This window comes from Eublepharis macularius, chromosome 14 (assembly GCF_028583425.1).
Source record: "Eublepharis macularius isolate TG4126 chromosome 14, MPM_Emac_v1.0, whole genome shotgun sequence".
In the NCBI taxonomy this organism is placed as follows: Eukaryota; Metazoa; Chordata; class Lepidosauria; order Squamata; family Eublepharidae; genus Eublepharis; species Eublepharis macularius.
Window position 1 is genome coordinate 46,349,191 of NC_072803.1, and position 288,358 is coordinate 46,637,548.

Sequence of the window (288,358 nt, forward strand, 5' to 3'; positions counted from 1 at the left end):
GGGCTTCCAGGCTGGCCATCCGCTGTCAGGTTACTGGGAAGTGGCTCCTAGGCGGAAATGGGGGCTCTGGGAGACTGGGCAGCGGTGGGCGCGAGTGGATGGCTGGGAAGCCAGGATTGCTGCCTCCACCACACCTGCGGCCACCCCGAACAGGGACTCTGTCCCCGGCCAGCATGGTTGCCAGCTCCAGGCTGGGAAGTTCCTGGAGATTTTGGAAGAGGAGCCTGGAGAGGAAGGGGTTTGAGGAAGGGGAAAACTTCAGCAGGGTATAATACCGGTGAGGCCACCAGCCAAAGCATCCATTTTCTCCCGGGAAATCAGTTCGATCTCTGTGTCCTGGAGATCAGTTGTAATTCCAGGAGATCTCCGGCCACCACCTGGGGGCTGGCAATCCCGGGTCACGCCGGATTCAAGCTCCCTTCCGCAGGAATTAAAGCTTGGTTAGCTGAACCGGTTGGCGAGGGGCCGGGGGGTCACGCTTGACTTCATGGAAAATTGCGATCCTGAGCTTTTTTAAAATGGGAAAATAATTCGTACCGAGGTCACGCTTTATGGTCAGCTTATAGCCAGTCGATGGGCGTCTGTCTTCAGAAGAAAGACTCGCAGTTTACAATGAGACTCCCTCCCAAGTGTGTACGGAATCGCGGCTTTAGGAAAGTCAATGAGACTGGCTCAAAAATAAGTACAGCACCATTCTAAGAACATTTCCCAAGCAAAACAAGGTGACCCACTGAAGGCAGTAAGAGTTTTGAGAGAACTTGTAAACGACGTCCTATTATTTCGGAATAAATCCGGTTGAGTTCAATGGGCGGTGCTGCGAAATAAGCACGCAGGCAATGGAGCTTCAAAAGCGTTACTCCGGATGAACTCAGGAGCAAGGCGATCCAGGTAGCTGTCTAGGAGATATTCCTTTGGGATTCCCACTCCACAGCGCAAACCAGGCAAGGGTTTTGCAGGGTGTCCGCAGAAAATATATTTACTATAAAGTAAACATCACCGCGGTCAATAAGAACAGCGCCCCCAAAACGCTGCCTTCTGGAGGAGCAGAAGAGATTTCAGTCCCGAACTATTAAAAAAACTGAAAAGGACCGCAACTGTCTCAACTGGATTGTGACTCTTATCTGGAATATATATATAAAGAAAAGGAGGCCTGATTCCCCTCTCCCTCCTTCCTAGTCTCCTCGAAAGCAAATGCCATTGAAAGCAATGAAAAGGGACTGGCAACTTCATTCAAAAACAGGGTTGGTCCCCCGGTAGAGAAAAGGCTGGAGGGCTACGGATGCTTATTTGGCGGCGTGCTACGCGCTGCACAGAAGAGATGCGCCGCCAAGGGGAACCAGGCTGTTGCGTTTTGCGCGCAGCTGGACTTTGGGGGATCGCTCTGCCAGGGAGTCAGGGAAGAATCGGGAACACCGAATATCAAATACGCAAAATATTAGAAAGGCGCGGAAAAGCACCTCGATCTTGGCTAGTTTCGAAAAGTTTCCCTCCAAGGCAAGGCGCGCTCGCCTTCATCTGAAATCCATTCAGCTAGCAGTAAGCCCCAAATGTTTTCGTCGGAACTTCTCCCCAAGTAGCGCTCTTAGGAAAGGAAAACCCGGGTGAGTGTGTGGTTAAGACAGCAGCTTGAGAATCACAGCGCAAGGCAGGAAAGAATGAGGAGGAAACGACCAAATACGCAACCACACGCGTACGCAGGTAGTTTTGTGACCCTGGCTGATACTTTCTTTTAAGCTTGATTCGTACTGTTGCTACGGTTCTTTAATTATATTTCGGAAGTGGCTGCCATTCGTTTCAGGGAAATTTCCTGTCATTTGGGACGAAAGCCGCAGCCCGAGTCAACCTATATTTACTCGGAAGTAAGGACCATTGACTGCAGTTTTAGGGCGCAAGTCTATTTATGCATCTAAAGGAGTAAGTCCTATTAAGTCCTATGGATTTCTCTAGGCTTAAACTGGAGTAACTCCTCATCGAATTGCTCTGCTAAGAGTGCAGGTCTGGGCATGTTTGCTCAGAAGTAAATCCCGCTTTAACTGGGGCTTACTTCCAGGTAAGTTTGCATAGGGCTGCAGCCTTAGCGGGATTGACTTCAAGTAAACATGGGTGACATCGGACTTGCTTACACAGGCGCGCCCACCCATCCCCATTTGAAACCAATGAAAACCATTATTTCAAAACTGGACCTATCACGTCGACCCACAGTCCAAACCGAAGTGTTTACGTCGCAGGCGGGCTCTTCCCTGAGCTCCACGGTTTGCGAAGCGAACATCCGGTGGTAACAAATTCACACAAGCAGGGGAAAGCGCCCAAGACCTCAGAGGACTACTCGCGATCCACAGCCCGAGAAGGCCGGAGCCCGTGGCCGTCCAGCAAGGCAATGCCCAACTGAGGCACCCACTTGAAGGCCACTTGTTTGGGTTTGGACGGAGTGCTTCCACAAATCTATCCTTAATATCACCATTGGGGAAAGCAAGGCCGGGGGAGACCTGACTGGATTCCCAGGGATCGCGTTTGGGGTGACCGGCTGCGGCCCTCGGCTTCTGCACGGGGAACTGCAGCTGGGCCTCAGGACAAGCCGCTTCCTTGGCGGGAGGCGCAGGCCCGCTGACTTCCGAGTAAGGGAAGTTTAGCGACATGGAGCTGCGACGGGCCTAAACGCCCAAGAACTGCCCTTCCCCGAGGAACACCCCACCTTAGCGCTCGGCGACTACACGCTCGCCTTCACGTCAAGGACACTTTCTTCCAAGTCAAAGCGATTAGAATCTCAGCCTAATCCTCTTCACTTTGAAGTCCCAGCTCCGGCAATCTGGAGGGCTTCCTTCGGAGTAACACCTGACACCTCCAACACCCCTCGGCTTTTCCTGGAACGCCAGTCTCAGGCGCTGCTGGCGTCTTCCTTTGAACTCAGGGAGGTTTACTCATAAGAAATGAAGTTGCAGGCTGGGGAGCGAAGTGCCCTGTCTTAATTAGGACACACACCCCTTACTGCTTTATCTGCCCGCAATCCCCAAAGGAAACGAATCTCAAAGTGCAGATTCGTTTCCGCGGTTGCGGATCGCACTCCGTGGGCTAATTGCGCATCCTTTGTACACCCGGCTGAAATCAAACCCGATAGCTTTGTCTCTGGATCGGCCTTTCTGCAAGTCGAGGGGCTGAGTTACATGTGTCTAGGATCGGAGCACACACACACACCTTCCCTTGAGTTTATCAAGGCTTTATCAACATCTCCCTCCGCCCTCGTCCACTCTTTTGGCATTTGTTCTACAGGCAAGAAAAGACCGTTTTTTAGATTACAGCGGTGATTAATAGGTACCTAGAAGAACAGAGATGGGGAGGGGGGTGTTTCCCCATAGACTCGAGGGAACTGGGGCATTGAGAAGAGAGAAAGCGTATTTCTCCGAGTAGCCGCTCCACCGGATTCCCCAGCCTGTTGTCTAGCGCACAACCACCTACTTATTGGGCAACTAACCCCTGCTAGTCCCCTAATTCTGGAGTTTTTCTTGGCGATTTCAAAGATCTAAATTGTGCCTAAATTTGAGATTATTTTCAACAATGCGGCGGCAACGGTCTACTCGGGGGAAATATCACTAGGCAGTAAGGATTTGAACAGGTCGCTTGCTGAAATCGCAAAAGCGTTTTTCAAAAGAAAATGCTGGTGTTTGTTTGAACTTAACGTTCCCCCCCACCCCCAATGCAAAAGAGCTGCTGATTTATAAAGGTGGTGGTAGTGGTGGAATTGTATATATACAAATACACTTTATTGAACGATACACGCAAAAGTTTCCCAAAGGAGCTGAACTTGTATGCTCAGTTATCTTCCGGGGTAGGAGTTATATACAAACGGCAGAACGATGGGGCGAAGGGAATAACCAAAAAGTGGGGGAGACTGTAACAGAAATAAAGCACAGCCCTTATTCCTGTTAATTTCGTTTTGTTCCACTGATTTAAATAGTATTTCGGTCAATTTGCAATATGAGTCACCAGGAAATATTCCACGGAGGTTAGAGAGTGGAGAAGAAATCCGTTTCCAGGTATTCTGATATATATTTTAAAATTTCGCTATAACTCGGCGTGTATTTTTAAAGCATCGTATTTGTTCCAACCCTCCCCTCCCTTTTGTAGGTAGAATATGTCAAAATTGCGAAATGATAACACACAGGCAAAAGAGAGAAATGGCAAAACGCTTTGAAGAAAAGGCACCAATTAATGTTGAGTTTATGAGAATTATTCTGAACGCATTCGTCCTTTTGCTAAGGCCCAGGATACGCCTTACCAGTAAATGCGTGTAGCCGAAGCCCGACCTGGCACTGAGCAATGCAAGAAAAAAGTGTAAATAACCTTCATCTTTCATCATAACAATCCATCCTTAATAAACGCCCCTTTCCCCTACCACAGACCACAACTGATGAAATCTGAAGTGCCCAGACAGGAGAGATTTTGTGCCGTATTTTAAAAAGGACATAAAACACAGTGAGAGGCTGGGGGGCAGGGCCTCTCACCTCGAATACAGCCCAAGAAAGAGAGCTTTTCGAGGCGCTGACCCCAGCAAGCCTTTCTGGCTCCTGGCTTTGGGCTTTCCTACAAACCCCAAAGTCGGACCCCTTTGCCCTGCTAAGACTTAGCAAACAGGCACCTGCCCACGATGTCTCCAAAGAAGGGGCCGTATTGGTCTTGCGCTCTTGCAAGCCGGCGCAAAGGCGCAACACTGGACACAAAGGGAGGGGAACTGGAGACGCCCAAGCGGACAGAAAGGGTCTTAACTCCCCCCTCCAGGGAAGACCAGCAGTGTAACCCCCCTCCCCAATTCCACACGCCGATTCTCCGCTCCAAATTACCCCATCCAAGGCCTGCCGGGCAGAACCCGGCTCTCTTCGCCTGAGTGGGCTGGGCCCGCCTAGAGCTGGCAACCGTGGCCGTGGGGTGAAGAGGGCGACCAACGGGTGTAGGGGCTTTGGGGGATTCTGTGGCAGCGTCTGACGTCCCCCAGTGCCTCCTTTTGAGGGACGCTGGGTCGACCCTTTACAAGCACAATTGGCTGGCTTATTGGGGACCCTCGCAGCTCCGGTGGAGGGGGGCGGGCAGAAGTGGTGCGCGGCTAAAAGGTTTTCAGGGAGCCATTCCTCCTCCTCCTCCTCCTCCCCACATTTCTCTGAGGAGATACGACTGTCTCCTGTGGCTTCCATCCGCGGTCGGGGGAACCCGAGATGCCAACCGAAGCGCTCACGGACTTGCACCTCTTGCCAGTCCTTGTCCGTCGCCCGCGGCCCCTTGCCAGTGCGAACCGAGCCGCCCTTCCCTGTATGCCCGAGACTCTGCCGGAGGCTCGTGCAATGCCCAAAGGTGTCCGAAGTCAGCGCTTCTTTGGCCTCACCGCGAGAGTCTCGTCTCGCCCGGCAGGAGCACAGCGGGCACTGCATGGCACGGCTTCGCAGCCCAGGTGCTCTGCTGGCACCGCTCCAGGGGCCCTGCACCGCCACTGAATCCTCTCCCCCCCCCCACACACGCAAATCCCAGCGTGTTTGGGGTTTTCCTGGCAGGTGGCAGAGCCGGGAAGGAACGAGGACCCGGGTGCTAGCCAGGGCAAGCCCACCCGCCCGAAAAGTAGGGAAAGAAGCAAAGCCACCTACCAGCAGGCGTGAAGAGGGCCGTCCCCGTCCCCAAACCCCCTGCTGGTTCAGGCACCTGGGGGGGGGCTCTGTCTGCTCACGCTGCGCCCCGCTACAGCCAAAGCTCCCCCCACTCCCTCCCGGCCACCGCTGTCTAGATCTTGCCTCCTGTGTTCATCAGCCTACCCGTCCTTCACTCTTCCGTTGCTTTCTGTAACCGGCCTTCAATTCTTTCTTTCTTTCTTTCTTTCTTTCTTTCTTTCTTTCTTTCTTTCTTTCTTTCTTTCTTTCTTTCTTTCTTTCTTTCTTTCTTTCTTTCTTTCTTTCTTTCTTTCTTTCTTTCTTTCTTTCTTTCTTTCTTTCTTTCTTTCTTTCTTTCCAATTTCTCAGCCTAACTGCTCCTCCTGCGAGCGCCCAGGTTCCCCTGCCACCGTCCCTTTGGGCCGTAGATCCTTCCACTTTCCCCGACTTGTCACCTGGCTCGACTCTGCTCGGGAGCTCTACCTGGCTGCCTGGCTTTTGTCAGGAGCCCGCGAAGGGGGCCTCGCCTCCCCTCCCCCTCCCGCCACTTATTTCTTTATATGTCGCCCCCCTCTCCCCCCCAGCCCTCCGGCTCTCTCTAGCCGGCCGCCTTTTGCGCGCAAGCCGGCGCACTATTTGACGTCGAGGAAACCGCCTCACCGCCGCGCAAGGATACCAGAAGCACCAATTGGGAGTTCAAATGTCAGCAAGTTTTTTTTTTCTTTTTGGGGAAAGGGCGGGGGAGGGGAGAGGCGGAGGTGAGGCGGCAGCCGGGGTGGGTGTGTTCCTCCGCCGCAGTTTTCCGCCGCTTCTAAACGGAGCGCCTCTTGGCTCGGGACTCTGGATGGCACTTTGGCGTGGGAGCGCTCCGGGGGAGAGCGGCAGCCCGCGCTTGCATGCCGTGCCTGGCCGGCCCCTGCTCTGGGGAGGGCCCCGCCGCCCCCTCCGGCCCGCCAGGGGCTCTGGAGGCTGCCTCTAGCCCGCAGGTGACCCTTCTTGCCGCCCTGCCGTCGGGGCGCGATGCTCTGACCGCCCATGGACGCCCAGCCCGGCTCTTCTCGCGGCTCCGCAACGCCTCTCTCCCCGGCCGGCGGCTCCCAGCTGCTCCGCGGCCCTGATCCCAGCCACAGCGGGCACTGAGCGCCTCCCCGCCGCCCGCGCCGCCCGCCGCCGCCCCATGGACGTTGCCACGGGCCCCGAGTCGCTGGAGAGGTGCTTTAGCCGGGGCCCCGCCGACTGCGCCAAGATGCTGGACGGGATTAAAATGGAAGATCACCCGCTGCGATCGGGTCCGGCCACCTTAGGAGTGTTACTGGGTGAGTTGATCTATCCCCCCACTTTTTTTGCACGATTTCCCTTTTATCTTAATAAAAGATGAAGCTGAACACTCCAAAGGCCCCGATCCCGAATGCCCCATCGCTCTACCTGAAAGCGTGAAGACTTTGCTCGGAAGGAAACGTGCTGAGGCAGCGCTCCTCCTCACCTGGCGATCAATGTGGCTCTCCGGGTAAATGGATCGAGGAACGAAAACTCTTTCACTCCAATCCCTAAACGCATTGATCCGAAGGAATGGCTGAGGGGGTGCGCGGGGTGGTCCCCTGTCTTGAGCTTGAAATAGACTCCCGCTGGCTAACTTTCGCGAACTTTTTGCCAACACCGATCTCTGTTCTTTCTCCCATCGCGTTTTAAAATGTCCCAGTGTCGCTCACCTTTTTTTGTTTTAAAAAAAGCCTAGAGTTTTATTGCAAACAAACTTTGAAGCGAAGCCACTGAGGCAAACTCCAAGGACCCCCCGAATATGGATTTTTAAGCGCCCTTCTTCAGCCTGTTGAATGACTTTGTATAGCTCAAAAAATGCGCGTGGAGGTGGGAATGCTGCCAAGGGAGCCTTGCTCGAAAGGAGGTGCGTTGCTCTCCAGAGCAATTGCAGGCAGGCGTCTCCCCAAATCTGGCTGATAGACTAAAGATGCAAACTCCCCCCCTCCCAATTCACAATTTTAGCAGGAAAATATTGAATAAAGTGAATTGCCTCTTGAACTTTTTGCGCTGCTATCCTGATATGTAGCTTGCAAATCCGCACGCTTCCAAAAGGAAAAAAAAAATCCGACCCAGTTAGAGACTTCCCGGGTCTGTTGGCCCATATTTATAATGATCTGTACAATACGAAGTAACTCCTCCAGCTGGAGACATGCTTCATTCATGGGGTGCAACTTCGGAGTCCTGAATGTGCCAAAAGACCCCTTGGTGCTGCCCCCCCCCCCCAGTAAACATAGAACAAATTGCAGTAGCGCGATCAAAGAGATCCAACCTTGGTATTGGACGATTGTCTTTCTGAACTTGGTGCCCATTGGGTGGGTCGACCTTTGATCAGCCTCCTCCTGCAAATCGAATGGTACAGCTTGGAGTTGATCAGCCAGGCAAGCCCCCGGTAGACTGATCAACGGAGATTTTAATAATAACGCATGCGAGGAAATCTAAACGCCTGAGCCCGGGCGCAGCTAGCAGGGGCTCTCCGGCCCAGCGTGCACGCTGCAATTTCTGCAGCTTTATAAACTAACCTTACACCAGTCCCGACAAAAGTAACGACAGTGGATTAAAATGCAAGAAAGAAAGAATAAAATTTAAAAAAGAGGGAAGTAAAAGAAAAATCTTTCTGCCCTCTGCCCATGATCCCAGACACTTCTTTGGTGTTGTGGCGCTCAGCGCTGTACAAAGTTGAGGAATGATTTCCCAGGCTCGGCTATGCCAGCCCGACTCTCTGTTTAGGGGCCCAAATGAGTATCGGTGAGTAAAAGGAGTACCTCTGGGAGAATAAAAGCTCATAGAGGCTTCAGGGGTGTGGGTCTCTGACAACTTTTGCGCAGGCACACAGACAGGGCCTCTTGTTTGCTTTAACGTGTGAATAACAGCCGGTTCTCTAGGAATGGTCTCAAGACGTTCGAGCCGTGTTTGAGTGTGTTTTCACGCCTTTTTTCTCCCCCCACCCCGCTCTCTCTCTCCGCTGCCTCTCTTGATTCTCATCAGGGTCAGAGTGTCAACACCAGGCCGTCTGCGAGGGCTGCCAGCGGCCCATTTCTGACCGCTTTCTGATGCGCGTCAACGAGTCGTCCTGGCACGAAGAGTGTCTGCAATGCACGGTGTGTCAACAGGCTCTCACGACCAGCTGCTATTTCCGGGATCGCAAGCTCTATTGCAAGCAAGACTACCAACAGTAAGACACAGCCCCCCCCTCCAGTCCCTTCTCCCCCGCCCTCCACGCTCCCATCTGACGCCTTTGTACTTCGGGACGCTCCGGCTGGCCACGGCGTGGGCGGGGGGTCACGGCTCAGGGCATCAAAGCAAAGCTTGGTTACTTTTGCCCTTTGGGGAAGAAGGTTCCCGGCCCAAGCGAATCTCTCTTCTTTAGGCGGTGCGTGAGATTCCATTCAAAGAGGCCTCCCCCCCTCCACTTCGAACAGAATGCCAAAAAACAAGATCAAAGAACTCTCCCCCACCTGATTGCCGGTCCCATTGTTGCGTCATCAGGAGTTCTATTGCGTGTTCGGTGGGTCTGTTTTAGGAAAGCTTGGAAGCCAGCTATTTTTACCTCTAAGGAGACTGTCTGAAGTTGCTTCGAAGATCGGAGAGGTCTTGAAATATCTGAAAGGGTGGTGGTGGTGGAGGAGGAGAGGGTTCGTGTTCCGAATCCGTCTCCCTTTCTGGTGTGTAGAAGCCCCTCGAAGTGAGATCGAAGTAAGCCCCACTGCACCTACGGGCTTTCTTTTCTAGAAAGAGCACTGCAGTTTATGGGTAAACGCGTTTCCCAAGCTGAACACGTTTAAGCAATGCAAACACTCGTTTTAATTTTTTCAGCTTAACAGTCATGGATCAGTTTGGATCCCCCCCTCCCCTCGTCTTTAAAAAAGGGCACTCAAAGGCCATGGGAGTGAGTGTGGACTGACAAGTCCAGAAAGCCACAGTGGTATGCTCTCTTACTCTGGAGTAAGCCCCAAGGGATTCAGTGGAGTTTTCTTTAGAGTAAACATGCTTATGATCCGGCAGCCTGTGTAGTTATTTTAGGGCAGGAAATTACCTGTAATCTTTTCGCTGGCTTTTTGTGTGAGTTTTTAAATATTTAATATACTTGCGGCCTCATTTAGGAGGGGGAAAATTATGAGTCTGCATGTTGGTGCTGCAAAACGGAATAATATTTGTTTTCCAATTAGCGACTTGATATAAAAATGTATTTAAACAGTATTCGCTTTTAAAAATGCCATGGGTCGGAAAGTTATACAAGCAATTAAAAGCTAGAAGAGATCGCTAAGTTCCTTCCTTAAATAATATTTCTGTCTTGTGTGTGTGTGTGTGGGGGGGGGGGTTTAGCTTTTTAAGCATGGGGTTTTAAAAAGATTAGCCCCCACCCCTTCAGTCTCTGGATTTGCTGAATTTCTTCGGTAGGGGAAGTGGAAATAAAGAATATGTTGGAAAATGCTGGGGGGAAAGACAGTCAAGCGCTTAAGATTTTTTTTAATCTGTAATTTTTTTAAAAAGGGCACGGTAAAAACTTCTGTTGGATCCTATGAATATATTATCTGCCTAGATAATATTCGCTATTCATTTCTAATTTTCTACTAAGAAATAGTGCAATGAAACGAACCTTTAGGCGGTCTGTTGGAGGAAACCCCCCCTCAGCAAATCAATGGCAGAGCAGACAGCGAGATTGTTGAGGCTGGACTTTTTAGGGCGCAAGCCCTTTGAAGCACAGAGTGACCTACTTCCGAGTAAGCATGCATGGCTATTAATTGTGTGGGGAAGAAATAAGGAAGCGGTCATAGTTGGAGGGTTACTGTCGGTAAGGAAGAAGGCCGTCGTGTTGATTGGCAGGGAGATTTCTCAAAGAAGAGACTTTCACCTTACAAGAAAGAAAGGAAAGTATGGAGGGATCGACCCCCTGCTTTGGAAGAGGGAGGTGATATTCCTCCCACTCCCAAGAAAAAGAGACAAAGGAGCGTCCAGCTACATATATCCGATTAATTTTGACTTCGCAGTCTACATATTTTATGAATGTTTACTTAATAGTGTATTATTTGTATTATTAATGTGGTAGATTTGGTATGCCCCTCCCCCCGCCTCTAACAAGCCCCGGGCTCCTTTCTATTCACTGGGGAGCAAATCCCACGAAATTCTCTGGATGTACCACGTAGTTCATGCGCGCGTACGGATCGGCTCCAAATGGGATCCAGCCTCGCTCATAGCCAGCGGGCGCTACAATGGTTTGGAGCGTTCTAGCGCGATGAGTGGGGTCTGAGGAGGTTTGCGCGGCGGAGAGAATTCGGATTGAAGCCAGTCGAATGCGGCGGGTTTCTATGGGGCAGATCCGGTTTTTTTTTTTTTAAAAAAAAAACAACTCGAAGCATCTTGGCCGAAGGGTTCGGAACCCTACGGCTTTCCGCTTCGGATTAAAAAAAAATTATCGCGGCGTTTAAAGGTCGGCGATGCAGATCCATTAGAACCGCTTCGCGGACTGCAGTCATCCGAAGCAGGGTGCCGGGCGAGGAAGGTGGCGGGCTCGGCAGGGAAGCCAGCCGGCTGCGCCGGGGCTTCTTCTGGGAAGGCAAGCCGCTGCAAGGCTCGGGGAAAGAGCAGCCTCGGCTCAGCTCCCTTCCAGCCGCGGCAGGCCCGGCTTGCCGCTTGCGGGGAGAGCTGCGAGGGCACAGGCGGCGCCCAGCGAGATGCCAGCCAGCCGCGCGTTTCTGCAGCCCGGGAGCGGCGGCGACCCTTCTGGTCTCCGCGCTTCCCCTGCAGGCAGCCCTTCCTTCTGCGCCTTCTCGATCTTTTTCTGTTTTCCTTCGGAAACGCTTCTTTCTTTTTCTTTTTAAACAAACCCGCATTCCCCGATCGCGCTCCTCTTCTCCTTTTCGCTCCTCTTCGACAGTCCCTTCTCTCCCGTTTTCTCTTCACTTCTTTCCCTCTTTTAACCCCCTCCCTTCCCCCCTCCTCCCCTTAAATTCCAGCCCCCCCCCCCCAAACAGGGGCCACTATAGCCCCTAAAACCCAGAGTTCGGGCGGAAAGCCACTGGCTTTTCTCCACGGCTCTTTCCCTCAAGGAATGTCAAAGCCCGTCTTGTCAAAGGGGCAGTTTCCAACCGAGGGCCAGAGTCCTGAGTTCCGCAAAGCCACCGGTCGGGGCCTGCAAAGAAGTCGGGCGGACCCCCATGAGCCCTTCTGTGGCTCTAGACGCCCCGAAGCCTCTCTGAATTCAGGGGAGCTTCGGTCCGAGGAAGCGCCTGGGTCCAGCGACACGTTGCTTGGGGCGTGCTTGACCTTTGAAGAGAGGGCGCCTGACCCGTTAGCGGTGTGAATAAATACTAATACATAATAATTGATGAAAGAATCGCCGATGGTTGGGAGCCAGCCTATGGCCTTGATCAAAAGCCCAGGGAGCCGCATTGGCTCCCGTCGCCTTTAAAGACTCTTTTTCTGAGCGCCTGATGCGCCCTTGGAGAGGTCGCCAAATGCGCCCTTGGAGAGGTCAGCGCGGAAGGGAAATAGATCCCGTCGGGGGGCGCAAAGAAACGCCTCTTTCGCTTCCAAGCCGATGGGAGGCCTGCTTTCGAGCAGCCAAACGGTCATCTCGGTCTCTTTCGCCGGCTGCCACCCAGGTGAGGCAGTGAGTTTCACCGAACCGAACCTTTTCCTGAGACCCTAAATCCTGGCGCACCTCTCCAAGGTACTCCAGAGAGACTAGCGCCCTGCTTTCTAGCTCCGTGCAGCTCAGGGGGAGCTTGGCGCGAAGGACGCGACTTCCTTCCTTCCCACGGCTTTGCCCCTTTGGCCACAGCGGAGGACGCGCCGGCCTGGCTAGGAAGGAAGGCTGAATCTCGGCCGGCTGGGGGCTGGCGCGGGCGAAGGGCGAGCGGCGGCGGAGACTAGAGCATGCCTGCGGGGTGGCAGGCCCTAGCCTGGCCTTGTAAAGAGCGCGGAAAAGGAACTCTCGTGCCATTTTTTGTCGGTTCGGTGGTGCTTCGACCTCCATCGGAGACTTCTTTCCTTTAGAGCTACCAAAGACTCCATTGTCCCAGGAGAAGCGCTGCAGACAATCTGAAGGGAGATGGAAAGATCACGCGTTCCATCCAGCCCCCCAAACAATGCCATCCCACTGTCGCAGCTGATAAAACTGAAGGATTTCATTATTCCTTAGCTTAAAAATAAAAAGAAAAAACCCACTCCAAAACCCCTTTAATGAAAAGTAAACCAGCACTGGATCCAAGTTTGGAGAAGCTTTGAGGCGGGTGGGGCTTGACTTTTAGGCAGAAACTTTTAGGGTCCATGTGCAAGACTGTAGTTCTCATGGGGGGCAAAATCTTCCCAAGGAAAAAACAGGGCAGCCGCCAAGAGCAGGGGAAGCCCTGCTGCTGGGAACAATTCCTCCCTCCTTTAGAATGAGGGCGAAACAAGCAGGGGAAGGTGCTGGGTTTAGAAATAGTTGCAGAAGGAGAAACAAAAGTGGCCAGAGGGAGAGAATGAAGCCTAACTAACCTCACGAGGTTGTTGTCAGGATAAAACTGGAGAAGGGGGGAGAGCTATATGCCGCTTGGGAGGCAAGTGGGATATATAGGAAGGGATGATCAAAGGAGTAGTTGAAAATATCAAACGTTTGTTAAATTAACACACAGTCACCCCTGCTTTCCTATACAAAGGGATTCCCTTTCTGTCTATCTGGGCTGAGGGTTACTTGGTGGCTCTTTGGAGAAAGCCAGGCCTTAGAGCAAGGAGTTGCCCGATTTCCTTTCAGAGATCAGACGAGAAGGGGGAGCAGAAGCAGTGAAGGCGGCTTATGAATATGATCAGGGTTGAACTACAAAACAGCACTTCATTTTAAAGTGCATCTCTTGTGATTTTTTTTTAAAAATACTGACTCGTAAGAACTATACCGACATTTCTGGTACATAAACCACACAGGAAAGCAAAGGGATTTGTGCTTTTGATGTGTACTCTTATTAAATATGGACCGATGTAAACAGAGAGGTGCAGTCCAGCTGAAATCAGCTCTGCACGGGGGTTCATTGTGAAGAAGGGGAGAAAGAGCTAGTAAGAGATTTAGGCTGAATTCACAGGAGCCGTTTAGAGTGTCGTTTAGCTCCTTTCCTGGGCCATTGGTGTGAAAAACTGAAAGGCATTTCTAAGCACTGTTGTTGTAAATTAACAGCCATCCAAGAAGTTTGATTTACAATGACATTGGAATCTGTCTTCTCTTTACATGTGATTTTGGTTTATGCTCCTGAAAATAAATTGAATGTGAACTCTGTACGTGTGTGTGTGTGTGGGGGGGATGAATGATTACTTCTGTGGGTCCAGGAGAAATGTATAGCACCCCCTTCTCAATTTCATCAATCACTAAAATAAAACAATTGATTTGATTTGTAAAACATCATAAACATGTATGTATTTAGGTACCTTTTATGTATTTAGTTCCTTCATTTATATCTCACTTTTCTCCCAGTTGGGACCCAAAACAGCTTACAATTTATTTATTTTATTTATGTTATTTTTATTCCGCCTTTTTTGCTGAGACTCAAGGTGGATTACATAGCGTGAGATTAGTACAATTAGTGGCAAGGACAAGGGAAGGCATTTCCATACAGTGTCAAGAACATTTCCATAAACATTGTCATAGGGTAAATGAATACAGTTTCCAGAATATTTCCATAAACAATCTCACAGGGTAAAAGAATGTAAGTTTACAAAGATATAGTATTAGCAAGGATCCAGTGTGGGGCTGAGGAATTGCTGAAACAGAACATAATCAACTGTAGGACTTATATTGAACAACATAAAGCACATATATAGGTGTACATATTTAAAGCAACAGATAATATGTAAGGCAACATAATGGTGAAATCTATGGTTTCTAACTCATTAGCGAAACATCTGGGATCCCTTTCCTACAATACTGCCCTCTTAGCTGAGAAAAAGGCCTTTTTGAATAATTCAGTTTTGCATTGTTTGCGGAAAGCCAGGAGGGTGGGGGCTCTCCTGACCTCCTCAGGCATGCCCCGTTCCACAGGGTAGGGGCCACCACAGAGAAAGCCCGCGTACTAGTAATGATGAGCTTACAGACTGAACCCAGACAGAAGGATATCCCTTCTCTTCCCCTCTCATGCCTTTGCCCTGGGCGTACATTTTCTTGCCCCTTCTAAATGGCATCTTTAGAAATAGTTTAGGTGAGTAGCCACGTTGGTCTGCAGTAGAACAGCAGGATTTGAATCCAGTGGCTCTGAGCCCAACAAGGTTTTCATAGTGTAAGCTTTTGAGAGTCAGAGCTCCCTTCTTCAGTCACAAGAAGTCTAAAGAAGGAAACTCTGACTCACAAAAGCTTAGACCAAAGGGCACTGGGGGCTGCTCTAAAGAGCTGGTAATTGACATATTGCTATAACAACAACAACAATAACAACAACATTCGATTTATATAACACCCTTCAGGACAACTTAATGCCCACTCAGAGCGGTTTACAAAGTATGTCATTATTATCCCCACAACAACAAACACCCTGTGAGGTGGGTGGGGCTGAGAGAGCTCCAGAGAGCTGTGACTAGCCCAAGGTCACCCCGCTGGATTCAAGTGGAGGAGCAGAGAATCAAACCCGTCTCTCCAGATTAGTGTCCTGAACTCTTAACCACTACACCAAACTGGCTTTTTAAATGTACCTAGAAAACAACAATAAAATAAACAAAACAAATAAAAGTGTATGTAATGGAAGTTTCTTATTTTGTGTGTGTGGGGGGGGGGGGGCTGTGCATCTGACCAAAAAGAAAGCTCTTTCAAATTTAGGGGGGAACAGAAAGCCTTGCAATACCTGAAAGACCAGATTTATTGTGGCCCAAATTTGCCTGGATTAGAGTCCCCCGACTCAGAGGCCTGGAAGCTTTTGCTTCGTAACCCGGTTGGTCTTTAAAGTACTTCATGATTCTTTTTTGTTTTTGTGATCACCAATGAAAATTAAGGGCTATCCTCTGCCAGTCCATAACCTTCATATCACTGTTGGGCTTTCAGTCCTTGTCACTCTTCCCAATCTTCTTCCCACACCAGTTGAAATGCAGACTGTGTATTCCCTGGGGCAGAGACCTGCCTTGCTGCTTTGTACATGGCCTGGTACGGTGATGGAACTGTGATCGTAACAACATGATAAAAGCAATTGTCGTTCTTGAAAATCCTACATCAGTTTCATGCGCAACGTGTTGGTGCACTAGCTGTTTTCTTTTCTTCTTCTTCTTTTTGCTTGGGGCCAATTCTCCCCCCCCCTTCTTCCCTCCCCCTCCACTTCATGCTTGTCACTAAAATTTAGAACCCTCTTTATGTCCAGAGAGGGGTAGAACATGGTCACTTCAATCGCAAGGACATAATATGACTCTGTGAGTAGTCTGGTGAGGAACAAAAGGCAACATCTCTTGTTTTCCATCAGCTTTTGTCTAACATTCAGGAGGGTTCCAAAAAGACCCTGAAGTGAAGCTTGTGGAGGGGGGAGACTTTGTGCATTTCATAGCGACAGCCCCCAAATCCCTCACCATGGAAACTGGCAAGTAAACGGGAACCAGACATGCAGTGTATAAATATTGCCAAAGGTTATAACTCCTGGCTGAATGGGTGGGGGATTAATGTCCCTTTATTTCAGAGTGACACCCCAAATGTGTTATTTCAAACAGGGGCTTTTGCCCTCAGCCTGTAAGTTAAGGGTGGTTTACAAAGTGTTAGACTTCAGTCTTAAAAAGAAATGGACTTGGAAAGTGAGCATTGTTGGTTTCGAACCAAGTTTTGAAGGATCTTAAGACCTCCACTGGAATGCTTCCATTTCTGATGGAAACAAACTTTGCATATCACAAAGGTTTTTCTGAACCACGTCTCGCTAACATTGATGCTTTAGCAGAATTAATGTTTGCAGCTTTGCCATTTATATTGCATTAAAATTATTTGAACATCCAAACATATTAAGGCTAATGAAAGATTTGATTTGTCTGAGGTGTGGTGTCCCCCCCTCCATGTAGGATCCATAAATGCTTTCTGTGGGAAAAATAACATGTCGAGAGGTGGGATGTAAGAGGTTAACACCCTTTAAAATCAGCGTAAAATATGAGATTTAGAAGCTGTCTGCTCAAAGAAAGTGGTGTGTGTGTGTGTGTGTGTGTGTGTGTGTGTGTGTGTGTGTGCGCGTGCGTGGAGGGAATGGGTTATCCAACCGAGAGAGGAACGCAGTAGCTCACATTTTTTTACTGGGAAAATATCATTTAAATGTGAAGGCTGCAAGCTATAATTGGTGGCTTGAACAGTTAAAGCTACAGCTGATTAATCAGAAGGGGGCAAATTTATTTGGGGAGTCTCAAGGTAAAGAAAGACATGGCTATTTTTGAATGCCTCTTTTGAGTTTAGTGTATTACTGTGCAAGGGAATGAGAAGAAATACTACTATTGGCTCTTTCTCTCCAAAATAAGGAATAGCTTTTGTTTACTAATTTTTTAATTCGCTCAGGCTTCCATTTAATATTTCAAAAAGATGCCATGGTCAATACTTTGGAAACATATGCACAGAAATGGGAAATTAATGTGTTGAATGGCAGACAGTGTACCAAATAAAGTTCTTTAACTAATCCAAAGTTCTCATAGATGCATGTATTCGGTATTACAAAGAATATCCAGAATTTGTGTCAGTTCACATTCTTAATTTGGCAATTTTGGATGAAATTTGCAAATGTTTAACTCATATCTACTGACGAGTCTTTACTGTGTTCTATATGAAATGGTCCACATTTGATGTTTAAAACCCCCCTAATATTTGCCAGTATATATTTGGAAAACATACATTCAAATAGGTAACACGCAGATTCCTTTTGGAGCATTTATGAAATTCATCTGCGATTATTAGTATTTTTTGTGCACACCAGCATCCCCTATCCTGTGGATATGCATACACATACACAAATCCTGCACAATCTAATAAGATCAGATGTAAATTTAAAAGTCTCTTCAGATACTATTGAAGCTTTTTTTTTAATTGGAGAAAGTACTGACAGTAGGGAGGGGGCTGGGGGCAGATCTAAGGCCGAGTAAGAATAAAAAGATATCAACATGTTGGTCTTTTGTTAGATCACAGCACCTAGTTTGACACAACAAGCCTGCCCGCTGTGTTTGCTCTTACGGCCTGACAGTAGAAAATACGAGGAGGGGGGGAGGATGCAGAGAGGGGAGTGGAGATATGGTAAATCAATTTGCTCTTTGCCACTTTAAATGTTTAACTATGTGCAATTAAAAATATGCACATCTGATATCTCACCCTTGACATTTCTTCTTGCTGTAAATGTACAGGTAATATTGTAAGTTCAAAACTGTATGCTTGGAAGTTAAGATATTCCTTGGAAAAAGACCATTCCATTCAATTAGCCACTATCTTTCCACTGCTGGAATGACACACAAGTTTAAGGCTTCATGTGAACTCCCCCCCCATAGAGATGGTTACACCCAGGGCTTTTTTTCTGGGAAAAGAGGTGGTGGAACTCAGTGGGTTGCCCTCAGAGAAAATGGTCACATGGCTGGTGGCCCCACCCCCTGATCTCCAGACAGAGAGGAGATTTGGAGGGGAGTTTAGATTGCCCTCCGCACTGCTCGGCGAGGCCATGTGACCATTTTCAAGAGGTTCCGGAACTCTGTTCCACCGCGTTCCAGCTGAAAAAAGCCCTGGTTACACCCCTACCAGTTCAACAGCCTTGAGTACCTTGCTTTTTTGGGTTTGTTTTGCAGCACAAAATAAATGTGTTTCCTTGGAAATAGGAATGGAAAAATAAGTCACCTGGAATACACCAGGGAATCTGAGTAATCTGTGACCCCACTCTAAGGTTTAAAAAGTAGTACTATTGTGGCTTATTTCAGCAAAGCATGATTTGTAGAACTGGGTTTATGATGAAGATTCAGATCAGCATGTTATCACATTAATATTACAATTGGAAGCTTTACCTGGTAGATGAGCAAAGTCTAGCTTGAATGGGTTAAATGTGGTAGACTTCAATTTTAACTGATAAAAACAAATGTCCAAAATAAATGACAGTTGCTTTTGCTTCAGGCTATCCTGCACCATGAAACACATGAAAGTTGATTCCGCTACAATATCTAGCATGTGCCGCCCCAACCGAAATACATTATGAGGACATAACTCCGCCTCTACTTTTTCAGGATAAGGTCTGGCATCTGATCTGATTTAATGTTGCTTCTTGTGGAGCTATGCATAGGTCAAGATCTGCACGAGTTCTGTTTGAAATCTGTAAATTTCACTTCTGTGTTAATATTTTTAAAGTCTGGGAGGGGCTACCTTTACTCTGAATCCCATTTTAGAAGCTCACACGAAAATCTTCGCTGTTCTTTCCTCTATAATCCCCCTGCCCCTGTGCCATTTTTTCGGAACAATAATTCCCCACAAGGATGCCTTTCTTCATATGCCTAAGAATTGCTGAGGTTGCAATTCAATGGCAGGGCCTAACTTAGTGCTCAGGAATATAGTCAATTTTTTCATCTGTGTGTGAAAGTGGGGGTGTGTGTGTACAAAATTCAACTTGCTTGAAAGGGTCCCTTTGCGAAGTCAGTTATTGGGAGCTGTTTGGAATGCTGGCGAATGGAATGCAGGTGACTAGATCAAAGGTGTAAGAAAAAGGCAATTTATCACCCGAATTTCACTCCCACATCTGTGAGCTTCTCAGATAGTATCAATTCCAGATCAAGGGCTTCTGCGCATGGCGCCCACAATCCCGCTCTGGGAGGCCGCAAGCGCAGCCAGGATGGTTGTTGGCTGTAGGATGCTTTGTGCTCATCAAATTCCACCTTCCCTTGCCGACGGCACTTGCACGCTCTGTAAACTGGATCGGAGCCCTTCTGGTTTTACCCTTTGGTTGCTGAACCGTAACACCACAGCTGGGCTGTACTCGGAGGAAACTATGTGTGCTCTCTGGAGAAAAAAGAAATCTTGAAGAGCTACATTTTTAAAGGGAGTGCTGAAGTCTACCTTTAGAGTTATACAGGATGGCCTTGGGAGAAACAAATGTTATGCTGGAGTAGAAATGTTGTGAAAAAATCCGTGTGCGTATAACCTTCCTGGCATGCAGTCCTATGAGCAGAGTTTGACACTTGTATCTCACATTTCTTTGAGGACTGAAACTGGAGAATGATAGTTCCTTCTGGATTATGACTGATAAAGGACCTTTCTAGCAATCCTTTGCATATTTGCTTGTATGGAAGTCCTACTTGTTTTAATGAGGTTTACTCCCTTGTAACTGCAGCTGAGTGCAGCTCGCATGGCTTGATCATCTGCTTTTTAACTGCTTATATTTCAGTACATGCACACACCACTCTAACCTCAGAATAAGAGCTTTTTTTGAGATATGAAAGCGACAGTAACTTACTTCACAGCATAATAAAACTGAAATCTACTAATTTAAAGTGGGGTGAGTCCTTGAAATTTTTGTTCGTGGCAATTACATACTAGACCCTAAATAGCTTCAAGAAATTAAATCAGTGTGCCCTTCTCTCAATTAAAATTTGCCCTTGCTGATTGAAATTGGTCTCTGCCAAATATTTTCCAACTTCAAGTGTATCTTTGACATAAAAGAATATTCTCTGATATCACAATTTAAGAGAAACTGTCCTTTGCAAAATATACATGAGGTATTGCAATAAAAATGCAGTTATAAAACTGGGGACACCAAAAAGTGTTCCCCATTTCAATTCTTAACATCTCTTTTTTTGTGTGTGGTTTCAGATCTCTGCTTTTCACTGTTGACTGTTAGATTTGTTTATACCATGCAGACCGGTTGTCTGTTTTTACTGTGAAATGTATATGTACATCAGTTGTACAAATAATATATATAACGCTGATTTATTGATGCACAAATAACACTGAAAAATGACCACACTATGTACAAACAATTTGGTGCAAGGAAACTGAAAATGGCATGGGCATTACGAAAAAAAAAGAAAAAAGAAAGCACAGTTCTGATTTGCATAAGTTGTGGGGGCTGTGGAGACCAAAACTGGCATGAGAATTTTTGTCTTGAACAGCAGGGATGAGAAATTCAAAATAATCTCTACATTCCTGATACGTCAGAGTATAGTAGTTGGATGAGGAGACCACTGGTATAAGAGACACCCATTGATTAGTAGAAAAGAGCAAGAGTCCTGTAGCACCTATAAGACTAACAAAATTTGTGGTAGGTATCTGTAGAAGTGAGCTGTGACTCATGAGAGCGCATACCCTTCCCCAAATGTTGTTAGTCTTATAGGTGCTACTGTACTCTTGCTCTTTTCTGCTGTTGCAAACAGACTAACACAACTACCCATCTTGATCTATACCCATTGATTAGACATATTTGAGTCCAACTGTATAAGCCGCAACTGCAAATGTTGTTTTACAAGTAGCATATTTATTTTATGCGGGTAGCAGGAAGCAAACCAAATGTTGCTAATCTAAAAATTCAGAACTGAGTTGTAAGCACTGGAAACAGGAATCAGGGTTCTGGGACTTTCTATAGTAGGATGTAAGTATCTGTGTGATGTAATTGCATATGTTGTAACTAAAATGCAGAAGCAGTTCGGCCAGTTTTTTGAGATGCAGGATGCTCATTTCAGTTTGCTTACTTTAGAGTATATCTATTGATTACTAAATATATTGAATGGAGCCTCTTTTGTTAGCACCCCACCCATCCTTAAAGATCACCATTCTGAGACTAGAGGGCATTACTAGGTGATACGGTTTATTCACGTCTGTCCTCATCTCCTTTAACAGCAGGATTATCAGAACATCAGCCTGAAGTCCAACCAGTCTTGAGTCTGATGAGTTAAAGATCAAAATCCAAGTTACTGAATAATGATTGATTGTGGCCTTTGAAGTATATGCAGCACCTATGAAACCAGTAGGTGTTCTACTGATAGAAACCTGAACTTGTGCTAACTTTCAAGAGAAATGAGGCTCAACCACAATGTGCCCCTGGAATTCCATGACAGCATCTTCAGCTGTGTCATTTGGCCCTAAAAGAAGCTGCAGGGTTTCTGCTATGGACCTGGCCATGGTGAGAATGGGCGGTGGGCTAACTTCTCCCCGTATGGTTTCTCTGATCAGAAATTACTCTCCTTTGCTGTAGAGGGGCAGAAGATGGGTCTGTTGTCCTTACTGAGGCCTAGAGCAGCTTGAAGGGGGCTTGCTGATCAGAGAAAGGCCACTGGGGGAGATAAATCCCCTTCTCTAGCATCAGGGTTCCATAACCCAGATTTGGAGTGGGGGCATAGCTATTCTTTACAGTCAGATCACACACCTGAAGTTCCACTTATAGGACTATAGCAACACACGTAGTTAGTCAAAGCAGCAATTTGATTTGTTGCAAGGCTGTATCTATGGGCTTGGAGAGGGCTGGCCTCCAAACTGCCATCTTGAATTTTCAGCTTCCATTAAAATAAAACAACAACTAAGCCTCTTGCTGTCCCCCTCCCTTAAATATAAGGGAAAGTGTGCACACAGCATCTCTCTACCTGCTACACTCCTTCAAGAAGTTTAGGGTAGCACCCCCTCATTTTATCCCAACGACATCCCTGCAAGGTAGCCTAGACTGAGACCGACTTTGGTATAGTGGTTAAGAGCGCAGGACTCTAATCTGGAGAACTGGGTTTGATTCCTCACTCCTCTGCTTGAAGCCTGCTGGGTGACCTTGGGTCAGTCACAGCTTCTAGCTCTCTCAGCCCCACCCACCTCACAGGGTGATAATTGTTGTTGTGGGGATAATAATGACATACGTTGTAAACCACTCTGAGTGGGTGTTAAAGTCATCCTGAAGGCGGTATATAAATCAAATGTAGTAGTAGTAGTAGTAGTAGTAGTAGTAGTAATAATAAGAAATCATAACTGGCCCCCATTCATTCAGTGACTTTTATTTCTGAGTGATGATTTGGACCCAGGTCTCTGTACTAGCTTTAGTGGGCCACATATTTTAGACTTTGACAGTGACTTACATTACCTCCCCATATTTTCTCGCAAACATCGAGATTTCTCTCAATGGTCCTGCAAACCAATTATGCCAGAATCTTGGGATTTTTACCTTAACTACGTTTCGAGTCTAATCACACCCACTAAGGCACATTCCACTGGAAGCTGTCTCCAAGCAGATCCATTTAGGCCTGTGGTGCTGGTGGGACTGAAATGGTTGGGGGCTCCAATGGCACCCAGTTGCCAAGAAGGCTTGTGGAAGGGGCTGCCTGAAGATGTAAAGCTGGGAGCAAAGTAGCGAGGGCTTCTGGAAATGCTTTGTTGCATGAGAGTATGGAGAATAAGCAAAATAAGTTGGGGGTCTTAGAGGAATCAAACGGTTAGGGAAATAAACAGTTGGGAAAGAGCTATCTTTCACCTAGTGGAATCTGCAACCTACTTGAAACCCATGAAACATTTCTGTTGGGTCCTGAGACTCCTACATTTGGCAAATTTTGGTTTCCTTTTATATCATACAGCATTTCCCCCTCAAAAATGTTTCTCAATGTCCATTCTGACGGAGGGTTCCACTGAACTTTATTTCCCCTAAATTTATTGAAGGGTTTAAATTTGATGACTCACCTGTAGTATCAAGGAACTGAACTGGATATCAACTTTGTGTGTGTGTGTGTGGGGGGGGGTGAGTATTGAGCAGAGTTACAGACGGGGGCAGCCCCTATGAAAGCCTGGGGTCTTGGGATACTGTCCAGGATGCCTGCCCCTAGATCCCTTCCTGGCTGAAATCTCTCCTCTGCCAGCAATATGCTGCAGAAACCAGTCCTGCACAGGCTTCTAAGGTAGATATGCCAGTAAAGTCCCTTTCGTAATCTTTTTGGAAACGAGAATGTTTAATGAAATGTTTGATCTGGTTCTGCTTATCAGGGGTAACTGTGACACTTGCTGTGGGAGGGGACGGAAGGGAAATTTTTTCAAATTACTTTGTATGCATGCCCATTAATAATTCTTTTGCAGAAGACACCCCCAAATCCTCCCCAGACGGACAAAACAGGGAGCAGAAAACAGGGGCTAGACTTGATATGTAGTCAGGATAAGCATTCCCTCCCCCCCCCCCGTGTCATTTAAATCTTTATCAACTCTTTTGACCCTCTACCTTTCACTGTTGGCTTGTAGATTCATTTACATTATTCAGGCACAGTGTAGGTTTTTTATGCACTCTATATTGCATTTATATGTTATTTATGCATGCACAGAAACACACACACACAATTTTTAATACTCCATTTATAGCCTGCAAATGTGGCTTACGTTGTTCTCCTTGCCTCCCTTTTATCTCACAACAACTCTGTGACATTGGTTGTGTTTAGAAGGTGTCACTGGCCTGAGATTATCCAGTAAGCTTTCATGGCAGACTGGGGATTTGAACCCAGGTCTCCCAGATCCCAGTCTGTTGTGGTAACTATTATATCATATTATATATATGATATAATATATAATATTATAATCATTATAATATTATATAATCATAATATTATATAATCATATAATATCATATATATATTATATATATATATCATATCATATCATATCATATCATATTATATTATATCATAATGGCACAAATAATGTTGAAAAATGTGTACAGTTTACAGAGGAAATTTGCAATATGGAAAAAAAATGGTGAGGAAAAAAGCATTGTAGTTTCAGTTCAAGCAAGGAAAAAGAAACAAAATCAAAGCATGAATGTCCAGGTTGAAACATCAGGAATGAGAAATTTGGCATCATTCTCACAAAAGGTTTTGAAATCATGTCTACTGCTCAAGTGCTTAAACTATATACTTTACGGGATTGCCGTTACTACCTTCCTTTCTGCTCTGTGGATACATTTTCCCGCTTTGGAGTGATCAAAACGTTCTGGGTTATATAAACATGAATAACATTCTCCCCCCGCCCCCCAGGTTTGGAACATTCAGCAGTTCTGTAACTTCAGCTTGGAGAATGTTGGAAAGACCAGGAGGACTGGCGTTCACCAAGGTGCTGTATTGTTCCATGGAACAATGCCGGGCCTTATTGCAGTGTCAGGAAACTGAGGTAGCTGTGGAGTTCATTTAGCAAAGAAACAAAGATGTCTTTTAAAAGGAGGCACACCGTTAATGGTCAGATGCCAGAAACAAGGCAGTGAAAATTTTATTTCTCGGAAGAAAATATATTTTTTTAAAAGTCTTAGTGAAAAAGACACTGTGGTGGTATTTACCATGGGAATATCCTTTTTAGCTAGAGTTAATGTGAATTAAAAAATTGTAGAATATGTGAAATATATTTCTTTTCCTTGGGATTTTGGTTAATAGAGACATTTTACTTGTCATTGAAGAACACAAATGAGAAACTGTGTCTAGATTACTTTACGCCTCCCCTCCAATGTTTTTAAACCTCCCCAAGAGGCAGTGTTTTCTCATATTTTTGAATTCACCTGTCCCCACTCCGACAGGATGAGCTCTGTAATGAAGAAAGGTGATGTGGTGGCCTTAAGCAATGAATTTCTTGGGATATGTGTGGAGGAGTTTCTGCCACCATCCATTCCACTCTGCCCTTTCACCTCTGCCTCCTCCTACTCTTCTTCTAGGCCTGCCAGCTCTGGGTAGGGAAATTCCTGGGCATTTGGGGGATGGAGTTGGGGGGGTGGATTTTGGCAGGGGAGAGATGGGTATAATGCTGCAGAATCCACCTTCCAAGGCAGCCATTTTCTCCAGGGCAACTGAACTCTGTTGGCTGGAGATCAGTTGTAATTATGGGAGATCTCTGGCCACCACCTGGAGGTTGGCAATCCTATCTTCATCTCATTTCCCCTCCCCTCTCAGGAGCCAGAGTCACTAATGGGCTTTCCTTTCTTGTCCCTTTGGCATCTTTAAACTGTGCATGGCCAGTGCACATGCCCAAGAGGGCTCTCAAGTGGGTTCCTGAAAGCATTCTGGGAGCCTTGGGTCTGTGCAGTCGGCTTCGTTGAAGATGCCTTGGAAATAAAGCAGGTAAGAGCTGTTCCGGATGGAGGAAGCAAAAAGAGATGGCAAGGAGTGGAGCTGGGGGGTGCTGGCTTATGGCAGTGACCCTTGCTAAGCCATTGCTGCCTCTAGTCATCCACAACTTGCTCTGAGATGCACAAGATCACAGAGTCACATGATCCTGCAGTGAATGCAATCAAACAGAATTTCCAGTTTAGGGGAAGTGGTGGGTTCTTTTTCAGGAGTGGTTTCTATGCCACTGTAGTTGGCTATAAATCTGTACCACTTCATGGAGGAAAGATCTATTCCCCGTAACTATTAGTTATGGTGCCTTAGAGTCTCTCTGCACAAGACATCTTACAAGAGTAGGATCAAGTGAAAGATCTTACACTTGTTCTCCCATTGGGGATTCACATGCACTGCTAGGGAGACAGAGTACACTTGCATATAAGACCACACAAAAAGTAAGTCACTTGAGCATCCTTGTGTAAGATGCCTTATGTAGAGAGACTCTAAATGGGGCCTCAATGTTCAGAGGCAGTAGTATGAGAAGATTGCTGCTTCTGTCACTCTGCTATTTGGCTTCCCAGAACCCCCAAGTTGTCCACTATCAAAAATTGGTTGCCAGAGTAGCTAGATTTTTGGTATGATCCAATGGGTGTCGTCTTATGTTCTCCGGAAGTTCTCTATAAGTATAGATTGTACTTGAGGGGCTGGGTATGGGCACAAGATGTATTTCTTCTTTGAATGTGCTATTCACCTAGCTTGCACATTATTAACACTAATGTCAGAATTCCCAGTTAAAAACTCAGATATGGATAGTAGAACTGGTATTTGACTCCAATAATAGCCGTTTCAGTGTTTGGAAATACTCATCTCAGTTGGTGAACCTCAGTCATCTAGTCAGGAGGTAACTTTCTCTGCCTGTTTTTGTTTGTGATGTTGTGATGGCCACTAATTTGTGCAGCTTTGAAAGGGGATTTTAAAAAAAGTTATTTATTTGTGCAAAGCAAAAAGAAAACAAAGAAAAAGAAAAAAATCAAAAAACAAAAAAACAAAAAAACCAATGTTAGCAAATCTCTACGCTTTTATAAAAGGTCTCCAGTAGAGGTGGGCACGAACCGAAATACAAACCAAAATTCATCACGAACTGGGCTGGTTCATGGTTTGCAAACCGGCAGTTCATCAGAGCACATTTCTGACAAACTGCCACAAACTTTAGTCTGGTTCGTTTGGTTTGTTTTTCGGCTTGTCACTGCAGACAACCTGGTGCCAATCAATCAGTTTTCTAGGCAATGTGGGAGAGGGGGAAATGGGCTTTCTGCAGCCCTAGAAGTTACCTTCTGATGCCCTGGAAGTGACGTTTTCATGAACCAGTTCACGAACCGGGGCAAGTTTGTGAAAGTTCGTGGTTCGTGTCTCGTGAAACGTGATGAACCACGAACTGCACGGTTTAGTATTTTCCTGGTTTGTGCCCATCACTAGTCTCCAGATATCATAAGTCCATACTCAATTGTTGTCTATATGCTATACATTCAAATGCTGATAAGTTTATAAGGTCCTCCTCAATCCAATGAGTTATAGGAAGTGGGCTTTTGTCTTTCCGGCGCTGTAGTATAAATCTTGTAGCAACTGTAAGGGCATGGAGGGTCCATTTCTGTTGACCATTGGTTAGGTTTCATGAGACAGGCAAATAGTTTAAACATACATAAACATCCTCAAAATAAATGAGTGTTCTAATACAAAATTAATAGGAGTAATGACTTCTTCTCCAAAGGATCAAATCACTGGACATGTCCAAAGCATGTGCTGAAGAGACCATCTTGTAAATTACAATGCCAACAATTGGACACTATACTTAATCCTTTACTAAAAAAGGCACTATGGTGTCCAATATACCTTAAACATTTTTTTGCTGAATAAATTGCAGCTTAAGATCCATAGAAGCAACAGGTATAAGGATTAAAGTCATGTCCCTTTGCTTTAGCAGAATTGTACAATCTAGCTCACTATTCCATTTGTCTCTGAGATGATATCATATTTATTAACCGACATCAAATATTTATAAACAAATACTGTAGGTTTCATTTTTTGTGTTGATTCAATAAGAGTTTCCAGGAGTGAGGAAGATACTGAAATGCTAAAAGTTGCAGGACCATATTTGAACACCAGCAAATGTTGCAATTGTGAATACTGCCATTCAGCAAAAGGTGGCAAATCATATCTAGACCTCAGCTGAGAAAATGACAAAAACTCATCATCATATCCTGTTGATTGATCTAAAGTAAAAATCTCCCGTCTGTCCAAGCCTTCCAGAAAAAGTATTTCCTCCCAATTTTTAAACCTGGATTGGCCCATAATGTTAGTTTAGCGTGTGAGAATGGGTCAAATTGATATTTTTGTGACATTATACACCATTCTTTAACTGCAGAAAATTCAGGAGGAACAGGATTTATTTTAGCATAAGTAGGTCCTAATGCATTCTGTTCCAAAACAGAAACCTCCAAGATGGATAATCCACTTGAGCAATCCCAGTAAAAGGGAATTAGGGCCAAGCTACACATGACGAATGACTCTTGAACGGCAAGTGGATTGAGTGGAGGGCAAGTGAACAGGGAGAAATACACTTGCTGTTCAAGTGTCATTTGCCATGTGTAGCTTGGCCCTTAGACAAATTAATGAAGAAGAGGTTCAACAAAGGTTATTAACTATGATGCTGGGATGGAACCTGCATTTTCAGAAGCAGTAAAATTCTGAAGACCACTTGCTGATGACAAAAATGGAGAGGTGGTTTTGGCCTCTATTCCTTACTTGTTGGCCTTCTGGGAACATCTGATCCACCACTGTGTACAAGCGGATGCTGGTCTAGATGGACCGCTGGCTTTATCCGGTAGAATTCTGCTTGTCTTTGTGTATCCTTAGTTCTGAAAGTTTGGAATGGGCTGCAGCTCTTTAAAACACAACCAATCACATTTGAGTAAGTCTTATATTTTGGTTGGCACTTCTCTCTCTCTCCGTCTATTGTTTTCTCTATCACTACCTATATATATTTAAATTGTAAACTCCTTGGGGCAGGAATCTGCCTTTTGCCATGTACATTGATGTATAATGAGTAACATCCCGATTAAAAATCTTTGCTAATTTTAATGGATTAAAAAATCCTTCTATTAAATGAACAGAATATTTCCCTTGCGGCATTTGAGATTGCACCCTTAGACACGGCATAATTGCAGTTCCTTTGGCAATGTAATTTTTTTCGGTGTGCTGCTATTATTATTGTTATGGATAGGCCCAATCCAGCCAATTCTGAGAATCTTCAAATCCTCTGGGCTGAATGCAAGATGTAAGCATGTATTTAAATCTTATAATCAATGGTGTTTATAAGAGCTTAGTTGTGCCTGAATCGATTTGGAAACCCTCTCTCTTCTGTATCTCCCTCATACATTCAAATGGATTAACCAGGCCAATTTTTGCCCTCCTCTGTTTTCTCCCCTCCCCTTTAATGGATGATCAACTGCCCTGTGCATTCTGCGACTCGTAAAGCATGCTCAGTCTTCATTGGGCCATTTAGCAGGAAGGAAGGTTTTTTTTTTTTTTGAAAAGTCAGTTTTTTTCTGCATATCTGATATCCAGAAATCCCTACTTTGTCTGTAGGTGGCCCTATTTCATTTTTTGATGGGCACCTGATCATGAGCTTCAGTATTAAAGGCAACATATCGGGAGCTGTCAAGGAATCAGAGTATGTGTGCATGTAATACAGGTGTGTGTAGGAGAATAAACGTTAATTTATCTAGTTTTCTGGGGGTAAAGTGCAGGTGACTGGGGAAGGCAGTGGCAAACCACCCTGTAAAAAGTCTGCCAAGAAAACGTCCTGATGCGACGTCCCCCCATGGGTCAGTAATGACTTGGTGCTTGCACAGGGGACTACTTTTACCTTTACCTACCCATATTCTACCCATTTTACCTTGGCTTTTGGGGCTCAGAGTGAACCCCTGAATCTGAGCCATATGCCCCCATGATGCCTGACCAAGTTTGGGGTGTGAATAAAAGTGGATACATATTCCCCAACTCTTAATTTAAACCCCTTTCCCCATTCATTTCCAGAATGCTATAAAGCAGTGAGGTCCCCTTTACAGCTGAGCTCACCTACCTTTACCCCAAACTTGGTATTGCTGAATCAGTTCCAGTGGTTATTTGGTCATTTATGAACTAGGTTGCAAATTCATCCAGCACCATCGTGAAGAATTCTCCTTTGCATCCATTCTCGTGATTGGAATGCTGGTGAGGACTCAACCAATTCCTTTGCAGAGAAGCCAACTCTGAATGAAACCAGGACATATTGGAATCCAGTGTGGTTTTCGCTGTTTAGTACTGGAGAAAGAAGAAATTGGGACTAATCAGTGTAGATGATCAATAGCTGCAAACAATCTGAATTTTCTGTCCAAAAATCTAACCAAACGAACCTCTTTCTTTTAAAAACAGAATCTGCTATAGCATCTGGAGCTCTGATCCTACAAGCCAATTTATTTATGGTGGCTCTAGAAGCATCTTTGGATTCAGTGGTCATGTTGGTCATGCGCAACGGTCTCCTGCATTGGACATGGTGCAGTGGTGTAATCATACCCGTTCAGCATGCAAGACCTCTGCACATATATATTACAAACTGCAATATGGTGCAGGGGGAACACTGCAGAACCAACAAGATCCTGACATGTCTGGGTTTCATTCCGAGTTGGTTCTGTTACAATATACTGCCTTGAGTTATTTTTGCTGACATCTTTTCCTTGCATTTATTACTTCCCCATTCTCTTTAGAAACCACTGCAGTCTTTAATTATAGCTAAATACACCACTGTTTGTCCAAGTCTCCCATGACAGAGAATTTTTGATGCCTTGTACATAATTCTCTGTCAGTTCACATTAAAAGGTTCAAACGGGCTTGGCAACCTCTCCTCAATTATGCTATTGCTTTTTTTTAATGCACTATTTGATTGTTTGAAATTCTTTTTTAAATAGTATTTTGGTTATTAGAAGCATGAGGATTGCCACCAAAGGAGATAATTTCTAACAATTCAATCCACTACTAACTCTTCAGTTAACAGTAGAAAAGAGCAAGAGTCCAGTATCGCCTATAAGATTAACAAAACTTGTGATATGAGCTTTTGAGAGCCACAGCTGTGGCTCATGAAAGCTCGTGCCATACCACAGATTTTGATAGTCTTATAGTTGATACTGGACTCTTGCTCTTTTCTTCTGCTACAGACAAACACAGCTACCCATCTTGATCTATCGTCAGTTAACATCATCCATTTCTGCATAAACTTCAATGGATCAGAAATACTATCTCCCTCTTCCTTTCCTTTTGTTGTTCATTTGAAGACTTGGCTTGCACAATACCCAAAGGGCAATGTTCCTGGTATTATCCTTCAAAAAGTATATAAATGTAAGTTGTGTGGGGTGTAAGCATAAGGGAACACACTAGCTCAGTGCTCTAACTGTACAGTTTCTTGTATGTTTCTGGGCAATTCAAGGCACTGGTTTTGGTCTTCAAAGTCCTAATTTTGAGGGGGACAGAATGCCGGAGGAAGCTCTATTCTCACATAAGCCTTCCTACTCCATGAGAATTGCCACAAATATCTTCTTCAGGACATTGTCTTAGCCAGATGCAAAACTTGGTGTCCTCTCAGTGGTCGCCACAGTGGTTTGCCACTTATTTCCACGACAGGTAGAGTTGCAAACTTCCAGGTGGGCTTGGAGATCTCCCAGACTTACAATTGATCTACAGACTACAGAGACCAGTTCCTCTGGAGAAAATGGCTGCTGCAAAGGGATTACAGCATTATACTCCATGATGTCATTTTCCAGGTGAGAAGGGGAAGCTGCAGGTCACACAGGGTGTGGTGGTGCACAATTCATCAAAATCACCCCCAAACTTGGCGTTTGAGGCTGATTTTTAATTAATCACACACATACCCGGTGCGACCTATAGCTTCTCTGTTGTGCCAGAAAATGACATCATTTTCTGTGGAGCACATGCAGAGTGAGGGTGAGTACACCACTGCACCCTGCCCCACCCCTGCCCCCAGTTTGGACCCTGGAGAACCTGGCCACTCAACCACTGAGGTCCCTCCACTACCCAAACCCCACCTTCCCCAAGCTTGACCCCCAAATCTCCAGGAGTTTCTTAACCCAGAGTTGGCAACCCAAGCAACAAAGGGGTCTACTTGTTCACCTGTGTATGTGGTGAGTGCCCTCAAGTCATAGGTGACTTATGGTGATCCCTGGTGGGGTTTTCTTGGTAAGAGAGTGCAATTGCCTGCCTCTGCAACCCTGGTCTTTATTAGAGGTCACCCATTCATTTACTAACCAAGGCTGACCCTGCCTAGCTTCTGAGATCTGATGAGATCAGGCTCACCTGGGCCATCCAGACCTAACATGCCCCATTTGAGAAGAGTGTTTTTTTCCTGCAAGACATTTGAGGATGAAGTTGGAATATTTCAAGTGCTGGAAACTTCTTTTTGGTTGCTTGATCTGTTTGTATTTTAGGATTATACATTTTTAAAATATTGATTTTATTTTATTTTTCTTCGTCCTTGTGAAGTGCTTTGAAAACATTTAAAGTTAAGTAGTCTATAAATGTTGGCACTAAAGATTTTGCAAGCTCTCTCCAAATCTACCAAATAATGACTTGCAGGGGGTGGGGGGGAAGAATGATAGATCGTGTTGGAATTTGCTTTGTTGCTAACACAGGCCAACTGGAGCCTCTCAGCCAAAATCCACTCTTTCCCATCTTGCTGGTTCTGCTTGTTCTGGAGTCCATTAGTACACCCTTTCTGTGACCTTTCAGATGTGGGATTTTTTGCTTTTTGTGTGGCGATGTCACTGTAACAACAGTAATGCTCCTTAGCAAGTTTTTGTACTTCAGGGGAATGAGCTAGAGAGGTTTTTTTTTTAAAGACTTGTATGTCCAAATATGTATTTTAAATAGTCAGGACTCAGGAGGTAAGGAAATATGACAATTAGAGTTGTCATTTGATGACCTGTGGCCCAGAGCTGGCCACAACAAGGTTTATTATGATCCCGGGAGCATGTCCAGTTGTTAATCAATTTGTGTTGTGTCTAGGGTTGCCAAGTCCAGGTTGGGAAATTCCTGAAGATTTTGGGGGTGGAGCCTGGAGAGAGTGGGGTTTAGGGAGGGGCCTCAGAATGGTTTAATACCATTAAGACCACCCTCCAAAGCAGCCATTTTCTCCAGGGGAACTGATCTCTGTCACCTGGAGATCAGTTATAACTCTAGCTGATCTCCAGCCACCACCTGGAAGCTGGCAACTCTAGTTGTGTCACTTGTGAAGGAAAAGAGTCCAGTAGTGCATTTAAGACTAATCAACTTTATTGTAGCATAAGCTTTCGAGAGCCACCGCTCTCTTCGTCAAATGCATCAGACACATCTGACGAAGAGAGCTGTGGCTCTCGAAAGCTTATGCTACAATAAAGTTGGTTAGTCTTAAATGCGCTACTGGACTCTTTACTATTTTGATGTTACAGACTAACATGGCGAATTCCTCTGTATCTGTGAAGGAAAAGAAAAGCATTTTAAGACACAAGAAAAGTATCCTGCACTTAAAGTGTTACTTTGGTTTGGAATTTGTCCATCACTTGTATGTTAATGTACCAGTCTGTACATATACTGACCAAATTTTCTCATGTGAAAATAGGAGCCTGTATGTGACTTCCCTGATCATACCAAGGACCAGTGTGCTCAAACACCTTGTTCCACATTACAGAGATTTGCAGAATTTGAGTCCAGTGGCACCCTTGAGACCAACAGGATTTTCAGGGTGTAAGCTTTCAAGAGTCAGAGCTCCCTTCTTCAGACACAGAGATTTAATATCTAGAGATCCCAAAGAGGCAGCTGAACCTGGAAGAACAGGGCCAGATTAAGTCTTACAGAGGCCCAGAGCTATGACAAGAGGCTTCATAGCATCACCCAAAAAGGGTAACTATTTTTTTCCTTTAGAGGCCCTTTATAATTTGAGTCCCTGGTTTACTTGACTTGCACATAAATCCAACTCTGCTGATGAATGACATACTTAGCAATACACACTAATGAAATTTTAACAACCTTCTTCAAAAGGCAAAAATAGGGACTGTGGATTTCCTGGGACAAGCCCGGAATGAGGACTGGGTATGATTATTGTGTTCTGGGAGCCAGGAAATGATGAGAAGCATCAAGCATCATTGAAAGAAGGGGGGATTGAGGAAAATGGGGGGTGGGTGGGGACTAGCCTGCTGAGCCTTAAGAGCTTTTGGCATCCTAGAGGGGGAAGTTGGGGCGGGAGAGGAATTTCCCACTTATGTATACCCCTCATAAGATTTATTTACACAATGCCATCAGTATGTATCATGTAACAGATACAAGCAAGAGGCTGATGGAATTCATAGGTGGTCTCCAAGAAAAGAACAGAACTGCACTATAAGTATATATATATAGGACAGCTAAATCTGAGAAATGCCTCTCAGGACCCTGAGAAACTCAGGAAGAGAAATATGATGTGTCTCAACATGTAGCTTAAAAAAAAATATGTATTTGACTGGGGGGCAGGGTTAGGGTAGAGGTTGGGAAATACTGCACGAGTTCCTTTCAAGTGCGAGTCAAAAGTGCGCGTCTCAGGGATTTGTTCTTGTGTGTGTGTGCTGAATTCTCCTTTTTATTTGTGAAACAGGACTGTTTTCCTTGTAAGTAATAGGCATCAGGAAGAATTTGTATTTAGTACCGAAAACCCATGCATGTCTTGAAGGAAGCATTTTGAACCAGAAGCTATGCAAAAACTAGCCTTCAGTGTGAGGGATCTTTCTAGCTACATTCATCTTGATTTTCCTATCTGCATGTCTCCTTGGAATCCAGACGTTGCAGCAGTCTTAAATTGTAGAAATAATATTTATTTAGTACCTGGGGGGAGCAATGTGGGGGCGAGGGTTGGAGGCTTAGCCTTCCTGCGTTTCTTGTGGGTAGGGTTGCCAACCTCCATGTGGGGTAGGGTTGCCAGCCTCCAGGTGGTGGCTGGAGATCTCCTAGAATTACAACAGATCTCCAGGCCACAGAGATCAGTTCCCCTGGAGAAAACAGCTGCTTTGGAGGGTGGACTTGATGGAATTATAACATGCTGAGGTCCTTTTCCTCCCCAAACCCTGCCTTCTCCAGGCTTCAACCCCCCCCCCCGCCCCCGCAAATCTCCAGGAATTTCCCAACTTGGAGCTAGCAACCCCAGGGCCTGTAAATTTCTTGGAATCGTAACAGATGTCCAGCTTACAGAGATCAGTTCCCCTGGAGAAAACGGATGCTTTGAGAGGTGAACTTTATTGCATTATATCCTGCTGAGCCCCCCCTTCAAACTCCACCCTACCAAGGCCCCACCTCAAAATCTCTAGGCAACCTTACCTGTAGGCCATCTTGGCACATCTCTCTGATCACTGTGGAAGGCAAATTCCTGGGCAAGATGGACTTTGGCATCATCCAGGAAGGCTCCATAAGAAGGTCTTATGGGTGGTTGATTCCCCTGAAGTTCTCTGCTTTGACCAGAGTTGGGGGGTGGTGTACAAAAGGAGCCCCTGCTTAATCTCTCTCTCCTCACTAATTCAAGACTTGCTGTGGGCACCAGTCTTGATTGCTAGTGCTAGAGACGATTTGCAGGTGGGTTCCTGGCACCTCTTTGGGACAGGAGGACACATCTGTTCTGCAACACCTAGCTTTCTTCTTCAGCAGCTTTGGAAATCACAACATCCTCATTTGCTTGTGCTTGATAACAGCAACTGATCTCTTGTGACTAGATATGGGATTGCATTTGCAAGCTTCTCCCCCTGCACATAGAAAATTAGAATCTCAGGGGAGGGCTAGGCTAGATCTTTTCTTCCTAACATGCTAACTTGTTATGTACAAGGAAGTTTAAAAATTTTTATAAAGGTGGATTCCAACATTCATTTCCCTATCTGCAATCTGAACTGGTAGAATACAGTCTGAACAACAAAAAATGATGCATACCATTCAGGTAGAAGACTAGTGGGAGAAATTGAGATTGGTGACAGAAGTGCAGAGTTGATGGCTGGAGGCATTTTTGAGTTAGATGTGAATAATAGTGTTGCACTATTGCTACTAGTCATGGTGACTAAAGGAAACGGACATATTCAAAGGCAGCAATCCTTTGCATACCAGTGCTAGGTGACAACATCAGGGGCAGGCCTTGACTTCTATGCCCTGTTTTTTGGCCCTCCATGACTAGTTGGCCACTGTGTGAAACAGGATGTTGGACTTGATGGACCACTGGTCTCATTCAGCAGGGCTCTTCTTATCATCTCATGTTCATAAGATTTCCACTTTTGCATATGGATTTTCACCTCCGAATCTAAGTGGTTCAGCCGTGATGATTTTGGTTTTGGCAGGCAGTAAATATGAGCTGTTCAAAGCAGTCAACTCAAATATAAAATCACACATTGAGAAAATATCATTTGATAATTTGTATTGATCTCAAATTTCCGAAGATTTTCTGCAAACATTTGAACATTCAGAGAAAAATTGGAGAATATGTGACATCTTAGTCACAATATTTGAGTTTGTTTTAGCTGTATTGGAAATGCGTCTTTTTATGAGAACCTTGTGGGCTGGATAATTATAAGACCTGTTCTGTCTTGTTGCTGCCTTAGTTTCTGTTTTGTATTGGGAGACTTTTTCTTTTAGGGAGAAAATGATGATTTTGCTTGCTCATCCCAAAAGAGAATTGCTTGCCCGAAGCCAACCAGGGTAAATTCACACAGGCATGTCTTTATTACTTTATGTTGCAGGTGTGACCTCCAGTTATGAAACAGGCATCACAGATCAATCTCTGTGAACAGAGTACTCATATTTTCTGTCAACTTCCTGCCATCGCAGATGTCAGGGGTTGCTTCCTTATGGAGGTTTTGCTCAGGTCTGGCATCCAAAATGGAGAGAGTTTTTTCAAGCATCCACACAGCGGCATTGCCTTATCACTTTCTAGGTTTTCCCCTGTTGAGTGCTGATCTTTCCCACATGGGGTTTGGTAGGAACTTTTTGGAAAGACTGCAGTCAAAACTCTTTGCATGCTGTGAGGATGCGAAGGTGTGCCCTTTTACAGGTCCTGCCCACATCAGTGCTGCTTTCCTTGTAGCAACCAGAAGATTTTGTTGCGCTTTTATCAAAAAATGGACAATTACTATGTTGTAGGGTTGCCAGCTCCAAATTGGGAAATTCCTGGAGATCTGGGGGGTGAAACCTGGAGAAACCTGGAGAAAGTGGGGTTTGGGGAGGGAAAGGACCTTGGCATGGCATAATTCCATAGAGTCCACCCCCAAAAGTAGCCGTTTTCACCAGGTGAACTGATCTCTGTGGCCTGGAGACCAGTTGTAATTCCGGGAGATCTCCAGCCACTACCTGGAGGCCTGATGAAGGTTTTATCCTGAAACGAGCCAAATCGAATGGGACCGGTAAGCTCGTTGCCACTCAGCGTTCCTGCCACTCAGCGTTACTGGATGCCGTCAATTAGCTTCCACGGACTTTGGGACATTATGTATTAACAGCAACGTGATTACCACTTACCTGTTGAATGTTTATAAGGATATGATGAAACTTTTCTTGCTCCTATGATTATTATCATTTACCTGTTGAATGTTTATAAGGATATGATGAAACTTTTCTTGCTCCTATGATTATTGTAAATATGGAATTTTTCTTGCTCCTATGATTACTGTAAACAATTGTCATTGCACCCATTGTTGTAATCCTTAGTGTATTATTGTGCATAGGGCAATATAATAATTTTTGGCGTGCTTCCTTTGTATTTCTTTGGTGCAACTACCTGGAGGCTGGCAAGCCTACTATGTTGTGTGAGCATTCTAACACTATAGCGATATAGCAACCACTAATTAATCATGACGAAATCCCTCCAGTGGCCCAGTGGGGGAATGGTGGCAAGAAAAGTTCTTCGAAAACTGCCCTGTGGACCCTTCCTTAACACTGTCACTCGCTCTGCATTTGTAGCAGCAATGAACTATGTGGAGAATTTTTGTCATGTGGACACAGCCAGTCTCTCCCCATTGAGTGAACATATTCCGTGCTGAATTATTTACCAAGCGCTCATACTCGGTGGTAGAATCTTGTGCACTGCATAGAATTTGGAACAGTGATCTGATCTGCCTTGTGCAGGTAGAAAACTGGCCACATGTGTCCCTGTCACTAAACTACGGGTGAGCCCACTCTCGCTCTTTTTGTGGATTTTTGTATTTGTTTATATTAGAAACTGCTTTTACTTCTCTGCCTTTTGTGGCTTGCTATGTAAATTTGTTTATATTGTGTGCCCTCATGGTATTTTTTTATGTGCAATTTACCTTGTCCATTTATACGTATAATATGCTTATCAAGCAAATTTACCGATATACACATTTTTCAATTCCACTTGTACATTTTATGGGAATAATTAGGTGGAAATGGAAAATGTTCCTTTTAAAAAAAATCCTTCATTTAATTTGCACAAGGCAGAAGTCAAATTGAATTGAGGATGTTGAGGCTGAAACAGCAGGGCCTAAATGTTTAAAATCATCCTGATGCAACCCCTTCTCCTGCACAACAATGAGAACACATTTCCAGCATAGTCATTATGAAGGCTTAATTGGCTTCTGTGTGAAAGAGGGTCTTTGCCCTTAAAGCTCTGATGTCATAGACTGCCCCCCCCGCCCCCCCCAAGCCATCTCCTGGAGCTCTCTCTTGCTGTCATTCCAAAGGCAAGTTTAAAACAAACGTTTTTAAAATCTCCTTTCGATTCTTGATCTGTTCTCTTTATTATCTGCAATCTATTATCCATTTTCTGTATTTGCATTGATTTGGTGGTTTTAATATTGTTTTTTATATTCCTGCACCTGTTTAAAGTGTCCCCCCCCCCAAAAAAAAGCAAATGAACTTAGGGCCAAGCTACAAGTGACGAATAACACTTGAATGGCAAGTGGATTGAGTGAAGGGCAAGTGAACAGGGAGAAATACACTTGCTGTTCAGGTGTCATTTGTCACTTGTAGCTTGGCCCATACAAAGCTGCCTTCTGCTGAGTCAAACTACTGTCCCATATTGTCCATAGTTGCTGGTAGCAGCTATCAGGGCAGAGAAATTTCTTTCCCAACACATGAGATGTATTTTATTTTATTTTATTTTTAATCCATCTTTCTCACTGAGGCTCAAGGTGGATAACATAGGGCCTAGCTACAAGTGACGAACGACAATTGAACGGCAAGTGATCAAGTGGAGCGCAAGTGATCAGGGAGGAATACACGTGAGTCTGTTCACTTGCCGTTCAAGTGTCATTCGTCACTTGTAGCTTGGCCCATAGTATAGCCAATGTGATCAACGGCTGGGATATTCAGTGCACAATACAACAGAGTAAGGATAACAGAAAATTGAAACCCTTTAACAGGAGATGTCAAGGCTCAAGGATGCGATCTTCACCGTGTGCTGTGTCACTGAGCTGCAGCATCCTCTTGATGTGGGTACCTCTGCATACCGCCAAGTAGAGATCTTTCAAAACTGGGTGACCTGATACCCTTTGAGCAGAGATGCCAGGGATAAAACCTGGGGCCTTCTGAGTTTTAACAGAAACTCTTACTTACAACTGGGCCATGATGCCTCCTCTCTCCTGTGCCTACATTGTTCAAGGAAAGGGGGGGGGGGCAGCCACACAGTATTTTTAGGGAAGCTTGTCTGTCATTACTCATGTTCTCATTGACAGGAACCTGACGTGTTTCCAAGGAATCCCTGGAAAACAGCCAAAACCAACCTCTTTGCAATGGAGACCATTCATAGAGGCATCACCAAGCGAGGAGGTGTAGGGTGATGTGTGTGCATGTGTGAATCAGCCGTAAGCAGTAATTTTTTGGAAGTGTGTTAACCCCAAGCTGTTCTCAGTACAGTCCACTTTGAGCTGCAGATTTTGATGTGGTTTAAGGTTGAAACTGTACACAGTTGGTGCAATTCCAAATCTTGCTGACATGTTATAACAATATGTGAGGATCTGGGTGATTCATCATCTCAGATATTTCTGTTTCATTATACAACATTATATTATTTAATGTTTCAGCTTTGCTTGTTGGGCTACAGCTTGAGAATTCTTCTATAGAAACTCAGGGAAGTATTCTTTTGGGCTGTTAGCCAGGACATGGATCTTTGTGTTTTAAAAGCAATGTGTTTTGGGGAACAAATGGGAGATGTGTGTGCGTAGTAACAATTTCTGTTGGGTCTTACTGCATTTTTCAGCCAAGGCCTTCATGGCAGCTTTATTGCAGTTCTGCAGTACTGAGAGTCAGCAAGTGATATGCTGCTCTGGGCAGTAGATAGTTGCTGGGTTTTTTTTTTCCATCTAAGGGACACAGGAGGAGCTTTGCCCAAAGGACAAGCTAGAATCAGAAGTAATTTTTTCTTAATTGATTGCACGAGTCTCAAATTTGGCCTTGAATCTTGCAGATATTTCATGTAAAGGAACAGGTTCTAGCCTTCTCCCCAAAGGGAAGAAGGGAACATTTTTTTAAAATGCAGGGAACATTTTTGTGTAGAGGAACATCATCTCCTCATGTGACACATGCAGAACAAAGCAGTCCAGTCCAGAGAGATTGATATGTGCCCCTGTGCAAGTTATTAGGGGAACAGGGATTCTATGATGCCCTCCATCACTGTTCCCTTCTTCTCTCCCTCCCCAGGTGTAACTCTACTCCTCTTCCGCTCCATTGTGGCTGTACTGCAAAGAGCAAATGGTGACTCTCACACTTCTTTAGCCCTCTTGGGCAAGTACATTTAAAAGGAGCAAGAAAGAGTCATTGCTACCTTGCAGGCTCTTTGGGGTCCATTGGCAGGGGTGCCTAAGAGGCAATAGAGTGAAATTTTCTTGCTCCTATCTCCAGGCATATCTCCCTTCGGAAGTGGAAGACTTACTTAGGACCTCCCATTGACAGTAGGCCCTCTGCCCAGTTGCAGGCCTCAAGTTGGGGAATATACTGGAAAAGACTATATACAATAAATATCGAATAAATATTTATAAATAGAGCTCTTATCTTGTAACAAACACCCCTGTATATAGATGTTTTTGTATATAGATATTTATTGATGAATGTAGATTCTTTGATAGTATTTATAAGACTGTATTCAATATTATAGTATAGCACTTGAACACTTTGCACTTCATTCACAATCTATAAATATTTATTCAATATTTATTGTATATAGTCATTTCCAGTATATCCCCCAACATGTGGGTTTCTACTCATTATTCAGTTTATGGTTTGGGAGAGGTTTCCTTGTTGTTTTTCAGTTGTAGGCCTCAGCAGGTGCTCAGCTATGCTCACTAGGGGTGGGCATGGACTGGGAAAAACCCACAGACCATTGGTCAATGGTCCGTCATGTTTCATGGACCACTGACCATGAACTTTTTATGGACCTGACCCAGTTCGTGAACTGATTTGTCGGTCTGTGGTCTGTCACTTCTGGGGGCCCTAGGACAGCCCACTTCACACTCAGAGATGCCAAGCTTGCAAGGAGTTTTCAGCAGGCTCTCCTCCAGCAACCCTCCAAGTTTGGTGAAGATTGGATTTCAGATGTCCGAGTTATAGACACCCAAAGTGGCTGCCCCTAGGAAAGTTCCATTAGATATAATAGGAGCCGCAAATGCCAACTGACTTGGCTCCATTGAGCATTGGCTCCACTGAGATACATTGCAGCACCAAAAAGTTGCAATGAAAACGTGGAATGAAGTTAGAGAATCTTCCTCTGAGAATGGAAAGTACTTTGCACTGTTGCTTTTCTCTGTTATTTCTGCACAAGCTTAGATGTACTGGTCTGTTCTGGGCCTAGGGTTGCTAGCCTCCAGGTGGTCACTGGAGATCTCCCTGAACTGATCTCCAGGCCACAGAGATGAGTTCATCTGGAGAAAATGGCTGCTTTGGAGGGAGATCTCTATGGCATTATACCCTGCTGAGATTCCTCCCCTCCCCAAACCCTGCCTTCTTCAGGCTCCACCCCCAAATTCTCCAGGAATTTCCCATCCTGGAGCTGGCAACCCTATCTGTGCGTGGAGTGAACCCCCCCCCCCCCAGAGTGGAATGATGGTCTTTGGGAACAGATCAAAGGGAGTTGGTAAAAATCAGATCCGGATGATTTTCAGTGGATCCTCATGAATTCATATGATTTTTATATTGAAACAAAACAAAAAGTCCATCATATTATAGATAATGTCCTAGCCTACAGACAGCACTGAAACAATCATGCACCCACTTATCCATGATGCCACCACGGAGCAAAAACATGCTTCAAAAGCACAGATCCTCATGGATCCTCTTGATTTTTACATGGGGCCACCCAGAATCTACCACACAATCCCATATCATATCTCTTGCCACAAATTGCATCCAAAAACCCATGTACTCACCACTTTGTTGCACCACCATGGCACAAAAACATGTTTCAAAACCACGGATCCTCATGGTCTAGCGGGGGGGGGGGGGGTTCAGATCATCCTGGAATGAACCCAGCTATGGATGATGAGTCCCTCTGCTGGGATGCAGCCAGAGGGTGGCAGGCACTGGTGGATTAGGGGATGGAAGGACCCATGGGGAAGGAGGTTAAAATTCCCCTTGTGTGTGTGTGTGGGGGGGAGGGGTGCTTTTGCACTTGGCAAGGACAGGGAGTCGTCTAGATCCCTGACCCATCCAGGCACCTTCCCAGCCGGGACAAGTGCTCTAAATAATAATGAGACTGTTAATAAGACTGTTAATGAGACTGTTAATAAGTATAATATATAAAAGTATTCTGTGAGTCCTCACAGGCTTAGCCCCTGAGCCTGGCTGTGGAACAGAAGCAGCCAGAATCTCAAGCAAAAGCTTCAAATACCTCCCTCTGTGACTGAAAAATCCACCCTGCAGTTTCTCTGGGTCTTACTGCCTGCTGGAAACAGAAACCACTTGCTTGACAGGTGGGGGAGAATTTACTCCTTCTGCTCTCATAGAGAAGAACTGGAGCTCTCTGTTTGACAGCCAGAGAAGGTCTGCGGACGTCCCCTCTATTGCCTAGGGAATTGATTGTTTGCCGGCGTGCCTGGTTTCACAGACCAACGGATAGACGGACCGGTCCAAAAGTAGTCGCATTCGTGAAAAACACTGTCCCACGACCCGCTGGTTCATGAACACTGAACTGGGCTACACTGTGTCAAATTTTGGTCCTTTTTTTGGTCCATTCCCACCTCTAATGCCAACCCCAGACATCAGACCTGGGGTCAATCACCTCAGAGATACTTGAGCTTCATAGAGAGGAAGGGCATGACAAGACCATAACCAGTGTGATATAGGGCCAAGCTACAAGTGACGAATGACACTTGAACGGCAAGTGTATTTCTCCCTGTTCACTTGCGCTCCACTCAATCCACTTGCCCTTCAAGTGTCATTTGTCACTTGTAGCTTGGCCCATAGTGCTTAGACTAGGATCTGGGAGACCTGGGTTTGAGTCCCCACTCTGCTGTGGAAGCTTGTTGGGTGACCTTGGGCCAGTCACACATTTTTTAGCCTAACCTTCCTCACAGAGTTGTTATGAAGATAAAATGGAAGAGTGGGCAACAGTGTCAGCTGTGTTGGGTCCCCACTGGGGGAAAAGGCAGGATATAAATGAAGTAAACCAATCAATAAATGAGTTGCAAAAGGATGCCATTGTTTTTGACCTTTGGGTGTCTGGTAAATCAATATTGCTGGGATTTTAACCTATCCCTCTGTTACAGTTGCATTATGCCCATTAGCAGCACTGCTACAGTCTAAAGTCAAGCATTCTGCTCCTCAGTTCCTGCTTGTCTATGGCAGCTGCAGAACTCAGAAAGAGCAGCTCCTTGGAAATTATTTGCATCATGGGGTGGGAATGCTCTTCCTGTGTGGCAGCTGCCTTTCAAGAACAAGTGCCAGTCTTATTTATTTAATTTGTATTTCAAAGAAAATGTACATGCCGCCTCTTCAGAGACCGCCCAAGGAGGCTCAGAAAGTAAAACACAGTAAAATCTTATAAACAGCATCAAATAATTAAAACTATTCATCAGCTAGCCAGAACATAAAAACAGCTTGAAAATAATTACTATTACAAAACCATTAAAATACCATTAACAACTCGGTCAGAGCATAAAAACAGTGTAAAATGTTAACTGTCTAAACTGAACCTTCTAAAACAATCCTCATGCTAGAGGCAGCTTAAAAAACAGCTTAAAAATAATTAATATTACGAAACCATTAAAATACCATTAACAACTTGGCCAGAGCATAAAAACAGCATAAAATGTTTACCTTTCTAAAATGAACCTTCTAAAACAATCCTCAGGCTAGAGGCGGACATTCCTTAGTTTAAAGCCTTAGTTAAAAGAAGTGTTTTGGCTTGGCATCTAAAAGAGAATAGGGAGGCACCAGCTGAACCTCAAGGGAGAGAGTATTGCATAGGTGAGGTGCCTCAACTGAAAAAGTAGGTAAGTATTCTCTGTTAAAATTGGAACTATGTAATCAATGGGTCCCATCCTTATGATGACAGATGTACCTTGGTCAGGACAATACAGAATGATTAGCAATCTAGGGCTACAGATATTAGTAAAAGCAGTATTTTGATTCTTTCTTTCCAAAGCTTTTGTGGAATACCCTGAGCATCGGGGTGCTTTTCATATTACATTTGAAAGACATTTGTGTCTACACAACATGTTGAGACCAGTTTGTCATGATTTTTCCCAAAGGACCACAGAATTAGGGAATATATGAATATGTACTTGTTTAAAAATTCTTTCAATTTTTGTGTATGGGTGGGAAAGACTATTTTCATTCTGCCAATTTTCTTTGGCAAATGTCCTGTCCTCATATGTGTGTGTTATGCCATTTTGATGCAATTGTCACAAAAATAAGCATCATTTTTAAATAGTGAGGTTTCTATCATATTTTGTTATGGTCAGGAAAGCCTGCAGTTTCATCCAGAGTGCAGAGAAACCTTCAAAGAAACTCAAACTTTTGACTTGGATCAGAATTTTTGCAAAATTTGACCTTGTCCCTACCTGGGTTTTACGGGGGCGCTAAACATTCTTTGTTAGAGATTCCCTGCCCCTCCACAGAGCCACAACTGCTGGGCATCGTGGCCACAAAAGCCATGGCTCTTAAAACAGACTTGAATCTGGTTTAAATTTGTAGTATGGACATGCCAACTGTCATGTTTGTGTCTAAAGATCTGTGCAAACCACATGTTGTAACTAATAAACTTTCTAGTTGGGAGAGAATTCTCCAGTGGCAAATCCACAGCGGGTATCTTTCACTCCCCCAACCACAAAATAGAATCTGGGTTGTTGTTTTTAATTGTCTCAATATTGGGCAACATTTCATTTTAGCCTTGTGAAGAGTTGTTTGAAAGCTGATTATAAAGAGAATTTCCATACTGCACAAGCATTTCCACACACATATTGAAAAATCTGAGCTGTCTCGAGTAACTAAAGTTTATTATATGTGTGGGTCTCAGTGTCTTACATACACACATGTGCATACATATAGCACACATACAAAGAGGGTATGCAGGGCTGAAACAAAATTTCTCTGGCATCATGGGCCTCTCAGTGTATCTCATGAGTTATAAAAAAATATTTTATTTCTGAAATAACCTAAATAGACCATATTACGGCAATGGTTTCAGACTTGGCTGCCCCCCCCAGACATCTAGGTCCCATTAAAGGGTACTCATTTCTCCCTCTAACCCATCTGAAAGAGCGGGAGGCTAGAGAAACGGTGGGGAATGAGAATGATACACAGTTTTAAAAACTCAGCTCAAATGTTGGCGCCTGTCAGCCCGAATGCGTAGTGGATGCATTCAGTGACTAAGAACTAAAGCTTTAAATTTGTTGGAGGCCGCAGTTCAGCCTCCAAGGTTTTTATTTCTCTCCCACCCATCCATTTAAAAGTCAATTCTAAGTTACCATTCAAGTGAAAAGACACATAAACAAGGGCAGGACATAACCCCCAAACTCTTCAACAGCCTGATTTTCATCACCCCCAACAGGTCTCTGGGGAACCTCAAGTCTTGAATCTGGAAGTGTCTTTCACTCTTCTCAGCTACAGTTCTTGCACAACCGGAACGGGGAATGGAAAGAGACCCACCAAAATTAGTTCCTTGCCGTTGCGATAATGGAGGAAGGGGACGAAAGATTGTAAGGTGGGGGGAAGGACGTGTTTCAGGAAACTTTATTCAGGAAGTTTAAGTGGGGTCTGTTTGCCATGGCATCAATCCATTGGTGGTGGTGATCCTTGTAGTGTATGACGGGTGTCATTGGATGCCAAGAATAACACCCTTTGGCTCCCCAAAGACCGATAGGGTTCCCCCTTCTTTGCTTTAAATGTTTGTTAAGAGTAGTGTTTGAAAAGCCTCTTCTTGACCTTAAACCTCCAAAAGAATCTATCTTCTTTGTCCATACTCTGCATGCAGGCAGAGGCCCAGAAACGAAAAGTCTGGCAAAGTTTGTGTAATTTTTTTCCAGTAAGGTGTAATTGATGGAGCAGTGAAGGGTAAGCTGTTTGCTTTAACTACTGCAGCTGGGTGGATTTAGCTCTTTATAAGGACCTTGTCTGTTTTCCTGCAGCAAAGTCCTTAGATTTCATACTGGGATTGACAGCACTTCCTAATGGGTCCGTGGGTTTGCTTAGGTTTCTGCAGTCAAAATAAATTTTTGCCTTAGGTTCTCTCTTTCCTGTCACTCAGATAAATGATGCGTTGTTTTTTTTTTTTTTTTTAAAAAAGGAACCCTTTTAAATATTTCACAATGATATAGACGGACTGCTATCACATTTAAAAATATAATGAAGCGACCTTCCTGATATTGCCAAATGCAAGAGAGAGAGAGAGAGAGAGAGAGAGAGAGAGAGAGAGAGAGAGAGAGAGAGAGAGAGAGAGAGAGAGAGAGAGAGAGAGAGAGAGAGAGAGAGAGAGAGAGAGAGAGAGAGAGAGAGAGAGAGCTTATGCCCATGTCCTTGCCAGCAGCCTTGCAAATAGGTAGAATTGGTTTAGGACATATAATCAATAGCCACTTTACCGATAAGGCTGTACACAGTTCTAGGCCCTTAGTGTTAATCTCCCCACTCATGATGATGCCCTTGAAATGACTTGGAAGAAAGACTAGATTTCAAAAGAGATCTTGCCTAGGGCTTAATCCACACACCTTCGGAGCGTCCCGGCGTTGCACTAAATGTTCGCTAAACACCCGGAAGTATAGCATCTTTCTAGCGCGATTTCTGAATCGCACTAGAAAGACACTATCGGGTGTTTAGTGAACATTTAGCGCAACGCAAGGATGCACCAAGGGCGTGTGGATTTGCCTTAGGTGAACATGCACAGCTCTTCTGCGCTCGGTCAGTCTTGTTGTGTTCTTTCAGAGGACGCAAGGACGGGCAAGGCGGACCTCTGACTGGCAGTAGCTCATCAGGGCCTCTATCAGACAGCAACCGCTGCCTGAGATTCTTTAACTCTGTGCTTGTGCAAAAGAGCATCACTGATTGAATGCCATCCCCCTCCCCGTGAGCCCCAGCAACTGCACACCGCTCAAGAGATTCTTCTCTGCCTTCTGTAGACCATATGCCACAATAGCCTGTCCAACTGGTATTTGGAGCGAAAGGGTGTCAGCGCTCATAACGTAATTTCTTTTAATTTACAAAAAGACCCATAATGTTTAATCTTACAATGGAACTGGTTGTATCAATATGGAATACTGTGGGATAGCTGCAACCAATGCTTATTCTGTATTCTGCTATAACATAGTGGTTAAGTGGTTGGACTGCAAATCAGCACTCTGCTGGTTTGAATCCTGCTACTGCCATGAGCTCAGCAGGTGGTCTTGGGTAAGCCACTCCTCTCAGCTGTATATAAATGCAGTTGTTGTTGTTGTTGTTAATGTCTGCCCTATGGACAGGCTGTTACTGTGGGGTGGGGGACAGAGGAAGGGACTCAACAGCAACCAAGAAGAAATCAGGCACAACATGGTCACATGATTTAAATGAGAAGACAATGTTTCTCCATTTGTTTATACTAGGAGTAAACATATTAGGTGAGTGCTAGGGATATAGGTATGTGCCTTTTTTGTTTCACCCTTTTGTTACTGGTATAATCCCTGAAAATTGCATACATCAATGAGAAAACTCTAGCATAAGGAAACAGAAATAGCACTCAAAATAAAGACTCCAGGTTTGGATTCATACAATCAAAAAGAGCACAGGAGACAACATTTTTCAGGTTGAAATGGGGGGAGCATCCCAAATCTCTGTCTCTCAGGGCCAAGCTACAAGTGACGAATGACACTTGAACAGCAAGTGTATTTCTCCCTGTTCACCTGCGCTCCACTCAATCCACTTGCCATTCAAGTGTCATTTGTCACTTGTAGCTTGGCCCTCAATCTCTATGGATACAATTTATCAGGGCTTTTTTTCTGGGAAAAGAGGTGGTGGAACTCAGTGATGGAACTCAGGACTGCACAATGACGTCACTTTGGGTCTGCTGGAACAAGGGGGGGAGTTTTTTAAAGTTTAAATTGCCCTCAGTGAAAATGGTCACATGGCTGGTGGCCCCGCCCCCTGATCTCCAGACAGAGGGGGGTTGAGATTGCCCTCTGTGCCACCGAGCGGCGCGGAGGGCAATCTAAACTCCCCTCTGTCTGGAGATCAGGGGGCGGGGCCACTGGCCATGTGACCATTTTCAAGAGGAACTCCGTTCCACCGCGTTCCATCTGAAAAAAGCCCTGCAATTTATATATACACTGTCCTACAATACATTATCAAACTACTTGCTATGTGTAAAATGGTGGTGTCTTGCATGGAATTTTAGTGTTAGTATGTGTGGTTTTACATGTGTGCATTTTTGAGTCAAGAAGAAAAACTCACCCTCTTTCTTAGATTGAATTCATGGAGAATTAGGAGTAAGAGAGAGTTGAAATCTGAAGCATGTCAACTTTAGCTCACAAGTGCACAAGTTTTAGTAAAATTTCCCTCCAGTGGCTCCAAAATGCAAAACAAATGCACTGAGTGTTCTTTTCTCCTGAGAGGCCCCACTGTGGGCAACGGTGCAAAGCCAAAGATGTCCCATGTCTGCTCAGTGACCAGGGGGTGGAGGTGACACTGTCATCACGGGCCTTCTAAGCAGGCCTCTTTTTCTGTGCCTGACATGAATAAGGGGATTAGGATTGGCAAATTTCCGTTGGCTCACTCTAGCAGACAAAAGAGCCCAAGGTTTTAGTGTCACACTGCCTGATAAAAGTACAGGAGCTTGTCAGTCAAAGGACTCCAAGGCACTTGTGTCCGTGACATAATCTTATTAGAAGATAAACCATCAAAATCCCTTTCATGAGGAAAAGTTACATTTAATTACTCCTACACTGCCACTCCCCTGGCCTGCTCAGTTTGTCACTGGCCAACCTTTTTCAGAGTGGTTAGTAGTACCAATGTTTAATGGTGGGCAAAAGTTGGACTGCCTAGGCGAACCAGTTTGTAGCATCACCATTCACTAAACTTCAACAACGGTCAATCTAAAGCAGAACACTGATCTATGGAAGGTCAAGATGGTGTCATAAGGCAGAAAGGTGGTGTGAGAAAATATTTAGAGCTCTTCTGGACTAGGTGAAAGAAAAGGTCCATATAGCCCGTTATCCAGTTTCCAGTGGTAGACAGCCAGAGACCTCTGGCAAGTCCACAAGGAGGCCAAGGAGACAAGCTCCTTTTCCTGTTGTTTGTCTCCATAAAATTGGTATTGGAGGTAGGCACCTTCGGTAAAGGAGGTTCTGTTTAGCTATTGCAGTTAATGGCTTTGGGTGGAGTTTGTCCAGTCCTTTGGTGTAGTGGTTAAGAGCAGTGGGACTCTAATCTGGAGAACTGGGTTTGATTCCCCACTCCTCCACTTGAAGCCAGTTGGGTGACCTTGAGTCAGTCACAGATTCCCAGAGCTCTCTCAGCCCCACCCACCTCACAGGGTAATTGCTGTAAGGATAATAATGACACACTTTGTAAACCACTCTGCGTGGGTGTTAAGTTGTCCTGAAGGGTGGTATATAAACCAAATGTTATTATTATTTTTAAAAATGCCATCTAAGCTATTGGTGACTGCTGTGTCTTGTAGTACTGCATAAAGAAGTTCTTTCTTTGGTCTGTTTTGGAATCTACTACCTCTCCGTTTCATCAGCTGATCCTGAGTGCTAGTGCTGTAGGCTTTCGGGGACCACAGATCTCTTTGTCAGATGCATCTGGCAAGGAGAGCTGTGGTTATTGAAGGCTCATACTACATTGGAATTGGATGGTCTAGCTGTTTGGCTGCTACAAACTAACAGGGCAAACTCCTTTGAAGCCAACTGATCCACACACCAAAAGGAGATGTTTACATATACTAGCAAAGGAATGTTTTGGTTTCCTCCCCTAATTGCCTCTTCTCTCTCCTCCCCTTCTTTCCCTCCTCTTCTGTATTTGACCAGTCTCTGTATCATGCATCTGACGAAGAGAACTTGATTCTCGAAAGCTTATGCTACAATAAAATTGGTTAGTCTTAAAGGTGCTACTGGACTCTTTTTGATTTTGCTTCCACATCATGGGTCTTATTCTATCATATTCTCCCTTTTGGTCAGTTCCTGCCTTCTTAAATGATAAAGCCCCAATACTTGGTCCTTCCCTCACTCGGAAGATGCTCTAACTTCCTCAATGGTCTTAGGTTACCCTTGCACATAGCAGCCAGTTTCTGTTGCTCTGAGTGGATGTTCTCCTACTGAACTTTGAAAAAGCAGATTGCAACCTCATGTTACTTTTCGTAGCATGGCTGTAGACAATTCATCCCAGTGGTTCATCTGAGAGTTTTGTAGTGTCAGCTTTCTCCCCTCCGGGGTGGGGATTCCTTTGTCCCCATCCCTGTGGTAACCCATTTCAACTGGGTATCCCCTGCAGTGTCTTATTTACTTGGTCAACTGTTTGGAAGTCTGTTAGACTAAAGAGCAGAGGCCCCGATCTCATTACTTTAACCAGCCCTGCAAATTCCTCCATCGCCTTTCATTGTGTTCTCTTCAGCTAGAAGGAATGCTTGTACAGCAGGTGGCCAGCTAACCTTTTCGTGTTTCTCTTCTTGGTAGTCTTCACCAGAGCTTCTGAGGGAGGGGGTGCATTAGGGGTATGAAATTCTGGTAGACAGATTGCCCCAGGGCAAGGTGCTATCAACAGCTTGTATTCTCTTAAAAGGGCAGAGAGAATAGTTGGGGGTCTATGGTGGCTCTCAAGAGCCCTGGTCATTACGAGTTAGCTATGGTGAAAGGGAGCAGGCAGAGTCAGTCGTAAGGAAGTACTGGCATTTAATGGTGCTTCTCGAGCATCAAATATTACAAGGGCCTTTTGAATAGTATATTCAGGGTCAAATGAGACTTGACATATCCACAACTGGATTCTGCAAAATGCAGATTGGCCTTAAGAAGCAGTTTAGGGGGCTGATTTGGCTCAAGGCCAGAGGCAAGGGTTTTCTCTTTCCTCCCGTATCATTTGCTTGATAAAAATGCCCCTTGGATTGCTATTAGCCCCAGGACAGGGAAGGGAAAGGAAGGATAAAGAAAAGGTCCTTGTATTGCACCCTGCCCCTTGGCGAATAGCTGAATGGGAATGGATTTTTATTGGATAAATGGAAAAGGGCTGGCTGTGGGGTGGGGAGTCATCTCCCTGGCTCAGTGTCCCGGGCCAAATTGTGTCTTTTCTCCACAACCAGATCTGTGTTTTAAACGCTAAACTGCACATCAGGGGAGGGGAATTCCATTAGAGATTGCTAACCTAATGGGTAGTTTGGTCTGTTTCCAAAGAGAGAGGTGGGGCAGAGCTTAATTTTTGAACAAATGGACGTGCAAGGGCCCAGCTTGGCATTCAAGCTATGTCATGGGCCCAGATAGAAAGCCCCATGGCTTTATTCTATGTATCATCAGAGACAGGCAGCAGCAGCGATGAAAAAAGCACTCTGTACATGACCAGAAGAACTTCTTGATTGTACTGAGCGCCAGTTTGCTTAAGGAAGGACTGCAGATGGAAAATGCCCAAAGTAAAGGGACGTGGTGAGGTAGGATTGAACATGCAAGAACAAAACTTCAGCAAGAGATGTCCCCCTCCCCCCCACCTGGTCAAATAACTGAATGCCAGTGGCCTTTCATGCTGAACATAACAGCCAAATCTCAGGTAAGGTTCTCAAATGCAGGAGATGGATGAGGTCACAAAACCCATCCTAGAGTAATTTTAGCCAATGGACAACAGGAGCAAATGCCCCAGGCCCCAGGCTGGGAGATACCTGAACCATTCTGCTCTCCAAAGGAGGGGGAAAAGAAAAGAGCAGGCCCCTACCGCCACTCATACCTTGCCATCTTCCCTAAATCCATCTTTTTGTAAAAATAATTAAAATATAATTTTAAAAAATTGCTCCAAGAGGAAGTACTTGGGGAAGCCTGTCTGTAGAAAATAGTGTAGAGTCCAGTAGCACCTTTAAGAGTAACCAACTTTATTGTAGCATAAGCTTTCGAGAACCACAGATGCATGGAGAGTATGAAGAAACTGGCCAGAGATATATAGGTGGTGAGGGGAGCGGGTAGAGGATGCAGGGACTGAGGGCCATGTAAATGCAAATCAGTTGCAAACGTCATTAAAGAGGTGGCAATCCATGCTGGGTGTGACCCCTTCCCTTTGGATCTATGTCTGTAGAAAGGCACACTTGGTTGCTTTCTCCTCTTCTGACAAACTCAGCTATAGGAGACACAGGAGGAGGATCCAGGTGTGGTGGCTGTTACTGATGATGAGTAGCTAGGAGGGATCTGGGCCAGAACTAGATCAAGGGATGCCAAGGCTGGGAGGGCTCTCAGTGAGTGCTGGATCCCTGTAAAGGGGGCAAAGGAAACTCTGCACATGCTGTGAGACATTTAACCCTGGGTGCCAGAATGTTTCCAAAGAAATCTATGCACCACGTTATCCTGCCCTTCCTCCAAGGGACTCAAGGCAGCATATGTGCATTCTCCCCTCCTTCAATTAATCTTCATAATAGTCCTGAGAGGTAAACTAAGTGACTGGCTCAAGGTCAACCAGTGAGCTATTTGGCCAAGTGGGGCTTTGGTCCCAGATTTCAGCAGCCCTAGGCTGAAGCTGCTGCCATTCTGCCTCTCTGGCTGTTGCACTGATGGTATGAATGCTCTTTGCCTTGGATAAATGGCTAAAAATTCAGACTTCTTTCTGGAAAGAAGATAACCGGTGTTGGGGACCAAGGGCATGCAGTTGAAGGCAACTTGTGTGTGTGTGTTTTCAGAAGGATGATTCTTGCTGTAGACTACAAGAAATGAACCAAAGGAATACTTTGGAGATTAAGTTTCAGCGTCTCCCAACTTCAACCCCAGGCTCCCACCGAAAGCTGAAATGATTTGTGTTCAGGGGTCTGTGACCCACAAAGGCATCAAACAGCCACCCTGGGAAGAGCTTGGAGTTCAGGGGGGTGGTGGATGTAGATGACCAAGCAAAAGACAATGCAGGTGGTTCCAATTAAGACAAAGCTCCCAAGGACGACAGGAGGAGGTTCTCTTATGGTCTGGCTGACTGGATTTCCAGCTAAGGGGTTGTCCCTCTTCCCCACAAGCGTGGTTTTTAAGAAAATTCTACTCTCTTATTTTGAAGGGTTTTTTCAAATTCAAAGAGAAACGTCAAAGATAGACCTATAATTAAGAGGGCTGTCAAAATCTGACTGTTTTTAAACCAAATGTACATTTCCTCTCCAGAATCAAACTTTGGCACAATAAAAACAGGTCAGCAAGTTGGCAACAGCGCATTGCCCTGTGATGTCACTAAGACACCTTTCACCCCCCCAATCCCTAGTGCAGTTTTGCACGGTTCTTTTTTAAAAAAAGGAAAGAGTTTCTCTTTTAATATATAAAAAGCATCAGAAACAGATACATGTATGGCCAGCACTCTTAAAAATACGGGAAACTGCTTACGAGAAGCCTGGAGGTGGGCCATGGCAGACGGCTGAGACAGAATTCGATTGGCTGGTTGGAATGTCTGTTGTATGGGTTGCAAAGAAGCTGAGGGGCAACTGCTCCTTTTACATGCTTTGGTTTGTCCCTGGACAAGGCCTGAACTGCAGAATGTGAAATGCAGGCGGGGAGGGGGGGATGAGGAAGGGGAATGTCTATTGATGATATCTGCAAGATTTAAAAATGGGTAAGAAACAAACATGCTGAGAAACAGAAGGGTCCCAGGTTCTCCATGAGGAGGGGTGCTTTACAGAGACATCAATAGCCTTTGTTTTTGAAAACCATGCCAGCCAATGCCATTTTGATTCATGCCCCCACCATCCCAAATATTATTTCTGGCCATCAGCTGGTTTTGCTCCATCTTCTCAAAGTGCAACTCATCTGCCTTCCATATGCCTTCTAATACGCAGCTTGCCTTAATGTGCTTGAGATTTTTATTTATTTTATTTATGTCATTTATAGTCCACTTTTCTCACTGAGACTCCAGGCAGATTACACAGTATGAGGTTAATACAATCGGTATCAAGTACATTTCAATACAATACCATAAGGTAAATAGATACAAGTTTAAAAGACATAGCATTAGCAAGGATCCAAGACAGAGTAGAAAAAATACTGGAGCAAAACACAATCAATTCTAGGACTAACATTAGACAACATGGATCACTGGTTGTACATAGGAGTACATATTTAAAGCAGCAGATAATATATAAGGCAAAAATAGTGATGATGAAGTCTACGATCCCCAACTCGTTAGTGAAGCATCTGAGACCCCATCCCTACAATACAGCCCTCCCATTTGAGTAAAAAGCCTTTTTGAATAGTTCGGTTTTGCATCGTTTACGGAAAGCCAGGAGAGTGGGGGCTCTTCTGACTTCCTCAGGCAAGTCATTCTGCAGGATGGGGGCCACCACAGAGAAAGCCCTTGTATGGGCTGCAGCTGACTTCACCTGTGTGCAGCCTTGCACCTGTAGGTGACCCTGTTCAGATGAGCAAAGCTGCTGTGGACGAACCTAGGGAGGGAGGCAGCCCCGTAGGTATGCTGAACCAAAGCCATATTTGTTGACTGGCCAGAGTGGTCGAGTGGTTAGAGTCTCAAGATTAGGATCTGGGAGACCCAGATTCGAATCCCCACTCTGTCCTGGAAACTTGCTGGGTGATCTGGGCCAGTCGCACACACCAGGCTCAATTGAAGGTGTTGGTTATCACTTACACAGCCCTTCATGGCCTTCTTCCCTCATATCTGCCTCTTTCTTCATGCTCCACCACAGCAACTTCAGTAATCTTTTTTTTAAAAAAATATTTTTGGTAATTTTTAATCTTTATACAGTCCTAAAACACAACATTTAAGTTTGATAGAACATTTCTGAAAAGAACATTAACAAATGAAATATGACAAACAGTCAACTATATACACACTCAGGTAGTAGCATCCATAGAGGGTATGGTTCAAGATGACTTCAGTCCTCCTGGGTCAAGAGACAGAAAGTCCATGAATTTTGTACCTGAGGAAATCATTTCCTCAGGTACAAAAGGGATCCACTGGATACGGCTTTATTATTTTATTTTATTTCTTTTGATTTTGATTCCGCTCTCCTTGCACAGGCAAGCTCAGGACGGATTACATAAAGTAAAAACATTCGTATAAAACTTTACATCTTAAAACTATTTTAAAAAACAACAACAGCGCAACAGTACAATGTAAGATTAAAAATATACAAGATAGCAGTGTTCTGCGAAATGGAGGCAATCAAACTACCACTTAAATTGTCATTTAAAAACTGGATGGTGGATATTTCTGGGTAGGAGGGGTCCAATCTTCCCTTCTTCTTCTCTTGTATGGTTCAACGTTCTGGTTAATCATATAGTACAGAACTGGTAACCAGTCTTCCCAAAAAGTAGGTTGAAGATTTACTGAATCTGATTGTTTAAGTTGGTAGGTTATTTTCTCCATTAAAAAATGTCCCAGATTATGGCCGTTTCCACATGGCTTACCTTGTTCCAGAAAACAGCAAAATCTTGCACGAAGTCGCGTGAGAAGACGCTGTTATCGTGCGAGATTTCGCGCGAGATTTCACTGTTTTCCGGAACAAGGTAAGCCGTGTGGAAACGGCCTATATTATGCCAGAGGGAAATTGAAGGAGGGTTGAGATCCTTCCACATGGTGGCTATGGTAGCCAACTTCACTAATCTGAACAAGGCCTTCTGTAGGGGCCACCCTCTAACCGGACAAAATCGACAACTGCCTGTACACACACATTCTCTCTTGTGGCCCCCATCTTATGGAATGGCCTGCCTAATGAGGTTAGGAACGCATCCACTCTCCTGGCTTTCTGCAAACTATGTAAAACTGAATTATTCAGGAAGGCTCTTTTACACGGCTAAAAGGGCTGTACTGTAAGGAAGTGACTTAGAAAGATGCTGGTAAAGGGACAGGGATTGTGGACTATACTACTGTGTCCCCACAGATCAATTTCTGTGTCATTTAATATATTGCATTAAATTGCTTATACTTTGTTTCAGCATCATTTTCAGCTCTGTATTAGCTTCTGCTTCTATTCAAATTTCTGCAGTGTTTCCCCCCAAAATGTTTCATTGTATTGACCTACATTGAATAATCTGCTTTGGGTCTCACTGAGAAAGGCAGACTAAAAATAATGTAAATTAAAAATAAATAAATAATTTACTTCCCAGGGTGGTTGTGAGGATAAAATGGAGGGCAGGAGACGTGTATTGCCCACAGAAAATTTTCTGGTATAATTTTCCCCCGCTTTGAGGGTGATAGGGTTTGTGTCGGTTCACAGAAATTGGAAACCCACCAGATTGGGTGGCCCATATCCCATATGATGTTATTTGCTTTGTCGGGGGAAAGAGGCATCTCTGTTCTTCCATTCTGCTAAAATTCCCATCAGCCTAATATAGGTCTGAACTGGGTTGTGTGGGTAAAGGAAATGGTAATAAAATTGTGCCTTTTAATAATATCAGTTCATGTGTATACTGCTTTTCTAGACAGATTAGTGCCCACTAAATAAAGTCAGAATTATTATCCCCACAAAACAGCTGGGGAGCTGGGGCTGTGAGGAGAAGTTTACCCAAGGCCACCTGCTGAGCTCATGCCAGTAGCAGGATTCAAACTAGCAAAGTGCTGCATCGCAGCCCAACTACTTAATCACGCTACACCAGCTGCCTTTTAAAGAAGGGCCCTGCCAAAAATCCTCATCCATTTTGACTTTTTTTTGCCAATTATAAACATTGCGCACTGCTTTTTCAGCTGATTTGGGGGAAGGGCTCCTCAAAATATTTGCATGAAATGTTGTTCACAACAGAGTATTGCAACAGAACTTTCCCACACACCCTGTGGTGCTGCAGAGTACAGTGCTGTCCAAGCTCCTATTCCTGGGGGTTGATGAACTTTCCACAACAACACAGGGGTGGAGGGATTCACAAGTGGAACAGGACAAAGAAGTAACTCCCTACCTTCTTAATTTAAAATATGGGTCCTTCCAGGGCTTTTTTTCAGCTGGAACGTGGTGGAACGGAGTTCCGGAACATCTTGAAAATGGTCACATGGCTGGTGGCCCCGCCCCCTGATCTCCAGACAGAGGGGAGTTTAGATTGCGGCATGGCGCAGAGGGCAATCTAAATTCCCCTCTGTCTGGAGATCAGGGGGCGGGGCCACCAGCCATGTGACCATTTTCAAGAGGTTCCGGAACTCCGTTCCACCACCTCTTTTCCCAGAAAAAAAGCCCTGGGTCCTTCATATGCTGAAACTATAGATCTGTCAGATGGCTGACATGAATTGCATAATAAAATATCCTTCCAATGCGGTTCAGCCATAAATATTGAGCCTTGATCTGAATAGCCCAGGAGAGCCTGATCTCATCAGATCTCAGAAGCTAAGCAGGGTCAGCCTTGGATAGTACTTGGATGGTAGAGCTCCAGTGAAGACCAGGGTTGCAGAGGCAGGCAATGGCAAACCATCTCTGTTAGTCTCTTGTCTTAAAACACCAGCAGGGGTTATCTGAAGTCAGCTATGACTTGAAGGCAAAATTTCATTTTCAATAAATATTGTATGACATGAGCCTCAATAAGTAAATAATAAATATTGTAAGGCATGAACAACAGAGTAAAATGAAAATCAAGTTCCCTTTAAAAAATTCATAGCACTCCCCTTTCCAAAAAGCCCAACTGCTAAACAAGAGTATCATCCTATAACTCTACCATATTTCCAGTGCAGAACCTCCTTGCCAAACATGGAGACTCTGGACTGGAGTGGTTGATAAATGCTTAGTGATGGTAGTGAAATTTACCAAATCTATTTAATGCACTTTAAATAGGAGCACCACAGTAACTGTAGTGTAAAATAGTGGTGTAGTGGTTAAGAGCGCAGGACTCTAATCTGGAGAACCAGGTTTGATTCCCCACTCTTCCACTTGAAGCCAGCTGGGTGACCTTGGGCTAGTCACGGCTCTCTAGAGCTCTCTCAGCCCCACCCACCTCACAGGGTGTTTTGTTGTGGGGATATTAATGTCATACTTTGTAAACTGCTCCGAGTGGGCATTAAGTTGTCCTGAAGGGCGGTATATAAATCAAATGTTATTATTATGTTATTATCATTATTAATGATCATTGAAAGCCACAACCATTTAAACCAAAAAGCAACATTTTCAATATGAAACTTTTTTAAAGGGAGGGGGGAATTGGATGCTTGTAGAAAATTTTGACCTCTTCATAAGAAGGATTCTCACACAGAAAATCAGATTCTGAAAATCTGGAGCAGTCTGGGTTTAAAACGTTCCACTTCTTGGAGTAGAAGACATTCTGTCTAGAGAGGTGGGACATAAAACTGGCTCATCGGGAACAGCTTGGTAATTCCAGTTGTAGCTGGCCAGGTCCTCCAGAGAAGCTCGCAAACAGGAAATGAAGATGATAGCTCTCCCGTTTGTCCTTGGCAACTGGTCCACAGAGATATATCTATATCTGGAGGCTTCATGTTGCTACCATGGATAATAGCCATTAATAGTCTTCATTGATCTAATCCTTGTTTTGAAACTCTGGTTGTGAATTCCATCTGAAGCTTTACCTTTGGACATGCTTTGCTTTTTGCCCTTGAGCCCACGTACCCATTAATTTCCTAGCATGATCTGAGTTTTAACTGTGTGTGCAAAAAAGAAAAAAAGAAAAAGAAAAAAAGAAACCTCTCTACATCATCCATAACTTTATGAACTTCTGTTGTGTCTCCTCCCCCCTTTACAGTTCCCTTTTTTTCCCTAAAACCAAAAAGATCTAACTGAGATCTAAAGCAAAAAAAATTAATTATGGTGCCTTGACTGATTGCAGCTCTGCCAAAGTATGTTTCTAATCCTTATTAACATTCTCCATAGTCATGCATGAAATATGACTTTTGTACCACACTTTGGGCCATGTGTTTTCTCTTTCCCAATGTATTTTTCAAGCTATCTTCAGCCCTTGCTGTGTTCGTTATTTGAGGATTGGTTGAAATGGACTCCAAACAGATCCAGTACAGAGGACTTTTGTGGGGGTGAAGGGAGGGGGAGGCACATCATTCCAGCTTATGAACACAAATTGCATCTGATTATTTAACTTTGAATGTTCCCCCATGCTGCTTTTATTTTTAAAAAAGAGACTCTATTTACTCTTGATAGTGTCTTCAATTAAATTGGAAGAGTCTTTCTCCTATAGCAGGATGCTTTAAAAAATAGTTGTCACAACCACAAAATTACCCTAAAAACCTGGTTTTAGTCAAGTGTTGCTTTACCACAGCATGAAGTTAGTTATTTTCTTGTCTCTGTTCCAAGTCTTAGATAAACAACCCCTGTGTGTCTTCAGAGAAGGAAGATGCACCTTCTACTATGTTTAGGGGACTGCTCCATTTTATTACACTTCCCTCAATTCCCTGCAAAATGAAAGGGGTTTTATTTTACAAAGACTTGTAAATGAAGCCCTGGAGAGTCACTACTGGCCACTAGTTAGTGTACAGGAAATTCTGAGTTCTGACGAAGGGAGCTTTGACTCTCAAAAGCACATACATTGAAATCTAGTTGGCCTTTTAAGGTGCTCCTGGACCTTATTCTTCGACTATAGACTAGTGTGGTTACACATCTGAAATGATCTCCAATCAGTGGCAAACCTTGCTGAGTAGTCTTAATTACTTAACGCTTTAGTTTTTTATTGGATAGTGTATTGTCCAAAGTACACATATTCCCACAATACGACAGCCTTGTGAAGTATGAAAATCCAAAGCAGAGAGTGACTAAATTAAAGCCCCCTACCAAACTTGTGGGTGTTGGGATTTGAACTGGTGGCCTTTCAGATCATTGCACATACCTTTAACCCCTTTGCTACATCTTGAGCAAATCTCTTTCTCCTCCTCCCCCCTAACTCACCTCACGGGGTTGTTGTGAGAATACAGTGGATGTAGGAAGAAACATATAATATTTCCTGAACTCCTTGGAGGTGGGATAACAATATAAAGAGATCATCATGGTGTGGGTTGCCCAAGTCATTTGTTATGTGCAGGAAGGTTTTTAGATAGTTTACCAGGGCTTTTTTTCAGCTGGAACGCAGTGGAACAGAGTTCCGGCACCTCTTGAAAATGGTCACGTGGATGCTGGCCCCGCCCCCTGATCTCCAGACAGAGGGGAGTTTAGATTGCCCTCCATGCTGCAGGTGTGGAGGGCAATCTAAACTCCCCTCTGTCTGGAGATCAGGGGGCGGGGCCAGCAGCCATGTGACCATTTTCGCCAAGGGCGATTTAAACTTTAAAAAACTCCCCCCTTGTTCCAGCTGACCCAAAGTGATGTTATTGTGTAGTCCTGAGTTTCACCACTGAGTTCCACCACCTCTTTTCCCAGAAAAAAAGCCCTGTAGGTTACTATTCAATATAGTAACCTCACCCTGCAGTAACACCTGTGTTGATTTGGCTGAGGAGCCATTCATTGTATTACACAGAATGAAGAGCTGGATTTCTGGACTGTAGCAGAACACGTGGGTGTTCACGGGTCTTGTCACTTACAAATGGCTTCCCTGTATCTATTCCATTGCATTTTTAGCATATGGCAGGATGGTGAGTGCTATTAAGAGAACTCCCCCCAAGATAGTTTGGTTGTATCTTGTCACACATTGAGTGCAGATGTGGGGTAGAAATGTGCAGTGAAACAGCCATCCATAAACTCATCAGCTTATCAGAGGACGATATGGGCAGAGGCTTAAAAACTACACTGGCCGTAGATGGAAGTATTTATGTGAATGGTCTGATTTCTCATAACAAATCTGTGTTGTTTATCTTCAAAATTTCAAAAGTAGCTTCAGATGCAAGAGAAGTTAGAGCGACATTCCCTCTACAAGCCATCCAGCTCTACAAGCCATTCCCTCTACAAGCCATCCAGCTTTTTGAAATCCTAGATTTAGGAGAAACCTAGGAAAAAGTCACAGATTTTATGGTCACTTCTGGCCTAAGACTCTAGGGCTTGGTTTATACATGCCGAAGAATGAGAGATTGCAGAAAGGACTGCTCCACTTCCTTCTGCAAAGCCTTCCCTGCAAATAGAAAAGCTGCACAGCAAACAAACGGGGTGCTGTTCTACTTTTTTGTTTGTGCGGACTATGTTATGCAAAACAACATTTATAGCTGGAATCCACCCACCACTGTCCATTTTGCCAACTTGGCATTCTACTATTTTCTTCTCCTGCATGTGTGACCCAGCCTTAATTTCCAGGGCAAAGAATGTAGATGTTTCACCAGGGAGGTGCCAAGTCCTACCGCAGCACCTCTGCGTCGAAAGCTGATCTTGGCCAATAGTGACGTTTGGTTGCTCCCAGAAGTCCAGACTGTGAATTGCTCTGGTCTCTTTCTGTCTCTACTTGAAATATGTATTCACTCCAAGAGTTCTTCATTTATTTTGTAGTTCAAAGACTTGCCCCCATTTTTTTTAAACTTTAGGTCTCCAAATGTTTTTCTCTCCCCCTCCTCCTCTTCCCCTCACTATTCTGGTTATATTTCTTCTAAGTTCACTTTCTCCCATCAATCTTTTGGGTAGGTTTTTGAGATTGTAGCTCCTGTAGCTCTCCTAGCAGAAAGAACCGGATAAGTTAAATATGTCTGTGGACAATTTCCTTTCTGCTTTGACTGCTTTCGGAACGGCTAGCACTCACACAAACATATAACTCTGCCTTCTCGTCCTGAGTCAGACCTTTGGTCTGTCATAGTCAGTATTGTCCACTCTCTTCACAGTCTCAGGTGGAGGCTTTCCCATCACCTTTGACTTGATCCTTTTAATGGGAGTTGCCGGGGATTGAACCTGAGAACTTCTGCACCCCTGGCAGATGATCTGCCACTAAGCTATGGGCTCTCCCGATGCTTAGCATTGTCAAAATAATTAAAAGTACCAGGTCTAAAACTGAGCCAAAGGACAAAAACAAAGTCCAAAGGAATGCAAACAGGAGCAGACTTTGTTCTCAACGGCTAGGGTCACCAGAGGCAGTAAGAAAGTCTCCCCTCCTGAACACAGTTTGGATCTTTCTATATCGAAAGTCCTCCTTCCTCCAACACAGCCAGCCCATCACAATGACGGGCATTTTTTGAGCGTTCCAATAAAGGGCAACTCGAGGTCTCTGAGCGAAAACATCCCAGTGAGAATGCAGCCCGGGGTGACATCTGGAACAGCTGTTTTTATGAAGCCTGTAAAACGAGCAAAGCCTTTCAGTTAACAAAAGGGAACCTCAACACAATTGGTTCTTCAGAGCAGGCTTATGATGATGGAAAGTTTTACTAGCTTTGGTGGTGGAAGCACCAAATAGTTGAATAGCATTGCTAGATTTTCTAAGAGTTTCTTGCAGTGCTTAATTTCTGCAATCAGAGGGGTTGGGGGTGAAGTGGGAGAATTGTACTCTGCACATGCTTAATCACCATATCTTATAGCCCACTGCTGAGCTCTACAAACCTGCTCAAGTTAACTCAGGCACAAAGGAAGCCTTTCTGCAAAATGATGGCCAGAACTACATAGGTGGGCTAAATTCTGTTGCCTACAGAATTATGTAAATATAAGTCAGAATAGGTTTTTTCCGTTCCTTTTGGCTTAAGTAGGGAAAGGACAAGAGCACTAACCAAAGAGCCACCTGCTGAGCTTATCGAACATTTCTGGGATGGCTGATGTAGTTTCAAGGCTTAGCTATGATGACCAGAAACCTGGTGGCAGGGTTGCCAACCTCCAGGTGCGGCCTTGAGATTTCTCAGAATTGTAACTGACCTCCAGACTACAGATATCTGTTCTCTGGGAGATAATACGGCTTTGGAGTGTAGACTCTATGGTATTACATCCTGCTGATGTCCCTTTCTTCCCCAAACTCTGTCCCCAGGCTCTTCCCCCAAATCTTCAGGAATTTCCAAACCCTGAGTTGGCAACCCTACCTGGTGACATTTTATAGAATGAAAAATGGCCTTCTCAGAACTAGGTTTGCTAGGTCCAAGTTGAGAAATTCCTGGAGATTTGCGGGTGGAGCCTGGAGAGGGCAGAGTTTGGGGAGAGAAGGGACCTCACCTCAATGGGGTATAACGTCATAAAGTCTACCCTCCAAAGGAGCCATTTTCTCCAGGGGAACTGATCCCAGTTGCCTGGAGATCTGTTGTAATTCTGGGAGATCTCCAGCCACCTCCTAGAGGTTAGCAACCCTACTCAGGATTTTGATTTCTTCTACAGATATGATATCTGATACTTGTGCAATTGCAGAATCCTAGCTCTTGGGAAGAAACTTTCCTTGAACTTCACTGTGAAAGGTTGAGTTGAAATATAAAGGCACCCAGTCAGACATCCAGTGGCTTACATAATTTTGACTCTGAGGACAGGCCCTGCTGAAGAAGTGTGAACTGAGATTGCTCCTTCGTAGGCCCTCATAAAAGCCGTGTTATTACAGATAAATACAGAGCAACTTTTAAGAGCTATAATTAAGGCCTGTGGTTGTTTTAAAGGCCCTGGATCTGGCATTTTATCCTGTTTGGAAGAATGAGAGATCTCTGACTCTGAATGTCAGCTTCAAAACTGTTCCTCTTTCTTTATGTCAGAATTGGAATTCAAAATTGTAAAGAGCATAGGAATATCATGGAGGAGCACTAAGGTTTCCGGTGGGTGGGTGGGACCAGCGCTTACCTTCCAGGTGTTCCTGGGATGCTTCTTGTGCATGCACGAAGTGTGTGCACACTCCCTGGACTTGCGTGATGACTCTTCTGGGGCGTGCACACACTTTGTAGCGGGTTGTTTGGGGCCCAAATCAGCCCATTGCAAAGCACATGCACGCTCTTTGGGTGGTGTGATGATTTTATTTATTTATTTATTTATTCAATTTATATACCGCCCATCCCCAGGGGCTCTGGGCGGTGATGCCAGTGACGTCATTGCACTGGCCCCAGGAGCGTGCCCGCGAGGCCCATTCCTTGCCTTCCCTCCCACCGGCCAGGTAAGCGGTGTGTGGGGGGGAGCGAAAGGTGGGTATGGGGAATCCCCCGCTCTGACCGGGGGAATGAGATCCCTAGACCCAACACGCACCTTTTTGTTGCTCCTCGCATGTGCACAAAGTGTTCATATGCTCCTGGGCTTGCATGATGATGTCACTTCCCGGATGCAGGCCCGCTGCAAAGCTTGCGCGTGCTCCCAGGTCTGCACGATGACATCACTCCCGAGCGTGATGTTGTTGCACTGCCCTGGAAATGTGCCCAGGAGGCCTGTTTCCCTGCCTCTCCCCACCATTGGTCAGGTGAATGGTGGCGGGTGGTGGAATATGGCGATGGGGAATCCCCCAGGTCCTGGGATTCCTCAGGCACAGACTTCCAAACTTTGAAAGGGGATTTTTGGCCTGCATTGTGTGAATAAAGCAGGTTGCAGAATATGGTGTGTGTGTGTGTGTGTGTGTGCATGAGTGTGCCCTTTGGCAGTTGTTAATACATGTTGCCCGTCTTTACTTTTTCATTTTGTCCATTTTGGGGTTGATGGTGTTCCATGTAGGTTTATTTTATGGCATGGTGATGCCATTTTTACACCATTTATGCATTGCTTTAGTATGGCATTCATAAAGAAATACACACCAATAGGACACTTTCTTTTGAAAAATTGAAGATAGTATGGGCGATTTGGAACTTGACTGTTCCTGTAAGAAATGAGCTGTAATTTTATGGTATATCCATATGTCATGTGTTTCATTATATGTAAAGCATTAATATATTATGTATTTTTGAAGGGTCACTTTAAATGTTACTTTTTCTACTGTATTTCATAAGTTGGGGGGAAAAGACGACTGCAAGTTCACCATGCAGTGGAAGATCCCAGGTCAGAAAGTGGAATTATTATATTGAAAATTCACTGTGGTTCCAAAATTAAGTAGTGTCTTTTTAAAACCACTTAACCAATGTAACTAAGCCATAGCCAGAAGCTAACCAGCATGGCTCTTCTGCAGTTTACTATTAGGTAGGTTGCTCTAGAGCCAGCCATGGGAATCTTAAAATGCAGCTACTAGGGTTGTCAGTCCCCCACTCCCACCCGCCACCCCTCACCCCTGCTTACCTTGCCAGTGGGGGGAGGGGAATGTGCCTCCCGGGGTGTGATCCCAGGTGGTGCGGCATGCTCCTGTGCACCATAGTGACTGAATTGGGACTGATTCAGCCCAAATTGGGCCACTGTGGAGTGTGGGAGCATTCCTATTCTCTGCAGCAACTGGATTCAGGTTGATTTGGTCCCCTGCAGAGTATTCGGCCTGATTCGGGCCAAATTGGCCCAGATTATGGCCGAATTGAGCCTGATTTGGGCCGCTGTGGAGTGTGGGAATGCTCCAGTGCTCTGCAGCATCCTGATTTGGGCCTGATTCGGCCCCCTGCAGAGCACAGGAGCACTCCCAGGGTGGCATGTGACCTGCATGATGATGTCACTTCCCAGAAGTGACATGAAAGCTGCATAACATCTTTTCTGTACCTGATTTCTCTAAGGGGCAAAATATACAATACAAATCCCATGTGTCAGGTCAAGACAATGGTTCCCTATATGACCCTCAATTTATATGTTTTAACAGGGACTCACTTTTCAAAAGTTCTCCATTTCTCTAATCAGTTGTAAAAAGGACATGGAAGAGGGTGGGGGGTTGGGCTTCCCTCCTATGGCATTTTTGCTTCAGGAAATGAGGCTCGGAAGTGTCTGTTTACCCCTTGCTCTAGTTTCACATGCCCTGGGATGGACACAGGGTGCAAGGGAAGGGGCAAACCAGGCCCTCCGGGCATGGCTTCTGGTGGTGAAAATGCCACAGGTGGGAAGCCCAAAGCCCCTCCCTCCCTTGTCCCCCATTTCCAGCCAAACAGAGAATCTGAAGTCTTTTTCAAGTTGACTTGAGAATGTATAACTGTGAGTTGGGTTGGAAACCTGTGTCCTGACATACCATTTGTGCACTGTGTATTTTGGCCCTAAGTCCCATGCATTCATATTAATGCACAAACAGACAACGGAAAAAAATTGTGTAACGAGGTCATATAATGCAGCTCCCTTATGAAAGTTTCATATGAAACTGCCTTACACTGAGCTAGATCACAGATCCATCTAGGTCATCTTTGCGCACTCAGGCAGCAGCTCTCCAGGGCCTCTGGCAGACAAGAGTCTTTATCAACTAGGGTTGCCAACTCTGGCTTGGAAAATTTCTGGAGATTTGGGAGTGGTGCCTGGGGAGGGTGGAGTTTGGGGAGAGGAGTGAGTTTAGCAGGGAGGTGATGCCATTGTCTACCATCCAAACCTGCCATTTCTTGCAGGGAAACTGATCTTTGGTGCTGAAAGAAACTGATCTCTGTAGTCTGAAGATCAGTTGTAATTCCGGGAGAAATCTTGGCCCCACCAGGACGTCGGTAACCCTGCTCTCAGCCCCTAAGAAGCTCTGACAATACACCTAAGATTGATTCAGGGACCTTTTGCTTACAAAGTATGTATTCTGTCACAGAGCCACAGAGCCTTTTCTTTTGCTTAAGAGATGAAGCTTTTTTGAAGCTCATCATGTCTACTGCACATTGCATATATTATCTGAAAACAAAATAGGCTTTTTCTACCAGAACTATTTTCTTACTAGAATGTGTTTAGCTATCTATAAAGTGGTGCCCAACTTATTCCCCAGTGCCAAGTCCTTTGAGCTGACATTTCCCTCACCCCAGTCTTCCTACCCACGGGCGAATATTCTACACCCTCCTTGCAAATTCTCTTTTCACTTCATCCTGGGAGAATATACCTCCTACAAATCCACAAACAGAAATATTGTGCTTAGGGGGACTAAAGGGGTAAAGAATCAATGTAGAATGGCCAAAATAGAAATACAGGCCACCTGATAACACTTCAAGTTTATTTTTATTCTATTAAATATTGATGCGATATATGTGGGTCGTATATAGGAGAAATCCAGGCCCTGCCTGGAGGCTAGCAAGCCTAGCCCAAGCCTGATACACACAGCAATGTTAATAAGAACCCCCATCCTGCACTGAGGTGCTTACCTAGCAATAGAGTTGCCAGTATGGTGGCCAGGTTGTGGGGGGGGGGGCGGTTGGGGAACCTGGCACTTATCCGGGGGAACCTCAGGAGTCCACCCCCAGGTGTAATGATGTCACTTCTGGAAGAGAAGTTGTTGCTGCAGGTGGGAGCATGCCTGCCCACTGCACGCTTGCCAGAGAGGTTTTTTGTCTCCCAGGCCCCTTCCCCAGGCCTCCCCCTCCCACACTGCCGGCCAGGTGAATACCGTGGGGAGCAGAGGCTGGGAGTGGGGGTTCCCCCACCCCCTCCCGGGGACCTGGCAGCCCTAGCCTGAGCCTGCTTGCGGGGAGGGCGGAATATAAATATGATAAAATAAATAAATAAATAAATAAATAAATAAATAGCCAGGTGGGGCCTGGAGATCTCCTGGAATTACAGCTGATCGCAAGACTACAGAGATCACTCACCCTGCGGGAAACAGCTGCTTTGGAGGTTGGACTCTATAGCATTATATCCCGCTGAGCTCTCCCTCCCCAATCCCTGCCCTCCCCAGGCTCTACCCCCAAATCTCCTGGAATTTTCCAACCCAGAGTTGGCAACCATGTCCAGCAATGTATTTTGCATGCCAGCCACTCTTTTTCCTGACATCCTATCATGAAAATGCCCATCTTTCAAATGGAAGATTCAGTGAAGGTTGAAATCTAAAATGAATTCAAAGTGACGGGGGAGCGAGCAGTGAGCAATCCCTAAAGACCCCATCGTGGTAGGAGAAAACACTTTAAAAGTTTCTTGAGTGCATTTAGGTTCAAAAGTCAGGGCTGGCTTCAATTAGCCTGGGAGAGACTCTGCGATAAACCATTCCTGTGGTCTCTCAGTAAAAGAGTGAGCTCCGTGCTGCTTTCCAAAGGAACTCTGCCTGCACAGTTTCCCGTGATTTCTGGAAGAAACTGTCTTCCTGATAGCATAGGGTTGCCAGCCTCCAGGTAGAGGCTGGAGATCTCCCAGAATCACAACTGGTCTCCAGGCCACAGAGATCAGTTCACCTGGAGAAAATGGCTACTTTGGGGGGTGGACTCTATGGAATTATGCCATGCCAAGGTCCTTTCCCTCCCCAAACCCCACTTTCTCCAGGTTTCTCCAGGTTTCACCCCCCAGATCTCCAGGAATTTCCCAAGTTGGAGCTGGCAACCCTATGATAGCAGCATCCATCAGTGGTTTATGGAGGAAAAATCTAAGATGGATTGTAGAGAGAAAAGGGGGAAAGCAAAAAAGGGGCTCTTGAAAGGTTGAAGAGGTTTTGCTTTAAGGTAGCCAGCTTCTATGTTCAGGTTTTTACATACCATATTTACTCAAAAGGGTGATTATCCCGAATGTAAGACAACCCTCTTAAAATGTGTGTGTAACTGTGTACACACACACACACACACACACACACACACACACACACACACACACACACACAATTTATAGTTGGTCATAGCAGTAACTTGTATTTGAATGTAAGACCACTCCCTCTTTTTTTAATGGCATACCTGTGAAAAAACATTGTCTTGCATTTGAGTCGATATGGTAGCAGGTTGGATCCAGATGAATGTTTCTGCAGGGGTTAGGAGGACTTTCACCCACAGAGCACGATTTTCCTGCTTCCGCCCTCCTGCGGCAGCCCCACGTGACCCTGAAACCCTGTTCCCTGGGGTCTCCTTTCCCCCAAGAACAGGATGGGAAGGGACAGTTTGGGCTGCTATGGGTGAGGTAGGAAAACGGTATTCCATAAGTGGACATCCTTGTGCCCAAGGAAATACTGGATCCAAGCCAGTTTCCGTTGAGTGGTTCACAGGCCGGAAATATGTTTTAGTTGCACAAAGTGACACCTTTGGACTTCCTGAGGTTCCTATCCTCAAAATTTGGAGTCTGGGAGCGACGGGCAGAGCTTGCTGGGCCAGGGGTGGGGCTCAGCGGCCTTTGGAAGGTAGGGCCTATCTGCAGGCAGAATGAGGGCCAAGCTACAAGTGACGAATGACACTTGAAGGGCAAGTGGATTGAGTGGAGAGCAAGTGGAGGGCAAGTGAACAAGGAGGAATACACTTGCCGTTCAAGAGTCATTCATCACTTGTAGTTTGGCCCTAAGGGTGGAGCCAGGTACTGCCTAAGGGCTGCAGCTTAATGGACATGTGAGGTAGACAAGGGACAGATCAAATGTTGATAGTTGTCAGATTTTATTTGAATGTCTGCATTTCATTTGTGTGTGTGAGAGCATCTGAACAGGGCTGATGTCTCTTTATGGCTGGTGAGGAACAGCCTGTTTCTCATTAGTAGGGATGATACTGAATTTTGTGACTACTGTTTTGATTTCAAAATTCCACTTTCTGACAACATAATCCAACATCTTGACAACCTCAAGCAGAGACTAATTCACCTAGAGAATGAGAGACACTCCCTCCAAATGATTTCTCACCATTCACTGATTTTATTTATTTAGATATTTATTCTCTACCTTTCTCTCCAACAGAGACAGAAAGTAGTTTACAATATTGCCTTCCCCTCCTCCATTCTATTCTCACAACAACAGCTCTTTGAGGTAGGTTAGGCTGAAAGAAAACGGCGGGCCCATAGTCATCCAGAGAGCTTCCATGGCAGAGGGGGAACTCACACATGAGTCTTCCAGGCCTTCATCTGACCCCGAGTGTTACGCCACACTAGTCAGCACTTGGCAAATGGCCACCAAACATGTTAACGGACTTTATTTATTTAATATCTTTTTATCCTGCCCTTTCTCCAAGAATTTCAGGGTGCCATACTTCGTTCTCCTCCATAGACTAAGCTGAGAGAGTGAGGGCCAAGCTACACATGACGAAAGACACTTGCCTGGCAAGTGGATTGAGTGGAGGGCAAGTGAACAGGGAGAAATACACTTGCCATTCAAGTGTCATTTGTCACTTGTAGCTTGGCCCTCAGATGCCCCAATCTGAGCCCAATCACTGAAGCACACTGGAAGTCTGCTGCATTTGAGGTGATGGAAGGAAATACAGAAGTTTTATTGGGAAACTGGACTATAAAGCCCCTTCGCACACTGGGTTGGGGAAAAGTTGACACAGCACATGGTCAAGAGGGTTTATGCAAGCTGGCATGACAGACTCTGCAGGACAGGAGACCGAGAGATAAGAAGGAACCTAGAGTAAGTGGTACATTTAGGGAAACAGGATAGAAAAGACAGGGAGCTGAGCAAAGGAGGTACCAAGGAAAATGTGGGACTGGAGAAGGCTGAGGACTAGGGGAAGTTTTTGAGCTGTTGCAAGAAAAGATTTTGGCAAGGGAGTTTTGGAGGCTGCTAAAATGGCAAGAGGATATTTGGAAAGAGTCTGAAACTCATTTGAATTCAGCTAAGTAGACAAGCATTTGACCAGCAGTCTCTAGTTCTTGTTTATTTTCCATCCAGGTCTTTGAAATTGCAAGTCGGTGGTCTGAACAACCCCACTGTCAATAGTGCCCCCCCTTCTTTTTTGCAGTCAAGGTGATTTGCTGGAAGAGTCGTAAATCATGAAGGGCTGTTGAAATGTCTTTATCCCTCCGTTATCTCTTTTGCATGCTTATCTGCAGGGAAAGATTTATGCTAACATGCTCCAGGAAAGGTTGGAGGGTATCTGTACAGTAATTGTTGAACGCCAGGTGCTTTCAGAGCGTACGCTCTCTTATTTATAGCAAAACTTTCAAAGTCCGATCGGTGGGTTTTTTTCTCCCCTTTTCGGCAAATGAAGGCTACGCAAATGTTTCTCCCTGACATCTTTGGCGTGATGGAGCCTGTACGTGAAAGAAATAAATCTTGGACAAATATGGTGTGCTCTCTTATACTCTCTGTTGCCGTAGAACAGTCAAGCACACCCTCTTAAATCATCCCTGCTCATTTCTTTAGAATGTGAAAAGCTGTTTTGTATCATAAGTCATCTCTATCCATGAAGCTGTGATTTAGAGTGATGTTGTCCCACAGTGTACATCTTTCTTGCCAATGTCTTCATTGGTGAGTTAAACATGGAGTGGTTCATGATAAGTCCCAGAAGCTAAAATGAATTTTCAGGAGGAAAAGCCAAAAGACTTTCAAAATTTCATGGAAATAATAATTTTCATTTAGGGACACAGGCAGATTCTGCAGTATGTTTGGCTCCTCTGCCATCACTGGACCTTCACTTACCTTTAAGAGGGTTGCCAACTGACCAGAAAAATTATCCTGCTTAGTCTTGACCATCTTGCTGCGCAGAAATTGTTAAGTGAAACTTTTCACAATATCCTGGCAAGCTGCTATTGAAGACATGCCTGCAGAGACTAGTTGGAAACTTGGCAGGCCTAATAAAAAGTGATGGAAGATTGCAGCAGCAGAGTGAACAGAGGTGGCTGTGGGTGTTACCCACAGCATGGAAAATCTCAGCAGATTGAGGAGGGGGTGAGACCCTCAACTTCCCTGACCTGCATCATGCATTAAATTCAAGGGTCTTGTCTGCATTTCAATTCTTACCAACATTTCCAGTGTCATGGCGTGTGCACTGGGTGGGACCAATGTTCCCAGACATTGGTGTGAGTGAGCAAAGGAAATAGTTAACCTCCTCAGAGTAAATGGGCAGGCAGGGTTGGAGAAGATGAAAAACTTTGCTGTGGTCATGACTCAATTCTAGCATTTATAACCTTTCTCAGAAACATGTCAGCAAAACATGCCTTATTTTCAGGAATTCTCTCCCAGGTTAGAAAGTTGCTGTATGCATCTTGATGGTGCCATGCTCACATTATTTATTCAATTCATTTACTTACTTAATTTATGCCCCAATTTTCTCTCCAATGGGGGCCCCAAAGCATTTTTGTTTACATTATTTTCCCCTCCGTCATTCTAGCCTCACAAAAAACCTGAGTGAATGTGACTGTTCCAAAGTTATCAAGTGAGCTTTCATGGCAGAACGAAGACTTGAACCTTGGTCCTCCCAATCCTAGTCGAACAGTCTAACCACTACACTACTCTGCTTATTGAACATACTGAACAAATTGAATATATAAAGCTCCCTTAAACTGACTCAAGCCATTGGTCCACTTAACTTGTTATTATCTGTTCTGACATGCAGTGGCTTTCCATGTTGGGGCTTGAACCTGGGATCTGTATGCAAAACCCCTTGGGAATTGTATTTCCCAAATAAGCTATGGCAGAGAGCAACACAGAAATTCAACTACTGCCATCCCTCCCCAAACAAACCACCCAAGAACCAGAAAGTGTTTGATATATTGAAAAGGAAAACCAACCACAGAAAACAGCTGCAAGGAAGGATCAAAAGAATGTATAGCAACAGAGAAACAAACTACACACCCAACAACAGGCTGGTTGCTCAAGTGGTTGGATCATGTAGTTTTATTACCTAGCTATCAATGAGGAGGCTACCATTAAAGAATTATTGCTTGTACGCTTCAGATATAGTCTGGTCTGCTTGCATGCACATGTGCAGAATCTCGTTTTACATTTTGAGTTGGAGAAGAACTTGGGGTGTGGGTGGGAGAGAACGATGCTTAATTTGTAATATATCCAAGCATCATAAGCTAGAAAAATTTGTGCTCCAAACTGGGTAATTACCAACTTTGGCAACAAAATTTGGTTGAGAATGAGGATGTTTTGAGACAAATAGAATGCTATCTTCTCCCCCACTCCCTTTCTGTATTAGCTGTGTAGATATGACAGTGGCAACTATGCTAGTTTAATTACATGTGTGCTGCATTCTGATTGGAACAGCCAAAGGGGCACACAGATGTGGGCGACTGAATCCTCTCCTGTCCTCCCTTCCTGCAGCTAGTCATCCAAGTCTCCCCTTACCCCCTAAGTCTGGCACCAATATTGGAAGGGAACCAGGCTAGAGAAAAGTGCCTGGGCCAAATAGACCATGGACTCGGTCCCCTTTTGCTATTAATATCAGTTTCCCCATCCTCTGCTTTATATGTGAACAGGGTAACTAGGATTAAATGCATGTGCCATCCAGCTGCCATTGTGTCGTGTGACTCTCAGAGACTTAGCAAGGATTTCCCTGCCCTCAGAGGTAGCATGCCCAATAACTTGTAGAGAACCTAGGGATGATTTTTGAGTCCAGTAGCACCTTAAAATGAAGAACTATACAGAAGAGATGGAAGGATGATAGATACCTTCAAAGAAGAATCTTTCTATGAAAACCAGAAATCTTAGAAGTGAAGTAAAAGCTGCATTCAAAGCAATTGGGAGAAAAAAAAGCACCTAGAGTAGATAAAATACCAATAGAGCTATTTCAAGCTACAGAAACTGAGTCTATCAAAATCTTAACAAGAATCTATCAACAAATATGAAAAACAAAACAATGGCTCACAGACTGGAAACGCTCAATCTACATTCCAATTCCAAATAAAGGAGATGCCAAAGAGTGCAGCGACTATCAGACTATCATGTTAATTTCCCATGCAAGCTAAATGATGCTCAAAATACTACAGCAAAGACTTTGACCATATATGGAATGAGAAACACCAGATCAAGCTGGATTCAGAAAAGGAAGAGGCACTAGAGATCACATTGCAAATTTACAATGACTAATGGAACATACCGAGGAATTTCAGAAGAAAATCAGCCTATGTTTTATAGATTACAGCGAAGCTTTTGACTGTGTGGATAATGAAAAGTTATAGAGAGTGTTAAAGAGGGTGCTGCAACATCTGACTGTTTTGATGCACAACCTGTATTCTGGACAAGAGGCTACAGTGAGAACAGAATATGGGGAAACAGAATGGTTTCCAGTTGGCAAGGGTGTCAGACAAGGATGTATATCATAAGGAAATCTGGATTAGATCTAGAAGAAGGTGCTGTGAAAATTGGTGGAAGGAACAAATTTACAATTTGAGATATGCAAATGACACCACGTTACTGGCAGAAAATAGTGAAGACTTGAAATGACTACTGATGAAGGTTAAAGGAAAAAACACCAAAGCAGGATTACAGCTGAACATCAAGAAGACAAAAGTATGACTACTGAGGAATTACACAATTTTAAAGTTGACAATGAGGAAACTGAAATTGTTCAATATTTTCTATTCCTTAGATCAATCATCAACCAAAACAGAGATTGCAACGAAGAAATCAGAAGATTGAGACTTGGAAGAGCAGCTGTGAGCGAGTAGAAAAGATCCTTAAAGATAAAGATGTCGAGTCTGGGGAACAAGATCAAGATAATCCAAACTATGGTATTCCCCATTGCCATGTATGGATGTGAAAGTTGGACAGTGAAGAAAGCTGAAAGGAAGAAAATTGATTCATTTGCCATGTGGTGCCGGAGGAGAGTTTTGTGGATACCATGGATGGCCAAAGAGACAAATAAGACAAATAAGTGGGTTCTAGATCAAATCAAGCCTGAATTCTCCCTAGAAGCTAAAATGACAAAACTGAGGCTATTGTTCTTTGGTCACATCATGAGAAGACAAGATTCTCTGGAAAAGTCAATAACACTAAGAAAAGTGGAAGGCAGTAGAAAAAGAGGAAGACCTAAAACAAGATGGCTTGACTCAATAAAAGAAGCCTCGTCCTTCAGTTTGCAGGATGTGAGCAAGCCTGTTAATGATAGGATGTTTTGGAGGTCTTTCATTCTTATGGTCGCCATAGGTCGGAGGCAACTTGACGGTACATAACACGTCCAGCACCTTAAAAACTCAAATATGGCTACTAGACTCAAATTTTATTCTACTACTGCTGACTAACATAACCATTCACTGGAAATTAGGGATGATTTTTAATGCTTCGTTCCTGAAAAATCCTGCTCTCAAAGTTTTGCTGTTCCCTTGTGCACCTCAAATCCCTGGTGTTTTTCTTTTCCTCCATGTTCCGTTTTCTTATACCAAACGTTTCCTGCAAAATTTACTCACATTCCCATGTTACTTATACATAAATCAGCACTATACATAGGAATGCTGTACACTACACACACACACATATTTAAAGAAATTAAATACGGAACATGCACTCATCCCTAGCAGATATGCAGAGGATGTGTTCCTCTGGGTGCTGGTAACATCTACAGTTCATAACTACTCAGAAAGTAGCCAACAGTACTGAGCCTGCTCGGAGTGGGGTTCTTGTCCATGTCATTGGGTAGGGCATTTGTTTCTTTCCCCCTTGGTGCCAATCCCCAATAAGCAGATAATGCTGATTTGTCATTGCCAGGGCATCTGCAACTCATTGCCCTTCTGCCAACTGCCACTTATGTCCTGGCAGGCTAAAGCACCTGTCCCCTCTGGGCTGCAGCTGTGCTTGGTCTCTTGTGGGTACCGTGATTGCTTCTGGAGCTGGCATTTTGGTGTTGCGACTCGTTCTCACTGGTATAGTTCAGGAAGGCCTGAAGGGCTGCTGCGTGGATGGAGGGAAGCTTCTGTGAGCAAAACTGTTGGCTAAAGATCAATGGGAGTTGGGAAATCCAAAACGGGAGAGAAGAGCCTGATTCTCTGCCCAGTGCAGCAAATGTATTTCAGAGCCTAGATTTTAAATAAGTTACTTCAGCCATAAAACACAAGTAGGGCTCCATTATTCCACTGAGCTGATTCCATTGCACAGCAAACAAGCTGCCCATAGGGCATTGGCGATAAAAATCCAGTGTCCTAATAATGTCAACTTTTGTCTTTTGGGTATGGGGGTGCAATTTTCTAGTCCTCATGGTTGCAGATATTTTTAACGGTGTGTTGTCTAGTGATGTCTCAGAAGCCAGATAGATGGCTGAGCAAGACATCTAGTGAACAGAGGATAACTAAGGCAAGTGAAAGCATGTGAAGGAAGAGCAATCCAGTAGATTTCCTTAATTTGTTTGGTGTAGTGGTTAAGAAGAGCTGTGGGACTCTAATTTGGAGAACCAGGTTTGATTCCCCACTCCTCCACTTGAAGCCAGCTGGGTGACTTTGGGTCAGTCAGAGCTTCTAGGAGCTCTCTCAGCTCCACCTGCCTCACAGGGTGTTCTGTTGTGGGGATAATCATGGCATACTTTGTAAACTACTCTGACTGAGTGGGTGGGTGGGTGTTAAGTCATTCTGAAGGGTGAGTGGGTGTTAAGTTCTGAAGGGTGATATATAAATTGAATGTTGTTGTTGTTGTTGTTAGATTTCCTTGATTTGCATGAAAGAAAACAGGTTATCAAGCTTTACTTGTCATTTTACAGAATTTAACTTGTCTAGGTACAGAAATTTGGGTTTTAATCAAACATGGAATATACACAAATATTCCATGAGGGCTGGATCATATGGTGATACAAACAGGCAGGGCTTTTTTTCAGCTGGAACGTGGTGGAATGGAGTTCCGGTACCTCTTGAAAATGGTCACATGGCCAGTGGCCCTGCCCCCTGATCTCCAGACAGGGGAGTTTAGATTGTCCTGGAAATCTAAGCTCCCCTCTATCTGGAGATCAGGGGGCAGGGCCACCGATCATGTGGCCATTTTCGCCAAGGGCAATTTAAACTTAAAAAAACTCCCCCCTTGTTCCAGCTGAACCAAAGTGATGTCGTTGAGCAGCCCTGAGTTCCGCCTCTGAGTTCCACCACCTCTTTTCCTAGAAAAAAAGCCCTGCAAACAGGTCCTATTGATTTCTCATATAGCAACTTTCCATATTAGCTTGATGATCAACAGCGGGCCAAAGAGTTTTGGATGTGGTCACCTTTTCCTTGCAATCTGAAAGCCTGCACGAATGTTTCTGGCCCTCATGAAAATAATGCTGAATTTGTTTTCCGATGGGTAAGAAACAGTGCAAACGACTAACACATATGCACAAGAGTTGCCACTACCAGAGATCAGTGCCCAAAACTGAGCTGGCAAACCTAACACACACATGTGCATGCATGTGCACATGTGCGCGTGCACACACACAATGAGCAGAACCACAAGTGACAAAAGGCACAGGTTGGACACTTGTCAGCTTCCCTCAAGTTTTGATGGGAAATGTAGGCATCCTGGTCTTGCAGCTTGGCTCTCTGACTGCTGTCCAATGGACTTTTCAACTGTCACTTGTCCAACATTCTGCCAAGCTGCCTACATTTCCCATCAAAACTTGAGGGAAGCAGACAAGTGTCCAATCTGTGCCTTTTGTCACTTGTGGTTCTGCTCAATGTCTCTCCTCAAACCTTTCAAATCCCACATTTTGAATAGGAGGCCCCAAATGATGCCCTCCCCCCTTCCCCACCTTGAACTCCTACAGAGGGATTTCAGCTTGGGTTGTTGCTTACAGGAGGAGCTTTAGGTGCTCTGCGACATGGAGCCAACTCTATGTTGGGAAATTCCTGGGCATTTGGAGGATGGAGCCTGGAGAGGACAAAGTTTGGGAAAGGGTATAAGGCCATAGTCTACCCTCCAAAGCAGCCATTTCTTCCAGGGGAACTGATCTCTGTAGTCTGGAGACGAGTTGCAATTCTGGGAGCTCTCCAGGCCCTACCTGGAAGCTGGCAACCCTACATGGAATCCTACTCTTCATAGAGTAGGGGAGGGGCTGTGGCTCAGTAAAAAAGCCTCTGTTCACATGCAGAAGTTCCCAGGTTCAAAGGAGATGTAGTGGGAGATGTGAAAAACCACCACCCGAGAACCTGGAGATCTGCTGCCAGTCTGAGTAGACAATACTGACCTTTATGGACCAGTGGTCTGATCCTCTGTATGTGTGTAAGAGCACAATTGTTTCTCTTTTAAGGCTGCTTAGAGCCTGGCATGTTACTGCCCCAGGGAACAAAAAGGAAAGGAACAAGCACGTTTTCTTGAGCAAATTACTACATCTCTCATAAATATACCTAATATTGAGGTTTAGGTAATTTGCACAGTGAATGCATTAATCAGTGAAAAGGCCATGACTAATCAGGGAAAGATGTTTTAAGCAGCGGAGAGCCCTCACATTTTACATTACAAGGAGCAATGTGAAGTTGAATCACAGGGAAACAGCAGCCACATCATAACCACAGCATAAGTAGCAGACCTTATCTGTCATTGCAACATGAGGTAGGGTTGTCAACTTCCAGGTGAGGCCTGGAGATCTCCTGGAATTACAACCAGTCTCCACACTACAGAGATCCGTTCCCCTGGCAAAAATGGCATTATTCCCTGGTAAGGTCCTGGCCCTCCCCAAACCCTGCTGTTCCCAAGTGTCACCTTCCAAATCTCTAGGAATTTCCAGTCTCAGAGTGGACAACTCTAGCATGCCGTGGCGATCCTTGCAAATGTCCTGTCAAAATTCCCCTTCCTCTTTATTTTTCCGTGTGTTGCATAGTTCCACATTCTTTCATCTGGTTTCCAAAGCTGAAGTGATACATTTGGAATTCCTCCATTGTTACATTCTTTTTAAAAATTATTATTTCCCAGTTTTGCTCTGAGCATCATGCACAAGCACACGGCTAGATTAAGACATGCTGAAGCACTAAGCCATGTCAAATTTAAGAGACGCTGTCACATTATCAAAAAAAAAGTAATCTAGTAATTTTAGGGGTGTTTTTTAAATTTAGAAGACCCTCGTAATCTGAGGTTCTAAATTGTAGTTTACTTGGTTTGCACATAAATCCAGACCTGTACAAGCAGTTTGCTACAGTTTTCAGCCAGTTTCTGTTCATCTTTTGACCCCTCTTTGTTGTGGATGACATGTGTGCTTCAGTAAAACACTGCATTAAAAAGCATCTTGATTCACTCATGCAACCACATCAAGGTTGCTTTTCTTTGCTTCTTTTTTTTTGTTGCAAGGATTTATCAATGTGTGCAGTAAGATGGGGAGGGGTTGGGAAAATGTAAATGGACAGAAAAAACTGATCCGATTTCAGATATCATTTTAGCAGTTCTCCTCATTATAAAGAGAGAAATTCTGAAACCGTAAAGAAACAGGCTGGTGAAATCCTCTCAGCCTTTATAGAAGCCTGCTTCTGCTCCAGTGCTGTATATCAGCATTGTGCTACTTTTGGCAGGGTGTACATTCACTGTTGCAATGAAGTCATGGGCAACTTTAAAGCTGAAAATAAATCATAGCCCCCTCCCTTTAAATGCTTATTGCTTTGGAAGCATCTTATGATGGATCTATTGATGTGATCAATTGATGTGAAGTTGACCCATTTGAGTCTTTGGACCCTTAAAATCATGAACTGTAATCCAGAAAATGGAAAGAGCAATTCAGAACAAAATATGAATGGAACGGAGAAATCTTCTCATCCTTAATCCTTGCATGTCCCACGAGAGGATTTCTTCCCTCCCCCTCCAGTTCCTGTTTTGTTCCAGAGTTTTATTCTGTCCTGCATTCCACTCCTCTTGAACTCTAGTTTAACCAACAGTAGATCTAAAATTAATTCCAGAATCAAATCCTGCCCGGTTTGCCCAAGTTTTTCTTCCATTCATTATCACCTCCCCCCACCTCTGCAAATGTTATTGATACACAGGTGTACACTGATAATACTGCAAAAAGCTGTCTGGTTGCATGGACAATTGCGCCATGGGGCAGTTTTGCTGGGGCACTGATGTGCTTCTGCTCATCAATTAAGTTCCACACAAAAAGAATCACATGCACTCTCATGAAGACGGCTCTTTTTGTGCATTTTTTATAAAGCGTGTGTGCATAGCTTGTATCTGTGTACAATTCTGGTACCCTTATGCGAGTGTTCACTTGATTAGTGCACGTGGCTTCTCTTGCCGAGTTTATTTCACATCTGCCTCAAGAACAACCTCAGGAAGGCTCGGCTTGGAATTATTCCCCCCTCCCCACCAGCCTCCCAACACCAGTTAAATAAAACTAGGCCAAACATAATTAAAGGCATTGAAGCTTTAACGTAGCAGAAAGACAGTTGTTATAATTTTCTACTTAGTGCTTAAAGGGCTTCTTTTATTAACTGTTATGAAGATAGCTTTTGCTTACTAAGCTCATTTTACATACGTGCACGTGCACACATCAATGGCTTTCATGAGGAGCTCCTTATTCAACAGTGATGGGAAGATCAGACCAATGGCTAGAAGCCCTTGGGTCAGGCTTGGTTCCCATGGGGTTCCACCTCCCCCTTCCACGTTAGCCCATTTACAGGGGAGAGATCCATGGGGCATGAAGTTATTATTAGCAACCATCATTCCAGAGATGAAAATAGTGAGATGTTTGTAACGCTGTTGAGGTTATGCTAAGTTACTGGGGTGGGGGGTAGCTTCAGCATCCCACAAAGATTTTGCCCTGGACTAGAAAATGCAGTATAAATTATGCACAAATCAGTCTGAAAGCAGAATAATTTGCATAATTATACAGGTGGCAGAATCAAGCTTTTCTGGGTGCAAAATTTAGATTTTGTGTGTGTATCTATCGGCTGTATTTAAAAATATAATGGAGAGATTCCTTAGCATCCCTTTAAATTATTCTGGCAGCTGGGCTGAGGATGGGGAGGGGGCAGACGGGGAATGATTCTTCCTCCCACCCTCTGTCGCCTTCCACAAAGAAATCCATCCATCCTCTCGATGCCTCCCCATCCCACAAGCATGAAACTCTCAAGCAGGCCCTGCAGTCATTTCTCAATGGAATGAGAGCATTCCCGCCGCAGCGCATTGTGGGTCATGGGCTGTCATCACTGCCCCATCACCAGCACATTTTTAACCTGCTCATGTGGTAGACATCTGTGGCTTCCTTTCAGCGTGCCGGTTTGAAGATACTTGGAGACACTGCTGTACCGAATGATCCTCCTACAGTGCCCCTGAGAGAGATGTGCACATTGCAAAGCCTTTTGTGTGCTTACGTCAGTAGCCAAAGAGCAGATTTGGTTTCCTCTGGGTAGATTCGCGCACACATCTGTGGTAAATGTGCATGACCATTTGTACACAAGGATAGTTATCCCTTTGGTACATAACCCCTTGGTAAGCTGATCATCTGCATCATCCCGCCAAATGTGAGGGAAAAAATATCATCTCTCTACATCCAGTAAGAAAAGCTCAGAAAAGGAGGGTTAAATTTCTCTTCAAGTCTTGGAAGGAGGTCTCGATGTGATTATATCACACCATCATAAATGCAAGTGGCATCAGGGCTTGGCATCAATGCGCAGCCGGTGTGCTGCAGCCGGTGTGCTGCAGTAGTCGTGCAAACAGCTAGTGCTGCAAACTCTTTGCCCTCATTCTTTTGCTCAGGAATATCAGCAATTGCAGCTTGCCCTGTCTTCATGGTGGTGGTTGTTGTTGGTATTGGGCCCCTCTGGAGGGACTGGGTCTGCCCCTTCCCATCAGAAGTACAGGGTCCGAGGTAATGACAGGCAATCAGGAAACCCAATGTGTGAGTTTTGGTCTGTGTTGGCTATTCCACACAAGGGAATCCTCCACAGTTGGTGTTTTAGCCTCCTTGTACACATGGATGGCTTGTATACATGGATAGGATCCTGGAGGGCTGGTTTCTCACATGCATAGATGTAACTTAACATTGGCTTTACTCAGCATTTACAACTGAATATATGGCTTGGTTCCCTTGAAAACCATTCAAGGAACCCTGTCTGTGTACCATCTCATCCTTGTCACTCAGGCATGCAAGTCATTGTTTGATTCTACTGGTTATTGGGGGATGAGTACGTATGTACATACGTATCCTTGCTTAACCCTAGGGTTGCCAACATCCAGGTGGGGCCTGGAGTTCTCCTGGAATTACAGCTTATTACAGACTACAGAGATTGGTTCCCCTGGAAGAAATGGCTGCTTTGGAGGGTGGGCGCTATGGCATTATATCCTGCTGATGTCCCTCCCCTCCACTAACCCTGCGTTTCCCAGGATCCGTCTCCAAATTTCCAAGAATTTCCCAATCTGGAGTTGGCTACTCTACTTAGTCCTCTAAGATCAAAAGCATGGGAAAAGAGGAAGAAAGCACACCCTATTCCTTCCTTTCCTCTTCAAATCTATTTATCCGTCTATCCACTGGTCGGGATGGAAGCTGTCATTGTTAAAATACTTGCGAACACATCTTTGAAAGATAAAGGACTTTTTAAAAAGTTTTTTAAAACAAAAATGTTGACTTCTATACAATGCTGGGATTTCCTGACTTGCTTAGGGAAGCCTCGTTATTGTTTTAGTTTGATATCATTTCACTTATAATCAGAGTTCAAAATGTTTTGAAAGGCTACAAAAACAAGGCATTTAATAATCACTCGAAATGAAAATCCTGGTTCATATTAAACATTATGAATGCCTTTTTTTAAAAAAAAATTAAATGAAAGGAATTGTGGGCTTTTAAAAATGTTGCTGTTGCTAAATCCCAGATTTCAACTTATTTCCCTGAATGTTCAGTCCACGATGAATGCCCCCGTTAACTTTTTAGCAAAGTTCAACACTCTTGAAGGTTATAGCCATTGTAAATTGTATGGAACAGCTTAATAGTTGTGGGGTACCTGGTATGTTCTAGTTAATCAGGCAACTCTGGACCACTGTAAAACAGAGAGGGCATCTGGAAACGGAGTGCCAGGAACAAAAGGCAGTTTCCCTGTTTTGAAAAATATCATGTTTTTCTCTCCCCCTCCCCCAGATGATGTCTGGGCAGACTTTTGCAGAGGGTGGAGGGTAGGAGAGGCAGATGTGAATGACAGGCAGAACTGTAGCCTGAACTTATCCATATTAACTTGCAGAGAAGTCTCACTGATTTTATAAGGACTTCTCACATGATTGGCTGCATTTTTTTGAGACTATAGTTCCAATGCATTCATTGAGCCTTATTTCTAAGTTAGCATGTGGAAGATTTCGGCCGTAGTCAATATTTAATGGAAGCAGCAGCAAGCATTTGATGCAATTGGATGTATGACAGTTCATATGCTTCTGAGGTCAGGATTGGACAGAAGCAGATGGAAGACTTGCAATAGCTCTGGATACGTATCTGTATGATATGTATCTGTATGATATGTTATGATATGTATGATATGATATGAGAGCCAGTTTGGTGTAGTGGTTAAGAGCGCAGGACTCTAATCTGGAGAGCCGGGTTTGATTCCCCACTCCTCCACTTGAAGCCAGCTGGGTGACCTTGGGCGAGTCACAGTTCTCTGGAGCTCTCTCAGCCCCACCCACCTCACAGGGTGTTTGTTGTAGGGTAATAATAACACTTTGTAAACTGCTCTGAGTGGGCATTGAGTTGTCCTGAAGGGCGGTATATAAATCGAATGTTATTATTATTATTATCTTCGAGAATTCACTTCCATAAGGTGTTAGTGCCACCCAGTATCACAGATGACTTTAAAAGGGGAATAGATGCATTCCTGGAAGCGATCCATCCATGTCTACTTCCGTGTTTAGAGGCAGAACATGTCTGAATACAAGTTCGTGTGGGGTAGCAACGGGGGGGGGGTAGCTTTTGTGCCCCTACTTGTGCTCCCACTCCTAGGGGCACCTGGTTGGCCACTGAGGGAAATGAGAAGGTAGATTTGACGGCCCTTTGGTCTGACAAAGTATATCCTTATATTGGCTATAAATAAAAGCTGTGGAATTTGATGGCAAATTACTGCTGCAACAGTTGGATGCTGGATCTTGAGCAAAACATTGTGACAGTATTGTGTAGTGGTTACACTGTCAGACTAGGATCTGGGAGACCCAGATTGAAACCTCCACTCTGCCATGAAAGCTTGCTGGATGACCTTGGGCCAGTTGTTGTGAGAATAAAAGGGAGGAAAAAGAGAAGGATATAAGCCATTTTAGGTCCCTGTTGGGGAGAAAGGCAAGGTATAAATGAAATAAATAAAATAAAATAAAATGTGTGTGTGTGTGAAATAAGAGATTGCTTTGGGATAAGACAATTTTAGGGCAAACTGTAGTATGCCCCAGATCATTTGTGATATTGGATGGGATTCTAGAACATACACTCATATTGTGCAGCCAATGGCTTTACGTATTCTGAACGTTCCTGGAAGCACAGAACAAGTATACCCCATAGCAGCAGGGGCAGAAATCAAATGTCCTGGAAAATGTAGCTTTCTTTTGAAATAAAAATCAAGTTTCTAGGCCTCGTGGTTCCAAAGTTGTACCTGGAAGTGTGCAGTCAACAACTGCTAGTCTCAGCAGCCAGAGAAGTGGCTGTATAAACTTTTGAGGGATTCCACGAGGAGCTTCTTGTTCCTCCAGAGATAAGCAAAATCAGAATAAATTATGCAAAAGAGTGAAGAGACTGCAGAATAAATTATGCAAATAAGAGAAATTTTGTGCAGCCGAAGCCGTCCCTGAGGGTTAGCAGCATCCCTTTCGGCCATCCCTGGAAAAACGCTCAGATGTCAGTCTCTCATCCTCTTCCACATATATGTGTGCTCCCAAGAACTATTCAAAAAGCATGCATTAAACTCAAACCTCATGCATCAAACTCAAAGGTTATCTTGGAATCCTGCCTTACTTAAGCATTCGTTAGCTTTCCCATTCCAAAGGGGAAGAGAGGAATCTGTCATCCACGGCTTAGTTTTGGCAAACTTCCTTTTAGTTGCTCCAAAGGGGAGTGGGTTAAAAATGCTTTTCATCACATTTTCAGTCTGTTTGGATGACTTCCAGTAGGAGAAAGGGATGGAGACCTTTGAATGGTCTTTGCTTTCCTGTAGAAGAATGGGAGAAGCCATAATCAGTCTCTGGCTTTTGAGGCTTGTTTTGGGTCGAGAAGACCTTCCCTCCTCTAAAAGTTCCCTCTCCTTGAACGCTGTACATCCCCAAAGGTAAGCACCCAAGGCATGAAAATCCCCATGCCTGTGTAGGCATTTCTCACCGATTAGCTATGAGCCTTCAAAATCGGATCAAAGATGTTTCTGGGAGACATCTTGTTCCTACAGACCCAGCCAGATGCTTCCCCAAAGCCTACAAATAGGGTAAGAAAGCAGTGGCTCTCTCTTTTGCCTTCATGCACATCTAGGAGTGTCAACTCTGGCTCAGGAAATTCCAGGAGATTGGGTGGAAGAACTCGGGGACGGAACTCAGCAGGGTATAATGCCATAAAGCCCCCCTCCAAAGTATCCATTTTCTCCTGGGGAACTGATCCCGGTCACCTGAAGATCAGTTGTAATTCTAGGAAATCTCCCCCCCCCCCGAGGTTGGAAACCCTATGCACATCAGAAAAGTTATGAGTGAGAGGCTGGCTGCCTGCTTTGCATGCGTAAGATCCAGCTTTGACTCCTAAGAACTCTCTGATGCATTTCTGGTAGCATGTGCTGAGAAGGACCCTTCTCTGCTTGAGAGCTTGGAATGAGGGGTAATGTGGGAGGGAGCTCTGTGGGTATAATCAGGGCTTTTTTTCTGGGAAAAGAGGTGGCGGAACTCAGTGGTGGAACTCAGGACCGCACAAGGATGTCACTTTGGGTCAGCTGGAACAAGGGGGTAGTTTTTTAAAGTTTAAATTGCCCTTGGCAAAAATGGTGACATGGCTGGTGGCCCCGTCCCCTGATCTCCAGACAGAGGGGAGTTTAGATTGCCCTCTGTGCCAGTGGCATGGTGGGCAATCTAAACTCCCCTCTGTCTGGAGGTCAGGGGGTGGGGCCACTGGTCATGTGACCATTTTCAAGAGGTGCTGGAACTCTGTTCTACCGCATTCCAGCTGAAAAAAAGCCCTGGGTATAATGTTACAGAATCCATCTCCCAGTGCTGCCATTTTCTCCAAAGGAAGTGATCTCTGTAGCCTGGAGATCAGTTGGAATTCTGGGAGATCTCCAGGCACCAGCTGGAGGTTGACAACTTTACACTGGCCCTTGCTCATGCCCAGGGCTGGCGCACCCATAGAGGCCAGGTAGGCGGTGACCTCAGGCGCGAGGGCACTGGAGAGGTGCCGGAGGGGGTGTCAGGGGCGGAGGCACGCGCCGTGGAGCTGGTGTGGCTGGCCCACAGCTGCTGCAGCCAGCCAGCCCTGTGCCTCTGCCGCCGCCGCCACACGCCCCCAGCCAGGCGCAGCAGCCACGAGCTGCTGCCAGGGCGGCGTGCAGAGCACGGAGCAGCCTCCGCCAGCCACCCCAGCCATCCACCGGCAAATGCCCCTGGCTTGCGTTGCGCGATGAAGTCATCGTGCAATGACGTCGTTGCGCAGTCCGTGGCATGCGCGTGCTGCGTGCGCACGCAGGAGGGTTGCCACAGGCGCCAGAAACCCTGGTGCCGGCAGTGCTCCTGCCACTGGCCAAATACCTGCAAGCACAGGAGAAACAACCTTAGTCCGGGGTTGTCAGCTGCAGCTAGCAAGGTTGTATCCCTTCCTCCCCTACTAGATTCCCCTGCAATGATATGACATTGTGGCAGCCAGCTTTGTCTTAATGGACCCAAACTCAATAGTAGAGCATGTTCTTTAAAGGCTGACAGTCTGTGGCATCTCTATTTTAAAGGATACCAAATAGCAGTGCTGGAAAAGGCCCTGTCTAAAGTCTTGTACAGCTGTTACCAGGCAGAATAAACCCGAGGAAAGTAGCTGAGCCAAGGGTCTGATTCAAATATAAGGTAGTTTCAGATGAGAATATATTTAGGGGAAAGGTGGAGCGCCCTTTGAATTCTTGTATGAAATTGTGTTTTGCATGTCCTGCAGCAGCAGGCCCAATTAAGTGCTGATAACATAATAGGGTATGTAGGAGTTCCCATTAGGGTGAAATGCTTTGGGAGAGTGGACTGCAAGAAGAAAAGCACAGCACACCTTGAGAATTTCCCCTGCCCCCAGCTTTGTGTACCACAAACCCATGCTTAAAGACTAGAAAGCATCACCCTGCAATCCCTGAAAAATTCTGTGTTTCCAAGTGCATGATGCATATCCCACATTACACATGATGCACAATCAACAGTTCTGCCATGGACCACGGTGTTGCCAAGAGGGTTCTCGGGTTGGGTGATCCGGCCCAGCATCCCTGCTCAGCCCTTTTCTCATATCCGGCTTTGTGCTCTACTCCACCAGCTTACGAAAGAGGCAGGGGCAGCAGTGGTTGGGGGGGGGGGAAGAGTCGCTGAGATTTATCTTGTCTTTGGCTGACAGTCAAGGCAAGTGATTGCCAAGGCAATCTGGCAGTTTTTAATCATTTTATCTCTCTCCCTTCTCTCTCCGGGGAGACAGGCAGCGTTTAGCAGCCTGCTCAGAAAGACCTTGGGGCAACTTTCGGCGGTGGTGGCTCAGAGGCTCCGATTATTAGCTCTGCTCTTAGGAGCACGCTCAGATCTTTCCCGAGGGAGCAGTGTGAAAAATTAACACCAGCTCAGCGGCAGAGCGGCAGCAGCAGCACAGGAGCGATGTAACTGTAATTACTCCATTGATATTCCTTGCACAATAACGCTGTCATTGGTCATTTGCATAAAGTTGGCTCTTCTTTTCCCTCCCTCCCCATGCATGCATGCACACACACAGACACACACACACACACACCCTGTGAAGGAAAGTAGGATGGACAGCCTGCTTTAAACCCTAGGGGGGCTTTCCAGGTTATCCCTGCTATGTTTTAAAAAATTGGTTTCAGACTCTGGGGTCTATAGCATTCAGGGGTGGGGACATGGATACCAGGTTGACAGGTGCTGATTTCATTGAGAGAAAGAAACTGGTGGCCTCGCTAGAGATTGTAGTAAGGACCCAAAGGTAGGGGTGGTTCCAGCACCGGATCTCCTTTTGGATCAGATCAGCATCTAGATGGGTCCATATTGGACCTTCTGGGTTCCTTGAGGTCCTAAGTGTGGCATTTCTCCTGCATTTTTTCTCCTGCCCTTCCTCCAAAGGAGCTCAGAGCAATGATGTGGTTGTCCTCTATTTTTTTCCTCTCACAACAATCCTGTGACAGTATAAAAGAGCAAGAATCCAGTAGCACATATAAGACTACAGAGAGCCAATCCCACGTCTATGTATGTGGATTCTTGCACTCGGGAGGGTCACTGGCCGTTCTTGCATCTTGACGTTTAAGATAGACCCCTCCCCCCTGCATGCTAGTTGTCTGTATTGAGGGAAGGAATTTTTAAACTTATAAAGGAGCATTACCTCTACATGCACCTGAAGTGATATAGACTAAAAAGAGCTTTACCACATGATTCTCCTGATTCTCTTGACTGTATAGGTTGGGTTTGAACTTGTGAGATGCATCCATTGATAAGCATTGTTTGAGATGCTATCAGAGTGATGTGAAATGAGTTCAGCTACACAGAAGCCTGTGAACAAGCCTCCATGTAAAGGAATGACTGTAGCAGCTATCTAATTTGACAGATGCTACAGTCACCTGTAACTTAAGAGCCCCCGTGGCGCAGAGTGGTAAGCTGCAGTACTGCAGCCCATGCTCTGCTCATGACCTGAGTTCGATCCTGGCAGAAGCTGGGTTCAGGTAGCCAGCTCAAGGTTGACTCAGCCTTCCATCTTTCTGAGGTCTGTAAAATGAGTACCCAGTTTTCTGGGAGGAAAATGTGGGGAAGGCAATGGCAAACACCCCATAAAAAGTCTGCCAAGAAAATGTGATGCAACATCCCCCATGGGTCAGTAATGACTCGGTGCTTGCACAGGGGACTACCTTTACCTCTTACCTTTACAGTCACCTGCAGAGAGCCTGCCTGCTCATATTGGGGCAGTGCCTGGAGGGCCGCTTGTTCTCTGTTTCTGTGAAATGATTGACACCAAGCTCTGACAGAGGATGAGAATGGATAAGTTTGAGATTATGGTGCTGAGAGAGATGTAGAAGCCTTGGAAGGGAGCTCGTTGTGGGTGCTGTAGAAGTGACCAGAAATGATAGCTGCTACAGTCAGCTGGAGAGTTCTTACTATACAGACTTGTTGATGGTCTTCTATAAACCAGCCCTGAGTCTGTACTGACCCGTGATGGCTGTTTCATGTGTTGCAGTCATTGTATGATGAACACGGGCAAAGTTTCTCTACATCTCTGTGACCATGGTAGATCCACTTAACAGACACCTGCACAGAAATGCATGCTTAATCAGGTTGTAATACTCACACCATCTTAGTACACAAGTCAATTTTGTCATGCACTTCTTCTCCCATATCCTAAACTAGCTATTTCCTGTTGCTATTTCCTAAACTAGCTGTTGTGTTTTATCAAATGAACTCTTCTGAGTAGGGTTAGCAGCTAACCCTCATCATAATATGGTTGCACATTCAGGCCTATTAAAAAAAGGAGAGTTCATTGGAAATTAAAATTTAATTACCTAATTAAAGACTTTAGAGTGTCCAGTGTTCCCGGGACCGTGGCAGCTCCTGCATGCCAAACACTAATCATTTTTGTTTGGTGCCCAAAGTGAATTGTTGGGAGAGGATGTTTGCTTGACATGCTGCCCGTCTCCCCCTTGATCCTCAACTCAGCCCTTTTATGCCAAAAACAAGCCTCCAGGCTGAACCATCATTATTGCTGTCACCGCCAAACCCCAAAGTGCCACAGCAGGAGTCTCCGAATGAGGAGCCATTGACGGAAGGCGGGCCCTCCTCAAATTCCACATGCTGAATATTTAATGAAGCCCTGCCCCGCGTTTATTTGGTTAACTTGTCGATTTTTATTGTTCCGTCAATAGCTTCTCATCTAAGCTGCGGCGATGATCTTTAGCGGCTTCTCCCTTGGGAGGCCCAGCCGTTAAATGCAATTATGGATTTTGGAGACCCCCGCAATGTGTTTGATATTTTCCCACTGATCTAATTTGCAGGCTGCTAGTTTATTGTTTGGCATTTTAATGGCGTCAGAACGCCATTGGAAAATTTGATTTCTCTTGATAATTTCTCCCCCTAATGACATTAACGCTGATCATGGAGCTGCATGGATTTTTAAAAGATGCAATATATAGGGGAAAAAACTCCTTTGAAAATAAAGACGGGGGATGGGGGTAATGAATGGATTTGAACTAAAGGCAATGGCTGCTCACCTTACTATTTCATGCATTTTTTTAAAAAAAATATTGAGACTTACTGGACCTAAAAACAAATACAGCCTCTATGCCCATTTTTGATAGTAGGTTCCATATAGTAGGTTACAAACTGGGAATGCTGTCATAATGTAAATGATAACTATATTTCCCTCTGGTTTCTATTCCAGATTATGTGTCTCATGTCATGACCTTTTGATGCAACTATCCCCATGCAGAGCATTTATGCTCACCCAAAGCTCACTGGTGCACATGGTTATCTCTATTTATTTCAAAAGAGGAAGCTGATCTTTGTGCAGAAAGGAGGAATCTGAACCTGGATTAGCTCCCTTAAATGAACCTAGTCAATCATGCAGTTTAGTTGCCCTAGCTGCACATGAATGTCTCACAGGCTGTCACAGTCATTATGTGCAGGTAGAACAGCCGGATTTGAGTCCCGTAGCACCTAGGAGACTAACATCAGTTTCAGGGTATAAACTTTCGGGAGTCAAATCTGAAGAATAGAGCTTTGACTTTTTAAAGCTTATACCCTGAAAATCATATTGGTCTCTAAGGTGCCACTGAACTCAAATCCTGCTGGTTCTACTGCAGACCAACACAGCTATCTGAAACTATGTGCAAGTACCACCCTGTTTTTTCACCATTGCCACAAATATAGGTCACATATTTTCTTACACAATCACACACACTCCCCCAAAACAGATGCATCAGATCTTGAATGTGACCTGCAGTATTAACTTCCGTGGGCACAGACCTAATTTTATTGCTCTGTCTTACATTGATATCAGAAATGGGGCAATGGATCAAGTCCATTTTCCAACTAGAAATGGATGAGTTTGCCCTGAGTGTGATTCTTTACACACGCTACAAGTAAATAAAGAGAAAATGCCACAATTTGGGGTTCAACAAAATGACTCAATTTCGTGGGCAAACAAATGTGGATCCTTTTATGAAACATCCTATGACCTGGAAAGATCAGAGGGACTGAGATACCTCGAAGTTATGGATGCAGCTGATGTGTCATCCGAAGCCTCCCCTGAAGCTGCTTTATTCTGCATCGTGCTGATGGTCTACTAAGGGCTCTATTGTCTACTCTACCTGGCAGAGGTTCTCCAAGGTGTCAGGGAGAGATCTTTCACATCACCTGCTGTCTGATCTTTTTTTTTTTTTGAATGCCAGGGATTGAACCAGCGACCTACTACATTCCAAACAGGTGCTCTGCCACTGAGCCATGGCCTCCTTCCCTTTTAGCTTTGGCAAGGGGTCAATCTGACAGAAGGATTAGTTTTTGTGTTACTATCAGACCAGTGCTCCATACCACTTATACAGTTACACATTGTACCTCTCAATTGCCATGTGGATCAGGGAGTACATGATTAATTCTACTGCCGGCTGATCTTGTTGTGCCTTGTCTCTATCTCTCCCAGGGCTTTTTTCCAGCAGGAATGCGGGGGAACAGAGTTCTGGCACCACTTGAAAATGGTCACATGGCTGGTGGCCCCGCCCCCTGATCTGCAGACAGAGGGGAGATTAGATCTAAACTCCCCTCTGTCTGCAGATCAGGGGGCAGGGCCACCAGCCATGTGACCATTTTCTCCAAGGGCAACTCACTGAGTTCCACCACCTCTTTTCCCAGAAAAAAAGCCCTGATCTCTCCTGATGTAATTTTTTAATTTGAATGCCAATAAAAGGTTACTGACTGACTGGCTTTGGCATGGTTTAGATTCAAACAGTGAAGGCTAATGAATGGACAGTGAAGACCAGTTAGGGATGTTGCATGCTGAAATATGCTGGAATTTGTCCACAGTGCCCCTGGCAACTGGTGGGAAGTGGAGGGGGCACAAGGAGGGTACAAACACCAGGCCCCTCTGAGTGCTCCCATGGTGCAGAGTGATGCTAGGGGGAGAACACCTCGGCCCACTGCGCTGTCACCCCATAAATTGCTTTAAAATGGAGGTGGTACCCACAAGTCAGACCCATGGATGCCATTCATTCCCACTGGAGGTCACAGGGACTGAAAGCCTCCTGCATTTTTTCTTGGAATACAGCTATTCCATACTTCAGGCAAACAACAAGGATGGTTTTACATGTGAGATAATCATTTAGTACAACCACACAAGTGTTTCTTGAAAGTATACCAGAAATGACAGCTGTACATTCTTAAAAACTAGTGTTTGCACAATTGTGATCTCCTTTTTTGCTGTGGGTCCCTGGCAGTGTGAGTATGTTGTTTGTTTAGGTTTTGTGTTTGTTTAGTATTCATGGTGGTCTAGGATCTGGCTGATCCATGTCGGAACCCCCTCTCTGCCACGGAAGCTGGCTGGGTGACCCTGGGCAAGTCACAGTCTCTCAGCCTAACCTACCTCAGAGGGTTGTTGTGAGGTAGGGTTGCTGGTTCCCCGGTGGGGGCAGGGGATCCCCTGCTTCCACCTGTGCCTCCGCTCACTTGGCCCGTGAGGGGAAAAGGTGGGGAAATAGTCTTCCCAACACGAGCTCCTGGCATGGCGCAAAGACATAACTTCCAGGCAGGGCTTTTTTTCAGCGGGACCGTGGTGGAATGGAGTTCTGGCACCTCTTGAAAATGGTCACATGGCCAGTGCCCCTCCTCCCCCGATCGCCAGGCAGAGGGGAGTTTAGATTGCCCTCTATGCTGCTGGAGATTGCCCTCCGTGCTACCCTCCGTGCCGCTGGAGCGGCGCAGAGGGCAATCTAAACTCCCCACTGTCTGGAAATCAGGAGGCAGGGCCACCAGCCATGTGATAATTTTTGCCAAGGGTGATTTAAACTTTTAAAAACTCTCCCCTTGTTCCAGCTGACCCAAAGTGATGTCATTGGTCCTGGAAATGTGTGTGCGCACTTTGCGCGAGCACATGTGGTGCCAGGGACACCACCTCCCACCCAGAGTTGCCCCCTGTGCTGCCAACCCACTGAGTGCCACCACCTCTTTTCCCAGAAAAAAAGCCCTGCTTCCAGGAGTGACATCATTGCTCAGGCAGCGGTCACATCTGATCAAGAGAACTGTGATTCTTGAAAGCTTATGCTACAGTAAAGTTGGTTAGTCTTAAAGGTGCTACTGGACTCTTTTCGATTTCCAGCTCTGACTCTTGAATTTGGTTTTGGTGGGATGTAAAAGATTCCAGGTTGGAGATGTCCTGACTCCTGATAGGGTTACTATCTTCCAAGTGGAGCCTAGAGATTTTACAGAATAACAGATTTCCAGGCTACAGAGATCCCATAGAGCAAATGGCTGCTTTGTAGGGTGGACTCTGTGGCATTATACCTACTGAACCCCCTTCCTTCCCCAAAACCCGCCCTTCCCAGCCTCTACCTCCAAATCTCCAGGAATTTCCCAACCCAGAGTTGGCGGCCCTATCAATGGGGGAGGGCACTCATATTACTTTTGCTTCTTGGAGGAAGAGCAGTATAAAAGTGCAACAGCCAGACCAAGAATTCATCCTCTATCTGTAGAGATTTGGATTAATCTCCACCCCCCCTCCCACACACACAATCCCAAATTAGCAAGGACACCCACTCTCCTCTGTCTTCATATAGTATAAAATGTTGATTTTACTAGTATGTTCCCACTTCCCTAGCAATCCATGTTGAAGTGATCAGCCTGTCATTATTTGGGTTTGCAAGTTGGGAGGTGAGACCTAGTTAAAATAGAATTAGGAGAGCTACCAAGTTCTGGTGGGGAAGTTGGCTAATGCCAAAGAAGGCCTGAACCTCCCGGTGATCTGTTAGCAGATGATGGATGAGTGTTTCTCCTTGCTCAGCAATGCCACAGGGTCTGTAACGTTTTTCGGAATATCTGTCAAGATGTTAAGTGGTCGGCTGCAGTGGGTGGTGAAATAAGACAGGCGTAATCTGATGTTCCACTTAGGAAAGAAAACACAAATGCTTAGCACCTCATATCGGCAACGCCCATTGGACATGACTAAACGCTTTCAAGAGCCATTTGACGCTGGATAAGAATCTTCACAGCTTGTTTAGGTTTGTCATTGGTGGGGAGGGGAGGAAGAATGTTGCAGCTCTCAGCTACAAAGCATAGGCAAATCAACCTGGTGGGGGTGTTTCTTTTTGGTGGTTCCCAGAAAACTGATGACGGTCTTGTTAACTCTGAATTAGGCATGGGTAGAATTCCTGCCTTCACCTCCAAGAAATATTACTGGTCTTGTGGAAACACATTATCTCAAAAATCCTCCCTCCCCTGAATAAACTTCCATCTTGAAATTTTGCTTTGGGTAAAACTTGGTGGTAAAGTCCTGGATTTTATCTGCATTGGGCCATTGCTTTACCAAGGTGGCTGGCAGCCACTACAGTCTCCCTCCATATAACCCTATTAAGTCAGAGTTGTTAAATACGGAAGGGGGGTTGGACAGCCCTCCTTCATGGCAAGCACTTCCCACTGCCGATCGACGTGTTCAGGATTTGGCTTTTTATGATATATCAATTCTGTTCACCTCATGTGGGGGGGGGGTGGACAGATTCTCATGTTTTAGTTTGATTGATGTAATTTAATTTTATAGCCAAGAATAAGGATCCCGGCGTCAAACTATAATATTCATGAATGCATAATTTCCATTCTTTACTGAATGCAAGTTGTCCTTGTTCCAAGCTTTCTCCCCTTCTCTTCTCTTGCTATCTTTTAAAAACAAAACATTTGGGCTCCCCCCCCCCCCGCTCCACTCTTCTCAGCATGAGCCAACAGACTGTATGATTTCTGGGTTCTAATTATAAATACGACCGAGATGTTTGCCAATAAAGAGAGAGAGAGAGAGAGAGAGAGAGAATTCTTTCAGATCTTGTTGTCCAGACCCATTGAACCACATCCCAAAGCCAAAGGATGTCATTTGAACTAAAGAAGCAAGAAATTAATAACATGGCTGTGTACTGAAGAGAAGATTGTGGGTCTCTTGTAGGTGGAAAATCCCTCCACATGAAGCCTAAACCATGAGGTTGTTTTTTTAAAAAAATATTGATTCAATCCAGTTGCACGCTGTTTTTCTCAGAGCCTGCCTCTCATTCTCTCTCTCTCTCTCTCTTTTTACTGAATATTTCTTCCTACTTGGCGAGTTTGTGATGGAGATGGGATTTGAAGTAGGGTCTTCTTGGGTGTTGCTGCTCACTAAACACTTGCCTGTAATATAGGGGCATTACAAGGACCCTAAATGGTTTGTGTTAAATAGTGGGTTCAGACACGAGGTGATTCAATAGCTCTTTATTTAGCAGGAACACAACACACACTGACAGACTGAACAGAAGTCCTCAATATATATACAGCAGCTCCACCCCCAGAATAACTGATAGCCAATGAGAATACATATTTTAGAATACCATCATCTGCATAAACTATATACACTGTTTGAAGTAGACAGGCCACTGATTGGTCTTTATTATAGAGGACCGATTGGCTGCTGTCATGAGAAAGTAACCAGTGATATTGCAGGGATTATGGACCAATGAGAATGCAGGCTTTGGGAGCCTTGACTGAACCTCAAGCTCAACACAGTATAGTGCATTACAATCAATACAGTAACTACTTTAGAGGCCTTGCTCGGCCCAGTACACAACAGTTTGGGATATGGGTACTTTAAGACCGGCTTCACTAGGCTTACCAGTTGCCTGTTGATGGCAGGCAATCTCCCTGGGTTTGCTGGGTTGCCTACTGAATGCTGGAAAACCTCCCAGTAATCACCCACCACCAGCAGGAAACCTGGGAAAGCATGCACTGGGCGTGGTCCTGGTCAAATTCTGCTCTGTGTGCCCCTCCCCCACGCAGACAAGGTTGCCTACTCCAGTTTAGAAAATTCCTGGAGATTTGGGGGTAGTGCCTGGGAAAGGTGGAGTTTGGGAAGGGGAGGAGCTCAGTGTGTACGGAATGCCATAGAGTCTGCCCTCCCAAGCTGCCATTTTCTCCAAGGAAGTGATCTCTGTAGTCTGGAGATCAGTTGTAATTCCAGGAGAACTCCAGGCCTCCCTGAAAGTTGGAAACTCTACCCTGCAGAGATAAGGCTGGCAGTGACCCAGAGATGGGGCTTTTTCAGTGTTGGTAACATGCCTTCAGAATAGGGTAGCCAGGTCCCCTTAGGGCCAAGCTACACATGATGAATGACACTTGAACGGCAAGTGGATTGATTGGAGGGCAAGTGAACAGGGAGAAATACACTTGCTGTTCAAGTGTCATTCGTCATGTGTAGCTTGGCCCTTAGTCTCCTGATGGCACTCACTTTGTAGGAGTCATTGTGGGCACGCTCCCGGCATGGCACGATGATGTCACTTCCAGGTGTGACATCATTGGGCCTGGCAGCAGGCATGCTCCCACCCTTCACAGGCCCCTGTGAAGGGTGGGGTCATGCCTGCCACCGAGCACAATGATGTCACTCCTGGAAGTGACGTCATTGCGCCTGTGGGGAGCACACCTATTGCTCACTGGACTGGGAGGTTTTTTGCCTCCCGGGCCTGTTCTTTGGGGCCTTCTCCCCTGCCAGCCAGGTGAGTGACAGCAAGGGGCAGAGACTGGGAGTGGGGGATCCCCCTTCCCTACCAGGGGACCTAGCAGCCCTACTTTGGAATGGCCTTCCGTCTTGAGGTTCACCAGGCACCGAGTTTCCTTTCCTTTAGGCATCAGGCCAAAATATTTCTCTTTAGCTAGGCTTTTAACTAAGAGAGTTTTTTGTGTGTGTGATTCATTTATGGTTTTCTCCTAGCTTGAGGCCTATTTTATTAATACTGTTTTTAAACTGCCTTGTTTGTTTTATGTGCTTTTATGCCTAGATGTTTTTTATTGGCTTGGCTTGTTATATTGTCTTGATTGGTTTTTGTTTTATACATTTAGTAGTGACTTGAGCCCCCTCACAAGGTGATGTACACATTTCCTAAATAAATATATATATTTTATTTATTTTATTTTACACAATTTACATCCCACCTTTCTTTCTTTCTTTACAAGGCCAACCAAAGTGGCTGACATATTAAAACATATATAACAATATCATCAGGGCTTTTTTTCTGGGAAAAGAGGTGGTGGAACTCAGTGGGTTGCCCTCAGAGAAAATGGTCACAAGGCCGGTGGCCCTGCCCCCTGATCTCCAGACAGAGGGGAGTTTAGATTGCCCCCCGCGCCGCTCAGCGGCGCAGAGGGCAATCTCAACTCCCCTCTGTCTGGAGATCAGGGGGCGGGGCCACCGGCCATGTGACCATTTTCAAGAGGTTCCGGAACTCCATTCCACCACATTCCTGCTGAAAAAAAGCCCTGAATATCACATTTTAAAACTATTAAAATCAACTACAAACAACACCACATCATTAAAAACCTACAGAGATGTAAAAACAATTTAAAACAATGAAAACATTGGGCAGGAAAAAGGGAACACTGAAGGGGATAGAGATCTAAAGTTTTGGTTCCATGACTGAGAAGGGCCTCTCCCAGGTTGTCACCCACCTAATTTCAGATGGTGGGAGCACACAAAGCAGGGCCTCTAAAGATGACTATAGCTGTCATCATAGGTACATAAACAAATATAAATAAAACTAGAAACAATGCTCATTGTGTGAAAAAATACAACAGGCTCTAGAAAACATTCAGTGGGCCCCCTCCCAGCAGTAAACAGGTGCTTCGTGGAGACCTGGGGCAAATCCACATGTTCCGGCACATTCCGGCGTTGTGGTAAACATTCGCTAAACTTCCAGAAGTATAGCGTCTTTCTAGCATGATTTCTGACTCATCATGCGATGAGTCAGAAATCGCGCTAGAAAGATGCCATACTTCCAGAAGTTTAGCGAACTTTTACCGTGTCTCCGGGACATGTGGATTCAGCCCAGATCGGGAGTGCGTTGAAGGGAGACTTGGGGAGGAGTGCTTAGGTTGTTGATTTGGCAGGTCCCCTCCCAGCAGCAAGCAGATGCTTCACAGTGGCCTGAAGGCCAGAGTTGTCAGCAATGCACCTGCACAAGGATCAAAAGTGAGTCTTCACCAATACCGCTTGCCTTTTATATAGTAGGGTTGGTATGGCACTTTTTTTGCCTCCTCAAGGATGTAGCAGCCTGTCTTACAGGGTTGTTGTAAAGGTTATAACGAAATAATGCCTATAAAGTATTTAAAACACAGTGAGTGCTACATAAATGCTAAGTATTCTTTGCTAATGTGTTATACTATACTGGCTGTCATGGTTGAAGGCCTGGAGTGAGGATTGAGTTCACACTGCTTTTACTCTCTGAATTGCAAGTTTTTACAGGTATGGTCCTGAACACTTTCAAACATTTTCAAAATATTCAAGAGGAGCTTTTTTTAAAAAAATAAAGGTTTTCAGCTCTCCATATTTTGCACCAGCTACTTCATTGTGAATAAATGTGCTAGATTTTAATACTGAAATAAGACAACAGTCAAAAGAATGGTACATGCACCTGAGAGAAGTTTCTTTCTTTATGACTGCAACCTTTGGCTAGAGCTACTCTCAGTGGTTGGTGCAGATATGCTCTGAGCCAGGCACATTTTTATTTTGGCTGCCATCTCTTTAAGAAACATGACACAGCCCAAAGTTTCCTGGTGCACCAGCCATATAAGCCATCCCCCTATGCTTGAGGTTGTATTAACTTTTTTGGGCACCTTGCAGAATGTTCTCCAAAGCCAGGCAATGTTTCCTTTGCATCCAAGCCATTACCTCCACGCAGTTACACTCATTGGCCCTGTTTCAGACATCAATATCCTCTCAGTGCAATGCAGTTCATCAGAGGGGCAATCTCCTATTTCTAAATGGGATGGGTACATGGATGAAGCAGTGCAGCATGGCTCTCTTGCACTCTGTTTCCTCTGCTGCAACCAGATTCTCCCCATTGAGAGATGGGCCAAGTGTTGGAGATGAGCCCTTAGCCAGGCAATGGTCCTCAGGGGTTGCCCAGCCAATCCAAACACCGAAGTCAGCTCTGATTCCTGAGAGAGGAGGAGGAAGAGATATGCTGCTGATATGGGCATCAGCCCCACTTCTCTTGGAACATCTAGTTCCAACCTCAAGTGAACAGGAATAAGGATGGACTGGATTATTTTCCTCCAAGGTTCTATCTCAGAATTCTCATGTGTTCCAATAGGGAAACGTTACCAAATCCCCCAGTTTCCCACAAATGATGCTTCCTATGATCTAACCAGGGTTCTGAAGCGTGCACAAGGGTCTCCGTTTCAGTAGAAGAAAGGTTCTCACTCTTTTAAAAGGGTATGTAGATATATGCTTCCTTCACTCAATGTCAGAGGAGGTCATTCCACGGGGGAGGCACCTCTGTGCATCTTGGAGCTCCCACACCTGAAAGATAGCTGTCTCAGGAGGACCACAATGTTGACGTCATCCGGGATGAATGAATTCCAAGTTCAAGACTTGGAGCAAGTGTTTTAAGTGCTGGTTTGGCCTGCAACTATGAAGGAGGCTGAAAACATTCTGTACTTAGCAAGAAGAGAGGCCAAATCAATGCTTCCCAAACTCCAAAGGCTTGCCATGTGGTGCCAGATCTATGGGATTTAGTAGTATTGTCTAGGAAGGGACCCCATTGATGGTGGTGTATGGGCCTGTACTTGGAGATTATAGACATTTCTTAATAGAAGGAACCGGCTATGCTCCCATTGCCCTTATTTACCAGAGGCAATCCTATTTTCTGGCCCCTTTGTGTCCAGTCCCCCATCCCTATTTTTGCCTTTACTGGAAGCCTCATTTAAACAGCATCGCGTGATTCCACATAGTTGTCATCAGTGCACAATTTGTCATGTTATGTGCTGCAATGGCTGGTGCATATTTTTAACCATTGATAACCTCTTGTAGGGCAATTACAGTTTTCTACACAATGTTTCCCCCAAACATCAATCACATGTTTGGCTTTTAAATAGGGATAAAACACTTACAAATGAGTGTAGCACTGGTGTCAATAAATGTGCATACAGAAGGTGGAATTGAACATTCAGGCGATTGATCCTCAGCAGGAGAACTGGGCATTCCTAATGCATTCTTATTTTTTGTGGGGTGGTAGTATGAATCTAGCAGTGTAGCAATGCACCAAGATGTATTACAGCATCTCCCATCAGATCTCTTTGGACCAGAAAAAGAAGTTGTCATTCTAAAGAGCCCTGGTGCTTTCTTGACCTTGGACCAGTGGGACAGGTCAACCAGCATTCACAAGGGGGAGGGCGACACAAGGAATCCAAGAACAGATATTCTGTGGCAGAGCAAAGCAATCCCCCCCCCCACTCCCGGTTGGGAGTGCATCACAGTTTCCAAACTCAAAACAGATGTGAGTCGCACCACAATAATGGTGACTGCTGCCAGCAACTCGCAGTTGCTTTTGTGTAACTTGGAACGAAGGAAAGATTGCTGAATGACGCCGAGGACATAGACGGGGGGACATGGGGTAAAGGCCACATTCAAAAGGCTCTTTGGAGCTCGTTAGATCCTGTCAAGGCAAGGCTGAGGCTGTAGGCCTGCAGTATCCAGATCCAGATGTGGAGTGTTTGCACTCCAAGCCAGGGAGTCCAAAGCCAGTTCCTTAAAGCTTCAGTTGGAAGCTGGAGACTTGAACGGATGCTGCAGTGCAATGTAGCAGGCTGAAGTTACTGCTCCGTCAATCAAGCAAGGGCAGCAGGCCAAGCTCCCTGTATTTGTAGCAAGCCTGCCCAATCTAGAGGTTTCACGCAGCCTCCCTGCCAATCATATGGGTTGATGTTCCCTCCAGTGCCTGAGCAGGGACCTAAAGCCTGAGCATGCACAATCCCAGAGAGTTGGCTCAGCCTGGGGGCCTAAACAGATGCAACAGGGGCCTCAGGAAAAGGGCTTACCTGTGCAAACCTGTCACATACACCATGTCGTGTTAAAGCACATTTTACTTAGCATATCTAAGTAGATGCAGTGTGGCACAATACCTTCACCTGTGCAGGCACAAACTCTTGTGGTACGTGCATTTCACTGAGAGTCTCTGACACACAGCCAGATGTGGAAGTACCTTTGCTTCCTACTGTTATGTGACCAGCATAAACAGAACCTGCTCTAAAAATGCATACATACGCAAGGTCCCTCCTAGCCAGCATCTTTCTGGGAAGCTCCCAAGCAGGCCACAAAAACAACGGTCTCTCCTTGGGTTTTTTTTTGTCCCCATCCATCGGGTTCTCAGAGATGGACTGCCTCTGCAATGAAAGTTCCATTCATGGATAACAGCCTCTGGTAGACCTATCCATAATTATATCCAATGCTTTTATAGCCATCTAAGATGGTGGTCACCATGTCTTGTGACAGGGAGTTCAACAAGTTAATATTTTGTTGTGTGAAGGAGTATTGATTTTAGGTATTAGGTACTTTGCTTATGCCCTATTCATCTTGTTCATATGATCCTCACTTGGCTATGATCTTCTATGTAACTAATAAAAGAAGAAAATAGAATAAAGAGAAGCTGCTGGGCTGGTTAAGCAGTTGGGCTGTAAATCAGCACTCCACTAGTTTGACTCTCACTCCTGCCTTGGAGAGCCACTCTTACCAGCCCCAATTCACCAGCTGCATTGTGGGGATAATAGCAACATTGACTTTGTTCACCGCTCCTGAGTGGAGCTCTAATCTGTCTAGAAAAGTGGTATATAAGCACAGTTATCATTATAGGAGCTGCCATAGCATAGTGGTTAAGTGGTTGAGCTGTGAATCAGCATTCTGCTGGTTCAAATCCCACTATTGGCATGAGCTGTACAGAGTGGGGAAAGCCACTCCTTTCAGCCTCCTCTACCCAGCTGTATTGTGGGGATAATAATAACACTTACTTTGGACACCTTTCTGAGTGGGGCACGAATCAGTCTCAAAGATTGGTATATAAGTGTTGTTGTTGTTGTTGTTGTTGTTGAGCATACTAGCCAAATCACCAATCAAATCCTTGTCAGCCTAACCTCCGTAATGCTGCAGCAGATGCTGTTTTTTTTTAGAACACCCACAGCATCCCCCAAAATTGGAATGGACAAATATTTCTTTTTGTTGCCATTGCCAATGATTTTCATCCATTTGTTCTTGTTGCTGGTATTAATGATATGCGTGTATTATTAATGTATTTTTACACATTGTATCTGGTATTTCTAGATACAGTGAACATAGTTTATATGTATAACATAGTATAATGAATACTGATGCACAGCTTTGAAAAAAAATGCATGCACTTTTGGAGAATATTTATTTAGAGGAAATAGAAAATGGTGTGAAAAGAAAGACTTGCAGGTGTTCAATTTCCCCAAGGGAGAAGCAAATTCAAAATGGGAGTATTGGAATTGGAGCGGCAAGCTTGTGAAAGTCAATAGCATCTGTATCAAAAAAAATCTTGGGGGGGGGGCTGTCTTTAATCTGTTGCCAGTCAATTTCACTGGTTCTTGTCTTCTGAAAAATGAAGAAGTGCTTCTTTGCATCCACCCTGCGCAGACACAGAGTAAACAGCATCTGTTAGATCTTTGCCACGATCCACGGCTCTGCAGGGAGTTCCTTGCATGCAGAGGTTGTCGTGTTCTCTTCCATGTGCCAGGAAGATCTTCATGTACACATGGAAACCACATGCATGCACAGAGCATTCCCTCTGCTCATAGACAAGAATGGACTGGCCTTGGCATGCCCTGAGAACTCTCCGATCTTGGTGCGAAGCTACTTTGGCTTTGTTCCACATGGATCTCCTTGTTCTCGACAAGGGCGGAGGCAGACAGAGCTTGGCTTGGGGAAGGATTGTGGTGGTGGTGGTTTTTTTTCTTTACCAAATTGAGGGTCAGAGTAGAAAAGATGCTGGAAGATTCGTGAACGAATCTCTACAGTGTTGTTAAAAAAGGTAAATTGCAGCTATGCATGAGCCAAGTTTGAATTTGGGCTGTGTGGCAAGGCACCCCAACAAGGTTTTCCTATTGAAGCTCCCCCGCCATGCAATTAGCATTGGAAGGAAAAATAGGCAAAAATGGCTACCCATTCCTCCATTACAGGGCTAATAATAGTGGGATGGGGGTGGGGGATTAATTTCAAGAAGCAAAACCATGTACTGGTGGAAGGATTAACCCTAAACCTGTTCTCTCACTGTTTTGGAATTGGGGCTATGTATGGTTGCAATTTACTAGTTAAAAATGCCAAGAAGATTTGATGATGGATTTTGCAGTGTCTCATCTGGTTGAGCTGTTACAGTGCAAGTCCTATGTGTGTGGACTTAGAAGCGAGTCCCACTTTAGCCCATTTCAGATGTATGATTTTGGCTCTCCAGTTGCACATCATGGGAGTATGTGCCATGTGCCATCCTCCCGATATTTGTCGCCACTGTTTTGTGGGGCAACAAACATTATTTTCCATGTGTATAGATCTTTGGTACATGCAAATGGAACCCGAGATTCTTGAGGAACTCATGTGCACGTATCAAAGCTATACACACATGAATAATAGGCATGTTGTTCCATTTATGAAAAATGATGACTGCATGTATTGGAACATATATAGTGCTCACTTCTTTTACCTATTATTGAAGTGTTAAAAATGAACATCTGAAAATTTTTTCTTAGTAAAGAAGACTTACTCCTAAGTAAGCATGCAACTGTACCCTCATTACCAGAGGATTCCCAGATGGAGTGTGCCCTTAGCTGAAAGTCCAATCTTCCTTAGCCTGGTAATCTGACCCTGGGATCAAGGCTGTTTATTTTATTAACACTCTCTTCTTGCAAACGTGAAAGCTTATCTCTTTTCCAAGCTCCCCATCATTCCAAAGTTTACTCTGCCCCTCTTAAGACCCAGCATAGCACAATGTAGCATGAAACTGCCTAATGCAGTAGAAAATTGCTACAGTAATAGACTGGAGCCCCTTACAAAATTACTTAAAGCTTTGTTATAGTTCTTTTCTAGGCCTCAGCTAACCCTGTTCGCAGAGAAGAAATTTCTTAACAAAAGAGTTGTGTGTGGGGAAAATGACAGGACAGCAGCTCTAGAAAAACTACAGTGAGGTAACTGTGTTTGTCTGTTGCAGCAAAAATAAAAATAGGAGTCCAGTTGCACCTTAAAGTTTACGGTTATTTGTTCCAGCATAAGCTTTTGTGAGTAGACCTGAAATGTAAATCTGTAGCCAATATATTATACATATCAGCTATAGATGTGAACTTCACGCATCAGATGAAGCGAGATCAGAGTCACGAAAGCTTATTCTGGAATAGATGTGGATAGTCTTTAAGGTGCTGCAGGACTCAAATTTATATATATATATAGCTGATACTGTACTACTTGGCTCAAACTCTATCATCTCAGGAAGCTACTTGGAGACTTCACATCAGCAAAAACCAATGCTTCTTGCTACAAAAAAGGCTTGTTTGTGCAGTTTTAAAGGCTTTGCTTTGGGGACTGTTGGTATGTTACAGCAGAGTCTCCAATTTGCACCAAAAAGGATGTGACTTAGGGTGTTTGCCACATGGGGATAGGCTTATTTAGGTTCTTTGTTGCTGCTGCAGCTGCTAATACAGCTAGGGTTTCCAGCATCCAGGTGGGGCCTGGAGATTTCCCAGAATCACAACTGATCTTCACACTACAGAGATCAGTTCCCCTGGAGAAAATGTCAGCTTTGGTGGATGGACTCTATGGACTTATCATAACCTGCTGACGTCTTTCCTTTCCCCAAATCCTACCTCCCTGGGCTCCACCCCCAAATCTCCAGGAATTTTCCCATCTGGAGTTGGCAACCCTAATAGGGTTTTCAAATTCCAGGTGGTGTAATTTTTTGTATTTAGAGGCCCCTTGTAAGCTGAGGCCCTAAATTGTGCCTTACTTAGCCTGTGCATAAATTCTGCTTTGCCTGAAGGCCACTATTCGTTGGATAAATGAGGTTAAATGGACTGATAGTCTGACTTGGTTAAAATGAAGCTTTGTATGTTCATATGTAGAACTAGCCATGAGAAAATATTAGAATTCTTCAGAGCTGGAAGAGTAAACACACTAAGAGTTTCTTAGCTTGCTGGCAGGATCAAAGCCCTCCAAGGAAAAACCCGGTGAATCTGATACATCTCCACAAGCCCCGATAGTCACGGATAATATACATTTGGTAACTGAGACCCTTTTTTCTGGGTTTTCTTTCCTCCTTGTTGTTGGCGTAACCCAATCCCCTTGTCTGTGTCCCCCTCCCTTCCCCACTGCTCACTCTCCGTCAGCCCTTCTGACCCCACTACAGCTAAAGAACTGGACAGTAGAAAAACATGTCAAGCATGAGAAGCAGTATGTTGGGGGCAAACCTGACCCCTCTGGCTCCCTGTCAGCGATCTTCTAAGAGCACATTCAGGGAGTAGAATCAACTCGAAAGGGAAGCCAGAAGGACACCTCACGTTGCGTGAGATGGGCGGTTGGGCCTCATGTTCTTTTAGAACTCAAGTGTTTTGTTTTAATCATGGGGAGAACCGCTGGCTTGGCACTGCATGAGCTGGACTCTGGAATCCTGAGGAAGGAGGGCTTTCTCAAAACAGCAAGGAAAACAAAAGTCAGCAAAGAGGAGAGGACCAGGCCAGCAATTTTTTAAAAATGCGTATATCTCTGAAAGGAAATGTGGAGGATCCTGAGAACAGAAAATTAATTAGGGATGGGAGTGGATGGACTTTTAGTTGATTAGTCTTTTCAATGGACTTTCCTCATTTTTTAGGCCTGCCATCTATGTCAACCCCCCACCCCCCACATAGGACTGTCCTTGGTTTTTTAAAATGAATTCTGTCCACTTAATTGCCCTTTTTTGAGGACTGTTCTGTTTTTGAGACCTGTCCTCTGAAATGTCAAGATTTCATTTCTGTCCAATAGAATAAGCTGAAGTAGGGTTTTGAAAGTATTATTATTGTTGTTGTTGTTGTTGTTCTTTTGCTGAAGAAGCTTTTTGTAAACACTTTTTGAAAAAAAAATTTTATTGGGTTAGAATCCATTATTTTTACATTTTTACATTTACATTCACTTGTCACTCAAGGATCTGAACTTCCCTACTTCTCCAAGATTAATGGATGTTGATTACTGCTGGAAACACAGTTTCCCACAACTGTGTTCTGGAGAATCTGGGCATCGGATCATGTGTTCCTCAATGAGAATTGTTGCTTTTTATGTGTAATCTAGGTGCATGCAGGGAATTGCAATGCAAATGGATTTCATGGCAGATCCACCCACACTCAGGGTGTTAAAAACATACAAAGATGCATATTTATAGTCATGGATATGGATATCCTATTTTAATTTTGTAGTTACAAGCCTTATTATTTTATAATATCACAGTCTGCTAATCAACAATGGACAGCCTTTAGGTTGACACTTGCCTTATTTGGTGTTACCTCTGTAACGTATCTCCTTCCCAAGATTTTCTATGTATTTATTAATTGAAATATTTATATCTCACCTTTCTCAAGAGATTTATAGTGGCTAACAAAGTGCAAATTTGGCAGAAAAATATAGCAACACCATAAAAATGTAAGCCTCTATCCTACTACTTTGCTCAGCCAGGTTTGAAGCTTTCCCCCACGGCCTAAGGAATGTCCCTACCACACAAGACCCTTATCCTCAGGCAGAAGATAAGATCTTTCCCTTGGAGTTTTCAAACTTATCTGAGCAGTATGCTAAGATCCAAGTCACAGATGAATCCACATAATGGATATTGTACTATCGTACTAATTCATCTTGTGAATTCATTATCCATGCAGGAAAATCAAAAAAATGAATGAGTATGATCGCATAATATCCAATCTTTTTTCCCCATAGACCATCACTATCATTATAAATACAGCCAGCCAGCAAAAATGGGGAGGGGGGTGAGATTAGAAAGCCGGCCTTTCATTTTCTATCTCTTCAGTTGTCATTAGGGTCACCAACCTCATGAAAGGTCCAGGAGTTCTCCAGAAATTTCAACTTATCCAGACTACATAGGTCAGTGCCACTGGAAGAAATGGCAGCTCCAGAGAGTGGACTCTATAGCATTCCATCCACACTGACCTCCTTCCTCTGACATCCTGTCATCTGGTTGTATCCTAGATGGGAGAGAGACATCCAGAAATATGTTGCTTTTGTCATTTATTTTAACTGTATTGTATTTAGTGATCCTTGCTGCCTACAAACTGCTTTGAAAAGATTTCCCCACCCCTAAAATAAAATAATTTCCTCAGTCTAATCCTCCATCCTCCTCAGCAGATACCTCAGCAAAATACCCTCTGAGAGAGGAAGGCCCCATGACTGGAAAAGATTAAGCGTGAGCAGAGCAGGAAAGCACAATTCTGTGACAATGTTAGTTTTCTGAGGTAATATGGGATGAGTCGATAAGAGGGCAGTTTCCCACTTCAGGAGAGGAGACCCATACCTATCAGAAGAAAGGTGAGACAGTTATGTGAGAAATAGATAGTACTGGCCTTCATAGGCGCTGGGCCAATAACATGAGAAGAGGCATGTTATGGACTTCTCCTAGCTTCTGGTGTACGAGGAGCTCCATTGTAATAGCTCCCATGCTGCACAGGTAAAGTCATAATGGGCTTTGAGTTATTTTCACCTGGTATTCATGTGTGTGCCTTTAAGTCGCAACTGACTTACGGTGCAAGGGGCTTTCAAGGCAAGTGAGAAGCAGAAGTGGTTTGCCAGTGCCTTCCTCGGCAGTCTTCCTTGGTGATTGTCCATCCAAGTACCGTCCCGGCTTAGCTTCCGAGATCTGATGAGATCAGGCTCTTCCATGTCTTCTCCCTATATACATCATGCTCAAAAAGAATTTAAACAATACTTTAAAATAGATATGGAGAAGAGAAGTATCTTTAAAAAGCAAGATGGTTCCCTTTCAGTCCCCTCCCTCATCAACCACCTTCCATAAGTTATATATGAACGCTGAGGCTGTGATGACGCCAAACATTTCTCCATGTTTCCCCTTTTCCAGGGTACTGTGTGGTAGAAACTGCTAGCTATACCTATTTTAAACACAAGTGTAATGGTTTATAGCCCATGGAGGGATAATTACAAAGTACAGAATCACAGATTTTTATAGCAGGCTCTTTCCCAAGGGTGCAGTTAGGGAAACAGTATGTGTCATACAGCCAATTTAGATAATGATTCTGATAAAGATAAACGGAATTGTTTATTATAAGTAATTGGGTCGACCATGCACCCCTATGACACAGATGCGCACCGAGGGTTAAGAATGTAGGAAGCAATTTTTAGACTCCACCCCATCACCTTAAAAAAATATTGCCCCGATGCGGTTTCTCATACAGTGCAAGGATAAATTCCCTAAGGAGACAGAGGCAATTTTCAGGAGAAAGACTAACTACTCTGCCTCCCCCAATGCCAGTTTTTGTGTGCTTTGGCTGAGTTTGAATACGGAGTACCAACATGCACTCTCCCAGAGGTCACACATACATGCTCATAACCAGCATCACAGACAGGGGGAACTTGGGGGACAAAACTCCAGGGTCCTGGTCTCCACAGGGGTCCATGGAGCTGGCAAGTAATGTGATTTGCTTTCAAATGACGTTTGGGTTGCCTCTAAGTGATCTAGGGGGAATCTGTCCAGGGGCTATGGGAGCTTCCAGCAGCACCTCAGTAGTTTGCCTTGTGATATGGCCATCACATTTAGAAGTCTACTGTTACTTGGGACGAATTAATTTTAATGGAGGCAGTTCACATGACTTAGCAAAATCACAAGACAGAATCTCTTCCTGTACCACAACCGGTAGTGAGGGAATTGTGTGTTTGAATGCTCCCCCATCCTGCATGTAGAAACTGGTGCATAAAGAAAGCTTCCAGCTTAATTCTTTCCTGGAGGTGTTAGTTTTCTACACACCCTTTGAGAGCATTTTATAAAGCGATGTTTACAGATATGTTTCTCCCCCCCACCCTGTCACCATTTATAAGTGGCACATTCTCAGAAGGACTCTACGGTGTGATTTTTTTCCCCTGAGTCAGGGGATCAGGGGTGGCCAAACTGCGGCTCGGGAGCCACATGTGGCTCTTCTAGACATATTGTGTGGCTCCTGGAGGTCTCTGAGTATTGCTGTGGCCATACATTTTATTTTATTTTAGTTTATTTCCTTTCCTTCTTTCTTTCCATGTCTTTCCCTCCTTCCTTCCTTCCTTCCTTCCTTCCTTCCTTCCATGTCTGTCATATGTTCAATAAAAATGTTGGGATTGCCAGGTTTGACTCAGAAAATACCTGGGGACTTTGGGGGTGAAGCCTAGCAAGGATGTGATATCACTTTTGTGATGTCACTTTCAAGTCAAAGGTCAGGTGATGGCTCTTCCCAAGCGCCACCCCTTCCAATGATGTCACTTCCAGCATACTGCACGAAAACCCTACCCTTTCCTGTGATGTCACTTTCAGGACACTCCCCAAAACTCGCCTCTTCATCTGAAGTCACTTCAATGCATCATGTGTTGTGGCTCTCAAAACATCTGACATTAATTCTATGTGGCTCTTACATTAAGCAAATTTGGCCACCCCTGGTATAGATCAATCCTTGGTGAAGAGTTTGGCGGTTATAGACTAAAAGTCACCATTTACTGCAAGGTAAGGAGATCTTACAAAAATGGAATTTAATGGGTCTGTGTTCTGCCGCCATTGAAATCAGATGTTGTGCCCTGGATATGAAAGTGGAAGAAGAGAACCTGGAACGGAGACCTTGGCTGCTTTTATAGATGAAAGAATTCTGGCTTCCGAAATGTAGCTTTCTCTTCACTAGAGGCATGAGGTTACTTGTTGAGTATCTTATCTCTCTTGAGATAAGACAAAATCCTTCAGTCTTGAGTGGAGCTTCTTGTCGAGGCTATTAGTATATGACAAGATGTGGTCTGGCCCTCTAAGCCTCTATCAATCACCCAGAGACAAAGCTCTAATTATTGGGTAATTGCTGCCCTTAGTCATTCATGGCCTTCTTGGCTGGTTTCCTCATGTATTGAGTCTAAAATGGGAGAATGAGAGCTGAAGGTGAAAAATCTGACTCCCTTGGTAACTAAATCAATGGTGGTGTTTCTTCACGGCTGGGGGATCATGTATTCTGTTCTCTAGGAAGACAGAGCTAGCAAGAAGATAAATAACAACATTGGTGACAATCAGGGATAATTGTGAATTCCTCATTCCTGCTGTTCTGATAACGCCCCCCCCCCAATTCTATATTGCTTCTTCCTTGCAGGGTTCCAACCAATGATTCCTCATTTTTGCACCATTTTCTGTTTTCTTATACTGAATTTTTCATATGTAAAAAAATCAGCATTATATTTGCATCAGCAAATCATCTTGAGGAATATATTGTATGTATAAAAGGCATACACTGAACTGTAGCACTGTATAGTGTGTATAAGGCTTGTGCAATATACATACACCCTACAAACAAATCTATAAAGCCAGCAACTAAATGCAGAGTGCTAAAATAATTCACAAACAGTAAGTCAGCATATTAAAAGAAACAAAATAGGAAACATTTGCTTGATACCTTTGGGCTGCCTGTTTGTTGGGAAACTAGGAATGACATGACAGTGAAAAGCTGGTGTCGCCGCCGTAGCAAATCTTGTGGAAGAACAAAGCCAAGGCTCTTCATGCATCTTGAATTTTATGCTAATCTTTGCTTTGTGGCTTTGCTGTAGAAATTACTTGGGCTAATAAGAAAATGCTGCCTCTTACCAGCCAAGGAAAATACAATAAAATAGAAGCAGGTTACCAAAAAGTTATTCTTGCATTCCCATCAGAGTTTTCCTCTTTTCCCCTGCTGTCCTAGGGCGTTTTCACACCAATTAAACGAGACTTGGGAGGAGAAGAGGGAGTTGTTATTCCTTTTTGCAAACGTATTTGTTTACATCCAATCGCAAGCATTCCAAATGCCAAATGTGTGTTTTAAGTTAATTGCAACAGCAGGCCTCTGTTTCTCATGACAAAGATGGTTTCCAACTGCCGATGCCTGACGTTCATCTCTCGGCAATGTTTTCCTGTGTCTGCACACTCTAAAATACCCCCAAAATCCAAGATAATTACGGGCCATTAGTGCCTGCTGGAGATTGTTTTATTAACAGAGCCTGGATATTGTGACGATCGCGGCTTTAAAAATGCATGGATAACTTCAGACAGACTGCTGTGGCATTTCCCTTCTCCCTCATCTCTTCCAAAGAAAAGGGTTTTAAAAAAAACAGATAAATATGAATCATTTGATTTGAAAATGTGGGCCCTTAGAAGTTGCCATGCCTTTGCAAAAAGGCAGAAGCCCAGTTGCAAACTGGGAAACAGAATTACACATGGTCTAAGTAATTTGCTTCTATCAAATTTGAAACAAATCCTAAATATGGCCTATTTATCTGTGCAAACTAACTGTTTTAGGTTGGAGTGGGGGAGGGCAGAAGCTGCTATAGGCACCAACTACACCAAAGAAGACAAAATTATGTGACCTACAGTCATTATGCAAATGAAATTATTAATTTGCATAACTTATTTGATTTCTGTTCTCATAGCAAGGGCCCAGAAACTCACCCATTGACCATTGGCTATTGTGATTTCAACAGGCAACAGCCATGTAGATAAGCTTATACTTGAAGTCATTATAGCAAGAAACTTTTTTTTTAAAAAAGTATGAAATATTTAGGGTTGCTAGTCTTCAGGTGGTGCCTAGAGATCTCCCAGATTTACAACTGATCTCCAGACCGCAGAGATTTGTTCCCCTGGAGAAAATGGCTGCTTTGGAGGGTGGACTCAATGGTATTATAAACCCACTGAGATTACTTCCCTCCCCAATGTGATTTTATGTATGCTTGCATCACAATATGCAGGTCTACTCTAGTGCACTGGTAAAAGACCACACAAAAGGAATCATGAAGGTAACCACATGTATGTACAGATTGCCTTAGTTATGAGTATGCAGGATTCTTTTATTAACATGCATTGATAGTACGGAGGACGGGAAATGGTATGAATGAACTGAAGGAACTGAAAACCATGGCAAACCTCAACTGATTGGCTTTCTGTACAGCCTTCAGAAATAAAATTAAATAATGAAGGAGACCTAATACATTGTTTGCACTTTGGAAAACTGGTCATTCAGAACTCTAAGATCTGGGGAGAAATCTGGTTTAGGAGGATTTCAGAAGCATCCGTAACAAGGAGAATTTAGGGGTTAGCTGGCCCAGTGAGTATCAAACCCCTGAGGCTTTTTTGTTTCATTTTTTGGTTGAAAGAGGCCAGATAAGCTCTAGTGGCTTGTAACAAACAGGAGTCCATGATGGATGGGGTGTGGTAATATCAGATTGGACGGATAACCCTTGAAGAAAGAGGTTTCTCCTGCAGGTTCCCCAAGCTCTACCTGACAAGAGAGCAAGAGAAAAGAGACTTTGGGTAATATAGAACCAGCCGTACTGAGAAACTTCAGTGACAGACTGGCCAAAACAATTTCCAGTCAAACAACAGGTTAGAGGCTAGGGGAAAAATTAAGGTGTACAGAAATGGAAAGTAGAAGATATCAGTTTGGAGGCAGGTTGTAGAAAAGAGCAGGAGTCCAGTAGCACCTATAAGACTAACAAAATTTGTGGTAGAGTATGAACTTGCATGAGTCACAGCTCACTTCAGAGATAGGTCGTAACTAGAGATGTACACTAACCAGAAAAAAAACGAACCATGCAGTTCATGGTTTGTCATGTTTCATGAACCACGAACTACGAACCACGAACGTTAATGAACCTGCCCTGGTTCACAAATTGGTTCATTTTGGATCGTGAAAATGTCACTTCCGGGCCAGCAAACCACCACTTCCAGGTCAGCAGAAGGTCACTTCCAGGTCAGCAGAAGGTCTGCAGGAAGTCCATCCTCTATTGCCTAGGAAACTGATTGATGAACTGAAAAATGAACCAAACAAACCAGCCTAAAGTTCGTGGTGGTTCGTCAGAAATGGGATCTGATGAACCGCTGGTTCACAAACCATCTCTAGCTGTAACGTATCTCAAGGCCAAACAAGATGCTATATCTACAAAGATGTTGTGGCAACCTTGACTGAGTCAAGATAACAGGAAATGCAGGAGGTGAGCATAGGAGAGGACCAGAGGGCATTAAAGAATGGTTCTTCACCCCTCTTGCACTCATCATTTTCTTTGCTCCCCCACTTGTTTTTCAGTCACTTTCTATGTGGCTCACTTCCAGTGCTGGAGTCCAGCTTGACGAGGAGCACTGGGAGGTAGGACCAGATCACAGGGAAAGGTTAAGCTCCATAGAGTCTCCAAATTCTCCCTTGCAAATGCCTCCCGCAGTTCTTCCATTACTGCTGCAACGGGCTTAGGATTGCCAGCTTCACCTTAAAACTGCTCTCCAGGCTACAGAGACCAGTTCCCTGAAGAAGAATTGTTTTGGAGGGTGGACTCTATGGCCTCACTTCCCAACTAAAGTCCCTCCTCTCCCGAAACTCCACCTTCCCCAGACTCCATCCCCAAATCCCCAGGAATTTCCCATTTTGGAGTTGGCGCCCCTAAAAATAGGTCTAGGGATCTCAGATTGTCATGTCAGATTGTCATGTCATGTGAGCTACAGAGAGCTACAGGGAAGCAGCCAATTAAAAAAATTAATCATAAACTCATGCTGTAGTCTAGCCCTTCATTCTCGGTCCCCCTCTTGCTTGCGTTTCTAGAATGTGGATATCATAATAGTAGCATATATTACAGGGCTGTTGTAAGGATTAAAGAAACAAGGCATGAGTTGTTAGATGAATATAATAACATCCAACACACCTCTGGTAGTTGATCTATCTCTCTGTCACCTACTCCTCATGACACTGCTTTGTTGGAGCAGGTAGGAAAGGAATTGTCTGCAGTCTGATAGGGAAGGGAGGTTAAATGGTTGGGCTGCAAATCAGCAGTCTGCTGGTTCAAATCCCACTACTGCCATGAGCTTACTAAGTACCTTTTGGTAAATCACTCCTCTCAGACCCAGCTGCCAACCTGTATTGTGGGGATAATAATAACACTGACTTTGTTCACCATTCTGAATGAGGCACTAGTTTGTCTAGACGAGTGAGTATATAAGTGCACTGTTGTTGTTGTTATTTTACCAGGAACCTAATAGGGGGATACCACTGCTTTCTCTTCTTTTAGGGAATCCTCAGTACCTGTATGACATTAGTAGCCATTACCACAATTCTCAACCTCACTTTCCACCTATTTGCATACACAGCAATCAAATAGCAAAGATCATATTGCTTTACAGGCTGGGAAGCAAAGGATCAAGAACAATTATGGAGACAATGGGCAAGAAGTATGGCTTATCTACAGATATTTCCACTACTTGGTGGATCTTTTCAGTGGTGTAAGATCCCTATGCATGTGGCCAAACATTACCTCTGAGTACAGAGAGGGAACATCAGTCTAGGGTTGCGTGTCAAGACTTTACTCTTAAGCTTTCATTTCATTGTTTATTTTTGTTGTTACTCATTTTAGATTTTTTATTTGTTTCCATTGTGAAACACATTTGTAGCTGCAACTTTATTTTTTCCATGCCATTGGGATGAATTCTCAGAGGCTGAACCCATCAGCTATGGAATTCTGCTTGCCAAATTTCAAGGAGATAGAAGAAAGCATCCACATTTTATAGGCAGTTGGAGGCATAAATACCTTTGTGGGTTCTGACTTTGAATTTCCCCATCCAGTTGGATGAAAACCATAGGGGATGTACCTCTACCTCAAGGGAGCCTCTCTGCCAAACTTCAGACAAAGGGTTCTTGTTTTAGAGGGGATTATATTTCTCACAGAGCAGGCATAGGGAGGCATTTGACAACCCAAAAGGTATACAGAGCTACTCACTCAGAAGATTGCTCTTGGCATCCCAAGAAGGCAGGTACTGACTCACAGTTTAACCATTGCAAAGCTACAGTAATGCAAAATGATGGACAGAGAGGTAGCACACTCTCTCAGTGTGAAGAGAATGTGAAGACACAGCTTTCCACAACTATGCTGGCTGACCCACACACCCCTTCACCAGCCGGTCCAACCAACCAGGCACACCGTAGCTTGGGGCTCACTTACCACCAATGTGGTGGGAGAAAGGATTGCATCAGAACCCAAAAGTGACACCACTTCCAGACATTGCTCTAGCAATCTCCAAAATCTCTTTGGTAACTCTTATGGTCATTTCTGGGTTCCAACACAATCCCCCCCTTCTTTCATAGCATTGGCAGGCAAGTGAGTTTGTAGCCAGCTAGGGTGTGCCCTGAGCTGCTGGCTGGGTAGCCAACGGGCTGAGGTGATGGTGCTGGGGATGGGGGAGCCTGGATGGAGGAGCCCTAGACAATAGCCTAGGAAGTTGGTAAGGTAGAGAAATAGCAGTACTGGTCTGTGCCTGTCTGGAGGAAACAATTGGCAGAAATGGGTTTGCCATCTTCTTTGAGATTTTCCTAGAAATTTGGGAGTGAAACCTAGGGTTGGCAGGGTTTGGAGAGGGGAGACATATCAGTGGGGTTTAATGCCATAGAGTCTACCTTCCAACATTGCCATTTTCTCCAGGGGAACTGATCTCTGTAGTCTGGAAATCAGTTGCAATTCTAGGAGTTCACCAGGCAGAAACCATGTGCACCAAAATCTATCAGTGCAATCCACTTTGGTAGCACAGGTTGGTCAATGGGCCTGTCACTTACATCCCCCCCCTTCACTAAATGTAAACAGTATCGTCAAGATGCCAGAATACAGCCAAAGCTTTCCTTATATCTGAATGCCATGAATTGTCCAGTACAGATTAGTGACAATCAGCCTTGAAATGCATCCAATCTGGATTTTGACAAGTGAGTATCTCAGTGAACATCCCTAACAAAATTCCACAGAAGTTCATATGCTTGGGAGAAGCCATGGTGAGTTTTGCATGCAGGAGATCCCAGGTTCCGTCCCTGGTATCGCCAGATTGAATGCAGGAAATGTTGGGAAAGGCCATTCTCTACTTGAGATCCTGGGGGGCCTTACACTCTGAAGAGACAATACCGAGCTGACTTAGCACAGCAGCTTCAAAACGATTCAAATGAATCCTTCCCAGGTCCTTTCTTGAAAGGAGGGCAGTGATGCCAATGTATAACAAAACCCACAACATTCCAATAAACATACCCAGGGAATTCTAAAATATATTTTTGAAAGAATCATTGTAAGTCTAACTGAGCATATGAATCCCTTATTATCCACGTGTTCTTCTTGTCACTAAAATCTCAACAATTTCTTTTGCAAAACCCATAACAATATATTCATGCAGGCTATGCATGCAGAAGTATGAACCCCAACAGATACTTAAAGGCACTCATCAAAGTACGAAAAGAAATGATGGAAAGCAGAAGTGTCTCCTGTTGTGAAGACCCAAGCCTCACCCCAATTAGTCATTTTCAAACGGCTTCCTTACCTTGCACCGAAAAGGAACGGCAACCAATCATCCCAACACATCTGAAAATAGGGATTTAGCTTTGATATATGGAGTGATCTAGCAACATGAACATGAAATAGCATCTCTATAGACTGAGACAGTCTACCCTGTGGGTCTTTACAGCCTTAGGGTGAAATGGTATATTTAGAAACAGGCCTGTGCTCTCCCACTTTCTGTCTGCCATCCCTTGCTTTTCCAAGGGAAAAGCATGTTGAGGGAGCCCTGGGTGGCTACAGCTGTATGCGCACACAGGCTCCATACAAATGTTCTCAAACATTGATAGTTTGGGGGTAGGGTTTGTCATCATCAGGGCCTTTTTTCTGGGAAAAGAGGTGGTGGAACTCAGTGGGCTGCCAGCACAGGGGGCAACTCTGGGTGAGAGGTGGTGTCCCTGGGACCACGCTCCCAGGACTGCACAATGATGTCACTTTGGATCAGCTGAAACAAGGGGGGAGTTTTTAAAAGTTTAAATTGCCCTTGGCAAAAAATGGTCACATGGTGGGTGGCCCCACCTCCTGATCTCCAGACAGAGGGGAGTTTAGATTGCCGTCTGGGCTGCTGGCAATCTAAACTCCCCTCTGTCTGGAGATCAGGGGGCGGGGCCACCCACCATGTGACCATTTTCAAGAGGTGCTGGAACTCTGTTCCACCGCATTCCAGCTGAAAAAAATCCCTGGTCATCATGATCTTGCTACCCCTTCCTCCACATTCACTCCTTCGCCCTGGATATATCATGCAACTAAGATTAATGTCTTCTGACTGAACTCTGTTGGAAACTAGACTAGATGTTCTTATCCATTTGCATCAAGATCTATTGATTACATATACCTTTGTTATTCCCCAGTCTTCTCCTCTCATCATAAGATGCATGAACTACCACTAATATTTTACCCAAGAACAACTTTTCCTGAGTGAGCAAAGGGAGTGATTTTATTTTTTGTTGCTTTGGGCTTGTGTGGGGAGGTTGGCGTCGTCGCCGTCTTTCACTTATGGCCTGATTTGATTCCAATGACAGTCTAATAACTGCCAGTATTTTTACGAGAAAAATAATAAATAGCGCATAATGGCAAGTTGAGAGTTTACATTCCCAATGGAAAGGATACATCTGTTAAGATGAGTTTCATTAAAACCTTAACTGAAACAGACGGGCAAATTCTCAAATTGATTCCATCTTTGCCCATGCTTATTCTGGATTCTTTTGGAGACGGACATTATGAAGCATTTTTTAAATTTAGGATAAACATTATTTTTTAAAAAAATCCCTAAAAGGAGCCATCCTCTGCAGGTCAGCATTTCAACCTCTCAATTAGATTTGGGATCTACTAATTAGATATAATTCATTAGCCGAAAAGATGAGATCGGAAATCAAGAGCTGCCCTTCAAAATTCAGAGGGGTGTTTCTCCCTCATCCATCATTGTTTTAAGTAACCAATTTAAAGGCAGACAAATGCATAACCGGCATTATTACCTTGTCATAACTAGTTAGGGGGAAAGACCTGGAAGGAGCTGGCATTATAAATGGTTTTTATCACATTACTTTGCAGTTATCTGTCAGCCCCTTTGCTTAAGATGAATGCAGAACAAATAATCATGTTACAAAGCTGAAATGCAGAAAAGGCAAGGGGTGTGTGTTAATTGAAGGGGGAGAAAAAGTGTATTTACAAGTTGCACTTGCAACACACTCTGAGGGTCTGGTCTGCTGAAGGCAGGCCTCCTTCAAGGACAAGGAAAGCAGATGTTGCAAAAGGTGTTTTGTTTACCTGCACACACGTCTCCAAGTGCCCCCATTTACCAGAGAAAGTTCCCTTGTTTCTGCCACTCTCCCTTGTAAATCAATGCCCATATTTTGTCCCCATTTTCCCTTTTAGCAGGATTTTCAGGATGCCTTTAAAAATGTTGTTAGTGTCACATAAGAAGAACCCTGCTGAATCATGGTAAAGGGGAAAGGGTCTTAATTCAGTGATAGTGTATCTGCTTTGCATGTAGAAGGTCCCAGATTCAATTCCTGGCATGTTTTGTTAAGGGATCAGGTAACAGTAGGAAATAGCTGACCAATGATCTTGAAGAATTTCTGCTGCCACCCAATCAGTCTTTATTGTGTTAGCAAAAAGCCATCACAACAATATAAGAGAAAATCAAATGTCCATCGAGGTGATTTTTTAAAAAAAAATCTGGATATTGTCATAGAAAAGATTAAAATATAAAATAACCATTTAAAATATCCCATAATAAAAACACCATACAGTCCAAAAGCTAATGACCCAGAGTAAAGCTATTAGTGTATGGGTCAACCATGCTTCAGTGTAGCAAATACTGGGATAGATGGACCAATGGTCTGACTTAACAGAAGGCAGCTTCATGGGTCCATTGGAGTCCAGCATCTTACTTTCCTTAGTAGCCAATCAGTTACCCTCACAAGTAAAGCAAGGTAGCCAAAGCCTACACAGAACATGAACTGGACCACTTTATACTGTAGAATGAACTGTACTGCTTTAGAAAACAGTGAGGAATGGCTTTTAAAAAAATTGTCTTACATTCCCTGTAAGTGGAAAACCAGCAGAGAATGCAAAAGGCCAAATTAAAGCTTTCTCCCTGATGAGTTAACTTTTTATTTACAGGGAGCAAGTCTAAGACTCAGGGGGAAAAGACAAGAACCTTTGTTGTATCTACCCCCACCTCCAACACACACCAGACTTAATAAGAGCACACAAGTGGAGGAAGGGAGGATTTAACAGGAAAAGTGTGGGGTACAAAAGAGTTAAACTCCTAATGCTGCAATGTAGGAGCGTTGGTCCAAATTGCACTCCTGTTGATTGCTTTTTAAGGTTTTTTAAAAAATACATTGGATGATTCAGTCATGGGCCTCCCACAAAACTCTGAGCCCCCAAATTAGAGAAAAATACTCTTAAAAGGACCTCTTGCAAAGGAAGAGCTATCATAATTTTGAGGGGACAGAATGAACTCTTTCTTTCTTTCTTTTTCTTCCTTTCTTCCTTTCTTCCTTTCTTTCGTTTTCTCACCTCCACAGTCCTCTGCCTACTGTCACAAGTCTTAAATGACAAATGTCATGCTTTCTGCCCATCAGCAGGTGGGTACCAGTTCACTAATGATCCATTTGGCCCTTTGACCCTCTCTCATAAACTGATGTTTTCAAATATGCTTCCCCATCCCCAAGGGGAAAGAGGGATGCATTAGTAGCAATTTCGTTGCTGCTCTTTTGGGCTCTGCTATGTTCCAAAAATACCTTGAAAATAAACCTCTCTTTTCTTACTTCATACTACTTTTCCTCCTCCTCCTTTTTTGATGCAAAAAATATGACCAAACAGAATTTGTCTTCTGAGCCTTAATGAACAAGGACCAAGCGGCACGTGCCTTCTTTATTGGGGGATCTGAACATGCTGTAATTGTAGTTTTACTTATGTGATGGAAATGTTGCTCTCGGAGGAATCGTTTGAATGAGAAATAATGTACCAGACTGCAGGGGCCCAGGGGTTGGGGTGGGGTGGTGGAGAGAGAAAAGGCTCGCTACACTAAATGATGGTTTAGTAATTATTTCCTGGGTTAAAAAGTAGAGGCACTTCTGGAAAATGGGATACAAAATCTGGCCTTGAGCAAGGCCACTGTGGCTGTATTCCTTTTGTGTATGTGCAGTGTTAGGGTGGTTTTTTTTTTTTTTGCAAATGATTCTGGTTGCAGAACACAGAGGGGAAGAGCACCTGGGAATTGGCTGGCTGGGAGGAGAAGACATCACCCCCTCCCCCCCGCAAGGCACATCAGGGAAATAAAAGGTGACAAGGAGCCCGAGGCTTGCTTTTGGATTGGGTCACGAGGGGCTTGCTGATTCTATTGAAGGTATTAGCCAGCAACCTGCCTCCTTAGCATACGTGGCACCTGGGAGACTTTCTATACAAGTGGGAGGTGGGAGACCTTCTGCCCCTTGTTTAGAGCCGGTGCCTTAGGCAGTGGGATGCTGGTGGGGCAAGGAACTCCTTCTTTTGCCTGCCGGTGGCAACCTAAACATTGAATATCATCTTCATTATTCATCCGGCCGCACTCGAAACAGCTGGTCTTCAAGGGAAATTACCTAATGAATCAACAATAAGGCTATTGTGTAGGCGTGACATTTGCGATAATAAATTAATGTCTCCAAGAGGCTGACCACACTTGTCTGGTTTCGGTATATTAGGCTGTTCAGCTGCTGCTTTATATATCTGAAACTGAGGAAGGGGGGCATAGAGCTCTCACACATGCACCCTGTACCACCCACCCCCTCGAGTATAAACTATATTCCATTTATTTTATTTTCTCCCTATCCTCACTCCATTTTGTTTTGAACATGCCGTGCGTGATATTTTTGAACACTGATAGCTGGGAAGTATGGGGAGGGGAGGGGGGCGGGATGGGTTAGGTGGTTGGTTTTTCATTTGCTTTGCATTTCTAAAGATTGTCTTTTCTGTGCTATATTTATCTTTGAATAAAATGTGGAATTTAAATATTTTTCAAAAGGCAAATATAAACAAGGTGGCTTCATGCAAGCATACTTTTTTGCATTTGTAGAAGGACGTGTGCATCTAAGCGCTTGCGCCTTGAGAACCAAGTTTCTCAGAAATGATTCCAATGGCTTGGAAGGAGAGCAGGAAAATAATCTATTCTGAATTTCTCCAAAATTATCTGGACATGCTTTGTATGTTTAAAAATGCTTTGGCTCGTGCAAAACATGCTTGGAAGATGAACATTTGCAAACATGCTTCTCATTTGATATTGTGCAGGTAGCGGTTGATGCTTGCCGTTTTGAAAGCAAATATATTTTATTATTGGCTAATGATTAAACACACACACAAAATACATTTGTGAGTCCTTGTTCTCTGTTGGATGTAAAGGGAAGATGAAATATAATCATCCTTCTACATTCCCCCCCCCCCCTCGGAGTATTGTGGAACCGGTTTCAGAGGCTTGAATATGAGTCTTTTTATAACTATCCAACAAGTAAAAGGACAACAATTTGCATCTTTTGCCAGATTTCTTGGGGGCAAAACTTATGCTTTGGGAATGTGAATAAAACAGCCTAAGAGATCTGAAGATGACAAGTAGGAAGTTTGTACTCTTATGCAAGGGGAAGCAAAAATGAGATCTAAGTCAGAGAATGCAAGTTGGAGCAAGTATTTCAAATTTCATTTTGGTGTAACCATGCATGCTTTCCTCTCTGAAAGTCCAGATTCAACAGGGCTGTCATTTCAGTGCTGCTGATATCGGGCATGTACTTGATAGTTTTCAGCATTTTTATATGGGACATTGCATTGGTGGAGTGCAATGGATGCTTTGTTTTCTCTGATAATCTGATAACCTGGTTGGAATTTTTCTGATGCTTTCTCTTAATCCAAAGGTATAAAATTATCAGAAGTTTTACTTCTACAATGATAACGGGTACGTGTGATGCTAACTTGGCTACTAGTATTGAGGACATGTCCCCTTTGGACCAAAATACATGGGACACAAGGCTGAGAGATAATGGTTTGCTGAAATCCATTTTGGTGTGCATCTGTAAATAAGCAGCTCTTTGAATGCCTGTCTCTGAGATCACAGTGACCAACATTCTTGTCACGAACTGGAGTGACTCAGGTTTTGTGGTGTGTAACTATCTTATCCTAATTGCTACTTATACCATAGGGAAGCCTGAGTGAAGAAACTTACCAGTATGCAATATTTTAGATGAATCAGATAAGAATTTAGAACAGAAAGCCTGGCCAGCAAGGTTTAGAAAGCACAAGGAACTCCTGTGGCTGGCGCCAGCACTTACCAAAGTAGGGCACCTGTAGGGGACTGTAGATGTCTGAAGGTTCCCCATTGCCTGATCTACCTTGCTCAGGTCCTAATCTGTCTTTGCTGTTGCCTCCTTGTCATGTAGAAGATCAGGTTAAGAGGATTAATTAGGGAGAGAGCAGTTACTAGAGGAGGGATAGCTTCTTTAGCTAGGGGAGATAACCACTCTACAGCTCTTGGGCAAAGTCCGCCAAGTGCTGGGAGATCCTTATCAAATTAGGATCACCAACTCCAGCTTGGGTAATTCTTGTAGATTTGAGGGCAGTGTCTAGGTAGAGCAGAGTTTGGGGAGGGAGCTTGGCAGGGATGTGGAGCCGTTGAGGCTGCCCTCTGAAGTAGGCATATCATCCAGGATAATTGAGCCTGGAATTCAGGCAGTTGTAATGCTGGGAGAAGTGCAAGCCCCACCTTGAAACTGGTTACCCTATTTATAGTTAGGGCACTGTATTTTTACAATTTTATTCAAGTACCAACTAAGTCCAGAACTTGGGACTAGAGATGGGCACGAACCGACATATGAACCAAAATTAAGTAAGAACCAGGCTGGTTCGTGGTTCGAGAACCGCAGTTCATCAGATCACATTTCTGATGAACCGCCACGAACTTTAGTTTGGTTCGTTTTTTGGTTTGTCGCTGCAGACAGCCTGGTGCCAATCAATCAGTTTCCTAGGTAACTGGGGATGGTCTTCCTGCAGACCTTCTGCTGGCCTGGAAGTGAACTTCTGCTGGCTCGGAAGTGATGATTTTCTGACCTGGATGTGACGTTTTTACAAACCAAATGAACTGGTTCGCGTACCAGGGGCAGGTTCATGAAAGTTCATGGTTCATGGTTTGTGAAATTTGATGAACCATGAACCACATGGTTCGGTTTTTTTAAAGTTCGTGCCCATCTCTACTTGGGACTGGGCTGGAATTCCTACCACATCTCCTAAATATGCTCCTACTGGATAATTCTGTGCCATTTTATCTTTTGTTTTGTTTTTTTCTTCAGCTCTGTTTTCAGATTTCTGCTATACTTACCCTAATTTATTGTTTATTGAACATCCCAGCCAATGTTTGTGTTGACTTATATTATGTAATCTGCCTTGAGTCTCAGGGTTGCCATGTCCCTCTGGCCACTGGTGGAAGGGCAGGGGCGCAGCGAAGCCCAGGGTCTTACCAGAGCTCTGGTGCAACTGAAAGAGATGTCATTTCATCAATGACGATTTGGCCCCAAACAGCATTTTTGCTATATTTGAGGGTGTTTGGCCCTGCCATGTTGCCATTGCTTCTGGTTAGATTGGAAGTGACATCATTGTGGGCACACACAGGAGAGTGCAGCGCACATGTGGCATTTGCCCAGGGTGCCTGCTCATGGCAGACGATCTCTGGGCATCTTGCTTCCTCCTGCCAATTGCCAGTGATCAGTGGGCAGAGAAGCAAATCACTGGGATTTTGCCCACCACCGGTGGGTACCTGGCAAGCCTAGTGAGAAAGGCAAACTAGAAAGACCGAAAGACTTTCTGCCTTTAGAAAGAGAGAACTCTCACATATTGCCATTTGATCAGATGCTGTTCTCCTTAGGGGCATATAACAGGGGAATATAATGCATATCTACACGGAAAGTATGTGTGATCAGTGCAGACTTCAAATGTGTCCTATTGAATAACTCATTGCAGAAATATGGCTTGCGTTCATGTGAATGTGACATAGGTATATGGCGCTGGATTTTTTGCACAAGTTCTCTGGTTGGCTGCGGCTTTTAATATAGTGACATTCTTTTGGCTTCATTTGCTCAGCATTTTTAAAACTTCCCTTAGATCCCCAGATTTGGTAGAACCGTTTTTGCAATGCCTCCTCTTTCAGACATTGCAGTTGAAGTGGACAAGTGCCTTGTCTAAAAGCCACTCTAGCTGGGCTCTGTGGCATGAGGACAGGATAGAAACAGCAAAGTAGGCCTTTTGGTTTCCACTATGGAAGGAAGGCACAAGGCCTAGCATGTTGCCATGGTAACGGTGACAAATTCCTCCCCAGGTCTTCAAAGGGAAAGACATATTTGTTTTGCTGGCACAACTTTGTACCACAAAAGCTTACTCTGTTGGTCCCTCTCTCTTTTTTTGGAGGTGGGAGGAGGAGACTTCCTAACACCTGCCAATCTGCACTTTGTCCCTTTTCAGGCTTCCTGCTGATCAGAAATTCAAATATTTTTTTTCCCTTTGCTAATCTCTGTTGTAATCTGGGGAACAGCGGGACTTTCATGCTCCTAGGTTAAACAGTTTTCCTCTAGCTATTCCACACATATACACTTTTGGCAACCCTCCCTCCTCTCCCCCCTCCCCCATTATAAGCTGATTTCTGTCCCTCAAAAAATAGATTGGAGGAGAAGAAATGGAAAAACAAAACAATTTCTTCATGGATGGTTGGAGTATTCAGTTTCTCCTAATGGTAGGATCCAAGTCCAAAGTAGGGAAGCCTTCTGTTACTTCTGAATAATGAAATGCTTGCAAATTGTTGCAATATGTCCTGCTAGTTCAATGTCCATAGTGTGGAGTGTGCAACAATTTTATATGAAATAAAAAGAATTTCTGTCCATCTATGTAGTAATTACATAGCACCTTCAATACTCAAAGTGTCCCACAGATCTTGTAATCCATACAACAGCCCTATAAGGTAGGTCATTATCATTATTTCCATATTGCAGATGTGTATGTTATGTGATGATTCCTAAGAGGCTTGCCTATAACAACCTAGGGGAATACATGTCTTGTTTCCAGAAATACCTCCTTGTAGAAGGCAAGGTTTGTTAAACAGTGTATAGAAAGCCGCCTTCTATTTGCTTGAGTGGTATATCCCATTCTCAGACTTACATTCCTGGCTGCCACTGCAAATCCTCCCTCTCTGGAGCACTGGGCTGCTGTTATCTATTAAGTCAAACCTCCATCTATAAAATGCTGTTATTCCCACACTGCTGTGTGTGATACCTAAATACCAGCTCCCCTCCCTAAAAGGGGAATACGGTGCAGCATGTGTGATAACAACAGCTTCCCGTTTGCTCTCTTTGCAAGTCTGCCAGGTTGAGGCTATGCAGCCAATATTTTGACAGTCCACATGGCAACAGGGTGTCTCCAAGAGCGTTTCTGCCACCCTACAGCAAGCCATGATTTCAGTACATAGTAACAACTGCAAGGTGTAGAGGGGGAAAAACTTCCTGGGAAAATTTCATCCCTTTTGCTGACAAATGAATATGTTCCCTCTTTATTACTTTCACACACATTCAGGAGATTATACTTTGAGTTCACTGATTGGAATTTACTAATTTTTACAAGTTATTTTCTTGTGCTTGGTTACTGAACCTGACCACGGCAGTATCTCATTACCCTGAACAAAAATGAATAGACTGTGGATGAGGTATACTTAATATGCCTTCTGCAGTATAGTGGTTAAAAGATAAGCTGTGAGCCAAGAAGCCCCTGGTTTGAATCTTGCCTCTTCCATAAACTCACTGGATGCCTTTAGGCAAACCACTGTCTAATATGAAGAAAGGGGGAAATATCCTTGCTTAATATTAGCAGCTGATTAGCAGCTGCACAACGAATAAGTAGCCTGTGTAATTTAGTGTCCCTACGACAGCCTCTTGCACCAGTGATCCCCAGTTATCATGAACACTTTGAGGTTCCTGTTACTGGTAAATCACTATTTTGTCTATCTAGGGAAAATTTGGGGGAAGGCTTTCAAAAATTTATCAGGGTGTGCCTATATCTACACCGATACCTTACACTGCCATCAACATTGCTGACCATCTAGGTAATATAATATTAAAGAATGTGTTTGAGTTGTAGCTGCCCTGTAGTAGCCCTATGTGGACAACCCGTCCAGGTATTGACTCACAGTGCATGGAGGAAGAATTTGAACAAGCAGATGCCCTCCTACTTCTATGCAATCACTGAGTTGTCTGTGTGGTGCAAACTAGTGGAGGAAGTGCCTGTGTATATTCTCTTTTCCCTGCGATCAGTGACAGTGCTGACCATGGGGAGGGTATGTATGTATGTGGGTGTTTCATCCACCATGCAGATGACTCAGTTTTTATGTGGAGGTGGGAAACAGGGTGTGGTAGTGAGGTGCCCCCTATCCCATCTGCACAGGACTCCTGAGTCAGACCCTTGGTCTGTCATTGCCAACACTGTATATATTGACTGGCAGAAACATTCATGGTCTCAGATGGAGGTCTTTCCCATTTCCTACTACCTGATCCTTATAACTGCAGGTGGCAAGGATTGAACCTGAGATCTTCTGTGTGCAAAGCAACTGCTGTACTGTTGATCTAGAGTCCCTTCCCAAACAGACTAACCATTCACGTCATAAGTAGACCCAATACCAAATTAAACATTCTATTTGCCATTCTTAGGGAACAGTTATAACTAGAGATGGGCACGAACCAGAAAAAAACCAAACCATGTGGTTCATGGTTCGTCAAATTTCACGAACCATGAACTTTCACGAACCTGCCCCTGGTTCGCAAACTGGTTCATTTGGTTCATGAAAACGTCACGTCCAGGTCAGAAAATCATCACTTCCGGGTCAGCAGAAGGACACTTCCAGGCCAGCAAAAGTTTACTTCTGGGCCAGCAGAAGGTCTGCAGGAAGTCTATCCCCTGTTGCCTAGGAAACTGATTGATTGGCACCAGGCTGTCTGCAGCGACAAACCAAAAAATGAACCAAACGAACCAGCCTAAAGTTCGTGGCGGTTCATCAGAAATGGGATCTGATGAACCGCTGGTTCGCGAACCATGAACCGGCCTGGTTCATGCTTAATTTTGGTTCGTATTTCAGTTTGTGCCCATCTCTAGTTATAACAAATAAACAATGAACATGCCTAGTTCCAGAAGCTGATGTTGAGTAAATGAATACAAATCATGGCAGCAGATAAAAGATATCTGCAATGTGTAACAGTATGTTGTGTCGATGTTTGTGCGGGTACTCGGACACTGATCCTTGGTATGAATGTCTACAATTACATAAGAACGCTCCTATCTGTAAAACATTAGGGAGGAGAATGTGACATGCTGAGAACTTTATTTAGCTATAGCTAGATGAAGAATGGCTTTGTTCTGAACTAAGTCGGCATCACCCAAACCTCTCGACATTGTCCTCACATTCAGGATCTCAATCTGAGGTCTTTCCCAGCCCTGCTCACTAGAGATGGTGAGAACTGAGTTTTGCTACATCAGTAGCATTCCCTAAAGAACCAGTCTGAAAGGCAGGTAGTGATGAATACCCTATCCCTCTCCTTTGAAATGGACTGCCCACAGGTTCCCTTTCTGCAGATGTCTCTTTTTATTCCCCTGCTATGTAAAGGTCCAAGTATTCTGCAAGGAACTGAATAATGAGTCTCTTTGCACAAGACATCTTATGCATAGACATTCAAGTGATTTATTTTCTGTGTGGTCTTATATTCAAGTGTGTCTCCCTAGCAGTGCATGTGTATCCAGAATGGGAGAACAAATGTAAGATCTTTCACTTGAGCGTCCCAAGTAAGATGCCTTGTGTAGAGAGGCTCATAATCTAAGGGGTTCTAGTTGCTGACCCAATTTCCTTTATAAACTGTGTACCTTCCCGGTGAATTATGGCATCTTAACCATGTATTATATTTTGCTGATCTTACTGAGTTGTGCTGCATGATACAACCAATAAAAATACAATCTATTTCAAAAAAGAATGTACCATACTCATTGGTAGATGATTTAAAAAAAAATATTTTCTTCCATTCTTATTGGGCTGTTCGGATTCAATAGCCCTTTTCTTTTTTCCACATTTGTTTCACGTCTGCTAATAAGTGGCTTCAGTCCTTTCACCCATCCAGACCTTCACAGTTCCCATCGGGCTTTGAGGGCATCTAGCCCTCTCATAAGATCAGACTCCTGAGTGTCCATTATCTCATAAAAAGCCGACCAAATCCCTCCTTGATTTTCTTCTTCGGTCTCATTTTGAATGCCCCGGTCTCAGACTCAGAGATTTGCTGTGTCAATAATCCCAACAATAATCCGGCCCGATTTCAGCTAATTAAATCCTGTCCAAACATCCCTCTCTGGGGCAATATTTCAAAAGACAAGAAAACAACGAAGAAAAGGGGGTGGTGAAGGGCGAGAAAGGGGGCCTCAGACATTGCTCTTTCCAGATTTTTTCCCTCTCAATCAGCCCTTTAATCCTGTATCTTTTGAAAGATAGTAACGTCCTTTAAAATGAGGGGGTCAGTCTTTCTTGCCCTCCTAGCTGAGGAGTGGAATTCTTTATTAATGAGCAGCTGCGTCATCGGGCCCAGAAAAGCTGTTCTAATATCCTGTAGGCTTTGGGGGGGGGGCACAATATAAACAACAGAGGTGGAGAATAAGAGAGAGAGAGAGAAATCCCCAAGCAAATCATGATGTATGCAGAGAAAGGACAGTCGTTTTCGATTAAGGGGGCCACTTCAGATCCTGCCTGGCCACCACCTTTTCTCCATCTTTTTGGTGTTGAGATTATCCTCCCCGTCTATTTAATTACACATCAGAAGGAGGGGAAAGGGGAGAAGGCCTTTGATTGCCTCTTTAGAGACAGAGTTAAGTCAAATAACATAGCTGGGAGGCTGAGCTTTCACTGAAGCAATATCTGAGTCAAGAGAGGCATTCACAAACAAGGGTTTTTTTCCCTTCCGCCGAAGAAGATGGTGCTCCCACTCTAGTTAATATCCAGCACCGTTTGATGCGAAGGAGGTTTAAGCTCCGGATCTGTATTCTTATCCAGGCCAATGAATCCTTCTCCTGTCCTTGTAAGGAATTTTATTATTTTGTGAGAAGGAGGACAAAAAAGAAGAAAAGATGAAAGTTTGATCCATCCATCCCCATAGATTCCTGATTTTTTAAAGGCAAAAATACATTGGAATTACGTTTTTTAAAAATCTACTTGCATATTGAAAAAAAGCCATCCTGTGATGTCACATTCAAACATTCTGGATTAAAAGCAGTAAATATTGTACCAAGTTGCCACTTGCGACATTGAGCCACATCTGACAGTGATTAAACGAAGCAAGCTATTAGTTTTTTTTCCTAAGGAAACAATAGTTAAATATCTCTCCACAAGTATGAAACACTTTATGGCTCTGTATCTGGTCTGCCTCATTTAAATTGACTTGGATGGAACAGACATGCTACATCTAACCAGTAGGTTATTACATATAAAAACCTGGAGCCCAAGAATTTACAATCAGTTACATATAGGAGGTATCTTGAATCTAAACCCCTTCCCACCCCAGCATAACCCAGCCCAGTACTTTCATTCATACGTACGATAAATATGTCACAGTTGTAGCAGAAGATTTTTTTTAAGTACCCTGTTTTAAGATGGCTTGCTGTTATGAACTTTGGCATCTCCCTTTTTACACATGACCCTATTCAGAAGTCTGGGCTTTAGAAAAAAATTGTGTTGTAACTTGATTGACATACAAGGGGACCAAAATTGATCAGGATATTTAACATCCAAATTAGGCACCTACTCCAAGAAATCTAAAAATGCGACATGTATACATCTGTCAGTCAAAACAAAGGATTTCCTTTTCAGACTTTCTAACTGGGTAGAATGAATGTCCAGGGTGGGGTGGGAAGTAGGATCATAGTGATGAACTCTGTTGTGACATAATGTTGCCAGCTCTGGGTTTGGAAATTCCTGGAGATTTGGGGGTGGAGCCTGAGGAAGTTGGGTTTGGGGAGGGGAGGGACCTTAATGAGATATGATTAGAGATGGGCACAAATTGAATTACGACCCAAAAAAACGCACGAATCACGCCGGTTTGTGGTTCGTGAACCAGTGGTTTGTGGAAGCTCGTTTCCATGAACTTCCACGAACTGGTCTACTGGTTTGTTTGGGTCATATTAAAGGTGCAGTTTAAACTTTTCCCGCCATTTGCAAGTGGCAGATCCCTTTAAACTATCAGCTGGCAGGCGGCAGGGGGTGATCCCCCCTCGCCGCCTGCCAGCTGATAGTTTAAAGGGACCTCTTGCAAGTGGAAGGGCCCTTTAAACTGCCCAAACCCCAGCCCCAGCCCCACACTTACCTTGCCCAGCGGCCCTGCAGGCCCGCGATGTCCTCCCCCTCCTCCTGCAAGGGGCAGGAAGGCCGTTTTTGGCCTCTTCCACCACTACATGTGCCCGCAGGGTGGCAGAGGAGGCTAAAAATGGCCTTCTCACCTGTCAAATGGCAGTCTTTTAAACTGCCCAAACTCCAGCCCCCAGCCCCAGCCCCACACTTACCTTGTTGCGATGGCCATTTGAGGGGCGAGAAGGTCATTTTCAGCCTCCTCTGCCACCCTACGGGCCCACACAGCAGCAAAAGAGGCCAAAAATGGCCTTCTCACCCCTCACAGGAGGAGGGGGATGCTGCGGGCCCACAGGGAAGCTGGGCAAGGTAAGTGTGGGGTTGGGGCTGGGGTTTGGACAGTTTAAAGGGCTCTGCCGCTTGCAAGTGGCAGGTCCCTTTAAACTATCAGCTGGCACGTGGTGGGGGGATCCCCCCTGTCGCCTGCCAGCTGATAGTTTAAAGGGCCCTGCCCCTTGCAAGGCAGGAAAGGGCCCTTTAAAATGTCAAATGTCCTTTTTCCTGCTGCTGCTAAGCGGCCGAAAAGGGGCATTTAAACCGCACGAACCATGAACTGATTCGTAAACTTGCCCCAGTTCGTGCCAGTTCGTGGTTCCTGGTTGGTGAAAACCCACGGACCACGAACCTCATGGTATGGGTTTTTTTGTGGTTCGTGCCCATCTCTAGATATGATACCATAGAGTCTACCCTCCAAAGCAGCCATTTTATTCCAGGGAAACTGTTCTCTGTTCTCTGGAGACCAGTTGTAATTCCAGGAGACCGCTAGGCCCCACCTGGAGGCTGGCAAATGTGTATCCCCCCTGCCCATACATGTACATATGTATGTAACTATGCATAGCTCTTTCCACGTGATCAGGAGCTCTGCTTTCTCAGGGACCTCTCAATTGCTCAGAGAGAGTCATAAGCATAATATGCATAGTTAGTGGTAGAGTTTGCCTCCGTGATCTCAACCTCCCCCACTTCCAGTCAGAATGTTTGAAAGGAGTTTGGATTTGCCTAGAAGAGGGTAGTAATCAGGAAATGTGTATTGAAGCTTGCAGAATTTCCAGAAAATCAATTCTAAGAGATGATAGGCAGGCAAAAAAGAAAACATACCCAAATCTGTTTCTTCATTGCAGTCAAACCACTTGAAGATCTTGGACTGTCTGCTTTAAATTAAAGCTATCATACTTTTAATACTGGTGGTTAGCCAAAGGGGACTCATTCATCTTGAAAGCACAAGGCAGTATCACACATGAACCAAGTACAGTTGCTAATACTCACTGTCCGATAATAAGTTGTCAAAATTATCATCTTTTTGTCTTTCACCGGTGCAAGGATGAATGTTTGGACGGTTGTGGCCGAGATTTATTTACATTTACACACCCTTATTCTCTTTTATAAACAATGGAGGGCGGTAGAATAAGAAAGATGTCAGCTCATCCTTTAAATACGATTTTAATTATCCTAGTTCCTGTTGTTTGGGGAGAGGAATGGGTGCTGGAGCCAGAAGACTGAGAAACGCTGTCAGGCTCTTCCCTCAGCTGACAGAACTTGAAGAGAATAGACCCAAACCTCTGTTTCTCCTTAAAACAGCAGAATTCAAACTGGGAAACTCTGGTGTTCCCCCAAAAGCTAGTTGGAGTGTAGGGTTGCCAACCTCCAGATGGGGCCTGGAGTTCTCCTGAAATTACAACTGATTTCCAGACTACAGAGATCAGTTCTCCTGGAAGAAATGGCAGGGCCTCACGTCCCTGCTGAGCTCTCCTTCCCCAGCGCCCCCCCCCCCAAATTTCAGGAATTTCACAAGCCAGGTTGGTAACTCTGTTGGGCTGTCTCACTGAGAAGAGTAGTAACACCAAACAAGCTTTCTAAAACAATGGCTTGCACATCCCCATTAATATGCTCCCAGAATTTCACATCTGCATGGAATATCCCAAAATGTACAGATATAATAAGCAGTGGAAACTGGCAAGGGATTGGCTGGGGGGAGTCACCTGACTACCAAGACCCAAAGGATTCTGGGTTGTGGTCCTGAACCACACTGCCTTCTGTTTTCTGGCCACCATTAGGGAAACAGGGCTTGAATCCTCTAGTGTATTTGTGTAGAAAGGTTTATTGTATTCAGCCATAGGCCATTACAAGTCACAAGCAACAAACAAAACAGAAACACAAGCTTGAATAAAATTGATGTGACGTGGTCAAAGCATTAAAATTTAAAGTGTATTTATGTACATAACTGACTTACACAGCGGCCGTTTTCACACTGCTTACCTTCCCTTGCAATGACCCGGAACATTGTGCAAAAAATGCAGAAGATCACGTTTTCTCGTGCGAGATTTGTGCGATGTTGCTCAAATCTCGTGTGAGAAAATGCGATCTTGCGCTTTTTTTGATTGGCTTATTCCGATTGGCTTATTCAGGCCTTAAGGAGATGTCTTTTCCACTCAAGCTGCTGAGAATCTTTACATTGGAGATGCTAAAGATTGGACCTGTGTCCTTCCTCATGGGCTCTATCACTGAGCTATGACACCTTTTCCCCTGGGCTTTGTGCAGTCATGTTTCATGAAAAGATAAAATGGCAGCCAATGACTGTGTGACCCAGCCATTCATTGCCAATGGAATAGTACACAGCTGTAACTTCAGGTAACAGAGAGGAAACCAAAAGCCGCACAGTCTTGCCTGTTGCTTGCATGAAACTCTCATTTGTGTTAAGAGCAGCTCTGTGGGCTGGGCCAGGGCATGGCTGGCCCTGTGTGGCTGCAGCCAACAGCCCAAGATTAATAGGACATTTCTTCCAGAAGGATGACTCTTAGACCTTTTTTGACAAAATGGGTTTTATTGTGTTGCTGAGAATGATAGCATGAAAGGTGTCGGCACATCCATCAGCAAGAAGGCTAAATTGGATGTTTAGTGCCCAGAGAGATGCTGAAGCAGGGCAAAAACTGTCATAAAGGTTTCTGCACCGCAAGACCCAAGAATTCTCTTCTGTATGCACAGTGCTGGTGATCTAGGAAAAAAAACCCAGTGCAGAGCAAAGGAAGCCTATTTGTTATAGTGTGGCATAGCTGTATCCTTTTTACATAGCTGCTCTGATTCTCGAACATTCTGGAATTGTAATGAAAGGAGGTGGGATCATACAGATCATCTCTCTTCATGCTCTAGAACTGCTGGCTGAGTACATCACTGAAGCTGGCTGTGCCATTGTTGTGAAACCAGAGGATGTGATATGGCTGTGTTCAGATGTCAGAATAACCTGAGGTTTACAAATTGTGGGTCTTTCAACCCCTGGTTAGTTGTGAGTAGGGTTGCCAGATCCTCTCACCCACCCCGCACCCTGAGGCAACCGCTTACCTGGCCTCAATGGGCGCGCCGGCCCTGGTTGTAAGGTCTAAATACAGATGGTTGGCATTGACACCAAAACAGGATTTCAAATTTTGGCTTGTTTTATGGTTTGTAGCCATAGTTTATGCTAGTAGAGGTAGGATGTCCTCTCCTTGTCTCCAGGTGGGGCAGCTGAGAGAGTTTCTTCTGCAAGGCCAAGTTAGTGTTTGCTCAGAAACAAGGATTTGCACCCGAAGGGGTAACCAGGGGTTGACTGGCCATTTTGCTAATGGCGAAAGTTCCTGTGGGTCACTGCCTTAGTGGGCTGCCAATGACCAGAAATAAGCCTCAGGGGCCACTTGGCTTAAGCCCTGCAGTTCGCTCAGATACTTCTGCAATGTAGGGTTGCCAGCCTCCAGGCAGTGGCTGGAGATCTCCCGGAACTACAACTGGTCTCCAGGCCACAGAGATCAGTTCACCTGGAGAAAATGGATACTTTGTGGGGTGGACTCTATGGAATTATGCCATGCCAAGGTCTTTTCCCTCCCCAAACCCCACTTTCTCCAGGTTTCACCCCCCAGATCTCCAGGAATTTCCCAACTTGGAGCTGGCAACCCTACTGCATTGGTAGCTGGGTGGGGTTGCCGAAGCTCCTCTCCTGGTGGGCAGAGGCAGACTGGAGTGCACACAGTACGCTGTATGAAGTCCTGATGATGTCACTTTGGGTTTAAACCAGAAGCTACAGGAATGACATCACTTCCAAGAGTGATGTCATTGCGCAGGGCATGGGAATGATCCCGGGCTTCGCACTGGGCTGCTTTGGGCCCCCAAAGGAGATGAATAAATACAAAATATATACACACCCATGAAAACTAAATAAATGAATCAAAGGATTCTGGTGTACAAAATTCATTCATATACATATATCTCCATAAATACAAATTTACATCACTGTAATCAATTCATACAAAAATATATTTAAAATAATTCTAAAGAAGAAGATCTGAAATGCAATCCCATTCAGAAATATTCAGTATGGTCAAAAGCCCCCAGCTCCAAGGAAAAATTCATTCATAGGCATATATATCCAATCCTATTCAGAATTTCCAAAATCCTCAGCTCAAGGAAAAAAATGTCTCTGTAGAAATGCTCAAGCAGAAGTCTGTGCAGCTTCATTGTAGCAGCTCAAGGAAAACCTTCAATTAGAAAAAATTGTCTCTGCAGGTTGTTGTGCAGAGATAGAATGGAAGTTGTGAAGAAGCTCAAGGTATTTATGTGCATGCATCGATGTGTTTACGCACTGGGGTCAAGATATATCCCCCCACTCAAAGATTTAACTTCTAGAACATTTAGGAGGGGTGGAAACTGGAAGAAATATACAAGTGTGCATAAGCTATCAAATTTTGGAAAAGGCACCCCCATCTAGAGTTGCCAGCCTAGTGCTGATACCTGGTGGGAGATTTAGGGGGCAGGGACATGCAAATAAGTGAACTCATTGCATCAATGCAACACTCTAGGACTTCCCCCCAACTGCGTGGTTTTACCATAGGGTTTGGGGAGAATCCTAGAATATTGCAAAAACATTTCTGTCACTTTTGGGTCTGTACTTCTATAGCATAGTGGTTAAGTGGTTGGGTTGCAGGTCACTCTGCTGGTTCAAATCCCACTACTGCCATGAGTTCAGCAGGTGGCCTCTCAGCCCTAGCTCCCCATCTGTATTGTGGGGATAATAATAACACTGACTATGTTCACTATTCTGAGTGAACACTAATATGTCTAGAAGAGCATTATATAAGCACACTGTTGTTGTTGTTGTAGTAGTAGTAGTACTGGAAGTGATATCACGGCATTGGCACAATGCCTGTCCCACCACCACCTCCATTTCCCCCCATCATTCTCCTGAGCAGCAGCAGGGGACTGAGGCTTCGAAGCAGGAGGTCTACCCCTGGAGCAGGAGACCTGGTAGCTCAACATCTCCCCCAAAGGCAAAATAAGGACAAAACATGGCCATTGCTTTGCCAGGGACAGATGCCAAAAAGCAGGGACTGTTCTTGGTATATAAGGACAGTTGGACCTTAAATTCTCATGCCCTTGTGTGCGGGATGTGGAAGAAGAGCCCAAGTGGAGACCACTTTTGCTGGTTGGTGACAGCTAATGTTTGTCAGGGAACAATGCCTTTCCTCTGCTGCCTTGGGGATTTTCAAGAAGGATGTGTAAAGCAAGAGATGGCGATGAAATTGGGAAGAATTACCATTGTGTATTCTGTTAGGGCTGAGTAAACAAGTAGGCCTCTCCCACCTCAGGTACACAGATGCTATTTGGACAGCTGCAGTGTCCATTTTGAAGGACAGCGACTTGGCAGTAGTCTCATTGGTTTGATGGGAGGTTTGCGATGAATCGCATGTCTCCATAGAGACGTTGAACGAGCCAGCCACTGAGTACAGACATAGGGGGCCGTTGACAGAACTGAGATAAGCAAGGGGTTGTTTGAGCCAGAACACAACAGGCCTCTGCCTCAGAACATGGCCTCATGAGAGGAATTTGCCCAGCTCTTCCTTGAAGCTGAATAATTGTGAAACAGCAATTGAATCTAGAAATAATACGTTGGGCCAAATTCAACATTCCCAATCGAAATGCTGGACACTAGTGGCATACAAAGTGCTTTACCAGACCAGGCCAAAATGCTTATTGCACGTGACCAAAGCCCATCACAATCAGGTGAATAAAACTCAAATAAAACACATAAACAAAACATAATCACTGAACAGTAAAACTATGATGTTAAAAACTCATAAAAATTGCTTTAAGACACATAAAACGCTAGGTGCTTTACAGGTGTGCCAATTCCTGTCCAGAATTCTTACAGAACAGAAAGAAATTCTCTCTCTCTCTCTCTCTCTCTCTCTCTCCCCTCCCCCCTCCCCCAGCCTCTCTCATTTTCTCTGTCTAAGCATTACAAGGTGAATCATATAATGAACTGAATGTCAAGATCCACTGGAATTTCAAACTGGAAGTCTCATCTGAATGCTAGTATGCTTAGTGATACTATGCACTCAGGACTGTATAGTAAAAGAAGAAGAGGTCGAACAGTGTTGTGAGAGTAGCATAAACACATTTATGTGCTTAACTAGGAACTATTTTTTAAAAAAAAAATATCTGGAAGTTCTAGTCTGTACCAAGCAATAACAAAAAATCCTCAATATCTACTTTGTGTCTGGGCATAGCTCATTCCTGAGTCCCTTAGACAAAGCAATGACTACTACTGCCTAAAAAACAGCGTGTTCCTTCCTGGATCACACAAGCGCTGCAAAACTACAGTAAAACGGCCATAAAGCAAACATCAAGAGAGAATGGTAATCCATTCGTTTCTTGTAACCCAACCTGATGCATCCAGGCTAGGTTTCCATCTTTGCTTGGACAACAGCCAGACTTTCATCTTTTCCCAGATATGTCTGCCAATTTGCAATCTATCTTCTTACCAGTCTACTCCTCTACCTGTCTGTCAACTTCCCACCACTCTCACTGGCTCTTGTGGGTAGGAGGTAAACATGGGTGGAGCAAAAGGAGACAGTACTACAAGGGCAGGAGAATGATGTAATTGGGTAGAGAGGTGCAGGGATTTAGAGATCATGTTAAATTAACCTTAGTACATACTTGTCACCTATTTAAATCACACATTTCAGTTAATTTTAAACAGCCCATCTTTTTTAAAAAAATCCTCATTTAATTTCTTTCCCTGGCCCTTTCCCTATAACGCGAGCCTTGTGATATTAAATCTTCCATGGAACTGATATTTACCCACAAGGAATGTATAGTATATATTGGTGGGAAGCATAGAATGAGTGTGTATCATTGTGATTTATTTCAGGGTGTTATATGCTAGGGTTGCCAGCTCAGGTGAGGCCTGAGAACTCTGAAAATTTCAATTGATCTCTAGACTACAGAGATTAGTTCTCCTGGAGGAAACGGCACCTTCTCCTCCCCAAATGTCATCCTCCCCAGGCACTGCCTCCAAATCTCCAGAACTGCCCAACCAAGAGTTGGCAACAAAGAGTACAACAAAGAGAGTTGCCAGGTTTCTGGCTGCATTGGGGAATCCTCGTTGCCCACCACCACCTGGAAGCCCTAAAACCAAAGCCCCACATTCTGCATAGCCCAGATAGGAAAATAGAGGTTTATCTGTCAATAATGGAATATATATCATATATTATTTCTCTGGTGTACCTATACCCCCACCTGCAAATGTTTTGTATGTTTTTAAATCAGTTTAGGACATGCTATTGTAGAGTTAAAAAGTAACAGCAAATTGATGAACAGCCTTCATCAATGTATAACATTGGAGGGAAAGTGGCTTGGTATGGGAATTTGGGGTATTCCGAGCATGTCTGTGTACGACAGGGTATATTTCTGAAGTGAAATGTAAAAGTGAACAACAGATGTGATCTCTTAACCACACGTATACATACCTTCATACTTGGGACCTGCCTCTCTCTCTCTCTCTCTCTCTCTCTCTCTCTCTCTCTCTCTCTCTCTCTCTCTCACTCACACACACACACACACACACACATCCCTCCAGTTACTTGTGCAGGCTCTTTTAAGGATGTACATCTATGGTTCATATTCTTGGACCAGTGTAATAATGTTTATAGCATGGAGACCATGGGCCATTTCATACATTGTACATCAAACTCAGGTTAGCCAACAGGTATATGTTCAACAGAGAACTGCAGTCAATCGTAGCCTTGCATTGCACCTTATAACATTGCACCTTATAACAGAAGATCCAGAGAAATTAGCTGTGTTAGTCTGGAGTAGCAAAATAGAAAAGAGACCAGTAGCACCTTTAAGACTAACCAACTTTACTGTAGCATAAGCTTTTGAGAATCACAGTTCTCTTCGTCAGATGCAATACAAAAGAGAACTCAATAAAATAGAAAAGAGTCCAGTACCACCTTTAAGACGAACCAACTTTACTGTAGCATAAACTTTCGAGAATTACAGTTCTCTTCATTAGATGCAAGTGCACAGTTCTCTTTATCACCTTATCACAGCCATACTTCCAGGTGAGTGTTTTCCGGTAGCTGTTTTACACATGCACACTGTCTTAAGAGTTAAACCTAACAAATGCTTTGTGTGAAGAGGACCCTCACAGAAAACTAGACCAAGCTGGGTTCAAAACTAGGTTGTTTCACTCATGACATGGAAGCCAGATTTACCGCCAAATCACCATTCAGCTATCTCCCCCACACACCCATCCATGTTTCACAGATCAAGACAGGAACTTGTTTGTAACACACAAATGTTCATCAGTACAATCACTGTCTCAAGGGGGCTTCCATTATTACAAATGCCTCGATGCTGTACTCTGCCTGCTGAATGCTGTCTCTGATCAGTTGATGTTTTGATAGCCTGTCCTCCTGAGCAGATTTCAAAACCAACACGGCATTGGTTCAAAAGCCACAGTTTTTGCTTGAAGATATACTAGAAATGCAAAAGTGTCCCCAAACACGCTACCAACATTTCAAATCAAATGTTCCTCAGCAGCTGCAGTGTGACATGACAGGCTGTGTACTACACTTTATTGTTCATACGTAAAATATGTTTATCTATATGCACTGTAGAGACAAGATGTAGTCACCAGTTAGAGAGACCAGGGGACTTTGCTTTTACAACTCAAAGTAACGCGTTTAGACAATCCATCTCCAAAGGCAAAAACGGGGGCGGGGGGGGGACTAGGAAGTACCTGATAAACAGAGACATTTGGCAGGTCTGCACAGAGCTCACTGTAGACTGCTTCCAGATGATACTTGTGTTTATAAACACAATGCTGGCACATTTATACTTAAAACAGTTAGCTTCCATTGAAAACGCGTAATGTGTGAAGCGGTCCTGCTTCAAGAATGGTACACATGTGAAGGGCGAGGGGTTTGAATAGGGTAAATGGAGTAATTTTCAGACTTCCTTCCCTCAGGGATCCTGTGCACTGCTGCATGTCTCAGCAGATTCAGGAGTGTGTTCTCAGACATGCAGTCAGTTCATATAGGCCAGACCTGTTGCAACTGAGAGCCAAGCTACACATGACGAATGACACTTGAACAGCAAGTGTATTTCTCCCTGTTCACTTGCCCTCCACTCAATCCACTTGCCGTTCAAGTGTCATTCGTCATGTGTAGCTTGGCCCTGAGAGCCAAGCTACAAGTGACTTTTTTCACGTGGACAACACTTGATTGTTTTCGCAAGGTTTCCTGGGAACTGAAGTCCCAGTGTCCTTCCCCTCTCTGTTAGAATCGCTGCCTGAAGAGCCAGAGAAAGCCGGCTGCAACAGCAGCTTTTGCAAATCGTTCCTCCAGCCACGAGCCTGCTCTCAATGATTGTTTGGGGGCGGGCAGCTTCTACTTTCTCCCTGGGCATCCTAATCCCAGGGAGCTGCTCTGGAGAAAGCCGCCGTGTCAGTGAAGCTCCAGCCGCAGTGACAGCGGAAGAATCTGCTGCTGCTCTAACATGCCCTCATTCCAGTTTTTCTCCAGGAGCTCAGGAGCAAGGGAAGGGCGGCTTTCTCCAGAGCAGCTCCCTGGGAGCAGGATGCCCAGGGAGAAAGTAGCAGCTGCCTGCTCCCAAACGATCCTTGAGAGTAGGCTTGCGGCTGGAGGAACTATTTGCAAAAGCTTTCTCTGGCTCTTCAGGCAGCGATTCTAACAGAGGAGGGAAGGACACTGGGACTTCAGTTCCCAGGAAAACTTGTGAAAACGATCAAGTGTTGTCCACGTGAAAAAAGTCACTTGTAGCTTGACTCTGAGATAGTGTCCGAAGACACACTCAGCACCAGTCATGGTGCCCAAGGGGTCTATCATGGAAACTTATCTGCCACTGTTGATTGACTCCCTGAGGAGATTCTGATAAGCTTCCAAGACACTATAGGCTTCACTGGGAGGAAGCTGGAAAAGGGCCAGTGTAATCTTGTGTTCATTTGGGTTCAGCTATTAAGTCTGCAGACTTGTAGAGAATTTCCTTTCAAACGGATGTTTTCCCTTCTAGATCTCTAGCTGCAGGCCTCTGGTTTTACTCCCAAGGAGGGGTGGGAGCGATTAGGGAAATGGTAGCCAGGACAACAAATGCTATTTTCACTCCTCCCATCTCTGTTTGGCAACTGTTCCTTGAAACCACTGTCCCCTTCTTTATTTTGTACAATCCTCTCCCACCCTAAAGCTAAATGCCAGTGTTAGCAACTCAAGAAGATGTCTTGGCCTCTGACACTTAATTTGAAGTAATTCTGCCTAGCAGCTTGAATGAGCCAGAAGAGTCCCAAACATGCTCGAAGGCCAGCAATAGCTTTTGCCTAGCAACATTGGGCTGACCCCCAAGGCAAAGGTAAATCTTGAGCAGAACAAGAGGTTTGAGGGGGAATGTAGCTCTTTACACCCAGGGTTTGCTAGCCAACAATTGTCTGCGGGGGGCAGTGGGGGGGGGAGGAATCTTATTAGAAAACATACAGCTAAAGTTATTGACTTGATTGAACAAGGAAGGAAAGCCATTAGGCCAAACATGCATTTTCATGTACAATTTGTACATGGAAAAAGGGTTCTGTGCATTGATTGTGGGAACAAGCATGCGGTCAGATACGGTGTACTGATTAAAAGGTTAGCAATAGTGATGCTCAAGCACTGTTATAACTTTAAAAAATGTCCTGTCCACAAGTGTTTTAGACTGTGTTCACAGAAAGCTTTCGGTTTTGGCAGTAGAGAGGCAATGTATAATTTTGACATTGTTCAGTTCTGCACGGGCATCTTGGGCTGTTGCTTCTTCTCTGAGGCTGGAACTAAGCATACTTCAGCACAGTGCCGTAATAACAAACATCACATACTTCAGCAGTCATGCCTCTTGGATAGTAATAGTGTAGGGATAATTGCAGGGGAGAACCCATGGGGAAAGCAGGGGCCTTAAGTCACCCATCCCTTCTCTTCCCCGGTAACCCATAAAACTCCAGTTTCTTTCCCTGAAGGCTTTCTTAGATCTTGGCTCAAGAGGTGAAAAATGTCTGGAGGATGGGTTTCTGCGAAAAGCGTATACACCAGGGCTTTTTTTCAGCAGGAACGCAGTGGAATGGAGTTCCGGAACCTCTTGAAAATGGTCACATGGCTGGTGGCCCCGCCCCGATCTCCAGACAAAGGGGAATTTAGATTGCCCTCTGCGCCAAGTGGCGCGGAGGACAATCTAAACTCCCCTCTGTCTGGAGATCGGGGGCGGGGCCACCAGCCATGTGACCATTTTCTCCGAGGGCAACCCACTGAGTTCCACCACCTCTTTTCCCAGAAAAAAAGCCCTGGTATACACTCTACCTGTTCTTATGACTGTGATCGTAAAAACACTCCTCTGGAAGTAGCCCCATTGAATGGCATTTACTTCTGAGTAGACATTGGCCCCTAGATTTACCAGGGGTCAGTCTCTAGTTTCTGGTCCTTGTTCCCAGTAAACCAGTATCACCACTTTTGTCTTTGAGGAGGAGAAAATCCATTTTCAACAGACCTACTTAGGGTTACCATCCTCCAGGCTGGGCCTGGAGCTTTTCCAGAATTGCAACTGATTCCTAAACTACAGAGATTAGTTTCCCTAGAGAAACACTTCCTGCTTTACTAAATAAGTGCACAAAAGATCAGGCTGGAAACATCCTCAATAAAAGATCTTCAGTTATATAAAAGGGTGATGGTCAATTAACAAATCTTCCTTCTGAAGAATATATGAGGTTGCCATATGAGGATACCTCCCACTGGCAGCCTGCTCTTCCTGCCACCGATTGGAGTGGGGGCTGAGAGAAAAATGTACAAAATATGTTTCCCTGACTGATATTATTACTCATTTAAATTATCTTTACTTACACGGTACTTTAAAGATATTGATAAATATTGCAAACTTACTAGTAACAACTGATCTGAGTAAAAAAAAAACGCTTGCACCAGTGCCAGCTTTTCTGGGTCAGGTGGTTTTTGTGTGCCAAATAGTGCTGTGAGGAGGAGAAAAGCCACACCCAGCACCCAAGGAAGCAATGCAGTTTTTATGAATCAAAGGTCTACCTAGGGCACCCACCCTCTAGGCAGGTCCAGGACTTCTCCTGGATCTACAATTGATCTTCAGATTACAGAAATCAGTTCTCCTGGAGGAAATGGTAGATTTGGAGGGCAGACTCTAATAATAATAATACTAACATTGGATTTATATACCGCCCTCCAGGACAACTTAATGCCACATTCAGAGCACTTTACAAAGTATATTATTATTATCCTCATGACAATCACCCTGTGAGGTGGGTGGGGCTGAGAGAGCTCTGAAAGAGCTGTGACTAGCCCAAGGTCACCCAGCTGGCTTCAAGTGGAGGAGAGGGGAATAAAACCCGGCTCTCCAGATTAGGGCATCACATCACTGCTTAGTTCCCACCCTTCCCTAAATTTGGGGGAGATGCCTGGAGAAGGCATTTTCCAAGCACCTCCCCCAAATTTCCGAAGCCAGAATTGGCAACCCTAGGCCCTCTAGTTCCCCCTGATCCATAAATGGTCCCAGTTCCCAAAGTGGGACTGTGGCTCAGTGACAGAGTGTATGCTGTCCTTGTTTCCCAGCCATAGTAGCTGCTAGTTTTGGATAAGAAAAATATTCCAGTCCTTTGTTATTATTTTTTTTAAATACAATTTGGACCACAGGAGCCAATGTCTTTGTGGATCATTTGACACAGCATCCTGCTTCTTGGCTCAGCCAATGAACAGGAAGGGATTTTACCTGCATTAAAATCCTTGCTTAACAAATCTACCAATTATAAGGATTAAAGCTTGTGGCTCAGAGATGAATATGATCGGTAACCAGACAGATGAAGGTCCAGCTGTAACTATTCCTTGAGCTTCTCTCCGCAGTAATACCTTCCCCACCGGCTCTCTTTTTCTCTCTGCCTTTCAAAGGTTCAGCCCCCACCTGCAAGCTAGCAATGAACGGAGAGAGAGCTGAAGATCTTACCACTCAATAATCAATGTCTTGCATGTTGCCGAGAGCTGGATCTCAAAGCCTTAACTGTAAATGTGGGTTAAATGGATGAACCATATCCGAGGAGGGTGAGAGGGCATAACTTGCAGGATTGCTCTTGTGTTGCCAAATGCACAAGGATTTTGACACTAGACATATTGATGGGCAGAGCCTCAAAAACAAAACAAAAATAAAGGACTAATGATCCGGGAACTTTCTTTCTCCAAAGGGTTAACGGAGGATCTTTTTAATTGTCAAAAGAGCTCCAGGCTATTAGGGTTGGCATATTCTTCAATAATCTGTTTTATTTTTACCTGCTGGGAGCTTAATTAAAAAACAAAGAGGCTCAATTTAAAGCCCATTACTATGCTAATTTTGTAAGAACTGGGCTACGATTAAGAAGCTTTAAAAAGGGGGGTTTAGTTTGCCCTGGGGGAATGGGTTGGAGGCCGTTTTGATTTCGTTTCATTAGCTAGCTACAATTATTTATAAACTAAATGGAAATCATGATATTAAAGAGTCATAAAAAACCTACTGCCTATGTATTATTGAGCAGCGGAAGTTTTTCTCCCCCCCCCTCCCCGTTTTTTAATTTAGCGTCAAAACGCGCAGGGTCTTTATTACTGTGACTTGCAGTTAACACAGCTAAATGCACTTGTTAAATATAAGACACTTTTTATATGTGCTCATAAATCCAAGGCTGTCTCCTCTGCTTTCCCTATAGATCACGTGAATAAGTTTATAAAGACATCAACGTGACAATAAAGATGAAGCGCAGGCTGTTTGGGCAAAGAGTTTTATGAGATTGTAGGCAAGCAAGTCTTTTCACTTAGAATAAATTATCGAGATGTGTTGTTAAGACTGCATGCATTTGGGGGATAGGCAGAAAAGAGCAACCTGGACGGCCTTGTTAGTCCAGAGGGCTTCCTAGGCACCCCCAATGCTAGGATAATGTGATGGCTAGATTTCTAGAAGTGTCGCTTGCTTAGAGTTAGTAGGGGACCTTGTTGTCAGAATTAGAACCCAGAGCCTCCTGACCAGCTGCTGCTCTGTTCAGGTTCCAGGTTAACTCCACTCGCCCGAGCCCTGACCCATAAATGTTCTCAGCTGCTAAGGTGGATGCTATGGCTCAATGTTTTGCATGTGGAAGGTCCAGTTCTTGGCATCACCAGTTAAAAGAGCTCAGGGAGGAGGTGTTGAGAATGACCTTTCTCTATTTGAGGTCCTGGAAAGCCACTGCCAGAACAAGGTGGACCAATGGTGTGGCCTGATCTGTTGAGGGGCTCACTGATGCTCCTTCCAAGTTCTGGTCACATTCCATGTGAACTCAGATCTCCTTTATCCTGTCATCTCCACACTCCTTCACTGACATTAATAAATGCAAATTAATAACTCATTTGGACAATAGTAAGTTGATGGCCCAAATTAATAATGCATATGGATAATTGTAAACCTATGCAGACATTCAGATTTAGAGTGACACCCACTGCAGGGTTGGGGTCAGATTTGGGGTTTAGGAGCATGAATACTGCTTGGATGCAGTAAAGGTGCCAACTGGACTGGAGGAAAAATGTCCTGTCCCTTTAAAAGAGATTTAATGAGCAGAAATGGGCAGTTGATGCTTTTTCATTAAATTAAATAAGATAATCTGATAATTGCTTGCAGATCAATCTGATGTTGAAGGGACAGCTAGAGAAACCAGTTTAAAAGTTGGTAACCCTAGAATAAAATGAGCTGATGGCTCTTGAAAGTCATGCAATCATGCAAACCATTTTTTGTTGGTGGGGGAATCATTCTTATTGAGAGAACTGCATGTACATAATTACTATCCTTGAAATACTAATTTTCTGCTTGCAGGGGAGTGATTTTGTTGTGGTTGCTGTTGCATGATCCATGCAATTACCTTATGGAGAGTCAGCCAAGTGCTGCTTGTACATTTCCAAATCAGGACATAAAGGGAATGAACATGCATATGCCACAGTAAAAGACCTTTGCTTGAGCCTCAGGAAATCACAGTTGGTTTAGTCCCAGCTAACTGCACACAACTTTAAACACACTCATTTGTCTCACGTCTTCAGATATTTAAATAGGGTGAAACTCCTATGCCGAATGGTGATGTTAACTTAAGACTGTGTGTCATTCATGGCACACAAACATGTTATGAGAACTTAAATCATACTTTGCTCAAAGCTCAGAAGTAGTTGCCTGCCACAAGATCTCCTGGTTTGACCTTCCCCCTTCTAATCAACTCTGGGAGCAGCTCATTCTGCTACAGCTACACATCCAATGTGATTGGTGCATGCATGCAATCACGAACAATGCAGCAATGCAACAGACTGAGTTGACTTGTCTCTGTTTCCTGTTGCATTGCTTTATGGCTCCCTGTGCTAGGCTTCCTTCTTCCCGATAAGGAGGCAAGCCCAGGGCAATGACAAACACAGAAGGGAGGGGAGACAGGCCTCTCTGAGAGGGATAATTCTAAGGGGTAATGATCAGCCCCACTTTTGAAAGCTGTCTGGTTCAATTAGGACATCTCCATCAGAGCCCTAGAAACACACAAAAATGTTCTTATAGTGGAAGTGTGCTCACAAAAACAGAGGACACACTCAACTCACCCTGGGTATCCTAGTCAGGATTGCCTGGTCTCAGGCTTTGGTGCTGTCTTCCAGTTTGGGGGCACGTGCATCTTCAGAGCTGTATGCTGAAATTACAGGGCTGTCAGCTAGCCCAGACGCATGATGGTTTCTTTTAAGAATCTGGTGCTTGCTTGCTTGTGGCTTCTACTGTACATGTTAATTGGAGATAGGAAACACTTACTTGGCATTAAGTAACTACAATTACATTTAGCATCTGGTTAATTTCTTTGTATTTGGGGGTGGCGATGAACGTGAATCCTCCACCACTTCAAAGCCACATATCGTGACAATACATTTTCATAGATACCATGTGACTCAGAGCCAAGCTACAAGTGACACCTTACACAGGTTGTTCACTTGTAGTTCCTAATGGTGTGTGGAAGTCCTAGTGTCCCACCCCAAGAGTCTCAACATTGGGGTGCTGGGATTGGAAAACCTAATCTCAGTTGTTTTAGCAACTACTAGCAACTGTCAGACTGATGGGACACACTCTCCAACCTGCTCTCCTGGCTTTCCGTAAATAATGCAAAACCGAATTATCCAAAAAGGCTTTTTTTACTCAGGTAGGAGGGCTGTACTGTAGGGAGGGGATTTCAAATGATCTGCTAATGAGTTAGGAACCATAGACTTCACCACTGTGTTGTACCGGATTCCTGCTAACGCTATGTCTTTGTGAACATGTATCTATTTACCCTGTGGCGTTGTTTATGGAAATGTTCCTGATATTGATTTTGCTAAACTCAAACCGTGTAATCTGTCTTGAGTCTTCATTAGAAAGGCTGACTATAAATGACATTAATAACAAATAACAACAACAGCAACAATAGTAATAATTTCCTAGATGAAAAGAGGGACAAGTTTGTCAATTTTTATACGATAGGAGGATGAAACCTTTCCATCAGCTCCACCACAGTATACATTGCTGAAGATGCTCCTTGATGGTTGTATACTGCACGTGTTTACATTGTTCTAGACATGCTCTTGTCAAAGTCAAACACAACTCCCTGTGTTGTTAAAAATGTACTTGTCCTGCTCCCCAGGTAAGGGACAAGCCCCAGCAAATGACAGGATCTCCAAAAGCTGTGGTTCTCATGTCACAGTCCAAAGTCCCAGTCCAGTGCCAGGAAACATAGTCCAAAAGGCAATCCAATGGTCAGGCACCGAGGTTGCAAGAATCCACCACCAATAAACAAGACAGACAACTGGTGGCCTAGTCAGCAAAACTACAGACAAGTTGATTGCACACTCACTCCTGCCTCACTCTAGCCTTTTATGGGGAGTTTCCCCACAGGCAAGGCTGGGTTCTTCATTAGGCTACAAGCTGAAGCATCTCCATGCTAAGTCTACTCCCTCCTGAGCAGTATTGGGGCCCAAATCTTGCAGTGACTTTTGCTGCACCCCTTTGCCTTATCTGCTCCTGGGGTCCTTTGGGAAACTGTGGCTGGTCTGGCAGCAGGTGAGTTCATGCTGGGATTTCCAAGCGTGAAGGGCCTGCTGGCTCAGGGGCTGGGGATGGTACTGGCTCAAGGTCCCTTTGAGGGGCTTCTAAGGGACCCACTTAGCAAGAGGGGTCTGTCAGGGCAGGGCTTGGGGACAGATTGTCCTCCACCTGCCATAAAGATCCATCTTCCCATGTTAAACCAGGATGGTCACTGTCTTGTAACAGTTCAAAGCGGAGGGAGGGCAAGAAGTGACTCAACCTAAAGTTGTCAAGCTCCAGGTGGGGTCTGGAGATCTCCTGATGTCCAGGCTACAGAGACTAGTTCTCCTGGAGAAATGGCTGCTTGGGAGGGTAGACTCTATGACATTATACCCTGCTGAAGTCCCTCACTTCCCCAAACCCTGCCCTTTCTGGGATCCCCTCTCCCCCTGAATTTTTTTCAGGAATTTCCAAACCTGGAGTTAGCAACTCTACTCATCACATCTAGATCCAGCTCCAGTTAAGAGGCCCCTCCTCAAGGAACATTTTAGATTGAGTTCTAAAAAAAGGTCATGTTTTGTATTAGATTTTGATTCTCATGAGCTTCTTTGAAAACCATTTTTTTTAACACAGAGCATAATTAAACATATATATTTAATAAATAATACATACACCCTTGGCAGCTGCAAAATGGCAGGCTGTGCTTTGAACATGGAGTCATATCATTTATGCATGTGCATTATACACATCGGCATTAGAGACTACATACATCTATTCCCCATTCTGAGATTTAACTTCCAGAGATTCTGAGAAGGGAAGTAAACTCTATAGATTGACAGCACCAGCCATTCACAGTAACTAAACAGCAACAAAACTTCCTCAAAAGGGAAGAACTGAGTTAATAGTAGTACCAGCAAACAAGACTGTCCTTGGTAAAGAGGGACAGTTGTACAGCAAATATAGCCATCACCTTGCTTGCAGAGTTAACCAATGTCAAAAATGGCCAGGCATGCAAATTTGGGCCTAGTCACAGAGGTGACTCTGGGTATAAAAGGTCACGTAAGGAAGAGGTTCAAAAAGGTGCTTGGGGATGAGCAGGGATTGTTTTTAAAAAGCTAACTAGGAGCCCTTTTCAGATATCGTCCCCCTCCCCAAGCTGCCTCCTGACCTGGCATACACCTTACATTCTTCCTTTCATTATTGACACAGTGGGTATGCGCCTCCAGGCGGGCGGGATGTTCGAAAGGGTTTCCTCATCAAAGCAACTGTTTACAGATGGTTTGCGTGACGTCCTCTGATGCCCCATAAACAGTATTCCTTTTGTCTCCAAAAGAGGGGGGGGCGGGTTAAAGCAGCTTAAAACCTTTAATGATCAGGATTTGGTTCTTTCTCCAGCGAAATTGAGCGAGCTGGTAGCCAGCTTAGCGAGCCGGAATTCTCTGCACCCTCTTGGGCTAAACTGCTTTTCTCTCCCTCGCCTCAGTGGATTCCGTCATTGTGGCCAGTGCGATGAGGGTAACATCTTTAGCGGGAGATGCTTGGCAACATGGGGTGAAAGCTTAAGATGTTGTCACACGCTTTAATAGGCCTCTGATCTGTTCAAAGACGAGCCATGGTTTCTAGGCTTAATTCCAGCAGTAGAAGGGTAGAAAAGGAGGGCTAGAAAATAAAATCTAGCAGTTCTTCACAGGCTGTGGATGCTGATTGACACAAGCAAATTGGGCATATCTGAATGGGGCCCACCAGGCTTTCTGATCCCCACAAACATGCATGTTGATGCATACTGCTTTTCTTTCTGTGTATTAATTTCCCCCCATCCAAGGAACTGAGATGCATGGTTCTGTCCTCCTCATTTTATCCTCACAAATGCCCTGTGAAGTAGTTTAGGCAGAGACAGACTGAATTCCTCAAGAACATTCAGTGAGTGTCGTGGCAGGATGAGGCTGGAATTAAGAACACTAGAGCAATTACAGAATTCCATATTTTTGAAAAAAACATGTTTGAAGGACTCCTGTAATTACATTTGGGATGCTTCGACTTGCTGTCATTATTGAGCATTTCTCAATGGACCAAGTTGATTTCAACAACTTACTTTGAACAGTTTGAGTGCACATCAGGGCATTAGTCATATATTGTGCTTAGTTCTTTGGTAGATTTATTAACTGCTTTTCAGCTTAAGCATTCTTGCTTTCCATCTGAGTTCCTTGCTGAAGCTGGAGGAAAAGGATTCTCAGCTGGAGCCAGTTCCAGACAAGGTAGAGGGGTGCCTGTCTGCTGCCTTTTCTCATCAAGTCGAGGGGTCTGCAACTTTTTTACAATTAAAGGGCCAGGCTGTGTCAAAATTCACAGCAAGAGACCAACAAAGAGCCCATATCAGAAAGCCCATTTACAGAATAGACATGGGCATGAAACAGAAAAAGCCCAAAACAAGAGTTTCGTCGTGATCCATGAATTGTGAATCATGAAACTTGTTTACCAAAACGATTCGTTAGTTTCATGATTCATCAGAACCTGGGGCATTTCAAAGGCCTCCTTCATACCTGGAGATGTCAAACTTGCAGGGAGACTTCAGCAGGCTCTCCTTCACCCACCCTCCCAGTTTACAATACGTTGATTGGGAAGGTCAATGGGAAGAGTGGGAAGGGAAGTGCTGTCAGAGTGCATGGCTGAAACAGGGACTGGGAATTGCTGGACCAGAGGAGGACGAAGGACTGGCTGTGGTGCAGCTGGGCCAGGAAGACGGAGTGAGGGGTGGAGGTAAAAAGGTACCTTAACCCAAAGACTTTCCCACAGCAACGCCGAGAGCTGGAAATAAGAGGCTTCTTTCAGTCTCTTTAAAGCAGCAGCAGCCGAAAGCACAATCCCAAATCCTTCCACACATTCTCCTACTCCAATCCCAGCAACTGGTCCTCCTCCCTCTCCCTCTGTCTACTGGGACTGAAACACGAGGCAGAGAGAGGTGCCTTTTATAAAAAAACACACTGACATAGAGCAGAACAAGAACAGGAGGTCTGTGGTTGGCTGACAGACCTGCCTAACAGGGTTTGCAGGGGTGAGATTGGTGTGCCCATGGCTACAGAAGGCCTACCTCCTTGATTGCTTAGGGGATTGACCCCCAGCTCCTGGCTGTATAGGGCAGAAGGGAAGCTCTCCAGATGGCTAGGAGAGCTGCCAATCAAGGGTAAGTGGGCTATGATTGAGGTTTCCAATGGCAACAAAAGGTCTGGGCCCATTGTTGCCTAGGGAATCAATGGATCAGCACCAGCCTGTCTGCAATTACAAATTGTTCACAAAGCTAATGAAACAGGCCCCAAAGTCGTGAATTTTGTGATAATTTCGTGATAACCATGGCCCCACAAAACACTGTTTCGTGACACACAAAACAGCTCGTTTCGTGATTTCGTATTTCGATTCGTGCCCATGTCTATTACCGAACTGAAAACTTACAGTTTAAAATTACTGGTAATTGACATGCTGATTAATAATCCATAAGGTTCCTGCTGCCCAAATATTGGTTGTTGAGAGTCCTTTATTAGGAAGTAGCACACACGAGGACTCAGAATACGACATAAAGATACACAGGAACACACTATTTAGTGGGTTGGCTTAAATGTGTGCATGGTTCGTACTTGGATTCCTGATAGCTTTTACCTCTCTCATTTCCCTTTTTGTAAAGTGTCTCTGAGAAGCCCTTTAGTCACATAAAAATCTTTGCCTGCCATTCTCTCTCTTTTTTTTTTGGTTTTTATTTAATTGCACATTAATAGTTACAATATTATATATATATGTATATTTAAATACATTGCCTTCAATATTTGAATGATTATTCCTCATACAGTTATCCATCTATGTTCCCATGCCCTTATCCCTCCCTTAACTTCTCATCCTTCCTAGCCAGGGGCAGAGGCTTAGAAGCTTCCACCAAATGTCCCGTTGTTGACCTTCCATAACCCATTTTAGATATAAATGCCACTTTTCCTTATTCTTTCCTGCCCTTAATTCCCATGGCTCATCCTGATTAATTATAGCTATAATGTCTGATCGAATATATTCAAATAAATAATTCTGCCAATTTAATTCCGTCCACTTGGTTTTGTCTTTCCAACCAAATGCTATTACTGCTTTACCAGCTAGCACCATTGCTTTAAATAACTCCTGTTCTTCTTTCCTAATACCTTGATGGCCTAGAGTACTACCTAACATCAGTTCAACATCTATCTTCGGTCTTATTAGAAAAAACTTATAAAGCTGCTCTGTTACCTTCTCCCAAAAGGCTTTAGCTTCTGTACACTCCCACCACATATGGGAGTACCATCCTTTCTCAGTTCTACAATGCCAGCATTTTGAACTCAGTCTTGGGAACATATTAGCCAATATAACCGGAGTTCTATTCCACTTCATATAAAATTTCAATTCCAACTCTCTAAATTTATGCACTTTTATCTTCTGTGTACCTTTAACAAGTCTATCGATCATTCTTTCCTCTAATTTCTACACTCCACTTCCCTTGAAGGAGGGTTCTTGTCTGATTGTCATCAGACGTCATCCTCCTATATATCTTACCTACTAATCCCCTTTTTGTGTTTATCATCACCTTCAATAACTCCTCCATTGGTCCCCCCAACACCAAGGTCTTATTTTCAATTGTCTTTTTAAGTCTATTATGTAAACCTATTAGCTTCAACCAATATTGCCTACCTATTTCATCATGTAATATTTGTAATGGCTTAAGCGACTGCCCATATAGTATATCTTGTAGTCTAGTGTACCCTTTCTGTTTAAGTAATCTCCACCATTTCTCATCTTCCTTCTCCTCATCCAGCGTCTCTATTGGTGCTTGTCTAGATACTCCCTTTAACCATTTCGGTTGCCATTTCCTCCAAATCATTAATGCTGTTTTCCTCGGTCCCGGGCCTAACATACTATATTTAAACTTTCCTCCTGTAAATACTCCAAATCTTCCAACCCCTTTATTTGCCTCATTCTCGATTCTAACCCATTTTTGTTCACTTCTCTCCCCTATTTCCATTAATGCTTTTATTTGAAATGCTTCATAATAATTCCCCAGTTCTGGGACACCCCAGCCCATATCTGAGCTGTGAGCATATATAAAATATCTAGAAACCCTACTTTTTTTACTGCCAAAACCCCATTCCTTTATTCTTGCATTCCAGCTGTTAATTTTTTGCCTATTAATTTCTAATGGTATCGTTTGGAACAAATATAGTAGCTTTGAAGTCCAAAACATTTTCACTATGTTAATCCTAGCTGTTATATTTAATGTTCTTTTACCCCACCTTCTCATTTCTTTCAATATTGTATTCCACGTCCAATTATAATTCCTCTCTACCATCTTATTAACATTTTTAACTATATCTGTCCCTAGATATCTGAATTTCTTAACCCCTAAACCTATTCCTGTCCATTTATGTATCTCTTCCCTTTCCTCCATTTTTACATTGATGTACATTATCTCTGATTTTGCCATATTAACTTTTAATCCTGAGTTTAACTCAAAGTCTTCTAATATAATTTTTGTCTCTTTAACTCCTTCTTTCGGATTAGATATAACTACTTTGCCTGCCATTCTCTTCAAATTCTGGTCATTTTAGCATTCCACTTCCTGCTCCAGTATACCTTAACTCAAAGACTTACTTTTCCTTTCTAAACATTTTTATTTGGTTTTCTGTTGAGCCACGTTTAGATCTGGAGCCATTAGTTGCAGAACCCTGTTTGAAATATCGTATCTAAGATGTTTTGATTTATGTAATACCTCCTCATTTTTAAAAATAAATCCTTTTCTCCAATCTTGCTTAACTGTTAATTTCTCTTCTTAGCTTGATTGCATATATGCACAATATCACAGAGAAAGGATTAGACTTAATTTGTGTGCATTATTCAGCTACTTTGGACTGAGAATAGAATTTTCAGGGGTTTTTCATCTCTTCTGCGGCATTGGTGCATTTAGAAGACACAGGAAGCTTGCGGGGATAGGGAAGCACATGGACCTGTGGTTTACCACCATGACATGAGAAATGCTTACACATCTTTGTTTTGTCATGTCCACAGTAAGAACTTGCCATTTGGAGGAATTACTGCATAATATCCAATTATTATTGTTGTTGTTATCCAATTATTCTATTTACCAGGATTGGCCCCTCTGTGTGATTTAGCCAATTCCTATAGGTCTTCAGAAATTAAAATGTTGAGCGGGGCCAGAATCATCTTGACCAGACCTCACATACCAGTAGGGCTACCAAGTCCCCTGCTGAGGGCAGGTAATTCCCCACTCCCAGACTCTCTCTCCTCGCCCCCCGTCATCACTCACCCAGCTGGCAAGGGGAAAAGGCCTGGCGAATGGGCCCAGGAGGCAAAAAACAGCCCCGACCAGTGTGCAGTGTGCAGTGTGTGTGCTCACACTGGACATGATGATGTCATTTCCATAAGTGACATTATCATGCCTGGTGGTGGGCATGCTCCCACGCTTCACAGGGGCATGGGAGCATGCCCACTGCTGGACATGATGATGTAATGCCAGAAAAGTGATATCATGTCCTGCAATGGTATGCACACGTGAACTGGGACGATAAGGGGACCTGGCAACTCTACATGCAAGTAAATACCTGCACATGTGCACTAGAGTGCCATGCAATGCACAGCCTGCCATTACGTGCACTGCAGCTAGCAAGGCTTATTTTGAAATGTTAATGTATTACAGGACAAGAAATTGCGGAGTAAATTAATTCAGGATACAGTAGGAAGACGTAAGTTGTTACTGAATCAAACCATCCCTCCACTTACCTCTGCATTGTCTACTGACAGCTTCAGGCAGAGAAAGGACTTTCCCAACTACAAAGTTCCTGTCATCGGAGATTCCAGGGACTGAACCTTGGGCCTTCAGTGGGCAATGCAGGTGCTCTGTTAGCGAGCCGTAACCCTTCCCTAAAAGCACAGTACACTGGGGGTTGAACCATAGAACCATAGAATCATATTGCTGAAAGGAGCCTTAAAGTCCATCTAGTCCAACTGCCTGCCCAATGCACGAACATCCTAAATCATCCCCAACAAGCTTTCGTTCAGCCACTCCTTAAAGACTGCCAATGAGGGGGGACCCATCACATCCCTAGGGATCCAGTTTCACTGCTGTATTACTTTTAACACTGAATACATGACTCTGTTATCTATGGAATCAGACTACTGGTCTATCAAGATCAGCATTGTCTTCTCTACTAGCAGCAGCTCTCCAAATTCTCATATCATATCACCTACCACCTGATCTTTTTAAACTGGAGTTGCTGGGGGCTGGGACCTTTTGCATACCAAGCAGATGCCCCTTTCTTCATTATTGTGCCCCAGTTAAAGGGAAGCTATCCCTGCTGTGAAAAGGGAATCAAAGGGCACAAGACAATTATCCCTATTTTTACCTGGGACGTTTGAGGGTATGCAATTGGTGGTTTTCTGAACCATGGTTGGGTGTTTATGGTGGTGGGAATGGTTAGGAAATCCGTCCTCTGCCACATGTTGATTAGCTAGCATTGTACGAGCTCCCATTTCTCACATTCAGTTCCGTTAAATAGGAAAGTTTACCTTTACCTTTGCATTGGGGTTTGTAATAAGGACAGGACAATCAAACTGAACTTTTTATTTAAATCTGAATAATTATAATAAGAAGGGTAGTGATTTTAGGTATATACATCCCCCCTTACCACTGAGTAAGCACAATCAGACCTTATTTACCTAATACCAGGGAGGGGGGGGGGGTCAGGTCTTTCAAGCTAGAAGATTTGCAGATAGGTTAATGTTTTTGTTTTTCATTAAAAAGGAATCCCTTGAATAAGGATAAATATCTGTACCCTAAACAGTGTAATGAAAACAAAATAATCTCATGAATATGATGAGTATTTTGTACCTGAAGCTGGGCTCTGTGTTTTTAGCGAACATTTCACCCGAAGCAGAAAGTTAACAAAATGACCAGATTTCCCATCACAGCTATTTGGATTTGCAGGAAACTGACAAAAGAATTCACAGTTAAAATCTACCTTGATGGGCATTTATATTGTAGTCACAAGCTTTTCTACAACCCACTTGCCATGCAAGCAACTGGTGTGTGTGTGGGGGAGAACCTTTCAGCCAATATTGATGTGTTCGGTGAAAGGTGCTCTGACTGCCTTATGGTTCTTAGCTTATCGGTAAATCTGTAGATACAGGTGCAAAGTGTCCAATTGGCTAAATCTGCAGAGCAAACACAGATGCTGGGATGGGTGTGGGGGGGCTCACTCTGAGACTCCAGCTCTCGATTTTCAGTAGCTGTATGATGATATCATTGAGGCAATTGATTCAAATGAGATTATAAATGTAAAATATGCAGCAAAGCAACAACGAAATTTCCAGATCGGTTCTATGCTAGCGCACTTTCTTCAGGGAGATATTTTTACTTAACGTGGAGGAGCAACCAAAGATCGCCTTCCCCATCCATATCCGGAAAAGGCACAGGCCACTATTGCAACACATTAGGACTTTACCACCTCATTCCAGTGCATGTCGGGCTGCCAACCTCCAGAGCCTAGAGTTCTCTTGGAATTACAACTGACCTCCACATGACAGAGATTAATTCCCCTAGAGAAAACGGCTGTTTTGGAGGGTGGACTCTATGACATTATACTGGTCTGAGTTCCTTTCCCTCCCCAAACTCGCCCTTCCTGCATTCTACCCCCAAATCTCCAGGAATTTCACAGCCCAGAGCTGGGAACCCTAAGTACATATAAAGGTCAGGCTTCACTACTTGACTGGGGAGTGCGATGAAAATGTAGTAAAATAGCAAATAAGCGTAACCTCTCCTTCACTAATACTCATTTTCTCCACTTCTGTTCCTCTGCTCACAAATTAAATGCAGGTATCCTGTGGAACTCACTGCTACAGGATGCAGTTTTAAAAGGAGATTCAACAAATTCATAGAGAATGTCCATCAACACCCACAACCCATGATGGCTAAATGACACCTTTGTATTCAGTGGCAGTATATCAATGCCAGTTGCAAGGGGGCAACAAACTTTGACCTATGTGCCCTATTTGTAATTCTCTGGGGCCACCTCTGTGGGAAAACAGGATGGTGGACTGGTTGGACTAATCCAGCCGGCCTTTTCTTACATTCAAGGTATGAATTAGAGGAGTCTTCCAATTTGCCTGTCACTTCTGCTATGCTTACAATGCATAACCTGTTGGAATGAGTGCCATAAACACATTAACTGCTAAGTAATTTAAGGGTGCATAAACATAACAGTGTGGTATAGTGGCTAGAGTATCAGACTGGAATGGAGATTCCCAGGTTTAAATTCCTGCTCAGCCATCAAGCTCCAATTTAGCTTATCTCAGGATTGTTCTGAGAATATAGTGGAGAAGAACCGTGTATTCTGACATCCTTGGAAGGGGTGTGGTTAAAATGTGATAGATGAAACCAGATTCTTCTTAAGTCAAAGCATTGGTCCCTCTAGCCCAGAACTTTGTTGTCTACTTCTGGCATTCCAGGGTGTCAGACACAAAAAAGAGTCTTCCTCAGGCTGGTTACCTGCAATCAGGGCTTTTTTTCAGGGGGGACGCGGGGGAACGGAGTTCCGGAACCTCTTGAAAATGGTCACATGGCTGGTGGCCCCGCCCCCTGATCTCCAGACAGAGGGGAGTTGAGATTGCCCTCCATGCCGCTGAGCGGTGCGGAGGGCAATCTCAACTCCCTTCTGTCTGGAGATTAGGGGGCGGGGCCACCAGCCATGTGACCATTTTCTCCGAGGGCAACCCACTGAGTTCCACCATCTCTTTTCCCAGAAAAAAGCCCTGCCTGCAATCCTTTGTAACTAGAAAAGTCAGGGATTGAGCCAGGGACCATTAGCATACAAAGTGCCCTGCCACGGATGAACGACAGCCCCTCCCTACTTCAAAGGGTAATTTCACTTTACCTGTGCAGGTACAATTGTTGTGATGGTTGAGTGGCAACATTTTTAAAAATCTCCTTGCCTTTCAGTCTCTACCTTATTGTTTAGAGGAACAAAGTAAACCCTTAAAGGGTGAAAAAAATGCAGGGCCCTAGAAGATGAAATACAAATTTTGTTATCACCTCTTAGCTCCTCTTTCTGCCTAATATGAAGCCACAATACTTGAAACTGGAACTAATGCAGATTCTTCCACTATTGTTCTGCCTCCGCCTCCCTCCCCTCCCTGTCTTGTTTTCCTTATGGCAAAGTTTAGATCTGTAAGCTCCTTGGGATGGGGACCTGTCTTCTGTCTGTAAAGCGTCTTACACATTGATGATGTAATAAATCTCGACACCATTTTTATTAGCATGTTTGGATCTTGACTTTCTTCCAAGGAGCCCACAGCAACATACAATGGGGGTGGGGGGGAGGCATGGATCATCCCACCCGAGGCTAGGATGAGAGAGACTGAGCATCTGGCCAGCCATTATTAGAGAGCAGAAGCTGGGCTGGATGGTTTGGTGATCTAACCTAACAAGGCAATTCTTATGTTCATACAGAAACACATTTTCTGTTTTACAGATTATATTTTCTGAATCATATTGCACAATTTTAGGGATCCGGAAAGTTCAATTGTCAACTTCATGTTATTAAAGGCAGATATCAGAAGGTGTTTCCAAAACATTGAACTTTTCAAATCTCTGTGGCTCATTGTTCACTTTCACCTCCATTAAGATAGTTTCAGGTGAGTAGCTGTATTGGTCTATACAGGGCTTTTTTTCTGGGAAAACAGGTGATGGAACTCAGTGGTGGAACTCAGGACTGCACAATGACGTCACTGGGTCAGCTGGAACAAGGGGGGAGTTTTTTAAAGTTTAAATCACCTTAAAATGGTCACATGGCTGGTGGCCCCGCCCCCTGATCTCCAGACAGAGACTTTGTCTGGAGATCGGGGGCGGGGCCACCGGCTATGTGACCACTTTCAAGAGGTGCCAGAACTCCATTCCACTGCGTTCCTGCTGAAAAAAAGCCCTGTGTACGAGGCTTATGTTTTTATCTGTTGGAGGGTACATCTGCTACTGCTTTGTATGTATGAAAGCCATATAACTTCTCTGAGCAGCCTTCTTGTCAAAGGGAACCTCCTTCTTCACCACAAAGCAAACAGCAGAGATAAGATGAGACAATGTGTTTGTGTCTCCATAAATACAGGAGAGAACTGTGGTCTCCCTGCATAAAGATCGACGAGGGCTCTAGCCTCTGCTTCTTAGTATCTTTGCATACCCTCTAAGTTCAAAGGGGCCTTGAATGAGAAATCCCAAATGGATAAATTAATAAGCAGCCTATCCATCCAATAACGTTTTAACAGATAAATTGTCTGACTTTGTAAAGATTCATTGATTAATTTTAAAACATATTTGCAGATTACCATAACCTCAAGGTACATCAAAAGGAATATAATTTACAAATTTAATAAGAAGTGTTTGCCACACATGAAGGAATAGTGACTGGAAATTTTCTCTGGTGTTCTCTTGCACTGTAACACACCATAATCACAATAGTCTACAAAAATGTAACCAGGGCACTTTTTGCCCCATAACTTAGCTGCACTAATTAAGAGGCTTAAAGTTTGCAGTTGTGTTAGTTAAGCAGTTATACCATCCATTGAATTATGGGAGGTGGACATTTCTCTCTCCATCTCCAGTGTTATAATATAAGTCTTTTAGCTACAGTAAGGGCACGGAGGGTCCATTTCAATTGATCATCAGTTAGATTCCAGGATACAGGCAGGGATAATTTTGAATTTCTCATCCCTGCTGTTTCAACCTGAAAATGTCCATTTCAGTTTTGCTTGTTGCAGGAATTTTCATGTTCCTTTCAGCTTCCACATGTTAATTCTGCCTCCTCCCAACCTATGCATTTACCAGTGTTATTTGCGAATCAGAACATTAGCATTATATGTATACATGGCATTGTATGTTGCAAATGCCACCTAAGTTGCATATAAAAATAGGCATACATAAAGGTAAAGGTAGTTTCCTGTGCAAGCAACGAGTCATTACTGACCCATGGGGGGACGGCACATCATGACTTTTTCTTGGCAGACTTTTTACGGGGTGGTTTGCCATTGTCTTCCCCAGTCACCTAAATTTCTCCCCAGGAAACTGGGTACTCATTTTACTGACCTTGGAAGGATGGAAGGCTGAGTCAACCTTGAGCCAGCTAGCTGAACCCGGCTTCTGCCAGGATCGAACTCAGGTCATCATGAGCAGAGCTTGGGCTGCAGTACTGCAGCTTACCACTCTGCACCACGGGGTTCTTACCACCCCGTAAAAAGTCTGCCAAGAAAATGTCATGATGTGATGTCCCCCTCATGGGTCAGTAATGACTCAGTGCTTGCACAGGGGACTACCTTTACTTTTAGGCATACATAGTATAAACAGATCTACAAAACAAAGGAGGGAAAAAAGCAGAGAGATGAAACAGTTAATAAATGAATGTAAAAAGAAATCAAACAGGAGGCATTTGCTCATCCCTAAGTGGACATCCCAATCTCACACCAAACCTGAGCATCCCCCTCTCCCCCATTACACTTTTCTCTGCTTGCTGTTTATTGACAGGGAAGATTCCGAGGAGCAGCAGGTACTCCCTCAAACATTTCCTACTTCCCCTTTCCCACTTCTGCATTTCAGTCACAGTATTCAATGGATTAAATTATATATGGATTACACTTTTGTTGACTTCTGCCCTCTAAAGTGTGTGTTTGATGAGTGCAGCACAAACCTGGCTCTTACCACACTTTGCCCCCTCCTCCCGTTTCCCCCAGAGTGTCTTCCTCTTCGTTATATTCATTTACTCTGCTCTAGCTCATCCTGCTCTGGCTTTGGATGCAGGGCAGTCGGAGGTTAACACACTGACCATAACACTTTCCCAGTTTTAGAAAGATAAGACTGTTTCACCCAGCAGAGGTTCTGGTTGCCTTGATTGCAAAAGAGCTGCAACTCAGCGGCATTCAGTAACATTTATGCTCTGAATAGGCAGTAATGGGGGGAATGGAAATTAAACAGCATGGTGGTAGTTTGTGTTTCGTCCATATGCATGAATGCCAGTTATTTGAAGTTGAGTCAGGCCCGTATTGCTCAGACTGGAAGCTACTCTCTGGGCTGTCAGGCAGTTAAAGGATCTTTTTCAGCCCTTTAACTTGAAATCCTTTAACTGGAGGTGCCAACACTTTGGTTATCAAAGTATACTTGTGAATTTCTAGATGCAAAGCATGTGATATACCATCAGATTATAGGTCCTCTGTGTCAGGGTCCCCAACCCTGTTGAGCTTGTGGATTTTTTTTTAATTTTGAGAAAGGCAGTAGGCACCCACACAAAATGGCTGCCATGGAGCAGGAGCCAATCACAGAACACTGGGAGGTTCCAAGCTAAGTGGCCTCCTATAATACAGGCAGTTGTTTCCAAATGGGCGGTCTTTACAGAAAGGAAGTTCCTCGTCTCTTCTGAAGTTCCCTCTGCTCCAGTGAAGAGAAGAACAGCAGGATTTGAGTCCAGTGGAACCTTACAGACCAACACGATTTTCAGGATAGGAGTTTTTGAGAGTCAGAGCTCAGTTCTTCAGATATAAGTAGGAATGGAGAACCCCGAGACTTTATATCCCAGTTGGAAGGTTGGTGTTATAGGCTCAGTGATCTCCACTCCTACTCGTATCTGAAGAAATGAGCTCTGACTCTCAAAAATTCATACTCTGAAAATGTTGCGTGTCTCTAAAGTGTCATCTAAGACAATAAGGAGAGGAAAGACAGAAGTGGTACTTTGCTCTGAAGAAAAGATGCTTTGAGGAGAAGGATATGGACATCCAAAAACACATCAAAGTGCACCATAGTGCTCACAGGCACCATGTTGAAGATCCTTGTTCTGTATTCCAAAGCCTGTGGCCTAGACTAAGGGTACAATGGGTTGGATCCAGCAGTAATTTTCATTAACAAAATGGATTTCTGTCAATGGAATAGGACTTTTTTTTGCCTTCAGTGTCCCACAATAGCCCAAAATGCTCCTTGAGGCACTGAACAGGGGACCCCAAGTAGCAGCATATTGGGCAAGTCAGAGGAAAAATGAGGAATCAGTGAAAACCACACACCTTCCATCAGTGGAAATCTATCTCTGGATTCAACCCTTTCTCCATTTTTTTAAATGGCTTTATTATATTCCTGCAAGGGCCTCAGGTCCGGCTATATGGATCTTCCTTCCCTCATCCTCACAAGAATCATGTGAGAATGGCTAGGCTAGGCTGAGGGAGAATCCCTTGTGCAAGGTCACCCGGTGAGCTTCAAGGCTTGCCTAGGGAACTCAGGGCCTGAAAAAGGTGAGTCCCGAAGGCTATAACCTTATTAAAGCTTAATGGTTAATGTGGCCCTGTGAAGCTATGAACCACTTCTTCAGAGAAGGGTGAGATTAAAAAAGTGATAGATAGTGTGCTTGGCAGCCTTTTGAGAAAGTCAAAAGTTCTATTTTTATGTCCCAGTGGAAACTGGTGGGTTAAATAGCTCCCTTTTGGAATCCTCAACTTGGAACGATATTAAAGTGGAATTAAACCTTTCCACAATCCCCCTCCCTGTGTCACGCTGGACTCTTTTAAAAAAAAAAATCCATGGTGTTTAATTGTACACAGCAGCAGGGTTCTGAGTGACTGGTACTCTAAAGAAACAAGGGGAGAGAGTTAAGTCCACAACCCCCTGCCCCCTGGCTAATCCTCCTTGTTCCTTCAAGCCGGATTTGTTTCTGCTGCCAGCTTGTGAAAAGGATTTTTTTTCTTCCCTGACTCCCCTGAAGAGATTGTTGTGACTTTTCCTGGAGAGGTGGGGTTGCTATAGCAGAGAGTGTCCCCACTCTTAAAAACCCGCCAGAGAATGGGAGGTGGGGGGAGAGCAGAGAGATGAACAGACGAGAGAGTGAGAGGCAAAGAAGAGGAGAACGGGGGATTAGAAAGGGGGAACAATGGCAGACAGGAAGACAGGCGTGGCAACAAATAGGAATTAAAGCCCCCCAAATAATGAGATGTGACAAAAAAGAGGAAATAGCAGAATAAAAAAAGAAGAAGGCGGTAAAATGGCGACAAAAGAACAATTTATTTGTTCCAGGTTTGTGGAGCTGGGGAGAGCAGATAACAGTACATTTTGGGAATAAAGCCGAAGCTTATGCTTTTATGTGATATCCCTGTTCATTGAAGAACGTCCTATGAAGAAATTCAGTTCCATTTCCCTCCTTTTGGAGGGGTGGCTCAATTCTGGCAGTCAAATTACTCCAGAAGGAAGAAGGCCTTGAGTTCCAGGGCCGAGTGCCAACATAGAGCCAAAACACACGTTGGGCAAGTCAGAGATTCCTGAAAATGTCATTCTAGGGCTGTTTTCAGGCCTGACCAGCATCCCCAAGATGTCCCTCTGACATGTTCAATGAAAGAATAAAAATTCACTGGGAATCCATTTGGTAACATCTGATGCAGTGGGATGTGGCCCATGAAAACTTTATGCCATATGGTCTGGAAGTTCTGGAAGATTTTTTGTTGGTTGATCATTGCCCCTTTCACAGACGCCTCTGTATTATCAACAACAACAACAACAACAACATTCATACTGCCCTTCAGGATAACTTAATGCCCATGCAGAGCAGTTTACAAAGTGTGTCATTATTATCCTCACAACAATATCACCCTGTGAGGTGAGTGGGGCTGAGAGAGCTCCAAGAAGCTGTGATTGACCCAAGGTCACCCAGCTGGCTTCAGGCGGAGGAGTAGGGAATCGAACCTGGCTCTCCAGATTAGAGTCCTGCTGCTCTTAACCACCACACCAAACTGTCTCTCAAGTGGAATGTGTTGAATGAGAAAGAAATCAATACCATGCCTGCTTTTCTCCACCATGTACTCAAGAGACCCCTTGTTCTTAGAAACAACACTGCAATATGCATCAGCCACATTTGGTTACATACACAGAAGTATATGCATGTTTGGCTCTGTGTGCATGATGTTCAGTAACAGAAAGAAGAGGGGCAGGGTAGTTGGCACCACTCCAGTTTCTGCCCCCCTTTCTGGTGCATGCATTCCTTCATAGATGAACCAGTGAACAGGGCTATCACGTCTCCAAAACTACAATTGTCCTTTTTGAAAAGACAATGCATGTACCTCTTTCTGTGTGGTCAAGAGTAAGAACAAGCTGGTGCAGCCAATTTTGTTTCTTTTTGGGGTTCACATGTTACTATTGTAGTCAGTTTCTCATTTTTGTTGCTCTCCTTGGTGGTAGTTGTGTTTCTGTCACATTGTTTTTGCATTATGCACCATTTTTAACTAACCAATGTAAAAATAGCATTGAAAAATGTATTTGTTATAGAAAAGAATGTTTAATGAGGAGAAATAGGTGCAAAAATAAGGTTTGCTTCTCACAAGGAAGAAATAAGGACATTCACATAAAACCGAATAGCTTTCAAAATTTGGTTTCATCCCTAGCCAACAGTCAAATTCGCATGGCGTCCGTCCGTCCGTCCGCCCGCCCGCCCGCCCGCCCGCCCGCCCGTCCGTCCGTCCGTCTGTCTGTCTGTCTGTCTGTCTGTCTGTCTGTCTGTCTGTCTATCTCATTTATTTATGTCATTTATAGTTCGCCTTTCTCACTGAGACTCAAGGTGGATTACATAGTGTGAGATTAGTACAATCAGTATCAAGGACATTTCCATGCAGGGTCAAGGATATTTCCATAAACAATGCCATAGGATTTTACAAAGACATAGCCTTAGCAAGCACCCAATACAGAGCTCAAGAATTGCTGAAACAGAACAATCAATTCTAGGACTGGCATTAGATAACATGAAGCACAGGTAGTATATAGGAGTACCTATTGAAAGCAACAGATGATATGCAAGGCAACATAGTGGTGAAGTCTATGGTCCCTAACTCATTAGCGAAGCATCTGAGACCCCCTCCCCATAATACTTCCCTCCTATCTGAGTAAAAAGGCTTTTTGAATAATATGGTTTTGCATCATTTGTGGAAAGCCAGGAGTGTGGGGCTCTCCTGACCTCCTCAGGCAGGCCGTTCCACAGGGTAGGGGCCACCACATGTGGAGCCCTAGTGGGACAAGTAGCTCCCCTGGGGCATTTCTGGTTAGGAAAATGATATGGGGGAAGGCTTAAGTGCCCTCTTCCTGTGTGTCACAGTCCTGATCTGTCACATGCCTGGGAACTAATACAATGAATAGACTTTTACAAAGTAAATATTTGCAATCCAGAGCACTAGTGTTTAGGATTGATTTTGAATTTTTAATTCTTGCTGTTTCAACCTGAAAACTCTAGTTTTTTTTTCAGTCTTGTGTCGATCCATCCCATGAATTTGCATTTGTACACTATTTTCTGTGTCCCCAAACTTACATTGCCTCTACAAAATACATATGTCGTTCAGCATTATTTTGCATCAGTAAATTAGCACTGTGCATGTATTCAATGTATATATGATATAGATTGCATATTCCACATAAACTGAATATAAAAATTGTATGACATACTTTCACAATACAAATGGACCTGAGAAAACATACAGTGGAAAATAAAGAATTTAAAATTTTGATGAAAATATAAATGAATATACAGAGAAACAAGATGCTCAGCTCAATAGTGGTCCTGTAGTCACAGTGGAACAAGTTTGGACTCAGATCCAAATAAGTCTTGGACTTGTAGTCACCAGGAGGAGGATGGGTGGGGAATAGAGTTGCCAGCTCTGGGTTGGGAAATTCCTGGAGATTTTGAGGGTGGAGCCTGGAGAGAGGAAGGGCCTCACTAGGGTATAATGCCATAGAGTCCACCTTCCAAAGCAGCCATTTTCTTCAGGGGAACTGATCTCTGTTGGCTGGAGATCGGTTGTAATTCTTGGAGATCTCCAGCTACCACCTGGACACTGTTAAGAATTGGCTTGAGTACCACCATTCTACTTTGGCCAAAAGGGACTGCAGGATTCCATCCATGGAATCCTCGGGACCTTCTACCAATTGGCTAGAGAGGATCAAATGACACTTCATGTCTGTGCTGTATTTAATTGGTGAAGGCTGTTTCATGCACCATCACCATTTCATACTGCAGTTATCAAGTGAGGAACATCAGAGAGGAACATATTTTCCTTGTCCCTTTATTGTTTCAGAATTTCTTTCAGTGCTGCATTTGCTTTCTCCTTGATTCCAGTTTAATATGGAGAACTTCAAAAATTTAATTCCAAAATAAGGGAATGCATATGTTACTTTCAGTTCCTTCAGCTCATTTGTATATATTTCTTCCTTACATTACCTTTTAAAATATAATTTTATTAAAGAGTTTTAAAAATACACATGCAAATTTAAAAAAAAGTGAAAAAAGTTTTTCTCTGCAGCAGATATTTGTATAAATACAGAATTCAAACTTGTACTCTTATTAGCATAAAGCTTCTCATTTTCTACAGACCTTTTCTTCCTGCCCCCACTTATAATTCAAAAGTCATCAATTCATTTTTTTTTTCAGTTTCATGCACAAAGTCAATAAAGGGCTCATTACTAATGCGCATGTGCACACTAATATACAGTAAGCAACCAGTGTTGATACAGCCACAGGTATTTCTGTAAGGTGGTTAATTGAGGTGCTCCTGTGAGTTGGTAAAACTCCATACAAAAAAAATCTTAATGCCACCACACATCCATTGCATTATGTTGCTTTTTTGCTATTTTTGTTACCAGTAAGCACGTGTTCAGTGGTAGCATAGAAAGGAAGAAAGATGGAAAGGAATAGAAGGAGATGGAAATTATGTCAAATGACAGATATATGGTGCTTTGTATACACTTCAGAATTCATTTTAAAAAAATTCTAGAACAATGTCGGATTCCCAGTGCATCAGTTCTGCTATAGAAAGAAGAAACTCCAAAATTCAGGACAAAAGTTGAATGAAGAGAATTTTGGAAGCATCCCTAACCCCCCCTCCCATTTTTAACATGAATGCTCAAGAGATATGTACATATGAGGCTAGATGAACACACGACATCTCTTATATGTGAAAAAATGTATACATAGATCTCTGGAAGCTCAGCAAGGTATAGAAAAAAGAATGAGATTTATCTACAGATGTTCTTGGCCTTCACACTGTGAAAGTCATCTAAATGACAGTTTATACCCACATTTTCCTGTCCTCCAGAAAAGCAGCAGTCCTATGTCTGCGCTCATCAGACATGTGCCATCCCATTCCATGAAATGGCCTCGTATGAACCCAGGCAGGAAGTTCAAAGCTAAAGCCAGTTGGGAGGAGGGGGGAAATGTTTCTCTTTACCTGGTAACAAATCAAGGGAGGAAAAGTTTCCAGCCCAGTGGCAGTTCCCTCCATTGCAGCAAATCTTTGCCAACATCTCCTTCCTGCACCCCACTGTTTTATATGGAGGGAAGGCGAGGAGATGTAACACATGAAACATTTTGTTTATAAAATGTCTACGGTCTTGTTTTATTTCCCCACATATATTTTTTCCCCCTTGCAATCTAGATAACGGATGACACCACAGAGCTTTCTATGCCTTCCGCAATAACGCCACCGCGAAAGCCTTTCGAGGGGTTATTAATAATAGATTGTGTTGATGAGTTTGGAATTTGGCAATAGACCCCCCACTGGAAAGACATTAACACCGCAGGACTAAGGAATCTCTCCCTAGCAAATCAGCAACTAAATGGCTTCCTTGATGGGCTTTGGGCATGAGAAACTCTTGAATGGTGTCTCCGGCAAGCCAGCATATGAAGTTATTTTGTTTTATGTAACCCCTGACTCTTTTTCTCCCCCTTTCTTTAATGCTCCCATTTGAGAGGAAAGGGTCATAATAAATTCTTTTTTCCTAAGTCATTCTTGCCAACTCACCTCCAACCCATCTTCCTTCAAGACAAAACAAAAATTAAAAGGACTTATCCATTTCATTTTCAAGGCTAGGTTGGTGTAAGCCAAAGCAGGGAATCATCTCTGTGTGGGATTTTTCAAAGAGTTGCTTCAAAGGACACTGTGGTGCTTCTATGAAATCCCAGCACAGAAGACAGTTTTGTGTTGGAAATAACATTGAAGTTACACATACATTATCAAGGCATTCATTGTGTCAGTTGGCTGTGGAAATAGTCTGAAAGCAATTCTACCGCTGAAGTTAAACAAGCTGGCCAGGATCCACCTGAGAAACATCTGTAAGCTGCTTGGAGTGTGTTAGAGGAAGAGTGGAAACCAAGAGAATATTTTTAATGCATCGTGATGATCTCACATAGGAATTTGGCTGTGGCATTCTAGTGAGTTGTGTACTTAGTGCAAAAAAGTATGTGTGTGCACAGTCCCTGTATGCATCAGTTTAAATGCGGGTTTCATCTTATTTCCTACACAAAACCTTATAAATTACATGTGCTGGGTGGCTCTGGTGCCCTCCTCACTCCCCTCCCCCAAACCAGGGTTAGCACCTTCTAGGGGGAAAAAAGAGAGGACCTGAATCTCAAGATTGTGCTGACATGCCTGACAAAGCAGTGAGAAAAAAACTTTAGGTCAGAAGGACAAACTGAGACTGGTTCCAAGAAGAAAGTCAGATAAGACAGGTTTGGGAAGTCTGTGGGGAATGAAGACCTGGACTCAGGACGATGAAAAGTGTAGCTAGAATAAGTAGGAGCAGAGAAAGGAAGCGAGTCTGTGAGCTGCGTGTGCCAACTGTTTTGTCATACAGGCAAATGCCTGGTCTACACACATGAAGTACATTTAGGGCAACCAGTCTCCAGGTGGTAGCTGGAGATCTCCCGGAATTACAACTGATATCCAGGTCACAGAGACAGTGCACCTGGAGAAAATGGCTGCTTTGGAGGGTGGACTTCGTGGAATTATACCTTTTCCTCCCCAAACCCTGTCTTCTCCAGGCTTCACACCCCAAATCTCCAGGAATTTCCCAACTTGGAGCTGGCAGCCCTAAGTACATTGTAGAGTTCTGAGGTGGTAGAATGGACTGCGTCATTTTAGACAGCAGATGGGGGAACCCCATTTTAATATTGCCTCTCTGCATGATGAAAACTATCACACCAGGCAGCAGGCTTGTCTAGACCCATTTTTAAAGGTTGTTTTCATTAGCATGGAGGAACTTTCCAAAAAGGCAAAGCAGGAATCAACAATGTGGTCCCCTAAAGAATCGTGCTGCATGTCTACAAAATCCTATCATGAAACACAGTTCAGTCTAGGAATTAACAGCTCGCCTGCATGTAAAGTTGCTGAGCAATCACAGTGGATAGGGATGGAACAAGATTCAGAGATTGGGCTTGCAAATGCAGAAGAATACGGTGGGAATGCAGTGACTGAATGGATTGCAACCACTTTAGATTGCTGGTGGAGGATCACATTTTGGAATGTTCTCCTATGTTAAAAACTCCCTGCAAGTACAAACCCAGCAGAGCAAGTGAAGAGAGTGGACCAGAAGGGAAAGAACATTCAGAGCTGGTATCTACCGCCTGCAGTCTAGCATGGAGCTCATAGATGCCCACGTGGCAGAGCAGCAGGGCCTATTGGTGATTCCATCACTTTGCCAGTTGAAAACATTGACTTTCTTGGTGGAAGCTCCAATTATATGAAAACTTCCTGCGGTGGTGAGGAGGTTCGCTTTTCATTTTCAAGAGGGGCTGAGGAGGGAGTATGGGTTAATGGCAGAGCAATGGCTTCACATGCAGAAAGTCCAAGATTCAAACCCTGGAGAATCCAGACCTTGAAAAGCCACTGCCTGTCGGAGAAGACAATACTGACCTTAATAGACCAATGGTTGGATTCACTATTAAGGTAGCTTTGCACGGCTAAAGGCTGTAAGACTTTTGAGTTTTCTGGGTCTTTTGGTGATTTGGCCACTGAAAAATTGAACAGTATGTTTAACTGTTGCTGTTTTTTTGGTATGTGATTCAGACTGATTTGAATGCCTGGATAGTGGTATACACATTTTCAAATAATTACTTCTTAAAAATAAAGTGATTTGCTCCCAAGGAGGCCCGTAGGTTTCCAAAAAGATGGAACAGCTCAAGGGTCAGGAGGGCTCTAGGCCAGCTTTTGGAAAGGCTGCTGTTTAAGGCTGTGGGTCTGAGGATGCTAACAGGAGCAAGAGTAGCAATTTGGGATGAGGATAAGGCGTCACGGCAAAACAACTGCTCTCACACACAAAAATTTTGTTGTGACTCTTTGTGTGGATTAGGCCCATTCCACTGAAGAAACTATACAAATGACAGCAACTTTTAATACTCAAATTCCATAGTGGCAGTGGAGAGTGCCCAAAAGTCATAGCTGACTTATGGCAACCCCTGCTGGGGTTTTCAAGGCAAGAGACTAAGGGCCAAGCTACAAGTGACGAATGACACTTGAACAGCAAGTGTATTTCTCCCTGTTCACTTGCCCTCCACTCAATCCACTTGCCATTCAAGTGTCATTCGTCACTTGTAGCTTGGCCCTAAGAGAGGTAGTTTGCCATTGTCTGCCTCTGCAACTGTTGACTTCACTGGAGGAATCCCATCCAATTACTAACCAAGGCCAACCCTGCTTAGCTTCTGAGATCTGACAAGATCAGGCTTACCTGGGCTATCCAGGTCAAGGCATTCAAATTCCATAGCCTTCTCAAAATAGTCAGTAAGAGGCTGTCATGTAAGATAAGGGGGCCATGCCCCTTCTGGATTCTCTGTAAAAAGAATGCTGAACAAAATACAATTACCTCGGTGAGGAAGCTGTTTTATATGCTCTAAAGTTGCAGAGCCACCTCTTGCCTAAGGGAAGAATTTCAAAAGGGAAATCAGCCCCACCTCCCTTATTTTAGATTGGATTTGATTGTTCTTCATATGTAACAAGCTTCCCAATTCTTTACACTGAGTGATGTGTCTGTTAGAAACAGTAATGGGCTGATTCTATACCAAAGATGTACCAAAGAGTTCCTTGACTTTCAGAGGTAAAAAGTGCCTACTTGGCATGCAGAAGGCCAGCGGTTCCTGTCACCAGCGATGAAAGGATGTTGGTAGCATTGCTGGGAAAGATGCTTTGCCTGAGACATTGAGAGAAGACAATTCAGAGCTCAATAAGGTTACAGTTATGACCCTGTTTTCATCTATAACAACAACAACAACAACAACAACAACATTTGATTTATATACCGCCCTTCAGGACAACTTAGATGCCCACTCAGAGCGGTTTACCAAGTATGTCATTATTATCCCCACAACAAACACCCTGTGAGGTGGGTGGGGCTGAGAGAGCTCCAGAGAACTGTGACTAGCCCAAGGTCACCCAGCTGGCTTCAAGTGGAGGAGTGGGGAATCAAACCTGGCTCTCCAGATTAGAGTCCTGTGCTCTTAACCACTACACCAATCTGGCTCTCTGTGAAAATATTGGAAACCAAGATTCTGTAGAGAGACCCTTGATTCTTAGATGAATACAAAAATGATAGCATTTCTGATGGTACTGATTAGGGTTGCAAACTGTGGCTTGAGGAATTCCTGGAAACTTGGGGTAGTGCCTGGGGAGGACAGAGTTTGTGGAGAGCAGGGAGTTCAGGGGTGTATGTGATGCCATAGGGCCAAACTACAAGTGACAAATGACACAGGTTGGACACTTGTCAGCTTCCCTCAAGTTTTGATGAGAAATGTAGGCAGCTTGGTGGAATGTTGGACAAGCGACAGTTGAAAAGTCCATTGGACAGCAGTACCTAATCATTTTGATTATGTATTATACTGACATTCGAGAGTGTTTTGATATTGTGAAGGCCAATGGCCATATACAATAAAATGAATCTGAATCTGAATCATCTGAATCTGAAGTTGCAAGACCAGGATGCCTACATTTCCCATCAAAACTTGAGGGAAGCTGACAAGTATCCAACCTGTGTCATTCGTCACTTGTAGCTTGGCCCTATGGCAAAACTGTAGAGTTTTTAACAATTCATAGAGAGGCATGATGTCACCTCTGGTCTTTTTCTGGAAGTAATGCCACAGTATCACCAATGGGGGATTTAATTTCTGTTCTCCCACTGGCTGCTGGAGTGCTAGTGGGCAATGTCCACTGGGGACAGGAAATGTGCCCCCAGTGGCATCCATACAGATAGGGTTGCCAGGCTGAACCTGGCAGCCAACGGGAGAGCTGGGAGCGGGAGCATGAGCGTGTGCAGTCTCAGCTATAACACTACATCACATCCGGGTAAAACCTGTAAGTGACATGGGGTAGCCCTAGGAATTGCTGTAAAACTTAATGGTAGAACCATACTGTTTCTGTAAGTTCATAAAGCTACCCTTTTTCACTTCTGTTTTGTTTTACCCAAAAGTGATATAGCAACATCAGTAATGTCCCTGGTTTAATTTTTTTTTCTCCCATTACTTCTAGGAGCAGCAGCAGGCAACACAGCTTGGCAGTAGGGGGTTGTTCACCATAGTAGAAGGCCTAGAACGCCTACCCACATACAACACCTGCTTGCAATGAGGCCTCCTGGTTTAGCCTCTTAAAGAGGCAGTATACAACACCTCCCCCAGAATGAAATCCCCCTTAAATCTAAAAGGGCATCCTGGCTCTTACCTAGGGTCATCAGGTCTCCCACTATGCCTCCTGCTGGCAATCTCCACTGCCATTCCATTAGCCATTAGCCATACATTTTAAAAATCTCTGTTAGTGTGATGGCAGAGCATTACTTCTGGGGAAAACCCTAAAGTGACAGCACAGAGCTCTAGAAATTGGGGTTGCCAACCTCCAGGTAGTGGCTGGAGATCCCCTGGAATTATAACTGGTCTCTAGGCCACAGAGATCAGTTCACCTGGAGAAAATGGCTACTTTGGGGAGTGGACTCTATGGAATTATGCCATGCCAAGGTCTTTTCCCTCCCCAAACCCCACTTTCTCCAGGTTTCACTCTCCAGATCTCCAGGAATTTCCCAACTTGGAGCTGGCAACCCAATCTAGAAATCATCAGAAACTCTACGGCAAAACAATAGTGTTTCTAGCAATTCCCAGGACAGTATGATGTCACTTTTTGAGAAGTGACATAATGCCTAGAAGTGACATAATGCCATCACACTGATACCCCTCCATATACCTGCCCTCCAGATTTCCCTACTGATACCACCACCAGTCTGAGCAGAAAGGTCTCTTTTTTCCTTTAAAAGAGACTAATCTAAGTAACATAATAAATTTTAATATATTTTTCTCTGTCAACCACTGGACCAGTAATTTGCATTTTCATCTTTTATAAAAATTCTTGGTGGCTGAACTTTACAGCTGATTTGGGGAGGAGTCATGGGTCACTGGTAGAGGATCTGCTTTGCATGCAGAAGGTTAATCCTTGGTAACCCCAGTTAAAATAACCAAGTGGACGACGGTGGAAAAAAAATCTCCATTTGAGATCCTGGAGAGTCTGAGTAGACTATAATGACCTTGATGGACCAACAGTTTGATTCATCATAAGGCAGGTTCATGTGTTTGTGTCGATCATGAAGGATGTGCAGCACAGGCCTTCCCCTAGACTGCGGTTGAAATCTGTGTGAACATGAACAAAAGGTGAGCTGAGCACATGAAGGCGTGCACACATTTCTCTGGACTGCAGCCATCACATTTAAGTCTGATTCAACAGTAGAGGCAGAATCAATCTTGCTGAGTCGACTATGTTTCTACAGAGTGGGGAGACGCAAAGCATCTAATTGCATTTGATATTCTCTTGGCCGTTGCAGTGCAGGTTTTTCAAATGCAGACAGAAAAGTCACTCGCACATCCTCGCCTCCTGAAGAGATTGTCCTCCTCCGCTGAAAAAGTTTAGCCTGAAACTACACTTCTCCCCAAAATAATTGCCACTCGTTAATCCATTAGGCTTTTTAATTGCAGCTGCAGTTTTTATAAATTCAGTTGGCGCCTTTAACTTTTTTTAAAAAAATCTAAAACATATATATAAAAAAAATATTTCCCTGGCTCCAGAGCAGATTAGAAGAAAATTGCTGCCATAATCTGTAATGTGCAATTGCTACTCTTGGAAGGAGCTGTGGGACTTGTAGGAGGGAGAGACTCATTTAGAATCCCAAAGGTGGAGCACGGCGAGGCAATATTGGGGACTTTGCAAATGAAGGATCGTTTTAATTCTCTTCTTGCGGCAATAATTTGATTCCTCATAAATTCTGCCATCAAAGTGCCTGGAGGGAAAGATGCCACGGAATCAGCATGAGCTATAGTGATAGAAGGGGGCAATGCTGATGAAAGGGTGAACATTAAACAGAGAACATAATCTGTTTCATCAGTGTTCGACTCACCAAAAAAACTCCAAATCCTTTGGCAATAATCTTGGGGGGGGGGTCTTATTTCTCTCAGAGCCAGGTTGCAGTCCAGCAACTGAGTCCTATGAGTTTAGCCAAGGCTTCCCACTGCGAGGCTATGCAGCGGTTTGCTCTGTACTGAGAAGCTGGTGGGGGTCTTTAAATCCCCCTCCCCAAAGTTTGTCTATCTGAGCCCATTACCCTTTTCACAAGAGAGACCAAATTTCTCAGAGACGCAAAGCATCTAATTGCATTTACAACTTGAAAATCCCCGTTTTGCTTCTCTTTTGTGTGAATTGTACTGGAGGGAGGGGAGGTCTTTATTTGGTACCTTGATCTGTTCCTCCATGCCAGATATTTTCCCCATGAAGTTTGCAAAAATTTTAACATTATTTTTTTGACAGTAACAGCATAAAAATGGTGTATGAGAAACAAACTAATTGGGAAGGCTAGCAACAAAAATGGCCAAACAATGTTTAGAAGTGAAAAGAAAGGGAGACATCGTATTTGTTTACCTCTGTTTTGCTCTTCCACTTGTACCAATTGAGAGTACTAGAAAATCTCTTGCTTGAAAGACGACTCGCCCTTCTTTTCTTCCATGGCTAGAACAACTTTACACAATACCTACCTGAACACACCTTAAACAGTGTCAGACCATTATATCATTTACCGTGCAATCCTAACAAGAGTTATTCCACTCTAAGCCCATTGTTTTCCATTTAGGACTGCACTGAATGTCTATTAATGTCAGCATTGCCTTCTTTAGGACTGCCAGCTCCAGGTTGGAAAATTCCTGGAGATTTGGGGGGGGGGGACACCTAGAAAGGTCAGGTTTGGCAGGGGGGAGGGACCTCAGCAGGGTACAATGGCATAGAGTCCACCCTCCAAAGAAGCCATTTTCTCTGGGGAAACTGATTTCTCCTGCCTGGAGATCAACTGTAATTCTGGGTGATCTCCAGGCCACACCTGAAGGTTGGCAACCCATGGTCTCAGAGGTTTTTCACATCACCTAGTGCTTGACCTTTTAAAAAAAAAACTGGAAATGCCAAGGATTGAACCTGGGACCTTTTACATGTGAAACTGTTGCTCTACCACTAAGTTACATCCCATCCTTTTGGTATAGCATCTCTGTGTTCCTTCAAATCCTGCCTCTGGCTTAAATTCTCCAAGCCAAACAACATGTGATTTAGATACCTATGCTATGAGTTCCAGACATGTGATCTAACCCTGAAAAAACATAAGTCAATGCATTTATGTGGGTCGTATAGATGGAGACAGAAGCTCTTCGAAAGAGGGTTTACTGCTTCCCCTGTGCCTTTCACTGATTGAAAACGCCTCCCTTCCCAAATGCTTTAAGCCATGGTAGGAGAAAAGACATGAACCTGTATTGTGTTTTTCCATATTTCTGGGGAGGCAGCTAAAAATCATCCCAATAAAAAGTAAATTGCATATGAGATTTATACTTACAAGTTAGTGGCCATTTTCACACTGCTTACCGGTCACAGAACATCACGCCAAGCTCCTGGAACAACAGCTTCTTCCTGGCATGATTTCATGCAAGAACTGCCGTTCTCACGCGAAATCGCACTGGGAAGATGCTGTCATTCCAGGAGCTTGGCGCGATGTTTCATGGCTGGTAAATAGTGTGAAAACAGCCAATGTCTGCCATCAGCTGTAATTTTTCTATGTGATATAATAAAAAAAAATGGACAGAGCCTTTTCTGAGGTAACAACTAATTTATGTAATTCCCTCCTTCAGATGCTTACACTGCTTTCCTTTAGATGACTGTTAAATACTTTATTTTTGACTCATACTTTTGATTTGGAAGATTTTTAAAGTGATTGATTACTTGTGGGTTTGTGCTGTTGTTTAATTATTTTCATTGTTTCAATGGGGAGGCATGGAATGGTTTAGGATAATTTTATATTATTATGTTGTCGTTTTGCTTTAAGTCACTTCTGTTGCACACTCTAAAAATGAACTTTTGAGGTGCAATAGTGACAGTTCAAAAAAAGATAAAGTGTGAACGAGATGTGTCTCAGCTATCAGAAATCTGGAAAACATTGGCCCGTATGATGAACAAGATTGATATCATCTGTCTTTGCATTAATATCTATGTGTTTAAGAAGGGGGAGGGTGGCAGCTGTCTGCATCTGTTTTTTTAAAAAATCAAACAAAAAGGTACTATGATATAAAATCCCACAAAATTTGACAATTTGTATTAGATTCAGTAAACTGGGCACAGATTAAACAAAGTTTAATAATATCCCATACAATATTGGTCATGCCATGAAATATGCCCAACTGGCTAGATTGGCCTCTTTTTATGACTCTGCCCTGTTTAGAGAACCTCTTGAACCGCACTTAATGTGAACGGCAAACCCAACACTGCACGGCAGTTATCTCTCCCCATGCAGTAAATGAGTTATAAGAAAACCATTACAGTCTATTTGCCCCACAAACAGGAGGAAATTAAAGACCCAGGCGAGGCGATTGAAAAGGTAAAGGTTAGGTTGTTAGGACATTATTATAAGAGTAAACAGTGCAGAACGGTGATTTGACGGAGGCGGAGCGGGGCCATATTTAAAAACAAGATAATAACCCAGGAGGCAATAAATCAGCCACCCCAAAAGAAATGCCAGATGGTTTGTGCCTTGATGTGGAAAAGTGCAATGGCCTCGTTTCAACTATGGAGGCAGATGTCTAGCTTCTTGGGAATATCCAAAGCACGTCATGGTTTTACAACCCCTTTTCCACTAGCAAAGATCTTCCTTTGCTGTTTAGGATGGAGATGAAAGTCTCCAAGGGCATTGTGCATGTTCAGGTCAACCAGGTTAAGAACCTGACAACATGCCTGTTGGATCAGTGTCAAACTTCAAGAAATATCCAGCATATCTCAGTATGCACAGTAAGCTCAGAGTGGCGTACATCAGTCATCTTCAACCTTTCCAGACCCAAGACCCACCTTTAACCCCTAGGTGGTAGCAGGTGACCCACTGAGCTACCAGCACATGATGTCACATGACAGGAAGGCAGACAGTATTCTGACCTCACTGGTCATGTGAGGACACTGGGATGGAGACCGGAAACACAAGTTGAGTACCAGGAAGTGTACCATAGAGAGGAACAAGCCAAGGCTAGAGCCACTGAGGAGTCTTCTCATTGCTAAGTGACCTTGCCTCTCTGTCCTGCTGCTTCTTTCATATTTAGAGTTGCCAGGTCCCTATACCCTCCTGGTGGGAGTGGGGGGGGGGGATCTGGCACTTACCTTGTGTCGGTGGTAAGGTCTTCTTCACTCCGGTGCCTGTGAGATGACATCACAACTGGAAGTGACATCATTGCACCACCCATGGGAGTGCTTCTGCGCTCTGTGCGGGGCTGATTCAGCCTGTATGGGGTGCAAATTGGCCCCAAATGAAATACAGGAACACTTCTGCCTCCAGCACAATGACGTCACTTCTGTAAGTGATGTTGCTGCACCTGTTGGGAGTGCGCGTATGGCGCGCATTCCTGAGGTGCCTGCCAGTGGCAGGCAACCTTCAGGAGCTCGTCACCTCCTGAAAACCACTGGCGAGTCAGCAAGCAAGGTGGCAAACCCCTGGAAGTTTATCTGCCACTGGCGGGCACCTCAGGAAACGATGCACTGTTTACTCTTATAATAATGTCCTAACAACCTAACCTTTACCTTTTCAATTGCGTTGCCTGGGTCTTTAATTTCCTCCTGTTTGCGGGGCAAATAGAAAAAGAAAACCAGGAGTTGGTGCAATCTTGCCTTCTCCATATGCACAATTAAGAGGAGGTCCTTACAAACAACAACAAAATTAAGAAAGTGACCTTATAAGACAGTGACCCTATAAAGGAGGGCGACCCTATTAAGTAGGGCCATCCCACCCCATCTCTTTCCTCTCCAGCTGGCAGAAGAAACAGCAGGGTCCAGAAATGACATCAGGCAATGTGCCAACATCATATCTGGGTCCTCCTGGGTCTGGAAAGATTGATGTGACAAAACTCCACATGTGATTGATGATGATGATGACGATGACGATGGCAACTACAACAACATTGCTCACCAGGACAACTTAACACCCACTCAGAGCGGTTTACAAATTGTGTAATTATCATCCCCATGACAATCACCCTGTGAGATGGGTGGGGCTGAGAAAGCTCTGGAGGAGCTGTGACTGACCCAAGGTCACCTAGCTGGCTTCAAGTGGAGAAGTGGGGAATCAAACCCGGGTCTCCAGATTAGAGTCCTGCTGCTCTTAACCACTACACCTAACATTCTAGAAATTCTATAGTAATACCATAAAATCTCTAGCGCATCACTTGATGCCCCTTTTCGCCCAGTTGCGATATCATCATGTAGCTGACATCATTTCTGCCCCTCACCCCACCCCCAAAGTTCCTGGGGATGTCAGAATGCTACAACCAGAGGCACCAGCCTCAGAACCCCAAAAGAAACACTACACGCTGTAGAATTATATACAGTTCTTATATAAATGCAATCAAAATTGTATATACAATGAAATGCAGTGAATAACAATAAATATACATCAAAATAGTCTCATCAATCGTCCATACGTTCTGACACTATATAAAGTCCAATCCAGATGGGCAAACCTTCAGTAAATACCAAGTTCAGTCATTTTATAATCCAAATTGTGGCCTGAATGTGCACCCAATCTCCCGGCCAGTTTTCTGGGTGCACATTTGATGTTTGGGATGAATGGGTGAATTGTCTCTATCGAAAAGAGTTGTGTGTTTAGATAGTATTGGGCAACATGATGTAAAAATGTCTGAACAACAGCCATCCATGAGGCTATCACAGAGAAGGCAGGAAGCAGCCAGGGCCCATCATGTCGGGATCCAGTTCCAGCCGAGAATCCCCTTCTTCTCAGAACATTTTTTACTGAATGACTTTGGTATTGGTGTTTTATTCCTGTGGTCTGTTTTAGAAACCAATTATGGATAAAAAGCAGGATTGTATATATTTATACAATCCTGCTTTTTATCCATAATTGTACAAGTGAGGAGGAGTCCGGCATGTTCTTGGGTGGGGGGGTGTCAAAAGAAGTTCCTCCTTCCTCAGTACTAGGATCCAATGCATAATCATCACTTGATGGTGCAGTCAACAAGTGATAAATGCACACAAGTGGGGGGGGGATCCTGAACCATGCCTTTTTTGTGAAAGAATAGACACCAACCAGTCAATTTCAAAAATAAGAGACCAGAAACATAAGCAACCAATTAATGTCTATCTGTGAAAGAAAATGGTAGATTCTGTAGTGCTTTGAAATAAAACAGAGTGGAAGGAGAGACTGTGAACGGTGTTTGTGCTTCTAAGTTGCAGGGGTTTGGTCTTGGACACATGCTTCCTTAGCTAGTCTTTTTGTTGCCATTTTCTGTGTCACACAAAGGGGGAAGGATCCCATCTATCAGTGGCATAATTCCTAAGTGGAACCTCCACATTTAGTGGCAGTGTACCTCTGAGTACCAGATTCTTGGGGTAAAAAGCTATGCTTGTCAACCAGTTAGTATTTTACTGCATGAAAATTAGAGGTACCCAAAATGTAAACATGCTTGCCATGCCATGATCGGGAAGAAACTCTCTGTACCATCATTATATGGTATTTCATACTCTCTCCACATCAAAAAGACATCATTTGTAGAAAACTAGTATGCCAATGAGATTTACCCTACTATATAAAAAGCAAGCCGTATTGGTGACAACTCACTTGTTATCCTTGTGCAGGCACACTGCTGACGACTCTGGCCTTTGCTTGCCTCTGGGAGGGGGCCCGCCGAATCAGTTTTCTAAAGCTTGTATTTTTTCACACAACGGGTGTTGTTTCTAGTTCTAGAATAACCGTCTTCTTGACTTACTAGTTATCTATGCGAAATGTTATTGCTTTATGTGGAGGTGTGTTTAAACTGGCTGTCTCCCCCTGCACACACCTGTATTCTGAAGTCCAAGAAGGCCTGTATCACATCCATCATTTCTTTCTTTTGCTGAGCAGTTGCTCCGATCCCCCATCTTATCCACCAAGACAATTTTTATGTTGTTTGGGGGGTGAGGGGGAAAGCATCAACGTCTGCTCAGGCCATCCATTTCCCCTTCTTGGATTTATTGCTTGGACTGAAACCTATTCCAGGGTGATCTGCTCAACTTCCCCACCAACCTCTGAGCAAGTTTATTGCCCTGCATTTAAAAACACTAGGCCATCTAATGAGCTGTGGTTTTGATCAAGAGATATCAAAGCAGGTCATTTGTCAAGCCCAGCTTCCTGTTGTGTGTTGTAGCTTCTTCTGTAAGAAAAAGACTAGCCGAGTCGAAGTGGATCCAGACATTGCTTTTCTGGGGCTGCCTACTCTTTTCTTAGCATGGGATGCCCCTGCTAAATGTGCTTTGTCTGTTTACAATGGAGGGAAGCAGGCCCTCATGAGTGCTCCAGATTTCATTCACTCATTGATTCATTCATTTAACCCCACTTTCCTCTCCATTGGGAACCCAAAGTGGCTTTCAACATCCTCCTCTCCATTTTATCCTCTCAACAACAACCTTGAGAGGTAGGTTAGATGGACAGTGACTGACCCAAGGTCACCTAGCCAGTTTCTATGGCAGAGTATGGATTCAAACCTGGCTTTCCCATATTCTAGCATGACACACTGACAACAGCACTGTGTTTTCCTGGAGTGGACTCCCCCTCTTAACTCTGCTCCCTTGTTCCAACAACAACGAAATGCAACTGGCTGCCACACTGCTTGAGACCACTGATGCCTAGCCTAGCGAATGAGCAAGGATAGCTGGAAACAGAGGGGGGTGGGGAGAGAGGGCACAGTAAGCGGCTGTCTCCAAGCCCAGAAGAAAAGTGACCTCCTTCATCTGCTGCTGGAATGAGGAAGGAGAGAAAGCATCACCTATAATGGTGATGCTGTTCTGTGCTGTGCACTACAGGATCCTCAATAAGGCAGGTCAAAGGGGCCCCAATCCTTCCATTGCTACACAGAGAAATGGTGCTTGCTGTCTTGCAGCAGCTCAGAAGCTGGCAGAGGGCCCTCCTACAAGGATCGGACCCCCAGCAGCTACCTAAAGATGACAGGGCCCAACGCCTGCTCTGTCCCTCACGCATACCAAAGGGTCAGGCAAGGCAATTTTGCTGTGGATATTTCTCTCTGCACCACTTTAAACTGAAATGAATTTGCTCCCTAAAACATCTTCCAATTTTCCTTGGACTTTGTGCTGAGTATTCATTGGATAGTTATTGGCTGTTTCAATAACTTTTCAAATAGCCAATGAATATCATATATTGATTTCAATGTTCGATATTTGACAAAAGATTTTTGATAGAATTTGATAGTAAGCAATGGCATGTAATGAATGGCATTTAGGATTTGCTTGCTAATGTGCAATGGGGTTTAATAATTGGCAATATTGGATGGCTCGCATGTAATATGTAATGTTTCACGACGTGTGATAGTTGAAAGGCAAGGGGATCTAATTCGCAAGGTGCTAAGAGATTGGTGGAGACGGTGGCAGTGGCAATGATGTCTCACGGGCAGTGATTGGCTTAGTTGCCTGCCTGTCACAGATGGGCTGGGCAATTACAAGGGCATTTGGCCAGGCTTGCAGGTGGGCCTTTGCTTACCGATGGCTGACCTGCTCTAATCTGCAGAATTCCTGCCTCCCATTGGCAGAGATCCTGCAGAAAGGGAATAGAAAAAGACCAAGCAGGGGCCTAGAAGAAGAGTATCTGGGGACCTGAAAAATTCGCCATAATAATTGGTACAGGAAGCAGCTTAAAACAATGAAAACAACCACCACCAATTGTCAGAGTGGATGACTCTGAACTAGTTGGACACAGCACAACTCACACGGTGCTAGAAAGTCTAATGCATTCACCAGCCTGATTGGTTCAATTGGTATATATCCCATAGATATACAAGGATGGAATCCTTGTGTATATATATATATATATTGTATATACATTGTATACATATATATACATTGTGTGTGTGTGTACACACACACAACATCATTGGTCATGAAAGAAATTTTCTATTTTATTTTTGAAATGCCATAAATGGGCCATTATCATGTTAACAGGGTTGCAGTCCGATCCAGGCCTGTCAGAACCTTTGGACCCCATGTATGAACCCGGTGAGGCTGTGCTTCGGTTCCCCCGCACTGTTCTGTCTAATTCTTCCCTTGTTCTCTTTCTTCCGACAGGTTGTTTGCTGCAAAGTGCAGCGGCTGCATGGAGAAGATCGCCCCAACGGAGTTTGTGATGAGAGCTCTGGAATGTGTTTATCACTTGAGTTGTTTCTGCTGCTGCGTCTGCGAACGGCAGTTGAGGAAAGGCGACGAGTTTGTTCTGAAGGAAGGGCAGCTGCTCTGCAAAAGTGATTATGAGAAGGAGAAAGATCTGTTGAGCTCCGTCAGTCCGGATGACTCCGATTCAGGTTGGTCCTGAATGGGATTGGATGCAGAAGGGGTGATTGCAATTTACCTGCTAGCAAAGATGCAGAAAACCCCTGGATTGTCCACAGACCCACCTGGGATGCAGCTGCCATTTCTATCATTACAACCAGGAGGGACAGGTCATTTAACACACAGGGAAAGCTTCTGGTAGGTCACTGCCCTGGAGGGCTGCTGTTGCCAGGAGCAAGAACAGCAAAACTCTAGTAATTCTGCAGAGACTGCTTGTTCCATAACTGGGGGCCACCACTGAGAAGGCTGTTGCTTCGGTGGCACTCCCCCATCTAACCTCTGAATCTCTTCTGTTTCCTTTTTATCCTTCACTTCCTCCCAGGTGCTCAGGGCAACATTTTATCCTCCCTGTTTTATCCTCACAAAAACCCTGTGAGGTAGGTTAGGTCGAAAGAGAATGATTGGCCCAAGTTTACTTAATAAGCTTTGTAGCCAAGTGGGGTTTTGAACCCAGGTCTCCCAGGCCCTGATCTGATACTCTAGCCACTACACCACACTAAAGAACAAGGCAAAGGGAGAAGAAATTTGAGAGACAATTTCAGTTGTTTGGTGAATTCCTATGGATGCAAGTGGTCCTTCAGATACCCAACCCCCAGGCAGCTTATGGCAGTAAGGGTCAAAGCCATCACCTTAAATTTAGTATACTTTCACATTGGCTAGATAACTGCCATTTGGTGAATGCCGGTAGCTGAAAATATCCTTATTTCTAGAAAAGTCTGATGGGGGAGGAGACGGGTAGATTTTTATGTCTGCCAGTCAAGTTAAAGTCAAACAGTGGTACTTGCTGCATTACAAAGAGTGGCACTTCATCCGAAATAGAAGCAAACCGCACATAGATTGGGATATGTGTGTTTGTTTTGTAGTGGCATCCAGGAACACCTTGCAGTAGCAGAAAGCAGTGTAGCTACACTGGCCTGCCTTATGGATTGAGAAAGGGGAAAGCATCTATGCGTGCACTTACGTTGTCTTTACTATTCAGGATTTTTATATCCCCCATTTAAAAACAAAACAAAACCTTTTTGGCATGTCCGTTAGATCTTCATGCCTCCCTCCCCTCCTTGGATTTTTTTTGATCCACATATTAGGCCCATGTCTGGATATAGGAGAGTAAAAAGAGTCTTGTGTAGAAAGGCAGTATTCTTCAGAGGACCGGATGGTGTGGGCAATACCTGGAAGGGGGGAGGCAGTTGGCCTCTCTGCCCCATTTGCCATCATCCAGGGGCAGGTAGTTGGCCATTGTGGGAAATAGGGTGCTGTCTGTGATTAATTTTTTGCCAAATCCCTCAAGACAGTTGTTGCATGTACTGCAGATTTCACACACAGAGAGATAATGACAGGCTTAAGAGACTGAATGCAGTTTCAGGCAGGGCTATATATTCCACAATTCCATACCACCATAGAAAAAAAACTCAGTGCAATCCTAAATGGATTTATACCCTTTTAACCATGTGTCTGTGGATGTAGAAACACAGAACTCTGATTGTACTGTTAATATCATAATTGCTCTTCCTATGAATTTCAGCTTTCTTTTAACACATTTTTCTAACCCTGGAGAGTATGAAGATAATTTCCAAAGCGTGTGGGCAACTCTTAATAAATTCTCAGAAGCTAGAGGGGCTCGAAGAGGCTTAATCAAGGTCGGGGGTCTCAGCCTTCAGCATAGCTCTTTGCCTCTCCCTATCACTGCAGAAGCTGAATGAATTATGCAAAATAGGAGGAAATATTTGCGTAATATAGACAGGCTGTGTAAGTCAGCTTTTTCTCGGAGTAAAATTTGAGATGCTTTTCCTCATTCACAGTGCCTACCTAGCACAGGGCCAATGGAGGAATTTTCATGTGTATTTTTGTAAAAATTGATCTACAGTGAAAAGTGACGATGAGGATGGAGATATCAAACCCACAAAAGGACAAGCAAACCCAGGGAAAGGTGGCGATGATGGGAAGGATCCGAGGAGACCGAAGCGGCCACGGACGATACTTACGACACAACAGAGAAGAGCTTTCAAAGCCTCCTTTGAAGTTTCTTCCAAGCCATGTAGGAAGGTATGCTGTTCGGTGGAAAATTCCCCTTGTTATTCAGACGCTTGTCATGAATCATCTGCATTGTTAAGACTTCCTTGAAATATAGTGATAAAAGCATATGTTTGCATACAGAGCATCTTTGGTTCGGTCTCTGACATCTCCATTTAAGGGACCTCACTTGTTATGTTTTCTACAGGTTATGTCTGCATTCCCTACTCTGTCTTTTGGGCAGATATGAGCTGTAAGTTCTCCTCAGTCCCCATGTATGCAGGGCCCAGTTCAGACTGGGACCACAGTGTGCAAGAAGATGCATCAGCCTTCTTATGGGGCCCTTCTTATGGAGCTGTTTTATTATTAAAACAAGCTAATGTTTGTGCTTTGAACACTGAAAGCACTATTTAATTTTTTATTCTTATCATTATTATGCTGTAACACTGAAAATCTAAGGAAAACACTCTCCTTACAAAGATTGCAAGGAGCTACATTGGTCCAAAGAAATTACTAGTCCAAAACCAAATGCCATGTAATATCTTTTATTAGTGACCAAGGCTTTTTTTCTGGGAAAAGAGGTGGTGGAATTCAGTGGTAGAACTCAGGACCGCACAATGACGTCACTTTGGGTCAGCTGAAACAAGGGGGGAGTTTTTTAAAGTTTAAATTGCCCTCAGTGAAAATGGTCACATGGCTGGTGGCCCCGCCCCCTGATCTCCCGACAGAGGGGAGTTTAGATTGCCCTCCATGCCATGGTGTGGAGGGCGATCTAAACGCCCCTCTGTCGGGAGATCAGGGGGCGGGGCCACCAGCCATGTGACCATTTTCAAGAGGTTCTGGAACTCCGTTCCACTGCATTCCAGCTGAAAAAAAGCCCTGTTAGTGACCATTCTGATGTATTAAAAGATATTCCTTGGCTTTTGTTCTTGGTCTTTCTTTCCAAGTATCCATTATATTTTATTCTGCCCATCATCCAATGAGATAGCATACATTCTCCTGTGCCCCATTTTATTCCTCGCAAGAACTCTGTAGGATAGAGTGAAAGGAACAGTATCTCACTCAAGGTTACCCAGTAAAATTTGTGGCTGAGAAGGAAACTGAATACCAGTCACTTCCAATCAAGCCTTCTTTTTCCTCCTGTTCCATTTCAGGTTTTCTTCCTTCAGTCTTTCTTTCCATCCTTCTGTTTCCCCTTCTGCTTGGACTCTTTTCACCGGTGCATCCTTTCCCCACAAACTTCTCCCTCCTTATCCTCCACATTACATGGTTGTTTGGGTTGGTCTGGTTTCTGAGCTTTTCCCCAGCAATCCCTTACAGGCTTTAGTTGGCCAGGATTCTTATATTTTTTTAAAAAACCAAGAAGTTTCTAGTCCTTATGGATCAAGTGATAGAAGGCAAAATGGGTTGGCAATCTTATGTCCAATTCTTTACTGAGAAACAAGCCTGCTTCAGCCTTCCATTGTTCTCACCAATGAGGAAAGTCACAGCTGTGATTGACATGCATGCTACATCTCTTCCCTAATAAATGTTTGCTGTTATCTGTGAAGAAAGCGGGATCAAACCTTGGCATGAGCAAACCATCAGATAAAAAGGTGGCTCCTCTGATCCTACCTCAGTTTTTTGTAAATGTTGCCAAGAGCAAACACAAAGCAGCCGGTACACAACACAACAATCAATCTGCTGGATTTACATAGCTAGCAAACTAAGTACATAAGGTGCAAACTAGGTCACCTAGATTTAGGGAACTGGAATATGGTAGCTCTATACAATCCCATCATGAAAGCCATTTGTTATTCCAACGGCTCTCACTATGGGTTGTTGGAAATTTTGCCCCCAAACTTTTCAATGGCAACTCTATTTCCATAGGATTTCACATCATCTTCCTAACATCTTTTTAAAATGTTTTTGCATTCCTCACCCTGCAGGTTAGGGAGACGCTAGCAGCTGAAACAGGCCTCAGTGTTCGTGTTGTCCAGGTGTGGTTTCAGAATCAAAGAGCAAAGGTAAGGACTTAAGTGGCAGAATGAAACCACAAGACCCAAAAATGTAGTCAGAATGGCTCCAGTGAGAGATGTGTGACACACACACACACATACACACCCTAGTAATTTTTATTTTTAAATGAAATATTTTTCTTGCTAGTCTTATCAAAATGCCTTTAACTGCTCTCCAGATTCCTCTGGCATTTTGTCAGAAATGAGCTTCAGTTTTCACCAGGAAAAATTTCGGATAACAAATCTAGCTGCTTTGATTGGAGTTGGCTTTTAATTAGAAGATGATCACATTGGGAATTGAGTTACAAAATGCGGGAAGGAGAGACAGGAAGTGAGAGTGACTTGTGCATAATTATTTGCTGTACTTCCTGTGCAACATCCAAAGTGGTCCTCGTGCATTTCTCTCCAAGGTGAGATGTATAAGGTCTATATACAGAGATGAGGAGGGTGGGGAGAGAAGCAGGAGACAGAATATGAGAGTTCAGTACAGGAATTGTGAGTCACTTCCACTGCATCTCACCCTGATTCTGCATGACATCTGGAACAGCCCAGAAAGAAACAGGATAAAGGAGTGTGCACAATAATTTTGGTTTGTGTGGGTGGGGATGAGAATTCCCTTTTATTAGAATTCTTATGTCTCACTCATTCATTCACAGGATTGTTGACATACTTGGTATTTCCATAAAAGACAGAAAGCAGAAATTTCCTGAAAACATACTTCTAACACATCCCCAAAAGTCTGAAAACCAGACATTTTCATGCCTTTCAGCCAGAAATCAAGACCTGAAGTCTATTTTGTAAAATCAGTTTACCAGGCCAGATTAAGAAGTGCTGAGGCCCTAAGATATATCAAGTTTAAGAGGCCCCAAGCATGCTTGTGTATGTGCCATCAAATCATAATTAGGGTTGCCATCCTCCAGGTAGTGGCTGGAGATCTCTCTGGTCTCCACTGGTCTCCACTGGTCTCCAGGCCCCAGAGATCAGTTCACCTTGAGAAAATGGCTACTTTTGGGGCTGGACTCTATGGAATTATGCCATGCCAATATCTTTTCCCTTCCCAAACCCCACTCTCTCCAGGTTTCTCCAGGTTTCACCCCCCAGATCTCCAGGAATTTCCCACCTTGGAGCTGGCAACCCTAATCATAATTGACTTATGGCAACCCCAGCAAGGGGCTTTTAAGGAAAGTGAGAAAGGGGGGTGATTTGCCTGTGCCTTCCTCTGCAGAGTCTTCTTTGGTGGTTGCCCATCCAAGTACTGACCCTGCTTAGCTTCCGAGATCTGATGAGATCAAGCCATACCATGTTGCCTTCCCTCCCCAAGAAGCCCCATACCAAGGGTCCCCAAACTTTGTGAGCCGCAGGCACATTTGGAGCTCTGACACAGTGTGGTGGGCACAGCAACAAAATGGCTGCCACAAACCAGCTGCCACAGGAGGCAGAGCCAGCTACAAATTGGCTGTTACAGTTTACCTTCAGTCACAGAGTGAAGATCCTTGTGATGGGGAAGCAGCTTCTGCCAAAGCAAGGGTTTTAAAAATCTGCACAGCCAATCAAATCCCCGAGAGGTAATCAGAAACCATGCTTGGCAAAAGCCCCACCCAGCCACACCCACTTTCTAAAAACACGTGGCAGGCACAACAGAGCCCACGGGCACCTCATTGGGGACTCCTGCCCCATAACATTACCAAAAAAGTATACTATTCTAACACTGAAATTTAGTAGGTTTAGGATTGCCAGCTCCTCCGGGACCCAAACCAGGGTACAAGGGGTGTGTGTGTGGGGGGGGGGGCGTGCTGAGAGAACTTATCTCATGTGCCGTCTGGAGGACTTCTGCATTGCGCTGAGGGCCGATTTTTATCAAATTGCCCCACACGCACCCTCCACTTCCTCGTTGCACCAGGAATGACATCTTTCCCGGTGAGATGCGGAAGTGCTCTGGAGTGTGTGAGAGCCCATTGTGGGGCTTCCAGACTTGTTCCCTGCACCTCCCCCCACCCCTCAAGCATGTGAGAGGTGGCAAGGGGCAGAGGCTGGATCCCCCACCCCCGGGGGGAGGAATAGGATCCTGAAGTAGGTTCTTTTTGTATTTAGGGGTTCTTCATCATCTGCGTCTGTAAGTTTGTAGCTTACTTAGCTTGTCCAAAAATCGGGCTCTGGCAGTCAGCCGAGAATGAGCCTCATGATATACATGACCAGGGCTTTTTTTCAGCAGGAACGCGGTGGAACGGAGTTCCGGAACCTCTTGAAAATGGTCACATGGCTGGTGGCCCCGCCCCCTGATCTCCAGACAGAGGGGAGTTGAGATTGCCCTCCGCTCCCCCCTGTCTGGAGATCAGGGGGCGGGGCCACCAGCCATGTGACCATTTTCTCTGAGGGCAACCCACTGAGTTCCACCACCTCTTTTCCCAGAAAAAAAGCCCTGTACATGACTGAAAGTACATGTATATGTACTTTAAACCAGCCTCAGATGGGGGGCAGGAGAGGTGTTCTAGTGGCCACCTAGACTGCATCTATGATTGCTGGTTGTGGACCAAAGAGCTGTCTGAGCAAAAAGCTTTGTGCTTGTAAAGGATTTTCGGTGTTGAACAGACAAAGGTAGCACTGTGTAGGTGTGCTGCAAGAGGGAGCTATGTGTGGTGTGTGTGTGTGAGTGTGTGTTGCATTTCAGTCCAGGTGCACCTGTTGACTCTGGCTTTCCCCTTTTCCTCAGATGAAGAAATTGGCCCGACGACATCAGCAGCAGCAAGAGCAGCAGAATTCTCAGCGATTAGGTCAAGGTGAAGCAACAATTGGGACATGGATGGGACAAAAGAGATTGGTAGTGGTGCTGTAGGGTTCTGTCCAGATTGCCCACTTTTAGAGCAGGTGGCCAGAACCATGGAGAATACTCAAGCGGCAGATCCACAAAATACGTAAATGCAAGAAAAGAAAAGGCTTTGCAGCACAAAATGAGTATCTAGGCAGCCAGAAAGTGGGAAGTGATCTACACAGTCAAAGAAATCTTATGGTATAGCTGTTCTGTAACTGTACCTAGGGTTGCCAACCTCCAGGTGGGGCCTGGAAATCTCCCAAAATTATAGGCTACAGAGATCCGTTCCCCTGAAGAAAATAGCTGTTTTGTAGGGTGGACTTTGGCAAACTCCACTGAGGTCCCTTCCCTTCCCAAACCCTGCCATCCTCAAGCTCCACCCCCCCCCCCATTTCCAGAAGTTTTCCAACCCAGAATTGGCAACTATAGCTATACCATTCCAGAATGCCATTGCAGGGGAAATGCCCTACCACATTTTTTGAGATATATTGAAGGGGGGAATGTGATTTCCAAAGAAGAGTCAATATGTGTGAGGAGAGATTTTAACCCTTCCCACACCAGCCAGCTTCCCCTTTCAACCCTCTCTCCATCACACGCCCTCAGGCAGGCCCTAGAGCCCAGCTGGAGGAAATAATGGAGGTGGGGGCTGGCAGATAGGGAAGCATCCTCTCCCACCCCATTATTAATAATAATTAGCATTTGTAAAGCATTTTCAGGTCTGAGTATTACTGTCTTCTTGCAAGTCTTACACAAACCTTGTAGGGTAGTTTACTATTATTAAAGGCTATGGACCAAATCTGTGACAGAGGAAAGATTCAAACCAGGGGCTGTCTGTTTCATGTATCCTAATTGTAAGGCTCCCCTCCCCCCCTTATAATGTGTTTTTATTATTGTGAAGCAGAAGATATAGGCTTGGGAGCCCCTTTTATGTTTTGCAATGCATAGGGCTACCTTGGGTCAGTGGGGGGAGCTGGACTTACTGACCCATTCAGCATGTGGCCCCTGTAACAAAGCAGTTGGTGACCAGTGCTTGAAAGAAAGAAAAGAAAGAAAGAAAGAAAGAAAGAAAGTAAGAAAGAAAGAAAGAAAGAAAGAAAGAAAGAAAGAAAGAAAGAAAGAAAGAAAGAAAGAAAGAAAGAAAGAAAGAAAGAAAGAAAGAAAGAAAGAAAGAACCCGGTCAGCTAGGCCTCTGAGTCACTCTTTTCTTGAATGGCAGTCATATGTCATACATTGCAACTCCTTTTCCATAGCATTAGCATCAGATTATTGTAATCTGTTTTTGCCACATTGGCACCCTTCGGCGCCAGTCAGGGCTGGCACACTGTTGCACCAAGCTCTGGACAAACACAAATCTCCACCCCAAACTGCTTGCAAAACCTTAATAGAAGGGAACATGCAACAAACCTCTGCATATGTATGACAGATGAAACAGTCACCAGACTGGCATTGCTTAATGTTGGAGTCTCGAGCCTGGATCGTGGGAGTTGATTTCAAGGAAACAATTAGCAAGTCCTAATTCCACCCCGGCAGAAATAAACTGGGCCTTTTGAACAATCTCAGAAGGATTGCAGAGGGTACAGGATTATTCAGCAGCATAAGGAAATCCAGTTTCTTTCTCAACTTTACATCATCTTAAGTGCTAGGAATGGCTTGTAAGAGGAAGATCCCAAGTAGTGACAGTACAGCTGGCTGTAGTTGTACGTGTCCAAGGATAAGGGGCTAGTGATACTGCACAATGGTTTTACACCAGTTTAACTGTTGTGGTTCCCCATCCCAAGAATTCTAGGCATTGTAGATGAAAAGGGAGCTGGAGTTGTCCGCTGGAGGAGGGAGAAGGACACACAATATTGTCTGAGGTTACTGAACTTTCTGCTCCTTGCTGCCTCCCCCCCAAACCCAAGAAACGTACACTGGTTCAAAATGGTTTAAACAAAACAAAATGGTTTAAACAAAATGGTTTAAAACTAGTTTGAGTGTTATGTGTTTGTTACGTGCCGTCAAGTTGTCTCCGACCTATGGCGACCATATAAAGGAAAGACCTCCAAACACCCTAGCTTCTCCCCAAAAATCTTGGCAACTGTCATTCTGGTGCACCTGCTGAAAATTCTCTACACCTCCCCTCTCCCGGACTACAATTCCAAGGGAAGAGAGGATTTTGCTTAGACCAGTTGAAGCCCATAGTGCAGCTGTCTAATGCTGCTGTTTCCCTTTACACAGATGCATGTAACCGCAACATTCATAAATCTGCACTTTGCACAATCACATCACAGATTTGGCTCTTTTCTCATGGATATTAACACAGTGTCTTCAGTAACTGCACAACAGCAAGGGGCATACCAACTGTTTTGAAAAAGCCTTTTTCATTATGACTTCCATTCATTTTTCCTTTAATTTTTGTTCCCCCCCACTCCATTTCTTCCTCCTGCTTTTCCTCTCCATTCCCCACTTACTGTACTGCATGCTAAAACCAGGGACCCTGAATTATCAGCCAGGCCAGGCAGGGGGAGGCTGATTGGCTTGGATAGGGAGAAAAATAACTGTGTCTGCTTCTCATATACTTTAGCCAGTGTTTTTGAGGACTACACTTCCCAAGGTGCCTTCTGGCATGGTGCCTTGGAAACATTAGAAAAAGAACCTGAGAAGATGGGAGAAAGATTCTCTTCTTGCTTGCCTATTGGCTCCCTGATTGGACCATATTGGCAGCAACAGCCTTGCCCCCTTGAATCTCTAGGAGAAAGGTGAGGTATACATATAATAATATAATAACAATAATAAAGAAACATACAAAAATAGACCCAGCTCATACACAGCACTACCAACAGGGGAAATGTTTTATGTTAGAGACATTGGCCGTTTTCACACTGCTTACCGGCCACGGAACATTGCGCCAAGCTCCTGGAATGACAGCATCTTCCTGGTGTGATTTCAGGACCTAGGCACGATGTTCCGTGGCTGGTAAGCCGTGTGAAAATGGCCATTGTCTCTTCTCCCTTTCCATTCTGTCCCTCTGCATTTGATCTCTTTGGAATATACAGAGGTGCCAAACAACGAAAAATGAGTATTAACAGATGCCGTTGGTTTCCTCATCCACTTTCATTGTTGTTACTAATTTATTACTAAGTGAATGCGCTCCCTAATGACAGATAGAAATCAGTTGTGAGAAAGCTTAGCTAAAGGTTCAGCCTGTTATGCAGTAACCTCAGAGACCCAGGTTCAAATCCACACTTAGTCATCAAACTGACTGGGTGATTTTGGGCCAGTTAGACTGTCTTAAACTACTTCACAGTGTTGTTTAAAGATAAAATGGAGAGTTAAAACAGTTTCTTGGCATAAGGGTGGGATAAAATTCTGAAATGGATAGATGGCTGAACAGAGGGACGGATAAATAGATGGATATTAAAAACAAAAGCTCTTTCCAAAATGACTCAGGCAATGCCAAATGTTCACTCATTTCTGTTTTAGGGTGGAAAATAGTTATTTTAGTTGGTGAAATTGCCTTTAAAAATATTAATTGAACAAAATTCACCTTTTCTCCTTCATGTTAACTGCCATTTGCTTTCCTGCTTCTGCTACTTTGATTCCTTTTTCCTTCTGTTTAGGGCTTCTTTTCTACCTTCTGTATTGATCCTAGCCAACCAGGGATCACATATTTAACATGATGACATCAAGTCTCTATTTAGCCAATCACATTTAGACACAGCATGCTGACATCATTGAAGGAAATGCATTCTGGGCATTTTGCGCCTGTGATACAAGCCAGTCAGGGATCACTTGGAGATAGCTTATTCTGCCCAGTGCTTTCAAACTATCCAAATATTGTTCTCTCCTTTCACTTCAGTCACCCCAAAAAGCGGCAGAAGGGAGAGCTGCCATCTGACATTGAAGAAAATGTTCTTTAAAACTCCTCCTCTCATTTTGGCTCAGCCATGATAATCTCGGCAAAGTCTCAAGGCTGAAGGCACTACGGCTTTAGTAACTCACTGAGGAAACATAGGATGAAGTCCATTGTCTTTCTTTGCAGAAGTAATGTCCAACCGAATGGAAGGGATGATGACATCCTACACGCCGCTAGCGCCACCGCAGCAGCAGATCGTAGCGATGGATCAAAGCAACTATGCCACTGACCCCTTCCAGCAAGGTCTCACCCCACCACAAATGCCAGGTGACCACATGAACCCCTATGGTAAGACTCACTGGGAACCAGCCGCTGTTGACACATCCAAGTTAGAGGACCAAGGCTTCTGTCCAGGGTTGCCCAATGCAGATCCTGAAAAGTCTTCTGTAACTTTAAGGGCTGGTTCATAAAGCAGGTGTGGTGGAACACGGGAGCAAAATGATCCACACACACGCCAATTATCACCACGTATGTCCATACTATCTTCTGCTGGTTTTAAAATCCCATGGAAGGAAGCAGAAGCGTCTAGGGTCCAGCACAAACAGTGGGGCAAGGAGAGGCTCACAGGGGAAAGTTAAATAAGGTTGCCTTGTGATCCAGTTGTTGATTCCAACCTGATTTCCCAGGTTTTGCTTTTAAAAGAAATATCTTGAGCTTTTTACAGATCCAAAGAGATGAGGCAAAATGTACAGATGGTCTTCTGCTCCATCATTTTGCATGAAGCATTCCTCCTCCTGCCCTCCATTCTCTTAACCACTAAGTGAACCACTAAACGATCATCTTGCACGTCTCCCTCACAAGCTTTGTTGTTGTTTGGCATAAGCAAAGAGTAAGGGCCCAGGATACTTCCTTTGTTCCTTTCCCATCTTTTTGAAGGAGGAGTTGCCAGAAGCAGAAACAAGAAGTAAATTCTAGGCAGAGCAACAATGAATGTGTTTGATAATATGCAAAACAGGCAGCTTAGGTTTAGAGGACTGGACTAAAGCAAACCTTAGAGTTCACTTAAGTTGATGATGAACTTACATAAGGCATAGTTTGTGACCCAACACTATCAGGCATATGACTGTATACAAGTATATCTCAACAAGTATATCTTGAGAAGTCTTCTGTAACTTTAAGGGGCTGGTTCTGGCTGTTACTGAAACTGGACAGACCATGTGACAGCAGCACCATAGCAGTAAGTCATGTAGAGAACCAGTTTGGTGTAGTGGTTAAGAGTGTGGGACTCTAATCTGGAGAACCGGGTTTGATTCCCCACTCCTCCGCTTGAAGCCAGCTGGGTGACCTTGGGTCACTCATGACTCTCTCAGAGCTCTCTCAACCCCACCCGCCTTTGTTTTGGGAATAATAATAACATACTTTGTAAACCACTCTGAGTGGGCGTTAAGTTGTCCTGAAGGGCGGTATATAAATCAAATGTTGTTGTTGTTGTTATTACTACTATTATTATAAGTGGGCATCATAATAACACAGATGGCTAGGCAGTATATCTCATGGTATGTTCTATATGCAGTGAGTGGATGCACACAAACACAATGCCTGAGAAGGCTTGGGCTTACATACACAGGGCCTGTGTCAATGAGCTCTAAAAGTTGCATAGGTTTGAGAATTTCACTGCGTGTGGTTTTTTTTTCTTTCACAGTGGTACCATGACAAGAGAAACTTTTCTATGCAACTCTTAAAGATTCAGGAGGCTTTTTATGTTCTGGGTTTAGCAAGAAGCCATCTGTTTCTGATGCATCCTGTTCTTTTGGCCCTATTTTTTCCTCTGGTTAGACCTTCTTTCCTGGAGTTATCCCAGTCAATCAGGGATCACATAGGTAACTGGATGACATCTTAGGATTTAATATTGCAAAACCTTACTTTAGGATTCCCACGAAAGAGCCACCTGGCGTATTATAGCAAATTCCTGAACACTGGCATAAACCAGACAGGGCCAACTAACTCTAAAATACTAACACAAACAAGATTGCACAAATGAATAGTTCACAGTCAGGCAGCTGTGTGGTATTGTGGCACAACAGCAATGTCAGATTTCTTCACAATAATCTTCCAGCTAACTACTCTTGGGGGCTCTTTTATACAATCAGCTGATAATTCCCCCCCCCCCCACCTTATCGATCAAAGCTGTAGTTACATTTCTGTGTGGGCAGATTTTTAATGCTTCTTGAAAAATGTGCTGTTTTTTTGGTGGAAGAAATTTTATTTTTTCATAGGTAGCATTCAAACATGCAACAGCATACCCATTTGTCTACCTGCAGCCTCAAGTGGCAGGAGCAGAGACGCCCATTTCTATGACCACATGTGCCCAGTTCTGCTTTTGTAATTTTTTTTCTTATGAGATTCCAAGATCTTGAAAGTTATTGACAGTTTTATCTCTGTCCCACTTAGGAGGGATATCCATGTCCTGTCAAACCCTGGCCTTAATAATAAACCTCATAGATATTTGAGGCATATCTACACTACAGAGTCCAATAGTCACTCCCTCTTCTCAGAGACCTCTGGGATCTGTTGTTTCATTGTAGGAGGGGCTAAGGAACTCTAACACAGAATTCTCAGCAATTTCACCAAAATCGAATTCCCAGGATATGTGGGGGGAGGGGGGGCACAAAGTGTTAAAGTGGTATAAAACCAAAATAATTTTGGAGTGCATATAGTGTCTGAGTTTGGGGAGGGCGGGGGAGAGTAACCTCAGACATTACCCACTATTGCATCAGACAGACAGCTAAATTCAGTGCAATTCGGATTATCTTATTGCATATAGCATTCCTTAGCACGTCGACTGACAGCTGTCATCTCCTTTGTCCTCACAATAATTTGTGTGTGAAATTCAGGTTCCCAATCAGCAGGTCTGTGACTGGAAGATCATGACAGTTCTGAAGCTGCCAAGCTGGATCCTTGGTCCAAAGCGTTCAGAAGTATTGCAGGTTGAACTGGGAAGCTAAAATGGCATGGGAGCAAGACAGGCTGAGGGGGCCCTGTGGCACTACAAGCCAGAACTTCTAGGGCCAACCAGGACAGACCCAGGCAGTGGTGCCAACAGCGGTGGGGCAGGTGGTGGCAACTGGTGAGCTGACACCGATCACTTTTGCCACTGAGAAATCCCAGCCCTACTGAGGGTTGGATCTGCTTATTCCTAGCTGTCAGTTGCCCTCCAGGGCAGCAGCCTCTACCTTAAATAGCTGGTACACCCTTCAAGCTGGTGGACCTGGTGGAGCTAGATCTGAATTCCTTGTACTCAGAATCTGGAAATCAAAGAGGTAAACTGCCTCTGAATGTGGAGTCCCTACCCTTAGGTTCTTTGACTGATGCTCATTATTAGACTTCTGCAGATATAGTATGCTCCTTTTGTATGCTAATGACCATACCAACATACATAAATTGCAGTTTAGCCTACTTACACACAGGTCAAACATTTCTCAAATGAGCATAGCAATGTGCTTAAAATGCCTCACTTCTCACTATACGAGCCCCACCTTTACACATGGCTGAACATTCTATGCTGTCTGCTGCACACTGTTTTAATTGGCTCTGTAGCAGGCTGTTCTCTACGGGTTTAAAAGAAAAGAAGATAGGCGGGGTTGTGTGTGTATGGGGGGAGGCATAGCAATTAAAACCACAGTAGCCAAGCTTGGCAGTTTATGTAGTGCATGGTGCCGTAATGCTCATGTACAGACATGTGCTACAAGGAAGTTGCATCCCACCCACTCACTCAGAGACAGACCTAGAGACCCCAGGGAGGGAACTAAGCCTTAAACCAGGCTACCACTATCAGCACAAGCTCACTAAATTTTATCAAAAGAGAAACACTAGGAGAACATAGGGACAATTATTTATTAGGGAAATGGACCAAAAAATAGATAGTGATAAAGCAAATGCCACCTTAATCATTCATATGACAGGCCTGTAAGGCAATCCAATATTATTATACTCCTATTACAAGGAGGAGGGAGATTGAGGGAGGAAAGGTGATCAGAGAAATGAAGATCTTGGCAATCTCTGACATACTTCAATCTCAGCACAGTTTTTTGAAAGTCTCTTAGTGAAAGCAGAATTTAGCAGGAGTTGAAGGCAACACAGAACAAAATTCTGGAATGGGAATGGAATGGAATAAAGGAAAGCCTTCTCGTCCCCATTTTTCCCAAGGTTTTTGTACCTCAAAATGGTACAGCCCAGCAACAGTCTTCTTCTTGTCTCAAGTCCAACAGTAGTAAAACCGTCTTGCTGTTCTACTGTAGATCAACAAGGCCACTCAACTGAAGCATTTTGCTTTGTATATTTCAGCCCTTTGAAAGGAGCTGGTATGGTGTAGCAATTCCAGTGGCAGACTAGGGCTGGGGAGACCCAGATTCCAATCTCGATGCAGCTGTGAAGCAAACTGGATGACCTTGGGCCATTCCCTCTATCTCAGCCTAACTTCCCTTGCAGAGCAGTTATGCTGATAAAATGGAGGAGGGGAGAATCATGTACATCACTCTGAGCTTCTTGGAAGAAGGGTAAAATAAATGGGGAAAGGGTGAAATAGAAAGACAAAGAGGAACCCAGATCGGCACCTTCGCGATCACCTGAACTTGCCTTGGAGCAGAAGTGCTTTGGAGAGAATCCCTATTAAAGCATCTGGCTTTCAAAAACTTGCTTCCCTTACTGATGCGATCACAGCTTGGAATTCCTAGGAGCTGCAGTTTCCTAAACTGGAATGCACAATCCCTTCTCCTTGGCCAAACCGCTTCCCACAGATTGTTTGCTTATGTCAGTTAGAAAAGGAACTCTCCCACTTTTTTTTTTGTTTTTACCCTTCTTAAATGTCGCAGACTGCAGTGCAAACAAGTCGTTGGCAAACATCCATGCTTCTTCTTCCCCTTCCCCTCCTCGCTCCTGCGTTATTATCACTGCATGCGCAACTGTTATGAGCTTTAAGAAACAAGCCTATGGAATTTATTTCCTGCCTCCCCCCTTTTTATTCCAAAAAAGTGATTAGAAATTGGAAATTAAGAACCAGCCGTTTCATGCTTGCTTCCAGAAGACCCATCCAAATACACAGACAGGGACATGGTAAAATCCTCCACAAAATTGCACCCATGCTAGATTAGATTAGAAACTTTCTTGCTAAGATGTTAGTTTTCCACAGAGAACCTATGACATGGTGGGTGGGGGAAGTATATTATTTAAACATGTAAGGCTCTACTGGTGATAAAATCTTTAAGGTCTCATTGCACATGAGAATCACTCAAGGGCCCACATGACAATGAGATGTCTGCTACTGCATCCTATGGTTTTTGTCTGCCCTCGGATGAAATCTATAGTCCAAGATCTTGTGGGAAGAGTCTGTTATACTGGGGTGGAAAACAGCTGCACCACTGTACCCACCCCCATATAATTCTTTTTTTTCTTGTTACTAGTAATTAATTTCTCATTTCTGTTCTTTCAACATGACAATTCCTGTTTCAATTTTGCTTCTTCCTTCTGTGGTGGATCAATTCTGTAATTTTTTTTTTGGACGTTCTTTTCTGTTACTTCAAACCGAATCGTTCGTGTAAATTGAACATGTTTTTCAACATTTCTTGTGCATCAATAAGTGTTACACATAATCACTGAAACTGATATGCATTGAAGATTCTCTAAATTCGTTAGGAAAATAACATTTGTATGCTCAATACAAAACCCAAAAGCAAAAAGCAGCAAACTAAATCTGTTGACAAAAAAACAGAAATATAAAAAGAAGCAAAGGAAGCAACATGCACTCTTTCCTAGCTGCCAGGTTGTGCAGGAAGTTCATACAGCGCAACAGTTTTTGTGCGCAACATAATAATGTGATGCAACTCTTCTTGGGCTGTTCCACTTCAGGCAGCAGGTAGGAAGATCTCATGCTGGAATGCTTTGCTTAGGGGGAAAGAAACCCTCGGAGTGGGGGTGGGATAGATCAAGAGGGAAAATGCTAGATGAGTCAAGATGTGCTAATTATCTAAACCCATGGAGGGGTTTTTTTAAAATGTAGGAGAGCATTAAAACATGAATCAGACCTCCTTCCCTTCAGTCTGTAGTGGTACAATCCAGGGAAAAAATTGCAACATACTGTTCTGTTGCTTGTGTAGACTAGATGTTATTGTGTCAGAGAACCCTGACTCTTTCTTTCTCTGGGTGGATTGACTTATTAAGATGCTTGTTTTTCCTTTTACAGGAAATGACTCCATTTTTCATGACATCGACAGCGATACCTCTTTAACTAGCTTGAGTGACTGTTTCCTGGCCTCCTCAGAAGTAAACTCCATGCAGGCGAGGGTAGGGAATCCTATTGACAGGCTGTACTCTATGCAGAGTTCCTATTTTGCTTCATGAAATTCAAAGGGAGAAAACAAAACGAAAAGGAAGCTGATCTTCAAGACTGATGTTTCCCCCCCCTTTTCCCAGCTCAGACACTTACAGCCATATTTTCCTCTGCTCTTCCTTCTGGCACTGTGACAATAGAGGCATTCAGTTAAGGAAGACTCAAAATAATCTTCTTCAACATCGCAAAACAGGTGCCTGTCACCCTCAGAACTTCACCAGCGGCATCAGACCGAAGAGAAAAACAGGAAAGGGGGAAACCACCCGTTTCACACAGCCCCATCCTTCAACAGCCACCATTTTGGTTTCTGTGTTGCCATCATCACAGAGTTTTCCAAGAGCTTCACTGCTGGAGCTTTGCCAAAGGCACAAGAAGTGATATATTGGATTTGCCAACATGACCGAATGGATTGGGAAACCTGGAGAGAGCCTCCCCCCCATTTCTACTGCATGTTTTCACCTTTAGTTGTGGACTGACAGCCCTCAACTGTGAGATATTTTAATGTAAATGTGATTCCTGAGTAATCATTCCCTCTCAGTACTTTTTCTTTCCATAAAACCCTAAACCATTAGTTAATACCCCTTTGTACTGTATGAAACATGGGAGAGGGAGGGCAGACTCTGGTCAACAATAAGACTTGTGGAGAGAGAAAAAACCCAGTGTAATAATAATTACTTTTTAAAAATTAAAGGCCCAGGAAGGTGCATGAGAAGGACAGATGCCTTTAGGTTAGTAGTAGCTTTTTAAAAAATTACAAAAAAAGTTGAGCAAAAGGTATTTCTGAGGCACAAACCTTCATATCACTTTTTTAACTAATGGAGAATGAGTATAAAACATTAACTTTTAAAGTATGTAACATAATTCAGTTCCAAATTTCAACACATATACACACGGCACTCCCCCCCCCCCAAGCTTGGCAATCATGTGATAATCATTCCTTTCTGCTTATATCTCTGAAATATACTCAACTCCATTGTCACACTGGAATTAATTAGAAATGACTTTTGTTCATTTTCTGTTTCCTTTGTGGAAAATTCCATCCTACCCCTAGAGAGCTGCCTCAAATATCAATCAGGTAGCTACCTCAAGGAATAGCTTATGGAAAGTACTGGGATTTTCCCTCAGATCTGAGTATCCACCCATTTATACTTTGAGGAAGTCTTGCACCAAAGTGTCTCAGGTATTCTAGATTCACAGAAACTAGTGACTACTTGAAAGCTGTTCATTATCAACATCACTGGGGAAACAAAACAAAGAGTGTTATTCAAAAGAAAAGCTAAAGGTGGTTTGGGAAGTCCAAATGTTAAATAAATCCTCCTTAACCATAGCACTTGCATAAGTATTGGAAAATAACAGTGAGTGTTGTTGACTAGTTAAATCTATCAATTAATTAGCTCCATCCTGGGTAAGAACATGACGTGTGCATCAAGTCCAGCACTGTGCCTCCAATAGTGGGCAGCCAAATGCCATGAGAAATTCACAGGTAGGGCTTGATGTCACAGCTAAAACATGTTGCTTGAATTTAGCATCCAGGAATCAGGGTTGCCCCAATTCCAGTTATGGGGCTAAAGAGTGCATTCAAGCATAACAACAAACCAAGTTTTGTTATCAGAAAAAAAGACAAACTATGGTTTGTTAGGAACCAAGAAGTCTTCAGTTCTTGAGCTCTACACAATGGGATGTGGGAGGGGAAGGGAAGATGGCTTAAGACCAAGGACCTCCAGGTCTTGTTCCTGTGATTAAAAGCCACAGCTTTTTTCCTACATCTGAGTGCTGCCACGTTCTTGAAAAGTAGCCTATTACAGTGAAAACTGTTGTCTTGTGAGTGACACCTTAAAGACATACTGAATTTCTTGTGGCATGTGCTTCCATAGAATGGCATAATCCATGGCCCCCTTAGTGTGTTGTTGCTAAGTATTCTTTGATAGCTCTATCTTCCATGAAATTTGTCTAATCCTTTAAAAAAAATAGTCTTCTAAATTATTGGCCATTCCTATGTGTTATGGTCATGGATTCCACAAGACAATGTTGTATTGTGTGAATAATTATACCCTGGCCAAACTTTCAGTGGAAATTTCCCATAGAGGAGTTTCCTCAGAAGCGGTATTTCCACTGTTTTCTAAAGCAAATTTCTCCTCAGGTAAAATATCTGTAGTTATTTGCAAGGAAATGAGGAAATTATCAGTGTCTAGAACTTTTATGGGAGCGGGCTTGTGTCTTGCTCCTCAAAAGCATGTTGCTGAACTTATCATGTAATAATCAGAAAGTTTCTCTTAATTTTGATGCTCGAGGCAGGACTGTTAGTCCAAATCTGGCCACCAAAGGATTTTTTTCAGTCTTCTCTAACCCCATCCCTACCTCTTGGCAGTTGTATACAATTTTAATTAAAGATGTAATAGGAAGGTTGCCCACAGTTATGCTTATAAAGAAAGAAAAGGGGAAGGGGGATGTTTTCATGTTATCAGAAATACAGATCATATTTTAGTATAACATCTTTTCTTTGAATTGTACATGTATTACCTCAGCTATGCCCAAGTGCATATACTTTTTACTCTGTTTGGTGGCATCATCTTTGTTACAGAGTTTTACAACTTGTGAGAGAGTCATTTTGTGAGGTTAAATATATATATATGTTCAGCTCATGGACTACTGGAGCACAGAGTGCCCTCCCACTCAATGAATACAGGTATTAGCCATCTCTGATACTAAATTGGCCTGCAAAATTTGATAGGCAAGGTTCTTTCTCAGCCCCGCTGGCTTACTTTGTTTTCCACATTCCCCACCCATCCATCCATCCCTGAAGCCATTGCCTCAGGCTGAACAAGGAGTAAGCTACATTTCTGAATTTGGCCTTGGTCTGTGTTCCTCCAAATTACAGATTTCAGTGGAAGTTCCTGAAAAACCACTACTGTACAGCCCTGGTCAGGGTTCTGTTGGGTGCTTTTTCTTGGTCATCGTAAGTGGGTGAGAGAGACTATTGAAAAAGTGAGATGGAATATAAGGTACAGATTGATATACTGAATACATTGGACTTTTCATTACTCTAAGAGCAGAACCACAAGTGACAAAAGGCACAGGTTGGACACTTGTCTGCTTCCCTCAAGTTTTGATGGGAAATGTAGGCATCCTGGTCTCGCAGCTTGGCTCTCTGACTGCTGTCCAACGGACTTTTCAACTGTCACTTGTCCAACATTCCGCCAAGCTGCCTACATTTCCCATCAAAACTTGAGGGAAGCTGGCAAGTGTCCAATCTGTGCCTTTTGTCACTTGTGGTTCTGCTCTTAGTTTCAAGGTGGCTCCAAACAAGAGAGCCAGGCCCCAGTTTGCCCTTCCAGAATGCCTGTGGTATCTGGGCAAAGATAACCGTCATTCTTATTGGTGGTGTGCATTATCCCATAGAAATGTGATTGTTGTGGTTTTAACCTAGGGAAACATGCACCCAACCACCCTGTCAAAGAGTCCCAAGTAGACCTTTGACCTTTTGTTGATTTTTAGGTTTATATTTGTATCTCTAAAGGATATGCCATTGGCCAAGGAAAAGCGAAAGAAAGAAAGAAAGAAAGAAAGAAAGAAAGAAAGAAAGAAAGAAAGAAAGAAAGAAAGAAAGAAAGAAAGAAAGAAAGAAAGAAAGAAAGAAAGAAAGAAAGAAAGAAAGAAAGAAAACATTCTTACAACAAACTCATAGTGATAAAATCTTTGGCATCTGGCATAGCTACAGAGAACCACAAATGATTGCCCAGGTGGGAATTTGAAAGCTAAGGGTCACGGCAAGCTGTCTCTGGCACAAAGAAACCATCTCTTTGCCATTCAGTCAGGTTTGTTCAGCTAAAGAAGGAACGCTCAGTAAGCTAAAAGGCAGCAGTTAGGCCTGCATGATTAAGAAAAAAAAGATTGATTAGTTTTAATGTTTTCTCCACAATGGTATTTTTTTAAAAAAGAGGTAGAGGTTATCCTTCTACACAGCATTAAAATGAATCAAAAAGTATTATCATATTGGACGCTTGCAGGATGAGATCCAAGTTGGGTCACGTACAGTTTGGGATAGCTAAAGCCAGTATAGCAGGGTGGTTAAATATGTCAGATTAGGCAGGAGTTCAAATTCCTATGGGATCATGATGAGTAACCTTGGGCCAGTCTCAGTCTTGCCTATCTCACATTGTTATTGTGAGGATAAAATGGAGGAGAACTATGTGTGCTGTCCGGAGCTCCATGGAGGGAAGTTAGAATAAGAATGAAACAGACTTTTTAAAATCCACCCCCACCCCTCTGTGTTACCACTACACACATGCACGCTGATGTAACAGTAGAAGAAAGCAACCTTGATGTGGCAGTATGGATGATTGCATCAAGCTCCTTCCTGTGTGGCATTTTAACCACAGCTTAGCTCCTGCACACTGCTACAACACCACACAAAAAGACCTTTGATGCGATCCTATCTACAGTAACATCGAGACTGCTTTTTACTACACTTTCAGTGCAATCCTAAGGAGAATTACTCCAGTCTAAGTGCAGTGAGGTCAATGGGCTTAGACTGGAGTAACTCTCCATAGGATTGCACTGTTTATCAATCAGGGGAGGGGGAGATTCAATTGAAATGAAGGAGCTGAAAGCTATGGAGCTCTTTACAAAATCTAAACAAAGCAATGAAGGATTCTGTATCAAAAACAAGAACAGGCAATGAAAGCCAATGTGGTGTAGTGGTTAAAGACAGACTATCAGGCTAGGATTTGGAAGTTCCATGTTCAAATCCCCACACTGCCATGGAAGCTTGCTTGGGTGTCCACAGGCCAGTCACACAATTTCAACCTGACTTTGCCTCACGTTGTTGTCATGAGGATGAAATGGAGAAGAAAAGAACGAAGTAAACCACTTTGGGATCCCATTAGGGAATAAGGTGGGATATAAATGAAGGAAATAAATACATAATTTTTGAACTCCAAAAGCTGGGAAGAAATTTGGATTAGGAGAAGCTTGGACACATCTAATATATGGTACCTCAGGAAAAAACTACCTGAACCCTGGGAACTCTGTGAGAAAGAAAAGAATTTTCTAACACCTTCACCAACGTGTGATTCACTGTTCTGGATGGGGAAACAATGCCAGTCAAAGTGGTTTAAAAGCACTATACATTTGCAGTCTGTGTATGCCCTAGTTTGTGTGTGCATATGTTTTTATTTAACTGTTTCAATACTGTTTCAAATGGTTGAAATTTTAATTATTTGAAAATGTTTTAATTTTTTTTGTAGCATATTAATGGTCATTGCCTTGGGGACCCTATTTGGGTAGAAAGATAGCATACAAATACTTTAAAATAAATTAAAATACATAGTAAAATAGCATTTATGGTTTCATAGCTGAGGAAAGAGACTTTTCCACTTCCATCAGTGGAAGATCAAAATGTATAAATCAAAGGAAAGATCCAGATTTATTGGAATGTACCGTTGACTGTCAGTAGTTTTGTCCTCCTTTCCCAAACACATTAAGAACATGACATATTCTTAAAAAAGTCATTGCCATTCCTTTTTGACATTGATTGGGTTCCATGTTTGGTCTTTAACGTTTTCCCAAATATTTTACTTTTGCCGGGCCACTTAATATGAGGTGCATTCACTGATTTCCTACATTTATATACTGTCTTTCTCGCCAATGCAAACCCAAAGAGGCTTACATCATTCTCTTTTCCTCTCCTTTATCCTCATAAAATTCTGTGAGGTAGGTTAGGCTGAAAGTATGTGACTGACCCAAGTTTCATGGCAGAGTAGGGATTTGGACTTGGGTCTCCTAGATCCTGGTTTGACATTGGCCATTTTCACACGTCTTACCGGCTATGGTATGTTGCGCAAAGCTCCTGCAAGGACAGCATCTTCGTGGCGCGATTTCCTGGTTTGTGTGTGAAATCACACTAGGAAGACGCTGTCCTTGTGGGAGCTTTGTGCAATGTACCGGAGCTGGTAAGACGTGTGAAAATGGCCATTGTAATCACAACACCACACCAGCTCCCTTGACAACTGGGCCATTTAATGCTCACCTGTTCTGTTCTTTTCCTTTTGTTTTCCCCAAGAAGACACATACTTCTCCCTCCTCTATTTTATGTTTACAACAACTTTGCAAAGTCTTTTAGACCGTAAGAGGGAGAGTAGCTGGCCCAGGGTTATCTACTCATTGAGCTTGGTGGTTCAGTGATGAGTCTCCCCAGTCTGTAGGTTTGCCATCCTCCAGCTGGGGTCTGGTCTGGAGTTCTCTGGGAATTACAGATATCTCCAGGCTACAGAGATTATTTCCCCTGTTGAAATTGACAGCATTGGAGGGTGTACTGCATGGCATCACATCCCTTCTGATTTCCCTCCTCTCCCTAAACTCTGCCGTCTCCAGGAATTTCCCAACCCTGAGTTGGCAATTCTACCAGTCTTACAGTGCAATCCTACAGAGAGTTACACCAGTCTAAGCCCATTGGAATAATATGTTTTAACAAACGTTAAGGAGAACAGTACACCCTCCATTGCGTGAAGGTTTTGATGAGGTGCACAAGTATGAGGAAATTATACCAACCACTTCTTGGGATGATTTAAGCCCTGTTCAGTTGTTATGATTTTGGTGATCTGATTGCACTAAGGGGCAATTTGCTCTGCACAATTCTCTTGATTCACATGGCCACCATTTTGTGTGAATAGGGTAACATGGATATTTTCCAGCTTCAACATGCATGATCAGAAACCCAGTTTTTAAAGGGTATGCATTTAAGGGTATGAAAGTACATGAGTTAACCTATTCACACAAAATGGCAACCATGCTTATTAGAAGGATTATAGGTAGCAAGCTGTCTCATTATGAGAAGTTGGAGCACCAAAATCATAATGGCTGAACAAGGCTGTAGACCAGTGGTGAAATATGTATACCCAGTAAATAGTCATTGGCGGAGTCAAGTGATTCTACTGGACAGTGAGAAATGTAGTAGTGAAATGAAATAGATGTAGTATATAGTATAGAGCATTTAGATTTCTGAGAACTTCAGCTTTTAAAAAACTTTATAGCCCTTATGACTGAAAATCATCAGGTGCTTAAAAATATGTGGCTGTAATCTCAGAAGCCAGAGGACTCAATAAGCTCTGCAATGGCTGGGAACAGGATTTCAGTGCCCTTTCTGCCTCCTTGACCTCCCATGTGCAGCAAAACCAAAAACTAATGATGTAAAATATTAAAATATTTTAAAATATAACATGCAATATAAAAGAAATTAAGCAAATGGATTCAGTCTGCACAGACCACACCATTAAGCTTGGTACATAATTGGTGTTTACTTTGGTGCAAAGTGTTAAACGCATAAAAGATACCCAGCCATGCCTGTCAATATGATTGTTCTATCTAAAAGAGGCAAGGATAGTGCTATGCTATCAAGAGGTTCTCCTCCCAGTCTGTTGTCGCCCACAGAAGTTGATATGGATACAACCTGTTGAGTAGGGTTCCGAGTATCTTTTTGTTGAGTATTATGGGATGTTGGTGCCACAGTTAACAATCTCATGCCAGCAACACAATGACATGAAATATACTGTCATCCTAAATCTCCCCAAATTTGTGAAAGACTCATAGAAGGAAACTTTCTAAAATGAGCTGCTTTCTCTCATGTGATTCATTCTCTTGCTTCTTGATGCACCAATGCTAGGAAGTACTTTGATTTATTATTATTACTGACAATATTTTCTTCTCACATCCCCTTTCCAAACTGATAAGAGTCAATCCAAGGGCCAAAGCGAAACTAATGTGGTGTAAGGATCTTATCTAGAGAAATTCCTTGAGTACTTTCTGGGCATTCTAGAATGTGCCAATCTCTCTGTGTTTGGTTCTAGTGGGCAAAATGTCTTATTGTGGTGATATTTAAGCAGTACCTCTAGATTGCACATAAGAAGCGATCTGAATTTGCAATGTGAAGAGGGACTGTGGTCTAAACTATGCCTTTGTGTCTCCAAGAATTTGTTCGAAGGAAGATCTAGGCACACAATTTCTCTGTTTAGATGTTGGTGGCCTTTGTTTTGGCTTCAATCAACAAGGCACATCAGGTCTTACTGAAATCTCAGCCATCTCCATGAATGGCTTTGCTGAAGCAGAGGGGGCTCGGTCTCAAAGCAAGGAGAGATGGGTGACATCTTAGGCAACTGTGAGTGTGCCGTGAAAGGCGTTAATTAAAAACGCATTTTGAGAACCTTCCAGACATTCTAGAATGTTCTGACCTTTAGAGTTCTGCATCTCCAGCTTGTATTTTTGGTTCCAAAGTGGGCAAATTATCTTTTTGTGGTGCTATAGAGAGTTATGGGGTAAGCTTTGACTCGTGGGGCAAATGCCATCGCAAAGCTCTTCGGCGTAAGCCCCATTGAAATGACAGAGTGATTCCGCACACGTTGGATAATGCACTTCCAATCCTCTTTATAGATTATTTGGAATGATTTTTTTTCATGTGCGGAACAAAAAATCCACCTCAAACGATTGATAAAGTGCATTATCCAACGTGTGCGGAATCAGCCATGGTGGGATAGCTATTAATTTTAATGACACATGTTCAGGAGAACTGGGGTCACAAATTTCTTAAGCTGGGTTTGAGCTAACTGAGGCGAAATTAACCATTTGCCTCTGTTGGCTCCACGGCTTTACTGAGTGCGCAGCTCCTTTGAATTCTGACTTTTTTCAATTGTTTGAGTAAGTAAACATTGAAAGATCTCAGCTACTTTTTGGTTGGACTTCCTGTTTCTTTTTTTAAAAAAGGAACACACCCTGCCTCTTCAGCTGCCTATGGCTGTATGAATTGTATATTTATATACTCTGTATTTATGTTACCAAAATGTAGTATTTTGTAGCTGTTCCAGTTTGTTTAACTTGTAAAAAATAATAATTCTTAAGATGGTCTCCTGTTCCTCAGCAAAGTTTGCCTTTGAAACATAGCTCCTAACCCCTCTCCCTTTCAAACTCTGTTGGTTCTCACACCTATGTCAAGTTTGTAGATTGGACATTTTCTTTTATTTAATGACTTGCCACTTGTTAAATTATTTATTAGTGTTCTTGTTGGGTTTTGTTTCGTTTTTTCGATTTTCACGTCATTAGGTTTTGATTTCCTCTGCCACCGTCAACTGGCAGTTAAGTGATGTGACTCTACTTCCTTGGGCTTTTTCTGCAAAAGCAAGAGAAAGAGAGATGACACTTCAGTATATTTGTAAATAAAAGCAACCTGTAAATGAAATGGAATATGTCTTTGGAATGAGTTTTTTAAAAAGCTTCTGGCCATGTTTGTGTATAGAGAATCATAGAATCATAGAGTTGGAAGGGGTCTTACAGACCATCTAGTCCAACCCCCTGCCCAATGCAGGAACAGCCTAAAGCATTTTCAACAAGTATTTATGCAGCGGCTCCTTGAAGACTGCTGATGAGAGGGAACCCACCACATTCTTAGGCAGCCGATTCCATTGCTGAACTACCCTTAATGTAAAAGTTTTTCCAAACATCCACCTTTTCTCCTGTAATTTAAACCCATTGTTTCGAGTCCTATCCTCTGTTGCCAACAGGAACAGTTCCCTCCCCTAACTGACAGCCTTTTAAAGACTTGAAGAGAGCAATCATGTCTCCCCTCAACGTCCTCTTTTCCAAACCGAATATTCCCAGGTCCCTCAGTCTTTCCTTGTAGGGCTTGGGCTGAATCCACACTCACTCACCATCCGCTTATCTTGCGCAGTCATGGCAATCGGGCTCATTCCACTACCATGCTGTGCATCTTCACATTGACCCTTCCATTGCGTCTTCATGGCGCAATCAGTTCTCCACACACCACTGAGTAAAGCGTCACAGTGGGCGGTTCCATCCTCCGCCGTCAGAATTGACGGTGCTCGTCACTTCCCGTTTTTTTTTTTTAAAGGGTCAATTATCCGGTATATCGATATCTTGACTCCGGTGACCGTTTCTTTTCCCTCGCAAACCGCTGCTCACTATGGTTGGTTTACCGGTATACTGACCTTTATGCACTGTGAAAAAAAGGGGGAGAAAACGGATTTCCGCCAATATCACATGGTTTTGAGGGAAGGCACAATAGTGACGCAGAGATGGTGGGGAACACACGGAATGGGAAAGTGTGTGAGTATCTACATGAATAGTACGCCGTTTGCGAAAAAGGCATGGAAACAAAAAGGAAGTGTGGATTCAGCCCAGGTCTCCAGGCCCCTGAGCATCTCGGTTGCTCTCCTCTGAACCCAATTTGTCCACAATCCACATCCTTTATGAAGTGAGGACTCCAGAACTGCACACAATACTCCAGGTGGGACTGGGTCATTCCCCACAATAAACATTTCACAAATGAAATAGGGTGACTTGGGAATGGATCCACTGGCTGTTGTGGGTTTTCCGGGCTGTGGCTGGCATCTTTTGGTGCTACACCTCTGAAGATGCCAGCCACAGCTGCAGGCGAAACGTCAGGAACTACAATGCCAAGACCACGGCAATACAGCCTGGAAAACCCACAACAGCCATCGTTCTCCGGCCGTGAAAGCCTTCGACAATACAATGGATCCACTGTTCAATGGTAGAACAATTGCTTTGCGTATAGAAGGTCCCAGGCCCAATTTCTGGCTTCTCCATTAAAGGGTAACTGGAGGGCTGGGATAGACCTGGGCTTACCGTGTGCCTGACTGTAGTGGGTGAGATCCCAGTCCTACTCTCAGTCACCTATGGTGATCATCCAGAAGTGATGTCACAGCATCCATACCACTTCTCCCTCCTCAGTCTCTGCCCCCCTGCCAAGCTCTTGGGTTTCATAGGTACAGGTAGGTAGAACATCATCTGCCTGAAGGCTTGGTGAGCTGCTGCCAATCAGAGTAGAAAATACTGAGCTAGATGGATTCAGTATAAGGCAATATGCACGCAGGCCGTCATTCCATGGTAGAGCACATCAGCTGCCTGCAGAATGTTCCAGGAAACGCTTGTGGCTATTTCCATGATAAAAGCTTTCAGTTGACTGGGCTGGGTGAAAGACCTTTGGGGAAGGACTTGGAGAGCTGCTGCAACTCACAGCCATGTGAAGAGGGCCTGGAGGTTTTTTTTAGGCTGAAAAGTAGACACAGTGCTTCCACATCATTATATAGATGTATCCATCTCACTGCTCACTGTGTTTTTTTGTCCAGCAAGTCCAATATCAGGTCCTGGGGAGTAGGGGTATTTGTATGAACAACAAAGCATTTGTGGAACAGCCTCTTTTTAAATCTAATTATTTGCAGTACAAGTCTCAAATGGACGACAATAGAAGCCTTTGGGGCACTTTAGGACTGCCAGGAGCTAGAGCAGTGAGAGAAAAAATTTCTGAGTGGCAGCACTCAGTCACTTATGGAGGGAAACCTAGAAATGGCATAGGTTAGTTCATTTCCAATGATTCCTAGAGCTACCCTGTATCATGTTTGGGTTTTCCCCAGAAGTGACAGAGTGGTAGGGTTGCCAGCCTCCAGGTGGTGGCTGGAAATTTCCCAGAATTACAACTGATCTCCAGGTGACAGAGATCAATTCACCTGGAGAAAAGGGCTGCTTTGGAGGGTGGACTCTATGGCATTATACCACTCTGAGGCCCCTCCCCTCCCTAAGACCAACCCTCTTCAGACTCCACCCTGAAGTCAAACCTCTATTATAGGCACAAGAGCAGGCTAGGCTGTTCTTTTCTGCTCAGTTGGAAACCCCACCAGTATTGTGCTCTTGCATGGATTACAGAGGCTCAGGCTGGGGGTGGGGTGGGGGCATTAGCCACTTATGTCTCTCTAGAACAAACTTTTGGAGGAGCCGAAGTTGGGCCAACAGTTGATAGATTTAGGACGGAGGTGGGAGTGGAACTGCAGCAATGTGCTGATTGACAAAAAAATCCAGAAGCTTCCCAATTTTGTTTTTACTGGCTCCAGCACCTTTAATAGCAACTCCTACAAACATTAACAGGTAATCACATTAATCTCCATGCCAGGAAAACTTTCACTTTCTGACTTCTGTAAATCAAAATGCTGTTAAAGACACAGGAGCAGGCTAGGGGTTTTTCCTGGTCAGTTGGCAACCCAAGAGGCCCAAGGAGGGGGGAGACAACCCCAAAGAAGACAAGAGATGGGGAGGCCAGATGATGATTAATTGGTGGCATTCGGCATTGTTTGTCTTGGGTTCTCTCTTTGGTGTCAGCAGGGTGGGAATGAAGACTGATTTACACCCTAGAGCTGTATGAAACAAAAGGAGAGTGAAAGGGAGGCAGAAAGGAGAAAATGTCTGGAGGTGGGTAAAATACCCCTGCAAAGGCTAAGACGATGCACCTGGGTACTCTTTGCCTCCACTCCCTCCCTCCCTGGGAGCACCTTGGAAAATCAGATTATCTCTGAAAGCTAGGAGTTCAAATAGCCCTTCAAAAGATTTGTCTTAATAATTGCTGTCTTATCTTAATTCCTTAGGTATCCCCCCCTTCCTTTTTATCAGCCAAGCTGCTCCTTCTCAGAGGGAGAGCCCGAGGCAAAGGTGCTGTCACCCCAAATAATTACAAAAAACTCATTTTGTTCACCCAGAAAGTTCTTTTTTTAAAAAAGTAGACCCACTGGGATGGTTGAGGGACACAAAGAGAGAGGCTGAGTAGTGAGTATGACTGACAGTTGGGGAAAAAACCTCTGTGGAGCAGGCGGATGAAAGAGAGCTGACTCTCCATCGCCAAAAAGCTTCAGGGGAAGGGGAAAAAAATCCTGCACCATCAGAGCCCAACACAAGTGCAAACTGACATGCACATATTCTGTGCAGTGGGAAGCCAGTGCTTGTGCAGTTGGGTATATGGGGTTTAGTAAGAAGCTTGGCTGTGTATTGTCTAAGGCTTTCATGGCCGGAGAACGATGGTTGTTGTGGGTTTTCTGGGCTGTATTGCCGTGGTCTTGGCATTGTAGTTCCTGACGTTTCGCCAGCAGCTGTGGCTGGCATCTTCAGAGGTGTAGCACCAAAAGACAGAGATCTCTCAGTGTCACAGACTGCTGGCGAAACGTCAGGAACCACAATGCCAAGACCACGGCAATACAACCCGGAAAACCCACAACAACCATCAAGCTTGGCTGTGTTTTGCATTTATTTAAAACACTTGTATACCGCTTTCTATACTTCAGACTCAAGGAGGCTAACACTGCAACACCAGGTTGCAGGAAAGAGTCTGATTAACAAAAACTGTTTAAATGCACAGATTAAGGACACGCTGGATTTTTAAAAGCACCAGTCACTGATTAGAAAGAACAGAGAGTTTAAGACATGCATAGAATGATAAAGAAAGCAGCCTAATCTGCCAAAATGGTTTACCCTTCTCCAAGGGCTCTCTAGAGTAAAACTGTCTGCTCTGCCTTCCTAAACATAGCAAGTGGAGATGCCGTGTACAGCCTCTTAAAATGATGAGAAAAAGAAACATAAAATGACGAGGATGAGAAGGATGTGAGGAAGAGGGAGAAGAAAGGATTCCGCTCTGAGCTCTTTCAAGGAAGGGCAGCAGGATACAAATGAAAGGTGGTTAGGTAGGCAAGTATCTATATCTGCCTGCCTGCCGGTCTATCTTTTGTTCTCTATCATCTTTCCACACTCATTTTCCCCTCGCTTCTTCCTTCTGTCTTTTAGTTAGAAAAAGTTGAGGCATGGGTTCCTCCAGAGTGGGGTCTGTGGGTCCTGCATTTGTAGGAGGGGGCATCTTTGAATAAACTCTGCTGAGCCCAGTTAGAGTTGCCAACCACCAGGTAGGGGCTGGAGATTTCTGATAATTACAGCTGATCTCCTGACTACAGAGATCAGTTCCCCTGGAAAAAAATTAATTGGTTACTTTGGAGGGTGAGCTCTAAGGCACTACATCCTGCTGCTGCAGTCCCTCCCGTCCCCAAACCCTGCTCTTCTCAGGTCCCACACCATAAATCTCCAGGAAATTTTCAATCTGGAGTTGGAAACTCTAAGCCAATGCAAGTTTGTCTGTCTCTTTCTCACCCCAGCAAAGGCAGTGTGAATGGGATTGATTCTTTGAGAAGATAAATGAAACAGGAGGTCAGTGGCCTCTTAAAGACTAAAGGAGAAGCTACATTTTACAATTTTTATCCTGTCATGTCTGAGTTCCCCCACCCTGACTTACTCAGAGAGTCACATATCACGCATGAGGGAACTTTCAGGGGTATGTGTGTGTGGACAAAAGTCCTTCAACCTTCCCCTGTGCCATTTTCCTGGCCCAAAATAGCCCTGAGGGGGCTATTTGCCCCATTGGGGGGCTTCATAAGTACAACTAGTCTATACATGCAGCCCCCAGTGGGGCAAATATGACTCTTAGGTGCCATTTTAGGTCAAGAAAATGGCTAAATCCCCTTCTCCCTCACACCTGATGTGAGTCTGTCTGAGTCAGTCAGGTCAGAGGAACCCCAGCACTACAAGTAACGTGTAGTTTGGCCCTCCGAGCCTCCCATAGCACGATCTGGCTTCTGATTTTCCCTAGCACGACTTTCATATGAAGCAGTAGTCTTTCTGATTGCATAAGGAAACATAAATAAATCCAAGACATTTAGCAAAATTATTAGAGTTTTGAATCCCCTCATGATTTAGTGTCAACTTCAGGAATGTCATTGTTTTGAGACCAGGGTGCAAATTCCCACCACAGCTGCAGTTAACCTTGGCAGCAAAGCTGAATTATGGGACTTTGGAGTGCCTGACTACAGTGGTATTTTGCTTTGGGGTATGCAAACACCTGGACCTCAGCTGTCCAAGAGCATTGTTTTTCAAAAGGTGAGTTTCCTGGCCTTAGTCTATACAATTATCACAAGGAAAATGGTGTGTACATAAGATGCATACTCCTTTCATGTACTCCATCTTCTCTCATTCCCTTGGGATATGTCCTATAGACATCATGTAATGATTATTTCCCCTGCATACCAAGAGAAGTGGGACAGCATGGGACACAACTCTCATTCTTGTCCTCTGATATGGCCACATCATGCCACTCGAACAACCTGGTTCAACCAGATGTCTTGGGTTAGCTCAGGTTTTGCAAACAAGCCACTAGCTGGCTCATCAAAAACTGAATTACAGTAAATCTGATGAGTTTTTGATATATGCTGGATGTGACACTTTCTTTCACACTTGTGTTGTCAGATCCCCATCAGAGAAGAAAGAAATAAGAATGGTAAAGCAAGGGCTCCCATCTTGCGGCTTTTGCTCACATGCATTTCTGTAGATGTCTGGCTACAGCCAAGCCTGTTTAACAGTCCGGATGGCCCAAAGGCAATGACAGCAGTGGTATGCACAAGCGTCAAGCTTAGCTCCTGCTGGAAGTAAGGTGGACAAACTAAATGGTTCCACTATCCCCCTCCCTCTTCAAAATCAGCAAGTTTTAATCTGCTACCAGGCCTGTGTTCATTCCACCACTTCTGCAACAGTCGCACAACTTGGTATTAATGCCAAATTCATCATGTAAGGGTCTTCTAGTTTGTGCAGGAACATTCATTTATTGAAGAGTGCGTGCAAGGTGTGGGCTTTTATATTCAAGAAGGGCCACTGCAGATCTGGGTAAGGTTTCTATATGGAGTTATTAATCAGGAACAACCTGGGTGAATGTCCTTGGGGTGGCGTGTCATGGTCAGATCTACCTTTGGAAGGTGCCCAGTTGCATGATAGACTCTTCCTGTATGGGCATATGGAACAGCCTGGTGTGGATCCATCTAGGCATTCTCTACTATGACGGGCAGCAGCCCTGTGAGATCTCAGGAGAAGAAAGGTCATTCCAGAGTTTTGCTGCCTGAGAGCCCTTCTTAAGTGGAGATGGCAACGTGGTACCCCCTGCATGCCAACTAATTGTTTTCCCACTGAACCACATCCAGCTGGGGGGATGGATCATACTTTCATTTATTTTACTCTATTTGGACCCCAACTTTGCTCCAAATAGTTCCGGTTCCTACATGAAGAGACTTTCCTAGTTCTTCCTCATGGCAACCCCGGGAGGTAAGCTAACGCTCAGAACAAATGGCATGCCCAGGGCCATCTTTCATGGCAGAGCAGAGTTTTGCACCATATGTCCACCCACTCCAAGAACAACTCTTGTCTATGGCATCACCTTGCCCCATGGCAGGACCCTTGACCAAATAAAATATTAAGGCTGAGTTCTACCCCAACACCTTCCTCTCTCCAATTGGCTTTTCTCATTCTAAAACAATGCATCAGAAAACTATAACCTGACCCAGGTGGGTGTATTGGAACATACTATGCAATTATGAGAAGGAACCTTTAATCATCACACTTTTGCTTGTTTTTATTTCTTTCCTTCATGAGAAGGCCAATTAGGCTTGCAGTTGTCTTTAAAAATGTTGTCTTTAAAAATGTACTGAAGTGCTAATTGTGCTCAGACTCTCAATCTGGCCTCACCTATGCTAGGTTCTCATTATAAAAAGCTTAACTTTCGATCTTCGAGACCATCTGTGCTTGAAGCATGTCCTGCCATCCTGTAATTTTCATGTTCTGCAAACTGTATCTCAAGGTGTTTCACAGAAATCTGGGTTAATGACCCTGTAACATGGATCTTCATAATTATCACACATTTCCTGCCACCAATGTGCGTGGCTGATTTGCTGAGTAACTCCTCCCCCAATGGATAGCTCCCTGTCTCAAGGAGCTTACAATATAAAAGGCAGGGAAGTAAGGATGAGCAGTTTCCTCCTCTTCTGTTCTGGTTTTTCTCTCTGTCTGAATTCTGGAGAATTTCTGGAACTACAGCTTATGTATTCAGTACCTTTGTATCTTTTCTTTTCTCTCTACATTATCAATGCACAGATGTGCATTGATGTGCATTGCACAGATGTACATTGATAAAACAGCAAAATAAGCACTCTTATTCTATTTTATAAATAATTGCATCATAATGTTATAGTTTTAATGATGCACACAGGTGTTCCTAAGCATTGACCAAACACCACAGACAGGAACTTGATCCATTTATATATCTCATGACATTACGGTTGCCAGCCTCCAGATGGTGGCTGGAGAGCTCCTGGAATTACAACTGATCTCCAGGTGACAAAGACCAGTTCCCCTGGAGAAAATGGCTGCATTGGAGAATCATAGACTCATAGAATCATAGAGTTGGAAGGGGCCATACAGACCATCTAGTCCAACCCCCTGCCCAGTGCAGGATCAGCCTAAAGCATCTCTGACAAGTATTCATCCAGCCTCTTCTTGAAAACTGCCAGTGAGGGGGAGCTCACCACCTCCCTAGGCAGCTGATTCCGCTTTTGAACTACTCTGACCGTGAAAAAGTTTTTCCTAATGTCCAGCCGGTACCTTTGTGCATGTAATTTAAGCCTATTGCTTCGCGTCCTACCCTCTGCTGCCAACTGGAACAGCTCTTTGCCCTCCTCCAAATGACAGCCTTTCAAATATTTAAAGAGAGCAATCATGTCCCCCCTCAACCTCCTCTTCTCCAAACTAAACATTCCCAAGGCCCTTAGCCTTTCATCGTAGGGCTTAGTCTCCAGATCCCTGATCATCCTCGTCGCTCTCCTCTGTACCCTATCGATTTTGTCCACATCCTTTTTGAAGTGAGGCCTCCAGAACTGCACACAAGACTCTAGGTGTTGCCTGACCAAGGCAGTATAGAGAGGGGCTATGACCTCCTGCGATTTTGACTCTATGGCCCCTTTGATACAACCCAAGATTGAATTAGCCTTTTTTGCCACCGCATCACACTGACTGCTCATATTTAGTTTACAGTCCGCTCTTACCCCAAGATCCCTTTCACATATACTACTGCCCAGAAGTGTATCCCCCATCCAGTATTTGTGCTTCTCATTTTTGTGGCCCAGATGTAATACTGTGCACTTGTGTTTGTTGAATTGCATCCTATTCACAGCTGCCCACTTCTCCAGAGTATTCAAGTCTTGCTGAATTTTAATTCTATCTTCTTGGGTGTTTGCTACTCCTCCCAATTTGGTATCATCAGCAAATTTAATGAGCAGCCCTTCCACTCCTTCATCCAGATCATTGATAAAAATATTGAAAAGTACCGGGCCAAAAACTGAGCTCTGCGGCACCCCACTGGACTCCTACCTCCAATCTGATGAAATGCCGTTGACCACCACTCTTCGAGTGCGGTCCTCTAACCAGTTCCCTATCCACCGAACTGTCCTATAGTCCACTCCATAGTCTTCCAGTTTTCCCATCAGAATGTCATGGGGGACCTTATCAAAAGCTTTGCTGAAATCCAGATAAATCACGTCAACAGAGTTCCCCCGATCCAGTAAGCTGGTCACTCAATCAAAGAAGGAAACCAGGTTGGTCTGGCAAGATCTGCTAGGAACAAAACCATGCTGACTTCCCCGGATCACTGAGCGGTCCTTCAGATGCTTACAGATTGATCCCTTTAAAATCTGTTCTAATATCTTCCCAGCAACAGAAGTCAGACTGACCAGGTGCAGTCTATAACATTATACCCTGCTGAGGTTTCTCCATTCCCCAAACTTTACCCTCTCCAGGCTCCATCCTCAAAATCTCCAGGAATTTTCCAACCTTGAGCTGGCAAGCCTACATGACATCAAGATTCCAGTGCATGCCAATGGACTGAAGGAACGGTGGTAAACTATACATGTGCAGTACTCTGTACAAAATTTGGAATTGGAACTTAAAAAGACACCTACTGAGAATTCCTAATCCAACCGTTTGGAAACAAGACCAACAATTTGGAACTCCAAAATCTCAAGACAAAGCTGCAGGAGGATAATTATGGAAGCATTCCCAGAGGGTGGGTAAATGCAGGATGAAGTAAACCAGAGAACAATATCTTAGTTTCCATTGGGAAAGAAGATGCTTGAGCCAAAAGCTTTGCTGTGTGTTTTGAAGAAAGGTGACATCATGTTGACATTCCAGCATGGAGCTGGTTAAAGCTGGATTCACACATCTGGATATTGCCAGTTCCCCCATGGAAAATCCTGGAGTTGAATGATTGCAATGACAGAGTAAGCATGGCATCGTGGTTAGAGTGGCAGGCTAGGATTTGTGACAGCTCTGCTCCCCCTTATGAGAGAATATGGATTCACTTCAGAGTGTTTACACTGAGGAATTTCAGAAGGAGACTGGGCAAAGGGGATAGGGATCTTGCTCAGCCATGAAGCTCACTGGATGGTTTGGGGTCATCCTTTCCAACCTCAAGGTTGATTATAACTGTTTTTTTCCACACTGCTCAGACAGCTGGTGCAGCACCAATTCTACCAAAACATATGTGCATATAGATCATAATTTTTTCAGGAAGGAAGGAAGGAAGGAAGGAAGGAAGGAAGGAAGGAAGGAAGGAAGGAAGGAAGGAAGGAAGGAAAAGTGATACAAATCAGGCAGACTGGAATGAAATGTAATAGGGATCAGGAAGGAAAAAAGGAAGGGAAAATGACAGAGAAAGAAAGGCATTGATTTTCTTCTATTTCTCTTTATCTTCCTTTCCTTACACTCGAAAGACTCTGGGCAGAATTCACACCAAGACTTTTTGTCTCAGGGCCAAGCTACAAGTGATGAATGGCACTTGAATGGCAAGTGAACAGACTCACGTGTTTTCCTCCCTGTTCACTTGTGCTCCACTTGGGCTCCACTACGTGATCAAGTGGAGCACAAGTGGAGCGCAAGTGAACAGGGAGGAATACACGCGAGTCTGTTCACTTGCCGTTCAAGTGCCATTCAACACTTGTAGCTTGGCCCTGAGTTCCTTCCTTCCCTTTCACCCCCAGGCCCTAATGATTTTCCTTCACATAGTTACCTGAAGAAGTGAGCTGTGACTCATGAAAGTTCATATTGAAATAAATGTTGTTAGACTTTAATGCCACAGGATTTTTACTTTATTTTGCTACAGCTGAGTAACATGAGCAACTTTTAAGAAATAACCAATCTCCTTATTAAACCCCATTAAGTTAAGAAGAAAGGTGTGGTTTGATTGACTGATTGATTGATTGATTGATGTCATTTAAATTCCACCTTTCTCACTGAGACTCAAGGCAAATTACATAGTGTGAGATTAGTACAATCAGTGGCAAGGACAAGGGCAGGCATTTCCATACAGTCTTAAGAACATTTCCATAAACAATGTCATAGGGTGAATGAATACAAGTTTACAAAGACATACCATTAGCAAGGATCCAATATGGGGTTGAAGAATTGCTGAAACAGAACATAATCAATTCTAGGCTTTACATTAAACAACATGAAGCACAGGTAGTATATAGGAGTATATATTTAAAGCAACCGATAATATGTAAGGCAACTTAACGGTGAAATCTATGGTTCCTAACCCATTAGTAGAGATGGGCACAATCCCAAAAAAATTAACGAGCCAGCGGATTGTGGTTCGGCACCGGCAACGATCCCGAATTAACAATCCACACCAATCATCTCTCATTCCCGAACCGTGGATTGTGGATCGTGGATGCCAAAGCGGGGCACGCTGGTATTCCCAGCTATGTGGGAAGGTGGGTTGTGGCGGCGGCCGACTCTCTCAGTCTCTCTCTCTCTCTCTCTCCAAAGGCTAGTAAGTAGCAAGCAAGAGCTCTGTCCCACTCCACTGCTCACAGAAAGTGAAACCCAGCCTGGGAGACCAAGGCTATTTATAAGCATGGGTCCGATTCAGCAACACAGGTGGTCTGTGTTTGGCCGTCAGAGCTGCCTATCAGGGTTTGCAGGGATGAGATTGGAGTGCCCATGGCTACAGAACACCCCCTTCTCCCTCCCTCCCCTGGGTGTCTTCTCCCAACTTGTGACTCCTTTGCTGCTCCGTGGTTGGAAGGAAGCCCTGCTGATCAAGGAAAGCTGGGCTTCCATTCGGGTTTCCAGGGCGACAGAAGGAGGGCAAACACAGCTCAGGCATCCCCCTGGCTCCATTGCCAGGGCAATAGATTGCTGGCGCCTGAGTGTCTGGATCCCCGAACCGAGCCCGAATGCCCTGATCCAGGCCTCTCTCGACCGCTGGATCATTGGCCGTGGACGATCATGATCCGTCGGGGCGTGATCGCCATTATCGTGGGGTTTTTTCGTTTATAATGCGGATCATGCCCATCTCTACTCATTAGCAAAACATCTGGGTCCCCTTTCCTACAATACCACCTTCTTAGCTGAGAAAAAGGCCTTTTTGAATAATTCAGTTTTGCATTGTTTGTGATAAGCCAGGAATGTGGGGGCTCTCCTGACCTCCTCAGGCATGCCCCGTTCCATAGGGAAGGGGCCACCACAGAGAATTTAATAATAATAAATAAAATATACCCAGTTGCACAAAATTCAATTCCCATCGCCCCATCCACACATTTGTTTGTTTGTGTTTTTGTTTCAAATATTTGTTAGCTGCCTTTCTACTATATGGAAACTCAAGATGGCTTACAATATAAGCATGTTCGTGTGTTCATATGCGCCACCCAGAGCTCCTTGAAAAATTATTCCTTATAGATTTACCAATATGGGCATGTCTCCCAAGAAGTGTACATGCAAGCCTTGAAAGTCACAGGAGACTTGAGTTTGCATCTAAAGTGCTTGTTTTCTCTAATCAGCAAAAAAAGAGAAGTTTTTAGGAGTCTTTCAGGACCCTTGCAAGACCACTAGTACATGTACGATTAAGTTTAGGGAAACCTAATCTCACCCTCCTCCAAAGCCAGAGCCAATGGGGCACTGTTGACTGTAAGTCCCCAAAGATTTTCAGTGTTCTTTTTATTCCGCAGCTCTGGCACCGCATAGGAAATTAATTCAGCGACAATATTTTCATTAGATTTTACTCTGAGTTCTCAGTCTTAGACACGTTTGTAAGCTTGTTGTACATTCTAATTACCTGGAAAGAATAAGCCTGTGTGTTGGATGGTTTATTGAATGTATAAAGTTAATGGATAAATAAATTTCGCTCTGTTCGTCCAGCAAACGTCTCTTAGTGTCAAAGGCTGCCACCACCCACCCCAAATATAAGGATGTGGGAATGAGATTCATCGGCAAGGCTGATCAATGATAGCATTTGTATAGTAGGAAAAGTAAAGAGAAAGCAACCTCTTTTCAGAATCCCGGTCAGCTCATGGATTCAAGCCCATCATAGCTTGGAACTACAGATGATTCAATTTCCACAAGTAAGACGTTCAGAATCAGACTTACCTTGCTCACAATGCCTATTTTCTTTCTTGTCAAGCATCCCATTGGTTATTTCCTTGCAGTTTAAAACCAGCAGTATTTTGAGAAGTTTGTGCCTGTGCAATTGGACCCTTTCAGCATGGGGGCTGGCTGGGCAGATGCTCTTTGGTACATATGCACATTTTATTGCCTTGTACATATGCTTCAAGCTTCTCACCGTCAGATCATGCCCCATTTCCAATCAGCTACCTTTCAAGTGTATGTGCTGCTTGAGGTGCATGTATACGGATTATGCAGATCCTTAAAGCAGATCCTGGACTGCATTAATCAGTTAATGGTATTCATTGTTTTGGCACACGTCCAGACCTTACTAGATCAAACTTTAGTTCCCAAGTGATAGTGCAAGAATGCACAAATTATGCATGATCCGTTTAAGAATACTGGGTGAACACTGACATGCTTGGCTTTGGATCACAGAAATGAGCAAAGCTGGAGTACTAGAGCGATGAGCTCTGCAGTTTTGGATTTGGTATCTGGCTGCCTGCCTATCTGGCTTAAGAAGAAGAATTAGGAGATCCACCAGGTTATTAGCCATATCACCTGGCAAGATTCAGAGTAGATTTATGGGTTCTTCCCTGAATGATACTCAAGGGGGATTTCATGGGAGGCCAGAAGAGTTGCAATAAGATGAGCACTTTTTATTTTATTTTATTGATAGCGTGCCTTTCTCACTGAGTCTCAAGGTGGATTACGCAGTGTGAGTCAGAAGTCGATTTCAAAGACATTTCAATAAACATGTAATGGGTATATACATGCAAATTTGCAAAGATTTAAAAACCAACAGAAATCCAATACAGAGCGGAAGAAATGTTGAAACAGAGCGTAAAGCAATGCTATGACTGACGTATTAAGCAACATAGGAACTAGTCAGTAGGACCATACTTAGAGCAATAGTGGTGGAATTTATGGTTCCCCAATAGTTACAGCAATAGAAGTAAAGACTACAGTCCCTTCCTATCACTTTACTGATGGATTTCTTTGAGACCTTTTCCATAGAGAATAGCCCTTCTATCTGGGTGAAAAGCCCTCTTGAATAATTCAGTTTTGCATTGTTTGAGGAAGGCCACAAGAGTGGGAGCTTTTCTAACTTCCTCAGGCAGACCATTCCATAAAGTGGGGGCCACCACAGAGAATGCACATGTATGAGGGACTGTTGATTTTGTCCATGTGCAGGAAGGTCCTGTTCAGATGCACGAAGCTGTTGTGGTGGAATATAGAGAGAAAGGCGGTCCCATGAAAAGCTTTGTAGGTGATAACCAGTTCCTTGAATTGAGCTTGGTAACTGATAGGTAGCCAATGGAGTGACTGTAGAATGGAAGTAATATCCAGGGTCCTCCTAGCTCTCTATAATAGTTGAGCTGCAGTGTTCTGCACCAACAGGAGTCTCTGAATTAACTTAGAGGAGAGATCTATGTAGAGTGAATTACAGTAGTCTTTATGTTACCATGGCCTGGATCCAGATGGTCAGATTGGCCGTGCCGAGGTAGGGGGGCATCTTCCAGGCTAGACTGAGTTTGTGGAAAGCATTTTTTGCAGCTGTCTTAATTTGCTTTTCTAGCAGCAGCGCTGAATCCAGTATAACACCTCGGCTCTTCACTGAGCCTGCACATGTCAGATGAATGCTTATCAAAAGAGAGGAGTACAATGTCCTTCAAGATCTCTACCTTCCTAACTAGCATCACTTTTATCTTGTCAGGGTTCAGTTTCAATATGTTTGCTTTCAGCCATTTGACCACAGCTGTCAAACAGCAACCCAAGATCTCTAGTGCATCTTGTGGTGATTTGGATAGTGAGATATGGAGCTGGGTGTCGTCAATTGCATCAGACTCTATAGCTACAAATATGTTCTCCTAAAGGCTTTACATAGAGGTTGAATGACACGGGGGATAAAATTGCACCCTGCGGAACCCTGCAAGATAATTCACACTTTGCAGATAGCTGATCTCCCAACGACTGCCCTTTTAGTCTGTTCCATGAGAAATGATTTAAACCAATTTAAGCACCTGCGTCCAGGTGCTTCAACAAGATGGCATGGTCTACTATATCAAAGGAGGCAGATAGATCCAGATCCAGAAGATTTAGCCGTGTTAGTCTGTAGTAGCAAAACAGTAAAGAGTCCAGTAGCACCTTTAAAACTAACAAACTTTATTGTAGCATAAGCTTTTGAGAGCCACAGCTCTCTTCATCAGATGCATCTAATGAAGAGGGCTGTGGAACCCTGCAAGATAATTCACACTTTGCAGATAGCTGATCTCCCAATGACTGCCCTTTTAGTCTGTTCCATGAGAAATGATTTAAACCAATTTAAGCACCTGCGTCCAGGTGCTTCAACAAGATGGCATGGTCTACTATATCAAAGGAGGCAGATAGATCCAGATCCAGAAGATTTAGCCGTGTTAGTCTGTAGTAGCAAAATAGTAAAGAGTCCAGTAGCACCTTTAAAACTAACAAACTTTATTGTAGCATAAGCTTTTGAGAGCCACAGCTCTCTTCATCAGATGCATCTAATGAAGACGGCTGTGGCTTTCAAAAGCTTATGCTACAATAAAGTTGGTTAGTCTTAAAGGTGTTACTGGACTCTTTACTAGACAGATCCAGGAGGCCTTTGTCTACATTTAGGTGGAAATCATTGACTAACGTCACCAGAGCAGTCTCCATCCCATAGCCCAGCCCAAATCCTGACTGAAATTGGTCCAAAGCACCTGTTATCCAAGAAGAATCAGAGCTGGTCAGCTTAGCTACAGCTGTCTCAATCACTTTGTCCAGAAAGGACATATTAGAGACTGCATGGTAATTGGTCACATCATTTTTGTTTAGGGGTGGTTTTTTAAGTAGCAGGTAGATAACTGCCTGTTTGAGTGGCTGGAGGAGTGTGACGTTAGTGATGGATTTACAATAGATGCCAAGAGCTCATACTTATTTTAACAGACAAGTTGGGCAAGAATCCAGTGTACAGGTAGTAGCTTTCACTAGACATGGGCACGAACCGGGGAAAAAACAAACCGTGTGGTTCGTGGTTCATTCAGTTTCATGGAACATGAACCACGAACTTTGCCGAACTTGAGCCGGTTTGTGAACTGGTTCGTGGTTCGAGGTTCGAGGGAGCCCAGAATGAGCCCCTTCATGCTCAGATTGCCCAAACTCGCAGGGAGTTTTCAGCAGGCTCTCCTCCAGCCACCCTCCAAGCAAATAAAAGTGAGGCTCCCTGGGGAGGGGGCACAAACCCCCAGAAACCAAACCAGAAGAGAGGCCCTCCAAAAAGCAGAGAAGGAGAAAAAGAAAAGCAAGACCCCAGTTCAACTCAAAGGCCTAAGACTATGCTGGGGGTGGGAGGGTGAAAAGCTAAGACTAGGCTGTGGGGGGGGGAGGAGGAGGAAAAAAGTACTCTTTCCCAAACACCTCCCCAGTCCCCAGTAAGAAAAGGCAAGAGAAAAGAAAAGGCTTTTCAGTCCCTTTTCCAGCAGCAAGATGTGCAGGCCAAAGATCCCTCCCAACAGCAATAAAGCCAACTTCCAGCAAGCCCTCCTCTCCCTCTCTCTCTCAGGAGAAACTGAAACCAGGGGGCACAGAGCTTTCCCTTTTTATGTAAAAAGCCCAAATTGAGCAACACTCTGGTTGGCAGAAAGACCTGCTGCCTAACATGGTTTGGGAGGAAGAGATTGTTGTCGCCATGGCTACTGAAGGCCCATCTCCTCAGCTGCCTTAGAGATTCTAACCCTCCCTCCTTTTCCTGGCTGGATGGGCCACAATGGGAGCTCTCTAGTTGGCAGGGACAGCTGCCAATCAAGCGTGGAGGCCTCAGATTGAGGGCAACCAAAAGACTGCCACCGTTGCCTGGGCGATGGATTGAACAGCAGCAAAGTGTCTGGCTTCCCAAACCAGCAATGGAACGGTAGGAAAAAGTCATTTGTTTCATAAAAATGTGGCCCCACAGAATGCGTGTTTCTTTGACTATGAACCAGCAGTTCCGTCTGGAATTTTGTTCCGTGGTTTGTTTCATGCCCATCTCTAGCTTTCACAGATGCCAGGATCTTGTCAATATCCATAGCTGTAACAGATTCAAAGTGGTTTATAGGTGAACCAGGCTATGTATTATACATTTCTTCAATCTCACCTGTATTATAGCTGGCATCCAAGTGTAGCCATGCTATTTTTTTCAGCAAAAAAATTGCAAAGGGATCACAGCTAATTGCCTTCAGACAATGCAAAGGTTTAGATTTAGGAGTTAGAAGATGATGAAATACCTGGATTAATTGGGATGGTCATGAACTAGCTTAGGGATGTGCGTTTCGGCTTTCTGAATGCCGAAAGAAAGCCGAAACAAAAGTGTTTCGGCTTCTTTTGGGTTAGCCGAAACGTTTCAGAGAAAGCCGAAACGTTTCGGCTAGCCGAAAGAAAAAAAGCCGAAACGTTTCGGCTTCTTTCGGCTTTCTTTCGGCTTTCTTTCGGCTTTTCAATGGGAAAATGCCTCCGTCTTCCCGGACGTCTGGGGGAGGCATTTTCCCATCGAATCAGCCCAAAATTGGTGGGGACCTTCCTCTAATCTCTCTCTAAAAACCCCCCAAGTTTCAGACCGATTGGACTTTGGGGGGCCATGTTATGGCCCCCCAAAGCAGGTCCCCCTATCCTCCCATAAGAAAGCGAAGGAGCAGCATATTGTTAGCATGCTGCTGCTCATCTTCTTCATTATTTCCTATGGGGAAAAAATGAAGAAGCAGGCTTCCTTTGCCAGGGGTGGCATTTTGCATGCAAAATGCCCCCCAGCCCTCAGGGGCCCTTCTCCCACCCTTCCTCCCACCCCCCACCAAGGCTCAGACTGCTCCCACTTGGGGGGGGGGCATTTCATGGCCTCCCCAAGTAGGTGCTCTGCTCTCATCTCTACCACTGACAGCTGGGGGAGGCTTGTCTTGCCAGGGGTGGCATTTTGCATGCAAAATGCCCCCCAGCCCTCAGGGGCCCTTCTCCCACCCCTCCTCCCACCCCCCACCAAGGCTCAGCCTGCTCCCACTTGGGGGGGCCATTTCATGGCCTCCCCAAGTAGGTCCTCTCAGCCCCTAAAGTCCACCCCTTACAGCCCCACACAAACCCAATTCCCCCCCAGCTGCCACACACAGACCCAAATCCCCACATTAGCCCCTCACAGACCCAAATCCACCCCCACCTGCCCCACACCCATAATCCCAGGAACAGGCTGGCAAAGGCCAGCCCTCTCCCTTTGTTCCCTATGCTGGGAACTTCTAAACTCTCTTTCCCTGGGCAATTCTGCACAGCCCAGGGGTGCCACAATGGTGGGCACACTTCTGAGTGCCAGCTGGTCCCTGTGAAAGAGCACCTGAACCACAGACACCCTCCCTCAAATTCCCCCACCACCTACAGAGATGGCTGGCCAGCCAGCCCCATTGTTCCCTATGATGGGAACCAACTGCACAACAAAGAATAAAACACGAACAACACAAAATAAAGTTTTTAAAAAATTATTTTCTCCCTTTCAAAGTACAAGTAGGCAAAGCATTATGACACATTACACCAGCAGTCCCCCACACAGAAAAATTAACACAACTCACTTAACATCAGAGAATCACAAAACACGATTCCTGTCAAAAACACTTTATTTCTTGAACAGCTTTAGGTTACACAACAGGGGGGTGCACCAAAGGGCATGATAGAAGTGTACTACACAAAATAATACAACCCACTTCACTGTTTTTGACAGCAGTTGTGTTTGTGTGATTCTCTGATGTGAAGTGAGTTGTGTTATTTTTATGTAGTACACTGCTTTCATGCCCTGTTGTGCCTTCCTACTGTGTAACCTAAAGCAGTTAAGGAAATAAAGTGCTTTTGACAGCAATATTTTGGGGTGATTCTCTGATGTTAAGTGAGTTGTGTTATTTTTGTGTAAGATACTGCTGCCATGCCCTTTGGTGCGCCCCCCTGCTGTGTATCCTAAAGAGGAAGGGTGGGAGAAGGGCCCTTGAGGGCTGGGGGGCATTTTGCATGCAAAATGCCACCCCTGGCAAAGGAAGCCTGCTTCTTCATTTTTTCCCCATAGGAAATAATGAAGAAGATGAGCAGCAGCATGCTAACAATATGCTGCTCCTTCGCTTTCTTATGGGAGGATAGGGGGACCTGCTTTGGGAGGCCATAACATGGCGGGGTTTTTAGAGAGAGGTTAGAGGAAGGTCCCCACCAATTTTGGGCTGATTCGGTGGGAAAATGCCTCCCCCAGACGTCCGGGAAGACGGAGGCATTTTCCCATTGAAAAAGCCGAAAGCCGAAAGCCGAAAGAAAGCCGAAACAAAGCCGAAAGCCGAAAGCCGAAACGGCTGGCCGTTTCGGCTTTCGGCTTATTCGAAAGAGATTCTTCTTTCGGCTTTCAGCTTTCGGCTTTAGCCGAAATTTTTTGGCTTGCACACCCCTAACTAGCTAATGCAATGGCTGCAGAGAAGTAACATTTCTTTGTTGCTCTCATCACCACGTCGTAGGTCTTCCAAAGGGCTCTTTAGCACACTATCTTTTTCAGAGTGAGTTTTCCACCTGTTTCTTTCTAGACATTTCCCAGCCCTCTTTAGGTTACCTAGCTCCATGGTAAAGCACAGGCTGGCTTTGATGTCCAGAGGGGGAGAGGTCAGCAAGGGGCAATGTCAATAGCTTTGAGGAGCTTCACATTCCTTGCTCCTACAGAACCCTCAACAGAGCATGTGTTTGGAATCCTAAGATCCCCCAGGGCATTTTGGAATCTAGAACGGTCCTTGAGCCTTTGTGGGCAAACCATTTTTAATGAATCCTCTTTTGGGGTGCTTAGTGAGTGAGCTATGTTTAGGCTTGGTAGGCTGGGCTGCAATCCCAAGAAGACTTTGCTGGAAGTTTGCCACATGTAATAAAATGGGACTTATTTCTGAGTAGACCTGCTTAGGATTGCTCCATTAGCCATCATGGAGGGGCTTTTTTTATATGCAGAGGAAGAACAAATTCTATCCATACAAACTAACAGACATATAGACCTGTTTATCATATCACAGAAGCATGTTTTTACGTGTGCACTACTTGCTGGATCCGGAACAGTGGGCACAGATCTGATGACTGTTCAAATGGCCAATGAAATGTCAAATGTGCACTTTCATACTGATGTTGTTTCTCCACAGCACACCATGTTCATTCAAATGTGACTTCTTGCTACATGCGTACCTTTTAAAAATGCCACTAGAGTTGGACGGAAGCATCAGCATTTGTACAGGACAGTCTGAGTGTTCAAAGCACCTCACAAATACATTGCTAATTTGCATCCATGCCATCAACCTTGTTAGGCTGGGTAATATTATCATTCACTGGCATCAGGTCCTTCCCAATATGTCCAGCTTAAGGTGAAAATGAACAAACTGAAACTGAATGCAGACAAGATGGAAATGATGATTGTTGGGAAGGCAGAGATATTGAAGGATGTTGTACACGCCACTTTTGATGGAGTTTGTCTGACCCTTACAGACTTGGTTAAGACCCTAGCCACTGGATCCAGCACTACTACAAGAAAAAGAAGCTCAGGCAGCTGGAAAAAAATGCTTTCTAGAACCTCACTTTAGCCTGGAAGATGGCTTCTTAACTCGACATGGCCGACATGGCCAGCTGGATCCATGCTGTGGTAACATTAAGACTTGACTACTGTAGTGCACTCTATGTAGGTCTGTCCTCTAAGTTAGCTAGAAGATTACAGTTAGTGCAAAACGCTGCAGCTCGACTGTTATCAGAAGCAAGTAGGCACATGAACCTCACTCCCATCCTGCAGTCACTCCATTGGCTACCTATCAGTAACCATGTTCAGTTCAAGTTACTGGTTATCACCAGTATGCCTTGGTCTGGCATACCTACGGGACAGCCTCCCTCCCTATGTTCCTCCACAGGAGCTTTGCTCATATAAACAGGATCTCCTGCAGGTGCCAGGCTACACATGGGCAAAATCAACAGCAGCTCGTACATGGTGGCCCCTACCCTGTGGAACGGCCTGCCTGAGGAGATCAGGAAAGTCCCCACCCTCCTGGCTTTCTGCTAACGATGCAAAATGGAATTATTCAAAAAGGCTTTTGTCCTCAGATAGGAGGGCTGTATTGTAGGGAGGGGGTCTCAGATATTTCGCTAATGAGTTAGGGACCCTATACTTCACCACTATGTTGCCTTACGTACTATCTGTTGCTTTAAGTATGTGCTCCTATGTGCTACCTGTGCTTCAAGTATGATCCTACTGGATAGTTGTATGTTATCTAAGGTCAGTCCTAGAATTGCTTATGCTCTGTTTCAGCATTTCTTCAAATCTATATTGGATTCTTGCTAATGCTATATCTTTGTAAACTTGTATTTATGTATCCTATAGCAATGTTTATGGAAATGTCCTTGATATTGACTGTACTAATCTCGCACTTGAGTCTCAGCAAGAAAGGCAGACTATAAATGACATTAATAAATAATAAATAATAAAAATAGTGTTTTGATTGGCAGAGGGAGGGCATTTTTGGCACAGACTCAAGCATTTAAATAAACTCTTTGTCCGTATGGAAAGTGCAGTATCTCTGTCACCTTGCCAAGTGAAATCGAGTGGTCGACTGCAGTGGTAGCATGAGGCAAAACTGCTCCATGCAACTTCACTGTCCATATCCAGTTCTTTAGAAGATTTTGTTTGCCTGCATCCTACCTGTCATGGCCCAGTCTGGAACTGATGAGCCTGAGGGTTCCTCTGAAGGAGAGGAGCCTTGTGTAACCAGCCAGGACTCCTCAGGAGAAGAGGAACCTTGTGTAGCCAGCCCTAGTCCTGACTCAGCAGAAGCCTGTGATCAGGATCAATGCTGGCTGATCAGAGTTTACAGCCAGCAGCTGAGGCAGAGGCACCAGCACTCTCCAGCCCCAATCCCACTGGGGAAGCTCAGCCAGGGGCTTTCACCACCACCCCAGGTTCACCCACACCCAAAGAGCACCACAGACAGAAGTAGAGGCTAGAGCTGCAGGAGAGACAGCGCAGTGCTCACCTTCTGAGCCGTCACCAGCTGCTGGAGAGCAAGGATGAGTAGCATCAGGAGTGAGCCCCAGCAGCTGGCTGCAAACCACACCTGGCTATAAAAGCCAGTCTGGAGGAACTGCCAGGTGTGGAAGTAAAGTGTTACCTACTTGCAACCATGCTGTGGTTTTTGTATTGTGCTTGCGCCTACTCCTAGACCTGATGCTATCAGTAACTGACCCTGGATCAGCCTTGACCTGGATTTTGGATTCTGGACATGCCCCTGGAGTTTTACCTTCTGCTCTGACTATGGATTGGATGTGCCTTTTGAATCTTGAACTCCCCTTTGGCTTTGTGTTGGTGCTTGGACTTTGACCATTCTGCTTGGGCTGGCCCGGCCCATAACACTACACTACCTCTGTTTGTTCCAGGTTGCTCAAGTGCATAGCACCTCATTAGACTGGCACTTTCCCCTTCCCTGGCTCGATTCTGAGCTCAAAGACAATACAGGGAAAGTTCTACTTGGAAGAAAAAAATCCACACAACAGGCTAATAAGGCATTCATTGAAATCCTGGGCATGCAAGATGATTTAAATATTTCTTTACTTAATTTATTCCTCACTTTACTCCCCAATAGAGACCCAAAATGGCTTATAGCATTCTCCTCTCTTCCATTTAAAAAATGCATACAAGGACTTTTGTACTGGCTTAGATCAACACAAATTTCTTGACAAGATTGCTGTAGGTCTACTCTACCCTACAAACTTATAACTGGTTTTATAAGATATTCCCATGCCCCAGGGAATACCAGGCACTGAATTCCTGGGACGCTGGCAATGGCTAAGGATTCAGGGAAAGCATGGCCATTACTTTGTTATAAATTTATAGCACAGACCAACAATAGTTCCACATCATATTATTATTGTGGTATGATGGTGTTTTATATCATTTGGATCAAAGAATTCCATTCGTTGGTCAAAGAGAAGTCCTGTGTAATATACTATGACGTGCCATCTTTAAACTGAAGCAGAGGCCATACCAGCTATTACATATATTTTTGCAAGAACTTCTAGACTATATATCCCAATAATACTACCATTGCTCTGTAAGAGAGGCCAGTATTGCCATCCTCACATATGATACATAAAATTGTGGTACAGTGGTCAACCAGTAGGGTAGGCAACCAGTCATATTTATCTTTTTTTCAATGGCAAAGCTGTGTGCTTTGAGGGAAGCAGTTGGGATGGGATTTGAAAAATCCAGTGAACACCAGGCTGTACCTACATTCTAGCAAGTTCTGACCTGCCCAACCACCGCAGCCTGCTTTGACCCCATGCAGGACCCACTGGGTTCTTGTCTGGCTTCATCATCACCTGGCTTAACCTTGGGAGCTAGTGATTTTTCAAAGCAAAACTTGACTGCTGATCATTCACAGACCAGATTTTGGCTCATGAGTCACCACTGTTGCCAACCAATCACTAATGAAGAGAGAGTGTTTATTTTACTAGCAAAAATGCTTCTGATCTGGTGAAACATTTTGCTTTTCTTGGGGCTCATGCTCCTTACAGTTTCTTCAGAAACATGTGCAAACTGATATAAACAACCTTATTCCTTAAGGATTTTTTTTTACAGTTCATGTAGCAGTGGTCCTGAATTTCCCTCTCAACATCCCCAACGCTGACACCTTTGGATTTCCTAGACTTGACTGTCAAATTTTGAATGCTTGTTTATTGGTTTGGGCCTGTTTCCATTTTTTTTTGTTTGACAATTTGTCTGAAGAAAGTTTCTCGACATTGAGCCACTGTTTGCCGGCTTCCAGCCTTTCTACTCCTCTTTGGAGTGAAATCTGAGTAATTAAACAATGGATTTTTCCAGAAAATCATGGCCTCTCCCCCAATGCTCTGGTACAAAAAGATTGCATCAACACGGCCTCAAAATAGAAAATGGATATTAATACATAATTATTGGGTCAGGTATGGGGTCCAATGAACCATGGGATCATGGGTCAGTGTGCGAGATCAAGCTGAGGGGGGAACAGTGAGATGCCCCCTTGCTGATGAGAATGAACTCTAGCTTAGCAGTAGCATTGCCAGTCCCCCACTGGGGCTTGGGAATCCCCCGCTTCAACCCTCCACCCCCCAACCCCGCTTACCTGGCCGGTGGGGGAGACACGGCCTCCCGGGGACATGCTCCCAGGCAGCACAGGGCGTTCCCATGGGCCTGACTCTGATTGGAGCGGGCCTGAATTGGCCTGGATTGGGCCCAAATCAGCCTGGAATGGGCTGCTGCTGAGCGCAGGAGCACTCCCTTGCTCCACAGCGTCCTTGATGGGGCAATTGTGGAACACAGGAGCACTCTGGGGGCATCCGCAGCCTGCATGATTACATCACTTCCCGGAAGTGATGTGATCATGCGGGCCCTGGAGCATGCACATACGCATGCGAGGAAAGAAGATAAGGTAGGTGCCAAGTCCCTGCCTCCCGCTGGGGTGACAGGGGGGACCTGGCAACCCTACTTAGGCCAGCAAATGCCAGGCCTACTTTCCCATTCTCATTTGGAGGTGCAAGTAAGGTGTGTGCCAGCATCATTAGCTTTACAGATCGATTAGGTATACAAACCTACTGGCCCCATTGGGCGCCTGATTCCTGCTAAAAGACTAGCTGTAATAGCTGTAATATACCCCCTCTGACCATCTACAGTAGTAGCACTAGAGCACAGTAGCACCCCAGTAAGCTTCTATGGTGGTGCAGAGAGGAAAGTGACTGCTCTGAGATGCTCTCGGTCACCTGCCTTACACTGATTGTCCCTTATTTCCCTTTCCAAGTCACGGTCTCTTTATACATTATGGAGTGCACAAGTTGGGAGAGTCCAGGGTGTCCGCCCTGTGTAACAGTCAGACATGAGCTGGAGATTCTAATAGCAACTGTGATGCCCAAGAAGCAGGGCTACGGCTGCCTTTCCTTGACTTTTCTTTGCTGTAGCTTCCATCTGGTAAACTAGCATGCCTGCAGAGGTCAGGAAGGGTCCCATACTTCTATCATTTCACAGAATGTATAAACAGAACTTTTCAGGAAGGCATTTTTACAAACAGAATAGAGATGTAGAAAAACAAAATTCTGCAGGAAAGCACTTGGTATAAATGTACAGAAGTTCTTATTTTAGATGCCTGTGAAAAATTTTAGGCAGCTTCTTTTCCTCTTCCTTTGTACTCCGCTGTTCATTGGATATATTACACTGCCTTTATTTCATTGGCCTCTAATTGAGAAATCCAGTTTATTGGATTATTGTTTCCTAATTATGAAATCCAGTTTATGGGATGTAGTATACTGTTTTAATTTCAGTGTTCTATAATTGTGTGATCCAGTTTTACCACACTGATCTCTGTATATATTATTCTGGTCTTTACTGCATTGTTTATATAACTCTGTAATCCATCTTGAGGCGTAACATGAAAGGTGGATGTCGATAAATGAGCTAAAATTCCTCCTTCCTTCCACCATCTTGCCTCTGACTATGGCCTGTTCCACCACTTTACTTCATGCAACCAACTCCTTCCTCTTTTCTCTTCTGCTTTGTTCACTTACAAGCCAATCTAGATGTGACAGCGTGCTCATGGCCCCCACAAGAAAATCACCTCTCCACCATTTTAAAGTCATTATTGTTCCCCTCTACACCCCTTTTCAAGTTCCCAAACAGTCGTGGAGTGTGTGTGGTCATTTTGGCATGTGAGGAGGGAAACAAGCACCTCAGCCTGCCATAGCATTTTTAAATGACTTTATAATGGTGGTGGTGTTCTCATGATGGTCACAGGACGCTGTCATGTCTAGTTTAGCAGTGAGTCTCTGGATCAGCGCTGCTAAATATAAAGAGAAGCACAATCAGGGGTTTTTTTCTGGGAAAAGAGGTGGCGGAACTCTCAAGAGGCAAATGAGAAAGAAACACACAGAATTCTTTGAAATAATATTATTTTCACGCACTATTGCCGAGTATTTTCAAGAGGCGCCGGAACTCCGTTCCACCACATTCACCCTGAAAAAAAACCCTGGGCATAATGTTTATGTAAAGTAGGGCTGTAGTCACCAATACCAATTTTTGTGCTGAAAACAGGGGAACTAAAATATTTTCTTTAAAAACCTTTCATATTCATCTTTTTCGATACTTTTGTTTGGCCCCTCTGCTACTGCTCCTGATGCTTCAAGACTACTTTTTCCAGTTAAGGTTTTTTTCTGTTTTGTAGAGCAATCCCAAGCAGGAGTTGCTATGACACTACATATGCAATCAGATTAGGCTATGTTGTGATGGAACTGAAAAGCAAATACCTAGCTGAGAGTAAGGACAACTGTTTCTTCACCATTCAGGCTGATGATATCAGCCAGACGATTCAATGATTACCTTCATTCATGGGTGAATACTTCTGGCCCCTTTTAATACAATCCCTCCAAAATTATCCAGAGGGCAGCTTTTTTTTTTAATTGATAAAAATATTTGCATAGAAGTACCTTCCTGTTTTGGCTATACCTTATATAAAATCTCACTCTTAAATTTTTCCAGTTCACTCTAGACAGAGACCCCCAAGACGCGTGTGTGCAAGTGAGGTTGAGTTTATTCAGTAGGCCGGTGAACCCCAATATGGCACCCATAGGCATCATATCACCCAACAAATTTCCTGGCACCTATTTGCTTCTTTGACAAAGCATTTCTTCCCCAAAGCAAAGTGCCAGTCCTGGTTTTCCTCTGTCTCACTGGAACAGGAAGCTCTTCAGAAGAACCCAGGAGGCATCTGCAGGGATCACCTATTTGGAAGCAGATGCCTCCATCCTTGGATAATGTCTGGCTTGCAACCTCCCAACTTTTTGTGAGCGGTCCACTCCCAACCCCCATAGCAGCCATTTTGTGGTGGTGCGCAGTTCCTTTCCTTAAAATCACAAAAATACCCACAGGATCAATAAGACTGGGGAGCTGTGCAGTAGGCTGGAGTCACATAGGCAGGAAGCAGACATAGCCACAATTGAAGTGCAGTATCTGGGTGCAACTTTTAACTTTCTCCAATAAATGAGTACAATTCACTATTATGGTGGAAAAGAGACTTGGAGGTGCACTTTTGTGATGAAAGCAAGATCCAGCCTCCTTTACTGGCACTGGGTGACTAAGACCTCTCTGACAGGTATCCTGCCGTAGGAATGACTTTATCTTCTCATTGATGATGTTTCTCTCCACCAGTCCCCATTTTGATTATGCTTCTCCCTCATGGAAAAGAAAGCCTTGACTTGCTTGCCATTTTTCTATTTCCTTGCAGTGAATTATTCCCACAAATGGTACATGTTTTTCAAAATGATTTGTGCAACAATATGTCACATTATACACATATGTATATGTTAGAAGAAGGGACTGGTGATGTCTCTTGCTCAGGCCTTCAGGCCTGACAGCAGAGAAGGAAGGAAGGCAACAACTATTGAGTCAGTTAGATAGATAGGCTGCTATCAGTCTCCTTCCTGCCAAGGGAACTTCCTTCCTTCCCTTCTGTCCTCCTCCTCCTCTCTCTTCTTCCCTGCATACACCAGGAGAGGCAACATGGTGTCTCCTCCTGAGAGAGAAATAAAGCAGATGGCCTACTTATAATCTAATGCCATCCTCGCCAGTTAGATCAGTTACTAGTTCTTTCTCTCCACTAAACTTATGTAAATATATTTCTTTAGACAAATAAACAGTTGTTGGTTCTCTAACTTGGATGAGAGGCTTTCAGCGTGCAGTTTATTTAGTGTCCAAGGCCAATAGCACAAACAATGCACATTGTACATACAAATTGCATCTAAAGAACATACAACACGCACACACAATACAAGCAAACCTGTAAAACAAAGTGAAGAGTCAAACCCATGGACAGATAACTACAGTGCACTTTACATGGGGTGGCCTTTGAAAAGTGTACAAAAACTTCAATTGGTGCAGAATGCTGGAACGGGTCATAAGAACCATATCACTTCAGTCTACTCTTAGCCCAGCTACTCTGTGTCCCAGTCTGTTTCTGGGCACAATTCAAGACTGGGACCAGCATATATGAAGGACCACCTTTCCCTTATGAACCTACCTGACCACTATGGTCATCACCCAAGGATCAACTTCAGGTACTCCGACTTTATGAGATGAGACAGGTGGCAACCTGGGAGAGGGCCTTCTCAGTAGTGGCACCAAAACTCTGGAACTTCCTTCCCAGGAAGACTTAAGAGAAGCCATGTTGGATCGGGCCAATGGCCCATCCAGTCCAACACTCTGTGTCACACAGTGGCCAAAAACTAGGTGTCCTCAGGAGGTCTGCCAATCCCCTCTTGAAGCTGTTTATGCTTGAAGCTGCCACCACCTCCCGAGGCACTGAATTCCATGTGTTAATCACCCTTTGGGTGAAGAAGTACTTCCTTTTATCCGTTCTAAACTTCCTTTTATCCATTCTAAGGGACTTGCCTGTCCCTACAGTTGCAATTTTCTGCCAGCAGGTGAAGACTTCTTTGTTTCATCTCACATCCACTCACTGATCCTTCCTTCTTGCCCTATGTTTTAATTGTCATGTTTATGCTATTGTATGTGTATTGAAGCTTGGTTTTAATAATAAAGGATGGAAAGGCAAGTTCTAAATTTGGCAAATAAGTAAATAGAAATGAAATCGGAAACAGCCTCATTTCTATTCTCTGAGAGTGAGTACACATCTCCTCCATGCATCCATCCTCTATCATAATGATGGACATGTCATAAGTAGAGATGGGCACGAACTGCAAAAAACCCGAACCATGCAATTCATGGTTCGTCAAATTTCACGAACCATGAACCATGAACTTTCACGAACCTGCCCCTGGTTCGCGAACCAGTTCGTTTGAAAACGGCACATCCGGGTTAGAAAATAATCACTTCCGGGTCAGCAGAAGGTCTGCAAGAAGTCCATCCCCTGTTGCCTAGGAAACTGATTGATTGGCACCAGGCTGTCTGCAGTCACGAACCAAAAAATGAACCAAACGAACCAGCCTAAAGTTTGTGGCGGTTCGTCAGAAATGGGATCTGACGCACTGTGGTTTGTGAACCATGAACCAGCCTGGATCGTGCTTAATTTTGGTTCATATTTTGGTTTGTGCTCATTTCTAGTCATAAGTACCATACAATCTCCATTTATGTTTTGGCTATATAAAAAGAACAGAGTTTCTGACGCATGCTGATTTCCAGGCACACATGTGCACATATATGTTTCCCATTCATGTCAAAGGGTAGGGTGAAAGTTGCAATGGGCATTTCCCCCCTACCCTCTCAAAGCAGAGACTGATATGCCTAGCACAAGCCATCTTCTTGCCAGATGCATGATGTTTCCAGCCAAACTCTCCTTGCTTGAGTGACAGATGAAATGTAGAAAGGATTCGTGACTTCCACAGAGACTGAGAGCAGACGACTCATTAAAGATTGTGACTGTCAAGATAAAAACTGGTTAATTATTTAGACTGGCTGTAATCCAATTTTACTCTAGAGTAGCCCATGTGGATTTAATGAAAGCTGTCCCAAGGAAGTGGTTTTGCATGGATACACTTTGTCAAATAAGACGCTTCCTAGAAGAATATGCAAACACAATGTCCTTTTCTCTTTGGTGCAGTCCGTAGTCACTACCTCCAGATTAATCTAATGGCTGTCACTGAAGAATTCTAAGGCCCAGTTCAACTGCAAAACACAGTCATTAGCCAGCCCACCTCAAAATACAATTTGAATGCCTGCACAGAAAACATTTCCTTCGGTCCCCGCACGAACAGGTGAGGTGTAGCTAGCTACCAATCACTGAAGCTCATTAACCAAACAATTTTAGATATGGAAGCTGGATCCAAACAGGCAGCTGTCTGAACTCAGAATCAAAGCAGTTTGCATAAACTTAACACCTAGCAAAAAGTTTTGTTTTTTCCATGCAAGTTTGGATTGATAATTTCAAACTGGAAAATCGCTTTTGCATTTCAGTTGTGAATTCTCAACCGAAAATGTGACATCTAAGATTATTGGGATTTCTGGCTGATATCAAGTAGTAACTTTTATCAGATGTCAAGTGCATAGTACCATTTCAGGTCAACTATCACAAATTGTCAAACACCAAATCCAGTATAATCCAGTGTCACATAAGCTTTAGAATTCTCTGTCATGACCTGTTTACTTTAGCTCCTTCTTTCGTTTATCTGTCTAGTACATTTTTATTCCATTCTTCCTCCAAGGAGCTCAGAGCAGCACTCCTCCCATCTTCCTCATTTTATGCTCACAACAACACTGTGAGGTGCTTTCAGGTAGGTTGAGAATGGCTGACCCAAGGTTACCTAGCAACCTTTATGGCAAAGGGGAGATTTGAACTCGCGTCTCTCAGACCCTACTCCAGCATTCTGTCTCCTTTGTGACATCTAAAAGCACACAAAGACTATTTCATTTGAGTCTCCTTTTGCGAAATAAATAATCTGTACTCGTCATCATCCACAGAGTTTGTTCCTAGTTTCAGGTGGACAGCAATGCTGGTCTGCAGTAGAAAAGCAAGACTCGGGCCCAGTAACACCTTAAAGACCAACTAGATTTCCAGGGTGTGAGCGCTGAAGAGTTAAATCTCCCTTTGTCAGATGGAGACCAGCATGCCTGAAACTATCTTCTTGGAAGGCATCACATTTTGCCACCGGGAGTGGAAATCCATCAGCCTTAAAAAAGAATTTGTTCCTATTTGTTTTCATTTTGATATTAGCTTAATAGGCCTGAATTGAGGATATATTTTGGTGAAAAAATGTTAAGGGGGCTTCCAGAGACCCCCTTGTGGGAGAAAGAATGAATCCAATTTCCTTTCTGATTGGAATTCTCCCCAGAAGATGCTCTTCCAATCTGAGCTGCCCAGTTGTGCAATGGAACAGCATGTAGATTTGTTTTTCCCTGTTTCTGCCGGTGTGTTCTCAGATTTCCTTTTGGCTACACAATGGATGTGCACTTGGATACATATTGAAGTACAGATTGTGACACATAACAAATGGCTGTTTAACACAGACAAAATCACGTCAAAACACAAACCATGATTGTATCCACACTAACCAAATTTGCAAAAATGCATAGTGGATCATCTGAAGGATACGGAATGAATACTTGATGGAGCATAAAGCAAGCATGGAAGGGAAGAAGTGATGTTGTCCAGCCCTATGTGGAATCAGTGAAAGGGAAGACCCATTTCTAGCAATTGTATGGAATGTCTCCATCCAGTGTATAACGCCCCTTACTTCATGTTTTCCCACTAGATTTACACAGGCCTTTTACTCTTTAAAAGTGGTTGTTTTTAACCCACCACCTGGAAAATCACCCTTGCTGACTTCAGTCTTGGCAACATGGCCAGAGCAAAGATTTTTGCAAGGATTAAGTGTTCTTTTTCACAATTTAGTCAATGTGCACAGCACAAATATCCTTTTCTTCCCTGTTCAGACCTCAGCCGTCAGCTCTCTTGTTCAAACACAGTAGCCAAGTCAAAGAGGCACATCTTTGCTCCCTCATTATCTCAAACTTCCCTCTACCTTACCTCTCTCCCATGCTTTCCAAGGGGTCCAGTGGAGCTCAGGTACGTAGCACACCTGGAGGGACAGAAGGAACACTAATATAGTTCTGCTTCTGGGTCTCCTCGGAAATGACAAACATGCATATGGAGATCCACGTAAATTCAAAATGAGGAGTGCTTATATTTGTAACCATATTCAGATATTCAGTGAATGCCTGAAGGGTGGAGCTCATGATTGCTACAGGTGCATCCTGTGCAGTGTGGTCCAGTGGTTAGTGTAGTGATTAGAAGGGAATCCCCAACATGGTGCCTGCCTGCCCAAACTTTCCTTAGTGCTGACCAATGGATTCTAGAAAGTAGGTGGGGCTAACAACAACATTCGATTTATATACCGCCCTTCAGGACAACTTAACACCCACTCAGAGTGGTTTAGAAAGTGTGTTATTATTATTATCACCACAACAATCACCCTGTGAAGTGGGTGGGCCCGAGAGAGCTCTGAAAGAGCTATGAATGACCCAAGGTCACCCCGCTGGCTTCAAGTGGAGGAGTGGGGAATCAAACCTGGTTCTCCAGATTGGAATCCTGCTGCTCTTAACCACTACACCAAACTGGCTAGGTGGGGCTCTTGCATAGTAGGGTTTCTGACTATGCAGCTGTTACAACAGTGTTGTTTCATTGTCGTACATCCCTTTTTCCTAAATATAGTTTCAGGTGGGTAGCCATGTTGGTTGGCAGTAGAAGAGCAAGATTCAAATCTAGTAGCACTTTAAAGACCAACTAGGTTTCCAGGGAATGAGCTTATGAGAGTCAAAGATCCCTTCTTCAGATACATTTAGAAGTGGATGTATGTAGGGTTTTATCAAGCCAGAAGGTGGGAGGGGTTTTTAAAACAAGGCTGTGAGGTATAATAATAACAACGTAATTAGGTTTAAATACTTGGGGTATAAGAAGCAGAAAATCAGCCTCCATAATGTGAGAAGAATTCAATGTATGGAAATTGAGTTTATTTGCAAATTTGGAACAATGGACACCCCCCTCCCCCCGGCTTAATAGGTTCTTCTCACACTACAAGGCTGATTTTCTGCCTTTCACAACCCAACTCTATCAAGCTAATTACATTATTATTATATCTTACCTGGTTATTTTAAATATCCCTCCCATCTTCTGGTTGGATAAAACCCTACATATGTCCTCTTCTAAATGTATCTGAAGAAGGGAGCTTTTGCTCTCAAAAGTTCATACCCTGGAAATCTAGTTGGTCTTTTAAGGTGCTGCTGGACCCAAACCTTGCATCCTTCTTTCCTAGTGTATTTTTAATTATCCCTCTTCTTCCATGCACTTGGGCTTCTTCTATGTGTATAGTTTTGCCTCCTGAGACAGCCATTTTATGGTTATGCCTATCACACTGTGTTAGAATTACAAAAGGTGCCCACATGTTCAAAAAGGTTGGCGCCCCCTGGATTAGAATAGTCCATACCATGGAAGCTTGCCTGTCATTCTTTTTCAGTCTAGCCTTCCTTAAAGGGATTTTGAAAGCAAAATAATAGCATCATGCCTTTCTGAGCTGCTTATTTTGGTGTATAAAGTGAACGAATGAACGAACAAACAAACGAATGAACAAACAAACAAACGAATGAATGAATGATTGAACGGACGAATGAATGAATGAATGAAAAGTGAGTTCTCGGCAACACAGTTTGCCTTTTATATATTAAGATGATACCTGTTTGTTTCTTAGTGGAGGAATTGCCCCAAACCATAATCAGGCCTGTCTTTGCAAACAAATACACAAGTTTTGGTTAATTCTGAAAATTTCCTGACATACCAATTGACATCATAAGTCAAAAATCAACAAATGCACCCCAAATCTATTTTCCCTCCTGTGGTCTTGCAAGTGGTAGATGGCTAGGGTGAGATTAGAACCCAAGATTTCAGACCATGTTCTTGTTGGAGTTTGCTGTATTCAAAGAGATACCTTATAAAAGCAGCCCCATCCAGACCATTTCTTTGAGCACCTGGCATCCAATGGAGTCCAGCACCTGGTATAGCAAAGGGAGTTTTAAAGCAACCCTGTAATTGACAATTATGAGATAATGATAATAAACGCACCCCCGGGGGGGAATTTCTTCCTAATCCTCGTCAGTCAGCAACTTGTTTAGACGTAGGAGAATGAGGATTTACATTGTATACATTGAAGAAGGAGGGGGAGAGGTGGCTTGCTTAGCCTAGTAGAAGCAGAAGAGAGCTGGGTTTTGAGACTAAGCTGATAGGGTTTTAAAAATCTTTTCAAAATTGCTAAAGAAAAGAATGCACGGATGGCGGAAGATATTTGCAGGTGCTTTTAATTCTTTTTTCAGCACTGTTTTATTATTCCCTACAAAGCAGACTCAAACCAGATCGGCTCATTGGTCCATCTAGCAAAGTTTTGTCTGCTGTAACTGGCGGAAGCTCTCCAAAATACCAACTCCCTGAGATCCATTTTTAATTGATGATAATGTGGCGGGGGTGGGGGGGCTGGACCTGGTGCCTTGTACATTCTAGTCATGTACTCCACCACGGAACCATTGCATCACTCCAACTGGTAGTTGATAAGTAAGGTTGGAACCTCCATGTTCCAAGACAGTATACCTTCAGTTACTTGATGCTGGAGGCAAACAAGATGGACTAGATTATCTCACTTTGCGTGTAAGCATTTGGCCAGCTGCTACAACAGCAGTGGCAGGTTCCTGTTCTTATCCTGTAAAGCAACTGTCACCTTAAGATAACAAATCAATAAAATCATTTCATTAACTGCCTGATTCTTTCCCACCAACCTCACTCAACGCCAGTACTTTAGTTTCTCTTGATTCCTGTAAATGCCCACCAAAATATATTTCCAATTATTATTTATTATATATGTACCCAGCCTTCTGTTCAAGAGGCTTGGGGAGGTATACATAAAAGTGTTTCCTTACTTAATCCTTACTACAACTGGGCACGATAGGTTAGGGTTAGGCAATGTAGTTCCAGTCCATGCAATTATTGTGTGACGAGTGATTCTCAAACGTCACGTGATCAGAAATTAAATGTACTCTGCTTGTAACGTCCCTTTTCTCTCAGGCTAAGCACCCCATAAACCACACACAGCTTCTCTATCATACAAGGAGGCTTGCAACCCAATCTCTTAAGAACTGCACCAGTTCTTGCAAAGCCACTCAGTGAGTTTCACAGCTAAGCTGCATTATGAACCCAGTTCTCTCCCAGGTGAAGCCCCCTCACCCTACCGTACTGACTCTAAAGATTAATATCTAAGGCTACTTCCAAAATTATCCTCAACCAATTTTTTCTCTGGATTTTTGAGTTTCAGATCTCTCAGGCTTGTTTCTGAAGAGGAAACAATGCATTAGGAATCCTCCAATGTTTCCGTTTTATAAATTCTGGATTTTGTGCGAAGGACTGCACGTGCACAGCTTGCTACAGTTTTCAGTTCATTTGTGAGGTTGTTTCCTGCCCCCCCTGCACTGATTTATCCATGTGTATTATTGGAACACTATAGAAAAGCAAACTTGACATGAGATCATCAGGATTCTTTTTGCATGCTGTACATTAGCAATGTGCAGGAAACATATGTGCATCACCATACAGAAGAGCATCTATGCGCATCAATGACACATTAAAAAGATTCTTGATGCAGTCTCACATATGATCCCATCCAGATTGCTTGTTTTGGTGGGGTTTTTTTTTTGCAGTGTATCATTAATGTTCATGAGCATATTTGTAACTGCGAAGGAGGGAGGAGATGCAAATGTACTGATGGAACAGAACCGGCCAACTGCACACATTCCAATTCGATAATTAATTTTAGAAATTCTAGTTAAACAAGCATTACGGAGGACTGGAATTCAGTGAACTTCTGGAAGAGTAAAGGAAAAGGAACGTGACGGGGAAAATCCATTTATAACATCATGGGACTGGCTTCTATAAAGATTCAGGGAGTCCCAGATAAACATCGTTCACCTCATTCCCTTTCAGTGAGCACTTTGCTGACACTGCTGAAGAGCTCTTTGCAGCCTGGTTGAGCGTGATTTTCCACGACACTAAGCTTTTTGGTTTCTCCTTTTCCTATCACACACACATCTTGTGGTTTTGTGACTCTCTGCTTAATAACCCCTGATTTACTTTGCTGCAGAAGCTTAAGCCTGAAGTTCCCAAGAACACCCCAAGCATCGTCCCTTTCAAAGAACTGGGCCAGCATCTGCTGATCCTCTCTTCCTCAGCAATCGTTACATCTGAGCATCAGGCTCCACACCCAAAAGTAGGTTTAAACCTTGAGGTTCTGTAATTAGGTAAATACTCTCAGCACGAAGACCAAAGGGAGCTTCTGACATCGCCTTCAAGTCTCCTGTTCAGCGCTAGAGCTCTGGGATATCAAGCTGCCCTGAGACATGCCACCGCTTTTGAGCCATCCTTCTCTGGTGTCCTACAGAAGTTGTCTGTTTTGGATAGGTTTGAGACCTGCAGATCGTCTTGTCCAAAAGGATGCTGCAGAAATTAGACCCCCCCCCCCAAAATGAAGTTAGGGGAAAGATCCGGCGCATTCATAAATCCAAAAAGTTGTGGTAGAGTTCATTCTGTGCTGCACCATTTTAGACCGCGGACGAGAGCTGACAGGAATGATGATTTCAGTTCTACTCATGGAAAATCATCACATCAGAGAACTGACTAAACTCGAACACTTCTCTTTAATATGCATTTCACATTGCATGGGAATGGCTGGTGATACAATCATGCCTGATTTGGTTTCTGAAATCATGCAGAACCACGTGATGCACAAAGAAAAGGGATTTCAGTGATGGGTGTGGGATTGGGGGGGAGAGGTCTCAAGCAAGGAACCTTGTTTTGAGAATACAGATGTTGCCGCCATGTCTTTGGTTTGGAGAGGATTCCTGTTCCTCACTGAAGGAAGGATTTAGACCTCAGCTCACTGCTGACATGTAATATCAGTTGGCTCTCAAGCTAGGATCTTTTAATTGTCTGTTGAGGAGTTCAGTGATTTCTTTGGCTGTTGATTGTATCCCCAGTATGGGGATGCACAGAAATGTCTGCTGGAGCACTGGCTCCTTTTAGTTTTATTACAAAACACAAGGCATGTTTTTAAAATGGATAATTCAGCCATGGAACGCTCTGATTTGGAGAGAGGGTGCTGGAGAACAGGGGTTTCAGCCTTCCACCTTGTGATTTTTACCAGTCCAACAGACTACCTCCCCAGGTGTTACCAGCCCTAGAATGGAAAAGGATAAACATCTTCTGTTTAGTCTCCTCCCTTCCCCACAGTTCCAGGGCTAATAACAGCCCAAGGGTTCAGTCAACAACAACACCCCACGCAATGCAATTTACCCTTAAAAATGCTGCCTCTCATCTGGTTTGGTCCATCAATTCTCCAATTAAAATGGCCCAAACAGTTAACATTTTAATTGATTACCAATCCAATCTTGAAGTCTTTCTAAAATTTCCGGTGCCTTCAAAATTTTCCCTGGATTCTAGAGCTGAGAATTATGTGGTCTTGTTTCCAAAATTTTCCCTGGATTCTGGAACTGGGAATTATGTGGACTTGTTTCCAAAATGGAACTGATGCTTTAGGAAGCTTCCATTGTTTCATTCTAGAGTTCTGGATTTTACAGAGCCCTGAGTGTGCACAGTTTGCTGCAACTTAAAATTCTTTCCCTTTATTAGTATCTATTAAATTTTTTTGCACTAATGATGTGCACAAGTGTATTAACAAAACAGTACCAAAAAAGCAATCTTGATATATTTGCATATAAAGTTGCAAGAAGATTCTTTTTTGTGGGGTATTTTGCCAATGTGCAGGATGGAAGGTGTGTATTCCAGCATTAAATTTAGAAATTCTCCTTGTTACATTTGAATTAAAGAGGGCTGGAACACAACGCAGGGTCAAATCCCAGAACAACAGCAAAAAGGAATGGGGAAAGTCAACTAATTTCTATTTGAAACCTTTTTCAATACTAGAATTGTTCCTTCTCTATATAAAGCAGTAGCATAGAAAAGACAGACTCTGGGTGATGTTCTTTCAAAGTCACTACAGTTTAAGGATGAGCAAATGCTTTGTTTTTCTGTTTCTTAATACATTTCTTTCAGTTCTCTGATTTTTGCTGTTCTGGTAGATTGTATAGTGTATGTATGCTGCACGTTTCTTGCTCAATTAACAGTGTTTTTATGTGCAATGTATGCCATTAATATCTATAAACATGTATAATATATAATGCAGATTTATTGATGCACAAACAACATTGAAAAATGTGCACATTTTAATAGGAACAATTTGGTTCAAGAAAAGAGAAAATGGCATGAAGACAAAGAATCACAGGTGTTATTAGCAGAAGAGATAACAACAAGAGTATAACAAAAATGGAGATTTTCAAGTCACAACAAACGAGATGAAAAATTTGAAATCATCTTTGCCCACAGCAGAGCCCTTGTACACATTAATTTAGAAGTAAACTAAATTTGTACCAGTTTAGAATTTTCTTAGTCATCATGAAACTTGTCTTTTTTCCTTACCGGATTCCACAGCATCCTACTAGGACATGTTAACCCATCTTAGATGGTTTTCCCTATTACTGGCAACCAAAGGGATTCTCAAAATCCCTTTGGCTATGAATTCTCTTACCAAACAGATATGTATGCCAAGCTGATGTAGGTTTCATTTCCCACCCCTTTATCAACTTTATCTTCCCTAAATGATTTGGGCAGGCGGGCGGGGGGATAACGTTGCAGTTTTCAGAATCCTCTAAATGAGGGGTACGTAATCTTTTACATTTAAAGGGCCAAATTATGCCAAAATCCAGAGCAAGAGATCAACAGAGAGCCAGTATCAGAAAATCCACCTGCAGAACTGAAAATACACAAATTAACATTATTGATACTTGACATATTGATTAATAATCAATAAAGTTCCTGCAGCCCAAACACTGGCTGTTGTGAGTCCATTATCAGATGATCCAGAGGAGTTAGCCGTGTTAGTCTGTAGTAGCAAAATCAAAAAGAGTCCAGTAGCACCTTTAAGACTAACCAATGAACAACTGTTCATCTCCATCATTTTCCTTTCTGAAAGTATCTGTAACAAGCCATTTAGACCCATAAAAATCTCTGTTATTCCTTTCACAGACTGGTTATTCTAACATCCCACCTACTTCTCCAAAATTCCTTCACTGAAAAATTTCATTTCCTTTTTTTAAAAAGAACCATATTTGGTTCTGCATTTGGCTCTAGAGGGTCTCTTGATACATATGATTTGGCTCTAGGCTCTCTTCATTCTCATTAATGAATTTAGGAAGGATTGAACCGCTAATCAAGCCATGTTGTTTCTTTCCCTGAAAATTTCCACGCTGAATGTAATCCAGTTTTGGAGAAAAAGAGCCACTGTAGCCACTGGCCACATGGTAAATGAAGAAAGAGGTAAGAGACAAGAGACAACCTCCAGTTATATAGAGAACCTCCAACTTAATGTTTTCTATAGTTGGAGAACCGCCAGTTTTAATGTTCTCTATAATCTTCAAAAGAGGTAATCTGGAAATCCAATGCCTGAAATAAATTTTCACTCGTGCGGCAAAAATATTTTTCTTTCTTCTAATATTTCTGTGGACGAGAAGGCTATTTGTTTAGACATGAGTGAGAAAAACTGAAGACTCTCAAAAGAAGCATTTATTGTTTGCAAACTCAGCACAGATGGGGGCAGGCACCACCAGCCCAGAGGGGGCGGATAGCCAACAAAATGCAAAAAAAAAAAAAAAATCTGCCAACCCCAAATGTGTAGCACCTGAATCTGGTTCTTAACAAAGGGTACTAAAGCAGCAGCTAGAGGAAGCTTTGGGAAATGTATGCACTGTCTTGATTTGGGAGTTTTCTTTTGGGCTGTAGCTACCCTCTACCTAGTGATAATTCAATTGTATTCATATTCATCCCATATTGTGACATCATATGGGATGAGCTAATGCTGTCTATGTTTGTTTTTATATCTGCTGATATTTTATCAACTGTTCTGGGTTTCCACTTTTCGTTGTTGGTTTTGTTCCTCTGCTGCCTTTGCAGGGTAGATGTTTTGACTGCACTTTATATGCACAATGCACAGCCTTATGTAATCGGCATAGGATGTGTAATGCTGATATATGATGCACAAACAATGGTGACATATTCAAACATTTCGCAGGAACAATTTGATGGGAGGAAACAGAAAATGGCATGCAAAGAAAGAAATCATGGGTTTGGATCCAGTTTTTCTTCACCCTTGTGCAAATTAGGATTTTCCAGGTAGAAACAGCAAGGATAAGAAGCCAGAAATCAAGTCTGTCCACCTTCTCCTACTAAACTGATCCACTGGTGAGAAGAGCTGATATCTGACAGCTGGTAAATTCTCCAAACACAGCCTTTACTTTCCCCTCCCTTTCATACCTCTCCTCTTCCTCCAAGGAACAGCATTACAGCGTTTTCCCCTGTTCCATCCACCATTGAGACATCAACGGGCATTACACCAATCCCCACCCTCCTCTCAGATCTATTTGCATGGGTAGTAACCAACACATCCCTTCTATGGAAACTCATAGTTTGGCCCCAGGAAAATTTATTTCTGCTGCCTGCATATATCATGCAAATTGATACAGTTGATCATGTTTGCTTATTTTTCAGTTTATTCTGCTTCTGTTAAACATGGAGAAGGGCAAGCTCCCCAATCAATGAAAAGTCTTCTCAATTCACCCCCAGATTCTAAGGATGTGACAGTATCCTCGTGTCTGCTAATTTGGCCCTACTTGTCAACTAGGCAGGCACTACCCAAACTTTCCATTTTACGCTTAAAGTGTTAAGATCTAATCACATTTTTAAAAGGTAAGATTCTCAGGATGCTGAACTCTGGACCTAACTCTAAATTCCACTATCTGCTGAACCAGACAATCAAATAAAGAACGTGTAACAACAAGCAATGTTTTGCCCTGTTTAAGAATGCTGCTGTCATATTTGTAGCATCAGAAGAAGACTTTACATCAGTCCTCGCCGTCCTCTTAGAACTATTTGCATGGCCACCACTATAAGCTTCTCTTTGTTTTACATCAATCTGAGTAACAAAATTTTGTCAAGTGACCAATTTCTACAAATGTTCATTTTAGATACATTTCATTCCCCCTACATCCATACAGATGTAAAGAAACAGTGCAATCCTAAAGGATGAATTGACTTCAGTTGGCTTAAGAATGGAGTAACTCTTCTTACAATTGCACTGAAAATCATGGCTAAAGTGTGCATGTACTATCCTACTGCCGTTTTCACCTAACCGGGTGCACATTTTGAATTCAGTGTGATGCCTTAAGTGATCTTTTTTTTTTTTTTAAATAGGTGGCAGGCCCATCTCTCACACGTGCCCCTTAGGATTTTGCAAGCTGGGGAACACAAAAGCCCTCCTCCCCACACCATGCAATGTGAGAGGTGACATCCCAACTGAGGGGTCGAGCAAAGCGCACCCTCCATTGTAGAAGACTCTTGTTCATTTATTGTTTTGGACACACACACCAGCTGAGCTGAATGGAGCTGAGGGGAGTTTCAAGAGGTGTGGGAGGGGGGCCTGGAGCGATCAGCCCTGGGCCTGATCCCAGCTGTATCCTTTCCAACAGCCTTTGTTGTGCACCACAAAAGGAGGAAGAAAGAACTTTTGTCTTGCAACGCTGCAAAAGCGGGCAACCTGCCCTTCGCTGGCTGGCAGCAGCCACAATTAACCGGATGGATTTCATTCAGTTTTTGGCATTGGAAGAGATCAACCCCCTCTACCCCTCCCCCACCCCCTGGAGCAGCCGCCTCTCAAACGGTGCTAAAAGAAATGGGTAGTGCCTTGTTTTCATAATGACTCAAATCTCAAGCGGGCTTTGTCTCTGCCAGAGAGACCTCACAGCTCAAGATGAGGACAGCCAGCTGCCAGGATGAGATCTTATGGAGAGATAGAGGGGGGGGAACAAGAACAGAAGATCCAAGGCAAGGCGGTGAGCTTTGTGGCCTAGAAGGAAGTCTGCCCTCAAGAAAAGACCTTCCTTTAAAGGAAGATTTCAAATTTCTGGTCCCTGCAGAGTCAACCCTAAGTCCCCCACTGCAGTCAGTTTCATGTCTTTCTGGTGCAAATCGAATGTGTTTTGCAACATCACTCTTGTATGTAGATTATATGCTGAGCCAATGCAAACAAATCAAGAAAACCAACAGAAAAAAGGAAAGATTCAAAATGCCTGACAAAATGATACATGTCACGATTTTTTTTAAAAACGGAATTTGCAAGATGGTAAGAGTGAGAGCCAAGACATGCATATGTATCTTGTCTACACATGCATGTTCATAATGTTTATTTGTTTATTTGAAAATTTATGGTCTGCCCATCCTACATTCTAGCTAGCCTGTAACTGGTCATAAAACATAAGAGAACTGATTAAAACAGTGATGCTATCAAATAGAAAAGAAATATAGTATCAGTAGATTTATAAAAGCATTGCAAAGACAGAGTTCTATGTTCTCTATGGTGGAGAGTGCCCTCAAGTCATAGCTAACTTATGGTGACTCCTGACTTATGGCCAGAGACTAACAGAGGTGCTTTGCCATTGTCTGCCTCTGCAACCCTGGTCTTTGTTGGAGGTCTCCCATCCAAATACTAACCAAGGCGGGCTCTGCTTAGCTTCTGAGATCTGACAAGATCAGGCTCACCTGGGCTATCCAGGGCAGGGCATGTCCTCTATGAAAAGTTATTTAAAAGGGAGCTTTCTCTGCTTCCTCCACTAGGCCTTTCCCTAAGGTGGGGGCCACAGCAAAGTTGGCACAAGACCTAACGTTGTTGCCTTTGGATTAGCCAAGAATGCCGTCATCGGTATCTCCATCATTGTGAGGAGGGTCTGTGGCTCAGTAGTGAGCATCTGCTTGGCATGCACAAGTTCCCCTGATCAATCTCCACCATTTTCAGTTAAAAGGATCAGATGATGTGAGAAAACCCAACCTGATACCTTGGAGAATAGCCTGCACTGACCTTGAATGACCAGCTTCATATATTCAGAAGGACCTGTTGGGAAAATCTAGTTGGCAAAAGGACTTCTAAATGGAGAGGCAGGCAATCCTTCAGGTAAAATGGTGGACTTAGAGCCAAGCTACAAGTGATGCCTGACACAGGTTGGACACTTGTCAGCTTCCCTCAAGTTTTGATGGGAAATGTAGGCATCCTGGTCTTGCAGCTGTAATGAAGAGGCAAGCTGTAAAACCAGGATGCCTACATTCCCATCAAAACTTGAGGGAAGCTGACAAGTGTCCAACCTGTGTAAGGCGTCACTTGTAGCTTGGCTCGTAGAGTCAGGGAGAGAGTTGTAGATCAGAGTCAGCATCTTAAACAACACCCAGGAACAAATTTGTTTGTTTGTTTGTTTGATTGATTGATTGACTGATTGATTGGATTTTTAGCCCACCCTCCCCGCAAGCAGGCTCAGGGCGGGTCACAATCATAAATAAGATACAATAAGTAAAACCAATAAAATAACATAATAAATTGGCTGCAAATCAGCACTCTACTGCCGTGAGCTCAGCAGGTGGCCTCTCAGCCCCAGCTCCCCAGCTGTATTGTGGGATAATAATAACATTAACTTGTTCACCACTCTGGGAGAGGCATTAATCTGCCTAGAAGTGCGGTATAAAAGCTAAGTTTTTATTACTTTCAGTTTGGTTGAACCTGAATATGTTACTCAAAACAACAGGTTGAGTAACAGGTATATTATATACAATTGAAGTTTCTATGTGGTCTTCAAAGGCAGCTCCACAAAGAGCACATTGTAGTAATCTACTTCCCAGAATGCTACAGTGGGATGGGCCACTAGAAGAGTAGAATGGAGTACAAGCCAAACAGAGATAGACTACTTGTGAATAGAGCCACCACAGATGCATGACCAGAGACAAAGCTTTCATTTTTTCTTTGCATTACCTCAAAAAGAAAATTTTTCCACTCAGGATGATTCTCCCTGTTATTTTAGTCTGAAACTCCATGTTTTGAATGTGCTTCTCCTTTGCTCATATCAAACCTCCAGTTATTTTTTTTATGCCATTTCAATTTTTTTGCACAGAAGTTTTCAAATAAAAATGTATCCATTTTTTCAACTTTACTCAAATGCCAATAGATCAATGTTATACATATCCAGAATGTACACTGTGTGAGTAAAAGCCATATAAGTAGCATAGAAAGACATTAAAATATCCACACATGATACAGATGGCCAGACAAAAATGAACAATTCACAGAGAATCTTGGGAATTGTAGTTTGGTGAAGGTGCTGAAATTTGTCAGACTGAGAGTTCCCATCCAAAGAAACACCGGGTTCCAGAGTCCCCAAAGGAGAAGAAATGATAATTTAGGCAAGCCCCAAACATCTATAAAGCCTGCTCATTTTTGACCTGGGGTAGATGAAATAAGATCTAAAACAAACAGAAATGCTGGAAATGTCAAGGTATTAATGTATATTTTAGTCATGTGTAATGGAAATGTTATGCCCAAGTACACTGGTTCTTAGTCACAAGGGTTATTTCTTCATATAACTGGGATATAGTTAAAATTCGAACTTCTATGTTTCTCATAAATTACTTGGATATAAATTATCATGTAGAAATTAAATTACTACTCCAGAACTTGCGGGCAAGAACTTCAAAAGAGCACTGCTAGAAGAGACCGAAGCTCCATCTCACTGATCACCTTAGTTTCCTAGAAGGGCCAACCAATTATCCCAGAAAGCCCAGCAGTACAAACACATCCTTTGTTTGCTACCTCCCAGACATTGGTAGAAGGAAGGATTGCGCAGACCAGTTATTGGAAGCAATCTATAATATTCAGAACAGTTGATTAATTCTTGGACTCCGTCAGCATCTAAAATCACTGGAGATTGTAACAACATTAAAGCCCTTTAAGGTCATTAAAAACCCATTGGGAAAGAAAAACTTGTCTTCTAAAAGATGGGAAAGATGACATCAACTGGACTATTCCACAGAAGGAATTCTAAAAGGATTGGCAACTGCAGAGTCCCTCTACATACACTATGCAAATGGAATCCAACATACATTGCGGGGGCGGGGGGGGGGAAGCCAGCATAAGCACACTTATCCCAGCCCCTGCTTATGCACATGACCAATGCTTATGACCAAGAAGTCTACGCATACAGGAAGTGTATGTACGAAGGACTCCATGCTTATGAGGTAGTGATGGAGCATTGGGGAGGCTGGGGCAGCACACCTGTGCCTTGATTTCAACATGCCTAATGTGAAAGCCAGGTACTGTCCTACTCCTGGAAGAACATGCTAACTTCCCAATATAACAGAACTCAGAGCAGAGCTAGATTTATAGAACTCTGTGGATGAGAAGATACACAGAGTCAGGGGCCCTGGCCATTTAGGGTTCTAAGGGTGGGATAGCGGTTAGAGCATCAGAGTAGGATCTAACAGACCTAGGTTCGAATCCCCATTCTGCCATGGAAACTCACTGGGGGATCTTGAGCCAGTCACACGCTCTTAGCCTATTCTACCTCACAGGATTGTTGTGAGGATAAAATAGAGCAGAGGAGAATAATGTAAGCCACTTTGGCTTACACTCCTCATTGGGGAGAAAGGTGAGGTATAAATGAAGTAAGCAGGTAAGTGAGTAAGTAAATATCAAAAAACCATCACCTCGAATTGTGCTCCAAATGAAATAAGTAAGACCTCTGTTGGCACGTAGCTGGTATGTCCCAATGTGAAAAAATGCATTTATAATTAGGGATGATTTTGAATTTCTCAGCCCTGCTGTTTTGACCCCCAAATCCCCATCTCAATTTCATTTCTATCTATGATTTTGTATATTTACACCATTTTTTCATTCCCTCACACTAATTTTTTTTCTAGGAAATGGCACCCATTTTTTCAATCTTATTTGTGTAGCAAAATCAACCTTATATATTATTATGTATATTACCTAAAAGAAAGATATATGTTGTACATATAAATATGGGATAGATAACATAAGAAGTGTATGAAGTAATCTGCGAGACCCAGGGGCAAAAAGCACAGAATTCCCCCCTTTCCCTCTCCCATAATAATGTGGGTACTCGATAAGCTGATGGGTAAGACATCCAGAATGGAAATACTGTTATACTCAACAAGTGACTAAATTGTGGAGTTCACTGCCAGTGGACCCTGTGATGGCCATTAGCATGGATAGCTTTAAAAGGGATGAGGCACTAGTCATGGGTAGAGATGGGCACGAACAGGGAAAAAACCAAACCATGTGGTTTGTGGTTCGTCAAATTTCACGAACCACAAACTTTCACAAACCTGGCTGTTGTGGGTTTTCCGGGCTGTATTGCCGTGGTCTTGGCATTGTAGTTCCTGACGTTTCGCCAGCAGCTGTGGCTGGCATCTTCAGAGGTGTAGCACCAAAAGACAGAGATCTCTCAGTGTCACAGTGTGGAAAAGATGTAGGTCATTTGTATCTACTCAAGAGGGGTGGGGTTGAGCTGAGTCATCCTGTAAGAGTTTCCCAGGGTGTGGAATGCTAATGGCGGGAGGCTTCACTGTATCCTGAGGAGGTTCTTTTGCATATGGATTGGAATTGATGTGCTAATCTTCTCTGCAGGGCTATTGTCGGGGATAGAATGTTTGGTTAGCCTGGTGTTTTTCAGAACTGGAAACCATGCTCTGTTCATTCTTAAGGTTTCTTCTTTCCTGTTGAAGTTTTGCTTATGCTTGTGAATTTCAATGGCTTCCCTGTGCAGTCTGACAAAGTAGTTGGAAGTGTTGTCCAGTATTTTGGTGTCCTGGAATAAGATACTGTGCCCTGTTTGAGTTAGGCTATGTTCAGCCACTGCTGATTTTTCAGGTTGTCCAAGTCTGCAGTGTCTTTCATGTTCTTTTATTCTTGTCTGGATGCTACGCTTTGTGGTCCCGATGTAAACTTGTCCACAGCTGCAGGGTATACGGTATACTCCTGCAGAGGTGAGGGGGTCTCTACTGTCTTTTGATGATTGTAGCATCTGTTGTATTTTTCGGGTGAGTCTGAATACTGCTTGAAGGTTATGCTTTTTCATAAGCTTTCCCATCTGATCAGTAATTCCTTTGATATATGGCAAAAACACTTTTCCTGTAGGAGACTGTTTTTCCTTGGTTGTTTGATTCCTCCTGGGTTTGATTGCTCTTTGGATTTCATTTCTGGAGTAGCCATTTGCCTGAAGTGCGTGGTTTAGATGATTAATTTCCTCATTGAGAAAGTGCGGCTCACATATCCGTCTTGCACGATCCACTAATGTTTTCATTATGCCTCTTTTCTGTCGGGGGTGGTGATTGGAGTTTTTGTGTAAGTACCGATCAGTGTGAGTTGGTTTCCTCTGGGGAGGAAGAATTGATGGGGTTTTTGAATCATCTCAACAACATCCACCTGAACATACAATTCACAATGGAGAAAGAAATCGAGGGAAAACTCCCATTTCTGGATACCTTGGTCATCCACAAAGCAAACTTTCAGTTAGGTCACAAGGTCTACAGGAAACCAACTCACACTGATCGGTACTTACACAAAAACTCCAATCACCACCCCCGACAGAAAAGAGGTGTAATGAAAACATTAGTGGATCGTGCAAGACGGATATGTGAGCCGCACTTTCTCATTGAGGAAATTAATCATCTAAACCACGCATGTTGCCTAGGAAACTGATTGATTGGTGCCAGGCTGTCTGCAATGACAAACTGAATATGAACCAAACAAACTGGCCTGAAATTCATTGCGGTTTGTGAGAAATAAGCTCCCATGAACCTCTGGTTCGTGAACCACGAACCAAGCCAGTTCGTGACAAACTTCGGTTTGCATTTCAGTTCGTGTCTGCTTCTAACAGAGAGACATGCTGAGCTTGGTACACTAATGCCAAAAAGCCAGACTGCACCCTTTTTCAGAACTTCCAATTTGATCACCAGTACAAAGTGGAAACCAACTAAGAGCCGACCATGTTCTTTCAGAATGAGAAAAATATCCAGATCACACCACTTAATAAGTAGCTATGTAGGAGGGTGTACATCCATTGCCATCATTACTACAGCCCAGCATGGAGCCTGTGGTTGCTCCAGCACTGCAAGCAAACACTTGGTTTAGATTGTTCCAGGGGTGTTTCTACATCCCAGTTCATTCCTAGTTGGGCTGATATATTTCAAACTATTGAAGCAGTCCTACATACATCCTCTTTTCCAATTTTGGCCCCAGGGTGGAGTGTTCTAAAGTCCTTGCAAAAGAGGGTGTTCTTTTTTACTGAAAGAATATTGACCCAAGTGGTGTGCCGCAAAAGGCAGTTGCAAAAACATCCTCATGCTCCGGGCACTGTAGGGGGGGCGGGAAGAATGCCTTCTATTCAGCACTGCAATCCAGGCTACTGTACAGTCGTTTCCTGATGCTAATCCTATTCTTCTGCTAAGGATCAACTCTTGGTTTTTTGTGCGCCAGTGGTATTTTTGGGTCACTCCCCTTGGCTGCAGAACAGAAAAGTTTTTAAAAAAGGAAAAATGCTCCACTATGATCAACTCATTGCCTGAACGTGTCATATTTAGTGGCCTGAGCGCCTTTTCTGTACCAACCGTCCTCATTCCCTCTCCCTCTTGCTCCCTTTATCAATGGCAGAGGTCTCTCATCACACACTGACTCAGAAGAACTCATAGCAATGGAAGGCACTTTGGTGTTCTTTTGGAGGCAAGCCCTCCACTGAGGCATAAAGGAGACTTAATTAGATTTAAAGCTAGAAAACACGTGGTTGGTTGTTAACTTCTTTTGCCACATTGGCTTAGGTGGTGCAAGGAAGAATTTGAAAATAAAAAGACCGCCTTTGGAAGGAATTAATGAGAAGGGCAGGACAGGTTTGCAAAGTTCATCTTTTCTCTCTACTAAAAAGGGGGAAATATACAAGGCCGGCTCCAGCATCACAGAGGCTTAACGACTGCCTCTGTGCATGCGCACACAAGCGCACACGCGCACACGTGCCAGGCTGCATGATGACATCACTGCATGTGACATCATCACGCAGGGCTGGTGTGCACGTGGGAGGCCTTCCAGCCCTCCCGTTCAGTTGCTCTGTGGGCCAGGTACAGCCGGCCGCCCTGGCCACTGGCTGCGCCTGGCCCACAGAGCAACTGAACGGGAGGCTGCCCACTCAGCTGCTCCACACTGCAGCCGCCAGCATGTGCTCCTGGCCACCACCACTGGCAGCAGCTCCATGACACTCGCCCCTGCCCCCGGGCCAGCGCCCCTCCGGCACCTTAGCACTTTGAGGCAGCTGCCAAGCTGGCCTCAATGGGTGGGCCAGCCTTGGAAATATATACTGAAGAGTTAAGCCTCTGTGAAGCCCAGGTACTTTCTTCATTCCTTACTTTTATGCCTGAACCATAGCAGGTTTTGCCCTGGTTTTTAGCACAAGGTGTTGGTTGCTAGGCATGCATATAGGGATGAGATGAAGGGGGATGCAATGGTTACTTAAGTCACAAAGGCACTGATGGCACTGATGGGAGGGTCATTTCCAGGAGCATTCTTTCCCAGTTAAACAGTTTCTGGTTCCCCAGGAACATGTTCTTACTTTCTTCTTCCTTTCAGGTTTGCATTGGCCTTCTTCAACCAATGGCCATCATACTAAGATGTCAGATCAGACAGACAAGGATGCCCATTAGCAAGAGCCATGGAGAAAGAATGTTCCAGGGAAAATAAAAAGAATTCTTCTGGGTCCATCCAATGGTCTATCTAGTCCATCATCCTGGTCTCAAATAAGTCAGCAGAAGGCCTACAAGGAGGAGCCCAGAGGCCAAAGCCTCTCTCTGTAGTTACCAGCTCCCCAGCAATTGTGTTTCATAGGAGCATTGGTGTATACCCTCCGTGAATTTGTCTTTCTCCCCTTTTAAAGCCATCAATGCTGGATGCTAGCACAGGAGCCACTAGGATGAGGGTGCAACAAGGCATTCCGGTAATGTTCTGCTGGCTCGGCTTTGTCAATACTGTTCCTGTTACATCTCTGGGCAAGGAACACTTTGCTAAGTACATGGTATCTCTGAATCCAAGGAACAGTACAATCCGGGCCTTTGAAGCGTGACACCTTTCTCAACACAATGTGCACAATGAATGAATGGCACACCAAGCACCTTGATAATCATTCTGTTCCAAAGTGCTTTCCATAACTTTGCAACTTTTATCTCAGCTCTCAACACCCTACAAAATAGATTAGGCTACGGTTGCCAGGTCCTCTTACCCTCCTGTTGGGGAGATGGGGCTGGCAGTTACCTTTCTGGGCTGTTTCCAAACAGCTTACCTTATTCTGCAAAACAGTGAAATCTCGTGGGAAATCTCACAAGAAGATGCTGTTATCGTGTCTTCTCGCGAGATTTCGCTATTTTGCAGAATAAGGTAAGCCATGTGGAAACAGCCCTGGCCCCCTTGGGCATTCCTCGCAGGTGCAGCTTTGGCCCCTGTGAAGTCCTGGAGCATGCCCACCACCTGGAGTGATGACATCACATCCAGAAATGACATCCTTCCCAAGGGGAGCACACCTGCTGTGCACTGGCCTGGGAGGTTTTTTTAGCTCCCAGGCCAGTTCCCTGGTGCTATTTCCCCTTTCAGCCAGTTGAGTGGGGGTGGGGGAGAGGCTGGGGGCATGGGACTGGCAGCGCTAAATTGGAGTGAAACATGATCCAATTTTAGGTTTACCATTTGCTTGTTTATAGCAGGCAATCTCCAGGTAATGTTCTCTGTTTCTGAGGCAGAACCCAGAAGTGACAATTGTAGTTCTAGGAACTGCTGAAACCCTACAATAAAATGATACCAGTGACTTGGCCAGAGGCTGATTTTTATTCGTTTTTCTCCCCAACTCCTGCTGATTTCCAGGCCTGAACCTGGCCTGATTTGGGCCCGGTCTGGCCTGATTCCCCCCTTCCCTGCGTAGAATGTGGGAGCGCTCCCAGGGTGGCTGCAGCCCATGTGATGACATCAGTTCCCAAAAGTAATGTCATCACACAGCCCCAGAAGCGCACGCAAAGGACAATAGAGCAGGCAGGTGCCGGGTCCCCCACTTCCCACAGGGAGGACAGAGGGACTTGGCAACCCTAGCTGACACTCTGTGTGAGGTAAGTATCCATTATTGTACAGAGAGGGAGAGGAGAATACTGAAAAAAACAGAAAAACATTTAGTTTGTTTTCCTTTTCTGCTAATTTTACTTTTTCTGCTAATTCTTTCTTTAAAAGTCTGAATAAAAGTATGTAACTTCATCCTAAAACATCCATAAACTGGGTGCCATCCAAAGTTATATTTAGGACTCTATAAAATAATATTAGAAGGATGATAAAACAACTTTTATGAGTTTTCGGAATGACTCTTGTGGCTGACTAGATTCATACACAATATCTTTTGCAGTCTTCTGGTTGCGCACCTCCAGAGCTGCCCTGCGAGGAAGACCATCATTATTCTCTTTTTGCAAATGGGGAACGGAGAGTCTTTGGTTTGTCCAAGGGTATGCAGTGAGTTTGTGTCAGAGGTGGACTTGAACTTAGGTCTCTCCTATACAAGCCAGTCTTTAACTTTCTCAGAAGCTCGTCATGTTCTCCAGAAAAGCTGAGAACTCCCATTTCTGGAAGACAAAACATACTCAACTTTGTACTAAAGTTGCAATGGTTGTCAGCTGTAACACAGGCATGGCAGCTGGAGAGGTCTGAAAAGTTTCTATGGGAGTCACCAAACTTCCTACACTGAGAATTGCCTCCTGGGTAACCCCACAGTATCTGGCATGGAACCAAGACGAATGCCAAGTTTGTGTCGGCCAGAGTAAAATGACATCTTATGTTTCCATTTGTACATGAATATACAGTTGGCAACCAGTGCACATGGTACAAAATGAGCATAACACACTCTCAGTAGCTTGCCCTTAACAGCAGCCTATCATCTGCATTCTAGACCAGTTGTCATTTCTGAACGCTCTTCAAAGAGAGTCCCATGTGGAACACTTTACAGTAGTCTAGTCTGAATGTCATCAGTAACCATGGCCAGATCCTTCTATCCTGTAAAAAGCCCAGCTGGCAAAACTGGGTTAAACATTGTCCTAGCCATGCCCACCCTTTAGCCATCTAGGAACAGCAGTGGACTGAAGAGTATCATCGCCACCAAAATGGGTTTTCAAGTGATATGAGATCCCAACTGAAGGAGGTACAACACCCACCCCCAAGTCAGTCATATTTCTGACCAACAATACCTCTGCCTTGACTGGATTAAATTCCAATTCATTTATTCCCATCCATACTGATGATAATCCCAAATCAGTGTTTCTCACTGAGACTCCAGGCAGATTGCAAAATATAAAAACAACTACACAGCATAAGACATCCAATGAGCAATGCAGTAGGACTAGGATTACAGAATAGGAAAACAAGGCAACCAGAAAACTGATAAAGGCCTGATATATAATAAAGCACGTTGAAAGTGGATTGCGTTGGTCAAAGGCAGCACGTCATTGTGGTGGGATACAGTGCAATAGACTACACTGGATAGCCAGCCATGCATCTTCCAACATGTTTTGTTTCAGGTAGAAGTGGAGATAGAAATGCACCCCTATTCACATAGTTTAAAAAGCAAAGTAGTTCACTGGGGAAAGGAAGAAAGGCAGTGAAGATGAACGGTTAATGCTGGGCAAACAGGATTAAACAGGTCTATAAGAATTATATAGGGCTTTCTTCTAGTCACAATGTCAGATAGGGTCACTGGATATCCTTCTAGGATGAATGCTCAGGTTGTTTCTTGGCAACCCTGTGCTTGAACTTTTGCTTCAGAGAATCACAGCAAGCTGTGTCCGCAAGAAGCCCGGATTGTAAGTAAATTTGAGAAACTTGAAAGATCTCCTCACCTCACTCCCAGTTGCTGAAAAGACCACGGAAAATCACTGAAATGATTCTTTGTACAGAAAACATCAATGGCCCTCACTCTACCCAACAGGTTTCCTGAGACAGTTTAGAATCCTATAGAAATAAAAATATAAGGATATATCACAGTCAAATAAACTTCACACAACAACATGGTTAGCAGTGTTAAACTAGTTAAAAGATTAGAGAGACTATTAGCAATAAGCTATTTGTGTATGTATTTATAACTTGCTTTTCTCCACAGTGTGGAACCAACACAGCTTACAACATGGTTCTCCTTTCCTCCATGTTATCCTCACAACAGCCCTGTGAGGTAGGTTAGACTGAAAGAGAGTAGCTGGCCCAAGGCCATTCGGCAAGCTTCCATGGCAGAGTGGGAATTCGAACCTGGCACTCCCAGATCCTAATCTGACACTCTAATTACAACAGTGCGAGCATGGCTCGGTGCTTGTAAGTTAAGAATAAAGTCTACTACAGAGAGCTGACAAAAACATAGTCAGCAGGAAGCATAGCAAGCAAAAAGAATTCTAGGCTATTGTCAATCAGGGGAGAGGTTGGGATGTTGTTGGACTTCCAAGCAAGAGAAAAGAGGGACCTGTGGCTGCTCCATGTCTTTCATATCATAGAAACAATGTGGTCTAGTGGGTAGAGTGGGGAGCTCTAGGGTCAAATCCCTGCTCAGTCACGAGACTCATTTTGGTGACCTGTTTGCCTCATGTGGAAGGGAGAATAGTATAGAATAGCTCTCCAATAGGTATGTCTGAAGGGTCCATGGGTGTACAGTACTAGGGGGAGAGAAAGAGATTGCTGTGTATAACACAAAACACACACACACCCATGAATATATCAACTTGTCCCTACTAGAAATGCTGAGTGTAATTCAGCTTGTTTTGCTGCTGATCTGCAAACTCTGCCACCATTCAAGCGCCGCAGAGAGTGGAAAGGGTTGTGTGTGGGAGGCCTCGCTTTGAACTACACTAAGTATGTGTGTGAACACACTCATCTGCCGAGATAACTCCCCTACCCAGCAGAGTAAGTAATCCTCAGGGCATATTCTCATACAGAGAAAGCTCCACAGCCCTTTTGAGTGGAAGCAGCAAGGAGTAGAACTCCTGGGTCCCTCCCAAGGTTGCCAGTGACTCACTGTGACACCTTGGGGGCAGCAGGTTTTGCCCATTCGGCACCACTGAGATAGCATCGGTGCCCCATGGCAATTGCTCTGAGCTTGCAAAGCGTTCTGCCCTCCTCCCATGTAAGGGTTATGCAATCTTGTGTTCTTCCCCCCACCCCTTTGCATACCTTCTGCCTTCCTTTCCTGAAATGTATCCAATGATTTTCTCAGAGGAACAGGACTACCCGCCAGATGTTCTCAATCAAGGCATGGGAGGGATGGCTAGTCCCCTTTTTATCAGCAGCATTTAGCAATCACAGATATACTACCCCTGTACACAGAGGCTCTATTCATGGATTTGTTTCATTGTTTTGTAAAACCAACTAAGGCAGGGGCCCTCAACACACACTGTGGCTGTGAATTCCAAGGCCTAAGTAGTCCAAACGTTTCTCTTATTCTGTCTGTCCTGAACAGGGGTGGCTGAACCCCTTTCCTGCTCTCTAAGAAATCCCTTTATTTCTACAGGTGCCCAAAATATTTGATCCATTAATTGAGTATGTGAATTGATTAGATATATTTTGCTAACATTTAAAAGATATTTTGAATGATTTTTTAAAATATTAATTACTTCATTGTGTGGTGGAGAGCATCGTCAAGTCATAGCTGACTTGAACTTACCCCTGGTGAGATTTTCATAGCAAGAGACTAACAGAGATGGTTTGCCATCACCTGCCTCTGCAACCCTGGTCTTCGTTGGTATTCTCCCATCCAATTACTAACTGAGGCAGATCCTGCTTAGCTTCTGAGATCTTGGCCACTTTCACATGTATAAACCGTCATGCAAAACCACACAAAACTCGTGTCATCATGGCACAATTTCCCATCATGATTCCGTTTCATGGTATGATTTCTGACATCACTGCGCCATGAAACAGAGTCATGACAGGAAATCGCGCCATGAAGATGCCATCGTTCAGTGAGTTTTGCATGATTTTGTGTGATGGTTAAGATGTGCGAAAATGACTCAGGGCCCAAGGCCTGATGAAATCAGGCTTACCTGGACTATCCAGGTCAGAGTAAACCCTTACAAATCCTAGACCGGTGGCAGACAGCTTTCACTTACCTCTTGAAGCAAGCGCGGTGAGGTGCTTAGAATGATGTATTAGGATTCTGGGAGTCCTGGCCTGGGTTCCAATTCTACTCACTGGGAGACCTAGGACAAGTCCCACTGTTAGCCTACCTTGACTTTCAGGATTGTTGTGAGGCTAAAATGGGGGAGGGAGGAGGGATCCTGTATGGTACTCTGAGATCCTTGGAGGATTAAAAATGGGATTTAAAAAAAGATGTAAATGCTAGATAATAGCATTCCTACAATTAGATCTCATTAGGAGTCTCCTTATAGCTGCAAAAACTACAATCACTTCAAGGCGGAAGGCCAAAACAATAAGCCAGTGGTATGACAAACTATGGGACCAAATTATTATGGAAAAAATCACAGAAGATATACATTGCTCTCTTGGAAAAGAAAAAACAATTGAATTCTATGAAAAATGGCAACCATCACATCACGGCACAAAATTTGTATTCTACAGATCCTACAGATCCTACCTATCAGGCAATTCTTAATGCATAAATAATAGAATGATAGGTAGGGTTTATCTATGATTGTTAAGTTTAATAACTCTATTTCTAAATTCTAACCCCCCTTCTTTATTGTAAACAGAAAACTGTGTTGAAATGAGGAATAAACCCTCTTATTAATGACAATTATAATTCTTGTTTAATGAGTGGTTAAAGCATTTGATTATTGTAATAGTAAGAATTCCATCTTCTTTGTCATACATTTATATCGTTGTTTCTATGTTGTTGACTGCTCAATAAAAATTATTTTTTTTAAAAAAATTAATAAATAGATGTAAATATGTGGGATGACACCCTGCTGAACATTTACACCTCCAGGTTCACAGCAGAATGCCTATGTTTGTTAACAGATGAGGGCTGCGTTAGTGGTCTTATCCTGTGACGTAACTGGTCATTGTTGGAAACAGGATGCTGGACTTTGGTCTGATCCAGCAGGACCACAGAGTATGCTCAAGCAAACGTATGAACATTTAATCAATGAGTTAATCAATTAAACAAAATGCACAATCCTATACAAGGAAAGTAAATCCCATTGACCAAAATGGCTGTCCGATTTCTTGAATTGTCCAATAACTTCAATTCTCACTAAAACTCTTTTGGCTTCCATTAATTATTTCCTAGAAGATTCTTCTGAGAAGGAACCTCCAAATACAATCCAGATTTTGCTTGGGGCAAAATCTAGTAGGAACTAAAGGATGTATGGAAGCTGGAGAAATTTCTGAGACCTTGGTTTCCCGTGAGATTTATCTTTCACTTAAGGAGGGACTTCATTAGCCTTTGAGTTCCGCTTTACACAAGATTTCTATTGCTAATCCAAACTTCTATGAACTTCTCCCCAGATCTGAAGTTCTGAATGACCTGGTCTGGTTTCTAAAATGGAACTGAAGCATTAGGAATCCTCCATAATACTGTTCTTTTGATATACATTTCTGAATTTTGTACAGAGCACCATATGTGTGCAGTTCGTGCATAGATTAAAACAACATAAAGAACAATGGCAGTGCGGTTATTGCCATTTTGAGCAGGTATCTGGAGAGCCAGAATACAAATATTGGTAATCCATACATTTCATATATGTTTGGATTGGATCCTTTCTGTGTGCAGCTTTATCAGTATGTAGGAGCTCAGCCACACCTTGTTAAAACATTGCACACACACAAAAAGAATCTGAATGCAATCACATATAGAAGCATGTCAAGATGGGTCTCTCTCTCTTTGCCCTATTTTATATGTGGGCACAAGCATATTAGTAATGTAGAGAAAAGATATGAAGCAGAGCTGCAAAAGACTGCACATGTTCCAATGAAGGAATGCATTTAATAAATCCTCAAAGTTAAACTTGTATTAGAAAGGAGTGAAATGTGACGCCAAGAGAAATTCCAGCAGAAAGGAATAGAATAGTAGGAACAGAATAGCTTGTTGCTAGGCTTGGATTAGGACTGGTGTATGAGTCATGCTAAGCAGGGTGAGGGAGGGAAATCTGGATTTTTTAAAAAAAAAATCACCTGGAAAAGCCTTTAGTAACCAGGTGATGCAGCTGCTCATCCATATTCCCCCCTCCCAGCTGTTGCTTCTGAGGCAGATCTGTACCCTTGCCAAGAGACTCATCAGAATGGGTAAGTGGGATGGTGTTTTCATTGCTAATTATATGTAAGCTTACCGCCTCCCGGCTCCATGGTGCCGGTAGAGGGAGGGAGTTTTGCTGACAAGAGAAATTCCCTCCCTTTGTGCACGCATGCAAATAACCCTGAGAGTGGGCTCTGCTCTTAAAGTCTAGACATGTGTTTCAATTTCACCCGATTACATGGTGCCTCAGCAACTGTGGGTGGGGATGGGAGACAGCAGCAGAGCGCTCACCCGCATTCAAACACCTATCGCAGTGGCTGGAACTTGCCAGGAATGGAGAGGTTCTAATCCCCATCCTGCCACCAACCACTCTGGCCAATTCACTTGATCTAAGGTCCTTGATTTGTCCATCAGTGCGGTGAGAATAAACCTGTTCGGCCTCCTTGATGCACAGTGACAGCTAATGGTAGCTTGTCACTCTGCACAGCCCAGATAGGATTAGTCATAGCTTTCGAGAGGCTTTTAATTGGGCTTTACACTAATGCGGATTACAGGCTGCGTGGCAGGCATTGGTTTTGTAGAAATGTAATTTCCCCCGCTACACACACACACCCTTTAAAAAAAGTACAAATTGAGAACAATGAATAAAGATTGTCAGTAGCAAGGCAATTTGCAGACCTTTTTCTGAGCTGTGGCGAATGACAGGCAAAATATGTAGTGGAGATTGTTTCTCGTTCTGTCTTCAGAGCTCCAAACTGTAGGAACATGCATCCGCTTTCCTATTTCAGTTATATCTGTTTGCCATTCCTTTCTTAATGTAAATAACTTTATTACAGATAAAAGCTGCAGATGATTTTCATATGCAAGTTTTTCCTGGCCCATGCAGTGCATCATGGGGTTTGTAGTCTTGGCTGGAAAAAAATCCTAGTCCTGGCCAGCTAAACTGCAATGTGAGTTTTGTAGTTGTATAACATTAGGTGTAAACATTAGGTGTAAACATTAGCAAACGCTATTTTGCAAATCACCTAGCAGAGAAAAATGCAAAAATGACAATCATAAGTCAGCGAAAGTTAAAGACAAACAATGATTATGGATAGGTGATGCTTCTTTCTGGCTTTTGACATTTCAAAAAGCATTGGCTACATCTTCTCAAGCCTTCCTTCCCATATGGAAAAGCCACACCTCAGAAGTAGAGGATATAATATATAGGGAACCATGTTCTACCTCTGGTATTTCCAGTTCCAGGAACTCGAATGGCAGGTGCTAGAAAAAGACCTTTCTCATCCTGAGGCCCTAAAGACCCATAGCCTGCCAGAGGAGACAAATCTTGGCCAAAAGGACTGACTGTGGCTTCATATGGCCTTACTTTGGTGCTTGGGTATAGCACAGAAGGTCCCAGGTTCAACCCTCCCCTGATCTCTCTAATGAAAAGATTCCAGGTGATGAGAATAACTCATGGTCTGCCCACAAATCCAGACAGACATTGATTAATCAGTAGAAACAATATTTAGCTGAACAGATTAATGTTCTGAGCTGGTATACAGCATCTTCACCTAGTTATTTATTTTAGATCTTTCTACCTGATCAATCCAATCGAGTTAATTCTTGGGCTGAGTAATGCAAAATGCACAAAACTTTAAAAAAAATCAAAAGCAAAATTTTTTAAAAATTGAAATAAATACAGTAAGGACATATGACTGACAAGCCCTCCATACAAGCCCTACAAAGTACCTAAAAGAAGCATTAAAAGTAGCCAGAATGTCAAAGCCCCATAACAGCTGCAAACAATGAACCGTTCCAGTAAAGAACACATAAAATTGACAAAAGAGACAGCAACAACACAATCAGCAGAACGCCTGACAAAACAAGCATGTTTTGTCAGTTTGCCAGGCAAGGGGGACAGCATTTCATAGGTATGTATGTATTTGTAATTCCCACCACTGCATCTCCATGCCAAGGGAAGCTTCACCTATTGGATGTCCACCTAGCATTTAGTCTTGCCAGAAAAAAATATATATAGGTAGCTGCCATTAACACAAAAACTGGTCATTAGAAGCTATTCCTGTTATGGGGACAGATCACTGAGGAAGCTGGAGTGGCAGGTTTCTCATACACACACAGGTGCAGAGCAAGTAAATGCCAGGTGGCAACCCCATTTGAGAGCGCTGTGCCTTAAGGAGTTGTAAATGCTCCCTCCCTCCCCCCCCTACGCTCATGCAACCCATCAATCACGTAAGGGCCTGCCAAAAAGTAGTTGCTGGGGCGTTTGGAGAAGAAGGCTTCTCGGGGACTGGGCCTCCCGTTTCGGGAGCCTGCTTCTTCTTCTTCTTCCAGAGGGCTCGGCCCCTAATGAGTCAGTGCTTCAGATTTGCCAGCAGTGGGCGTGGGAAGCCTTAAGGCTCTGTCCTATCGGCAGAAGTCATCTGAGCTACCGACAAGATCTTTAATGCTTTTTTCTTTCCGAAACCCTGCTAGTCTGTCATTTTCCAGGCACCTGTGTGAGATTAAGAGCCGCTCGCATAAGCGTATCATGGCACAAAAATCTCTGGTTTGAGCGACTTCCCTTTGTGTTTTTTGACTGATAGCCATCAACATTTGCATTCAAAACAAAATGCAGACCTACCTTCCGCAGTACCGTCACATCCAGGCCTGTCTCCTTGAAGAATATGCAGAGTGGTTGGGGCTGTCTTATCAGGCTAGGGTTGCCAGCTCCAGGTTGGGAAATTCCTGGAGATTTGGGGGGTGGGCCTGGAGAGGATGGAGTTTGTGGAGAGGAGGGACCTCAGCAGGGTATAATGCCATAAAGTCTACCGTCCACAGCAACTAATGATCTCTATGGCCTGGAGATCAGTTGTAATTCTGGGAGATCTCCAGCCACCACCTGGAGGTTGGCAATCCTATTGAAGCACTTTTTAAAGTTGTGTAATGAGGGCAGTTGTTCTAGCCAGTGGGCTACATCAACAATGATGTAGGAACAACAGCACAGCATCTTCAACACCTCTTCGGGCTTCTCCTGTGATTGACCGCTAACATTCAATACTGTTTATGCAACCACAAGGTCTAGGAACTTCCTTTCTTAAAAAAACTTAAAGCTGAGCTTTCCCCCCTGCCATTTCTTTGTTCTGTGCCATCATATGACTTTTCAGCCCTATTGCAGAATCAAGTCACGAGTATTTGTGTCCCTGGAAAACACTGTGATTTTTTTTGCTCCTAAAGTACTGAAGCTGCCTTGATATGAATCAGATCACTGTCCTATTTAATTCAGTAATGTTTCGCCAAATAGAGCAGCTCTCTGAGGCTGCAGGAAGAGGTGTTTCCCTGCCCCTTCACCCTATGATACCTGGGAAGGAGGTTTGGGCCTTTTTGCATGCAGAGCATGTTCTCTGCCACTTAGAGATGCAAGGTCCCCTTACCCTCCCAGTGGGAATGAGGGGACCTGGCCCTCACCTTTCTGGACATCGTCACATGGACACACTCCTGGGGTGGTGCAATGAATGTCAATTCTGGAAAGTAATGTCATCATGCAGGGGCTGGGAGTGCTTCTGCCCGTTGCAGTGGGCCAATTGGGGCCCCAAGTGGATTTGGCCCATTTGGGGCACAAATCTGTCCACTATGAAGCATAGGAGCACTGCCAGCTCCTGAGTGTTAGGGAATTTTTATGACCCCTATTCTAAAAGACCTATGTATGAGCAGGACTCATTTCAAGGGGGAACACACAGGAATGCAGTTCCGGCAGTTCCCCAATGAGGTCACATGTCAGGTGGCCCCGCCCACCTGTCCCTCGGCCATTTTGGGCCCGTTTCAGCCTGGATTGGGGCCAAAATGGCCTAAATCAGGCCTCTGACAGATGGGGGATGGGGGATCACTCTCCCACTCAGCAGCAGCCCGATCCTGACCATTTGGGGCCCCCTTTCAGCCATTTTCACCCCCTTTTTGCCATTTTGGCCCCAATTTCAGCCCTGAATGGCCAGGATTGGGTCCAAAACAGCCAGGATAGGTGATGTCAGGGGGTGTGGCATATGCAAATCAGTTATGCTGATGACACACTTCTGGTGGTGGCAAGGGGTGTGGAATATGCTAATAAGTTATGCTAATGAGTTATGCTTATGTGTTCCTCCAGCTCTTTTTCTACGAAATGACCCGTGTATGAGCATTTATTGGAGTTGACCTGTCGCACAGAAGGCAAAAGTTATTATTTGTAAGCAGAGTCCTTTCTGACACTGTGATTAAGTAAAGTTAGAAAGACCTATTGCAAGGACATTATCTCTCTTGTTTTGAAGAATTTACCTTGGATAATTTGATTCTGAAAGAATTGTTTGTATCTAGTTTTGTATAACAATTTTATCTCTTCTGTAAACAATTAACTTTGGAAAGTATATAAGATTCTCTGCTGTGGCTGATCTTTATGCATGTGTTGGAGCATGGCACTGCATCTGGGTTTTATTGTAAATAAAGCTCATTAATTCTTTATGGATCACAGTTTTTTGGTGTCTTTGATTACTAGTGATGGCTATTGGGAAACACAATCTGAATGCAGAGTACCTTTAAGAAATTTTTCCTTAACACTGAGCAATGAGCACTTCTGGGAAGTGACATTGTCATGCTGCCCTGGGACTGTGCTCGGGCGGCCTATTCCCCTGCCTCCCCCCCCACCAGCTGAGTGGTGTGGGGGGTGGGTGAAAGGTAGGATCAGGGGAATCCTCATTCCCTACTAGGGGACCCGGCATCCTTACTGCCACTGAACTTCAGCCACATCCGGGGGGGGGGGGGGCGGCGGTTGTTGAAAATGTTACTGTTTCATCATCCTTTCCCAGAAGAGTTGGCAAACATATCATGTACAGCAGCTCTGTCTTTCACCTGCTTAGTTCAATCCAGCATATTCCAATCTGTGCCTGTATGGAATGTACACATCAAAAGGCAGGGAGGGAGGGAAAACAAGGTATGCAATACAAAATAGTTTCCTGCCACACCTGAGAACAAAAAATACTCCGTTGCTGTTGGAAGGTGTTTCATCCAAGTGCAAGGTTGTGTAACCTGTCCCAAGAAAGAAAAGACACGTGTGTGGGGGGATTTCTCCCCCTCCCCTCAAAACAGTCAAATAAAGAAAAAACCTTCCATTGTCCTTTGAGCAGATGGCTGCAGGAGAGGGAGCAGCATTGCTTCTTATTTTCCAAAATTTCTAAACATTCCAGACAATTGGCTTATAGTACATCAGAGGTGCAGTTGTTGCTGATATAGCAGAATGAGACTAAATTTGGCAAGTTTTGACTCTGCCCAATTTCATCTTTTCCTTGATATGAACCCATGAGAAATGAATGCACCAAGTTTCTCATTCAAAAAAATCAAATTTTCCCCATTAAAATGGGTACATTTTTCAATGTTAGCTTTGTGTAAATTGCATATACATGGTGAGAAAGAAACAAAAGAATCATCAGTGATAACAAGAAAAAATTAGACAAACTGAAATGGATCACCTCGATGACACAGGAAATGCACAAGAAAGGAAAGATGCCATGTTGGCCAATTCTAGATATTTTCCTTATCTTAAATTTTCCCCTTTCCCCACATTATTTCGAATTACCTGGTGTTGTTTCTGAAATGTAACTGAATTAGGAAGTGGAGAATTAGGAATCTTCCACTGTTCTACTTTTTTAATTTCTGAATTTTGCACAAGACACTGCACAAGCACAGTTTGTCACAGCTTTCAGTCCCTTCCTTTTCACCCCTTCCTCCTCCATGCTTCTGATGTGCACATGTGTACTGTGTCAAAACACTCTTGATGTGATCATATGTATGATTCTATTGGAATTCTTTTTTTTTAATTTGCTGCCTTACTAATGAGCAGAAGTGCATGTGCGCATCAGTAAAATACCACACAAAAATGGGTGCTGCTGCATGCACAATTGCATAAAGAGAGCAGTTTTGCAGTTTTGCACACTGGCTCCTCAATTAAAACGGAGATGCAAATAAACAGAAGGAACTGAAAGCTGTGGCAAAATGTGCATGGGGCAGTTCTGAAGTTATTTTTATAAATTGCCTTAATTAAATCTAAATTAAGATAGGGTGGGATGCAGCACAGAATGAACTTTTGGAAGGAATAGATGGAACTGTAGGCTCAAGGGGTTTCAGTCAAGAATATCAGTGAGCAGGGCTTTTTTTCTGGGAAAAGAGGTGGTGGAACTCAGTGGGCTGCCCACGGAGAAAATGGTCACATGGCTGGTGGCCCCGCCCCCTGATCTCCAGACAGAGGGGAGTTTAGATTGCCCTCGGCGCCACTCCAGCGGTGTGGAGGGCAATCTCAACTCCCCTCTGTCTGGAGATCAGAGGGCGGGGCCACCAGCCATGTGATCATTTTCAAGAGGTTCCAGAACTTCGTTCCACTGTGTTCCTGCTGAAAAAAAGCCCTGTCAGTGAGTATACAGACAGCTCTTTACAAAGTGGCTGTTTACCCAAATGCCATTGTGCCAGCAATTTGCCTACCAGAGCATTGCAGAGCATCCTTTCATGGCAGAAGCGTGATTAATTATATTCCCCATGGTTCCTGCCCATGGTTCCTGGTCTCTATAGATTATCTCACAGATGTTTGAGAGGCCCTCTCACTGCAATCCACCCTCGCAAGGGAATGTCTGGGATGGGGGTGGGCATCTGGCGGTAAAGATTCACAGCACAAAATCACACCCCTGCTGAACTGGGGCACATAAGGGTTTGGAACTAGTCTAGAAGCAGCTCCAATGCAGCTTCGATTTGCATGGAGATATTTTTTCCTGAACAAGCAACGCTGGAATGCATGGAGTCCATTGCCTCTGCTTAACATTCTACCAACTCATCCCTGTCTCTTTCTCCTGACCAAAACGATCTTCCATCCATTGGAGGTAGTATTCTGAGCAGGGCCTCATCATTAGATGTTAAAGAGTTTGGGGAGGGGAGGGACCTTATCAGGGTAAAATACCATACAGTCCACCCTCCAAAGCAGCCATTTTCTCCAGGGGAACTGATCTCTATTGGCCTGGAGATCAATTTTGATTCCAGGAGATCTCCAGCCACTACCTGGAGGTTGGCAACAATACTATCAAGGCTTCATATATCCCAGGACTGAAAGACTACCTACCCCATGTGAATCTTCCTGAATACTTAGGTTATAACCAGAAGCCATGCTCCAGGTTCCCCTACTATTGAAGGGAAGGTGATTACTAGGGTCATGAACTTGGTGTTAGCATTGGTTCCCTCCACAGAGAAGCATATTAGTCTCTTCTCTCCTCTCCAAAGGCAAGTTAAAAAAATAATATTTTTAAAGAATACTTTGGTTGGAAGGTAGTTGTTTGAGACATACTGCTGGCTGAGTTTTGTCTGTATGGTATTGTTTTAGACTGATTGGTTCTCTGGTTATTAAGATTATTTTTTAATTGTAATTCTGAATTTTTCCCCTGAAGTCTCGTATACCCTTAGGTTTTAATTTGGGCAGCCTGATTTTAGGGAGCAAAACAACCTTTACATATTTCAAATAAATACATGAAATAAATAAAGGAAAGAGTTTAAAAAATCAGAAAAATATCTGTCACAGACATGATTTAAAAGAGCATCCCACTCCTCTGGGGCTTTAGAATTCATAAAATGTTAGTTATTGGTTGACACTTTTGTCAGCCATAAAAACTAGAATTAGATCATTATCTTTATATAGTTAATGTCTTAAACATAAGGATTTATGAGATTTGAGGGGGTCACTTCCTTTGTGAACATTTACATCCTTAGTAAATATTAAATAGTGGGTTCAGACTTGAGGTAAACCAACAGCTCTTTATTCAGCATAACACACACAACACCAACTGAACAGAAACCCTCAATATATATATCTACAGCAGCTCCGCCTCCAGAATACCGATAGCCAATGAGAACACGTATTTTATAATACCATCGTTTGCATAACCCATATACAATGTAACTTATTTACAGCTCAGTGATTGGTCTTTATCTTGCCCTCCTGATTGGCTGCCATCCGTAATTAGCAACCAATGATAGCATAGCCTTGAGTTCTCTTGCAAGCTAGAGTTTGACCAGTACATTACAGTAAAAGATCTCTACACACATTTTAGTGGTGACACCAGACAACTGTAATGTTTTTATTGGTTAGGAGGAAGAAAGAAGACGTGCCAGGTGCATGTGTGCTCCTGATAGGTATTCTTTGTATCTGAAGTTGACATCAAAATTACAACTAAAGAGATATTTACAGTTAATATGGAGGTTCTTCATAAATATCTGAGGTGTTTCAAGATACATTAAAGAAAAGCCAGTGGTGGGCAGTATTTAAAACTGAGAAATCTAGATTCAAATGACAACTCAATGGTGAAGCTAACTGGGGTGACCTTGAGCCCTCTTTATCCAAGGTTGCCAAATCTAACCTGGGAAATTCCTGGAGATTCAGGGTTGGCGCCTGTGGGAAGGAATTTGAAGAGAGATTTTCATCAACAATCTATGGTACCATAGAGTCTGCCCTCTGAAGCTACCATTTTCTGCAGGGGTACTGCCCTCTGTAGGCTGGAGATCAGTTGTAATTCTGGGAAAACTCTGGGCCTTATCTGTGTTACCCAATGAGGAGGTCTCTTTGCAAGTTGAGGGAATTAGCATGCAAGGAGAGGCAGCAAGAGGTGGGTAACTTCGGAATCTCCATTTGTGTATATGAGGATTGTCTGGCTAGAGAACTCTTCCAATGATCAGACAGATGTTTCAATCACAAGGATTTTTTTAAATTGAAAATAATTAAAATCAACAACATGCAAAAACACACACAACATACACTCAGAGCTAACTATAAGGCAGTGGTAAAAATTGGATAGAGTTTGAGAGTTTAGGTGATAGTTACCATCCAGAAGTGAGGGCATCCGGGAGGTAGAGCTCGGATGGAGGTTCCAAGGGTGGATGCTGGATTAGAACATGGACACAACTATGGTGGAGGGATAGTCCAATTATACTATGGAACGTACCCTGGGGCAAGAATGCATCTTCTGCCCCGAAACAATGACTTGATGGTTGTCCCTGGGGTGGGACAAAGGACTGGGATGTTGTCTCCAAGATGAGACAATGAACTGGGAAGGTTTGATAAAGTCTTCCTGGGTGGAACTAAAGTTATCTGCAATGATTGACGAGCCACGATGTATGGGTGAGTAAGGCTATCAGAGCCCTGAGTCACCTGAGAATAGAAGAGTGGATAAGGGAAGATCGGTAGGGTGTGTTTTCAGTGATTAATTCAGGAACTCCAGGAAGACCCTATTGTCTTAAGATCTTTGCACATCTCCAGGGTGTGGGGGCTGAAAGCTGGCCTCACCTTACATCTCACATACTAGCAACATTCTGTCTCCCAGCCAGGATCTGGCTTCCAAATTTCTACCTGCTTGGGCAGTATTTTGTGTTTGAAACACATGCAGAGAAGGGGCTTGTGGCATAGCCATATTCATAAGCCTTCTTAATATTGTGAGGGCAAGTCTGACTGCTAACACCGGGAGGTTGGCAACCCTAACTTTATCTTATTTTAGCCTACCTCTTAGGGCTGTGATGAGGATTTGAACCAAGGTCTGCTGGGTCCTAGGCTTTTGCTTATATGGGTCCTGACCTGCCACAACTTGAAAATAGGTTCTTTGCTGCTTGTCAGAAGATTCACTGTTTTCTGGTATGACAAGGTCTTAAAATCATGGCTGAAAAAAATCTGTTTCTTTCCTCTTTTTTATTTTGTAACATTTGGCCCGATGAAGAGTTCTGGTGAATTCAGATACTCCCCCCCCCCTTTACAAAAATACAGGATACAAATAAACACACTGGTACCTACCGACCATGTCACTAATTTGAAACCCCCTATCCCATCTCCACCAATACACAAACTCACTCATCATCAGCTCATAATATAAATGCCTCCTCTAGTTATATAATTACAGGTTCCATTCTTTGTATTGCTCCTCCTGGCCATAAAAGATCTATGTTACCAGTATCTCTGTTTTTCTGATATGCAGTTAATTTCACTAAAGTGTAGATCTCTTTTATTATCAACAACCAGTTTTGTAGTGTAGTGAATTCAGATGCTTATAAACCATTATATGTCACTGGGTTGGTCCAAAGGAAAAGAATTACATGGATTGTGTTTGTGGCTTTTTGAGTCTTGGACTGACGCTCTAATCACAATACCATAGGATTGTCAACTCCAGTTCTGGACATTTGGGAACAAAGTCTGGGGAGGATGGAGTTTGGGGGAGAGGTAGAAGGTCAGCAAGAATGCAATGGCATATATTCCACCCTCTGAAGTTCCTCCGGGTGAATGCATCTCTGTAGTTGAGATCAGTTGTAATTCTGGAGATCTCCAGATTCCACCTGAAGGTTGGCAAGCCACAATAGATTGTTTCAGTTATTAGCTCAATGAAATTTCTTTTAGATATTATTTCTAAATTTCGTACCATTTTGTTATAATCTTTATGAGTGTGTCGCACCTTTGGAATTTTGACACAGGGTGGTGGGTGCAACAACAAATTGGCCACCACATGAGGTGGAGCCGACCACAAAAAGCCAGGTAGCATGGTTAAGCATGACTCTAATATTAACTCTTCAACATTTCAGGCAGAATCTCTGCTTAACAGGGTGCCTTTTAAAATGAATATATCGTTTATCCACAGCTTACCTTCATTTCCACAGTGAAGATGCTTGTGCCGTGGTGGCAAGCAACTGCAGCCAAAGCAATTTTTTTTAAAAATCTGCACTGCCTATCAAATCTCCAGTGGCCAATCAGAAATTTTACTGGGCAAAAAGCCTCACCTGGTCCTGCCCACATTCTAAAAAACTTGCCATGCACTAGGAAAGGTATTTGCTGGTGCTGTGGTGCTCATGGACACCGTGTTGAGGAGCCCTGATCTAAATAAATAAGCTACAGAAAAATCAAGATGGGTAGCTGTGTTAGTCTGTCTATAACAGTAGAAAAGAGCAGTAGCACCTGTAAGACTAATAAAATTTGTGGTAGGGTATGAGCTTGCGTGAGCCACAGTTCACTTCTTCAGATACAGCTAGAAGGTGAGTTATCATCCGGTTTCTATAATCACTCTACTCTCCAAGATATAAGGACAGATGGACTCACATTCTAGCTGAGTCTGAAGAAGTGAGCGCTGTAGCTCACAAAAGCTCATACTCTACCACAAATTTTGTTAATCTTAGAGGTGCTACTGGACTCTTGCGCTCTTAACTTTGTATTGTGATGGCCTTTGGCCGTATACAATTAAACCTACTACTACTACTACTACTACTGGACTCTTGCTCTTTTCTAAAGCTACAGAAAATATGCCTTTCTTTAAATGAATGATTATCAACATCACACTCCACATTCCAACCACTAGGGGTGTCTAAGAAAGTTAATCATCCACCTTTCAGTCTGCCACCCAGATTTCACCCATCCGCGCAAAGAATGAGTTATAATTGGCCAGCCGCTATTTTCAAATGCCACCAGTTACAAGAAAACCTACATTACACTTACAGGTTTTGCCAAATTAAAAACCAGAAGAATCGCAAGCGGATATGGAATCCCCACCACTTCAGGGGGCAGGAAATCTAAACAGAGGTCTCAAGGTCCTGGAGACTGGATGACGGCTTCTTGAGCTAATCATTTTCCATGTCACCCCACACAGAGAAAAATAGTTCTGTGTTAAATTGCCTTTCCTGAAGAGACCCCACGGTGCTGTTAACTTTCCTTCTTTGTTTAACTGCGCCTGTCCCCCCTCCCCAATCCAGCAATGATAATCCACAAAGAACAATTTGCCGCTCCTACCAAACAGCTCCATCCCAACGGCACCAAAAAAACAACGGCCCATAATCTCTGTGGAACATTTTACACAAAATTTTTGTTCTTACCAACATCTGCTTTTATTGTTATTACGAAAAGCAACAATTATTTCCATCTTTGGGGCCAGGAATCTTAAATGTGGAATTTATTCTGGTGTAGTTTTTTTTTTTTTAAATCAAACTGTGTTTGCTTCAAAAAGAAAAGAAAATCTTTATTGTGGCTTCTGTTTCGGAACACTTACATTGATGGGCTGTGCCAAAGGAAAACAAAAGTGATCTCCATTTCTTTTCCTCTCTATTAATTTAGGATTTTTTCCCCTTTTAAAATCATATCCCTCATTCTCAACCCTTCTGAATTCATGAAGCTGCACACATTCATAAGAACTACATTTTTTAAAAAAAAAGTGCCGTAAAAGACCTTTAATTAAAAGTCTGATACTTAAAATTAACATGGGGAACCCCTGACCTCCCTCCCTTCCTCAAATTCTCTGTCTCTCTGTCTCTCTGTCTCTGACACATGCACACACACACACACACACACACTCTGGGCATGAGTTCCATAACTGGTGTGCCGCTTTCTCCCTCATGCAACAAAAAAAGAGAGTAAGGAGTGGTATTTACAAAGTAGGTATAGCAGCAATGACCACGTACTAGCCTTGCTAACAGTCACAATGTATTGTGACTAGATGATGTGACACAGCAATTATTGAATGGTTTTTGTGAAGAAGTATCTATGAATAAGATTAACGAACTTTTAACGTATTATATCCTGTTTGTATTTTTAATATTGTTTTTTAGCAGATACTGTAATTATTGACTATGACCTTTGAATTTTAGCTCTGTGTGCTCTTTGACAAAGATTATATGAAATGGGTCACATGAGGATCTAGATAACCCATCGGAGGACCAGACCTTTGTTTTTGAATTCCATACAGCAAGTATACACAACAAGGACTGATGTTGTTTTATTGGACATTCTCACTCACTAACTGGACTTTTGCTATCCAGGACCTGTGGAATAGAAATATGCTGGGTTGTTACTACGCACTTGCACTTTAGTAGTTACATGTGCAATGAATTCATGTAGCAATTGGTAGCACCAGCACTTTATTATCTCGAGGTACCTGCATTTTAGCAATTGTATGAATGGTTTTCCACATGTGAAGTATAGAATTAATTGTATTGTTTATTGTATTGATAATTGTTCATTGTACATGCATTTTACTGTGTATTGAGTTTAGTAAATACATTGTGACTGTTAGCAAGGCTAGTACGTGGTCGTTGCTGCTATACCTTCTTTCTCCCTCATAGCATTGCTCCCCCCCCCCTTTTTAGGGGTGGGTGCTCAGAGAAGGGCCTGTTCAGAAGTTCTTAACTGTCAGTCTTTCTGGTATCCAGGTTCCAGACTTTAAGGGTCCCTTGAATTGGCTCTAGAAGCACATAAACAGCCAAAAAAGTTTTTTCTCCCAATATTAGTACGGTGTGTTCTGTGTTGCCAACCCATGCTGTGTTATTCTGGCAGCAACATTTTGTTCTGTCTGAAACATCTGAACCATCTTCAAGGGCAGCCTCACATAATCTAGTCTAGATGTGAGTGACCAGAACATGGATAACGGGACCCAGGTTTCAAGCTTTAAATACATATGAAGCTGCTTTCAACAACTGATGTCTTTAAGCCATCACTGTTCAGTCCCATATGGCTCTCCAATTTCTTAGTCTGTGGTCTTTCCCTGTTCCCTTACCTGCTAGCTTTTACAGCAGAACATACCGGGGACCAAATGAGAAACCTTCTGGGTGAAAAGCATATCCAAGGAGGTACGTAATATAGCGTCAATACAAATGTTCCCACTTGTTTAGATCCATTCGTCTTTTTGTCAATGGCTTCCAGTTTCCGTTTTTCACTGTTGGATTCCTCTAATTTGCAAATGCACAATTTATGTAGGATTTATATGTATAATAAAGATATCATGTATAATGTTGATTTACTGGCACACGGATAACATTGATCTCTACACACATTTGGCAGGAAAACTGATGTGATGAAACAGAAAATGGCATGGAAATTAAGAATCCCAGGTTTGGGACACTCAAGAAAGAAGCAAAATTGAAGTGGGTATTTGGGAGTCCAAATGGCAGGAATGAGAAATTCAAAACCATCCTTACATACAGCATCCTTGCTGATACTAAGCAGGTCTGAAAGCCATCATATTCCAGCTTGAATTTCATGGCAGAAGAGAGGTGGACTATAAATTGCTGTAAAGAAAGGTGCTATGATTGCTGAAGACATTTATCAGCAAGATTCATCAAGTTCTCCCAACCAATTACTAACCATCTGTAATAGTGAGATTAAAATATTGGCCTGCCTTCCAGGGTCATTGTAAGGATTACTGAGAAAGAACACTCAAAGTCCTTTAAGCATTTAGGAAGTTTACTGTCTCAACATTACGAACTGAATGACAAATTTGATGGCTGAGTATCTATCAGTTAAGGGCAGTACTTGCCCCCTTGTGGAAATTTAGTGTGCAGCTCAGTACACATGCAGTCCCCAACCGGGTAACCCGTGCCTCCATTGGGGCTATGTCAAGTTGACAAAATGGGAAGGGAGGGGAGAAGGACTAAGGCCTTTTGGTTTGTACACCATGGTCCCAATCTGAAATAAGACCACACATGCCTGGGAAGTGCACAACATCAGAACATATGGCTGCACCTGACACGGGCGTGCCCCCAATGAAAACGTAACATGGGTGACCCTGTGCTAGTGAAGTTCTCTCTGCCTAACCTACCTCACAGGATTGTTGTAATGATCAAATAAGATTGAGGAGAATCATATACACCATCCAGAATGAATGGCAAAATAAAATTGTGAAAGACACATTAGTCAGTCTTCTAACCTTAGCAGTGTTGTGCTAAGGGGAGCCTGGACTATTTAGGTTAGCCCTAATCTATTTTCATCCATTCAAAAATCATGGATATATTGAGGCTTTAATAACATGCACATTTCTTGTGGGTTGATCAATAGATCTGTTAGCTGAAAGGGAAATGAATCGTCAGTCAAACTTTCTTTTAGTGATAGGAAAATGGAGAATACAAATTTTCATTGTGGCATTAGTTTTCCTCCAATGTCATCTAAAAAATTCCTGTATGTGTGTGTGTGTGTGTGTATGTGTGTGCACACGCACATCCCTCTTTTTTTGGCCAGTTTGAAGTCCTTTTCTTTGACCCCCGCATTAAGGGTGTTTTGCAGCGAGGTGAAGCAGTGGGGTCATCGGCTCGCCACTGAAACGCCTCTGGCTTTACCGTCCCGCTCTGGACTTCAAAAGGGTTGCTCACATTCCTGAGCCATGTACCAATAAGCACTAATAACACTGAAAAATGAAAACCAAAACAGATGTCTCCAATCGCATCGAGCCTTATTAGCCCTCCTCAGCCATCCTGACACCTCTAGGCATGGCTCGGCCAGAGCCTTCTCATGTTGTGAGCAATGGTGCATTTGCAGCAGAATAATGCGTTAGGAATGTTCACCTGGAGTTCTACCCTCCTGTCTCCTGTCCCTGTTTCATTCCTGACAGACTGTCTCCAGCATAATCCTAAGAGAAAAGCTATTGAAAATGTCATTTAAAAATGTTCCAAAATCAGGGCTTTTTTTCAGCAGGAACGTGGTGGAACGGAGTTCCGGAACCTCTTGAAAATGGTCACATGGCTGGTGGCCCCGCCCCCTGATCTCCAGACAGAGGGGAGTTGAGATTGCCCTCCACACAAGCAGTGCGGAGGGCAATCTCAACTCCCCTCTGTCTGGAGATCAGGGGGCAGGGCCACCAGCCATGTGACCATTTTCTCCGAGGGCAACCCACTGAGTTCCACCACCTCTTTTCCAAGAAAAAAAGCTCTGTCCAAAATACATTTTTAAAACCACTCAATATGGCCTCTTAAGGAGGCCAGCTGCTCAGAAATGCTTGCTTACAAAATGCAGTTTGAATGACACCTTCCAGATCAGATGGTGGTTAGGAGGGAGTTCTGTTTGTTTGTTTCTAATTCTTTTTATCCTCCTGCAATGACTTTCAAGATATTATTAGGACCAGTAAAATGCTGGCATTATGAGTCCAGAATGTGTCTAGAGAGTACTTACACAGTGGTAAAGCTCTCTCAATACGTGTCATGTGCATTCCATTTCTGCTACGGGGCATTTCTCATCTCTGCTGTTTCAACCTGAAAACACCCATTTCAATTTCTTTTCTCTCAGGATTCTTTCTTTTCTACTTTCTGTTTCTTTGCACTGAAGTTTCCCCATCAAAAAGATATGCGTTTTCCTTTTTTATAAAAAATTTAAATACATTTTACAAACATACATAGGATGTATAATAAATAAAGAATAAATATACTGTACAATTACACCAGCCCATTCTCATTATATTTCCAGGCACTGAAGTGTCCATTTCCAAATGCCTGCATTTTCCTATGGTATTTGAGTGTCAATAAATCAACAATTATATATTTTCTTAAATGTTATATCTATCTGTATATGTATACATGACATCTATTGTATGTATATATATATCATATATACTATGGATGAAATGTGCAAGGTGTGTACACAGTACAAAACACCCAGAAAAACAAACAACTGAAATGGCTTGCAAAAATATAAAAAGAAATAAAAGGAGGAACATTTGCTTCTCTCTGTTTCTCCAGGATCCCTATCCTTGTGGTCAGCCTGTGCTGAAGCAGGGCTGCCAGGTCACCTTTACCATCACCACAGCTCCCCAGGACTGGGGCTATAGTTTATATTGTATTTTAATTGTTTAAGATAGTGCCTTGACTGTCCAGCCTGCCAGTTTAGATCATTTCCCCAAGCCCTCCTCTCTGTTCATCTACTTGCAGAGGTAAGTTGGGTGGCAACCAGAGAAAGGGCTTTTCATTGGTGACGCTTCACCTTTGGAATGCCCGCCCGCCCCCTCCCCCCCCCTGGCATGCCTTACTGTCCTTTAGGCACCAGGCCAAAACATTTCTTTTTGTCCATGCTTTTGACTGAGGGGCTCCATCTTCTTTAAAAAGTTGTTTTTATGTTCTGCTTCTAGCTCGAGAACTCTTTTATGGCCTGGTGATTATTGTGCTGTTGTTTTGTTTTGTTTGATTTTATTGTATTGGCTTTTAATTTCGAGCTGCCTCAAGCAGGTCTTTGGAGAGGTGGCCCACCAATTCTACAAGTAAACCAACAAACGGGAATGAAGGATTCTATCTCGCTGCATTGTTCGGCGCTACACTTTACGGCAACTTAAGGACAGATTGGCAGGCCTGTGGTTCACAGACATGGCTTTTCTGGCACTAGCTAGTTGTTCTTCCAGCAATATAGGTGTACATGGGATAAGCTTGGCCTGAAAAGAACAAAGTGGAAATAGGTAAGCATTTTCTAATTAGTTTGCATAGTCAGTTTCTCCCTAGATTTTTCAGACAGTTTTTGTAAACACATCTTTGTTTATGTACATATAATCCTTTTTATGCACCAACCAAAAAGTGTCTCATTTCTCACGACACAATAGATGCCACACCTTCTTCTTATCCCCTAATCCAGCAGCATACCGCTGCTATGGCAAACAAATCAGAAAGCAGAGTGGTTCAGCCAGGGATGGGATCTTGTGATTCCCCCATCGCTGATGTGGCTGCAGATTAAGTGCAGCAGTGGCAGGGCTTTCACGTGGCAGACTTCCCCACAGTATCCCAGCCCCAATGCTTTGGAAGAAGCCACCTTCCCTCCCCTGAGCCAATAGGGCTTTTGCATTTTTTGGTAAATTGGCACCAGAATATTGTTATATCGATATACTGTTGTAACAGTGGGTTTAGCAGGTTCTCTGGATTCCCAGTTTTTACTTTAAAAAGCAAGTCTCTGGCTCATTCCCTTGCAAAGATATGCTTTTCCCCTTATATTCCCGCAAGAGACACAGTTGCATTTTTTTAAAAATGAAAGCTGGGAATTCAGAGAGCCTGCTACACCTGTTGTTACAATGGCATAGCAATATAATAATATTCTAACATGATTTTTAAAAAATAAAAGCTCTCTCCCAGTGACCAGGGAGGAAATGGCTGCTGTGGGGACAGTCAGGGAAAATAGCTGTCCTGTAGACTAGAAAACTGAAATCCACCCACCACCACCCCACGTACAGCAGCCATCCCAATTTTACTGTGATCTTTCCCAAAACTCGGGAACAAAGGCTTGAGAAAAGCTGGGAAAAGACCAGAGGAAAAAGCCCAGTGCTGTGGGGAAGCAGGAAAAAACCCACTTCCCAAAAGCAACAAACTCACAGCAGATAGTCTGTGGGCCAAGCTACAAGTGACGAAGGACACTTGAACAGCAAGTGGATTGAGTGGAGCGCAAGTGAACAGGGAGAAATACACTTGCCGTTCAAGTGTCATTCGTCACTTGTAGCTTGGCCCCATGTGGAAAACACCAACATGCTGCAGAGCGCTATCACTTCAAACATTGCAATGTGCTGTCATACCCAGAGGCAGCACCATAGACATCATGGGCCTATGTGGCTGTCTGACGGTTCCACTACTGAGATGAAGGATGCTATCTGCTGGCATACCACACCATCGGATCAATCACACAGAATGCACTCATGGAATATTAAGCATGGACATTAATGGTGCACAGATCTCAGTGGGGGACCCTCCTAGTTGCTGGAGGAAAAACACGTTCAGCATTTATTCTGTGCTGTGCCATGCGGGCTGCCTAGTTTGACTTTCCAAAGGCAGGTAGCTTGGGAGAGAGGCATCATTCACAGAAGCAAAAGAGAACAGGATGATGATCGAAGGATGGCCAACGATGTTTTCAGGCTGTGTCCTTAGCAGCTTCTCTGATACCCTGGAAGGAGTTCTCTGTGAGAAGATCAGTAATGGTTGAGAAACTTCCGGGGGAGGGAATTCCTAACTCTTTCAAACAGGGGACAGCAGAATAACAACCTTGTGCACCTCCATGCTTAGTAAGTATTTACAAATCCAAGAAGCGTAGCCGGTGTCAAGGGCCAGCAGGGTTGGGCACCTGTGGCAGGTGGCCTGCCAAGGCCTGCAACCAAGCAGAATATCTAAAAGGAGAAGAGGCTAAGGGCTGGGCCTTCTTGGAAGCCCCCAGACTTGATGTGGAAATGCATTTCCCCTAACTCCCGGTTGCATATAGGAATGAGATTCATAAGATTTGTAGACAGAGTGATGGGACTGGTTGTGTATTTAACCAAAACATGCCTTTTTCTCCTGTGGCTCAAGCCACGGGGGAAGAAATTCTGTGTGAATGGCACTGTTTGACTGCTGCCTGTGCCATTATCAAGACAATGCCCTCATCCAATCCCTGGAGCAATTTTGCAGCCATTAACTTTCTTCCCATCTGCTTCTTTTAAAAAAAAAATCGTAAGGTAAAGGACAAATAGTAAGCGTTCATCTAGTACGTTTTCTAAAAGGAAACAAAAAAGACCTGGAGCTATGAACAAAACTGACACCAGACCTAGCCTTTGACTTAATAGAATGGATGTCTTGCAAAGGGTGAAGCTGAAGGGAAGCCAGACTCACACTGCAGATGCCGTGTCTCCTAGCTACCTCCTAGCTACCTCACCTCTCCTAGCTACGGGGGTGGGGGGTTTCCACATGGGTCTTTTTCATCAGTTCTGGCCACATATACTTCAGTTTATCCAGATTTCTACATGTGTTTTTTCCCTTTAGTTTGCACTTTGGATTATGGGAGCGGGGTGTCCCAAATTTTTTCTGGTTCTTTTGAGACCACTTGTACCCTGATCTTTTTTAAAAAGCCAGTTCTGAGCCCCCTTGGTTTAGGATTGCCAGGTCTCCTAGGCACCTGACAGGAGGGGGCCCCAGTACTTTCCAAGAGCGCATGCTCCTGATCTCGACATGATGACATCACTTCCAGATGTCATTGTACTGCCCACGGGAGTCCTGTCCTTCTTGTGCATAGGCCCCACGCAAAGTGCTGGAAGTCACTTCCAGAAAAGATGTCATTGTGTCCCCCGGGAGTGCACTCGCCACATGTTTGCCTGGGTTGCCTGTCAGCGGAGGGTGATTGCCAGGCAGCTTGCCCCCTCCCACCGATCACCAGCAATTGGTGAGCATGGGGGCAAACCACCGGGAGTTTGCCCGCCACCCGCAGACACCTGGGTATCCTACCATTGTTCCTCATGCATAATGCTTCTTTCGGTTTTGCTTGTCCTGCCTGCTCCCACCCATCTCCAACATACCTTTCGGTAGTTGGATATTTGTCAATGTCAAACCACTACCTGCCTTCCTTTACCTCCTTCTACAGATTTTGTTTGCGATTTTTTAAAAAAAAATCACTTCCATATCACTATTTCTATAACAGGTTCTCTAATTTGCTACATTTCATTAAAAAGTTTCTAACTCTTTCCCTTGTGTAGTTGTGAAGAAAAAAGTCTGTCTCCATAATGGAATGGGCAAGAGACTTAGTTTTTTTTTTTTTTAAAAAAAAATAAAAGCTAGGAATTCAGACAACCTACAGCATCTATTATTACAATGATATACTGATATAGCTCCTGATCTGGATAGCCCAGGAGAGCCTGATCTTGTCAGATCTCAGAAGTTAAGCAGGATCAGCCTTCGTTAGTAATTGGATGAGAGACCTCCAACAAAGACCAGGGTTGCAGAGGCAAGAAATGGCAAACCACCTCTGTTAGTCTCTTGCCATGAAAATCCCACCGGGGTGCCATAAATCAACTATGACTTGAGGGCAGAATTTCATTTTTCATACCGATATAGCAATATGAGAGACTTTTAAAAAAAAAAGAAACGGCAAAAACCATGGTTGCTGGGGCGGGGGCACTTTCAGCGCTCGAAAAATATGGCATGGTTTTAAAAGGACATAGCTACTGCTGCTCCAGGCTCTTGTCCCCACAGAGGTTGGCTTGCCCCTCCAGTGCTGGTCTCTGCCTCTTCTCTCTGGGTTGGCCCAGGTGGGGCGCTCTGGTTTGACTGTGAGGGATTGGTAGTAGAGCTGCTTCCCTTTTAGTCTTCCCCATGCAAAGACAGTGTGTTTTTTAAAATCTTTTTTTTAAAAAAATCATCCTTTATATAATATTGATAAAAGCATGCACAAAAACTAAGGAGGATCCCGTGAGGCCGCTGACACCACCGATAATGACAGTGCCCTTGCTTGAAAATTCTGATTATTTAACAGCAACAACAACAACAACTGCACTTATATACCATTCTTCTAGACAGATTAGTGCCCCACCCAGATCAGTGAACAGGTGAGTGTTATTATTATCCCCACAATACTGCTGGAGAACTGTGGCTGAGGAATGGCTCACACAAGGCCACCTACAGAGTTCAAGGCAGTAGTGGAATTCGAACCAGCAGAGTGCTGATTCTCAGCCGAACCACTTAAGGAAGAAAATTAATGGACTCCACAACTGTAATAATGCAGAGGGAGGGCAGATGTGCGGAAGAATCTTATCCAAACCAAATCCAATGCTTGTGGATCCACTGCTGTGAAAATCAGAAAGAAGCCAAGTGCATCCAAAAGCTCACAGTTGCTTAGGGCGTGATGCACAAGCTTCCTTGCACAAGCAACATGGCAGGATGTGACACTGGAGGGCCCTGCCTAGCAAGCTTCAGGCAGAGATGAGGTCAGGAGATTTTCCTGGCCAGCTCTCCTGTCCTTTGCAGTGATGCTGCCTGTTAAGTGGGAGGAGAAGTTTCAAAACCCTCCATCCAGGAACAGCAGGCCTACGCCGTCCTATAGTGGTATGTTGAGACTGTCCTCAGACTAAGCTGTGATTCCTGGCTGAGGAATGGCCCCCCCTGCTTTAGGCTGGAAGTTCTGGAATTCCTCCCTACTATCTATTCACAGCCCTGTCACAAGGAGGAAGTGTGGCTGGGCTGTGTGATCTGACTCTCAAATAAGCCTGGAGATTGCCCAGGCATGGGAGTGAACACAACACCTTGCAATTCTGCACAGAATAGGCAGGTTGTTAATGGGATCCTGATGGAGATGGGAATGCACTTTGAACATGCTCAGAGAAGCTCTCATCTGTATTGTGACATTGAGGTAAGGTTGGGTGAACAAGCCCTGTAATTTCTGTTATTTAATTTCTCTTAATGCTTGTTTATATTTTTGTCAACAGTTTTGATTCTCTGCTTTTCATTGTTGATGTTGTAGATGGATTTGTATTGAATACACATTTTGTGCAGCGTTTATATGTATGATGTATGACATTCATGCGTATAATGTTGATTTATTGATGCACAAATAAATGTTGAAAAATGCATATGTTTACTGGGGGGGTGGAATTGGTGCAAGAGAACAGAAAATTTCCTCAAAATAAAGAATTTGGGTTCAATTTACACAAGGGAGAAGCAAAATTGAAATGTGGATTCTTCAGGTTGAAAGAGCAAGGACGAGAAATTGAAGATCATTCCTAGGAGCAGAGTTGGAAAGGGAGAATTTTCTTCACTGCCCTAAAAAGAACCCTAGTGGCTCAAACCAAATAGTCACCTAGCCCGCCATCTTGTTTCCAATAGTGATCAGCCACTTCCAGGAAGCTCACAAACAAGACATGAAGGCAAGAGGGCTCTCCTTATTGTTTGCCCATTGTTTGATATTTGGAGGTCTGGTGCTTCTGAGGCTGGATTTCCATTTAGCTAATATCCACTGATAGACTTATCCTCCAAAATGGAGGCTAGAATCTTGTTTAAACAAGCTCAGGATTCTGAGATCATGCAGAAATAAGCATCCCAATTCATACTGCAGGGGGAAAAAACAGTAGTTACTGAAGATCAAAAAAGGTTAGCATCTGTATCCACAGCACATTTCCCAATTCTGTCCTTTCCTAAACACAGAACCCTCCTTGCTCTACCAAGCCATCTATCCAGAGAGATCTTTAACTCGGCAGTAAAGGGTCCAGGTTTAATTGGCAGTCCCTTTAAGCATGTGTTTAATTCCTTCCTGTGGGGAATACGGGCACTCCGCTTAAATAATTGAGTGGCCACAAGATTGGTTAGCTCTGTTTTCATGGCCCATATTGATTTAAGCGTAGTTAATCCTTTCAAAGATCCATGTCACCTTATTGTCTGATGGCTCTCTTTAGAGCCATAACACTCTTCCTGCAAGATTATTTCACATCAAGCATTGTAATGTCACAATAAATCCTTCACGTGCCCCCTCTTGCTTCTCAAAGCAAAGTACCAGATGGGGACTGTC

The 288,358-nt window shown here is 43.9% G+C and overlaps 1 protein-coding gene across 1 annotated transcript; it reads left to right on the forward strand.

Moving 5' to 3' along the window:
• The first annotated feature begins 6,465 nt into the window (after window positions 1–6,465).
• On the forward strand, window positions 6,466–199,930 carry LMX1B (LIM homeobox transcription factor 1 beta). The gene is made up of 8 exons (XM_054998539.1): window positions 6,466–6,943; window positions 8,652–8,838; window positions 182,110–182,342; window positions 184,235–184,413; window positions 186,309–186,386; window positions 189,088–189,154; window positions 193,208–193,369; window positions 199,260–199,930. Exons 1-8 carry the CDS (start codon window positions 6,805–6,807, stop codon window positions 199,415–199,417), a joined length of 1,203 nt encoding a protein of 400 aa, XP_054854514.1. The 5' UTR covers window positions 6,466–6,804; the 3' UTR covers window positions 199,418–199,930.
• The last annotated feature ends 88,428 nt before the right edge of the window (window positions 199,931–288,358 follow it).

Bases quoted from the DNA above. Each gene is read 5' to 3' on its own strand.
- LMX1B (XM_054998539.1), top strand. From the start codon at position 6,805: ATGGACGTTGCCACGGGCCCCGAGTCGCTGGAGAGGTGCTTTAGCCGG. The intron at 6,944-8,651 runs GTGAGTTGATCT...GATTCTCATCAG, and splicing joins CACCTTAGGAGTGTTACTGG to GGTCAGAGTGTCAACACCAG. The intron at 8,839-182,109 runs GTAAGACACAGC...TTCTTCCGACAG, and splicing joins TGCAAGCAAGACTACCAACA to GTTGTTTGCTGCAAAGTGCA.